The sequence below is a fragment of the Orbicella faveolata genome, unplaced genomic scaffold, assembly GCF_042242905.1.
Source record: "Orbicella faveolata isolate gen_17 unplaced genomic scaffold, um_ofav_v1 contig_15, whole genome shotgun sequence".
Lineage (NCBI taxonomy): Eukaryota > Metazoa > Cnidaria > Anthozoa > Scleractinia > Merulinidae > Orbicella > Orbicella faveolata.
The window spans coordinates 10,471,273-10,759,630 of NW_028301542.1; the positions used below are offsets into that span (position 1 = coordinate 10,471,273).

General features: G+C 38.8%; 11 protein-coding genes, 2 long non-coding RNA genes and 6 pseudogenes across 13 annotated transcripts in view; 11 read left to right on the top strand and 8 right to left on the bottom strand.

Moving 5' to 3' along the window:
• The window catches only part of LOC110051322 (tyrosine-protein phosphatase non-receptor type 21-like), a 64,651-nt gene extending 6,219 nt beyond the window's left edge, over positions 1–58,432 (bottom strand). The window contains exons 1-19 of the mRNA XM_089288378.1: positions 58,159–58,432; positions 48,259–48,446; positions 37,923–38,020; positions 33,626–33,693; positions 29,671–29,712; positions 19,834–19,859; positions 19,519–19,606; positions 18,819–18,907; positions 16,187–16,274; positions 15,468–15,589; positions 12,055–12,091; positions 11,667–11,709; positions 5,744–6,161; positions 4,265–4,433; positions 3,727–3,801; positions 3,517–3,591; positions 2,547–2,618; positions 830–958; positions 229–460 (exon numbers count right to left, since the gene is read on the bottom strand). Of these exons, the coding sequence (XP_089144504.1) occupies positions 229–460; positions 830–958; positions 2,547–2,618; positions 3,517–3,591; positions 3,727–3,801; positions 4,265–4,433; positions 5,744–6,161; positions 11,667–11,709; positions 12,055–12,091; positions 15,468–15,589; positions 16,187–16,274; positions 18,819–18,907; positions 19,519–19,606; positions 19,834–19,859; positions 29,671–29,712; positions 33,626–33,693; positions 37,923–38,020; positions 48,259–48,446; positions 58,159–58,323 (2,224 nt within the window). The 5' untranslated portion in view covers positions 58,324–58,432. The remainder of the gene's footprint in view (positions 1–228; positions 461–829; positions 959–2,546; positions 2,619–3,516; positions 3,592–3,726; positions 3,802–4,264; positions 4,434–5,743; positions 6,162–11,666; positions 11,710–12,054; positions 12,092–15,467; positions 15,590–16,186; positions 16,275–18,818; positions 18,908–19,518; positions 19,607–19,833; positions 19,860–29,670; positions 29,713–33,625; positions 33,694–37,922; positions 38,021–48,258; positions 48,447–58,158) is intronic.
• Positions 9,716–10,663, top strand: LOC149113491 (uncharacterized; annotated as a pseudogene).
• On the top strand, positions 51,361–52,299 carry LOC149113492 (uncharacterized). Its single transcript, XM_089288474.1, has one exon. The coding sequence runs from the start codon at positions 51,361–51,363 to the stop codon at positions 52,297–52,299; it is 939 nt and encodes a 312-aa protein (XP_089144600.1).
• An 11,836-nt stretch (positions 58,433–70,268) lies between the features above and the next one.
• Positions 70,269–70,865, bottom strand: LOC149113493 (uncharacterized). The gene has a single exon (XM_089288405.1). The coding sequence runs from the start codon at positions 70,863–70,865 to the stop codon at positions 70,269–70,271; it is 597 nt and encodes a 198-aa protein (XP_089144531.1).
• A 3,897-nt stretch (positions 70,866–74,762) lies between these two features.
• On the top strand, positions 74,763–82,549 carry LOC110051324 (uncharacterized). Its single transcript, XM_020757358.2, has 4 exons — positions 74,763–74,951; positions 79,189–79,444; positions 79,984–80,087; positions 80,960–82,549. Exons 1-4 carry the CDS (start codon positions 74,763–74,765, stop codon positions 81,218–81,220), a joined length of 810 nt encoding a protein of 269 aa, XP_020613017.2. The 3' UTR covers positions 81,221–82,549.
• A 509-nt stretch (positions 82,550–83,058) lies between these two features.
• Positions 83,059–128,311, bottom strand: LOC110051269 (TGF-beta receptor type-1-like). The gene is made up of 7 exons (XM_089288382.1): positions 128,169–128,311; positions 122,730–123,044; positions 121,394–121,630; positions 105,139–105,357; positions 97,634–97,885; positions 88,540–88,892; positions 83,059–87,500 (listed from the first exon to the last, which is right to left on the bottom strand). Exons 1-7 carry the CDS (start codon positions 128,224–128,226, stop codon positions 87,369–87,371), a joined length of 1,566 nt encoding a protein of 521 aa, XP_089144508.1. The 5' UTR covers positions 128,227–128,311; the 3' UTR covers positions 83,059–87,368.
• Positions 110,154–111,635, top strand: LOC149113494 (uncharacterized). Its single transcript, XM_089288383.1, has one exon. It carries the CDS (start codon positions 110,163–110,165, stop codon positions 111,621–111,623), a length of 1,461 nt encoding a protein of 486 aa, XP_089144509.1. The 5' UTR covers positions 110,154–110,162; the 3' UTR covers positions 111,624–111,635.
• A 135-nt stretch (positions 128,312–128,446) lies between the features above and the next one.
• Positions 128,447–200,762, top strand: LOC110051325 (fumarylacetoacetase-like). The gene is made up of 15 exons (XM_089288385.1): positions 128,447–128,697; positions 128,936–129,046; positions 140,597–140,683; positions 143,345–143,379; positions 151,551–151,600; positions 173,855–173,945; positions 174,756–174,853; positions 184,098–184,150; positions 189,460–189,513; positions 190,904–190,949; positions 193,827–193,957; positions 195,439–195,514; positions 195,822–195,868; positions 196,332–196,433; positions 200,454–200,762. Exons 1-15 carry the CDS (start codon positions 128,617–128,619, stop codon positions 200,649–200,651), a joined length of 1,260 nt encoding a protein of 419 aa, XP_089144511.1. The 5' UTR covers positions 128,447–128,616; the 3' UTR covers positions 200,652–200,762.
• Positions 131,202–131,916, bottom strand: LOC149113495 (52 kDa repressor of the inhibitor of the protein kinase-like; annotated as a pseudogene).
• Positions 145,975–148,278, top strand: LOC149113496 (uncharacterized). The gene is made up of 3 exons (XR_016206823.1): positions 145,975–146,717; positions 147,198–147,252; positions 148,253–148,278. It is a non-coding gene; the product is annotated as an uncharacterized LOC149113496 (long non-coding RNA).
• On the bottom strand, positions 147,284–147,715 carry LOC149113497 (uncharacterized; annotated as a pseudogene).
• On the bottom strand, positions 160,753–161,732 carry LOC149113498 (uncharacterized; annotated as a pseudogene).
• On the bottom strand, positions 162,328–163,729 carry LOC149113499 (uncharacterized; annotated as a pseudogene).
• On the top strand, positions 168,395–171,728 carry LOC149113500 (uncharacterized; annotated as a pseudogene).
• A 146-nt stretch (positions 200,763–200,908) lies between the features above and the next one.
• Positions 200,909–203,473, top strand: LOC149113501 (uncharacterized). The gene has a single exon (XM_089288386.1). It carries the CDS (start codon positions 202,509–202,511, stop codon positions 203,361–203,363), a length of 855 nt encoding a protein of 284 aa, XP_089144512.1. The 5' UTR covers positions 200,909–202,508; the 3' UTR covers positions 203,364–203,473.
• A 31,481-nt stretch (positions 203,474–234,954) lies between these two features.
• Positions 234,955–235,835, top strand: LOC149113502 (uncharacterized). Its single transcript, XM_089288406.1, has 3 exons — positions 234,955–235,220; positions 235,645–235,673; positions 235,770–235,835. Exons 1-3 carry the CDS (start codon positions 235,034–235,036, stop codon positions 235,833–235,835), a joined length of 282 nt encoding a protein of 93 aa, XP_089144532.1. The 5' UTR covers positions 234,955–235,033.
• An 18,084-nt stretch (positions 235,836–253,919) lies between these two features.
• On the top strand, positions 253,920–260,797 carry LOC149113503 (uncharacterized). The gene is made up of 5 exons (XR_016206825.1): positions 253,920–254,198; positions 256,868–256,913; positions 258,784–258,812; positions 260,068–260,113; positions 260,296–260,797. It is a non-coding gene; the product is annotated as an uncharacterized LOC149113503 (long non-coding RNA).
• Positions 260,798–271,901: 11,104 nt separating this feature from the next.
• On the top strand, positions 271,902–275,470 carry LOC149113504 (tumor necrosis factor ligand superfamily member 11-like). The gene is made up of 4 exons (XM_089288446.1): positions 271,902–271,953; positions 272,089–272,188; positions 272,948–273,005; positions 274,888–275,470. The coding sequence occupies exons 2-4, from the start codon at positions 272,129–272,131 to the stop codon at positions 275,229–275,231; spliced, it is 462 nt and encodes a 153-aa protein (XP_089144572.1). The 5' UTR covers positions 271,902–271,953; positions 272,089–272,128; the 3' UTR covers positions 275,232–275,470.
• Positions 275,471–286,201: 10,731 nt separating this feature from the next.
• Positions 286,202–288,358, bottom strand: part of LOC110056175 (uncharacterized) — a 2,622-nt gene continuing 465 nt past the window's right edge. Inside the window, exons 3-4 of the mRNA XM_020762625.2 lie at positions 287,670–287,727; positions 286,202–286,742 (exon numbers count right to left, since the gene is read on the bottom strand). Of these exons, the coding sequence (XP_020618284.2) occupies positions 286,399–286,742; positions 287,670–287,727 (402 nt within the window). The 3' untranslated portion in view covers positions 286,202–286,398. The remainder of the gene's footprint in view (positions 286,743–287,669; positions 287,728–288,358) is intronic.

Sequence of the window (288,358 nt, forward strand, 5' to 3'; positions counted from 1 at the left end):
CAAACATTTCAGCTTGTAACATTTAGTGGAGAGACACCCGTTCGTTCAACGATTAAGTCACACATGAGCAACAAGCAATCAAGAGCAGTCTAAGCATGAAACAATTCTTTCCACGGCGACCTCGACATGTCCATCTGGAGCAAACGCAAAAGCCATGGCTTTTTTCCGTTTTATTCTCTGCAAAAGGAATATCCAAACAACAGAGTAATGTAACAAAGAAATACTTACCAAGAAAGTGTTTAGGGTCCTGTGGCACGCCATGATCAGGCCACTCCGTGAAGTGCAAATGATGAATGATCCTCGTTTGATTTGTGGAAGCCTGTTTTAAGGATAGCTTGCGCACCTTATAAGAAGATGTGTTTCGGATTGACACAGTTTCCACATCGAATGAATTGAATGTTTTTCTGCTCCCATACAAGTCCTCTGGCCAGTAAGGATAGCAGGCGCCCTTACTGTTTATCTAATTTTAGAAGCAATAACAAATACATATTGATCACACTTATTCACACTAGTGCACTCTTCAGTCAACGTAACACTAGATTTTGGGTTGCTCAAACCTAATCCCAAACACATAAACAACTGTGACTACAACACAACTTAGCAACTGCTATGCAATAATAGTGCATTCAAAATTTAGATAACCCAAGTTTGACAGATTGAGGTCTCTTTGTTTTGTAGGCTGCATTTCTAATATTTTCCAGCAAATAGCATTTTGTACAAATCAGTCAATTCTTTTTTGAAGTGAACATACTACAATCCCATGTGTTGGGAGACTTTTGATCATCTGAACCAGACAGTTGTTGCAAGTCGAAGAAACGAAATGTTGTACCTTGTCGTCTGTTGCCGCCACTAATATTCTAACATTCTGTTCCCACACCATCTGCCAGAAATCAGAAACAGTGTTCTCCATAGGGCCTTGGGCCGCAATGTAATGATACGTTCGAGCGCCCACGTCCAGCTGCAAGGGAACCACAGTGCACAAATGCAATTCAATGCAAGATAAAAAGCAATGGAATTCAAAATTATCTTAAAAATGGGGACCAGGTGAGAAGGCCTAAGGGGACTAAACCCAAAGAATTATTACTTCATTCCTTCACCTCAATATGATTTCATTTGTTTTAGTCCCAAGAGCCTGTCAGCACCACGTTAGAATTTTAACAAGACCTACTCTAATTCCATGGTGATTACATCATTTTGTCTAATCCTCGCATGGAGGGTAAAATCTATGGCTCAGACTCAGAGTCAATAAAAATGGATGAACGATTGGGAATCTACAATTGTTGTTAACCTCAAAAATGCACAAAAAGCATCAAACTTTAATAGTTTCAACTTAAATTTCTACACCAAAGAATTTCAACAACAATTTTCAGTTTAACCTCAAAATGAAAGATGACTTGAACTGCTCCTTCTATTATGTAGAATCTGAAAATATTTTTGTAATGGCCAATTTCAATATCGCACGAGCAACACCGAAGCAAGTATAAACTCTAGAAGAATAATTACAGAAAAGGAGTAACCGGCAACAATACGCCAAATCAGAGTGCATTGGGCAGGTGTTTTTATTCTAATTTATTTTTTTAAGAACAAAATAAAAACGGATGCCCACTGCACTAGTTCTTGAAATTCTGATTTGGCTTTTTGCAAAGCGGCGAACATGAATGCTTCATGTACACCTTGTGTTGGCCAAGACCAGGTAAAAGAACTAGGAAGAAAAATCCGATACCAACTTTCAATCGCCCTGCTTGATACGTCGAAACTGCAGAAACGTCTTGTTATAGCTTTGTTTGAATTCTTGGCAGAACAGGATAGTATCCAGGATAGTACTATTACCGCTTTGAACCAGCTTTTCAGAAAAATCAGCCTGTCCTCGATCAGGATGTGTTTGCTATTAAACAGTATGACTTTTTGTCCACTATCACTCCCATAAAAAAAACCGTAACAAAATGATTCTCTGTCAGTGACATAGGCATACTCGGAAAAAGAACTCCGATTTTCTCTAAGTCTCAAGGTAACTGAAATAACGTAAGGTGGTCAAACATTGATATCAAATTGCTCAGATTTTGCTTTCACATTTTCGGCGCCTGCTAATTATTTTTGTTGGTACCGGTAGCTTGTTTAGCTCACTATGCATGTCCACTGTTAAGAATTTTCGTACTAGCGTGAATTCCAATGCACCATACTTTTCTGACAACGCACCATTGCCTTCGGAGCCGATTATTTTAATCTGTGGATCAGTGTTATCTATATAACATTAGTATAAATCTACTAGCATTCTGTCACGAATGCCGTTCTCTGATTGGACATTCTCGTTTTCATTCAGAAAATACTTTTTTCGTAGAAAAGAGGCATCTTAATCTGGTTAAGAAATTCAACCCCATCATTATTCTCTAAAGAACTGTCAGGGGTTCTTTTCAAATCAACAAACAAACATTCTATTTAAAAATCGAATGTGGTTTAGCGTGGTCTGTCATCACAGTGGTCAAAATGTTGTGGACTCACGAGGCACAGCCTCGTGATAAAAATATAATTACTCATTCTATCTTTACCTTAACAAAGTCTGCATTGATGTAGTCACTACCACTTGAGTTGTTCCGAGGATTCAAACGAACTCGAGTTTCCTGTCAAATCAATCAAACAAACAAACAGCAGTCAGGGAAGAACAACTTTTGCTGTTGAAGCACAGTCTAAGAGGAATAAAAAGGGAATCACTAGTGACAACAACAACAACAACAACAACAACGCTCTTTATTTCAACAGTAACTACTTAAATCAAGCAATTCCTGCTTGAAAAGATAACTGAATTAAGAATTAGATTTGTATGAATCAATTAATAAGAATCAACGATAAGAAACACTATAAGATCTCTAAGGAAAGCTAAAGCTAAATTTTACATGCTTCATGTTTGCTGAATGTATCGTGACTAAATCATTTGTCGCCACTGTGAAAGCAAATCTGCTGTGTATATTTCCACATTTTTATGGAATCGACTCTATATCGTGATATCACTGTATCGTGATATAGAAATCGAAAAATAAAATTAGATATCGTTGTTTAGCCTTCTAAAAACGTGGGTCAGAAACCGTGGGGTTAGGGCCTGGGACTAGTCGGGCTGTGACGTCAACACAAGAACATAGGTCTACTTATCTTTCGTAAATGTTTACAATTTTGAACCAAAATTGGAATTACGCTTGATTGCCTAATTCATAGTATATTTCACTTATTATTTTCGTTTCTATTTGTTTAGATCGAAAATAATTAGACCTACGTTCTTGTTTTTACGTCACAGCCTGACTAGTCCCAGGTTCTAACCCTTCACGGTTTCTGACCCAACTGGAAGTGAAATCTCACATTTTCAGACGGCTGAAACGTAGTAAAAAAGCAACGATATCCAATTATATTTTTCGATTTCCATATCACAATATCGTGTAGATTCCATAAAGCAAATAACAAAATATTTGTCATAGACACTTTAAATGTAAGAAACGATATTCCAAAGTCACACACACTAAATCTCACCTCATATGGAACTACGTCTTTGTACCTATTCTTTTCTGCGTTTCCACCACACTGTGCGCTAGTAGTTGTTAGCTTCTGAAAGAACAACAGTCGATGGTAAATGCTCTGCATCAAAGTGTTTGCTTATGAAAGGTTGAAAACCGCTGACGAGAGGTACCGGCCTACAGCAAGTGAAATTTAGCAGAAGTTCCACAGTATTTCAACACTGACCTCACTCCTCCGCTCGACCTTTTGGAACTCTGTAAACACCTGCCCTTCACTAAAGATTTTCTCTAGTTCTTCAAGCTAAAAAGGAAATTCCAAACAAGCAACTTTTGGGTTATTTATTTTAATGCACGGATTATACATTCGCCTTTGAAACTGCCATTGTACAGACAGTGATGGTGATACATCCGAACTGTTGTCTTTTTACCTCTGAAGATTCTCAAGAACCACCTCACTTGTAAAAGCTTGTAAAGACTGTAAACATTCAGAAATGATTATCACTTTACAAACTAATTGTCCATTTATAACATAAGTTGGTAATGTCACAATTCACCCAAAGCGGATCTTAATTCCTTTCCCTCGGAAACTAACATTAATACTGAAAACAGCATGTGGCCCTTCTTCCCGGCACACCTATCCACCAACTTCCCTCCTCCCCAGCCTCACTCAACCCATTGCTTCAGTCAATTTTACTCACAGCCAATCACTACTTCCCTTCCTTCTACTAATTCACGCAAAGCCCCTAAGGTTCCAACACATGTACCTGTGTTTCCCGAGAGAGTGACATCTCGTCTTCAATATCAAAATCCAACTCCCTGGATTCTTCCAAGTCTGAATCATTTGATGTGCTATAACCGCTGGTCTGACCTGTAACCTCGCTTGAATTATCTGCCGCTATCTGCTCCAAGTTTAGTGACACTGGACGAGTTGGCCTGTCATAGAACAAATGCATACTGTCCTTTTTTGCCTCAAAATCAAAATTAAGTGAAGATCGGGGTTTATCATAACCTGCTATTTTCTGAAAGATTTTGTTTTCCTTTACTTTGTGAGCCATTATGTAATTGTAAAAAATGACCTTAAGAAAATTAAGGCCTCTATAAGGCTCACTGAATATCGGGAAAACATTTTCAGGTCCACAGATAAATCAGATATCCACAGGAAATGCCCTAATTCGCACAGGCAGTGATCACATGATTTCGAGTGCAATTTGGAATAAATAGGGACGAGGAAATTTTTCAAAGGCTAACAAGATTGCAAAAGGTCGTGGGGCAAGTATAATCTGCAGTATTTAAAAAATTTACTGATCTTTCTTTTTTCCAAATTGCACAAGAAAAATCATGTGATCATTTGTTGATAAAATGCGAGCGGCATTTTCTCACGCTTTAGTAAGTTTCGTGACAAATTCAAGTGTCAACCTTCTTCAACTTTATTGGCTAAAAACTTTGTATAGGCAATCGCACGGCCTGATTACATGTTTTAGGAACTTTTCGGAAGCAAAAATTGCCAGTGATGAAGGCAATTCAGTTGCAAAACAATAGCAAAGCGATTTTTTATCATCGTTGCAGCCGGTCTTTCTCTACATTTTGCCCTCGATAAAAGGGGCAATTTTGCCCTCTAGTTTGTAACCCATGTTAATTCAAGCATATGTTCATTCTCTCTCTGTAAGACCTGCATGAAAAGCAGGCCTTCTTCCAAGTTGAATTTGAGAATATAGCGAAGAGGGAAAATCCCTAAGGGTCTGCTACGGTTCTTCATGGGTTAGTGAACTGTGCCGTATTTATCAATGCTGAAAATTATTCAACGTTCATTATTCTACGCATGATATTTAAATACTTTTTTGTCCGCCACTTTATTAGCCCGAGATCGATTCTGCACCAAACTGCCGCACCTGTCAATCATTTTCAACTTCATCGTTTTGCAGTGTATTTCACTCTTACAATAAAGTGATAAATTTACGTGTCTTGGCCGATAAGAGTACAGAAATAATTTAAGTGTCCAGAAATTAGCTGAAATAGTGCCCAAAAAGTTGGTGTTACAAATGTGAGTGACAGACGAAACAGAAAGACAGTCTTGTATTTAGTTCGGTGCCAGACAATTTGCTTATGACAAGATGAAGAGCCCTGAACTGGTAAGAGTTTGCATCCAGTAAATTCTTCATTTCCTGTGAACATAGTCATTGTAATACTCCTACAACATCCCTCCTTCCGGTTTACACAAGAAGCAGAATGCCTTTAACAAATACCTTGAAATATCAGAGCAAGCTTCCCCCGAGGACCTGTTAGGAGGTGTGTTGTGACTTCTGTCATCAAAACTCTCCAGTGACTGTGTTCCAAGAGGATTTCCCGAATCCATGGACAATGAACTTCCCACTTCATTATTTACTGCTGCGTTATTAAATAGCCCTTGAGTGTACAAGCCTTGATTTTGATCAAGTGAGTTCTGAGAAGTACACAAGTCGTCACGCAGTAAGAAGTCATTTCGATTGTCCATTGAAGAAAAGTTCATGGACTGTGGTCTGGGTAACGTGTAGCGATTGGCTGAACTTGAGGAGTCACGTGACACACAACCGACCATGTGCTTGTCTTGAATGCGACTTCTTTCTTCGGGGATAGCGCAGTCTGGTTCACTGAATACAGGATTGACTAAACCTTTCACAGATCCTGAAAATCAACCAAGAAATGTTCTCAATTACCTCAAGGCGTTTTGGATAACTTCTTGTTTTTAACCTGTCAAAAAGGACAATATAAAGGATTTTCCGTCCTCATGTACAATGTCATGTTCTAGGATATAATGCTCTGTTGGATGTTAAGAGGAGGGATGGAGGACACCACTAGGAAAGTACTAGAAAAGACATTACAAGGATTTCATTTTTACACAGCGCATGGCGCTTCGGTCAAATTATCGTCGTAACCAGGTTCACGCTCTTATGTCGTTATGTATTTTCATTATCTTTATTCCCCAAATCTGTTCAATTGAATTGAGTAATCAAACAAGATATAAAATAAACAAAATTATATAATGAAATAATTCGTATACAGTCAACTCCCTAGTAAGCCGACACCCTCGAGAACTGGAAAAAGCGTCCGTTAGTAGAGCTGTCCGCTTACGAGAATTATTAGCGGAGCTCCAGCGGCCCCAAGGGCCGCCAGCCAAGTGGAGCCCAATAACTATAGGAAGAGAACCACATGTATGCATAGAAGTAGAAAACCATGGAACTCTTTTTACACATGGTCAACATGGCTAGTGGCATGGATCGCAAGCGGGTGCGCCCAACAACGACGACAACATCGCACAACATGGCGGCCATACCCCAGCTAATAGGTCGACCGAGGCATGCAGGCTTGGTTTACAGCGTACATATTTGATATTAGACATCCATAATATGGCCAATCAACACCTGTCAAAACAAGGTATTCACTGACCAGTATCATGTGACCATATCGCGGGCTCACGTTTGGTTTTCATCAAGGTTGCGTGCTTTTTTGATGTTGACCGCTGGCCAAGTGATATGTATATATTTTTAATCGGATCGCGGGCTCGGATCTTAACTTGTTGTAATCAGCTGGGCAGGGTTTTTCGGAAGGCGATTAACGCTAACCTAGGATTAAAAGTTAACCAAAGTATATATTTTTCTTGCATAAAAATGTTTTTCACTGCTTATGTTTTCTGTTGTTTGAGATTATTCAATTAACTCAGAAGGCCAAATAATATAAAAAGAAAACCTCTGCAAAGCTAGCAAAAAACTCAAACAAAATTTTCCCTTATCCTGGGTTACCTGAATCAGGCTTTGAACAACCCGGCCCAGGAGCTCCGCTGTTAGTCTTGGTTAAGTCTATATACTACCATAAGCGGACAGCTAAGAAAAATAGGGTGGATGTCCACTTACGGGAGAGTTAATCAGTGGGTGTTAATTACATGTTTCATTGCGTAGCCAAAAATAGCTACTGAAACTCTATATTGATACCAAATGTTAAAACTCGAAAAAACATATATACAGTACATCTCTTCTATATTCAACAGAAAGTTAAAGGGAACTTATTGCTGCCGTTCATACGTGTAACTTTAGTTATCCTTAAAAACAGCCCATTAAGAAACAACAATCCTGGCCATAAGTTGTTGGGACACCTCCCCTTTTGCGTGCTAAAACCCACAATTTCAACTACGTCCTTGATTATTTAGAAAAAGATGAATAGAAGTATAACTGACCCCCTACCCCCTAGCAATGTTGAAAGAAAATGAAACTATTCTGAAGACTAGATCGGATGTGGTTAAAAAGGAAAAAGGGACAATAGAAAGTAATTAGACAGTTGTGCTGGAACCGAACGTGATTGCTGAAAAATCGTTATTACTGGAATAAGACGTGAATATCTATCTAATCGTCACTTTAGTTGGAGAATACTGTTCTAGGAGGTGAACAATTCTTGAAACGTGGCTATTCTGAAGCTATTGTCAAGGTTTTTTTTCAATATTTTTTTTTATCAACATTGACAGAGGGGAAGGGCAGGCGGGCTTACGTGGTCTTGGTCTTAAGAGAGGCTGCCTATGAAGTCATCTGCCGTGAACTGTCCAACACTAGTGACCAGGATTGAAGGTATATCATGACCAGAGAAGGTTTGCTTGGTCCTATGACAGTTTTGAGACACAATCCGTTTCACTGCCAAGAGGCAGTTATTATACATGGGCTGTCCGCGTACGAGAGAGCGTTAACAAAAGCAAAATCTAATTTTCATTTTCAAAAGTGTCCGCGTCCTGTTGCGAGAGAGTGTCTGCTTATGGGAATGTGCAAATAATATATTTTGTGACGTTTCGTTAATGACACTGGAGTATCTTTATAATGTATGATTCGTGTTAACTGTAGACGTTCTCTAGGCGTGCTTGTAGGTATGATGAATCCCTAGAGGCTATTAGGCTATTTAAGATTTTGTAAGTTATGCAAGAGCCACTCGAACGCATCTCTTTCAACTTTGCTTTATTGTTTTCTCACTGCTGTAATTTCTTTATGGTGATGATGTAAACGCTCGCTGTATCAATAAACGAGATCCCCACCCCTGATGCTGTGTTTGTGTTTATTAAGATTAGTTACAAAATATTTTATAATCTTTCAGGGTGAGTAGAGTATAACAGAGTTTGACTGGGAGGTAAAACGGGGAATTGAAACAAAAGTGTCTGTAAGTAGAGAAGTCCGTTTCCGAGAGTGTCCATTAGCGGAGAGTTGACTGTGGTTCGAATATTAGAACTTTTTTCTGATATTGGGTGAAAAGTATTCCTATACGATTGGTATTAAAATGATCATTTTATTTCGGACTGAATCATTTATAGCTGAGAAATTCGCAATTATGTGAACGTGGAGTACAGAATTCATCTACCGTCTTGGGGTCACTGGTTCAGCCAGTACAAAGGATCTTTTCCTTTGTTCTTTTTTTCTTGTTTTTTTTGCCCAGGATGAACAGCAGTTGTTTATACTGTTTTCTTACAATTCCCTCAGTGCGAGGACGTCTGGTAAAAAATCATCTTTTGAAAATTTATACGTGACAAAAGTACACCTGAGAACTAAAGTGGATTGGTACTGATTACACCATCAGATGGTGAACTTATTCAAGGAAACCCCTCTTGCTGAAAGTTGTGTTTGTTTAGCGCGGTATCCTAACTGTTGACAAGTTACGTCTCCAAACAAGAAATCTGAATTACAATGAAAATATAATGTCTTAGCAGCCAGTCAGAAGCGGAGTCGCTCCAACTGCCCAGTTGAATGAATTCTTAAACCTACCGACCACCCTACACACGGTCTGATAGTCGTCTCGTACATGACCATTTAATGATGACTGATGACGCGAACACAGCTGTTTAATTAGAATCTCAGCGCAAATTGGGATTGCTGAATGAGCACATAATCAACCAACTGAGAAAACTGAGATGTCATTAAAGATGTGTACATTATTCATCGTGGTGTAAGATAGGATAGATGAACACGATCAACCACGAAAGAATACTAGAAAATGAGGACATGATATCTCTTGACGTAGAATCACTGTTTACTAATGTGCCAATCGAGGGTGCCGTATAGGTCACATTACGAAAACTAGAAAATGATCCCGGTCTTCCCGACCGCACGAACCTTATGCCTACACAAATTACCGACCTCTTAGATTTCGTTTTGAGATCAACATATTTCCAATCTAATGAATCGATTTATGAACAGCAAGACGGAGCAGCCATGGGGAGCCCTGCCTCCGAAGTTATAGCTAACCTTTATACGGAAGAATCTGAGGAACAGGTGATAACTACTGCGCATTGCAAACCTGAGATCTGGAGGCGATATGTAGATGACACTTTTACATTCTTAGATCGAAACAATGTCAACGGCTTTCTACATCATCTGAATAGTCAACAACCAACTATTCATTTTACCATGGAAATCGAGAGAAATAACATCATTCCCTTTCTTGACACATAAGTTACAAGAGACACAGACAGTCTTCTCACTACCACTGTATACAGGAAACCAACACACACTGACCAATACCTGGCCTACGACTCACACCATCCTCAGTCAGTGAAACGTGGTATTGTGAAATGCCTTTATAATCGTGCTAAACACCTCATAACGAAGCCTTCAGCTATCAAGGAAGAAAACACTTGTCATCAGTACTTGTTTCTAATGGATACCCTTCCTCATTTGTACAGAAGCTCACGAAAACAACAAGAGCAACAGCTAACCAAGAACCCACACAGGAATTTCAATCAACTGCGTTTTTACCCTGTAACAAAGGTGTATCAGAGGTTCTTCGCCGCTGCCTACAACAACAAAGCGTACGCACTGTCTTTAAATCTGACACAACTCTAAGTTCCTACTTAGTGCGACCTAAAGATACCCTTGAAACAACAAAACAAGACGGTGTTGTTTATAAGATTCCTTGTGAATGCAGCAAAGTGTATATCAGAGAAACAGGGAGAGCTATCCGAGAGAGGATAAAAGAACATGACAGAGACATACGGCTTGCTTGTACACAATCCTCCGCAATTTCAGAACACCCCAACGAGACGACTGGCATTTACCTACTTGGGACAAAGACAAGTTTATTGATCGTGACCCTCACTGGTACACACGAAGGGACTAGGAAGCTATCCATTTAACAAATTGACGTCAGTTTTTCATGTGTCTGTCCTGTTATTGATGATAAATTTCGTCATAACATTGTCAAAGTAGCTGTGTGGATCTACCAGGCGATAGCTGAGTGGATCCACAGACTACTTTGACAATGTTATGACAAAATTCATTGTCAATAACAGGACAGACGCATGAAAAACTGATGTCAATTTGTTTGTTACGATAACAGATTGTCAAATTGTTCACTCTCGCTCGTTGACGCATCGCATAAATCATAAATTCATGTGTCTGTCCGCATATTGACGCTGAAAATTAGCCAATGAGCGCACAAGAATTTCTGCAGTTATTGTAAAATAAGACTTCATCCAAATATCATCAATAGAGATAGTGCAATTATATTCCTGAAGCATGGATACCTATAACCAGAAAGCACAACAGCCGGTCAGTTAAGATGCGGATCCATGAGGGAACAGCGTCACAAAGTCAGAATAATAATAAGGATCGAAATACACCGATAGCAGCAAACCAAGGTGCTACAAATAGCAACAGGCAACAATTGACCTCATCGCCGGATGAAGACTAGCAGTATAGCAGTTGAAATGACGCAATCTACATCTTGAAGTGACTCCATCGTGAGACAAACGAGTGAAAAACTGAAATGATACAAATAAATAAACGAAACAAAGCAATGGAGTTCAGTTCAGTGCTGGGGTCAACAGCTTCGATACTTTAAAAACAACTTTCATGACCTTTTCTTACCTTATGGACTACCTTAATGACCAGTTAGTCGAATAAAACCTACTAAAGTAAGGACGAAGAAACACAGAAACATATTTATTTTATTTATATTTATTCCGTTTCCTCCTCTCCTAGAATGAAACAACGAATCGATAAAAAACAAACAAACAAACAAACACAGAAATCACTGAGCGTATCTTGTTTGTGCGGTTGCCTGGGTTGAATAAATCAATCAATCGATCGATCGATCGATCAATCAATCCATCCATCCATCCATCCATCGATACATACATAAACAATTTAAAAAGCCATAACTTACTTGAGGAAGACTGCGATGAATTCCCACCATAACTAGTAGTAACCTTGAAAAACAGGGCAGGAGTTTCAAGAGTGTGAGTTAACAATCCATTTTAGAAGTATTTGTGTATAGACATAGAAGAAGAAGTGTTACAAGTATTGAGTTTTTGGATATCGGATCTTAATTAGTACAGACTACAACTATTTTAGTTTTCCGTTTTCTCGTTAACTTTAGTCTCGACTGAGAAGATGTATAAACACTCGAGACAGTTTTCATTTCCAGATTTCGAAGATCGTCGTTTGGTTTGCGCAAATGTAGTTCAATACGATCTCTCTAGATTGATTTCTATCCCAATTGGTGACAATAACTTTTCTTCAGGTGAAAGGATTGCAACCTAAAGCAAACTTACCCCAGTCTTGTTACTGAATTTGCGTGTTGCTGTTTCACTGAAATAAACACACATATCGGAGTAAGCAATGTAATTCAAACCAGGGCCATAATGCAACTAGAGTACTGTCCGAAGTGCACAACTGGTTCAGAATAGTATAGAAATACTTACCACTCATTACAATGTAGATGAATATTGATATGTGACAATGAAAAGTGGGCAGCTGACAGCAGATGGTGTTTACCATGAATGATGAAAGAGATTAGTTCATAGCCAGAAAGTAAAGGTAGAGTAGAATTCTCCAAAGACGAAAGATAAAGTCTGCATTCTAGACTACTGCTTATATTCAGTGTCAGTATCATGAAGTCACCAGGAGCATCCCTACTCCTCCCTGGATAGGATGCTAGTCCAACGCGAATAACAATGTGAACGTAAAGCGTATTGCCTAAGACCCGTTCCAAACGCCGCTCCATTCATGCGCCGAACCTAACTGATGAGTTAAGTACAGCAGAAGAGCGGCGTTTGAATCAGTTTGGTTCGGCAGGTTAAGTTTGGTGCGGCAAACAACATTAAATTCGGCAGGGTCTCCCGCACTATGCGACGTTGGAGCGGCAGCTGATTCATATGGCGTTCTCCCTATGTGTCGAACCTTACGCATAAATTACTGTACTTTATTTTTCATATAACAGGACTCGTGATTGGCTCAAAATTGAGTGGCGTGACCAGTCATGCATGAAGCTCAAAGGCGTCGCTAAAAATAAAGACAACAAAATACCAGTATGCCTTCAATTTATGAGAAACGGGACTGTATAAGCGAGTTTCTTTAGCGCAAATTCATTTTTTGCTTTTTCTTCGTGATAATAGCCTAGCTTATTAGATTTCCCTTTAACAAGTCGATTTGACCAGGAGAAAACTGGTCTAAATACAAACACTGAACCTTGAGTTTGAATTTGCTTCCCTAAATATTGCTATAACAGCATGATAACAGCGAAATGTTAGTCACAGCTTTTCTATTTGGACAGAGTTCGTGAATTCAGAACGCATATTTTCTCGTCGAAAATTGTTACCACCGGCTTCCCGAATTAAGTTCGACGCAAGTACGCCATCTGAACCAGCCGTCGCTCCAAAGTCGCTCTAAAGTCGAACTTAATCAAGTTTGGTTCGGTACATGAGTGGAGAGGCGTTTGGACCGGGCCTAAGACCACAACATAATGAGCCAGAACAATTTCTTGGACCTGCTGCACTCAATACAAAGTCCACCACCATTAGGCCACCTTGCCTCCCACTTTGATATACAAATTACTGTGTGCACATGCCTTTTAGCTTAATGACCTTTGATATACACGGCCAAATTACTGTGTGCACATGCCTTTTAACTTAATGACCTTTGATATACACAGCCAAATTACTGTGTGCACATGCCTTTTAGCTTCATGACCTTTGATATACATGGCCAAATTACTGTGTGCACATGCCTTTTAGCTTAATGACCTTTGATATACACGGCCAAATTGCTGTGTGCACATGCCTTTTAGCTTAATGACCTTTGATGATATACACGGCCAAATTACTGTGTGCACATGCCTTTTAGCTTAATGACCTTTGATATACATGGCCAAATTACTGTGTGCACATGCCTTTTAGCTTCATGACCTTTGATATACATGGCCAAATTGCTGTGTGCACATGCCTTTTAGCTTAATGACCTTTGATGATATACACGGCCAAATTACTGTGTGCACATGCCTTTTAGCTTAATGACCTTTGATATACATGGCCAAATTACTGTGTACACATGCCTTTTAGCTTTATGACCTTTGATATACACAGCCACATTACTGTGTGCACATGTCTTTTAGCTTAATGACCTTTGATATACACGGCCAAATTACTGTCTGCATATGCCTTTTAGCATAATGACCTTTGATGATATACATGGCCAAATTACTGTGTGCACATACCTTTTAGCTTAATGACCTTTGATATACATGGCCAAATTACTGTGTGCACATGCCTCTTAGCTTGATGACCTTTGATATACACAGCCAAATTACTGTGTGCACATGCCTTTTAGCTTAATGACCTTTGATATACACAGCCAAATTACTGTGTGCACATGCCTTTTAGCTTAATGACCTTTGTGGGACGAAGGCTAAAATAGAATGTTTCCTGTACAAAGCTCAGATCACCAAAGCTTCAGAAGAGATACATTCAAACAACAAGCTGCTTTGGACAGATTTGGCAAGTTACGCGAAGAAGTTAGCATCAACAGCGACACTGTACATATACATGTGTACTTGTATTAGCATACAGTCTAACTTTTTATCGTGAGGACTCCATACATACAGAACAACAAATGTTAAGAAAAATAGAAATAGATACTGAAATTAAACTTTCTGAATACTAGTCATCAGATTGCACACAGAAACTACATTAGGCATTAGAAAGAATAGAAACAAACGCATACACTATGAAACCATCATGAATGGAAAGGAAACAACATTTCAAGAAAATAATCCACGTGTTTCACGTTTAGGTTGGCAGTGCTGAGAACCACGCAGGTAAACATGATTACTGGTCCAGAACGCTACAGCATCAAACAGTTTCAAATACACATTAATGAACAGAAGACAAGAACAATACTGAGTAGTGCCAGTGATAGAACATCAACAGCCAAGTTAGTTTCCTTACTCCCTTGTCATTAACAACACCTAAGAGGCAAGCATAATTATAACCTCATTTTCTTAAATGCCTCCGTGAATTTCTAAAAGCAATGGTTGCTTTAGCGTAGCAATGACAGGGCAGGGTACATATCACACATAGGGACTACAGAATTGGACTGAAATGCACAAGTATTTAACAAAAATTGAAGGTTTCTATTATTTGATCGTCAAGGGTATGACTGCTCTTTACAAACATTTCATGCTGTCTTTTTCACTAGTAATCGTATTGAAGTGTAAGTAGTTTAGGTGTTAGTATTGTGTATTTAATAAGCAACATGAGTTATCGTATTGTACTGTAAGTAGTGTATTAGTATAGTAAATAGTGTAAGTACTGTTTTGTATGTAATATAAGTAGTGTAAGTATTAGTATTCACTATTTTAAACAGCGTAAGTGATCACATTGTATTATAAGTAGTGTAAGTCTTAGTATTGTAAGTGGTGGAATTAATCATATTGGATATGAAGTATTTTAAGTAATATAAGTACTGTATTAGTATTGTATGTAGTGTAACTAGCTGTCTCAAAAGAAAAAAACCCTTGACAATAGCATTTTAACTAGCTAATTGTCTCTTAAATTAAAATATTTTTGCCCTAATTTTACTCGACTGAATAAAGAGTACACTCAGCCCAAAAGTATGGTTCTCCAGTTTGCATTAAGGCTGGCATGAAACACAGTTTTGGCCTTTTATGTCTATCAGTTACAGAACTTACAGTGAATTTGATTGGTGTTTTGTACTTGATGCCTGGGCACTCGACCTGGACAAGTTGAGCCGGCAAAATTGATGATGTACTACAAACATCCTCCACACATACTTGGCTGTTGGTGCATCATCCTACATTAGATAGAACAGTCACCATAAGAACTTAACTTCAAATGCTGCTTCATTACTGTTAGGAGTGTTTACTTTATATCAAGTTCAACACAAGAGTTCCATGCAGTCAATGTTTTACATGTTAATCAAAGCAATTTAAAAGCTTTTGACAAAATTATTTTCTAAAACTATGCAACCAACTGATTAACACCACTTAAGGCGTGTCATGGAATAAAAACACTATGAACTTTCATAACACTGCAGCTTCAAGAACAAAAAGTAAGCAGTGTCTTTCTTTTCCTTTTCTCCTTCTCATGAATTTCACTCAGCCACACACCAGAGCCTGGTTGTTTGACGGCTGATTAACACTGTATAATTCATCAAAGTCACTGTAAAGTTAATAAAAAATTCCAATTTTTCCTAATCCTGAGTTTGCTCAATCATGCTTTGAAAAAAGCAGTTCTGGATGGATAACTTGATAGAGCAAATCACTCTGTAGGTTGCTAAGAATGTGAGTTAAACAGGATTGGTACACACTAGTAAAATAAATTGACCAATCATTTATAACTTAAAGCAACCAAATAAACAATAAAACAGAAATATATGTCAAGCACCTACCATTTCAAACTGAATGGTGTCAAATGTTTTAATACTTTCAATACAAAAGTACTTCTTGTTGTGACTAATTCGAACAATATCAGGCCATCTACAAATTAGTGATACAAGGAAAAAAATCAGTTACATTCAAATTCAAGGCTGTTGCCTAAGGAAATTTTTAAGGAGCCCTTCGGGCTTCTTCCACCAAAAGTTAGGAGCCCAAGCCACTTTTTTAGGAGCCCAAATAAAATTCTCTGTGGTCAATCCGGGGGGAGGGGAGGTTGGGGAGGTTGAGGAAGATGGCGGGGGGTTAATTGTGGAAATTTTGGGGAGGGGTCCTGGGGCAGAGATTTTCCATGAGACACTAATATGGTCTAATATCAATCAAATTTTATAAATAAAGCATTTAGCAAAGTGATCAGGTCATGACTGAGAAAGAATACTATTTCTGGTCAAACTCAATTATTGGTGTATCCATGCAGGTACTGCAGCTTTTTTTTATAAAAATTTATATTGCTGCTTTTGTTTTTGAGTTTTGCAATTCTATTTTAAAAAGACAAAATACGTTGTACAAATCATGAAATGCAAGCCACAAATGAAAACAAACAAAAATGAAAGAGGCATTTGGGGGGGGTTTGAATTTGGCCTCACTGAAATGTGCATTCCTTCCCCGGGCTTGGGACATTAGTATAAACTAAAGGTGATTTTGAGGCAGCATTACAGCAATATTGGCCACTTCTTTGGAGAAAATAAATTCTTGTATATTGGCCGGAGTCGCGACAATTCATTTGATAATTCAAAATATAGAACCCTAGTATGCAAAGAGAATTGCAATGATGTGTTCTTTTTGCTGGCTAGTTACTTGAATTATCCTTTCAGAACCTAAAGAAATTCATTCCGTACATCTAAGTGAAGTTTTCTGAAGTATCGGACAAATATTTAGACACATTTATCTTTTTTCAACTGTAAATATAATGTCAGCAGGATCATCACTCCAATTCCAAAAATATTTGTTATCAAAGTAGTTAATTTGCAACTTGGAATCAGTAAGGCATCAACAGAGACACAATCCATTGGCATACATGATTTACAGCTATTCAATACTGAGCTTGCAATGCATTATAGGGCGATTTTCAAACATGGCTGTTTTCGGCTGTTTCGTGAGCGGACAGAGACTTTGTTGCCGTGCTTTTGCCCAGATTTCTCGTGATAAAAGCAAAACAGGACCAGAGTAGCTATTTTTTTCCGTTTAATTTATTGTGTGAACGATTTTTTGACCAATTTCATGAGAAGATTGAAGTCATCGGACATATTACATGGGAAACAAAACTCCATGTTTAGGCGCCCACTCGGGCTCCTTGAACAAAACTTTAGTTGCCCGCACTCGTAAGTTAGGCGCCTCAGGCGACCGGGCGCCCGTTAGGCAGCAGCCTTGAAATTGGAGGAGCACAATACATTAATTTTATTTGTTCAACTTCAATCTATACTACAGTTGAAATGAAATATACATTTATTAATTTCTTAATGGCAGCAAATATCACATACAGTTACTTTTGTAAATTACTTATGCAAATTATGGACATTAAATCACTGCAAAAGTTCATTATTAATAATCTTTTTTAACTCAGTAATAATTCCCGACCTAAGGAAATTACTGTCAACTTACAACAGTTGAACCAGTATGCAATGCCTCAACCCCCTCAGGATTTTGAAATTTGCCACTTAACAAAGGTTAGCCGGTTAATAAAGACTCGTTAAAACACTAAATGATTTATTAATAGGAGTGGTTAAATGTCAATTTTGTAAAGTAAACACAAAGCATTATTGTATATAACAGCAACTCCTTCAAGCTACCAGTAACATAGTCAAGCAGTCATTAACTTTAACAAAAATAGATTGTACTCTGTTACTGTATATAATAGATTAGCTTGCAGATGTGAAATCTGAATTTTTTTTTTACCTTCAGCTTAGTTAGGGAAACTTAGAGTTTCAATAGCTGCACGCTGCAAAACTGTCACTGAACCAAATTCTCACCAAAATGCAATGACAACTATGAAGTAATTCTTTTAACTGCGAGGGTCTAAAAGTTGATGGCCTTGTCACTAACCCAATACCATAAACTGCTGCCTATAAGGCCTGGGTTTATACAACTTCATAAGGGCTTTCAGATGAGCTTATAAACAGAGGGGCTTATATCTGATGGGGGGAGGGGGGGTTATAACCAGAGTAAAATAAACTGTTTTGAAATGAGCTATAGCTGCACACGTTGATTGAAATAGGTTTTTCATTACTTGTAATTAAGCTTTAAAACGTCATAATAAAACAAATTCAAAAAAAGGAAAGATACTGGAGGGGGGCTTATATCAGGGGGGGAGGGGCTTAAAACTGGCTGTATTTTTTGGTTACAGGTGAATGGGCCTATAACAGGGAGGGGGGAGCTTATAAGCAACAGTTCATGGTAACCAGTTAAATTATTAAACAACAAAGCTATCTCAGAGAGCCATAACTCGGTAAAATCAAAGGTACCAAGGAGGGCATTTTTCTAACAGTTCACATCCATGAAAAAAGACCCTCTGAGGTGAACACTTACATACATTTGATACGACTATGTTTGCAAACCTAATTGCTAAAGAATGATGTTAATTCAACAAACCTGAAGCAAACTGGAGGTAACCCATGAGGATGTCTGACCACAATCCCAACAAATGAGGCACCAACTAGAATAACAAAGCCATCTTTGTCCTAAACCAAACATAGCAAACAGTACAGATATTTGTCAAATCTTGAGAATGACATGGCATACTAGAGATGAGAAAACAGACTTGGATGACCAAAGGTCAAATTTGGCCATAGCTGCAAGAATTTGTCTTGCAGTAAGAGTTCATTTACTGTTACTAGGCACTTTTTCATCATCTTCATTTTTTCCCCAAACCAAACTAACAAGAGCTTCATGTACTCATCTAAACCAAAATCAGGTAAGAATAAAAGCGGCAAACAGCTATGTCCCACCATGATCAACTGTAAGTTGTCCACGAAAGTTGTTTATTGTGCCTGTGTTTAAATTATTAGAGTAATGTAAGAGTAAACAGAACATCCTCCAGAAACAATTGCTCATTTTACAAAGAAATCTTGTTGCTTTCTTCAATCTTTCCTTGTTCGAGACAGGTTCATCGGATATTGAAATGATTTTCTGTCATGAATTCATAATTAAGTTAAATGAGACATGTGCATCCATGCAGCAACTGCTTGGAAGATAACAACAACAGAGCTTCTCAAAGATGACTGGTTGAAGGTGGTCCTTTAAGCCAGGCTGCACAGCTCAAAAATTATAAATATTTCTTATAGCTACAGACCTTAGCAGGGTAGTATTCATCACCATATCCTTCCAGCTGCTGAGTGATCAAGATGTATTCCAACTGAGCTTCTTCGCTTGTTAAACCCCTGAAATTATAACAAATTTTGCTATAGACCAACTGTCATATGACCTTGAAAAAGTAAGCTGCAGATTTGTTGTACAGCAAATTTCGTACAACCGTGGAAAAGTGAACTAAAATCTTGTGGATATACATGTACAACTGCATATTAAAGCAAAACCTCACCAATTAGTGGTCAGGTTAACAAGATTTCATTGCTTTAAAAATTGATGACAGCACTTTTTTCAAACCTACCTATGATGCTGGCACAATTCTGCTACCTACAAAAATGGACAGAGAGTTCAAAACCACAAAATAAACTACAAAAGTGTGTGTGTAAAAGCATTATACATGATGAAGCAAATAGAGAAACTGCTCATGGAACCCAGTATAAACACTAATTTCCCCAGTATAGCTGAAACCACATGTAAGTAGCAATTCCACTGTTCAGCCCAGACAAGGTAAAAGTAAAATTCATAAGGCTAGGAAAAAAGTTCATTATGCTGAACACAAACCAGAGGCTCAACTTTCAGTTCTAACCAATGTAACAAATAAATTTCAACACAGGACTAATGTTGAATGCAAAACCAATCAACAGAGACACATGTCCTTTAATCCTTGCTATATGTGGTAACAGTAACAATTTGCACATTTGAACCAAATTTGAAAGAAATAATCAATCGCTGGACCCTAGCATTTATAATGAATACTTGAGTCACTCTCCCACAAATTTGGTATAACATGGTTTTGTCTATGGTGAAGGGAAAGAAAGTAAAGTCTGCATACATGTATGAGCCAAGTGGCCCATCAGGCCAGAGCTTATCCTGGTTTCTGTAGCATGAATACCAGTACACCGATTCCAGAAAAAACCAGAAGTTGCACCGAAATGAGGCTTAATAGCCCTCGCGATAAATAAAGCAACATGGCAAACGAAGAAAAAAGGCCAATCTCTCTTCTGATGATATTCCCGGCATCAGTGTGAGTGAAGAACATTGAAAAATTGACACAGCCAATTGAAATTCTGGCTTAAAAGTCGCCGTATAAATCAAAGGGGCAAAATAAAGGAACTTTTAGGCTGGTATGTTTTCCATCCTTCAATTGTCTCGATCTCCAATATGCGCAAAAACAACCTGTTCTCACCATTTTTATTGCCTAAAAGAACTTTGTTCATGGTCGGTTTAGGAAAAAAAATCTGAATGAAATGAAAATTATAAAAATTTACGACCCTGATGCGAAGAATAGCTTTACTAAAGCTTAAGTAGCTTAAAGTAGTAAAACTGATGAAGCAAGAGCTCAAAAGAACATACTGAAGTAAATTTAAAAATTGTGCCGGATATCGCGAATATTGCAACAAAACACTTGAACAGATTTCCTATGGCTGATTCATTTTTCACTGACAACTTCAGTCTTCTCAAGTTAGAGAACATCCAATCTCTCTTCATAAGTTAACAATCGGTGTTAGAGAATAAAGGGAAATTCTTCAGTTCAAAAGATGCTAATCAGAGTATCAAATAAGACCACAATCTACTTGCCAAGAATGGTATAAGCAAGGGTTCCGTACAGTGACAGCATTATTGCGTTACGCGTTAGGATGCAATCACAAAGCTGATTCATCGGTCAAATCACCAATAAAATTATCAATGAAGTGTACTACAGTGTAACAAAGACTATCAGTCACATGCCTTGAAAGATGGCCTTGAAAATTAGCAACTAGTAATGGACAAGAACACTGAAATAATGCATCAACAGGCATAGACGAAGGTGCAAGTGACAAAATGCTTTTTTTCTGTTCAAGAGAAAAGGGAAATTTTGGGGGCCTCCCCAGGGTCCCCCAGCTGGACTCAGGTTACAGACCCAAGTAAGGGAAATCTCCATGAAATAATTTAAGCTAGGAATGTCATTGTTATGGATAGTGAGACCCTGAAAGATTGCCTTATAAAATCAACATGCAAAATGTTTGACATTGGTTTAAAAGTAAACAAGAGTCATGTGAACTTCAGTTTATGATGTACAATGTACAACAACTACTCTTTGTTGTGAACAGACTTTGGAATGTCCTGGTTATAAATTGGAAGTAACTGCAAATTTTTAATGAGCAAATTGCCTTGGACATAGAATGGTGGAAGGAGATGCTAAAGAATATTGAACAATTTATGATAAATATATTATATATGAATTGGCTTACCTAGTGCTTAGAGATGACCTTACATGATGTGATTATTGCTAAAGCCAGAATAAATAATGTATACAAAGGTCCAAAAAGTTTGTCCAGCATCTAATATGAGAGAATTCAGCTACTTCTAGTTTTTCTCTGGTAATGAATCTTTGAATGAATATTTCAAAATAGTTCAAAACAACTGGGAATCTATAAGATCATACAATGCAGGAAATTCTCTATGAGGTCAAATTCAATCCTCCATAGGAAAAAAGATGACGACTGGTACATTTACCCATAGTTCTTAGTGAGGGAAAGCCTTAACAACATTCATAAAAACGCACAGAAGAGTTACAAAGTCTTCAAACCTAGCATACACAATGTCCTTTGTACAGAGACAAATATTGTAAAAATTTGGCTTTCTTTGTGCCTTACAGGCTGTGTTAGGTTCGCAAGGTACTGTGGTAAAATGTACAGCCGCCATCTTTTTTCCTATGGTGGATTGTACTTCTACGTTATTAGCAAAATTATACACCAGCTCTACCATGTGTCCTTCTACATGTATGTTACACCCTGTGCCAGAATATAAAACATGAAGCCACATAATGCACAATCTCAGTACAGTGGAAATCACCAAATATTTAATTACCACTGATGAACAATATCATGTACTCTGTTTAAATTCACTACCAAATGACAAATAAACATCAGATAACCTTTTTTTTTCTGACAGTTTACAAGCAAATAGCTCACTTTCCAGGGTTGATTAACAACTCTAAACAACCTTAGTGGAGTTACACCATCAAATATATGCCATTCATTTATTCTCCTAATAGCCACTTCAGCTTGTATTCTTACATTTGTAGTTCTGGTTCATGGTGGAAAACAGTCTTCCTTAAAAAATTGTTATTGAAATTATAGTCAGTTCTGATTTACTTGGTTGTATAAAAGGAATGAAGATTATAACCTTCCTGCTTGCCAGTACAAGCTGTCTGTCAAATCTATGGCATTAAGGAAAATTCCTACAAGGCCTTAAAATGTGTTGTCAGACTTTTATTCAGAGTTAAGTTCACTTTTGGGTGTCCAGGTCTTGGGTGTCTGACCTTTTATCTCTCTGCAGTCTATTCTGCACCTTATGTTTCAAATTCAGCCTAAAAAAACTTCAGGTAAATAATTAATGGCCTGGCTCCCCAACATCAAATACAGGAAATTTGCCCATGCAATAATTTATCTGACACTACTAGTTCTGAAACATTAAACCTAAAAGCCAGATCTTGCTGAAATATTAGGCAAGTAAAAAATATTCAAAATTCATCAATGGCTGTATTTAAATCACTAATGTCCTTCCACATTCAACATTGTTTTTGGGAAACTTTTTTGTGTACCTCAGAGGCATGAAAACTGATTAATTTCTGAGTTGATTGAAGCTGATGGGTATTCATATGCCAGACTCAGATGCATCACATATTTTGCTCTACACTGAGATTCCTCATTAACTTTTGCCCAAGGGAAAGCTGAGGGTACGGCTCCCAGTTTCAATAAGTGTACTCAGTTTAAAATCACTTGGCAAGAAGTGCTTGGAACAACAAAAATTATTTGCCACCGAGGTAAAATAGGCATCTCCCCTTTTCATAAGTATTTCCCACTTTTTTCTTCTTTGTTTATCTGGCTTGTCTAAAGGAAACTTAGTCGTGGAAATGATAAATCAGGTCGGTTTTTGCCTCTATTGTTAGAGTTTGCAGCCACACAACACTTGTGTCCAACTTTTTTCCTTTTCTTTACCACATTTGCTCCAGACAAGTAGCTCTAACCTACATACATTCGAATTTTCTTGTTCTTGCCCAGCATTTCGTCCGCCATTTTGAAAGCTCGAGGGCTATTAAGCCTTGCTTACATGCAACTTCCGGTTTCTTTCTGGAATCAGTGTATTGACTAGGAGTATTTCTACTCCCCCTGGATGGGATGCTAGTCCATCACAGGGTTACCCCCAGCATTAAGTTTGCCAGTACCCATTTATATACCTGGGTGGAGAGAGGCACTGTGAGAGTGAAGTGTCTTGCCCAAGAACACAACACAATGTCCCCGGCCAGGGCTTAAACCTGGACCACTTGATCTGGAGAAGAGTGCACTAACCATGAGGCCACCAGAAGTATTTTTTTTTAACCAAAAAATAACTCAAAAAGGGAGCAAAAACTTTGTACAATAGGAACTGAATCGACACACTATGTTCTAAAAGTAACTTTTGGGCTCAGAAGGCATGTTTTTATTGGTTTATCAATAGTTTACATTGTGTTTTAACATCATTTTTATGCCACACTTGTGTGTTTGAAGCATTCTGTTAACAGTATTCTGTTCAGCAGACAAAATTACATAAGACCACCTGTTTTGTCATGCTGTTGAACTTCCTGTCATGACTTCTCAATGTTTTATCCATGGTGTGTTAACAATAGAAGAAATTAACTTTTCTATATAAATGGTTTATCAATGGGAAACCGTTGGAAATTTGCACAATAAAAGTTGAAAAGCACTTAGACCATGGGTGGATATCAAATTTTAGGTGCTCAGTACAATGCCGTTATCAAAATGATATGCATGTTACTGTGATGTCATTATGAGGTCACCTGCAAGGGTAAACCATTGCTTTGAAGTCAGAGATAGAGAGAATATTGCCATAGAATGATACAGTTTCTATTTTTTTTTCTGCCAAAATATGACTACTGAATGAAGAAAACCTTGTAGCCATTGTGTCATGGTGAGGATTGTGTTAAATGAAAGTGAAATAGAGACTCCTTGAATGCTTTAAAAGTGAAAAAGTGGCGATAAGCACCACCCCGAGGCCAAAATATGGATCAAGTTGTTTACGGAATAGACTAGGTTTCGTCTTTGTATCAGAATTACAGAAACTCATGTCACTTTTTCCTTAGTCACAAATCACTCTGACCCACACATATAGTGGATTTTGTAAAAATGTACTTGTTAGAGCTTGGGAATCTAATGGAAATCACCACAGTTTACACAAATAGAGTCCAGACAATGGGCGACAAAAGTAGTTGAGACACTTTTAGAAAATGGCGCTTTTCAATATTTAACCTCTCATTTTATCTTATTTGCATCTCAAGTTAATTCTCTGATGCCCCAGGCCCCCCAATTCAATGTTGTGTAGATGCTGTGGTCTGTGCAGTCTAAATCAATAGAAAAATCAACATTGTTTGGGGGGAAGGGGGAGAAATGTTTCCAAGACACTTGAAAATTGAGTTTTGCTGCCAAGTGTCTCAACACTTTTGTTGCCCATTGTACATTACTCATTGCACTAACACTGGTAGCATTATTGTAAGAAGTGTCTCTAGAAGTAGGGGTTTGGACCTGGGAAACAGTCTTTGAGTTAGATCATGAACTGTTCGCTTTGTCTTGAACTGGATCAGATGAATGTAACAAATGATGATGTTTCCTTTGGCAACTATCAACCCCACACCCCCTTGCAACCCAACATTTCCTTACAAAGTTCCCTAGACTGAGACATCAACTGCGCACCCTTTTCCCATCCACGAGGTCTTGTCGCTGAGGGCATGTCAATTCTAGAACTTATAGCAATGCTCAAGTTAATGGCTACTTGAACAAAGGACACATTTCAAGGTTCTCCTCTCATCACTGTCTGGTAAATGGTCATCTGAGACCGTAGCCAAGGTCATGCTATTATTGCAGGTCCACCCCTAACCTTGCATGGCAGTTTGGGCTTTCCTGATGATTCTGACTTTGAATTGACAACTTGACCAAAGTAGGTATTGGCTACAGCAGCACGACTTTGTACAAACTCTGTAAGTTGGGAACATGTTGGAATGAAAAGGATTCATACAGCTGATTGGACTTCTCTGCCCATTTCCCTCTAAGGTGAATTGGAAGTCAGGCAACAATTTTTCCAAGGGTGTCCACTGAGTTTAAGTTACTAGTATGACCTAACTGGGTAGACCTGAGAAAATACATTTCCATATCATGAGCTAGCTGGGACAAAGATTCTGGATCAGGACTTTGGATTGGAGGTCAACCAATCACCCTTTCTATGAATACTCTAGTGACTATGTATGTTTGGCCAAAGTTCTTATGCAAGATTTCTTTTGCCTGCTTGTAACCTTCCTCGGGGGGCATCATAATACAATGTTCAGTAGCTTCTTGTGCTTTACCTCTGCAGTACTGAATGTAACTTAGGTGATCTGCATCATAATGCTCCTTACTCTCTACATTTACCTCAAAGTTCTGCATAAACAAAGGGAAGTTATGGTGTTCACCACTGAAGCTCAAGTATTCTCTTTGAGACATATAAAGACCCTGCTCAACTTCATCCATAGTGTTTTGCTGTCTCTACAATTGCTGAATACTGCTTGGTACCACTGGCTGGCCACTTTCCTTGTTTCAGTCTATGATGGACAAAGCAGCCTCTTGTGTTCTTGATTCTCTTTGTTTCAGTTCCACATATTCTTACTGGGGTGTAAAATGGCCTCTCACTGCTGCATCCATAGAGTAGGGAGGCCCTGAGGATGTAGATTCTGTACTCACTTTTTTTACTTCTCCCAAAGGTTTCATCAAGTTGTCTTAATTCTTCCTGTTGGCATTTTGTTTCTTCCTTTTTGCTCATAATTTCGTATTCTTCGATGGCACAATTCATTTCAATTTCCAGTCTTTCTCTAGCTTCCTTCATACACTTATCCAGAGCTGCTCTTTTGGCTAGTTCTTGCTGCTCAAGATCATGTAATCACTTGGAACATTCTGGCTCAAAAAGGGAAAGTTCATTTTGCAGACCTGAACCCTCCTCTCTACTCGAAGAGGTCTGGAAACATAAACCCAGTTCACTGTCTATTGAGTCATGCAAGGTTCCACCACTAGGATCAGGATTGCTTATTATAGTGCCCATGAAATGAAAAATAATTGTTACTTATTTGAAAGGCTTTTGAAAAGACAGAAGAATGACATGTTCCTTTTAGGAATATCTTTTTTCATTTTAGAGATATTGACATTTTTGTATTATGCAAATAAGGAAAGCACTATGTAAGCTCCAATTAGCTTGCTGAGATGATTTATCCATTTATTTCCAACTGATGAGTTTCACACACAAAACGCCACATGTACATGTAAGAAAGATTCCCCACATGTAAGAAATAAACCAGCTGAAACTATTATAATTCACACTAAAAAAACAACCTCTGTATGTGAATTTCCAGTCTGAGCACATGACAAGGAAACTACCACAAAACAATTATGGGAAAAACAATAAATGGTCTGCAATACAAACAAACTAGATCCTACAAGTAACAATTTGTACATTTGAACCAAATTTGAAGGAAAATAGTTCATCACCAAACCATGGTATTTATAATAACTATTTGAGTTGCTTTCCCACAAATTCAGGATAACATGGTTTTGTCTATGGTGAATTATAATGCTCACAGTTTCTTAGTCCCTTGAGTAATTCATATAAAATTATTTGAACTGTGGAGAACAATGTAAAGACATAAATGATCATCTGGCCAACAAATGGCAATAACACCACTCACGATAATTATAGAATGATGTAGATGCCAAAAAGTTATTCTCTGCATTATCTTCTTTAATTTCTGTTCATGTACAGTGTATGAGACCACAAAATAAGACAAGCTCTATACATAGACATGTAGATGATCTCCAGTATTCTAGAGCTGCCTATCTTTTGTACTATGATGTTAAATAGTGATTAATAAAAAAAAACCCTGAATACTTAAGACCAGGGGCAGCTGCTTGCAATTCATCATCATCCTCTTACAAGTATTCAATTGATTTCTGGAAGCAACAGCAATTATTTCACTTTTGACTTTGCCACTGCCATTACCATTATCATTGTCATTGCCATTGCCATTACTATTGCCTTTGTCAATGCCATTGCCATTGCCATTGTCATTTCCATTGTCATTGCCATTGTCATTGCCATTGTCATTGCCATTGTCCTTGTCATTGCCATTGTCATTGCCACTGCCATTGCCACTGTCATTGCCACTGTCATTTCCATTGTCATTGCTATTGTCATTGCCATTGTCATTGCCATTGTCCTTCTCATTGCCACTGTCATTGCCACTGTCATTGCCACTGCCATTATCATTGTCATCACCATTGCCATTGTTATTGCCATTGTCATTGTAATTGTCATCCCCATTGTCATTGCTATTGCCATTCTTATTGTCATTGTCAATGCTATTGTCATTGCAATTGCCATTGCCACTGCCATTGCTACTGCCATTGTCATTGTCATTGCCATTTCCATTGTCATTTCCATCATCATTGCCACTGTCGTTGTCATTTTAATTGCCATTGTCATTATAATTGTCTGAATGCTATTGTCATTGCCACTGCCATTACCACTACCACAGTTGCTAAAAACAGATTACATCACCAGAGACCCCCCACATGACTTAGACAAGAATTACAGTCCAGTATAAGGTTTTATATGACCACGTTGTCAAGATTCTAGACCAGAAAATCAAGCAAGAAAGGAAAGATTGGTGGTCTAGGATTTTGATTGCTTAACCCATATTTGACTCCTGGAGCTTTTGGCCAAAATCGCATTTGGACATTGGACATTTGTCAGGACATTTTCAGCCTGGATATGAGCCAAATTAGCAGCAATCTACTGAAGAAGACATTCACAACAGGACAGCATGCCTTTCTTTCCACTAACGTCGAGTTTTACAACATTTTTGCTCCGACATGTACAGAAATCAAAATTTCAACGAACTGACTTATGTCTTTAGACTTTTCATTTTGTTTTAGTTTTTTTTTCTTTTTGCCTTTCCTTTTCTCCTTTTCTTGTCTTTGTGCTACAGTGACAGACCCTCTACCGGGCTTACTTCCAGTTCAAGAATTCCCAAGAAAGAATCATTGACAAAGGAAATTCTAACCATGGAGTAGCCATGTGTAGCTGTGGGAAATCTTGCTAAGAGTTTTTCACCCAAATTTCAGACTTTTTTGTGCATATTTCAGGCTCCATGACCCGATCACTCTGATTGGGATTTCATTGAAAAGATCTGTTGTAGAAAAGATCTCCTGCAGAACTCGAGCATAAGTGATGCCAACTTTGGTCAAAAGACATCAGAAGTGGAACAAAGGCCAACGCCCATCATGGCCACTTAAGGACGGGACAGGCAGCTTTGCGTTAACAAAAATACCTCTAAATTCCAAATTTTGCAGCATTCCTGGCATTTTTGAGCCTGATTTGGATAGATTTCCAAATTTTATCACAAAAGGATTCATCTTTCGAAAAATCTGGTCACGTGATTAACCCATTGACTGGCGGAGCTTTTTGGCAAAATCACATTTTTTAGACATTTTGGACATTTTCAGCCTGGATATGAACCAAATTAGCTGCAATCTACTCAAAAAGACATTTGCAACAGGACAGCATGCCTTTCTTTCTGCTAGAGTGGCATTTTACAACATTTTTCTCAGGCATGCGCAGAAATCAAGATTCATTTTGGATGAGAAAGTGATTTACATCTTTAATTAGGCTCTTCATTTCTCTTTTTCTTATCCCTTTTTCTTAAATAAAATGAGACAATTGAATGCTGGGATTGTTGTATCCTGTGGTTGCAATAATTATTATAAAATTAATGGTCATAACAGTGTTAGTTATCAATTTTCTAGGTACGAAACAATTTGAAACTTCCAAGGGGTTCAGGAATGAAGGTTTAAAAAAAACAAACAGCGAAATTACAAAGGGGAGGAGGGTCACCATAAACCCTCTGGAAAGGAAATTCTGAGGGGATGAGGGATGATGTTGATGATGTTTTAAAACCACAATTAAGGTGTCCATAACACATAAACTGCAAAGTACTTTTCTCATAAAAATTAAAATCTTAATGCTGCTTTTTGTCACAATCATTCTCATGCTCTTAATTAAGTAATTAAAAATTCTGTACCTGCTGTTCAAGGACCTCCTTGAAATGGATAGTAGTGACATTCTGCAACAGAACAATGTTAAAAAGCTATTGCATCAAGAGTAAGTTACATTCGCCTTTGTACATGTAGAGGTTAAGGTTCCAATGGGGCATCCTAAAACATGTCAAGTTACATGTACATTGTAGGTTTTTGTACAGTAATGATTTGATTTAGCACCCTCCTTCCAGTAAGTGGGTTTTTGTGTGATGTGTGATCACCCCAAACTTAGCAGTGTGACGCATGATTGGGACTGACGTTAGCAATTATTGTGAAGAATGAAAAATAAAGCTTTTAATTAACGTCTGTACAAAAACATCAAGAAATTTAGGTAGCAACTTCTTGGATTTTGGCAACTTTTTGAGCAACTTTTTGGCATTCCAGTGAGCAACTTACCAGCATTTTACGAACACAATCAGGACACGCCTATTATCTAGGAGTCTCCTGGATACAGACCGAATCTCCCGGTTTCCCGTAAGGATCTCCACTTTTATTTTGGTCAAAATTTGTCATTTTCAGGAGGAAATGTTTGGAATATTTGCCATTGCATTTCTGTGGTCGAATTGGCTGAGTTCTCCTCAGCTTTTAACCACGCTTTTAGGGTCTAGAAAGTAAAATTGCTGATGTACTTACTCCTTTTTATGTGACACATGATTGGTGAAAAAATTCTCCATGATGCATGACTTAATTGAAAAATTCAGCATGATGCATGATCAGTACCCCCTTTGCCACCCTTGAATAAGGGTCTCCCTTTGAATGTGTTTTTATTAATAAGCGCCCATATTCAAATAAGTGCCCTCATTCTAATAAGCACACCTATTATAATACATGTATATTCACTGCTTCAAGGAAAATCAGCCTTGCCATGCAAGCAGGGCTGGAACGGCTTAACCTTGTTCAACAAGCCACAAGCAATTTATTCATGTGACAAGGATCCTTTTGACAGGATCACTAAATCAACCGTCAAAGATGATGCATGAGAAAGTTTTTATTTACATATCAATGTACTGTAAGTGACACTGTCCAAGCTACTGGTGTTGAATTAGGTTAAAATTCCCTCAGGTTAATTGAACATTCACTGTATGTTTGTTAACATTACAGTTCCTGTTATTGTTCCTTTATTTAAACAAGTGGTTCCCAACAGAAAGTGCAAAGTCAGCAAGCTTCACTTGATTAAAAATAGGTGACTGCCATAAAGATTGTGTTCAAGAAAATTAATGACTTGGATTTAAGTGTTCTCCAAAAGTTTTTTGTGCTATCCAAATGATGTGCATTGTTGTCCATTTGTTGAGAACGCAAAAGTCAGCTGAAAAGGTCATATAAATATCACCAAAACAACTCTTCTAGAAGAGAATGGTAATTTAATAAGAGATAAATTCGGTTGAACTTCCACTTTAAACTTGTCCAAAGAGTTTCATAGTGTAGTTTTGGTTTAAATGAATTCAGGAAGACCTTTGATTTAGACATTCTTGCAACCCGAAGGACAATATCGTTACTTCTACGTCATAATCACCCTTTTAACCATCGCTTGAGTCTTCTTGAAGCTTATCCCTTGCCATTGTGAACTTTTTAAAGGTTTGTTTTGGTTTTAAGCACAGAATTTTGCCCACTAGCAGAAAACCACAACACACAACGCCATGTTTGTTTTCAAAAAAAGAAAACTCTCCCCTACCCCCTAAAATATGCAAAGGACCAAAACGCAATAGGTACCAAAACAATCTCTGGAGAGTGGGAAAGAGGCAATTTCTTAGTATTTTCAAAGAGCCACTTACTTCACCTACCCTGCAAGGGAATTCATATGTGCCCTGAGCTACCCCTATGCAAAGTTAACAGAGTTAACAATGAAAACTTTAACAGACTTCAGTTATGGTTGTTTCATATGTCGTCATATTGTGTCCAACTGACAAAATTATTGACATTTGAAGGCCACGTTTTCGATCAGGAACTAGCATTTCACTTACTCGAAGTACCTTTCCCAATGTTCTAACACCAATAGTTCTCCATCCTACGGACTTTGCCCTAAAAATACTGTATTAAAATTCTGTTTTGAACATTTACTTGTTTCTCAAAAAAGAAATAAGCGCCATGTCTTGAATAAGCACCCTCCCTTGAGGTACCAAGTAAATAAGTGACCTGGGCACTAAATCAAATCATTCTGGTAATCACTTTCAATAATGAAACTGATTATTTATTACGATGTGAAAATAGAGCATACATTTAATGAAAGTCTGGAACAGATAGCATTGATTGCTACATGTATTCAAATTGGTATAGGTGCACATGTGGAGCCAGTAACCAATCCCACAGAGTATGTAGTTTTTAGGGCTTTTTATCTGTAACTATTTATGGTATAGTTTTAGTTCTTTACACAGCTTTTCTCTATAATTATACAGCCTCTGTTGATGAAAAGGCCACCCTGATATAAATTAAATAAAGGTGTCAATCACTGTCCTTTGATGGATTTTCAAATGTTCTGATATCATGTGATGATATAGATTGGTTAAGAGTGTGTCCATGATAAAACCAGACAGAACCAGGTAGGAGGTGATACGGATACAGATAACAATTAAAATATGTGATAACCTAGTTACAGCAAGTCCGAAATGGGAATAATTTTGTATGAGTATCAAATGAGATATACAGAGCACGAATCTCATTTGACTGCATGAATAATGCTGGGAAAAGCATCAGCTGCATTTCATACAGCGCAATCTTCAAAGTATAAATGTACAACATATCATCAACTTCATCGTACAGGTATTGCTGCCCCTTTTTTTTTGGCATTTTGTTTGACCTGACATCCAACAAACATGCTGCTCAGAAGTCCTATTTGCGTCATTGACATTGGAACAAAAATGGTAAATATATGACAAAGAATCTTACGTTTATTTCAACATGAAAACATTTCTGTTGGTTTGGTTACCTGAATCGATTGGGAAAATAAATTAGTGTTCATTCCATCCCATTTGAAACCTACTGGAAAGAAAACTCCTCCCCTTTGGAAATTTACCTCTTTCAGATCCCTATAACCCTCGGAATTTCACAGACCCTCTATGGGGTGGGTATGGATATTTTCTGGAACCACAAATTCTCACGATATTGAAAAAATGCGGCAGAAGAAGATTCAACACATAGTTCCCTCAACTTATGTTTTCAGGTGTAAAATACAATGTAGAACAGAAACAAGAAATAACTACTTCATACATGTCACTTAGACACGATTTTGCACCCTCTTTGATTCTTGTGTTGTGAAATGTTAAGTTTTGGGACATCTGTTCCGTTGCTTCAACCTGAGTTCTAAAGAGAATATCAATCGCCATCCCACTTTCATCATATGCTGCCCACTTTAGGAGCGACATTCTTGCTTTTTCCCTTAGTACCCGTACTTTCTGTACTAAAAGACTGCCTTCTAACTAAGTGTCTTTAGTTGTCTTTATTTTCTCAAAATTACTTAACATGGAGCCACGGAGAGAAATCAAATTGTCTAGTTCAAATGAATATCTGTGCTTTGAGAATGATAATAGTGAAACATGATCCAGTGGATTTTACTTTCACATGGCCTTTCTTGCTGTAGAAATACTAACCAAAGTTAATGACAAACAGCCATTTTTGGAGGGGTGCCCCGAACTTGAAGGGAATCAAATATTTTGACCTAATTTTTTGCCGTAATCATTTACTCACCAAACCCAAACTTTGTGTCAAGTTTGAGCAAAATCGGTGATTTGAGCTGTATCACCTCCTGCCTGGTTTTCTCACGGACACACTCTTAGTAAGAAACAAGATTAATCATTCTTAATCATTATAATGGAATGGCAAGTATGCATCCAAAGAAGAAAATTAACACTTCTGAATTGTTAGACAGTTTACCGGTAGTTAAGGTGAAATTAATTCAGTTCACCCAACAGGCCATCATTAACAACTAAGAGTAGATGTACTTACAGAAGGGAAAAGAGTCTTGTTTTCTACAAAGCTTGTAAACCTCTCGGCATCATGATCACCAATCTCAGCTATAAAACACCAGTGAAATGTTAGCTAATATTCAATTGAAGTCCTGCAATGTACTTTACAACTGTTGTTTGGGATTATTGCACAACACTCCTTTCAACACCAACGTACAGCTGAAAGCCTGAAGCCGGATTTTTCGTGCATTGCTAAGGAAGTGAAATGTGACTTCCGGTGACTGACGTAATCATATTATAAGTTGACCAGAAAACCCACTCTCGACCTGGAAAATTTGATAACAATCTCCTAAATTATTGTTTCAATTATAGTCATTTCAAAACTTTAAAAGTACAAAACCAAATCAAAAAAAAATTAAAATACAAAACATAAAAAAAAAAGGGTTGATTCATGTTTGGAAGAAAAGTGAGGAAGGGAGAGAAGCGAGCTTTGGAAGCTGTCAGTAATCGATGGTCGCCAGCCTCACTAAGTAAAAAGGATGTTGGCTGTCAAGTTAGCTTCTTTGAAGAAGAACTATGCTTAAAAAAATACATTGACAGTGGAAACTCAGACTGAGGAAAGGAGAGTGGAAGTAGAAATGATCACTCCAGTCTCTCTAGAGAAAACTGCAGTAAACGAAGTGGAGGAATGTGCGAACGATGACATGGTTTCTGTGGAACAACTTCAAGACTTTTTGAACAATTCAAAGTTGCCTTGCGAAAAAGCACCATCTAAGTCTAAGAAGAACCAAACAAAAGTGAAGAGGATAAAGAACTGAAACCATTCGTAAATTGGACAGCCTTTTTGAAGATGCCCTGAACAGCTAACTAAAAAGCATTTGAGCATAAATCAGTCCCTGCTCGTAATCTGTACTTCGGAAAAATTACAATAATAAATAATTAATCAATGATGGGAAAGTACTAACAATGATTATTAAAATATCTGACCATAATTTTGTGAAACAAATGCATATGACAAATCAGCTCTCTGGACAATGGCATACCTTTGCTGGATACAAAAAGTTATCAGTGGAAAAACATTGCATAACAAAATGTACAATGGGGATTCCTATATGAAAAGGTTGGGGATGCTCGTCGTCCCAGGTACAAATCAAGGATTCTGATCTCACTTAAGGTGTTGATGATGAAACATCACCATTTTTAGCTGTCAAAGTATCCTTTAGGGTGCACTTGAGGAAACATAGAAATGCTCTCATAGAAACGCTCTCATAGAAACACTCTCATTTAATTTAAATTTTCAGGCTTGATTTCTGCTAATCTCTCGAGTATGCGAGTCGGGTCTACAAGTGTGCACGGGATCCTTTCTTGGACAGTGGTTAGTGATCAAACCTATTCCGTTTTAAGTGGTATCTTTTAGGGGTGTAATGAAGCTCAAGCAACATCCACATTAGTCTCCCTTACGAGTTTATTTAAATTTTCCAACGAGCATCCCTTGCCTTTTCATGAGGGAGTTCCCCCCGGGTTTCCAAATGTCTAACGGGAAGTGAGGGAGTGAAGGATTGAAGGAGTGAAGGAGTGAAGGAGTGAAGGAGTGAAGGAGTGAAGGAGTGAAGGAGTGAAGGAGTGAAGGAGTGAAGGAGTGAAGGAGTGAAGGAGTGAAGGAGTGAAGGAGTGAAGGAGTGAAGGAGTGAGGGAGTGAGGGAGTGAGGGAGTGAGGGAGTGAGGGAGTGAGGGAGTGAGGGAGTGAGGGAGTGAGGGAGTGAGGGAGTGAAGGAGTGAAGGAGTGAAGGAGTAATGGAGTGAAATCATTCCACCACTACAACTTGGAAAATAATAAATATTCTCCAAGTTAAAAAGGAAGCAAAAATCACTGTACAAACTGTTGTGTGCATTGAAACTTTTCACCTCATGCTCCTTGCTTGTTCTGTTCTCAGGTCAACTGCACAAGCGTAAACGCACTAACTTCCAGTTTGAGAAAAAGCTAAATTTCCAGCAGTCTTTAAATTGAATTAATTTTCTTTTATATGATACGTTACACCCCCAAATACAGAATATAGCGAAGCACTGATGTTTTCGAATCATCTTTTTTAAAAATGTGTATTTCAATATCGTTTATCTCTTTAAAGAGAACATTTTTCAAAATAAAAAGAAACCCGTGCTTGGCTGGATGCACAAATGAATACAAATTATCAAACTACTGATTAACTACCCAAATTGTGCAGCACTTGGACAAATTTAGTGTTTTCTTTTATCAGTCACATGACCATGGCTGTGGCATGTTGACATCATATTAATTTTAGGGTCATTCATTTACAAAAGTTGGAAACTGACCAAAATAATGCCACATTGTCTCAAATTACTTAACAATTACATCCTTAGCAATGCACCCCAAAAAACGTCGGCCCTTAAACCAGAATGCCGGGAATTTATGTCATACAAAAGTTAGTGAATTTCAGAAAATGAAGAGTAACATGACTGTGATTGGTAAAATCCATCACATTAAAAATGATAGCAATGGTACATTCACCCAAAATTCATGGTGCAAAAATCCCCAGGCTAGCAATTGCCTACGAGTCACCCTCACGAGGACGTAAGGGTGATGAGGTGGCAGCAGTTTTGGTACAGGCAGAAGAAATCTCAAATGACAAAGTAAGCATAAGGTAATGTAAGAGTGACATCATCAGTGATTGTTTCCGAGTAAGCCAATGGCATCGCAGTATTTTTATCTAAACCAATCACATCAGGAGGATCATGATCGGTGTAAAATGTGGTTGACAAGCCTACACGACTCCTACGGCTATTTGTATATTTGCCGCTTTCTCTGTTCGATCTCTCAACCTTTTTGTTGCTTCACTCATCTTTATGAAGGCCACTTCATGTGGTGTTATAAATAGAAGCTACCTGTAATTATTATGTAAATAGTTCATTTCGCGAAGGTGTCCACTCATACAGGTTTAACCATACTCGATTACCAAAAAAGAAGACATTGTAAGTCACAAAATTGATGAGCTGTATGAATTTTCGAATGATTCAACCTGAGATTTAATGTTTTAGACGATCAACAGTCAAGAGAATTGAGGAGAATTTGAGTGACATGTTCCGCTGTTTATTTATACAGTAAGGTAAATAAATACACATGAATGCGGACATGGCGAAATGAGGAACAAATAGTTCAGACACAGAAGAAATGACATCACACAAGGCTGGAAGTTCTGCAGTCTTAAATATTGCCTTGGAAAGGGAAGGGAGAAAAAGGGAAAAAAAGAGAAAAAGGTATTACAAAACGGGGTATTTGTATTTGGTCACCCATCCAGGTACAGACCCCGTCGAACAGGGCTTAACTTTGTTGAGCGGACGAGATGTGGTGCTGTTATGCTGAATGCAGCTTTTTTACTTTCTAAGATGAGAAAAGGTAACAGAAAGAAAAAAAAATCACTGATACTGGCTAGAAAAATAAAGAGCGAAAAAATGAGAGGAATGAAAATGAGAATTATCACTTGCTTTGGTGATCAGACAAACAGCAGTACTTTCTTTATAATAGTCTCAGTCAGTGGCATCAAAGTTGTCACTGTTTACCGCAGATGATCCATTTTCCAAGTTGAGTGGCTCATAGCCACCTTGATTCCTTCTAGCACCACATGATTCAAATGTAGCTGTTTACGCGCAAGTCTGTTGACTGTTTTGCGGCTTGTATATGCCATTGGTCAGCTTAATTCCGGGCTTAGGTCAGGTAAGACCATGGTTTTGATCATCCATGTGGATCTCATCAGTTGCCGGTATTTCTAAAATACTCTGAACGAATTTTCATTCAGCACGCAACTGTCACAGTTTTCACTCATTGGCACTCTACCGGAAGGTATTACTAGTACATTAAACTCTTTCAAATGCACAGTGAACAAACTGGTGTCATTATTAAGTGGGCTTATGTAAGAAAAAATATGAAAGTTCTGTGAGATTTAGTCTGGGACAAGCACAATAAACAAGGGTAAAGTGGGGTTTCTTTGTACCTGTAAAGTCAAGTTAAACACTGTATCTTAAGTGAAAGTGCATACAACCCTTCAGTTTAAGTATACAGTGGTAATGACATGACTTAAAACCATGTAAACCAGTGGCAGATCCAGACCTTGAGCTAAGGGGAGGGGGGTGGGGGGTGGGGGGGGGGGGTTTGCTTACCCTGCCTGCTTTTCTTCCTTCTGCGATTTTTTTACCCAGATCCACCACTGCAAACATATTAAATAGTTTATCACAATGTTTTAAGTTATGCATGCTAAAACACCATACACTGGAGAGATAAAATGGATGGGAAAGATAGGAGATAAGGATGGAATTCTTATCACCTTGCACTGAGTAAGAGGCAAGTAGAACAGCAGTGTCTTTTTCACATGAAAGGCTTCCTTCAAGAATTTGCCCCTTGAGTTGCAAGTAATAGAAGTGTCTGCAACACAAGCACAGCGAAACTCAATACGTAAGAAAGGTACATGGTATACTTGCTTTATTTGTGGTTGAACTTACCCTTTCACCCAGATCTTTGAAATCTTCAAAGAGATCATCTTGTAGAGATCATCTCATAAAATCCAATTTGATAATGCCAGCATGAGTTGTGTCATCATGTGTTATTGTTACACACAATTGTACATGCTTGGCAGTTTAGAGGGAGTCTACAGCTCACTCAGTTGCTATTAAATATAGTTCATACAATACAGCTTCCCATCAAATAGTTTTTGCATTCTGATAGGATATCTGCAGTGAAAGCCATCAGAAAATTCTCAAAATTTGTCAAAAATTAACCAATAACTTATCAAGTGGACTGTATAATCAGATAATTTGTGTATGTAAAGTACATAACATGTATGCTAATTACTGGTTAACCAGATTGGGTGATTCCAGAAAATATCCATACCCACACAATGGGCAGCATCTTAGAATTTCGAGGGAGAGGGGGGTTTCTTGGGCTTGAATTCTGAAGGCATGGGTGGTAACACATTTTGCAATTCCAAAAGCATGGGGGAGTTTCAGCTCTGAATTTCCAGAGGGGGGAGACAGCAAAAACTTCTGTTGAAATCGCTGATCTGTTAACTTTTCTAATTCATAAATCAAGCACAAGGCCACCATGGAAGCAGGATATAGATTGATCAGGCAGGTGTTTGCATCATGCAGATGAAAGTAGATCAAAATTGATGTGTGTCGTGCAGCAAGCTCAACTTTGAAGAGGTCCGTAAATTAGATGTTAGATTGATAAAATAATATAATTATAGGTTAAGCCAAGTGCCAGGTTGTTCAAAGCCAAGCTAACCCAGGATATACAAGAATTTTGATTTGAGTTTTGTAACTTTGCTATCAGGTTTTCTATTTACAGTACCGGTCAAAGGGATTGCAACACCTACACTTGCGTAAAATGCATGTAGTCTGCATGTAGTATTCGTGGACAGTGTGTGGACTGTGCGTGGACTGTGCGTGGACAGTGCGTGGACAGTGCATGTAATTACACGTGTGTAAAATTTACTGATCTGTTAGTTACACATATTTGCGTGTAATTTTGCACAAATGCGTGTATTTTAATTGGAGGAAGAAACCTTTGTTATTCACACATGCAGTTGCGTGTATTTTGCATAACAAAAAGCCACTACTAACTTGTATTCGAAACCCACGACCCTCAATGTTTACAACAAAAAGTAAATTTAAAAGCCATCAAGCATTGCTAAATTAGTGGACTAGCTCGAGCACCTATCAAACAAATACTATTTTTTAGTCTGTAGCAGTCCGCACTTCTGCTTAACATCTAAACTTAATTCTTACAGATCTAGGAGTTTTCGTTTACGTTGTGCATCGCAATGTAATGTTCACCCACACACGAAATGTCATTTCAACCCCTGTTCCTTCAATGAAATAGGGAGTCAAACAGAAACTTGCGGACTCTCTCTTAATCTGCTTATTGGCCAAACTTCCGCTTAAACGGCGAAGAATTGAAACTTTTTTAACAAAATCTAAGTGTGAAATAGTTTAAATAGTGACTTTGAACATTTATTTCGTTTCTATTCGTTTAACCTGTTATTTGTTAATTTCAAGTGATTTCTGGTCAGCGGTCGTTACTGTATTTAGTCTTGTCATTGCTTACGTCACTACTTGGGACAGTACTAAACGCGTTTTTTGTTCCCGCTCAAAAACTCACTCAACATGACCGCCATGTTTGTAACGCTGTTGAACCAAAGTGAAATATAGTTGAGTTCCTATCACTGTTGTATTCCCTGCCCCCCACATTTTTGGTGCCGGGAGCAGGATGGAAGAATTACCAAAACTACTAGCCTCTAGAAGAGCACACAAGGCGTATTTAACCAAGTTAAGACACAAAATCGACAAGACTGCAAAAGGCACAATTACCCACAATGAGATTGCTCTACTCAGGTCGCTCGTCGACCTGAATCTGATTACACCGCCGCCAGTGAGTACATTCCACACTAGTCATTTACCTAAACTTGTATTGCCATCGTTTGATGGCAACCCGCTTGAATAGCAATCGTTTTGGGACGCTTTCCGGTCTGCAGTACACGATAACTCTTCAATCAGTGATGTTCAAAAGTTCAATTATTTGAGAGCACAGTTACGCGACGGAGCTGATAGAGTCATTGGCGGGTTGCCATTAACCAGTGCTAATTATGCTAAGAGTACCCAGTTATTGAGAGATACATTCAACCCCACAAGATCATCAATGCACACATGGAGGCACTGCTCATCCTTCCATCACCCACTGACCATTTAAGTAGTTTGAGGCTTTTCTACGACTCAGTTGAGACACACATCAGGGGACTTGAATCACTACGGAAGAAAACAGAAACATATGGAGATATTCTTGGCCCCATCATTCAGAAATTACCTAATGGAATTAAGAGGAATCTAGCAAGACAAAATGGAAGGAGTGGCAGCTTGATAATTTGCGCAAGGCAATCTTGAATGAAATTGAAATCTTAGAAGCAGGTCAGAACAGTTCTAGTGATTATGAACTCAGTAGCAACTCAACAACTGCTGCTACTGCTGCATTTCTCACAACTTCAAAGCCACATACACCTGTTCTCCCTCCTCCCACTGATCAGCACCCACCAAGCGAACATGCCTTTTCTGTAAGGGCAAACATTGCCCAAATGATTGCAATGTCATGACAGATAAGGGAAAGAGATACTCCATTGTAGGTGATGCAATCGTCATTCAGTATCCAAATGCAAGTCACTGAACCGAAGCAAGGTATGCCACCGAAAGCATAATACCAGTCTTTGTCAAAATGTAGAACCACCTCCAGTGTCATCCACTGAACCAGCAACTACAAACAAGATTTCAGGCGCACACATCACAGACAAGACTGTAGCACGTTCAGTCTCAGCCTACCACATTGGTGATTCTGACAGACACACGCCTGTTCCGCTGAAAACAGCTGTTCCTTCTGTTAGAAGTCACAACAACCACATCAGTGCGCACATTCTATTCGACGAAGGCTCTCAATGCTCCTTCATTAAATCAGATGTAGCGACCAAGCTTGATCTGAAACCAGAAAAGCAAGAGACAATATCTCTGTCAACTTTTGGTGGGAACACATCATCTGTTAAACGCATTGACACTGCTACCATTTATCTCGAAACTGCTCAAGAGGAGACCATGCCCAATCCCATGATCAATTGTGCCAACAATAGCTGCACCGCTCACTACTTACACTGGAGCCAACGTACGGGACTTGCCACATCTGAAGGGACTGTTATTAGCACAAATTAAAGTTGATGATTAACCTTTCACGGTTGATATTCTAATCCGTGCTGATCATTATTGGGACATTGTGGAAAGCGAAGTTATCAAGGGTCCAGGTCCCACAGCAGCCAAATTAAAGATAGGGTACCTCCTCTCGGGCCCCCTCTCTAACAGTAACCAATCAGAGAACCTCAACACTTCTATTTTAAATGTTGTGACTAAGCATCATCAAGAACAATTTGATTTGGAATGTTTCTGGCGAATTAAATCAGTTGGTGTTCAGCCAAACTCCTCAGAAGAAATGTCAGATGCCTCTCTGAAGTATTCTCAAGACTCGTCTATCATCTTGGAGGATGGCCGGTATGTAAATGTAAATGTAAATGTAAATGTAATTTGTTTACCCACGGAGCACCAAGGAGTTTACAGAACTCGTTCAGAAATGTCCGTGCATTCAAGGATCTCATTAGAATTTGAGAAATGTTGGTTTTTGAGGAGAGGGGAAAACCGGAGTACCTGGAGAAAAACCTCTTGGAGCAGAGAAGAGAACCAACAACAAACTCAACCCACATTTGATGCCGGGTCCGTGAATTGAACCCGGGACACATTGGTGGGAGGCGAGCGCTCTCACCACTGCGCCATCCCTGCTCCAGGTACAGTGCAAAGTTACCATGGCAACCAGAGCGTCCCCCTCTACCATCAAATGCAGAAATCACTAAGCACAGAACCTGCTCCATGATCAGAAAACTGACTGCAGATCCTGAGAACCTACGCATGTACAATGACATCATCCAAGAACAACAGTCTCGAGGCTTTATTGAAAGGGTGAACAATCCAGATATGACCAACAGAGTGTGTCATTACATACCTCATCATGCTGTCCTCAAGGACTCTACCACAACTCCCCTACACATTGTGTACGACTGCAGCTTCAAACAAGGTGAACAACCCAGCTTGAATGATTGCTTACAGCCAGGCCCTCCACTTCTCAATGACCTTAATGGCATACTTCTACCCTTCCGTCTCCACAAGTATGCCATAACTACAGACATTGAAAAGGCATTTTTACATGTAAACCTAGACCAAGCCAATCGAGATGCCATGCAATTCTACTGGCTATCTAATACAGGTGACCCAGAGAGTGAACTCATTGTGTACGGATTCAAGTCTGTTATGTTTGGTGCCACAAGTTCCCCCTTCATCTTAAACGTCATCCTCAACAAGCACCTCATGCAGTCTACAGACCAAGTCAGCATGGATATGCTTAGGAATCTGTACATGGACGACCTCACCTCAGGAAAAAGCGATGATAGTTCAACAGTCAACTATTGCCAAGATGCCAGGAACAAGATGTCACCAGTGGGCTTCACCCTCAGGTCATGGAGTTCAAACAGTCCTGGTGTTCAATGTCTTGCAGCCAAGGATCAAGTCCTTGACACCAGCCCAACTAGGAAGGTGCTTGGCATGCTTTGGAACATAACTTCAGACACATTACGATTCTCATGCAAACAAGCAACCTCTACCCCTTCCTGGTCAACCAAGAGAGAGGTCTTTCAAGAAACAGCAAAGGTCTTTGATCCACTTGGCTTACTTCAACCAGTCACCGCTGCTGCTAAGATTCTAATACAAGAACGGTGGAAGGAAGGGATTGACTGGGACGACCTTCTTCCACCTTCTCTTGATCAAAAATGGCATGCTGTAGCAAAGGAGATAGGAGATGCAACCAAACTTGAGTTCCCGCGTCGCTACTTCACTTCTGATGTCTCTGTCGATAGCAGTGGTACAGAACTACATGTTTTTGCTGATGCAAGCCAAAAGGCTTATGGAGCCGCTGCTTACTTTGTACGTGAAAACCAGTCGTCGCTAGCCATGGCAAAGTCGCATGTTGCTCCAACAAAGAAGAAACTCACCCTTCCAGAGCTGGAACTTATGGCAGCTTTAACAGCTGCATGTTTAGCTTCATATCTTCATGAACAAGTACAAGTTACAAGAGTCACATTGTGGTCTGACAACCAAATTGTACTTCATTGGCTCAATAGCACCAAGTTGCTGAAGCCGTTCATCAACACTTGCATCCAAGAAGTAAAGAAGCTGACATCTATTCCCAACTGGAAGTACTGCCCTACAGCTGAAAACCCCTCCGATCTTCTCACAAGAGGGATAACAGCACATCAACTGAAGAATTCTTCACTGTGGAAACATGGTCCCATATGGTTGCCAAACAGATCCCAGTGGCCCTCGTGGCCTACAACAGAGGTTCTCCACTTATCAGCCACTGAAAGCTCTACTGATGGGCCTTCCGCAGACAGCACAGTTCCTGTTCAACAACAAGGCCTTCATCGCCTGATCAATCCATCAGATTTCAGCAGTTTGCCAACGCTTCTCCGTGTTACAGCCTATGTTTTCAGATTTGTACAGCTTCTCCAGAAGAAAGTCAGCCAACAAGGTCCAGTTACAGCTATGGAATATGATCAAGCCATGACAGAATGGGTGAAGAATCCTCAATCTGTTGTCTTTCATGCTGAAGTTGACAGCCTCCCCTCAAAGTCACGACACCGAACAACTTTGGTGTGTCAACTTTGCCTTTTCCCTGATGACGGTGGTCTTCGACATTGTGGCGGGAGGATACACAACCTACCTTTAAGTGGCAATGCCAAATTTCCTCTGCTGCTACCAAGTAAAGACCACTTCACAGATCTAGTATTTCACTCCACCCATGTCAAGCAGCTTCATGCAGGTGTCAACTCAACACTCACCACCCTGCGTCAAAGTTACTGGGTTCCTTCTGGCCGACAACACATCAAAACCTTAATTGACAAATGCGTAACCTGCAGAAGGGTTTCAGGAACAGCCTACAATGCACCAGACCCACCACCCCTTCCCAAGTCAAGAATGCAACAAACACAACCCTTTGAGGTCACAGGAGTGGACTACACTGGAGCTCTGTATGTTCGAAATGCTGGAATTGAAACAAAGGTCTACATGTGTCTGTTTACAACAACCAGGGCTATTCATCTTGAAGTTGTTGAAGACTTGACTGTTGAGGCCTTCTTACTCACCTTTCGCAGATTTGCAAGTTGAAAATCTGTTCCAAGGAAACTAATATCTGACAATGCCTCAACATTCGTATCAGCGAACAATGAACTAAAGGAACTGTTTCAATCTCATGCGCACAAGGAATCACTCACTATGGAAGGCATTGAACGGTCACATATGTCTGTTTGTTTGTACAACAACCAGGGCTATTCATCTTGAAGTTGTTGAAGACTTGACTGTTGAGGCCTTCTTACACGCCTTTTGCAGATTTGCAAGTCGCAAGTCTCTTCCAAGGAAACTAATATCTGACAATGCCTCAACATTTCTATCAGCGAACAATGAACTAAAGGAACTGTTTCAATCTCATGCGCTCAAGGAATCACTCGCTAGGGAAGGCATTGAATGGCTATTCATCCCAAAGAAGGCGCCTTGGTACAGTAGGTTTTGGGAACGCCTCATCGGTCTTACCAAGTCCACCATTAAGAAGGTACTCGGCAGAGCTGCAGTCAACCTGTGCACTCTTCAAACAATTGTTCTTGAAGTGGAGGCAATTCTTAATGATTGCCCCCTAACCTATGTTTCCTTCGACATTAAGGATGAAGAGGCATTAACCCCCATGCATCTACTTTATGGCTGACGAATCACGTCACTACCACATCCACTAGTAGAGAGGGACGAAGTGAGTGATCCCACCTACCAAACAAACATAGATCTCCTGAGGAAGGCAAAACGTGTCACCTTACTGATTCAACACTTTTGGCAACGTTGGCGTCACAAGTACCTCACCTCCCTCCGAGAGTTCCACAAAGGTTCAGGAATCAACATGGAATCCGTGAAGGTTGGCGATGTAGTTCTAATCCACGATGACAACCTGAGAGTAAACTGGAAACTAGCACTTGTCACATCCATTAACAGAGGTCACGATGGACTTGTACGTTCTTTCAATTTACGTACTGCTAATGGAACAACAAACCGCCCCATAACAAGATTCCACCCTCTAGAAGTTCAAGCCAAGGAAGTACGGTGTCCCACAGAAGACGAAGCAACCACAATAGAAACTCCCACTCCTGCGAGAAGATCACAAAGAGATGCAGCACAACAGGCTGAAGAATTGCACACTGGGCTAAGGACATTTGTGCGCCCCCGGAGGATGTGAAATAGTTTAAATAGTGACTATGAACATTCGTTTCTATTCGTTTAATCTGCTATTTGTTGATTTTGAGTGATTTCCGGTCAGTGGTTGTTACTGTATTTAGTCTCGTCATTGCATACGTCATTACTCGGGACAGTACTAAACACGTTTTTCGTTCCCGCTCAAAAACTCGCTCAACATGACCGCCATTTTTGTAACACTGTTGAACCAAAGTGAAATATAGTCGAGTTCCTATCACTGTTGTATCTCCTGCTTCCCCACACTAAGCGTTTGGAAATTTTCAGTTCATCAGATTTTCATCCCTAGGTTGAGTCGCGTTGACAGATTGTAGATTTGGGAAGATTTTGGTCACATGCTAGGCAACGATGTTCAAGAAACAGATCAAATTTCATTTCAATCAGATCAAAACAATACGCTTTCACATAGACAACATTCACTTCTGAGTATGTGATATTGATGATCAATCTTCAAAGGCTTTTTAAACTTAAAGAAGATAACTGGTGTTTAAAAATTAAATCTCAAGTAAAATGTGTTTTGCTGTTATTTCGTGTCCGTCAAGCCTCTGTATCGCAGTGCAGTCCAATACAGTAAATGTTACACAGTAAATGTTTTGTTTTCATTATTTTGTGTCCATCAAGCCTCAGTTCGTCAGTTGCTAGCGCCCTTGTTGTTTCTCATGAAAAGAAAAAACACAGCGAGAAAAGCTTTTGAACACCGGTAAACTCCGAACTCTTCGGAGTACGAAATACTTTTAATGAATCTTCAAATTGTTTTAAAGTACACTGATTGCTGTAATTTAAAATTGAAAGTGAAATTATGTGTTTATGTTCTGTTATCTCAGTGAATCCTAGCACGCCTGTCAGTCACTGGTGCCGCTTCTTGAAACTACATGTACAACACAAAAAATACTTTTACTGTAAAGCAGTAAGCCACCTAAAGGAAACTGGTCTATTCTATTGGAAACGTTTAATGACCAGAAGTAAGAAGGCAAAAGACTAAACTGTATTGCACTGCAGTCCAGTACGGTAAATGTTACACGGTAAATGTTTTGTTTTCATTACACGCACTTTTAATATTTTGTTCTCATTACACGCACTTAATGAGTTCCAGTTGAACGACTGCATGCAATATCACATTTTCTGCGTGAAATTACGCGCATGCAATTACATGCATTTTTGTGCATTTGCGTGTAAGGTGCGTGGACACTGCGTGTAATGTGCATGTAGTACACGCGCTTTACGCGCGTGTATTGCTTCAGTCCCTTTGACCGGTACTGTATGTTGTAAAATTAATGGCCTTAGGTTAACTTTTAATCCTGGGTTAGTGTTAACCTGCTTCTGAACAACTCAGCCTTGATAACAACAAGTTAACCAGGTTTAAGCCTGCCATCCAATTAAAAACCTGCACCTAGTCAGCAGTCAACTACAAAAAACCATGTGATTTCAATGAGCACACAACTTGAGCCTGTGATATGGTAACATGATACTGGTCAGCAGATACCTTGTTTAAAGAGGTGTCAATTGACCACAACATGGATGTACAGTATCAAAGATGTACCCTGTAAACCAAGGTTGCATGTCTCAGTCAACTAATTAGCAGGAGTTTGGTTGACATGTTGAGCGTTATCGTTGTCGCTGCCACCGCTGCCATCATCATTGTCATAGCGGTGCACACCCACAAGCAATACCGCTAGACATGATAACCATCAGAAAATCAATTTATGGGTTTTCTTTTCTTTCCTATATGGGTATGGTGCTCTGCTTGGTAGCCCTTCAGGCCACCAGAGCTCCACTATAAAAAAATGTCTGTGTTTCATTGTCTCTTAATTAATCGATGATCTTATTGCGTGCAAAAAAACCTGCACCAGTCTCTTGTTTCCAAATGGAACACCTGACAGATTTGTTCTTCACCCCAAAATGTCACCAGCAGAACCAGACGTCAACAAGAACAGTGTGCCTCTTTTATGAGCTGTTTAACTCAGAACTGTGTATGTGCAAGTGTTTTGGTCATTCACTTTTAAATGGTTATTCTTCCAGTAATCACAATGTATCCCACAAGCTGACATCCCTAACCAGATGTGTAGAGGAAAGAACATTATAGGGAAAGCTATGGTCTACTATAATGTTAACAAACTTGAGTTGCTTGCTTGCTTGAATTGCATGCAGAATTTCTTGGAGTGCAGAAAAAGCCAAGTTAGACAGTCTAACAGGAATTCCCAAGTGTTTGAAAAGAAATCAGTAATTGCAAAAGGGAGGGGGGTAAATGATTTTAGAATTTGCAGGGTGTGAGGGGTAGAGCATTTTGGAATTTCTGAAGCCAAGGGGGTGTTACTACAATTATCAGTTGAGTAAGGTGTGGCTGAAGTTTGATGACGAAGTTTTGGCCTTAAATTTACAGTGTTGTCACAGGCAACTTAACTCATTTCCATTGGTAACAATATCAACAGCTGTGTGTCACCTGTCACACTGCCTATGATTTCGCACACTTTGCTGCCAATGACATCACAAGCCAACAAGTTGCCACTGGAAACAGAGCCAGTTGCCTGTGACAACAACACGATTTTCATGTTTCGTGCCTTACTCAACTGATAATCGTAGTAATGTTCATGCTGCCCATGGTAGGTGTGTCAGATATTTTCCAGAATCACCCATTTGTAGTATGTTTGCCCAAAATAGAGATTTGAAAGGACTCAAGTCATGTCTTGCTATGTAAGAAAATTATTTCCAGCACTGCAAACGCTTTGAAATAAAAATCACCTGGTCAGTTTGTCTTGGAACCTCAAACAAGAAGAACCTGCCACAAAGAAGTGGATCTTGAACTTAAGGTTGACAGTGCCAACAAAACTGGATGCATGTTGTTCGAGCTGCTTCTTTATTGGTTTCTCCAGTACCAGCCACCACTCATGGCCTTTCTTAGTCTTGTAACATAAACCAAAGTATTCAACCTGCACAAATAGATTAACATTAAAAAACAAACACATTACCACATTTTTTTGCAATACGTAAATGTAGCTAGTTCAGAATGATGGCATTAAATTGCCAATGAACCAAAAGCACTCCCCAGTATATATGTGATTATTGCCAAAAGACTGAGAGTTTCTGATCTAAGATTTATTTCAGAGGTCAGGAACTATAGTACATTCCTAGAATTCCCTCAGATAGTGCACACACAACATAACAGGACCTATGACCCTGCATGTCATGAAGTGGTTGTAGAGTATATGAAAATGAGTACTTTTTAAAATCTTACAATTGCACAGCTGCTTAAACTGTGTGTTTAACTGCAATGGTCAAAGAATGTTTTCATATCTTTCTCCACAGTTCAAATATATGATCTTTCATATGTTCACTTACATTCTTCACCATCTAAGGGTATACATGTATTATGAACTCACAACATGACCGGCTCCCAGTTGGCTTGATAGCTCAGTTGATAGAGCACTGCACCAGTATCGCAGGGGTCATGGGTTCAATTCCTGCTCAAGCCTGAATTTTTTTCAGGCTTTAATTTCACAACTGCATAAGTTGTGTGTGTAACTGCGATGACCAATCATGTTTTCATATCTTTCTCCATAGTTCAAATATAATTATGATCCTTTGTATACTCACCAGCAGTATTGATATACATGTACAGCATAGAAAGCATAAAATATTCATACGCCTTATAAACCGGAAAAAATTTCTGCCCTTGTGAGGGGTCTTGAACTGTTCATCCACAGGCAGCCCAGACATTGAATACGATTAATATGTGACATTATGCTGCTGGCTGGTTTTCTATTTCAGCTACGCCTCAAAGCATAACCGATCATCTTGGCCAGAGGATTTGAATTTCTAGTTTAACGACCATGCCATCGTAACAAAGTTGCCTCTAGCTGTCGAGAGGCAATTTTTGATTGCTTCCAGTGAAATTTCCCCTGGGACCATGGCACAGTGTAATTGGCATGATGAGAAATTCAAATCCTGTGGCAAAGATGATCAGTCTTGCTTCAAGGTAGAGCTGAAATGGAAAGCTAGAGCTGGAAAACCAGCATTTCTCGGGCAGTTGCAATAAACCTTGGAACCTTGGGAGAACCAAATTGAAGGAAGAGTTATCAAAGGCAGCCATGAGGCAATTTTGGCAAGATTAGACCATTTTTGAGAAATTAACCGAGCTTTGAGGGCAGGTTGTTGGACCAGTAGGTCACCCGCCTTTCGTTTCTCTTTAGGAGAAGCAAACCACTAGAAAGTAAAACTCGCCTAAATGGCTATAAACCGCCTCCAGGAGCACAAAGACATCAAAATAACACAATACCAACATAAGGTAAGCCATTTTTATTTAAATTACTTTCTACACGTAGCATTTACATGTAGAGCAATTTTTGAGGCATTCTTATACATAGTCTTATAAATGGCTAAATTGTAACGCAATCGCCAACAGCATAATGTTACGCATTAATATTATTTATTGTATTCAACGTCTGGGCTGCCTATGGTTAATCTTCATACCATAAACTTCCAAAAGTAATGACCCCCCGAAAGAAGCCACCCCCCCTCCCGCCCCAAAAGTACCCTCAAAAAATTGTGGCTGCTATTAACTTCCGAAAGTAGTGACTTCTCAAAAGTAGCAAGCCCACCCCATAACTATCCCACCTCCCCAAAAATAGTGAGACCAAGGTTCAGCATATTTATTTTTCCAATCAATAGTCAGGTGAAGATTACATATGGAAACTTGATTTAATGCACTCTAAAACAACTACATGGTATTTTTGATACCATGAAGTGTTGTCAAATGTCAATTTGTGCTTCATCAGTTAATGCTGCACTGTGATAAAACAAAACCCATAGAATTTTCATCAAGAGCACAATATGGGAAACTTTGATTCAAATTAATATCATTTTCAACAAGAGTCTATCAAAAGGAACATTTCTTCAAATTTAAATTGAAACCCCAACCAGCGTACTGAGATATTGATACAGCAGATTAACGTGGCAGTCCGTCATAAAGTACAAACAGTTTATGGTATCTAACTCCTTCCTGCCGACCACTGACAACACGGTCTAGACATGAAGAGCTCACCTGGGTGGCAGCAATATACATTTAAACTGGAAGAAGAGCCCAGTTGTACTAACTATGTATGACATTTTTTGCTTCCAGAAAGTAACAACCCTTCGAAAGTAACAACCCCCTGAAAGTGACAAGCCCTGAAGACTGCTGAGTCTGAAAGTAATGAGGGTTGTTACTTTTGGGAGTTTAAGGTACATGGTTTAGGATACTCAGCCCTAAGAATAGATGCTTATAATAAGTACAACAAAGAACAAGCTCAGTAGCTGGCAAGTGATGTGCAATCAAGGCAGTAAATAAAGTGTCTGTTGTACTTCTGCACACAACACCTTACAGAGTAACTGCCAACCACTGCTCCACATTGGTGTTGGGGCAGAAATTCATGGAGTACAGATCTTTACCAGGACTTAATTTCTTTAGTTTCACTTCTAACAAACTGACAGTTTCCATACTGTGCTAATTATAGCATCAAAATTGCCAGAATTTACCTGAAATCTATTTTTGGCTGAAAGCTGCAATGGGTTATTGTAACGATGTTATGATGTCATAGGCCCTTCGGGCTTGCGCAGTAGAATGAGATGTATCCCGGATGTAGTTGTTGTTGTATTACGGCTAGTAATGGCAGGCTTTTATGAGCTTCATTAAAACCGTTGTGTTAGCATCATTTAGTCTCGTTTAGACTACGCTACATGGTGTCAGAAGTGAAACACACATAGTACTGCCGCTCGTGGCCTTGCCGGAAGCCAACTTGGTGAGTTTTTTGAAGTATTTTCTGTGAACTCTCCCGTCGATATTTCTGTACAAGTGTTATGCCTACCATGAGTGAAGAAGGTGGTGGCGCTTCGGGTACACAACCCTCAATGATAACTGTTCCTGTGAATATACCGCTTCCAGAAAGGATGGATTTAAGCGGTGGAAATCTTCCTGTCAAATGGCAACGATTCTCTCGAGCGTGGTCAAATTACGAAATCGCGGCTCAGCTAAAAGACCCCGAAAACCCGGGCAGAAATAAGGAACGACGGGCAGCCATGTTGCTTACGTGCATTGGTTCTGATGCATTAGACGTCATTGATGCTATGGAGTTTGAGAACGAAGACCAAAGAAAAGACCCGGAAGTGATCTTAGAAAAGATGAAACAATACTGCATTGGGGAGTGCAATGAGACCTATGAAAGGTATGTGTTCAACCGTCGGGACCAAGAGTCAAATGAATCAGTTGATGCTTATGTCACCGCATTACGAAAATTAGCGAAGACATGCAACTATGGGTCATTAACAGACTCACTTATTCATGATAGAATGGTGGTGGGCATCAATGACAATTCTGCTCGTAAGAAGCTCCTGCAGACAAGCAAGCTCACTTTAGGACAATGTATAGACATCTGCAGATCTTCGCAGACATCAGCAAGGCAGCTAAAGGAGATGAATCAAGAGGATGCCCGTTTCGTGAAGGAAGATAAAAGAAAAACAGTTGACAAAAAGAAGACAAAGGTTCCAGAGAAGAACCAAAACGAGTCACAAGAATGCAAGTGCAAGTTTTGTTCAAGGCACCATCCTTTCACGAAGAAGAACTGCCCTGCTCGGGGAACATCTTGCAAGAATTGTGGCAAGCCAAACCATTTTGCGGTGTGTTGCCAAGAATCTAAGAAGAAAGTGCTGTCTGTGGATTACACATCCGAAGATGAGGAGTATGAATATGTGGCCGAGATTGAAGTGAAAGAGATGGCTAATGCATTAGCCTCCATGTCGTTCCCCTAACAAAGTTTTTGCCACCCTACTGGTCAATGGAAACCAGGAAAAGTTTCAGTTAGACAGTGGATCAACAGTAAACATCATGACTGATGAGACAGTGTTAAAGCTCTGTGGCCAAAACGGCTTGAGTGAATTGGAAGAAACCCCCCTGACCCTGGTAATGTACAACCAGTCAGAGGTCAAACCCTTGGGCAAGAAGCAATTCAAAGTCATCAACCCCAAGAACAATAAGAAATACAGCATTGAGTTTCATCTTGTTCATGGTGATTGTAAATCCATTTTGGGCTTGAGCGCCAGTGAACACCTTCAGCTGCTAACAGTCAACAGCCAGAATATCCTTTCTGTGGAGTCAAGCGGTGTGGAGGAGAAAAGTCCCAAGGTGGAAGACTACATTTCGCAGTACACCGATGTGTTCACTGGAGAAAGGCAAACTAGAAGGGCTACTCCACCTGGAGATAGACAAGAATGTCCAGCCAGTCCAGCTACCTACACGGAAAGTCCCCATTGCCCTCAGAGAGCCTCTAAAACAAGAACTGGACAGATTGTCAAATATTGGAGTGATTCCGAAGGTCGATACACCTATGAACTGGATTTCAGCACTTGTGGTCACAACAAAGAAAAATGGCAAAGTTAGACTGTGTATTGACCCGAAACCATTGAATGAAGCTTTACAAAGAAATCATTACCCCTTACCTACAATACATGATGTGCTGCCTCTGTTATCAAAGGCCCGTGTGTTCACGGTATTGGATGCAAAAAATGGGTTCTGGCACATACAGCTGGACGAGCCAAGTAGCTTTGCTACTACCTTTGGAACACCCTGGGGACGCTTTCGGTGGCTTCGCTTGCCGTTTGGTGTATCCCCAGCTCCAGAGGAGTTTCAGAGGAGGATTGATATTGCACTTGAAGGCCTACCAGGGCAGAAGGCTATAGCAGATGACATCCTGGTGTTCGGAGCAGGAGACACCGATGAGGAAGCACTCAAAGATCATGACCGAAACCTGCGAGAAGTGTTCAACCATTGTCGGCAGAAGGGCATCAAGCTTAACTCAGAGAAGATACAGTTCAGACAGAAGCAAGTCAGCTACATGGGTCACATCATATCGTTGGAGGGTCTCCGGGCTGATCCAAACAAGCTGAAAGCCATCAATGAAATGCCGCCTCCTACGGACAAGGAAGGTGTCCAAAGAGTACTAGGCATGATAAATTACGTGCAGAAGTTTGCTCCCAACCTAGCAGATTTGGCCAAACCACTGAGAGAGCTTGTCAAGAAGGACAATGAGTTTGTCTGGGACAAAGAGGTTCATGGCCAGTGTCTAGATCAAGTGAAGCAGGTTCTAACCCAGGCACCTGTGCTCAAGTTCTTCGACCCCCAAAAGAAGACCGTACTCCAGTGCGACGCCTCTATGAGTGGTCTTGGAGCATGCTTGATGCAGGATGGGCACCCTGTGGTGTATGCCTCCAGGGCTCTGACGCCTACTGAGACTAATTACACTCAGATAGAAAAGGAACTATTAGCAATTGTCTTTGGAGTTGAGCGATTTGAGGGCTATGTCTATGGCAGAAAGACCTTTATTGACACTGATCACAAACCCCTGGAGTCTATTATGAAGAAAAGTCTATTGAGTGCACCAAAGCGATTGCAGAGAATGCTGTTGCGTCTACAGAAATTTGATTTAGAGGTTTCCTACAGAAAGGGTACAGAGATGCACATGGCTGATCCACTAAGCCGAGCTTACCTTCCCCTGGTTAAACAAGACACAGTTGACACCCAGGAAGTATGGAATGTTGCTGACACAAGATCACCAACAGAAGTTGAGACTGAGTATATAGACATGGCAGAGTCTGTGCCCATTCGGAAACTAACCTTGCAGGAAATCAAAAGTGCCACTGAAGTTGATGCAGAGCTCCAGGCATTAGTTCCTATTATCACCCAAGGCTGGCCAGAGAGAAGGGCTGACGTACCCTCCCAGTTGCAGGTCTGTTTTCCCTTCAGAGAAGAGTTGTCAATACAAGATGGTGCTGTGTTCAAGGGTGAGCGCATTGTAGTACCATCTAGCCTCAGGCAATGCGTGATGGATAAAGTACATGCCAGTCACCTGGGCATTCAGGGGTGCCTCAGGAGAGCCAAAGAAGCCTTCTACTGGCCAGGCATCTACAAGCAAATCACAGAATTCATCACAAGGTGCAGCATTTGCAACAGCTACAAACCAGAGCAGCATTTGCAACAGCTACAAACCAGACCATGGCAGAGCATCTCAGCAGACCTGTTCGAGCTCAATGGCACCCAGTACTTGATTACAACTGACCGTTATTCTAATTTCTTCGAGTTGGATATACTGACGTCTACCACAGCCAGAGCGGTCATTAACAAGCTGAAACCTAATCTGGCAAGATATGGTCTCCCAGACCGACTCACCACAGACAATGGCCCACAGTTCGACTGTGCTGAGTTTCAGAAGTTTGCAGCCGAGTACCAGTTTGAACACGTTAAAACGTCTCCACGGTATCCTCAATCCAATGGGAAGGCTGAGAATAGTGTCAAAACAGCAAAAAATATCTTGAAAAAAGCTGCTGATGCCAGCCATGATCCACACTTGTCTCTACTGGACTTCCGGAATACACCATCAGAAGGAATGGACAGCACCCCTGCACAGCGTCTCTTCTCGCGTAGAACCCGTACCGCGCTACCCATGGCTAGCCACCTGCTTCAGCCAAAAGTCATTCCCGATGTACACCTGAATTTGCAACAGAGACAAAACAAGCAAGCGCTCTCCTTCAACAGAGGTGCTAAAGAGTTGCAACCGTTAAAAGAAGGCGATGTGGTGCGGGTCCGACCATTACCAGGTCATTCAAAGTGGTTTAAAGCGCAAGTGAGTAGTCAGGAAGCTCCACGTTCCTATCAAGTCCACACAGAGGATGGTAGGCTCTACCGCCGAAACCGTTCACATCTATACAAAGTTCCTCAGAACTTTCAAGCGATGCCAGACGGAGACATAGGGGAATCGAAGGTCAATGCTCAAACTCTACTCCCCACCAGGAAACCTACTGAGGAGACACTCCAGGTGCCCCCTGAATCTTCAGCGTTGCAGTTACCAGATGTCTCGCAGCCAGATTTACAGCCAGCTTCGCCAAGTTTTCCCGCTCCTGTCTCTACTAGAAGTGGCAGGATTGTTAGGAGACCCGCTTACCTCAGGGATTTCACCACCTAGGAATCCAGTGTAAAGGCTTTTCGAACAGTTCTGAACAGTGAACAGTGTTAGAGTTGTTTTGTTTAATCACTTGTCCTTCCGTCCATTACCTACCTTACCGTCCCTTCATTTCTTTGTTTTGTTCGTTCAAGAAGGGAGATGTAACGATGTTATGATGTCATAGGCCCTTCGGGCTTGCGCAGTAGAATGAGATGTATCCCGGATGTAGTTGTTGTTGTATTACGGCTAGTAATGGCGGGCTTTTATGAGCTTCATTAAAACCGTTGTGTTACCATCGTTTAGTCTCGTTTAGACTACGCTACAGTTATTCCAGAAAAAATACACACACCTCCGACAGATGGCAAACTGGAAATTTTCATGGGAGGGGGGTTGATGGCTCAGGAAATCCGGGCGGGAGGGGGATCTGAACCTAAAAATTCTTCCTCAGGGGTCACTTTTAACTTTAACCTCGATCGATATATTTTAACCACTTAAAAAATAACTTTGCAATGGGAAATCTTGTAGTCTTTCAGTTTATACATGTAGTGTTCTTACCTCAATCATGAAGAACCAGCACGTCGATTAATGGATAACAACAGCTTTACGACCGGGGGTGCCCCTTTACGACCAGATAAAACACCATCGACTGAGCACGCGACGCCTGGAACATTTTTACGGTACCCAGGCCATCCGCGCCTGTGCTTTGTAACATCCTCAAAAATGCGAAGAAAAGACGATTTAGGCCGGGAGTCAGTTGTATTTTACTGTTTTATTCAGGCAACCCAAGAACTCGTTTTGCTGGCTCACATGCATATGCACAATTTGTGCATAATTTCTTTCTTACCTCTTACGATGTGTAACCGAGAAATCGTGGTGACGAATTTGCTTGCAGCATTGGGAATCTAAACGACCTCACAGTACAAGAGCAGAACTTGTTTATAAAACAAATATACTTATTTCGGCGTTGATAAGTTCTTTAAGTATTTCACATTGAAGATTCCTCGTCGGATCTACAAGAGTTTTAAGCAGTTTTATCTTAGCTGCTTCCACTTTATTATCCGTGCCTTACGATCGATATGGTAAAAGACAAGCCAGAACGTGGGCATTACACATGGAAAAAAAAGAAAGGTAAGAGTTCCAGTTGACCTACAGACCCATAAAGGTAACGAAATTTAAAATTAGTCTAGCTTGAAAAGCTTTCTTAATAAGCTCAAGTAAATGTCACACTAACAGTTCTAACAACGGAAACTCGATCTTGTAAACACGTGCCAATGTAGGCCGTCTTGTCACTGAAAACTAAAATTATAGTTTTAATTTATAATCGCCTTGAGGACTTTTTTCGCTGTAATTTTTCTTACATTTACATAATTTTTAAGACTTACGAATTTCTTATCTTGCACATTTGTTGTGATCGAGAAAAAGGCAAATGGCGTTTAAGAGGAGAGTGTGAGATCACTCAAACATTAAACACGATCGTTTGAATACTGTAATCTGATTTTAAAAATGTTGAAATTTAACCCGCAAAATTTGCAATATTCACCGAGCTTTTAAAATTATAATAAACAGGGATCTTTTGGATGAAATGTTATGTCTTTTCTATTGCCTGTTATTTCCAGTTAGGGCCTTTAAAAAAATGGAATTCTGGGCAGGAGGGGGGGTCCTTGAGCTTGGAAATCCAGGCGGGAGGGGGGCTCTAGCGGTCTGGGAAATCCAGTCAGAGGGGGGGTCAAAAATGCTTGCCATTCGTCAGGGGGGGTGTATTTTTTCTGGAATAACCCAATATTAGCAAGCCATAAATTTCCATAAATTACCATTTCTTACACAACAAGAAAGAAGAACAGGTAGGAAACACATCTGCATGGTTTGTAATTCATAATCTGTCTTGTGGTTTGCTCTTACATCTGATCAGCAGCTATACAATTATTCTATTCAATTATTGACATGTTCTGTGATTCGCCCAGTAATCCACTCAACATTCTTATGTGATAGTTGGATTATTACAATCTTTGCTTTAAGTACAAATGAATAATGCGATCTGTTCACGAGTAAGGCAAGTGATTCTCAAATATGAAGTGGAATGCACTTGCTATTTTGTCTGTAAAAAAATACATGTATACATGCACTTTATCACGTTGACAAACATACACTCAAGAACTTAACTCAGATCCTTTCAGTCTTTCAATTCAGAAACATTAAGAGGAACACTATAAAACAAATCGCACGGTATACATACATGCATGCCCAGTTAAGATGGCGCAATATTGGCCTCGTTCCTTCTCGAGTGTTTAAAGTTTTTGCAATATGGCTTGATCCAAGCAGTATTTAGCACGTTAAAAAGGAACTTGGTCAATATCTGCCTAATAATTGGTCAATAAACTATATGTGTATATATTTATGATACAGAATTTCTTAACTATATACACATACACACAGTAATTACAGAAAACCCACTTTATGAAAGCATCAGTTGTTAAATAATCCCGTTTGCCAGTTCATGCACGCAAGATCAGCTAAAATATGTACAACTACAGATCTCTAATATTAATAAGCTTTATGTTCGCACTAAGCTTTCTCGGATAACAGCATATGCTACTGAGTACTTCACACAAGCAAATAACACCCAAAATGCTACAAAACTGTTTTCATAACTTAGCTCCAAAGCCGTAAATCTTACCTCCTCTAAACCAAGTTCCCTTGCCACACTTTCTAAACACTCCAGTCCTAAAGCATCTCTCGATAGCGTCAATTCTATGCAAGATTTGTCAGGTATTTCGACAAGCACGGAAATTTCCTTTGTTAAATCATCTTTCGAAGGTTTCGCACATATGCCAAAAGGCATATCTATCCCAAATCATGAACAAAGACGTAGTATTAAATCGTATTTTTCACAACAACGATAGTTTGTGTATAGATTGGTTTCGCTGAACGTCAACTTTTTGGACCGCGTATAGCCTGGTACTCGAGTTGCATTCCGGACATTCCCAACGCAGCAGCGCCGCAGAGCATGTCACATCCGAAGGTAGAACGGTCGGGAATGTAAACTTTTTAGACTTTTTAGGGAACCTCTGTGCATGAAAAATAATAACCAGTTTTTTAAGGAGGTTAACAGAGAAAAAATACTGAATTCACAGTCCGCCAGCGGAATCTGTTTGGTGCCGTCTTCTCAGCTGGGTAACCGGTCGACCAGTTCGCTAAAATATGAAGTCGATTCGCCTACGCAGAAGCATCACCCTGAAGCATAACACCTTGAAAGGTGATATGCTTCTGGCCAACGTCTAATGTCAGTTCGCCAACGCTTATATGTCAGTTCGCCAACTCCCAAAATACTTTTGGAAATAGATCAGAAATGTATTTACAAATTACCAGAGGAAGTCGAAGATACCACCTTTGATGTAAGATGAATTGTTCGTTTCGGCTTGAAAATGTTCGTTTCACTCTCCCCAATCTCTCTCTCCCCGACTGATTTGCACATTTCACCTGATGAATAAAAGTATACCTTTGCAGTATTTTTACATTTGCGTTCCTTGGTTCAGGTTCACGAATCTTGCCTTCAGAGTAGTTTTCCACTGATTCCAAACAACATTCGAGCGAATCGACCGGACTGAGCCATCTGTCGCGACTGTAACCATAAACTATGCTGGAACTAATCAACAAATGCAATCAAAACTGACAGCCAATGAAACGTAGCTGTTCCAATGGTTGATCATGGTTAACATACCAAACCCAAGACTCCAAAGTTCTTTGTTGCTAATTTTTTTCCGGCCAATGTATTTTGAGGTCTGGATCTTTCTGAGACATTTGTTAACAAAGATTTGCAGCTTTTTCTAATCTTTGTCCTCGGAACCTGTTTGTTTGACGATCGTTGTTGCGGGGGGTGGAGGAAGGGGAGAGGAGGGGGAGGAGAAGGGGATACCCAACGAAAATTTGTACCTGGTTCACATACCTACAGTAGGTACACTGCATCTTAGTTTCATGATTTGGATTAACTAAACTCAGTACGTTTATTCAAGATATTTTTAGATAACAGATTTCCTAACCCTTTTCTGTAACTTAGCTCGTGGAATACACCTCCGGTTTTCACAAACAGGTGCCCCTTCCGGGTGGAGTCTCCCCCAGTCCCCATATAGTGTATTTTGGGGATTACCTCCTTGGAGCTATGACTGCCTCATCTACAGGCTTTATAATTCGATGGGCACGAGGCAGGAGAGTGAGAGATGACAGGCAATTGTATTTTGCAGCGGCTAAATGCCCCGCGGTACTTTGCTCATGTCCTCGAGGATTGTGCGAGAAAAAAGATAGTCTAGGACTGGATAGATAGATAGATAACTTTATTTCAACTCGGGTTGATGAGGCTGATTAGGCCTCAAGCAAGATTATGCTAATTTACCAAGAAAAATAACTTTAAACGAAAGAAAATTGAAATTAAAAAATTACAAGATATAAATATATAATAGCTAAGACTAGTCTACATAGTAAATTATATGACTATTGTAAGTAAACTTTGCTCCGTTTCATGAGCCGCTTCGCCGCGCCTGCACTATATCCTATTTAAAACAGCAGAGTGTTTCTGTTGAGGAACTTTCGGCTGATAGTTGCCTCGCGGAAATTTGATGTGCTCAAAACAAATATTTGGAACAGAAAAATTTTTAGGGACGAGTATTATCCATCCGGGTATTTTCCTCGGACGGGCACTGAGAGGCAGATAGCACCTCTCCGCCGATGAACACTATCGCGTCACGTGATCAATGTAAACCAATAAGAGTCGGAGAGAATTAGGTGGTGAACTATGGTAACGCCTGATAGCACCCACGAGAGATCAGTTTTGGCTAATGACGATAATGGAAAATTTACTGGTGAATTATATCTAACAAATAGATTATAAGCTCGTGATAGTTGATGAGGTCGAAGGACCAAATAAGCTAACACCTCTTATAGTTCACCACTAAATTTTCTCGGATTCTTATTATATTGGTTTAAATTGATCACGTGACGCGATAGTGTTCATCCGCGGAGAGACACTATCAGCTCATAGTACCCGTCCGAGGAAAATACTCGGATGGATAGTACTCGTCCGTGAAAATATTTCTGTAAGCAAGCGGACTTGTAGAAAATAAACAATTGAATTTGTATTAAGAGGGTTTTTCTTTGTTTTCTTTTTAAAATTCTACATTTGGCTTTCACGGCTTTCATCTAAAAAAGTTGAAAATAATTCAATATGATTTTTGAACTGGCGCACGGAAGAAAATTTAGTTGCCAACAATAAAGACAATAGAGTGTTTATGTCTCGGAACTATCGGTCTGATAGTTGCCCCGCGGAAATTTGATGTTCTTAAAACTAGCATATTTGCCCCCGAAGCTTCGCTTCTTGGGCAAATATTTGTTTTAAGACCATCAAATTTCCGCGGGGCAACTATCAGCCGATAGTTCCTCGACAGAAACACTCTATTGTTTAAATAGAAATCGAGAGCGATCAATCTAACTGTTTTTGTAGAATTCTATCTACTAAATTTCTTTTAAATAACCTTAGTTGTTATTTGAACAATCAATTTTCTTTCTTTAGTATTCTTGGGAATTTAATAGACCTTTTTCGACTGGGTTGTTTGTTGCCCCATTTCAGACCATGTGATGATTCTATTGAGAATTCTTCCTTTCAAATTTTCAAATAGTCGTGTGCATATGGATAAATAAGTTTTAGATGGACATCTGCGTTGGTATAGAAATAGTCTACTATTCAAAATTATGAGCCCGAAATTTCTATTCCGTGTTATGAGAATTCTACTAGTGCACTAATGCAAATGCTGCAATCTGATTGGCTGAGTGATCGTACACTATCAGCCAAATAAGTGTGCAGTGGCTGGAGGTCGTCTACGAAATGGTGACGTTCTTTCAGTTTGTACAAAGTTTTAGAAGAAAATTTTGACTCAAATGGATAATTAAATTCCTAAGAAGACTAAGCGAAGGATTTTACGGTTTTTTGACTTTAAAAAGCTTGAAATTATTGATAAAATGTTGCGCGCATGCACAACGGCTGCGATTTCAAATGACAATTCAATCCGAGCGATCTTTCTTCAATAACAAGTCAGGAAATAATTGGAAACCGTTATTTGAAGTACATTTCAGCTAGAAATCTACTAAAACGATCAGATTATGGGCTCTCACCTCACCGAAATCGAGAGCTCATAATTGCTGCCGCAGTGAGTGAGCCTGAAGCGAACGAACGAGGCAGCGGTTGTGTCCTGGTGTACCGGTACACAGCGGGAATAACTATTGTACTCCTATCTTTACGAACCTTTGTTTAGCTGTTGAACATTGTTGGGTCTTTTGTATCGGTGCGTGTGAACCGGTACACGAGGACAGAACCGAGGCAGCTCTCTAATCGGGAAAAGGTCGCAATGTTGGGGGCCTTGAACACGTCTTTGCGAAACGCAAGAAATTGTGCTAGCGGTAAGATCAAAGGCGCAAGGAATTGTGGCTATGCGCGAATGGTGGAATTAAGATGCTCATGCATCGTTGGTCACAGTGTACGAAGAGGAGTGACAGTTTTCTGCTCACGGTGTATATTGCTATTTTTGACGCTTCTTTTATCGTTCGTGTTTTCCTTTATAAACTTTTCTTTGTAAACTTAGTCTTTTCTGTATTAGGCAGCTCTCTCTCAAGATGTGCTGTTTTCCATGTAATGTCTTCGATCGATGAAAATAAAGATGAAAGCTATCGGGAACAACAGGAACACTAGTCCAGAATATCTAACAAATCACTCTTGTGGAGTCTTATCTAATATTAATACTAACAGAAGTCATTTGGAAAATTACAGAAACAAAGAAGTTGGTGTAAGTCAAAGGCACCCGCCGTGACAGAGAATCAAGTCAGTGCAAAATTTTGTCTTGAACTTACCGTAACTGTTAAATGTCTCAAAAGCAGTTCATTAGAAGTAAACCAGTTGTAATCAATCGTTAAAAAGGTTCAACGTTATATTGTGCTATTGATGAATTCCCACAATAGCAAGCAAAATTTTGATTTTTAACCAGGTATCTGTTTTAAAGTTTGAAGCAGAGTTCCCTCTCATCAAGTGTTATCTGCGATTTCTTGAAGTTAATGTCATTTAACAAATCACAGATTTTAGCGATACTGTTTATATTTTTTTATCTGCACAACTGTAGTCAACATTTTGGAAATCACACGGGGGATCTTCCGCAAAAAATACGGTTTGTTGTTGTTATTTCGAACTTGAAGTTATTCAGCCGTGACCTAAAACCCTCTGGAATGCTCTATTTCTCATGTAATATTCGAATTTAGAAAGCTTGCAGCTATGCCGTTTAATTCTTTAGAGAAGTTTCTGGAAATTCCGGGTCTACTTGTATAAGAGCGTGAGTTTTGTCCGTAAGAGAGCAATGAAAAATGTAACGAAGCTTAGTGCTGCTGAGTGTTGTGATCCGAGAAGTTAAATAAACCAGTTTGTTACTGTTACCGACGAACAGGAGTTCTGTATGGAAACAACCCTGCTCTGCATTGACACTTTCATCCTCCTTCCCTTCGGCAGCATTTAGTATCATTTAGGTAAACTAGTCTAACTGTGAAATAGTCGACGAGGGCGTAACCCGAGTCAACTATCACGGATAGAAATCGTTCAAAACTTCATCTAAATCCTTTCACAGACAGCTGGTAAACCCAAAGAATCGGACGCCAGTTTGTTAACAAGCGCACACTGCTGGGCTACTCTCCATCTACAACAGAATAGACAGTCTATCTATAGCCTATCTACTCACGGTGAGTAGCCTAACCAATAATAGAACAACATTAGTGATAGAACTGTAATATTATGAAGGACACAAACGGAGTAAAACGAAATACACTTTATTCGAACTCGACACGATTACAACTGAACTTCAAGCTATAACAGAATACTAAATAAACTAAAGCACCGCGGGAACAGGTCCCTAGAAGCACGTGCTAATGCATCATGATTATAACACCCTCCCTTTTATAGATAAGGAAAAGAAAACTATCTTATAAGTACACAATACGAATAAGCATGAATTAATAAAGAAAGTAACTGAGCTCTGTGATAACGCGCTAAAGGTCTTACTGTTCTAAGTGTTCTTAGTGTTCATGGCTTCATGTCAAAACAAAGTCATTTAAGTGTTTTGGTGGACGTCGCTGACGCACTGATCGTCTAAGCATCGGCTTGGGTGGTGACGTCACTGCAGCTGAAGGAACTTCCGAGCCACTCGGAGCTACTCGGAGACGAACTTCCTTGACTCGACGCGGGTAGACTAACTTCTCCAGAAGAACTTGTCTGCGACTCGTACGACTGTGCAAAAGAGGGAGCGGGCACCTCTGGTACCTCAGCAGATATCTCATTAGGCATCTTGTCTGTTAATGGCGGTGACGGCTCATTTGTCAAACGTAGGTGAACACGGTTGCGACGCACAACATTGTAAGTCGTCTCGACCTCGTGCGATCTCTCGTCCAGTCGCTTTCGTATAATTCCTTTCTGCCATTCGCGCTTGCCCAACTGGAACGGTTTCAGTCTCACAGTATCTCCTCTCTTTAATGGATCCAGATCAATAGCCCCTCTGTTGTAATACTGAGCTTGTCGCTGTTTGCGCTGTTCAAGCTTAGCTTGGCACCGCTCACTGTCTGGAACTGCCTGTGGTGCAAGCAGGTTAGCTGTCATCGGTAGTAGACTTCTAGCCCTTCTGTTGAAGAGGCGCTGTGCTGGACTAATTTGGATACCGGCAGATGGGATGTTACGATGATCGAGTAAGGCTAGAAAAGCATCCGATCTAATGGACTTGCACTTTCTGAGAATTTTCTTAGCTTCCTTCACTGCACTCTCTGCTTTACCATTTCCTTGGCTGTGGTGTGGACTGCTGGTCAGATGTTCAAAGTCCCAGTCTTTCGCGAATTTCAGGAAATCGCGTGACGTAAATTGTGAACCGTTATCTGTCACCAGCTGCTCGGGAATACCGTGGCGCGCAAAGTGGGCCTTTAACTTTCTGATGACACACACCGACGAAGGAGATCTTAAACCCAGGAGTGGAGTTAGATTCTCCTTGACGACTAAGAATCTCACATTATACCTTGTATTAGCTCGGGGATTAACAACGGGCAGAGCACACGTCCCAACAGGCTTGACCTTGGTGCCATTCCACATAACGAGGGACTGGGAACAAGGCTCGAGATCCACATCTTTCACATGCTTACATGGCACAATGTTAGCACTGGCTCCACAGTCAATTTGAAATCTCACGGGTTTCTGCTGAACCAGCATCTGAGCAAACACAGCTTTATCCTTCATAGCTTGAACTCTTAAAACACTGATCTCTTCCAAGTTTTCGTCGCTCTCAAAGGCGTTAACCGCGGCATCTTTGCACCCTTTCGCAAAATGATTCTTTTTCTTGCAACGCTTACACACTTTGCCCCACGCAGGACACTTCTTTCTCTCAGGATCATGTTCATAGCCACAAAACTTGCACGAAATCTTCTTTCCCGACTGTCCGTCCAGCGTCGGAACTGGAGGCTTCTTTTTCTTAGACTTGACCTGGTTTATGTTGTCAGTGTTGTCCACCGGTTCCGATAGCGACTTCATGTGCAGCGCCGTAACTTCTTCGCTGCGGCAGATATCGATACACCGATTCAATGTGAGATCTCGAATTCTCAGTAGCTTCTTGGTGGTCTGCTCATCTTTAATACCAAGCACAATGCGATCACGGATAAGACTATCGCGCAAGCAGTCACAAAAGTTGCATGTCTTAGCCAACGTTTTCAGCTCAGCAACGAAACAATCGACCGACTCGGTTGAAAGCTTATCCCGCTTATTAAAACAGTATCGCTCGTAGATCTCATTGACTTCTCCAACGCAGTGTTTCTCCATTTTAGCCATTACCACCCGCCAATTATTCGAATCCTCGCCCTCGGTGTAGCTAAATGACCTAAATGTTTTGATAACTTTCAAAGCTTCATCGCCGATCGTGTGCTTGAACATCGCAAGCTGATATTGAGGGCTTTCTCGATCTAGCCCAGAAATAACAAAATGGTTGTTGTACTTTTCCTTCCAAACCTTCCAGTTCTCGGCTACTTCTCCGCTGGGCCGCAAAGCAAGAGGTTGAGGCGGCGAAATTTGATGAAACATTGGAGACTGGTTCGTTGAAGCAGTTGAGCAACTGTAGAAGAGCTTCCACCGGGTTCCACCGGTTCCACTATGGCCTTCCTCATCGCTCATGTCGACGACCAAGAGAAACTAGACCAATTTTAAGCTCGCTGCCGCCATATAATATTATGAAGGACACAAACTGAGTAAAACGAAATACACTTTACTCGAACTCGAGACGATTACAACTGAACTTCAAGCTATAACAGAATACTAAATAAACTAAAGCACCGCGGGAACAGGTCCTAGAGGCACGTGCTAATGCATATATAACAAGAACGTCAGTAGATTCATACTAATACCTAGCGCCTGATAGTTAGCCATAACTCAACCAATCAGTTTGCAGCATTTGCGCTAGCATACTAGTTGACTAGTTCAGAAAAGTCCTTCGTCTTGTCAGGCCAAAGACAAGTTTTTATTCCCCTTTCGATGCTATTTTTGACTTTATTTCAGCGAATAAGTGGTCAAGAGTTGTTTTCTTACTGCGGTTGATTTCCCGCCGGTCTTGCTTGGTAACAGAGGATTAGAATTTTAGTTTCGCTCATAGACCAGCGATTGCAGCTGCGACCTGAGGTGCCCGCTTGCGAAGATGAGGAAATTTTACTAGAGGGAAGTTATTGGCTTGAACCAGGCTGATAGTAGCTTGGACCAGGCTGATACTCGTACGACGAAGTTGGCTGGCCAAAATCTTGCCGAAACATTCGGTTAGATCCCGGATTACTGGCGTAAAACCGATTGAAAAGATATCCATTGTGATACACCAGCTCCGGTTCACCTCCAGGAAAAATAGTATTTCTGGAAAGAAACAGAGCACCCGATTAGTTGAAATTTTATTGCGAAAATTAGAGAAACAAGGCTACTAAGCTGGAGTTACTTCTGCAAATTAAAGCGAGTATTGCAAAAGGATTTATACTCACGTGTTCGCTCTAAACCACGACATCCTCTTTCTCGTATGTGTACCCGCGGCAAGAGCTATCGCACATGAACACATATTTCCAAAACGACTGAGAAAGCAACACCTCATCTGTCATTAGCGCCCTTGCCGACGAGCGCCGATTGGCTGGCTACCTCGGGAATTCAGTTTACCCCTTCAATCCAGGTAGGTGAGCTGTCAGGGGAAATACTATTGTTCGCTTGACATGTTCAAGTTCACTCGGATAAAATTTCCTCTTGGTAATTTTCCTCGGGAAAAATCGGTCACATTACAAAATTTCAGGTTTCCCTAGGTAAACTGTCAACAAGTCAAGTTTCTCGAGGTAAAAGTCTCTAGTGTGCCCGCAGCTATCGTCATTAATTATTAACTCTCATCGGGGGAGATAAAGGAGAAAAGAGGCAAGGATGAAACTAAAATGAGGCCAGTTCTATTTTGGTGCATAATTCTCTTGTTGCTGAACATAATCGGTTAGAATTTCACATCGCGATTGATTATACAATTAGTATTCAGGTGATGTACTGGCCCAGTAAAACGACCAACACTGGCTAAATTCGACATAGCAATTCAATCCTGTAGTATTACACCGAGGCTTGTAATCCGACTCTTCCAGCAACAAAAATCACACAAGTACCCAAAACTCACACCAGCACCCACTCGCAAATAATTAAAATGTTCTACAGTCTCTTGGGACGTCTAATTACACGCCCATAACGTGTCCTGTATTTGTCAACCTCTACATCCCCCACCAATGACGAACATTAACCTCTGGCACTTACGGGGGCGTTTCGCCTCTTTGGCATTTCCTGGGTTCTTCCATCCCTAACCCTAGCAGTATGCAATGGGGCACATCTTCCGTCGAGAATTTCATCGTTGTGCTCTTCTAGTAAGTGCAGTTTCTGCACCGGTCGGTTTATCGTTCTTTTCTTGGTTTGGACCCTTACTGTGCGAATTCGTCCATCTCTTCCAGGAAAGGTGTCCACAATTTTCCCAAGTTTCCATTTTCCTCTGGGTATGTTGTCCTCTGATATAAATACGACGTCGCTTTGTTTCAATGGTATTTCTTCCTTGGTCCACGGCAAATATCTACGTAACCAACGAGACCGAGAAGTGACTTTGAAGTCGCTGCTGGTACCTATAGCGCTCCGAGAGAGAAAGGTCTGCTTTCTTTGGTGGTGCATCAGGTGAACTTCCCAAAACTCTTCCAATGGTTAATAAGGCTGGGGTAATGATTCTTCTGTCTCGTATGTCATCGCCGACATAAGTCAGAGGACGGGAGTTGAAAATGGCTCCTACATCTGTCAGGACAGTAATCATTTCTGTATAGTTGAGAACAGCTTTCCCCAACACCTTCCTGAGTGGTTCTTTGGGTTGTCGGCAGGCTCTCTCCCAATGACGCCGTCGAATTCGCGCAGAGTTCCATTGTCTTTCGCGACATGTACTTACAGTTCTCAGATTATTAACCCGCGGCATAATAATTTGCATGTCTAGACTAGTTGGCTGTGATTGGTCAACAGATTTAGCTTTGGGAATACTTGAGTCTCTTCGCAGATTTGAGCTGCTGTCAATCAAACGGTTGAATGCGTAAAATAAATCCCAAGGTGTAATACAGTTAACAATAGCCCACTAATTAAAGGCGGGCCGCACTCTTCGCGAAGCGCTTTGCAAATCCATGTGTAGCGACATCTTTATTTGACTTAGAAGCTAACCAAATCCCGTTGATAGAAACGTTTTCTGAATTATCGAAATAGTTTCACGTACAGCAGGCGGTTTGAAAAGCTTAACCTGCGATAAAGGCGTTTTTTTTTTCAAGTGCGAAATGCGGCTTGTTGTAGATAGAACACAAAACAAAACAGCCGATACACGTAGCAGGTTATAAAAAGCAGCGGGCTTACTTGTGATCAGATGAATTTTTCCGCGATCATTTACTTTTTGTCTTAAACATGGTATTCGCCTCCATGTCAAGAAAATAAAGAGCGCAAAAAATAAAAAAATAAAAAAAGAATGGCTTGATCGTAGTGCGATGCGTGGATCACTCGTTTCACACTCGCGTTGTTTATTTACTCGGCTAAAATTTTCTTGATTACTGAAAAAAGCAACAAAACGGCTGCAAAGGAGACCGTAAACAGTCTGCCGATAGTGTGAAATCTTTTTGTCAAACATGTGCAAGAAAGCGGGGTTGACCGGGTTTTCAATGACCTCTAAAAAGAGCTCCCGATCAACGCGCTGCATTTCTTTCACAGATAACATGCTGCAAATTTGCGTTTATTGCAACTCGCGCAAAGCGTTACTTTAAATACGATGGTTAAGTGATACATTTGATCACCTCTCAATTTCAATGCCTTATAGCGTCGGCGTGTGTCCTATTGTTTGTGGAGGCGGAGCTTGGCATATATTAATATTCTACCGGGAAATTCAAAAGAGTTTCGCTCTATTGTTCTTCTAGTCTCCGAGGCGAACGAAGGCTGAAAGATCGTTAGGAGTGTTCGAAAGTTGGACAGAACGACCACTTCGAAACATCATTCTCCGTTAAAACTTGGCATAAAGCTTCCTTGAACAATATACATTCAAAGCCGTATGATAACCGTTAAGAAGGGCACTCGGAAGGAATAAAATTCTTCCTCCAAATATTTCCTCATATAATATTTTCCCTCAAATGGACCAAGTTCAGGAAAAGAAAACACTTTTCGTAACATTTCAAAAAATGTCTCCTTTATTCCATCAATGTCTCATCTACAAAAGCCGTATGATAACCACTACGAAACGCAAGTATGAAGCACGTAAACTCTAAACAAGTATGCGCAGTCGGCCATTTTCTGGTCATTTTCTTTATTGTTGAACCATCGGTAGCCTAATTGAATTTGAATTTTGCTCGCACTCTACATTTAAGTCCCGGATGTGTCGCGGCATTCTGCGCGATGCACGGTCCGCGATGACTGGCTCTCTCCGTTATGAATTTCCAGCATAAACCTTGATCGGCTAATTTATCTTCAACAACAGCTGGATCTATTTTCATCAACCCCATTCTTTGAGTCGACGCCTTGCACACTTTGCTGCTTTATGAAATTCACCATCCCACGTCGGTTAGCCATACGACGAAAGCCCTGTAGAAAATCTTCTGTCGTCATACTGTTCAACAATTCCAAATGAACTGCAGGAGTATGTTCGCAGATGAAAATGCACACATAGGCGTTTGACGTAGTTGGCTTGGAACTTCCTTTTACTTTGAGATACAGTGGACCTTTAAAGTCCAGTCCAGTGTTCGTGAATGGTGGTGCTATCTGTACTCTTTCGGCTGATAACAGTGCCATTTTTCTGTTGAACAGACTGCGTGTGCCGATGTTTACAGGTAAGACATTTTCTCAACACTCGCTTTACCTCTCGTTGTCCTTGTGTGAGCCAGAAACGTTCACGGAGAACGGCTAGAGTCGTCTCTGGACCCCTATAGCAAGCTTTGACACGAAGGTGCATAATCAATTTCTCTATAACTGGGTCGTCATGTGGTATAATGATTTGATGCTCGGCTTCTTCTGGAATCTGTGCAAACTGCAGACGTCCACCAACCACAAGTAGCCTCTTGGTTTGATCAAATTGTGGTTCCAACTTATTGTTGCGACTCGTCTGATTCACTTGTACCTTAGTACACAGTTCTTCAATTTCCGGGAGGAAAACAACTCTTTGTCTGTTTCTCAGCCACGTGAATTCAGATTCCTTTAATTCCTCCGCAGACGGCTTCCCTTTCTTTGGCTCTCCACGTAAACGTCCATGCAGTTACTCGTATCAAGCGTTGCCATGTTTCATATCTTAATGCCAGTGCGGGAATGCTGTCTTGAACCGTTGCTAGACAAACAATGCCATTCACGCCAACAGATTCGTTCCTAGCTTCAATAAGACCCGCTTTCAGCACTTCACTAACAGGCCCGTGACTGCGCGGCTGTTGTAACCAAAGTGGACCTTTCCACAACAGCTTGTAGTCTCTGAGTTTAGATGCAGGAATTCCCCTTGTGACCAGGTCTGCAGGATTTTGACTTCCTGGAAAAACTCTCCACTGGCTTGGTGCTACTCGTTGGGGAATATCTCGAACTCTGTTTGCAACGAATACTTTCCAATTAGAACTTGGTCTCCTGATCCACGCAAGTGTAATAGTAATCTGACTATCTGACCAACCATATACTGCGTCCACCACAATTCGGAGAGCTTGAATAACATAGTCAAGTAGCTTAGCTGTGATGTATGCTACAAGAAGCTCCAGTCTTGGAAAACTGATTCGTTTCATCGCTGCTACCCTTGACTTGGCCATAACTAAGTTGGAGATTCTTTCGCTGGCGTCACCAAATTCATGTAGCTCAACTTTGTCAACTTAGGAGAGATTTCGTAGTAACCACCTTGGAACTTTGATTGGGTCAACATTTGCCAGTCCTGTTTCCCTAAATAAGGCTATGGCTTCATCGTTAACTTTTTGTACTGGCAGGATCGATAGCTTTTTAAATAGGTGACCTGTGTGATCTCTATAACCTGAAAATGTGATGATTCTTATAATTTTCTTTTGTAATTTTTTAATTGTTTGTAATCTGGAAGGATATGTATTTCCCCATATAATATTTCCATATTAAAGGTAGGGTATACTTATGAGTGATATAGAGTTCTTAACGTACCATTTTCGATGATACAAAGTGTCTTGCTTTACATAGGACACCAGCAGTTTTTGATATTTTATCTTTAATATAATTGATATGTTGTTTCCATGTCAAGGTATAGTCGATATATATTCCTAAGAATTAAGTTGATGTAGCTTGCTTAGTTTCTTGGCCATTTATCTTTATCCTTAATTCTCTATCTAGTTTTTTCTTTCTAGTTTTAAAAACGATTACTTGTGTTTTCTTAATGTCTAAAGAAAGTTTGTTAGCTTGTAACTACACCTGAACATTTATCAGTTCATTGTTTAGTGTTTCATTTACTACTTTGTGATGTTTATGTGAATAAAAGTTATTAGTGTCATCCGCAAAAAGAGTAAAAGATAGAATTCTTGAACATTTTTAAATGTCATTAATATGGATTAAAAATAAAAGTAGACCTGGAGCTGATCCTATTATTCATATTACATGAATGTAAATGAATGCTCGCGCTAAGCAGTTTAATGAATAATTTTGTGATTTTCAAGTCGCATAACGGCTAATTTCCTCTCTTCAGTCCTCTTGGAAATTGAACTATCCAGTTTCTAAATCTTCTTCCAAAACATCGGAGAAACGAGAAAACCTCGCCATTATATGGACAACCTCCAGTAATCGCACACTTACAGCTGATAGTTTACGACTATCGAAAGTCAGATTTAGTTCTTTACTCTTGATGCTAGAAAATTCAAACGCTTTTCTATCTGACAACGACAGCTCAGCAAATCAGATTGCAACATTAGTAAACCGACTAGGGTTCTACTAATAGCCATTAGTGTTCAGTGGTTTGGTGTGGTCGAAAAAATTGCAACGTTTCCTCGTTTCTCCGAAATTTTGAAAGAACATTTAGAAACAAATGAAACAAAATTCCTAAGAAGAATAAAGAGAGAGCATTTACGGTTTCTTGAATTAAAAAGCTCGAAAGTTTTTACAGAAACTGATAAGCGCGGGGACACAACTGTAAATGTCAAATTGACAATTCAGTCCGCGCAAATTCTCTACAGCGTGAAGTTTAATACTAAGACCAGAAATGGTTGGAATCGTTATTTGTAGGAAAATTCAGTTAGAATTCTACTTAAAAAATTAGATTATTCGCTCTCGATTTCTATGAGGCGATAGTTGATGAGGCCTTCGGCCTCATCAACTATCACCTCATAGACATCTTGAACTCGTAATCTGGAAGTGGTTTTAATCATATATTTCTCTCTTTGAACAAAGTTGACTGAGGTATAAAGAACCAAGTTATATTAGCCCCGCGAACACAAGAGATCACTTTTAGTTAAAAATATGATGGCGACATAAATTTGCACAACCTCCATGAGCTTGATGTGCCTTTGTTTGGTATCAGGAGAAAATCATTTGTAACAAACAACGTGATGTGACTGTCACCTCATATTCGTGACGTAGTAAAGTTATCTAAGTTAGCAGAGTCGGAAGGGCTCAGGAATGTTCTCGACGAGAAGTCTGTGCGCTACCAGGAGCTACTGAGCAAGTTAAATTCTAGTGATCTGTATATATCAGGTGCCAAGACCTGATGAAAACAGTTTTTAAGGCAATCCAGTTTGAAACGATGCCGGAGTACATATGTGGTCTTTTTCAAATGAGAAATACCGAACGCAACCTACGAGGATCAAGGAAACTTGTTATCCCATACGTTAACACAACCACTTATGGTCTTCATTCCTTCAGATACACTTCTGCAAACATGCGGAACAACCTAACAGAGGACCTGAGGTCAATAACGTCCTTGAATGAGTTTAGAGCTAAAATATGCCAAATATCTTTCGAACAGCTATGCAATTGTTACTTATGTAAATAGTAGTTTATTGTACAATATATAATATGCGATTTTATTTTTTATTTTTATTATCAATACTGTTTTATTTATTTATTTATTTATCTATTCATTTATTCCTTTATTTATCATTTTCTCGGAGAAGTTAGCTATACAGCTACTCTTGTAAATCTGAGGTGAAATAAAGGTGATGTATGTATGTATGAAGGTTGCCATTGTTTAGGTTTATTCAATGCATATATGACGTCATTGAGTAGTCTAATAAAAGCTTTTGTTTCCGATGTTGTTATCCTGTTAGATGACCCACGTGGATGGCAAAACATGATAAAAATCTGTGCTGACAAGTCATAATCAATCCGATCAACCATCAGCCCTTCTAAATTACCCCCAAGAGCTGGCAATAGTGGTCAATATTGTGTTAACTCAACCTTGTTTGATTGGAGTTGGCACAGCAACGTAATGCCTACTGATTTTACAAATGAGTGCCTGTCAAGAGCTGAGTGTGCGAGCTGAGTAACAAGGTAAAACTCTGATATAATTTTTGTATTAAGTTGTTCTTCATAAATGAGGAAAGTTCATTTAAATGATCTCTCCGATCCCTGATCAAAATTTTAACGGCAAGTTTCAAAGACCTGTGTTGAACGCATGCAAACTCCGGTCCTTTGTAATATACAGTTAAACTCGTAGCAAAAAAGAACGGTGAAATCTCCACTGAAGTGGGCTAAGTGTGAGTTAGCTGATGTTTAATCGCGAACTCGAGAGAAACTTAAAAGCTAAAGGAATGAAGGAAGCTCGACAGGTGGAATAAATTATAATTTGATATTGCCTTTATGAACAAGAACAATAACTTCTTATATATATACAAATAAGCCGGACCCTAAATGAAAAAAATGCAACCTTGGTGAGGTGATAAATCGAATCACTGACTCTGTCAGCATGTGTAACTGAGTAGGTCTATTTTTTGTCCACTTGAGTAAACTCCCTGCTGGTAATACTAAAAATAGTAGTTTCAAGCGGTACTTTTCATCACAATAGGTTAATATTAAACAATATAACTTTGTTTTACCTGCAGTTCTTTTCCTGATGTTCGCGGCGCAGTACGGTTTGCATTTCCGTCCGAAAATATCACGTTGGGTACAGATTCTACTTCGAAAGTCATGTTTTTACTTGCGTGCACCTATATGAGAAAATGAGATCAAAATATCTCATTATCAATGCGTTATGATTACTTGATTACTTACCAAGTTCTACTGACTCGACTTGACAAATGTTTTCAAAAGCAAACTTTGTGCGGTGAAATCAAGCAATTCTGTTTTTAACATTGAGTTACAATTTCTGAAACTTGGTTAAATTAGCTGTTTTTGCCTGATCCGTGAATAGGTCTTCTTGTTGCAGCCGGGATCATTACGATGATGACCTGGTATTAAATCCGTTTTCCTTCCACTTCCTGTCGGAGTCAGAAATATATCGTTCTTTTACAAGTTTCAAGAATCTTGTTACATGTAATGCAAACATCATTATTTGCCACATCTTCGTAAACAGCAATTGAAAAGTCAATGTATAGCAATATAAAATTCAGTCTGCAGATTCTGGGGGTTTTCTGGTTCCTCGTCGTTAACGTAACTAGTGGATCAGAGACTGACAAGTAATACTCACTTTCATAATTAGCTGCAATTGAAAACGGCAAACAATCAAAACAAGCGGTAATTAAGCTTTCTAAGCTGGATTGAAGATGCAGTTCAACTGTGGGAGAGTTCTAGAAGCCTGTATTGTTTTGCTTGAAGGAAGGGTATATAAATCAGAGCATCCTGCTGCTATAGCCAGCTCCGCAACTGCTCGGTTGATATCTGAAGTCAGGAAACACGTATCAGCTCAATCTGACAGACTGGGATTTTCAGCTCAGTACCAAATGACGTCGCCGGTAAGTACACGCATATGTACACGGAAAATAACTCACGTAATTATCGTTCAAAGAAGCGGCTGCGATATATTTATATCCAGTTGATCAAAATTATACTGGCAAACGTTGATATTTCCGGTTAAAACTTTGTTTTTAGGTGTATTTTCAAGTAATCGTCAATTTACAATTTAATAATTTGTGTGACTGATGAATAAGATACAAAAGCACATCAAGGAATTATGAATCCAGAGATATCATAAATTACGGATTGATTCTATGTTGTTCTATGATTCTATGTTTGTTTAGTTTTGAAATGAATCGTAATTGCAAAGACTTCTATTCACTCGCTTCTGTCTAAAAATAACGACATCTGAAATTAAGGTGGTGAGCTAATTTTAGACTTCAAAACAACCGGTTGCAAGAATGCTTTCAATGTTCGTTGTTTTCTTTAACTTGTAAAATATAAGGAACGATTTGCAATTTGCATTACCCCCTACAAATAAACACGAACTTAAATTCACTAGAATGCAAATAGTTCTCGTTTCTCTTGATAAAATAAGGAAGATCTCCTGGTGTTTGTAATAATGTGCCGAGAAAATCCCAAAGCCTCAGCTTCTCCATCTAATATTCTGGTATGGAGGTTAATGAGTGATGTTGCCTATTCCATTTGGGGTGGAGTATAGTAAGTAAGTAAACACTTTATTTAGTTAGGGTAATTAACAATTATTCCATGAGCGCGTTGGATATGAGATGGTAAATAGCCAACGAGGCCCGTAGGGCCGAGTTGGCTATAACCAATCTCATATCCAACAAGCGCGAATGGAATAATTGTTTTATTAAATTCGGTGCGTTTGTATACTTGGAAATTATAGCTTAATTTCATTGGATTTTAATTTAACAAAGCGACCGGAAGTCTATGTGGCAAAAACAACAACAAGTGGGAAATCACATGACATGCGCGCCGTTTGTTAAAGTAGTTGAATGAAAAATTTGAAAGCGAAGCAAGCGAATTTGCTCAATGAAATTACAATCAAGTAGAATTCAAGGAACGTCTATCAAATTAAGGAGATATAACCTTGGTCAGAAAGTTTGAAAAGCGATCAAGTTCGAGTCATGGATAGGAGCCGAATAATTGTGCACTTGCACATTGCCGTTGTAATAATGCTGCGGAAAACTTTGATCCCCACGTGATACAGACGTTGTGCCAAAATTATTCTCGACAAGACCGCTTTCAGGATTCCCTCGCTTTGAAATCCTTGGCATTTCGAGCTGTATGTTGTTGGCCAGATTCAGAGTCAGGGTCATTATCTTGGCGTCAGATTCATCTTCGAGCTTCAGAATCTCCGAGGCCACCCTGATCGTTTTTCGTGGCTGGTAAAGAACCGGGCTTACTTCGGTTCAGCTCAAAACACTCAACTCCTTGAGGTGTTTTTCGCAAGGACAGAATTGTTGGCGCTAGGTGTCGTTCATTCTCCCGTCCTCGTTGGCCGAAAAAGAGACCGAGATAAAACTCGGGTCGTCCTCTGTAGCAGTGTGCGGAATTTTTGCTCTCGGCCGATCCGAGCTCGCTTAAGTCGAACAGTTTCCTCATCTGCCCATTGGAAATTGGTTTCTTATGGACTACGCCGGCAATGATGCTTGTTTTCCTGAGGCCTTTTACAAGTGCTCTAATAATTTATTTGCCTGGTCAGAGATAATGGAAAACGGTTTGTGGTGCGGCGGCGTGCGAAGGAAATGATCAATGGCGGCTCTAATGGATTTCGCAATACGTGCCATCTTTCTCTCTCGCAGACGTGTAAAAACACTGCAAACAAACATTCAGTTCTTCCTTTGACATTTCTTATATCGGTTTCGAAATTTGGTGCCACCAGGACTAGCAAGCCATTCTGTTACATAATCTTCATGAATGCGTAAAATCTCGACGGTCATATTTTAATTTTGCAACTTTTAAAGGAAACTTAACTTAAATAAATAAATAATCTAATCTCGAACTTTGTGACTTTTTTTGCTTTTACTGGGACGGTATTGTCCATAATTTCCTGTATTTCGTCTGTAGATAGCTCACTGAGTCTGCTTTTTATCATGCATTTTTTTGTCGACGAAACTTGGCTTCCCGCGAAAAGGTTTATGCCGAGCGGCATTTACCGCATTCATTTCCATATAAGGTCAAACGCAGGTATAATGGCTGGTAACCGAGATCCAGTGAACCAATCAGAAAGCTAGAATTGCATTATCCGAGGTTGAGAATTTAACACTAGATAACTAAAAGCTAATAAACTTGTGGCCCTCGACGTGGCCCTCGAAGTTCTAAGAAAAAAAAAGAAGAGAAAAGCCAGAATAGACTGCAAAACAGCCGCATTTTTTGCGAACGCGAGAGACGGTCAATATTCGAACGAAAGGTCTGGAGCAAGTGTAAAAACGGCGAGGGAGAATGGGTAGAGACGCTAAAAAATACGACTGTCTGCCATGCATATGTTAAATTTGTTCAAAATTACCCGTTCTTCCAGGAACGGGAAATTCCTATTGGTTTAATTCTGACGCAACCTGTCATCAAATGTCACTCACACCTCATCAAAAAGATATAGACGTCGTTTCAGTTTCACAGTAAAGACAGTAATTCTCGCGGGAAAACGGACGACGTTGACTTGGATGCGCTTCTGAAGTTCTGAGCGATTTAGCAGCGGTCCACTCGTAAAAATTATCATTTTACTTTCAGTATGAACGGCTAGCTCACTAAATACATTGGCAATATTCCTTGAAATTTATAACTGAAGACGGGCAGGTCGGGTTTCTCAACGGCCATTCGCATGCATGAATGACCCCGAGAGCTAGCATATATACACGCAAACAAATTATTTCTGCACGTATTTGTCTTGGGGCTACGGACTGAACAAGACTTAAACGTCTTCTAAACCTTATAATTTTGTAAGGTAATAAGTTATAAGTTTTATAGGACCTTATAGGATTAAGTATTGTTCAGTCTGTAACCGCAAGAAAAGCAGGAAAAATACGTGCAGAAATATTTTGTTTGCGTGTAGATTAGCTAGTCTCGGGGTCATGCATGCGAATGGCCGTTGAAAACCCCAACAAACGTCTTCATTTATAGATTTCAAGGAATATTTAATGCCAATGTATTTAGTGAGCTAGCCGTACATACCGAAAGTAAAATGATAATTTTTACGAGTGGACCGCTGCAAGGTTTCACTTTTTGAAGGTCGCGTGTGACTGATAACCGCTAGAAGATGTGGGTGGAGCTGTCAAGCGATTTCTGTCACCTTAGTGACATAATACGACCCCCGCTTAGAACGAATTCGTTGCATGAAAAGCCGACAGTCGTTTTCTCGCCTCAAACGCCCTACGGGCGTGTGAGGCTTGCGCGCTTCACACGCGAGGATCGCGCTTACGGCGCTTCGCGCCTTCCGAAAACGTCCGAAAACGACTGTTTTGCAGTCTAAAGCCAGAAAGAAACAGTAGGTACTTCCTAACCGTTTAATTCTGACCACATACTGACAACATCTGCCAAAACCAAGCGGCCACATTTATCTGCGGGTAGGATCGCGAAAGTTCACGCGCGATCGCTGTAGTTAGTTTAAGAAGGCTGATAAATCTTAACTGAGAGAAAAAAACTTATCTGAGTTTGGTTTAAGCGGCGTGGATGACTTTTTCTGAAAAGTATCCCCATCTCCGAGTTGCTGAAAAACAAATAGCTGGCTATACGCAAAATCTAATATTCCCACCAAGGAAGACCAAGTACATTTAGCATTGACTCAAGGGAGCCCAACGATGGTTCTGTCATCATGCTTTAAAACGGCAATCTGGAGTGCTTTAAAAGGTCTGAAGGTTAATTTTAGGCTGCGCTATAAGATTTGTGTCTGTTTGGTCATTCTAAGTGAACTTGACTCCTGCCAGATTTATTAGGACTCTTTTGTCCATTTCCTGAAAACCTAAGGTCCTATTGCGTTTCCGAAAATAGAAGGTGACCCTTGTCGTACCCAAAATGACATTTTTATCAATGCCAAAAGAATAGGCATTGAATTTCTCATCACGAATGTCCGAGGTAACCAGTAAGAATTCTTTAAAGAAAATCGGTGGAAGAGTGGTGGCGGGGGGGGGGGGGGGGTTGGGGGGGGGAGGGAGGCGGGGGAAGGGAATAAAGGCCTTTCGGACACTTGATAACAGATAATTTACCGAAACGAAGCTAACACATCAGTTTGGAAGGCTGGATGAACCAAATCATGGTCTTGATGTTCCTTTTTAGTTTCTCATCACAACGTTAGTTCTTCGTGCGCTGCTTGCGACAACGAAAGTCCCTGTGAACAGCACAATGAGGTCATCGGTTGCACCAGCAAACAAGACTCAAACAGCACTTTCGAACGTTAAAAAGCCTTGGTTGAATGAGCCAGCTTCAACATGGGTTGAAATTCGCTTGGTGACCAGAAAAGGGATTCACTTGATCATGTTCCCAAATGGCACAGTAGCCGGAACCTGGAACAGCTCTCTAACAATGTTATATGGTACGTGCCGACTTTTTCCCTGTAACATCACTACGTCATCAAGTCCATATTGATCTTACTTGGCGAGGAAAGGGAAGGGTTTCATAAGAGGGTCTTTTCGTTAGGTTCGACTTCCGACACTCTCTCGGGTCTGGTGTGCCCCGAGAAATAGCTTCGGAGCAAGCGAGAATCAACAAAAACTTGAACCCAAACCCTCATATGGCACCGGGCCGAAATCGAACCAGGGTCACGTTGTTTGGAGGCGAGTACTCTCACCACTGCGCCATCCCTGTTCCCTCTATGCTTGATGATTTCGAATTATATTTTAAATTTTGCTGTTGGCAAACATTTCACTACACAGATAAAATTCTTTTATTTTTGTGAAAAAAAGGGCCATTTAGTTCGGAATAGAAATTCTCTATGAGCAGAATGCAGAATCAGACCACAAAATGTCTAAAGCAATCGTCATTGCTTCCCAGCTTTACTCGATTTGGCAATTTCATGCCGCCTATATGAAGGTGACATCGATTACTGATGAAGTATTTGTGTTTTTTTTTCAGGATTGTTTCTTATTCAGTCCCACGGACGGGGCACAGTGAGGTTAAGGAGTTTGACAACGATGAAATATATAGCGATAAGCAACGTCGGTCAAATTTACTCAACGGTAAGGTGTTTGGTAGATTGTGAGAAAAGCTCACTCAGTTGTTTTACTCCCCTAGTTCCAAGATAATTTCGAAATCCTTGATAACAAACCCAATCCATTGTAATATAAATTTTTGTAAATGTATGTTCAGATATTACTCTTCTCCTGTAATTCCTAATTCTTATGCAAAAACTGAGTGAGTGGGTCCAAGTTTCAAAGCATCCCACTGGCTCTTTAGCAGACTAAATTTATCAGTACTGTTGTAGTTTACACAGAAAGTGGCTACTAGCTAAAAAACATTGAATAATCCCGTTCATTTTCCGCTAATTCCGTCCTGATATACTAAATACATGGAGTTCATAAGTAAAGATAAACTGTTTTCCCACAGTCTGTCTCGGAACCGGTGAACCGGTGAACCGGTGAAAAGTTTAAAAATTGAGTAAATGTAGTCAGGAGATGACATAATCGATAAAAGTGCCGTTTTTTGTCACTGACTTGTATATTTTAAAATATACAAGTCAGTGACAAAAAACGGCACTTTTAACGATTACTTGAAATTGTGTTCACTTACAGTTAGTTACAGTTACCGAGTCAAGACTTGCGCGCTCTTGTACTAATTGTCACCTTGAAATGAATTGCCATCAAATAGGCAAGCAGTTCGACACAAGTTTTTCTTTCCCAATTGTCACCCAACACGAGACGTCACGAGTTTGTCTTGTTGTTTACTTGGGCGCGCTGAACGAACTGATTGTGACTGACGTGCTTACGAGCAGCTTACGAGTCTCTCCGTTTGCTCGACAAGTGTCAACCAATCCGAAGTCCACTCTGGGCTTACACTGTAATGGCCCAAGTGTCGATCGAGGTAGATCCAAAATTTCTTTGATGTTTTCTAGGCCAACTCGTCAAATGAAGACACCCTACTAAAACACGCTCAGGAGGAGAATCACTTCTACTCATTCAGCTCCTACTTGTATCCAACTGATCAGGCTCACGTATCCAGTAAATGGCTACTTGCAATTGGATCAAAAGGACGAATGAGGAACGCTTCAAGGGTGCAACTCCATCACAAATCTCATCAGTTCCAGATTATTGAAATACGAAACAAAAGAAAAAAGATCGATTTGAGTGCGTTGTTGCGTCCCAAAGGAAAGTGAAAACGACGTCAGAGACTGGCTGGGGCCTATGTATTGCCATGTATGTTGCTGAAGACTGTTCCTATATCGGGGAAAGCAAAAGCTTTTGGAACTCGCGCGGAGCCGGAGATGATGATCCAAGCCGCATCAGCAAATTAACACAATGCTGATCAGTCAACGGATCACAATATCTATCCAAGTCACGCCCAGATCCTCGAAAACAGTGTAGCCAACTGCAGAATAAAACTTTTCTTGTGGGAATCGTGGCATTCCACTTTTAACAGCTACGTCGTTAACAGAAGGAAAGCTATCACTCTCGCTCACATGCCCTTGATTTGAAATTAAAAAACAACTAGAAGAAACAAAAAGCTTGTACCGCGAGCTACACTGAACCCAGCCTGCGTGTAATCCGATGAAACTTTCACCAAGTGTACGACAGACTCTGACGACTATTTTTTTTAAAAAAAAATAGGCAACATATTGCACTACAGTGGAAGCTCTCTTACCGGACACGCTCGTCAGCGGCAGCTCTACTTACTACCGTCTTCACAAAACCACGTTTGCACTCCCATACAAACTCTGTATTTACTCATTCCCGTAAGCGAAAGCGGTCGCGGACGCCTTGGGGGCGTACGAGCAAGCGGATACCCAGAAGGAATTGGTCATGACTTTAAAAGTTATAATTACTCGTAAGCATTTGTAAAAATTTACTCGTATAGTCCTAAACATATGTATTTTTTTCGGACAAAATTAACCTTAAGACGGTTTCCGAATCCTTTATTTTCCCGCGGTATATAAGGAATTTAGTTGTGAGCACACATTTTTTCCACAAACACTCTGTACATATTCATCCATATAAGGACACCACTGAATATATAAGCAGGAGAGCCTCTCAGCAGGCAGGGAGAGCCTTGTTTTCTTAACAGTGAAATGCCGAATATAATTCAAGCTTGCCCAAGTATAAATAAATCAACCGAACATCCTCGCATACCTTATTACAGTCCGCCGCTCTTTCCAACCATTGCAGTTTGAATTATTACCCGAGCCCGCAAGTAAGGCGAGGGATGCGCAGAAAGCTGTGCAGTCCGTTTTTCCGCTCTGCAAATAAGGCCTATACGGGGTATAAGTATCTTAACTTTCATCCTTTCGGTAAACCTCAAACTAGCCTTTTTTACGGTGAACTCAGTTTTCTCATTTTCCTGACAATATAGTCTAACATGTGTGTGACGCAATTTAGGACAATTTTGAAGTTTCCCCACATCCACGTTGGTAAGGCAGATGAGAAAAGCTAACCGTGAAAAAGGGTTGTGCGGCCCGCATCCTAGTGTTGGCATCACGATAAGTTTCCAATTTCGTTTCTATCGAAGGAGAAGATATTGAAAACCACCCTTAGGCCCAGTTCAGACGCCGAACTTTTCATGAGCCAAACCTAATACGTTGAATTAAGTACATGAAAAGTTCGGCGTCCGAATCAGTTAAGAACGGCTACTTGAAATTGGAACGGCTCAGCCGTTCTTCCCGCCTAGCTCAGCCGGAAATTACGGCTTTGGAACGGCTTTGATTCTGACGTCGAACTTTCCATGTGCCGAACCTAATGCATACACCTTGTCTGAAAACCGCTGATGTTTCGATGTGTTTTCGTTCAAACTAAATTAAGTTCGGTGAATTAAGTTCGACGTCTGAACCAACAGGTGTACTTTTGATAATTTGGGTCGGTCCAAATTCGAATTAAGTTCGGCTCATTAAAAGTTCGGCGTCTGAACTGGGCCTTACATGGCCTTGACGGAAACACTCACCGGGTATTGATATACATAAAACTGAATGCTAATTATCATGACCAAATAAATCATAACCATATGTCTATCACTCATCGGTTTATTGTCAGCTCCTTGAGACACTTAATTTGGAGCAACCAATATGATCAAAATATAAATCAGTTTCAAGATTAAATAAAACTTGCAAAACTCTTCTACTAGTTAAATTTGGATTGTGGTTACAGTCTAAGAAATTCTCTCTAAAGTATAGCTCCATTTGTTACAGCCACGTTTCTCTCGTTCACACCTGTAATCAGTGACAAGCACTGCATGAAAGGAGACAGTCACCTCCTCATTACTCATTGTTTTTCTCAAAGCTGTCTTGAAATACTCTATTTTTCGAAAAAAAAAATATTCGACACGTAAGGCCTCCTTTAGTTTACAAAAAACAGAACAACAAAAACGACAAAAAAAAAACCCCCTAAAACCCCAGTTAACTCCTGATAACTCACCGAACCTACAAGAGGAATCTACAGAGATAAAAACTGATGACCGTAAATAAAGTGGTTTACGTTTCAATCAGGTTCACAAAAGAAAAAGAATACAACTGGAATAATAATTTGCCAACATAGCAAACATAACAGATCTGAAGAGAATAAAACCAAAACAAAGCAAAACAGCAAACGAATACTGTGAGCAACGAGTTACTGTTCTTTTGAGAAATGATACCCGAATTCCTTGACGCTTTACAGCCCTTACTCATTTGACTTTGACAAATAAAGCTAAATATGGTCAGTGTTATCGAACAAAATGACCTGAAATGATTGGAAAAACAATAGGGTTCGATACTTTAAAATTTTAAAGGCTTGTTTCACTATCGCATAAGCATAAGACGTCATACGTAGAGTGAGACGTAGTAGAATGCTGATAATAATAAGCGACTTTTGTTGGGACAATTTCCTAACAAAAGGCGTTACTTAGCAGCACTCCACTGCGGCTGCGTATGTTGCTTATGCTTATGCGCTAGTGAAAACAAACCTGAACATGAATCTGAGGCTCTAACATTCCTTTGTTTAGACTTGGGGTATCGTGGTAGGTGGATTTTTACGAAAAATGCAAAAAATCTTTTTTTGCTGTTCAAGTTGAGAAGACTGAGATAAAGAGAAGAACTATTTTGGACTCTCATTAACTTCTTACAGCGCGTTGACACTTCTAATTAAATTCACCGCCAGTTGTCACATCTAATGCGAATTGCGGTGTGATGTTTCATTTGTACCCGCGAACTGTTCTCGATCTGGTTGTTTCATCGCAAGTTAGCTTTCGTTCTTGTCAAATTTTCTTTATGTCAGGACGAAAACGCAAGAAAACTTCTCGCCCATTTTTGTCTTTGAAGAAGCCGAAGTGGCGAAAATCTGGTGGGACCCACAGGTTCAGCGTCCAGCAAGAGCTTTTGCTCTGAGCAACCGTGGGTCGCACTGTAACCAACAAGAATGGTTGAAAGAACTCGAGGACACTAGTCCCGCCAACGAAGCTGAAGGACAAAATACAACAAGCGCTTGTCGCACGAAATTGCTGGAGAACGGACGCGATTCCAAAACTTTCACAACGAGAGAGTCAAGCGCAGATGTAGACGATGTAGACCTCGAGATTTCTTTTTGGCTTCACGAGGCATGGTTTCAAAAAATGTCTGGAGAACGAAGAACCCTAAACTCAAGCAACATAATACTAATGCCGCCGACGAAATCTTCTAAGTAAAAGAAATCACTGCAATTTAAATAAACCTGTATAAAGCCAGAATTGTAGACGTCTGTTTATTTCGAGTTGTCATAACCCATTGTTGTGGTAAACTGACCCATTCCGACATCTGTCAGTGCGGAGGGGATTTGTAACACCTAAACATACCGATCTCATAAAAGGTTTTTCGTCTTTTTCTCGATAAAATAAAACTGCATATAAGGATGAACATTTTTAGTTCGTTTACGCGCGTCTTCCGACGGAACTAGCTGAAAATCGGCAGGCACGTTCCAGGATACCTCCTTCGAAAAAGGGTGTCGGGCTTTGTTTGATCACTTTCGTTTCAAAGTTATGGCCTCTTTAGTGGAAGGAAACGTCCGCATTGAAAATATCAAACTTTAGGAGGGTGTAGAAAAAATAATCGCCGACACTCTTTTGAGAAATGTTTTCTCTTGTGAGAAGACATTTCCGATGTTAATCAGGCCGCTCCGATAATTCGCGCGCGGAAGCGAACCAGTTTAAGCGAAGCAGTGTTTCTGGGTATTTCATTTAATATCACTGCGACAATAACTTTGTAGAAAATTTCAAAGACATGGTTGTGTTCTATAACTATTAAGCTTTAAGAAAATGTATAGGTTGATGGGGTTTTCTTTCAAAGCGCCAGCGTAAGAGCGCGATTTCCAAACACTGTCAATCCACCTACCATGATACCTTGATACAAAAACCTCGGTGCCGTGTTAGAGTTTTGATATAATCTAATGGGGGCTATTTGGGTTGGAATTAGATCGAGATTAGAGTTAATTGAGGTTCGAGTTATCGGGTGTCATCTGTCCTTTGCACTGAGATTGTACCCTCTGAAACGTTTCTTTCAGTAGAAGCTTCATTATTTTACACCTTAATGTAAAACTGAACCATACAGCATGCAGTGAGATAGAACAGTTCCCTTCTTTGGCTGTTCTTTAACAACTTTCGCAGAAGAAAATCCAGCTTAAATCAGTTTGCATAACAACCATGGAATGATCACATGGTTTATATATTTTCAGTCGGTTGTGCTTGCTTTAAAAGCAGGCATACACGTGTTTAGATAGTCATATAAAAGGTTTTTAAATGGGTGTCGTAAAACCAAAACTAAAGTAATCACTTTGGCCAATTACAAAGGATACAAAGAGTCTAATGAAACAATAAAAATAAAAATAAAAAATACCGAAACAAATACCTGTAACAGGAGAGTGACAAGACGAGAAAGTGGCTGTAAGTTTGTTAAATCAACACAATACGAATTACTCAGGACACTCAAGTGAAACCCGCACAAGTTTCCCGCAAGTTTGTAATGAGAAATCAAACATCAGGCTTTTGCCAATAAAATGCTGCACAACCTAAAGAACCAGCAAAAACATGACAACTTTGTTGTTGTTATCATCTTTGGCATAAATGTTCCAAACAATCTCGAATTCAGTGAGCCATATAGAAAAGACTATTTTGCAATAACTTTTATTATTATATGGCTAGCTCCGTGAGCGGGCAAGATGAATCAAATCCTGCGCTGTGCTTGGCTAACCGAGCGGGCAAGGTGGAGCTATCTTGCCCCCTCGGGACTACCTGCCGTGTCCCACAAGAAAAATTGCCACGAAAACCATATAATAAATCCTTTACTGACCAAGCTTGTTCGGTCAAGATGGCTGGATATTGGCCTCGTTCTTTTTTCCGAGTTTAAGGACCTCAACTCCGTCTCGGTCCATGAACACGCAAAAAAAAAAAAAAAAAAAAAAAAAAAAACACTTCACCAATATCCAGCCATCTTGACCTAACACTTGGTCAACAACCCATACTTAGTGATGTCAAATCAATGGACGATTTTGGCTATGCACGCAACCATTTCATCCATGGTTTAAGTCTAAAAACTTAACTTGCACCTGTTTGCCAGCACAAAAATATTACTGGATAAGCCAAAAGACCTTTTATTTTCCTATTACAAACCATGTGGTATTCTCTGGAGTATTGTACTTTTATCCGTCTAAAAGTTACTCATTCACATGCACGAGGCTATTTGAAAGTTTGAAAGCAAACATTCTCAAGAGAATCATCACATGGTCTAAAGTGTGGCAACAAACTGCATAAGCTAAAAAAGTCTATTACTGCATTTACCAGAAGTGTAATAAGCGTCACAGTAAAACCCGTCTGGCTTTGTTCAACTCTGTTGAGATTGTATGTAAATAATCAGCTCTTAGTCCTTTACACGAGTAACAAAGTATAACTGAAAGCGGTTCTTGCATTCTCTATTTTCCAATTGCCCATAATTCACTCTGCATTTGTTGTGAAATGCTCTTGGGAATATGCAGACCTCCCAAGAGCATATCACGACAATAGTTTATGCAAAACTTGGGGGCCAAACAGAGTGGATTATGGGTAATTGGAAAATAGAGAATGCTAGCAAGTGTCAAAAAACTTTTGCAGTGTGCTAAGTGAAGGCAGAAGGAATGTACAGTTCTTTTTATCATGGTTATTCTTATTCAGTAACTATTTATTTCAAGAACAGCATTGGCGCCTGTGTGGATGATATGGTAGAGCCCTTTCGTGAACGTTCTGTTGTCTACCATGCACTACCTGCAAAACTGGCCAGAAGCACACCATTCCTGTATTTTGCTTAACTGATGGCCAATCCTGGACAATGGAACACCCGTCTACACCATGATATCCACATCATGTAACTGACAGATTGCTGTCAGAGTCTTCTTAACACGCAAAGCTGTAAGCCTTGCAGCACTGTTGGCATACCAGCATTCTTTCATTATTTTGGACACAGACTGCAAAGCCTATAAAGAAAAATAAACAGAGTATTGTCAGTTACTGTTTTTCTCTCTCAATTGACACACCAGTCTACTAACAAAACTGTTAGACCGAGCAAAAGCACAATGTACCAACTGGTACCTGATGGACACAGAAGGTATACTTTTAGGACATTAAGAAACCGCTATTTTTTTGCTTTAACTACAGTTGGCATCAACTGAGTTTTGGATGCACTTATCTTGTTCACCCTACACTCAAGAAGCTAGAGAACCATACATTTATAGCAACCTTCATGTACATCCATAACTTGATGAATGCATACTGCACATTTACGCCAATGACAAGAAGATTGTGACAGGGTTGTGGTTGGCATTTTCTTCTGCCACTTGCTTCACATACATGCAAGTCTACATGTATGCAAGTCAGGCACTTCAGTCACAATATGAATACTGGGAAATATTCTGATTGCATAAGACACTTGGCCAATAACTGTGCTTTAGCAGGGTAACTGCCTTAGTAATTCCTCCCTCATTGAAAGCAACATAACTCAATCTCAAAATGCTTACAAATTTCTCTTGCAGACTTCAGTTTGATCCGTATTATCCTTAACTTTTTTACATTCTTACAAGTAACCTACAAAAGCTACTTTGAGTTGCCTATTGTTCTAAGGATGAAATGGCCACAGATGATGCAGAATATGTGTGGTACTATTGGCACTTAAACTTGAAGCAATACCTTAGTTACTGAGGTTTTGTACTTAAAATCAAGAGGGGATGTCTGGTATGAGAGCCAATACTCTTTGCCAATATGGATCTTATTCGCAAGGTCATCCCTCTCAAGTTATTTTTGATCACTCATGGTATCAGAAATCCCGAGAGAGTCTAGAAATAACCAATGCTGTGATGCAGATTTTGCTCCAACCAGCCGGACACAGTTTTCATCTGCCACAAAATGATTATCTGCAGAACCATATCTATAACAACTTGAGATGGACTACCTTGGAAATAAAGCTTTTACGAGTGATTAACTCTCTTACCCTTTATCTTCTCTTGATAAAATACATACCTCAGCCTGTACCCATCTGTTGGGAATGGAAGGTCGGTACTTTTCGACACACACCACTTTCCTCATCTCTTCAATGCTAGGGTCACAGGGCACTCGATCATAGTAGGGCAACTGATACTCCTCGCATATTCCTCCTGACACACATTTTCTTGCTACCTCCCATAACACAAGTCCAAAAGCATAGACGTCACCCCGCTTGTATGCATCAAAATGGCGCACATGCACATTGTCTTCAAGAAACTCAGGGGGCATGTAACGCTTGGTACCAACTCTGTTGCCATGGGGAACATCAACCGTGTCACTCACAGAATTATGGCGAACAGCAAGACCCAAATCACCTATGCAACATGTTCCTACAAAAGTAAGAATAATAATTTTGTTATCTATGGTCATTCTAGAGCAGGAAGGTCACTGCCAAAAATATAGTTTTCATAAATTGTACCAAGGATGGAGCTCTCCTTTGTTAGTGTGTATCTACTATTTGCAGAAAATTACACTGATATCAAGCTGTAAAATTCTTCCTATCTACCACAACAAAATTTTTGCAAGAGATGCAAATATCTAACTCACAAGGAAGGTAAAAAGAAATGTAACAGACTCACAAAATAATTTTAAAGATGATTGAAAACTGGGAGGAGTGATGTGATGGGGAGGACGTGATTTGGGCTGCAGGTAAGAGGGAACTGAATTTTGACCAAACACTTCTGATTTCTGAACAGTAAAGCTTAGCAACTAGTCCTTTTAATATGGGGGTGCTGATCGATGTCTTCTATTTAACAAATAGATTCCATGTTGCCGTGCGTCTGTTCAGTAATAGATCACCGATGACATCAAAATGTGGTAAGAACAAATAAGTCGCACATGAGGTGATAGCCGAGTGTGTCACTGATGTTCTTACCACACTTTTGACTTCTTCTGTGATCTATTACTGAACAGATGCACGACAACATGGAATCTATTTGTTTTATATAATAACGAAACAAACTACTACGGATAGAGCTTTTTTATTTCAAAATCTTTCAACATAACTCGAAAGCGGGCCTTTGCCCACTTTGGCGAACACAAAAAAAGCCATTTGACCTAATCTATTGTCTATACAAAATGAAGCAATCTCATTGGTTGCTATGCATAGCAAAGAATTGTGATTGGGAAAATCATGCCACTGTCAAACTTGACTCAAGTGTCGCTTCTCGTGGAATGAAAACTTACAGTGAAAGCAGAATTGAACTGCGAAAACTACAAATCTTAAAGAAAAAGCTGGAAAAGTCAAGTCAGATTTTATCATCAGAGCAGCCCTGAGAGCCGAAAAGCTTGGACGTTGCCTTGAGCATTGCAGGATTTGAACTATACGCTTGGAAAACTTGCAGTTTCGGTCAACCTGGAGGCCATTCGATTTGAGTTTTGAATGAAAGGAGCATCAGTGACGGTGGAAATTTGTGTCCTCTGTGGTTGGTGATTCTCAAATCAGTTTGAAATAGTGTCGGAGACACCTTCTAACTGCAGTACAGTTGGCCGTGAGCTGTAGTGAGCTTTACTTTGCACACTGCTGTGCCCTGAAATGGACTGGAACATTTGCATCGGAAAGCAAGGTTATGTGTTTATTTTAACTCATATTAAGAACTGATGTTTTGATGTGTCATTCCTGACACCAATCGGTGTTTGAACAGTTATTGTGAGACTGTGAGAAGTTGAATTTTTTAAATAAATTAATCACAAGAACATTTTGTTGATTGGTTTTGTTAAATTTGAGATAAGCGGCAATGGTTCTCGGCTTACCAAGACCAATTTTGTGCTTGGTTTAGTCTCGCTCGACTGCCACTAGCACTGCTCAAGTATTCTTTCTGAGTCATTTCCTAAACAAAAGGCTTTATCTTTCTTCCTCCTGCTTCTCGTACCTGTTCAATGCCTCGCAAGACTTTTTTGTACCTTATCTTACGCCCAGTCACGTAAAATATTATTTAAATTCTCAAAACTTTCCGCCATTTGAAAACACAGATGGAAAAACTTTGTAATGATGACATCAATTGTGCATCTGTCCTCTAATAAATCATAGGCGAGAACCAATAGAAATGGGAGAATAACTTGGGTTATTATACAATGTACACTTATATAGTCCATAATTTTGCGTACAGTATCTACAAGAGGAGATATTGTTTGCAAAGATACAGAAGGTTAACCATTATTAACCCTTTAAACTTAGCTTCAAAACAATTACATACAAAGGAGAACGCACAAAAGCTGGTGTATTGCAAACAACGTTTTTCTTTTCTAAACACGTAATTCTTGTGAAAGTGGTGTGACAGCTTGAGTCCATAAGGCAAGTGTTCACCTGTTCCAGTGTTTGCGTGCCTTGTTCTCATCTCTCATTTGCATGATGTTATATTTCTGATCATGCAGAAGTTTATGTCTGAAACAATAGCAAAGTTGTACATGTATGCTGCATGACACAGCTCTAGTTTCTGGGAATAAATTTACAACTTAAAAAACTAAAAAAAATGTTATATTTACACTAAAAATCCATGCTGATCAATGTTTGAGCCAAAAGTGATTGGCGTCGGCTATGACCTTCTAATGCTCGCTTTGCCTTAAGATATTAACTTTTCCCTGTTATTGGTATGCCGTTTCTTGGTTCAGGGTTATTTTTACGTAAAAGTAATGTGCTTCAGGGAAGTGCTTTTCTTCAATTCCAAATAATTTCAACCTTTGCCAGAAACAGACTGCAGTATTTGCCTCCACTACTAATGTAATCAAGTTGCCTCGCTCCATGAACCAAAGCCCAATGCTGTTCTTTCTTTTTCTGCGGTTCTCTGCCAAGTCTCTTTCGTTCTGCCACGACTTCTTCTTCCCTCTGGGGCCTACGTTAATGCTGTCTTGGGATGTTTATTTGGATCCATTCTGAGAACGTGGCTGATGAACCTCCAGCACCACCAGAAGATTTGCTCACTTATGGTACTGATGTTAGCCTGCTTTCGAATCTCCTCATTTGATATTTTCATAGGCCAATAGATCTTCATAAGCCTTCTCAGACTTCTATGTAGAAATACGTCTAGCTTGGTCCCATCTCTTTTAGTCATATGCCATGTTTCACAACTGTATAACAGACTAGCTATAATGTTGGACTTAAAGATCTTCAGCTTAGTTTTCAATTTCAGTTGACTGCTCTTCCATATGTTTCTAAGCTTGCTGAATGCTGCTCTGGCTTCTCCAAGTCTGCTTTTGATGTCTTCATCCGAATCCCTTTCCTGGGTCACTCTTCCTCCTAGATAAACAAATGTCGACACCGTTTCCAGTTCTTTTCCATCGACCTGGACCTTCCTGCCTTCTCAGACTTTTATGTAGAAATACGTCTAGCTTGGTCCGATCTCTTTTAGTCATATGCCATGTTTCACAACTGTATAACAGACTAGCTATAACGTTGGACTTAAAGATCTTCAGCTTAGTTTCCAATTTCAGTTGACTGCTCTTCCATATGTTTCTAAGCTTGCTGAATGCTGCTCTGGCTTTTCCAAGTCTGCTTTTGATGTCTTCATCTGAATCCCCTTCCTGGGTCACTCTTCCTCCTAGATTAACAAATTTCGACAGCATTTCCAGTTCTTTTCCATTGACCTGGACCTTTCTGCCTGCGGTGTTGTTCCAGCACATCATCGTGGTCTTTGCTGTGTTTATCTTGAGGCCTGTCATTTTTGCATAACGTCCCAGGTTGCTGACTTTAGTCTGGATATGACTTCTACTGCTAGAGATCAGGGCTAGGTCATCGGCAAAGTCAAGATCTTCTAGGAAGTTGTTGAACTTCCATCTGATGCCTGTGTTTCCATGTTTGGTGGTCTTTCTCATAACCCAGTCCACAACAAGCAGGAAAAGAAACCCAGACATACAACAACCCTGTTTAACACCGGTTTTGATCTTGAACCAAACGTACACACCTGACCCATCAATTACAGTGCATTCACTCCCACTGTACATCAGTTGAGAACAATTGGAGATTGACACATTTTGTAAACTCATGTAAAGTTACAACAACTTCATTTCACCTTCTGTTTCACTTTGTTTGGTTATTGTTTTTTGTCTAGAGCTCAACTTTATAACAACACGATACTTGGCATAGATTTTACTTACTCCGAAATTGTTCAAGGTATGTAGCTGGACTGATCTTTTGCAAATTGGTTATCAGCTTGAAAATTAGTTGACATGTGGAAACCTTTACCAAAACAGCTTAAAACCAGGTTCAAAACTAAGGTGTGATCGTTTGTAGCCCCCCCCCCCCCCCCCATGGGCCACACCCGCCTCGATTACCAGTTGCTGTTCGGGAAATTGGCAGAAATAGAAAAGCAGATACATAACACGTGTTTGCCATCCACTGTGTCATGCTCAACTGCTACGTGCAATCTCTAATAATTCATGTGACATTGCAGACCAACTCCTTTTTATATGGAAATCATATGCCTGAAGATTGTGTGACAAATTTGTCACATGTCACATCCCTGTGTTTATGTGACATTGCATCACAAAAGCCACTGGTTTTTGCAAATTTGGTTTTTGAGAAATTTGATCTTAAAATGGGCATATTATCCATTATCTATCGTCCATCTTCCAGAATCCATCGTCTGGGTTTTAGCACATGCCATTACAAATTGCTATAATAGGAATCCTATACTTTTTATCTTTATGTTTTTTATTTGCCACACTAACATAAATAGAATTAGAGTACAATGATTAATAAATAACAAAAATTAATATATAGAGGATATTACACGGTGGCAAGAAGATATGAACTTTATGTTCCAGTGGCAAGAACTGCCTGTGCTCACTCTTGAGATATTGTTCTTGTCACAAGAACATAAAATTCATATCTTTAAGCTAACATGTAACGTTCTTTTTATTATATAGACTTTCTGATGATGGCGTTTTTGACAATTTTCCGAAGATTTCCGAAGATTCTTTAAAACTTGTCCGAAGGTCACACGAATATTGCTGAACGTTTTCCGAAAATTTTGCAAAGATTAGCGAAGATTTTTGAAGATTGCTGGAGACTTTCGAGGAAGACCCGAAGATGTTTCGATCATACACCAACGAATTTAAGTACAATTTAAGAGACAAACTTGATATCAGTGAAATCATCGGTATCTTCACCAGTGAGGATATGGAAAATATGCCACCCCAGTCCCGGATGTGGTTTTGTATGAATTTTATGAGTGGTGTATTTTTCAGTAAAACACTCGTGTCTATGTAATAAACAAGATTACAATGAAGATACAAAGCTACAATTTATATATTGAAGGATAGAAAACAAAATGGCGAGGGAACCAAATAAAAACCACGGGGCTTGTAAGGTTCCCTCTCAAGAAACACCAGATGACTAATTTAGATAATAATTAATGACAAGCCTTACTTAATGACAGAGTTAGTAGTTACTGATAATATATGCTTTAATTTTTTTCTAAAAGATGCCAGTGATGAAGAGCCAGACATTTCAGGTGACAGAGAATTAAAAAAATTAGGACCTCGATAGAATATGGAGAATTGCCGCATATTTCTCCTACATAATGGTAGACGAAAGGAGTTTGCATGCCTTGTATTGTAACAATGGATTTGGTTGTTTATCATGAATATGTTCCTAAATTTTCAAGGGAGAATAGCATTCTTAAACGAGAATATAAACTGACCTAGATGCATTAAATGAATGTCTTGAAATTTAAGCAATTAGAGCTTCTTAAAAATAGATTCTGTTGAGCATTATAATAGGACTTGTCCACTATCCTAATCACACATTTTGCAAAATTACAATTCTTTGTAGGTTAGTTTTATTAGCTGATCCCCAGACTAGATTACAATAATTAAGGAATGGAAGTATCATTGCATTATATAGCATGCAAAGACAAGGTGTTGAAAGATAAAAACAGATCTAAAAATTATACTGTCCTATGGATTTAGATACTTTATCTGCTAGGCTAGATATATGAGACTTCCAAGTTAAGTTGTCATCTAAAACTACCCCAAGAAAGACTGTTTCATTGACATGTGCAATGCATCTCATTAATAACAACATTAAAGTTAGGAGATTTTTTTTGCCATGGTTTAAATTCCATAAAATTTGTTTTTTATTAGTTAAGTTCAAAGAGAGTCTGTTTGCTCTGAACCAATTTGACTGTTTAATTCACAGTTTAGAGTACTAATTAGGAAATCTGGGTCTTTGTGTGAGATGAATAAATTTGTGTCGTCTCTGAATAAGACTGACTTGAGGTTTGACACATTGTTAAGGTCATTTAGGATAAAAAATAGCGGGCCTAGGGGGGGGGGGGGGGTTGATCTCAGTCCATTATATTCAACAAATTGAGATCTCTCACTGAAGTAACTTTTTACCCATTCTAATGCCAGGCCATGAATACTGTGGTGATAATACAGTTGAACCTCTATTAAGCAGCCACTCTCGGGGACAAGGCAACTGGCCAGTTAATAGAGGTTCACTCAAAAACAACATTGGACGTGGGCCAGTTTTCAGTTTATCAAATATAAGTACAAACAAATGTAAGTGGAGAAAAAGTAGACCAATGATAGTTATAACACCGTCCATGACGTTACCAAAAGCCAAAGAAACAACTGCGCATACAGACGCAATGTGTCTGTCAACCCAACACTGGCTCGTGTGCTGTACAAACTAAAATGCTTTGAGACTTAAAAAGCTTTTAAAGGAAATGCTTCTGATATCAAATAGTATGCTTTTTATGTCATTTTCAGTTAAAATCAACTATTGAAAATTTAAAAAACTCGATCTAACAATAACAAGAACAAAGAATTGGTGGACATCGTCATCTGAAACTAACAGAAAAAAACTAATAATGGTGCCAAAATACTGCTTTGTCTTCATGACTGTCCTTTTTGATTGTTAATAAATCTGGTCATGGCAAGTGTTGTCAGTCTAGAATTATTTTACCTAAAAAGAATAGAATTCCAATAAACACTGGGTACATTTGCTATGAACAAAAAGCCTGATTTCAATTACTTAAAATAGCCTTGGATATGCGTTTACCCCCATGGGGTTTGGAGCTTCAGTTTACAAATTATATCATTGGTTTTTGAGACTGACAATGCAAGTTCCTGAAACCTGTTATGACTTGGAAGTTCCGTATGAATACAAGTTCGAAGGCAACAAATTTTCAATCACTTGGCTCCAGACGAAGCTTACAAGGAGGGTTTTGAAACCAGCTAAAGAAACAGGCACCACTTGTTTAGCATTGTATTTTATTCCCATGACCACCACAACTGAAAACTGTTTTGATCAAGAGTGTAGATATGACAGACCCAAGGTCACAGTCAGACATCAATAGCTACCACTTCAAGTGATTCCACGCTGTGATTGTTTCAATTAAATACTGCTGAAATGTGTTTTTACATTGGCATCCTTTTATCTTCATCTGGCTAAAAATGTCCACTTCAAATCTTCCTGGCCGTTTCATACAGGTATAAAACAAAACAAAACCACCCTTGGGATGACAAGAAGCTGGCCATGGCCACTAAATAGAACTGGCCGTTGAATAGAGGTTTTTATTATAGTGTATAGCTGACAGTTTTTCCAGGACTTTGGCCGCTGGCCGCCAAATAAAGGTTGGGTGCTTAATAGCCACTTAATAGAGCTTCAACTGTAATAATAATAGTAATAACAATAACAATAACAATAACAATAACAGTAACAATAACAATAACAATAACAATAACTACAATAACAATCACAATCACAATCGCAATCATAATAATAATTATATAAATTATGTAAGGAAGGAAATAACTTAAGAAAAGCACTTTAATAAAGTCTTTCCATTTTCTGTTGAAATTGTCAGTGTTTTTATTTTTAACTAATAATTGTTGTAGAGTATCCAATTTGTTCTTTACTACACCTTGCTCTTTTGCATGGACAATTCAGGACTTAATGAGTGGTTCCGAATGGAGAGTGTGAAGTCAGCAAACTTCACTTAATGGCAGCAATAAGGCTAATATCTATAATGCTACGTAATAATAAATAGGCGAATGACATAAAGATCATGTTCAAGAAAAATAGTGACTAGGATATCAGTGTTCTCCAAAAGTTTTGTGCTATCCAGATAATTGTTGGTGTTGATCTGTTGAGAAGGCAAACGTTAGGTAAAATGTTCATACGAATAACACCAAAACAATTCCTCTAGAAGAGAATGCTAATTTTAATAAGCGATACATTTGGTTGAACCAGTGATATTTTCATACCGTAGATGAGAAAGTTCATTTTAAACTTGTCCACAGTGTTCTGTAACATGGTTTTGGTTTATGCATTCAGGAAGACCTTTGATTCAGACCTTCTTGCAACCCGCTGGACAATATCATTGCTTCTAAGTCATTATCACCCTCTTAACCATCGGTTGAGTCTTCTTGATGCTTATTCCTTACCACTTTGATCTCTTTAAAGGTGTGTTTTGGTTCTAAGTACAGAATTTTGCCATCTAGAAGAAAACCACGACACATGACGCCATCTTTATTTTCGATGTTGTGATAAAAAAAAACAAAACTTTCCCCTACCCCCTAGAATATGCAAAGGACCAAAACATAATAGGTACCAAAGAAATCTCTGGGGAGCGGGCAAGAGGTAATTTCTTAGTATTTTCAAAGGGCCACCTTGCTTACCCTGCAACGGACTCCATATATGCTACCCCTACAGGAAATTAAAGGAGTTAACAATGAAAACTTGAACAGACTCAGTTACGGTCTTTTAGTATGTCATCATATTGTGTCCAGCTGATGAAAATATTGACATCTGAGGGCCATGTTTTCGATCAAAAACTAGCATTTTGCTTACTTAAGTGTCTTTCCCAATATTCTAACCTCAATAGTACTTTAAACTAGAAATGACAATACTTAGTTTAAATGGCAATAAATAAACCATTACAGTGACTTGTCTCAATGATTTTCTCCAATACATGGCATGCTACAAGTACATGGTGCTATTTTCATGAACCTTATTTGGCAACAGCATTGCAACTTAATGTAGCTGTGAAATGCAACAACAATATCAATAGACCATGCGACATGAGAATAAAGAACAGGTTGAAATAAAGAAATCTTCCCTCACCGTTTCTTTTAACCAGAATATTTTTGCTTTTTAAGTCACGATGTGCAATAGCAGGTTTGCCCTGTGTGCCAACAATCTCAATGTGGAGGTGAGCAAGTCCACTAGCAATTGACACAGCCAACTTAAGCATGGATTGAACATCCAGGGTAACAAGCTGAAGGTAATCATACAAAGATCCCTTTTCCAAGTAATCTGTTACCAACCACAGCTGTGTCCAAGCACCATTATCTTTATTGTCTGCTGCAACAAACCCTGACAACAAAATAAATACAAAGCAGGTTAAAAGGAAAAATCTTATTAAAAAACAGAAAGTCCAGTTTTAGAACGATTCACTACACCTTTCATTGCAAATCAAGAAAATTTCAACAGCACATGATTTCACTTTTACTTCATTTTCCCTGCAAGCTCCCTGGTGGGCACCACCCTATTCTTGACAGGATCCCAGTTTTGCCTGATAATAATACTCCCCAAATCTCAATTTGTACAATTTTTGTCAGTCATGATGATTTGGACCATGTGTGTCCAGTAGTGTCACCATAACACGCAAATACATTAACAAAGTTTTCGATCTTTATGTCAAATATTAACTGTGGGAAATGGCAAATTTCATTGGCTGCTGGATTTATTTGACTATCTTTGCTGACGTTACACAGAAACATTAGCCCGAATACACAGACTGAACTGAACTCTGAACCAAGGGATGGCAATGAAAATATGGGTGTCTAACAACTGATGACCGAATACCCGTAGCTTTTATTTATCAGCAAAAAAACCCTGGTAGCCCAGCGTTAATACAGCAGCTGAGTTTTCATGTGCTTACACCTTGCAACACTGTATGAAATAGTACACTTTTTTCCAATGGTTTTTTTCCTCAAGAATGAAGTTTCAATGAAATTAACTAGAACCAATGTAGCTTTCTGAGCTGATGTGAATTTTTGGAAATTTGAGGGGTGTCACCCAAGAATCAGGGAAATTCTACAGGAAAATAACTCACGATTTATTCTGGGCTTTAAGCTTATACTTAATATGTTATAACGGTTCAGACTGTCATTCTTAATAATGCCAACTCCAAACATTATGAACATTCATGAATTTCAAATTATGTGCAGCCCACTGTTATATACATGTACTTCAGTGAAACTAGAGACATCTATCTGTCTGGTTTCTGACGTGATGGGTGTAAATCTACGTATTGTATTTTGAAATTGCGCAGAGAAACCATCTTAGTCTGATGCAAATCCCTACCAAGAGGACTAAAGAAAGACACAGAGACACAAGTAAGTCACTTTGTTTTATTCCATCAATTTGAAAAGGCTGTAAGGTGCAAAGGTATGATCCCCATCTGGTGTCACAGAATTTGAGCTAATTCTTGGCATGCAACAATTGTCTTTTTTTACTTTTCTGAAAATGGGTCATTTTGGCCTTTATATAATTTTCATGGTAGTTCACTTGTGAAAAAATAATAACTGATGTGCAGGTTATTTTACTTATTGATTTTAGACAGCTATGAAAGGACCAAACTCACATTACATTAAATGCAAGGTAATAATATAGATTTAGCCAAGCCTAAAAGTGGAGCTCTTGACTATAATTAACCAATCAAAGGAGATCTATGGCCAAACTCATGGATAAAGTAATCTAGAGATGAAACATATTGGTGAACTTGCAATAACTGGTGTATTATTATTAAAGGCTGTTAAAACAAGCCGGGTTTGTACCACGCAAAGTCGCACTTAATTCATGAAGTGTAGGCTTTTCTCGTTGGCTTTTGTTGCACACATATTTCAAAGATATATGTCCAGAATAGCTAGGGTGGCAAAATTGCCACTGAACATGAAGTGGTAAAGGCTAAGGGTTCTTGGGTCAGAGACACTCCTGCCTAAACAATCATAGGGTACTCCCCCCCCCACCCCAGATCTTGATGTTGACGTTTGTCTGCCTGCTGGGAAAATTTGCATGTATTCAAGTCGTACGAGCTTACAAACGTTTTTCATTGCATTTCATTCAAATCTATAGGTAAGGTTTCTTATGAGACAGCACTTCTTTTCCAATGTGGAACTGCTTGTCTCTATATATATTGCACGTGAAATACATCAAAATAAGTTGCCTCTTTTGCAAGCATTTTCAGTGTTGATCCGAAAAATCTGTTGACCCATAAATATGTGTTCCAATAAGCTCACAGGGGGTTTCTTCCCTTTTGTCATCTTTTCAATCAGGAAGCAAAAGTGTAAACAAAAGACAGGGTAAAAATCATTTAAGCTTATCACAATCAAGTATTTGGGAATTTCTTTCCAAGTTTATGTGCATTTCACATCCCACTCAGAGTTCAGATCAATGTACTAAAATAAGCACGACAAGTATAGAGAACACAACTTTAATCTAAACTTAACTTGATGTTGGTTGAAAGTGGACAACTCAACATGAAAGTGCTATAAACTGCAAAGCAGAGAACAAAGGTTCTGCTTGATTGAACATTGGATCTCACAGGAGATCTAATCAGCCAAACTTGAAAAGTAAAATGATAATAAGTCAAAGACTACTGCAAGACTGACACAACGTCGTATATTTAAAACAATATTTCGGCTGGCCTCAGGTTTAGATGTTACTAAATTATAGAAATAAAATTACAATATTACATAACGGTGCCGATGTTTGTCCTGTTTTCAATAGCTGTTTCCTTCATTAAAAGTTGTTCGTTTGGTTATATAAGTTCATTAAGGTTGACATTCTCATCAAAGCTTACCATGGTCACTTTCCAGCAAACAAATGCTCATCTCCTGGTCATGTTTAATGCCTGGATGAGTTACATGTAAATGCTCATGAAATTCAGCCTTCATGTTGACCATAGTACTAATTTGTCAACTCCACTTCAATTTAGCGAAACACCTAATGGTTGTACAAAAGCTACAATCTTCAATTCGGGCTGGCACGATGCAGGCTTTGAGTAGTAATTGCGCAAACACGATAATGACTGCACGGTTACTATTTCAATATGGCGTTGGGCTCGGTTTGTTCAGCGTGTGGTTTCACAATTTTTTTTTCCAGTTATGTTTTAACAAACTATACCTCATGACTGTACCCAAGATTGTAGAAATTATGTACGCAATATATCAGGGACTTTCGAAGAGACAATTATGCAAGGAATATTGTGGAATAAGAGTAAAAAAACACATGTACTTCCTCCTTCTCTCAGCAGAGTAATAAACTGGCTCGTGCCTGTGATTCAATTGAAAACCAGTGCCTGGTCAGCGGTCAACTTCCAAAAAACACATGACCTCAATGAGCTCTTGACCTGAGCCCCTGATATTGTAACATGATACTGGTCAGCAGATATCTTGTTTTGGCTGCTGTCAATTAATCATAACATGGATATCCAATATCAAATATGAAGCTATGGTAATGATGCTACTCTCTTAGTTTTCAAGGTATGGGGCTTACCGTATGGACGTACGGAGAGCCACATGACAACCGAAATTTTTGAGATCGATTGGTTACCAGATTTTCTAAGGTATGGGGCTCTGCTCGCATGCCTTCAGCGCGCAGGAGCCCTGCTATGAAGCATTCAATAATATCTTTTGCATTTTCACTATAACAATTAAGTTTCCACGCTGACTGAGAATGATGGCAAAAATATTTTACTTTTCCATACCATCCAGTAAATATCATATCCTCCAGGGCTTACATTACAACGCCATGATTTCAAAAGTCACTGGGAATGGTAATGTAATAATTTGTCATAATTATGAAATAAATTATTGCCTTTAAACACTCATTTGGAGGTAAACTTCACCTTGTGAAAAAAATCAATGTGTTTAAACGTTTTTTTTAACCCGTTTAAACAGTGTTCAGTCTATTCCACAGGAAACTTTCTGTTTTAGAAAACTGTCAGCAACCTGTCCGTAGTCTGTTGGTGGCTTGTTGGTGGCGTGTTAGTAACCTGTTGGGCAACATTTGACTGACAATCAGGTTTGGGAGCTCTTCTTCAGAAATACCCTTTTATGTGTTTTTCAGCATTGTCATGTAGTCAGAGTTTGCTGGTCAAACAATGGACTACTTCCATTAGAGATCAGTTTCTAGCTGAAAGAAGTCAATTTTTTCTCATGCTCTTGAAAGTAGATCCATCCCTGACATTAAGAAGTTGTCTCTGAATTATCTGGTCATTGTGGCTCACTGGAAATTGAAAAGAGCTCACATTTCTATCCATTCAGTAGATTTACTTCTGAAATATTGTTATTTTTATTGACTGGCAATCAGAAGGAACTTGTATCTGTATCCGTTCAGTACATTTACTGTTTGAAATTGTAAAAATGTGTGATGCCAATTGTTTCTACCCTGTTAAACACATTTGTACATTATGACAAAGTACTGCCCATTGCCTACTCTCAGCATTCACTTAATTTGAGAATTTTGTAACCACCAGTTCTCGAATAATTATTTATTGCTGATAAGGTAGAGAGCTTTACACACTTCTCCTGTGCCTAAAACTCATCTCACAACCACTCTAAAATGTAACTTGTTACTATATGTCTTAATTATGGTAAACAAATGATTCACTTCTACAGTGCAGCTCAGATACAAGTGAACCAAAATATACACATAATTCGCATCAGCTGAAAACGTGTAAAAGCATCTGCACATAAGCATAATTATTATTTTAAATTTTGAGCATGGTGTTTTGATTTTGTTGAAAATTCATAGTAAAAGAATGTTCAGTCATTTTCTTATCATCAAGTAAATATACATGCATTAAATTTACTTGATGTTTATACTGTCAGATTGAGCTTACTGTTCATGAATTTTACACTCTAGCCTGCTATTTAGCGTTACATATTTTGTTTCGCCATTGAACACCAACACTGTGCACATGGCCCTTTGATATTGATATTGAATGAATGATGTGTGTCAAATAGAGCCAGAGACATTTTTTTGACAAGGATCTTCGGAAAGCTTCAGACAATGAACCCAAAATTCCACAGCCACTTGCCGATGTGTGCCAATACACAGAACTTTTCCTTGCAAAAAAATTAACTAAACACGAACGACATGCCAAAGAAACTTTTATAAACAATTCTTTGGTTAAAGAAAGAGTATTTTACGCTTTAAATGGATGGTTAGTGTCAAGTAAAATTGGAATATCATTTTTTCGACAAGGATCTTCAGAACACTTCAGACAATAAACATTTCGTAGCAACTTGACAACGCATGCCAAAACAAAGAACTTTTCCGTGAAGAAAACATAACTAAATGTGAGCAGTGCACCATAGAAACTTTGATCCCTTAATTAAAGAAAGCATATCTGACCATTTGAATGAATTACTTGTGCCAAATAAAACCATTTTTTGACGAAAGACCAAGTCTGAACTATGATAGCTTTCATTGACGTTTCAACAATAATTATGCAAATTTGGCTTTGAAGCCTGGCGCTTTTTCATTCCCAGAAACGTCCTTTGTTTGACCAACAATGCTTTATATAAAGAAACTTATGGGAATGCATAACAAAGAGACATATACGTGTGTATAGGTATGCCCATATATACGCATATTGACATACATGTATACACAAAATACGCGCATATAAATTGCGTGTGTAGTTCAATTCTATCTGAGCTGCACTGTACTTTTGCCAAGTTTTGTGAGTTGAAGTAGAGTAATTTCAACATCTTGTGCCATAAAATTCTCAGCAACTTAAACTCTATTTTTGAGGAGCCCGACAAAGAATTATAATAAGTAATATAAATGAACTGAATCAGATGTAGTGTAGAAGAGAGATGAGAACAGTCTTGAAGCCGGTGAAGCCTAATATTACACAAACCATTTCACGAAAGAAATGCAGCCTCTAATTAAGGATAGAACAAGATGATCAAGAAACCTATAAATGACAAGGACAAATGTAAATTAAATGGTGTTTGACACTTGCCCACCTAGGAATCACTTCTTCATTGTACAGGTACATACAAGGATGAATGAAACCAAGCCATTAAAGCTGTATGTAGGTAAAGACTAATTCACTTCTACTCACAGAAGTGGCCCCAGTTGCTTGAGGGCTGGATAAGGCTATCCACCAGATAAATCACTATCCAGTGGAGAAAATATTTGCTTTTTTCATTGTTTTTGTAATAATACTATATGACTCTGTAATATTTAAATCAAATCGAAGGTCAGTTACATGTGCAATATCAGACTCAAAAAAATAAATGTCTTATAGAATATTGGTTTATTATCTATACAAATGTCTTTGTTATTCCATATTACAGGTGTATATTGTGCCATGGTTTCTCTGCAGAAAAATATTTTGATATGGGCAGGTCTCAGACACGCTGTACCATCCCACTTAATCTCAAAATCCAAAACAAATAATCGCACCTTTTGAACAATGCCACCCTCTCTGATTATTGAAAACAATGTTTTTGATATTCTCATGAAAAAATCAAGACTATTATACAATGCTAATAAGTAAAAAAGCACAATTTTATAATAATTCTTTAGTTCTGAAATGCAATTTTAACTTAAATGAGGATCAATGAAGAAAAGACTAGTGTTTCTTCTGCCACATATTGTGTGTTCTGAGTCTTATGTTACGGCCTTTCAATATAAGGTCCTTAACTTTATTCTATATACCAATACCAAATTACATAAGATAGGATACAATAAATGCTCTTTTTGTAAGTCTGAACCAGAAACACTATTGCCCCTTCTTTTTAACTGCGTATACTCAAAGCTTTTCTGGGAAGATTTTGAATTTTACTTTTACTCTCTATCAAAAGAATTAATTTTATTCATCTTAGTTTGCGAGATGTAGTAATAGGCATTATAACCTCAGAATACCCTTTACTAAATTATTTCTTGTTCATAGCCAAACTATATCTATGGGATTGCAGAAGATCTCAAATACTTCCAAGCTTAGCTGGGTTTAAGATAAAGATCAAAATTAAATTTGAAATGGAAAAATATATTATATGCACTAAGAACAAACTTTAGATCAATTTATTAAAAAATGGGGGACAAGTTGCCCTGTGTAAAATAACTGTATTCTAACTATTTATTGTATTGCTTCCTTTGTAACTTTCTATGGCCTTTGTGATTGTATTTTAACATAAATGTATTGTACAGTATGTTTAAGCTAGTATTGTAAGTTATGTAATGATATTGTAAGTAATGAATTATATGGCTTAATTAGGATGGTGTGTTTGTAAGTAATGTTTTAGTATTGGTAGTTGTTGTAGTATTGTAAGTAGTGTGAGTACTCTTAATAAAATTACAAAAAAAAAAAACAAAAAGAAAAAAAAACTATCCAGTGGAGAAGTGTTATCTGCTAAATGGTGATTTATCTGGTGGATAGCATTATCCACCTTTTGAACAACCTGGGCCAGATGACCTTCATTCGTCAAGAAGCTGTTAACGGCAATAAAATACATTCCTGCATAATCACAAGATCTACATCGTAGCTTATAAGTTTTTTTTTAGCAAAAACAAAGTTAACAGAAAAACAAAACAAAAATAGTTACCTAAAAGATTTTCATGACGTAACATGGTTGTCTGATAAATCTCTGCTTCACGAAACCATGAACACTCATCACGGGATGAAAAGATCTTTACTGCAACACTCTGTCCTCTCCATACCCCTTTGTAAACTTCCCCAAAACGGCCTTTACCAATAAGCCCTACCAAATGAATTTGTCTTGCAATAGTACGCTGGACCAGCAAAGGTAGTCCAGAGCCACTCCCTACAAAAGTCAAAACAAAATGGCTGTAAAATAATAATAAATTACATAGGTTTTTCTATACTAAATGTAATACTAGAGTAAAGAAAATGACACTAACTTTATAGTATTTGTGTATCGTAATATTGTGTTTATCTAGTGCCAACTAAAACTATGATTACCACGCTAATCAAAAAAGGTTTAGCATGGTAACATCTTCGAAACAAATTGTTGTGTCCGTCATTGTGCTAGGAATTAAATATGTGCATAAAACGTGTCTTAGGACACACTAAGCATCCTGTGTTAGTCTGTTGTGAGTGTGCTACCACCTTTTCCCTGTCTTCCTGTGGAGGGTCACATATTATCCAGCAAACAAGTTTTTAATAAGAGTACATAGTCCCTGGGAAATACATGGCTGCCTAAAAATTACCACTGACTTGTGGGTTCCTGTGTAGCTGAGAGTCAGTGGTCATGCGACAGACAACAACTTGCAAGACATGTATCTTACCACCTATTTGGTCTAACATAATTTTTGTAAACAACTTCAATCAATAAGAATTAATAAAATACAAAAAAACAAAAATTTCATCCGTTTTGTAACGGTAACTTTTTTTGGTCAGTTCTGAATTCATAGATACTGGGTTCGTGATCAATTTTACCTTTTCGGCTATATAGTCAAACATAGGCACACAAGGTGTGCAAGAATTATTTTTTGTGAAGTCTTGGAGATAGGAGCATTCATGGAACTGTTTACAGTAATGACTGAGTTAATTTGAAACGTTTCTTTGGTTGCGATGTACAGCAAGAGAGAAACTGGAAATTTATGCTGTACATACAATGTTACATGGTTAATGGTAAGATAACTAAATAGTACGCCATAAAATGTTTGACTGAACAAGCTACAGCAATCTTACATGTCTCCAGATTAATGTAGATACCTTCTTATTTTCTAACAGGCAATTTGATTCGTTCTTTGATACAACCCACAGTGTGATTTGTGTGACACGCACACACCGATCACATAGCCCTTCCAACCACAAGAGTAATTTTTGCTCAAATATAGTCAATTTAAGAGAACTTTTCGCATTTTATACAAATCATAAGTTTACCCTTTTTACACAACACAACACGGCAACACTACTTCACCAAAAATTGAAAGAAAGAGGAAAAAAACCTCTCTGACACGTTGAATACCTTATTTAATTAAATTGCGCTTTAACTTGGTGCCATGCAGTCTTCAAAGAACATTTGAACAGTTTTCATAATTTTACCTTTAAAAGAATGTCATAAAATGCCCATCAAATAAAAAAAATATTAAACTGCTACTGCAGTGACATAAAAACCGTCAGATTTACTGCTCAGTGTTTATAATTTTCTTTTAAACTGAAGCAGAGGCAAGAATGGTGCTTCATAAGATAGATAAACAATACAACTGAATCTCGTCGAAACAGCAACAGAACAACACTTACAAGGACGACTGACACTCAAATCCGAGAAATTATAGTACTGTTATTTTTTACACAATTGACCAACATGCTTCATTTCAATTGCAAGTGCAGTAAAATAAACGGTAAGATTATTGTGTTGATCAATGAGCAACTGCAATGTTCGTCAATGTTCTCTTCGCCCAAAACTCTTTCAGCACAGTAGTTGAAAGTATCGCGCTTTAAGTGTGTTGTGCTATTTCGCACACTAAAGCATGTTGTGGCACGCCATCTTTAGTTTTCAAAGTTGAACACGCTTCTTTGTTTGACTGCATTGTTAGTGTGTGCACGCTTTATTGTTCTCAGTGTGTCCTACCAAACATAAGAGTTTACTACTGAAGTGTGCTCCTGAACACGCTTTAAGCATGCTAAAGTTGAATTCTTTTTATTTCCAAGTGGAAGCATGTTGTAAGCGTGCTATCACCTTTATCCCTGTTTTCCCATGGAGGGTCACATATGATTCAAGAGTTTTCAATGTCTTAGCCATTATGGTATATGAGCCACCATACAATACTGCTCAAAAGTAAGTTACCACCTCATCTCGAGAGAGCCCGTGAAGTGTATAGCTTCGAATAAATTTCATGCAGTTAGCTTGCAAGAAAATGATTAAAAAAGAGAAAACTTCAATGGAAGAAATGAAAAATTAATACCAAAGACGTTAGTGAAAACTTGCATTTGGTGGGTGCTTTAATTTTTTTTACTGTAGGGTGTTGACTTTGCATGAATATGAACAACAGCTTTTGAATGGAAACTTGCTTCACTAGACCCAATACTATCATCCCAAATGAAGAAACAGAATGGAAACAATTTCTATAATCTCAAATTAAGACATGCACAGGTTTTGTCTGACAGTGAGAAAGGAAGTGAATTTTGATTAGTACATACCAAACCAAAAACATGATTTGATACCACACATTGTTTGATAACAAACGCATGTGGAAGACACTTCCAAAGAGTAAAATGGAACGTGTAATGGAAGGCAGGAGACTTCAGTTTGAATACTGACCATTGTGTTGATCTTAATTCACTTGTTTAAAGTGCTTACCAAGAAAGTTTAAGGGTGCGTTTCTTTAAGAAAACCCAAGATTGGATTCTTAAATCTGAAAGAATCCGAAAACAGATTTTGCGTTTCCTTACTAAACAGATCAATGGAGGACCAGGGGCTGTTCTTAGTCAGGCCTCTACACTTTGACCAATCCAACATGGTTAGACCTGCCAGGGACAGAAGTCCCAGCTGGCACAGCTCGGTGGGCCCGCTAGACATGCAAGCTTCACCACCACAGCAAGCTGTCAGCCCAAGGTGAAGTTGCTAATTCAATAGGTTATTAAAATCTTGTGAGAAGTTCAAGCTGTCATACTTAATGTTGTTGAGTTATTTTTTTTTGTCCAAAAAATACCTTACAGTCGGCATGTCAGGTTTATGTATTGAATGGTTTTTGGTTTTTAGGTGGACCAATGTATGTGTCTCAGACCAATCAGATTGAAGCTTCTATGAACAACCAATCCAAATGCTGCTTTTTAGTTTGGACATAATAATAATAATAATAATAATAATAATAATAATAATAATAATAATAATAACAACAACAACAACAACAAGCCGAATGTGGGGCATGAGAACGGAAAGTGATACCAGTTAGCATTGGAGCACTTGGAGCTATCAAAAAGGTACTAGAAACTTATCTCGGAAGAATTCCCGGCCAAATAAGCATCAGTGAACTAAAAAAGATAACCTTGCTAGGTACAGCACTCATTTTGAGGAGGGTGCTATCAAGCTAAAAACTGGCTACCCCCTAGTGCCCCAGGACCATGGTCTGGTCTCGGCCCTAACGACTCTAAGCAAACATTATGTGAGGACAATGATGATCATAATAATCATACTACTACTACGACGACGACGACGACGACGACGACGACGACGACGACGACGACGACGACGACTAACCACTCACTATAACTGGCATAAACCACATTGTATACGCCACTGCCTCGATAATAACAGAGAAAATAGGCCTAAAACCAAGACAACACAGTCGCATACACAAAAAAACAGAAGAGCCTGCTTGGAAAGCAAAAATTAAGAAAGAGATCCAAAAAAAGCGAAGTGACCTTTCGATTCTGACGGAAATACAGAACGGTTCAAACATCAGGGAGAGAAAAAGGAAAGAGACTGAGAAACGCTATGACATCAAAAAACCTGGGGATGTGCCAATTGTCAAAGAAAAATTGAAACAACAAATACAAGCTAAGGCGCAAAGGATAAAGAGATTTGAAAAAAGAAACAAACATTTCCGGCAAAATAAGATCTTCAAAGAGGACGGCAAAAAGTTCTACCGTGAACTGGGAAAGAAAAAGATTGGTGTGGATGAACCACCGCAGCCAGAAGAAGTTTTGGATTTCTGGAGTAACATCTGGGAGAAAGAAAAATCACATAGCAAAGACTCTGCATGGATAAAAGGGCAAGAAGACCTGCACAAAGACCTTAAGGCCCAATCATGGAGAGCAATAAATGTTGAAGAGACCACCTGTGCTATCAACAAAAGCAGTAACTGGAAATCACCTGGAAAGGATAAAGTTTCTAATTTCTGGCTTAAACATCTTGTCAGCTTACATGAAGACCTAGCAAAAGCTTACACAAAGGTTATTGAACACCCCGAAGAAACACCAGAATGGCTTACTGAAGGTATTACATATCTACTACCAAAAACAGAAGAAACAAAAAACCCAAAGAACTATAGACCGATTACTTGTCTTCCTACGATGTATAAGATTCTGACATCCATCATAGCAGAACGAACATACACTTTCTTGAATGAACACCAGCTCCTACCATCAGAGCAGAAAGGCTGTAAGAGAGGGAGCTACGGATGCAAAGACCAACTCCTGATAAACAAGATGATTCTGGAGGACTGTAAGACCAAGAAAAAGAACCTATCCACAGCCTGGATAGACTATAAGAAAGCATTTGATAGTGTACCTCACACGTGGATAATAAAGTGCATGGAAATCTATAAGATCTGCCCTGTGACTGTCAACTTTATCGCAGAAAGCATGAAATGTTGGAAGACAACGTTACACCTCAACCACGCTGAAGGGTCAATAACATCAAGGCCTATCAATATCAAAAGTGGAATCTTTCAAGGAGACTCTCTCTCTCCACTCCTGTTCTGTCTTGCCCTTGCTCCACTGAGCTCATTACTAAAGGCAACCACTTATGGGTATGAAGCCCAGGGTAGAACAGTCAGCCACCTCTTTTATATGGACGACCTGAAAACATATGCAAAAAGTGACAGCCAGCAAACCGGCCTACTCAATATTGTAAAGACATTTAGCAATGATATCAAGATGGAATTCGGGCTGGACAAATGCGCTAAAGCCACATTCAAAAGAGGAAAGCTGACAGAAACTTCCGATTTACAACTTGACATTGACACCTGTATCAAGGAACTAGACCAAGAGAACACATATAAATACCTTGGCGTGGATGAAGGTGATGGTATACAGCATGCCAAGATGAAAGAAAGAGTGAGGAAGGAATACTACCGCAGAGTAAGGATGGTCCTAAAAACGGAGCTCAATGCTGCCAATAGATTTGAGGCAATCAACACCTTAGCTATCCCAGTGGTGACCTACAGTTTTAACATAATCGACTGGAAGATGAGTGAAATCAAGAGGTTAGACACAAAAACAAGAAAACTACTCACCCTATCAAAAATGCATCACACAAAAGCAGATGTAGACAGACTCTACCTCCCAAGAAATGCTGGTGGTAGGGGTCTTATCCAATTAGAAGCCTCCTACAAAACAACCACGATAGGGCTTGATACATACCTAAAGAACACTGATGATGCCCTAATCAAACTAGTGCAAGAACATGATGGCAGAAAGAAATTGTACTCTATACAAAGGCAAGCAGAACAATTCAAACAAGAACTAGACCTAACAATACCAGATAAACAAGCAGAAGAAACAACCACCAAATATGCAAAGAGAACCAAACAAATGGCACGAAATAAGACCCAAGAAAAATTAACAAAGCAGTGGGAGAACAAAGCCCTACATGGAAGATATCCAAAGAGAATAAAGGAGGCAGATGTTGACCACCACAAAACCAACCAGTGGCTCAAAAGCAGTGGACTGAAGGCAGAAACAGAAGGATTCATAATCGCAGCCCAAGACCAAAGCCTAGCTACCAGATCATACCACGCCAGCATTATCAAAGACGGTACTAGTCCCCTATGCAGGATGTGTAACAAATACGACGAAACAATTGACCATATCGTGTCTGGGTGTCCTGAACTTGCGAAAACAGAATATACCCACAGACACGATAAAGCAGCCGCGTATATACATTGGAAAGTCTGTCACAACTATAATATAAAGACATCAGAAAAGTGGTATGACCATGAGCCACAAACAGTTACAGAAAACGAGGATGTCACAATATTATGGGACATGCCAATACACACAGACAGGAAAATAACACCCAACAGACCCGATATAGTGATTAAAGACCACAAAACGAAAACCTGTAAATTTATTGACATGGCAGTACCATCAGACAGAAACACATCCGTGAAAGTCAGTGAAAAACTATCCAAATATAAGGACTTGGAAATCGAAACAAGCCGAATGTGGGGCATGAGAACGGAAACGATACCAGTCATCATTGGAGCACTTGGAGCTATCAAAAAGGGACTAGAGACTTATCTTGGAAGAATTCCCGGCCAATTAAGCATCAGTGAACTACAAAAGATAACCTTGCTAGGTACAGCACACATTTTGAGGAGGGTGCTATCAAGCTAAAAACTGGCTATCCCCTAGTGCCCCAGGACCATGGTTTGGTCTCGGCCCTAAGGACTCTAAGCAAACATTACGTGAGGACGATAATAATAATAATAATAATAATAATAATAATAATAATAATAATAATAATAATAATAATAATAATAATAATAATAATAAACAGAAATCACTGAAAGCAGCGAAAACATTACATTGAGGTGGAACTAGTTTTTGTTGCAGGTAAATGTAACAAGCTATTTTTATTTGTTAGTTTCAAATGTGTGGTTCCAGAAAATATCCATACCCCCACCATGGAGGGAATTGGAAATTCCGGAGGAGTGGGGGGGGGGGGGGTCAAAGACCCAGGAAATTCCAGAGGGGAGGGGGGTTGGATGGTCGATTTAGAATATGGATTCAAGTATCCATCTAGCTGTTCAAAAATCCTTTCTTAGCTACTAGGTAGATCTTTCACATCAAAAAAACAGTAGCTTGAATACTTGTATTTTGAGTCGCATAATATTTGACTGCCATAACTTGTTACCAGTCTACATGGAGTAGCCTAGTTTGTTTTCGCATCAGTCTTCGAAGCTGTCAAGTGGCAGTCGATTTCTTTCATGAAAATTAGTTATAAAGGTAGAAATGATGTTCTACCTTTACAAGGGAAGAAATGATGTTACGATTTCACAAATTTGAGAATTTCTTATTCTTGTTTATCTCTGTCCGTTTGTATGTAATTTTGCTGTAAAATTGAGCTTCGTCGCGAGTGTGTTAGCGATCATTTTCACAATAAAAGTATGGTGTCAATTTCATGCACACTCATAATATCAGTCCTTCAACGGAAATTGTACCTCATTTACAATCGTATAGGAAGGTCATTTGACATGTTACTATTTTATCTGTTTTCTTTCAAAACATGTTTAAAGTGCCTATGAAGTAAAAAATAATTGCCGCTGATTTGAAAGGCTTTCCAAAGTTAAGAAGAATGGCGTTTTCCTTTTTGGAATATCTTTTTTCGTTTTAGAGATATTCACGTTTTTGTATTATAATTGATGATGTCATAGGTGGTTCCAGTAAAACAGTTCAACACTCAATCAAGAATATCTCTAGAACTATTTAAGTAGTGTTCTTTAAACTTGGCACCAGAAATGTACATCACAAAAGAAACAAAGTGACACCCGTCGTGCCGTTGCCATGACAACATTTATGCCGCTGGTTCTGTTTTAATTAAAACTAACATTACCAGATTTTATCTTAAACAAGGATCATCCACCCCCAACAATCTAATGGGGAGAGTTAAGACAATATGGGAATCATGTGTGTTCCGAGCAGGACCCTCTGTCCCTTTTCGAAGGGTTGCAAATTTGCAAATTTGGTTTTTAACAGAGAGACTGGAGCCAAAAGTGTTACCATGGCGACAACACCGAAGGTGTCATTCTGTTTCCTTTGTGATGCACATTTGTGGTGCCAAGTTTGAAGAAAACTGCTCCAATACTTCTAGAGATATTCTTGATTCAGTGTTTTACTGTTCAAGTGGAAGCACCGATGACGTCATCACTTTCCTCCTTTGCATAATATAAAAACGTAAATATCTCTAGAACAAAAAAAGATATTCCAAAAAGGGAACTGCCATTCTTCTTTACTTTGAAAAGCCTTTCAAATAAGCAGCAATTATTTTTTACTTCATAGGCACTTTAAATAAATTGCTATATTTTTTGTGTGTGTGTATCTTCAGATGTTACGAACGATCAAGAATAAACAGCAGTGACATACAAAAGTGTTTGGAGTATTACAGTGCGTTTACTGAAACCGGGGCCACGCAGACAATGAAAACCAATCAGATGGCAGAACTGAAACAATAGATTCTGACAGTTTCAAATCCAGCCAATCAAATGTCCAATTTTCAATTCCAGCCAATCAAATGTTCGGTACAAGACAATGAAATCTCAACTTGTTTCTCGTGATGCTTATGCAATTACGGTGTCACATAATAAATTGCCAAGCGTGCTTGCGGGTTCAAGAAGAATATGCTACACTTTCTATGGGGTCATCGGTTGGTTTGGAAAATACATGGAGATAAAAGCTGCGTAAGAGTGTGACTCGTAAATATATATCGCCAACAGTGTGTGTTGTGTGAATATTGTGGCGACTGTTTAAAAGAAACCCTTCAACTGGTCTCTGAGCAGTTTTGCATGACCGCAGGTTCGAAATTTACAAATTGGAAAGGGATTATTTTCGATGTAACTGAAAGGAGGTGAAAGCAAACTTCAAACGATTTTAAACAACAACTGTAATTGTGTGTCAGTATGTTCACAGCCAGAAAAGATCAATCTAATGGGTTTATCACGCTTGTAAATGTAAAATTTAAAGTAAAGTAACTGAATATTTTCTAACACAAAAGTACTAACACCTTGAGCTTGACAATTTTAGTAATAGACACGGTAGCTGCGTAAACATCACAAGGAACAAATTTAGATTTTATTGTTTTGTACCGGACATTTGATTTGAAAATGTTGGAATCTATTGTTTCAGTTCTGTCATCTGATTGGTTTTCATTGTCTGGGTGGCCCCGGTTTCAGTAAATGCACTGTAACTGTAACTTTAACACACTTTCTTGCCAAAACTATTTTTTCAGGAGGGTATGGGGGATGTATATAATACTTGTAGAAATTCCGAAGGGGTGGGGTGGGGGGTTATTTTTGTGTTAAAAAAATGGAAATTCTGGGGAGGAAGAGGGGGGGGGGGGGGGGCTATTTCTAGAACTACACATTAAGGGTAACTTGACACTTTTGTTTTTCACGCACAAGTGGTTGCAATTATAACTGACGAATCGGTGACTCTTGTTCACATGGTCAGAATAAACAAACAAGAAGCCAATTTAGCGGCATCTCCAGAAACTTTAACTTGCTATAAATGTTTGGATGTCTATTTTTGTTAGTGTCTTCAGGGGTATTTTAATATCTTGCATTCTTCAATTCTTTAAAATGGGAATCGAATTTTTAACAGAGATTTGTGGCTGGTAAACTCTTTAAATGTTCCTGAAGACTTCATAGTGGCAAGTTAAACTGCAAATTAATTAGATTAGACTTTGAGGCAACACAGTCTCTGTGTTGCCTCAAAGTCATGTGGTTCTTTCGCTTTGAAACAGAATCCTTGCGTGCTTCATATAGGTAAACTTACGTCTCTCATAAAGTAACAAAACTTTTTCTGTAACTGACTTTTTGTCACCAAATAGGCTCTCAGGCGTTTGGAAGGGTAATGTGACAAGGAAACTTCCTTAACTCTGCAGATTTCATGGCATTTTATAAGACTTGATATACAGTTTTTCATGTGACTGGTTGTTTCAGGTCTCAAGTTATGTAACACTGTTCACCTTCAATAATGTCTTCTCGTTTAGATGGGTTTTGAAATCAATATGACAGTCCCAAGAAAGCCACTGATCAACTGTTAAAACCAAACCTTGATAAACGTAATGTAAGCTTGATATCACAGTTCCTAAGGGTGAAACAAATTCTATTTTTTTTTTCGCTGTACATCATAACCAAACAAACTTGTTAGATTAACCTTATCATAACTGGTCAGAGTCCACTGAGTGCTGCTACCTGCAGGGGCTTTTAATTCACCAAAAAATAACTCTTACAGGCCTTGCGGCTGATGTTTTAAATTCTCAGGAGACAAATGTGACATGCCGCCGCATAATGCTTTTCTGTTAAACGGCTAACAACTAACGCCTAACAAATGGAGAGCAAATGCCTTTTCAGAGCGTTTGAACGACTTGGTTAATGCTTTGAACAGGAAAGTGAGACATTTTACGTGGCTGTAAAATTAATAGCGTTTTATTACCTACCATGACTTCTATTTACAAAGCTCAAAGCTGAGCAAAACTCAGGGGGCGGAGATGGTATGACAAGCACATTGCTTAAAGAACTGAATTGACGAAGTAAGCATGCCAAATTCACTCCAGTTACAAACTTAATAATGCCACACAATTTGACTCTTTGATCAGTATGACATTCAATAACTTAAAGGAACATTTCTGGAATTCAATTTCCTTCTCAAAGTCTTGCTGAAACTCATTAAAAAAAAACAAGATTTGTCCATTGAAGTTTACATTCCGATCAGTTGGGAATGATATCGAATGAATTTGTGCTCAGGCTACTCTGTGCATCATATTGTCATAGCGAACGCACTCTCCACAGGCTTCAATCGCCATAGGAAATAGAAGACTGTTTCTCGCTGGAATTGTCATCAGATTCAGTCACCAAACATCAAGAACACTGTACACAGACTTCTGAAGTGTTTTTTTAACACTTTATTTCTTAGTGTCGTGTCTACTGCGCTAATCGATACGATACAATACGATACAGACATCTTATTCACAAAACAGGTTTCGAATACCAATGAATGCGTAGCATTGGTACTTCCAGTGCACTCGCGAGGAACGAGACTTGTCTCGTTTCTCTCGAGACTCATCTCGTTTCTCTCGAGACGGGTCTCACGAGAAACGAGACACGTCTTGCGAGATGGTGGTAACTTACTTTTGAGCGGTACTGTAGATCTGCGATCCAGGTTGCGTTGATTTTATTTCAAATCAGCATGATTTGTAGTGTTTTGAGCTTCTGAGATCAGCGGACATGCAGATGTCTGCAGACCCGTACGTTGCGCAGAAGGGTTAATCTGTTAATCTGTCAATCTGTCAGCCCTATTTATAGAGCGTGTTCATGTGAAGTCATCAAATTCTTAAATCCAAAACTAAACAGCCACCAAAGTTGTTATCCTCATCAGGCATGAGGTACCAGTGCATTTTGAACTTGGAAGTTATGGCGGTGCGTGACATAAAGCTACGATCGTGTTTGTCGAAAACTATGTATTTATCTCGTGATTTTTTAGCCATTTAAGACGTTGCCGTATTTAAAAAGTGCTTATTGAAATGTTTATTTGTTTTATTTTATTTTTATTTACACCTTTTTTGACCTGAAATCAACAATTTTCAGCTTATGCATTGCGTGAAATTACCATTTTCAGGAGCCCATCATGGGCTCCTGCCATTTTGCTGTTTTCTAAGTGAAACCAACATCCTTGCCGTCTCGCGTTAACCTCAAATCAACATTTTAACCTATTTAGACTTGAAATCAACATCATTGAGCTTATACGTTGCGTGAAATTACCATTTTGCTGTTTTGTAAGTGAAATTAACATCCTTGCCGTCAAGCATTAACGTGAAATCAACATTTTAACCTATTTAGACCTGAAATCAACCTCATTGAGCTTACAGTACCGATCAGAAGAAACCTAACAGGGAACGCGTTTGCAAACAGGAACGGAACAGATACAGAACGGGTACAGAATGGGTACAGAACGGATACAGGACGGATACAGAACGGGAACGGGAACACGAGTGGAACGGAAACAGAACGTGTTCAGTCAAGCGTTCCCTGTTAGGTTTCTTCTGATCGGTACTGTATGTGCTGCGTGAAATTGACATTTTGCTGGTTTCTAAGTGAAACCAACATCCTTGCCATCACGTGTTCACCTGAAATCAACATTTTAACCTATTTAGACCTGAAATCAACATCATTGAGCTTATGCGCTGCGTGAAATTGACATTTAGCTGGCTTCTAAGTGAAACCAACATCCTTGCCGTCACGCGTTAACCTCAAATCAACATTTTAACCTATTTAGACCTGAAATCAACATCACTGAGCTTATATGTTGCGTGAAATTACCATTTTGCTGTTTTCTAAGTGAAATTAACATCCTTGCCGTCAAGCGTTAACGTGAAATCAACATATAAACCTATTTAGACCTAAAATCAACATCATTGAGCTTATACGTTGCGTGAAATTGACATTTTGCTGGTTTCTAAGAGAAATCAACCTCCCTGCCGTCACGTGTTAATGTGAAATCAACATTTAACCTTTTTTGACCTAAAATCAACATTTTTGAGCTTATACGTTGCATGAAATTGACATTTTGCTGCTTTCTAAGTGAAGTCAAAGTCCTTGCGGTCGCGGCGGGCCGATCCTTTGTTATGATAAACCGAGGCGAGACTTCGACTTATAACAAAGGCTTGGCTTGGCTATAATAACAAAGGATTGGCTCTGTTTATCATTACAAAGGCCTGGCTAAGTTTATTTGAAGGCCTCGGCAGGAAAAGGGTGTTAGGTATTTTAATCAAAAGTGAACTTTGTTGAAAACGCTCCAAATTTTGCATGCAGTTTTGTTTAGGTATGTTTAGCAATGTCCTGTAGTTTTTCCACTAAGCTTCGCTTCGTTTTCGAGGTAGGTAGGTAGGTAGGTAGGTAAAACTTTATTTATGCAGGGTGGCCCATTCAGCACAGTGGCTGGTATCCAGAGGGGCCCTGCTAAATACAATTTCTAAAAATATAAAACGTCTAATAGTATAAAATAGTTATAAAAATAGAGTTAAAAAAAAACAAAAAAAAACTAACGTCTAGTAGTTGAAATAGTTATATAAAAAGAGTTTAAAAAATTGAAACGAGTTACAAGCATGAACTGGTAGGGAAAAAAATAGATATCATAAATTAGGTGCTATAAATAAAATGGGCTTTGACAAGATTTTTAAAAGAGGAGAGTGATACAGCTTGTTGGATTTTACAAGGTAGTGAATTAAAAAGGGCTGTGCCAGAAAATCTAAAAGTATGTTTGCCAAGGCTAAGTTTGGGTTTGGGTAGATGGAGGTCAGCCTTCCTTCGAGTGTTGTAACCATGTACATTGTAGTTCCTAATGAAATAGTTACTTAAATACTGAGGAACTAAGTTATGCAAACATTTAAAAACTAAAACACATTTGTGGATTTTACGGTTTGTTTCTAAGTCAGTCCACCCTAAAACATTAAAAGTATCTCTAGAAGAGTCACGCTTGAGAATGATATGGGCAGCACGGTTTTGCAACTGCTGCAGACTTTTGCTGGAGCCAACAGACAGTTCACCCCAAGCAGTGTCAGTATAACTTAAAATTGGCTCAATAAGGGTATTGTAGACACACTTCGCTGCTTTAAGAGTGAGGCAAGATCGTATGCGTGCTAGAAGTCCTAGACGCTTATTAACTTTTTTACAAGTAGTGTCTATATGCTCTTTCCAGTGAAGCTGTTCATCGAGCATAGTCCCAAGGTAAGTGAACTTCGTCACTCTCTCTATGTCCTTGCTTTGAATCTGCAGGACAAAGTCTGAGGTGGTTTGCAGCAGTTGTCTTGTTCCAAAGAGTAACCCTTTGGTTTTGCTCTGGTTTAGTATTAGCTTACTGTTCACCAGCCACTGCTCAACACGGTTGAGGTCTTCTTGTAAATTTTCCCTGATGTTGCTAACCTCAGATCCAGAATAATAGATAACAGTGTCATCCGCATACATGCTAATCGACGAGTGCAGTAAACATTGAGGCAAATCGTTTATGTGTATCACAAATAATAGAGGCCCCAACAAGGAACCCTGAGGAACACCGAAGTCGAGAGGAAGGCTGGATGATAACTCCTTTCCATATTGAACTCGCTGCGAGCGGGTGGTGAGATAGTTTCTGAACCAGCCAAGACTGTGCCCTCTAACTCCATAGTGCTCTAGCTTGTGAAGGAGACATTTGTGGTCAACAAGATCAAAAGCCTTTTTTAAGTCAATAAAGGCAGTGCCAGTCAACTGTTGTTTGTCCATGTGTTCTAATATATGATCAACCAAGTGGACAACTGCGGTTTCGGTAGAATGCTTCTTACGGAAGCCGGATTGATATACCGATAGAACTTTGTTAACCTCAAAAAATGCTAACAGTTGAACTTGGACCGCACGTTCCATGACCTTGGAAACAAGGGGGAGAACTGAAATCGGACGATAGTTGTTGTCGTCATCCTTTTTTCCTGCCTTAAAAATGGGAGTTACTTTAGCCTCCTTCCACTGAGATGGGATTTCGCCAGACGAAATTGTGAGGTTTATAAGATAAGTGATTGGCTTGGCTATTACAGAGGATGCGTCTTTGAGGAGTTTTGCGGGGATTTTGTCAAGCCCGGTAGCTTTGGATGATTTTAGCTTTGACAGCTCATGGCGCACGAAACTGGCGCTAACTTCTTGCAGAGTAAAGTCATTGTTAACTCTGGGGGCTAAAATTCTTGGCAAGGTATGGTCTTTGAAGACGCTGCATAGATTCTTTGCAATTGATGAAAAGAACTTGTTAAAGTTCGTTGCCGACATTGTTTCTGATCCTCCGGATGCAGATTTCTTTTGTTTAGGTAAGATCTTGTTTAGTGTTCCCCACATTTCTTTCGAGCTTTGATCATTTGAGAGCTGGCTGGAGTAATAACAACATTTTTCTTTACGCATTTTTGTGTTCACAGCATTACATAATCTTTTGTAGTTGCTCCAGTGAAGCTCTTTGTTTGTTGACATCGCTTTTTTGTGTTGATGATCACGCTGGTGCATGAGGTCTTTTATTTCTGGTGTTAGCCATGGCACGGATCTTCCGCGGACACGGCGCGTGACAACGGGCGCGTGTTTATCGGCTGCTGTGAGAAATAGGTCTTTGAATGACTGCCACGCATCATTAGGAGTTTGGTCAAGTTCTAAGATATCCCATGGGATGCTGTTTAGATCCTCGCAAAACAAAGCGGGGTCGTAATGTTTATAATTCCTGGCCTCAACAATCCTTGGCGGTGGAAGCGGAATTCTGTGAAGTTTCCTAATTCCAAAAATGGCCGAGTGATCGGAAAAACCGATCGGTAATACTCCAGCAAAAAAACCACTCGGTTTTCCTAGCGGCATCTTCATAAACAAAGCAAAAACCAGCAGGAAAAATACAGGACCACATTTTTCCATTACATTGAAGACCACATGCAAATATTCAAGCCCTTTCGCGAAAATTTTTTTTTCACCCAAATCGTCACTTAGCATGGTTTTGCACTCACCCCTTCAATTATTCATCAAAAATAAACTGGATCTGAATGCTAAAAACAATTCATGAAGTGCTGTCTGCTTGTTTGCTTGCTCGGAATCTGTTGAAACTCCAAATTGCACGTTATTAATTTTATAGAAACTTTTCTTTCGAAAGATCAGATATTTCACATCTCGCCTTGTAGATAAACTACACCGCATGAATGAAAAACATAGCTTACTCACAATGTTTTAAGTTTAATTCAACACTTAACCAGTTAAGTGTTTAACTTAAACAGTCCACGTTTTGATTAAACAAGTTTTCGAATGCTCTCAAGATCTTTTAACGCCATTGAAGGGAAATTTGAACGGTTTTTACTAATGCTTTTAACGGACGGTGAAAACGCTTTTAACGTCTTTTCCAACACTATAAACAACTAGAGTGAAAATTTTAATGGACATTCTAATGCTTCTAACGATTTTCTAAACTGTTTTAACGGTAAACAAATGACTAACAAATGCTTTGAACCATTAAACGGAAAAGCGTTAATGTACGTTTTCCCGTGGAAGGTCACAAATGTCTCATCTTGCAATACGATTGTCTTGTCTCGCGAGACGGTGGTAACTTACTTTTGAGCAGTACTTTAATCCAGCAAAATAATTATAGCCAGCCAAAATCATGGCATAGATGGTGATTTCTGCCAGCAGCTGGCTACTTTTGAAAATCCAGAATTAAATAAATGCATTTTACACAGTAGGTATTGTGTAACATATGAACAGTACTGTAGTAACACAAAAAAGGGCCATTTGTTGAGGCAAAAAGTTGCTGTAAAAATGAATGAACCATAATTTATTAGCAGGGTGCCAGGGGAACAGGTATGTTTGAACTTTCAAATCCTGCAGTCTTACATTGACTATTCTTACCCGTTGACATATCCATTAACTCCTTCAGGGTTTGTCCAGATGGGATTACTGCTTCATCCACTTCCAATGGTTTCAGTGCTGCTTCAGCCTCATTAAAATGCTCTTGTTTTTTTAGTTGTCTCTTTTGGTGCCAACAAATGAACAACATGATCAGGCCACAAATAAAACACATTGGACCAGCAATAGCTGCTGCTACACCTATTGTGCTCAGTTCGCCACCACCTTGATCATTAGAATCTAAAAGTGGAAAAAAAAGAAAAACACAACACAACAACAACAACAAAAAAGAATGAAAATGGAGTGATGCTGGCACAAAATGAAACAAAGTAAGGACAGAAAATGCTACAACCACAAACTACTAAGTGTCCAATTTATTGTGATTGCTAAACAGGTGTGTAAATAAAGAAAATAAACAGACACGGTGCTCTCTGAAGAGCTGATCCCACCAGGACTGAAGTAAGGGATGGATATTATTTTGTTGTAAAGGTAACAAAAATGATCCCAACTCAAGACAAGTTGGAGCATGCACTGGTCAACTTGCCAATTGACAGTCCATTGACAGATAACTAAAAGTCAGCCAACAAACTGTTGTAAGTTGCATTAGCTGACAGGTTGGTTCTGTGTTGGTTTTGAATTATCCCACTGATAAACCAGCCCTCCAAAACTGATCAAAATGTCAAATTGCTATGTAAACTAGGTTTTAGAACTGCAATTTATCATGTGTCTCTCAAATCAAACAATGCGAGTCCAGCAGAAAAACCCGTCCAGCATCTAAAAGTATTGATTAATTAGATAAAGTAACATGGTCAGTTGACTTAAAAAGCCTTCTGATTTTATATAATTAGATTGCTTTCAGGGCTTGAGCATTTTTAGTTGACAATGTCTATATAAACGAAAACCATCGAAAAGTACTGGATATAAAAGTCACAAGGCAATGTAAAATGACAACTGAAATAGAGAAACAGAGATACATGTCCACAAAAAGATATTTAATGCCCTTCAAAATGCTTCAAATATGATAAGTAAAAATAAACCTCAAATAGAGATAAATTTATTATGCAAAATAAACTGTCAGTCAAATGATATGACCTAGCAGACGTATGGGCCTCATATTTATCAAACCCTGTTGTTGCATAAGCGACCAGTTGGTCATTGTCTTTGAGCCATGTTCCAGTATTTTATGCTGTGCCTCCAGTATTTTTAGTTGTGCACCAAAATTTTGGCAGTGCACCACAAAATTTACACTTGGTAGTACAAGTGCTCCCAAAGCCAAAAATAACTTTGAGCCCTGTATAACAAATTAATTAAACCAACAAAACATTTCCAGTGAAGTTACCTTTGTCTGTCCCAGATGTAGATGGATTCACAGTTGGTAAAGTGAGATTTATTTTGGTTACATCATTGCACATGTTCTTGTAACAACAGTGTGCATGGTAGTCATAGGAGTCACGCCTGTCATCAGGCTTTCCATCATGGCTATCACAAATCATTCTAGGTGCAGGGTCCTCAGTGGTGCAACCCCTGACTTGAATCTCATCAGTACCATATCGATCAATATATACCACACAGGCTCCATCAGTGATGCATGTGTAGTTCATACTCTCACAGCGTAAGGTGTCACATCTACACACCAATTCCCGCTTGCTTTCAGCTAATTGGGACAAACACATGCTGTTTTAGTAAATTTCCTTAATTTAAAGTATTATTTATGGTCCATGGCGTGCAGCACAAATCTTTAAAGAAAGAAGCAAATCATTAGGGCACAAATTCAGTTTTAAAACCCTGTATATTATTAGAAATTTATCCATTACAGATGTACATGTAGATCAAGCACGATACCAGCGAAACTGACCGTGGACCAGGGAACATACCCTATGTCTTCAGAGTTGCCAGTATACTAAAACTGTGCCAAATAAAACTCATATTCCTTACGACTTTTTCATCTCATACCACAATGATAGTTGGGGTGTGGCATGTACTTTCTGTGAGGCAGAAAATATTTTGTAATCAAAAGTGGAAGGTGCAAGCCACAGGGGGGAGTTGGGGACATGCCCCACCCCTGAGAAAATTTTTATTTTTAGGGGCTTGGAAATGCTTTTCCCCACCTTTCCCAGAGGACAGTTTGACAAATCAGAGGGGAAAACTTTTGAGAGCATGCAATGAGATAATTAGCTATTACATTCGGAGCTAAAGAGTTCTATGAGAGAGGTGAAATCACCTTCAGCATGGAAATCAAGAGCAAAGAATCTGACAGTTTTAGTAGAATTCTTACTTAAATTTTCTTCAGCTAACCATTCCAATTGTTTTTGTACATTGTATTTAACATTATTAGACCTTTAGAAAAATCATACACACTGAAATGATGTTTGGAATTTCCTGTTGTGTATGAACACTCATCTGTTTTCAACATTTTCTAGTTTTTTTTTAAAGTCATGAAACTGGGAATGTCCTTCTTTTAGTCTTCTCAGGAATTTAATTATCCCTTTATATCTAAATGTTCTTCCATAACTCTGCAAAAACAAAAAAAAATTGTCACTATTCTGAAGATAACTTCCAGCAACTGCACACTAATGCCTGATAGTATGAGTAGCTCAGCCAATCAGACTGCAGCATTTGTATTGATATACTAGTAGAATTCTACTAATCGATAATAGTGATTTGCATGTTCAGTCACATGTAACAAAGAATTAGACTACTACTTAGAATTCATTATCGCCAGTAATTGTGCAATCTCCTCAACTACGCGAGGTTGGAAAAATAGGTCAGGTGACTTACATTAATTAAAAGGGACAATTTTATCATGTAGCGATATTCGAGTCAAGTCATCAACCATAGCAAGCGTAGTCATAAAGCAAATCGAAGGGATCTAACGACTCAGGAACACAAATCGTAGGTTTTCCAAATCATCTGGCGCTTCAACTGAGAATGTTGTAAATAGTAATTTATCTCGCAATTATTTCAATTTCAGTTGACTACGATGTAACAACAGATGCCACGAACCATGTATACTCTAGTGCAAATAAATCCGACAACTTTGATCCCTAGGAGGCTAATCAGTTCCAACTAAGTAGCACCTTAGGAGCAAACCAGTCAAAATTTGTCCTCGAAGATCACACCGAATCGCGGAATTATTGACAACCACCAAATTTCGTATCACAAGTTGAGAAAAAATTTGGCAAGTTTTTGAAACTGGCAGTTGCACTTATTTCACGCTACTTGTTGGCAGATTTATTACTCAAACAAACAAAATTGGCTTTAAAGCGGCGCTAAAGAAGACATTGCTGATTACTGCCACAATTCAAGATGCATAGAAACAACTAGCTAGTACTAGACACATGTATGCAATTGCATACCTATTTTTGTTTAGATTTCCAGAAATATGCAGGAGCATACATAGTCACTTTGCCTCTGGAAGTAATGACAGTTAACAAATAAAGAAGCCTTGACTGTGCTCTGTTCCGTTGTAAAGCACGCAGGAAGCAGTAGAGCACGAAAGAAGAGTAAGGGAAAACATGAGACAAAGTCAAGTGCTTTTCCCCACTTCTTGAGTGCTCTACCGCTTCCTAAGTGCTTTACAACAGGACAGAGCACAGTCGAGGCTTCTTTATTTGTTTTATGATAAAGAATCCAATAATTTCCCCATGTATTCCGCTGAATTTTCAAACCAAACTTTATTTTCCAAATGTGTAAAACTGGTGTCAGCCATGCTGTGTTCTCTGATAAAGTGCGCTAAAATAAGCCAATCACAATCCTTGTTAGAATTGCTCAAATAATTTGATTGGCTAACGATGTGACAGCTGTCAATCACAAACTGGACTTCAGCTAAGCTTTCAGTTTTAAGTAGTTTCAAGCGGCTTTCGAGAGAAGAACGTTGCCTTCAAATAAGTCCGCTTTTTAGTTAATTTTCAAATAACAATCTTAAGGCAGGTAAAGGTTTGTAGTCCAGGAGAATCCTGCGGTATTGTGGCTCATGAAAATGTACACTTTTCCAATGGAAATTACAAAACCAGGAGCTCAAAGGTTGCAGATGAAAATGCAAAATGCTGAGTTGAATTTGAAGGGAGCTACAGTTATTTACGGCTTGCAGCCGCTTGCAGCAAGATTGCCCAAACTAGCGTATAAGTTAGACAGACTAAACTGCTCCCACTGGTTCTACTCTGACCATAGAGAATATCTAGAGCAAGCTTTGAGCTGACCACTCGTCGCTTCACTTCACTGAGATGACCAGAGAATGAGCATTACTACACTGCATGTAAATGTTGTTTTGAGCAATTGAGCATTTTTACAAAAATAATTAAAAGCTTCTCATCATAAACAGAGATAGCTCAATTGTTGTTTTCTGTCATCGTTTTACTTCTTAAGTATAATTTCCGCCTACATAAATGTCTTTTATTGAAGTACTGATTAGGTTGAGAATTTGTTTATTTCGCTACGTGTTTTGTCGGCCGGAATCTAGCAAAACTTGTTATTTTAGTACAATTTTCACACTAATGTTGCTAACAATGGTCTCTGTGAGCCATAGTTACTGTAGACAAAGAGCTTGTTTCTATTTGGTTTGTCTGAATCACAGGGGAGGCTTTATTTGGGTGAAATTTGTCAAAATTCCAAAGCAAAATTTTGAAAGCCAGCTTACTGTCATTAACCCATGCTCTGTTCTCTGATAAACCACGATATTTCAGCCAATCGGAGCATGCGTTATATGAAAACTTTATTATAATATCAGGTAAACATCATCCGCTATGTCTCATTCAGGTCTGAAACGTACTCAACAACCTAAAGTATTTGCATTTCCAGGTTGTGTGCGACTGAGTTTCTCTTTGGAAAACGTTTCTCACTTGTGGTACAATTGAAGTACAAATGAATATAAACTGAAACATGACATGTTCACTGATCAGCTACCTTCAACCTATTATTGAGGTCCTGTTAGGGATAAATTCCAACAAACGACATGGCCTTGAAACAGCGACATGAGTGCTATGAATTGGGGACGAATGAGAGACTACTCCAGCCAAATAGAGAAAGCTACACCAATGGCAAGATAGACCGACAACGAATTTCGGAACTGAGAATGCAGTGATTGTTTTAAACGTCTGAGTTGAAGTGAAGATGCATTTGCAGAGTTTTAAATATGTTTTCCTCTCTCACGCGAGATGTCGACAGGTTGTGAAACCCAGACTTTCTTACATATGCTAAAACATCCATGTCGAATAAATCGAGTCTGTCATTGCTGATTATTTTTTGTCACTCTCAGCTGAGTGAGCAGTGCCCTAAAATGCGTAAAAACATGCTTAAAAAAAGGAAAGAGATCTTTGAAAGTCAACTTCATATTTTTATTAGTGGGCCACCAGTAAAAGAATATGAAGCTGTATCATCAACTAGGAAAAGAGAGACAGGGGAAAGCTGCCAAGGTCTTCTCAGTAGAAGGTAAGGGTTACGCCAAATTCAAAGGAAGATTATAGATAGGAGAGATTATCTGATTGAGGCCGTTGAGATTTTGAGTTAAAGAATGGTTGTTAAACATAAACATGGTAAAAATAGTCATAGGTCCGATTGTACCTTAGGTCCAAATACTGATTGGAAAAAGGCTGAAAATAGCAATTCTAAGCGTCTAAATTTCAAAATTTTCATGCCCCCACATCCCCTAGGAGGTTAGCAACTTCAGCACTCAAAAGTATGCCCAAGCCCTTAGAAGGCATGCCCCCAATATACCCCCTAGCGTGCTCCCAGCCCCTTAGGAAATTTTGAAAAATTGAAGTACATGTAGCTTTTCCTTCATTCCTTCATTCTGAGTCAAAATGTGACCCTTTAAAAATAACCATAAAGTAATCATTAAACCCACTGACCAGAGAAATGCTGGCTCTGCATAAGAATTCGTACTGCTGAAAAGTGTTCAAAGCAAGTGCAAAGCATACAAGGAGTAAATTATATCCAAAGAGATACTTAATTATAATTTTATGTACTTGACTAAAACAGCAAGGAACCTTCAATGCCTGAGAAATAATAGTTTCAGCGTGAGAACGCAAGATTGAATTCGTTTGCGTGAGCCGCATGCTCAATGCGTGAGACTTGAGAATACTGTGGCAGTTTTTTTCTTTTAATAAACAAAGGTATTACAATGTGTTCTATGTGTAGCTTCGTTTTAATCGAACAAGGTCAAATTTCTCGACACAATTCCTCTGAGACGAAATTCTGACAGGCGACGTAGGAATCTTGCGAAATGCCGACATGGCTGGTGACGAATTTCAGACGGCGGACATGGGTACCCCCCCTAACAGGGCCTCATTATTATGGCAAAGATTAAGCATGAAATTTTGTGCGTAATAAAACTGTAGAAAATTAAAATTATATATTTAAAAGACTGATCTACTTCTAGTGTTCTTCACGTCCGAAGAACATATCAAACTAGAAATGGCAGGCAAAACCAGAATAGAATCCAAAACATTTAGCTTATCACAAATTAAGTTACAGCTTAGCTATTATCGATGCCAGGACATTCGCACCAACACGCTAAAGCTTATATTTTATAGTCAGACATAAATACCAACAAGCAAATACTCCTGACCTATAACAGTAATCTATCAAACAATTTTTTTCAACGTTGGCTTGAGAAGTTTACCCCATAAGTTTTATTTTGCATTTGTTAACATGGACCGACTGGACAACTTCAGACGGCCATTGTGTCTCGTCTGTTTTTGGTGTTTCCCTATTGCAGTTGAATCGTTTAAAGTAAAAAAAAGAGCAAAGAAACAAGTCAATGACTTTGTTATAAACTTACCAATACCCAAGACAGTCACAAGAGTAAGAAATATGAACATCAAGACTATTCTGTTCATCTTCGAGCGAATTCAGACACGCAAAAAGATCGCACGACAGACGCCGACTCCAGACAGGGTGATCACGTGACCAGCGCAAAGACAAAGAGCGAAAGTGAAATGTAAACGCACAAAAATACGCATATTTTTCGCTTTTTCCCGCACAAGAAAGTAAACAGGAGTAGCAGTAAAAAAAATCCTGTGTTACAGCTAAGTTGTTTCCTTATTTACGATCACATTTAAAGAAGTAGAATCTCGTTTTGTCTATACAAAATTGTTCCAGGGGAGGAGACGGAAATGCGAAAAGATGCTTGATACCCAGGGCCCGCTCTTTGTTAGGTGCTTCAACGAAATTTCAACGTGGTTTTCTTGTTAGCTCGGTTGTCTCGTTTTAGTAGTCGTTACACTGAGATGTCCTTCATTACAGTTTCTCCCGAGAACCACTTTCCTGTTGAAAATCTTCCGTATGGAGTATTTTCCACGTCTGATAATGTGAGTAAGCTTGCATATTTCAGAAGTTTTCATTTATTTCTTACTACATTGGAACCCCGACAATCTGGTCACTAGGGTAGCCGTATTAAAGGGGTTCTTTAAATAAGAAAATGACTGACTGAGCTTTTTTTCGGGCCAGAATAATGTGGCCGCAATAACAAAGCGACCGTATTAACAGGGTGGTCGTAAGGCGGGGTTCCACTGTAACTGTAACTGGAGACTATTTTGTGATCCACAGCCAAGACATCGCATAGGTGTTGCTATTGGCGAGCATGTGTTGGATCTGGCTGAGATTTCTGATCTATTCACTGGTCCACTGATGTCGCAAAGAAAATCAGTTCTTCAAGAGGTAAGAAATATTAAGCTGACACTGTTTAAAGGCTCAAGTTCATATATAGGAGGTAGATGGTACAGTGTAGTTCAAGTGTGTTCTCGAAAGCTCCTGTTCTGACCGCTATCCTGAGTCTCCAGCTGTTGGATGGGGAAGGGGCTCTTCCTATAGTGGAATATACAGGGAGGCTCCACCCAGAAGGCTAGACTATGAGGCTAAGGCTAGAGGTTTAAGACAACTCAGCTTTATAAGACTCGTTGCCCAGGCACACACTTATTATGTGTGAGACTTAGGTGTAACCTCTGTCAATTCCAGGTCCCTTCATCCTGTCCTGCTGGCATTTGTCATTTTAACTCATGAATTGTGGTAGCAAGTTACAGGTTGTAGTGGGGGATCAGATTATGCTCTGCTAATTAGCTTTCAGTTGATTATCTGTAAGGGTATGCTCTAGCGGCGACCAACATTTTGTCTTGGGCAACTGAAAAAAATACTGGTCATTCGGCTAGGCACTCAGCTCTTCTATGTACCACTCAGTGCTGTGGTGAAGGAGGTGACCTTATTTTAACATTCTATTTTTGGTTGATTGAGATTGTTACTGCAGAAAAATATCCTTTTGCAAAACATGCTTAATAATAGTTTGTATGGTGTGATCGTCCTGGTGAGAGTAGTTCTGAAAAGAACTGTTGTTGGTGACTGACGTTTCGACAACCTGAGCGCAAGTCATCTTCAGAGTAGCCTGCGTAGCAAGCATTTCTGTGGGGTTCGTGAGCAAAGAATATTACAGCGCAAAAAATGGAGTGAATAAAAGAGGGGGGAGGGGGAGGGGAAGGAAGGAAGGAAATGCTTGCAGACAAACCCCAGGATTTTGAAAACCACTCACTTGGCCTTTCATGCCTGAGTGCGCACACTGAGATTTCATGCTGTCATCGGCTGTCATAAATTAACCAATAAAATCTTCGGCCTTCCGTAGCGGAAGTGAACTTTGAACCAAAATAAACTTTACTTGTCAAAATATGTCTGAAACAACGAGCGCACAGTGGGAACGGAGAAATCTTGATGAATTAAATTTGGTAATTTATAATCAAGCTATATTTCTACTCAATCCGTCTAAAAGGAAGGACTGCAAGGGTGAAGTTTTAGCACAAATCTGCCAGAAAGTTAAAATGTGAGAAGTATTCCAGTCGCATTAGTAATCCTTGTGCTCACATGATTCGAAATTTTGGATCACTGTATTCATTCGTCCAGGAATCGATACAAAGTAAAATTAGCAAGTCAACTCCCACAAAGGCAATTCCAGTAAAGAAGCGTTTGCTGGAAACGTCAGATCCACAAATCGGTTTGAGTGTTATCGCCTGCAACAAAAACAAACAACGGAAAGTCTTCTCGGCAAACTTTGAAATTTGGGCAGGAGAGGCTTCAAATATCTGAGAGGAGAAATAACGATAATCTTGACCAGTATCTGAATAAAGATAATCTTCCCCTAGGCGGCCTCCAAGTCAAAGTTGTTTATAAAATGTCCTCCTAAGAATTCCCCACAACAAGATGACTAAATTTTTGATAAGGCAAATAAGTGACAAAAACTGGCATGCCGCAGCTAACAAATCATTGTACTATAATAAATCATTCAGAATTGTACCCAGTAGTTCTAAATGCTGTCAACAAGCCAGACGACATCTCTAGGTTTTCCCACACAGTAGTGCTAATTTTCTGTCCCATGGTTTATTATCTTGTCCTTGGCACATGTGGCATTCAAGAAAGTGATGTTAAAATTAAAGGAACAACTGCAAATTGTGTCGTGCTTGCTTCTGCAATAATGTGCAGGTTTCGAAAAACCAAAGTGTCGGCATTGCATTACAGGATTCAGGGGCGGATCCAGGAATTTCTGAAAGGGGGGCTTGTACACTATTGTAGTAACCTTTAACGCCAGTGGTGTGGAAGGTGAGTTACGGCCCCGTACCTCTGGCACGAGCTCTTAAGGGGTCTGGAGCCATGCCGATTTTTCCCTCTAACACGCCTTTTGCAGCATTCCCGAGACTTCAAAACAGTTGTGAAGGCATGATATAAAATCTGGAATTTATCTTATTTCTCAGCCAGGAACCCAAAAATAGTAATGCCTGATTGAAAGGGACAGCAGTATCATCAATACTTATTTGTCGTTTCTCTACATACCTCATTAATCAAACAACGTAGCCTGAAATAGTCTTCTAGGATGAGCTTTTACAAAGGCCTCGCATATCTCGTCTACCTGAAATCTCTCAGGGTAATGCATAGCAATAACAGCGAGATCTCAAAAGCGCTCTTCAGACATCGTTGATCTGGTGCAGGTTTTGATCCGTTTCATGAGCGAAAAGGACCGCTCAGCTTCCGCACTACTGATTGGTAGGGTGCACGCAATGAGCAGAAGACGATGGTTGTTTGGAAAAGCATCCTCGTCACACGGACCAAGTGCTAATAGAAGATTGCTTGGAAGTTCCTTCTCTGCTGACTGCCACATCGTTTGCCATCTTCACAGCTCATTCCCAAGGGATTTGGGAAATGGAAGGTTGTTCTCCAAGAACAGCATGCCTTTTGTTGCTTCAGATAGCTCCAGGGTGTTTTTAACTATGATTGAGGGTACTAGAAAAAGCAAGTGACGGGCGTGGCGATCCTCGTCAGAAAATCGGTCTTGCATTTGACTAATCAGGGAATCAAGAAGGGGAATAGCCACAGATTCTTTTGTAATGATCAATTGGACTAGAACTGGGAATGTTTGAGCGATTCCTCAGTATGCTTGTCTTTCTGGGAATAGCTTCAATGATTCCCAGTTTCTCAGCAAGGTCTAATATTTCTTTGTTCTGAACCACGAACTTACCTGATTTCTTTGTATAAAAATCTGTTATTTTCTTCATTTTCCATCCAACGTTGAACACACTTCAACAATAATCAAACATTCGCTTGGTCCCAATCCCACTCGTTTATGTTTGAATGAATTTCACCTGTTCATGTCACCCATTATATCTGATCCTGTCTGATGACGTGATCCTGATATGACCTTCTTGCAAGTAATATCCTCCACAGTAGTCGCAAAATGTACATTATCTTTTCAAAACTTGAAAAGTAGTCGAATGGTGGAAGTGAAAAAACTTTGTAAAAAACAATTTTGTTCTATTATTTGTAGGAAGAATCAAACAAAATAACCAAAAAAAAAATGCTGCTCAAAGGGGGGGTTGCAACCCCCTCAACCCCTCCCCTGGATCCGCCTCTGGGATTTCTACCGTACTGTCAAAGCTGACGACTAAATCCTCGTTCAGTGAGAAAAGTTAAAGCGTTTTGTAACCAAGCTTCAAACACGTCTTCCCCTTTTGTCTGGTACTGAAAGGTATTAAAATACCTTTGATTGACAAATGTCAATAATATTGGACTAGCCCAGCCAATCACGAGCTCCCTTCGCTGTCAAACGGAGGTTTTCAAAATCCAGGGGTTTGTCTGCAAGCGTTTCCTTCCTTCCCCTCTCCCACCACCCTCCTTCCTTTTTTTGGTTCTCGCCCCATTTTCCACGCAGACAAAACACCGAAAATCCCATTCTTGGTCTTTCTTTGCTTCCAAACCCCACAGAAATGCTTGCTACGCAGGCTATCTTCAGATTCAAGTGAATAGTGTTTGTCAGTCGATGATGTTATAATTCTGGTCCGTTGAACATGACTGGTCAGTTTAACCATGATGGTATTGGCTGAAAGACTCATGTAAAGTTCGTCATCAGTCATTGGTGGGTTTCGATCTGTCTATTGTTAGTCAAATTGGTCAGTTTTGGTCCGTCTATTGTTAGTCAAATCAAGTCGGTCTGCTAGAAGTCTGTTAGCAGACCATTCACTCTGTTAGATATCCGTTTTCATCATCAACTGACAAACACTATTCACTTGACTCTGAAGATGACTTCCACTCAGGTTGTCGAAACGTCAGTCACCAACAACAGTTCTTTTCAGAACTACCCTCACCCAGATGATCACACTTTACGAACTACTGATAGTACTCTTGGGCTCAAACCATTAACTATGTTATGCTTAATAATTTTGTTGTAAGTTGAGGCTTTGACTTTTTGTCCGTTTGTTCCACGTCAATTAACATGAAACATGATCTTCCATTTGCTCTTGACTTTGGACATAGCAAACTACACAGAGAATGTAAACATTTGCATTGAAAATTTCAATTTTCCTTGGAGATTGTTTATTTTTGATGGGTCTTAGTATTTCTGTAATTTTCAATAGTGCAGCATGAAAATCTTTATATAAAATGATATTCTTTGTGTATGCAAATTTTTGCTATTCGGCATCTGCAGATAATCTCGAGTAAGCTATATTTTAATAGTGACGACTAGTTAGCAAATACTGCATTTTATCAAGATTGGTGACCACCGGAACCAATTGAAATGTAACTAAACGTAACTTGAAACAATTTCTTTTACAGTAACCCATTGACGCCCAAATGAAATTGCACGTAACCCACCCCTTAATTCTCAGGGATTTTTCAACATTTCAGAATGAGCACGAGCGCTAAAAATAAACCATATGCGCAGTAACCACACACACAAGATTAGGTTTCAAGACATCGTTTATTCCAAGTTGAATAGATGAAGGGCCAAAATATTAAAAAACATCAACAAAAAGAATTCAACTTGATGGTTAAAACTGATGAGAAAACAAGAAATTACATCATTTCTTTGCCGCGTAACAAATAAAATGCACAACAAAAAAGCTGAGAAAATTGAATATGCAAAAATGAGTTATTACGGACTTCAGAGGACAAATTGAAACCAAATACAACAGAATTTCCATTCTTGTACTACATGTATAATGGCTAACATTTGAGAAAACAACAGACAATAAACGTGAAAGACACATGTAAAAACCAATTTGAACACAAGAAATCAAATAATTTCTTTGCTGCATGACAAAATGTTACAGTGCTGTGAAAGAAAGATGAAAGTTGTAAGTCAAACAGACAACAAAAACAAATAAATTATTTTGAGATCAATGGTATTTCAACTGTGTTAAATTAGTGGCCACTTAGTTCTTTTCTCGGCAATTCTGTAGTAGCTGAATAAGACTCCAAAAAATATATTTGAACGAAGCGAATAAACTTATAATCAAACAAACCACGGAGGTCACCGTGAATCAAATATGCAGAAATCCAGCGTGCAAAAATACTGTTCACTTTTAGAACCTAAAATTCCCCAAAACAGGGCACCAAATGAAACAAATGCAAAAGGAAGTTCAATAACAATAAATTTTCATTCAAGCCAAGGCAAAGAAACCTATTTAAAAGCAAAAAAATAATCAAAATTTCGCAGACGTCCTTCACTGCATGACTGCATGTTCAAATTAATTCTTCACGCCAAAGCGAAAGCTCTGAGTTTCTCCCAATCACTTTTGCAGTCATTTTATCGGCCATGGCGTTACCAATCATTCCAAAAGTTGCATTCAACTTTGAAGCAATAATGTACTTTACCATTTTTGTTTCTAAAGTCCAGGAAGCTGCTTTAAGTCCGTGATCTGTATTCAAAACTCACTTGAAAGTGCACCGATTGTCATGTTTTCGTGGCAGTTGAAGGAAGGAAAAATTCTATGCCAGAAAGGTTTGAGGACTCTGTACACCTCGATCTTCCATTCTGAGGCCACCTAAACATTAATTTTTTTTTCTTTTCTATTTTAAATCCCAAAGCAGTAATTTCTCTGTGTTAGGAATGAAAACAAGACCTTTGAAGTTTGCAGATTTGGCCCGCAGTGTGCCATGATAACCTGCACTTTATGAGCGCATGATTTTAAGAAGAAAAACTGTCTTTCTGGGACCCCTAAAGTCCTCTAAAAATATGCTTAGTAAGTCAATTCTGATTGGTTTATTTGTCCTGAAGAACAATAGAACAATAAGAGAATCAAAAAGTCTTCAGGGAGGGTAGGAAAGGCTATTGTCCCCACGTGCTTTTTTACGGGCGGTTACGGGCGGCACAGGAAATTGGAGGGGTTTTTTGCATGGGCGTTTACGGGTGGCACAGGAGTCAATGGGTTAAGACTTATTTTGGTGATCATGAATGTTTTTAAGTGACTTTAAATCTAGCAAGTCGTTAAATTAAGGATTTTTCATGATAATATGGTAAAAGAACTACTCAGAATAGTACTTAAGAAAACTAAACAAGATAAGTAGATCGAAAAAAAATTAATATGCTTTACCTTGGTTGCAACATGCATAATCAAAGAGGAAAAAAAACATGTGCTCACACACGCGCAAAAATAGATACCAACAAATACTTAACTGAATGGTAAAAAAAGAATGAAAGAAAACAAAAAGTTATTTAACTGTACCACTTAATGATAGGACCAAAGCTGGGTGAGCTGGTCATCCATGATTACGAGATACCCCAAAAATGTTTGGTTTGTGAATCATTGCAGACATTCTTTGGGGGAGGGGAGGCATCTTTCTGGGTGGGTGAAAATTACACTGGGCTAGTGCAATTTGGGGGTCACTTGCCAAATGGCGAGTGCAGATAAAATTTAGTTTCCAACACTGCAACAGGGGGTCAATATTCCTTAGTAGGGCTTGAGGAGGTTAGTTAAGTGATTAATTTTGTTACGTGGCACTCGGCCATGCTTTTGTGATAAAAAAATATCCTATGACTGTTTTGTCCATGCGGTAAAATCCCGACCAAGTTACACCAAGACTTCCTTGCCATATAATAAATACAGTCAAACCTCCTGTAAGTAACCACCCAAAGTGTCAAGCCTAGGTGGTCGCTTACAGGAGGTGGTCATTTACTGGAGGTGGTCGCTTACAAGAGCTTAGACCATTTTTGGTCAAAATTTTGCCTCAGTAGCATATATTGTAACTGCAGAGACGTACCCCATGCGCCATTGCCCATCTAAACCCATGTAATAACTTTTAGTAGCCACAAAAATAATGAGCTTTCCGAAGTATGATCATGGCTCGCAAATGTGTCATTATGTAGATGGGTAGCTGGAGGTTTTGCCCCCAAGTGTGTTCGCACCCACCAAGTTTGTACCCACATCAACAGGAGTGTGAACTCAGTGGGTGCAAACTCGATCGGGTGCGGAAGAGGTAACATTCCATAGAAGAGCCAGATATGGACTAGAAATGGCGTGTGAATACATTTTTTACAGAGACAACAAGACATTGATATCTTGGAATGAAGACTGCTTTCTCGTAGTCTATGAATGTTAAGTACAGAGAGGAGCTCCATTCCAGTTATTGTTCTGTTATTATTATTAATGTTGCAATATTGTCTGTGCAGGACCCGGAAGCCAGCCTGTTAATCTCAGAGTCTTTTGTCTAGCTTGTTCTTCATCCATTCCAATATCACCCTGTTTAGTACAACAGCATAATTCAGCACCAGTTTTTGCACTCCTTTAGGTCTCCTTTCTTTGACAGCCTGATTAGGTGACGCTGCTTTCATTCATTGGGCAGTTCTTCTGTCTTGCAGATTTTCTCAAAGATAGTGTAAAACATTTCTGCCGAAGTGTCCAGGTCTGCTTTGATGGCTTCTGGAGGTATTCCTTTAGGTCCAGGAGCCTAACCGCCTTTCATATGTGTTATTGCCTTTTTGATGTCTGGTCTTGTTGGTTTGCTTGGGTCCATCTCCAATGGGTTTTCGGTTGGTTCAATTTTGGCTGGCTCTGCCGCTGGTGGTCGATTGAGCAGCTCTCCAAAATGCTTAGCCCTCCCCCAAAAAATGCTTGGCCTTATTGGTTTGCTTGTGTTCATCTCCAATGGGTTTTTGGCTGGTTTAATCTTGGCTGGCTCTGCTGGTGGTGGTCGATTGAGCAGCTCTCAGAAATACATAGCCCATCTCTTTAATTGGTCACTTTGGTTTGTATGCACTCTCATTTTTGCCCCTCACTGGTCTGTTTGCTACCTTTGGCTTTCCTGTCAGCCGTCTGGTGATTTCATACACGTCTTTCATATTTCTTTTTCCAGCTGTTTCTTGTGCTTGTTGTGTTAGGTTGTCAGTTTATCTTCTTTTGTCTTGTCTGATGCTCTTTTTAACCTCTTTATGAATTCCTGCATATTCTATCTGTGCCTCCTTCTTGGCCTACCAGGTTCTGCTTTGTTTAACCTCTTCTTCTGTTCTTTTCTCGTCATGATTTTCTTTGCCATCTCCAAGCTGACCCACTCTTTGTGTTGTCTTGTTTTGTGACCTAATGTTTCTTCGCATGCCCCCTTCCAAAGTCCCTGATCAGTCGCCATGAGCTCTCCACTGCCTCTGCTCTAGGTGTTTCTTCAAGTGGAACTTGTAATGACTCCTCTCCTTCCTCATGCATGTCTGCTAGGAGTTGGCATCTGTTTCAGATGTAATATATCAAACACGAAAGACTGTGTTTGACCACATTTCCAAACACTGAGAAGAGAGTTGAAAATACGACGTGCAGTGGAGTATTTTTTATGAGCTTCAAGGTGTTTGGAAATGTGGTCAAATACTGTCTTGAGTGTTTGATATATCTTCTGAATCGAAACTAAAATTAAGGAGGAAACAGAGAAATAAAATCGTAAAAATCTATGCTAATTAAGATCAGATGTACAAACACTGTCACTTTCTTGACTTCCTTTGTCTAATCTTGATGAATTATTAATGAGTTTAAGATGTTGATTTGGTACTTTGTTCTGGTATCTGGGTCCTGCAGCAGCTCTACATTGTGTCAATGACTTGTTCTCATTGCCCCTTTGTTGAATGCAGCTTTCAACTTGAACTGGAACTCCCCTGTTATAAGGTGATGGTTTGAAGCAGCATTAGCTCCCCCTCCTAACCTGACATCAAGGAGTGACCTGCGGAACCTATGGCTGATGCATATGTGGTCTATCTGATGTTTGGTTGCATGATTGGGAGATCCCCAGGTTACCTTGTAGACCATTTTGTGAGGGTACACACTTCTGCCGATGATCATGTTGTTGAAGGCACGGAAATCACTGAACACCTCTCCATTTTCATTCATTTCCACAAGGCCATGCTTCCCCATTGACTGTTCCTGTCCAGTGTTGTCACTGCCTATCTTAGCATTGAAGTCTCCCATCAACAGTGCTACATCTCTTTTAGCTTGTTTGTCGATTTCTGCCTGCAATCTTTCATAGAAGCCATTTTTACAGTCCTCCTGGGCATCATTCGCTGTAGTATAACACTGGATTACAGTGACCCTCTGCACCTTGTTGTGAAATCTGGTCTTGATTGTCCTGGAAGATACAGGCTCCCATTCTATCAGCGACTTGGTTGCTTCCTTTGATAACATGAAAGCTACACCCTTCATGTGTTGGGCAATGTCCTCTCCATGGCCTGAAGAGATAATCATCTCCCCATTAACTAATTTCACTCATCCAGCTTGAATCCATCTTGTCTCACGTAGACCTAGGAGTGCCAATTTATATGCTTGCATTTCCATTGCAACATACACAGCCTTTTCAGTTTTGTACATTGTCCTAACATTCCATGTTCCGAACATGGTGTTTGCCTTGGGCGTGAGAAAGGGGATCAGCGAGGTAGCTTCCCTTCGGGTTTGGCTATGTTACGTCATAGACATAGGTGAGACACCTCCTCCCTAAGCTAGTTGAGTCTTGAGGCTTCCTTGTAAGGTTTTTGTAATCAGCTTTATCCACTAAACAGGTGATAGGCCCATCTATCTTCACCACTGTGCCATTAGCAAGGTGTTTTTCAAGCTTCTAGACAGGCCTTTGTGGCTACTTTGGCAGCCTGGAGGAACAGATCTGCTGCCATACTTCACCCTGTCTAGCAATCCTCTACTTGACTTGTTGCCCACCTGCCACGACTTGAACGAGGGTTTGGACTTTGGTAGGTGATACCTTGGTTGAAATCAAAGCTAAAAGAACTTGGATTTGACTTAGAATGAAAAGGGGATATGTTGACCATGCCAAACACTGTACTTTGATTTTTATAACAGTTACAGTAGTTTGGTTAAACTGTTGACTGTTCTTGAGAGAATACTGAATCAGGAAATCATTTCTAGTTTTCTCTAAGACATTTAAGGTCATCTTTTTTAAGACTGATAGAGTTCAGTATACATGTGCATTTTTTCTTAAAACCTTTGAATGATTTTATCCATGTGAAAAGTCAATTTCGAGAACAAATCCAGTACTTCCCATGTAGAAATTTCTCTCTCTTGTACTACCCAGGAATGCATTTCACCACTGTTGTTCATAGCATCTATTTTGGACTTGGCAACGTCTAACTCCCTAGTGAACTTTAATTTTCAAAGCTCATCCTCTTGCTCAGTAAGGGCAGCTGCCCGTTCTTTTTGTTTGAGCTTAAATAAACATAAGCTCTGTTTTTAATTTTGTAATTTTCACTGTGGTCTCAGCCTTTCTATCCACAGTGAACAAACTGGATGTTCTAGTAGATGGTCTATGTTCCAAGGTTCTAGCACAACTGAATTGGGAATGTCTTTTTTCTTGCAAAATCTCTTGTAATCCAGTGTTAACTCTTCTAGGCACATTGGAATGTTCATGTGTTCAGGTTTCAAATTTCTCTAGGGCCACATACTTCACTACTGAATCTTTCTCTAGTGCAGTTTTGAGCCACTCTTGAACCGAGATTAGGATCTCCAATTTCGTCTCCAAGAGCATTCTCTCATTTGTAAGATTGATGAGGCAGTTTTCAACGTTATTTAGCTGTCTTCGCAGTCTGTTTTCATGTCCAAATGCTTTCGTGGATGTCTTCCTTATCACTGGGCTTCATTTCGTTTGAATTCAAACTACAAATATCTTAGATTAAGTCGAAGCATCTAAAAGGAAATGGTAATGTTTAGCTGTTTAATGTTCTGAAGAGTTTTTACTGTAGTAGGTTTTGTTTCATGTCATCTATTTAGGGCCGGAGAAAGCCATTGACTGCGAAACCAAGTATTCTTTCCTTCTAATTGTCAATTTTTAATAATCCACTTGGAATCACATAAAAACTGAATATATTTAATATAGCAAATGCCTAATACATTGGAAAACATATTAAGATTGTACAATAACATTACATCTTGTATGCCAAAAAAAACGCTTAAAAATGTGCTAAAAGGTACAAAAGGCTATGATCCGGATAATAACAGCACAATCAGAGGAAACATAAAAACAACATACAAGTATCAGAAAAATGGAATCATTATACCTCTTGCTCCAATCATATTTTTGTTTATTGCATTCTCTACTCTCTCTCTGGTTGTCGTGGATGCTTGCAAAGACGTAAACTGAACTTTTGTATAATTGGAATTTTGTACTTTTGACAATCAGGAATCAGAAATTACATGTTAAATCATAGCTAACCATTAACATAAACCCTAGGTGTATTACATCTCTGTGACCTTTTTATGGGCTAAGGTGTCGGTGTTACCTTGCATTGCATTGCAAACTTACAGCAATTGTACAACATGTCTTGAGTTTTTTTGAGTTTTTTTCTATGTAAATCAAACCTGGTTTGATTCACATGAAGCAGTTTGCGTTGTACACTTAAATATAAGCTAGTCCCACGTGGAAAAGTTGTCATGGAAAAGTTGTACTGGTCATCTAAATGAGCCCATATCATATTACTTTTAGCAAACATTAAATGCCTTCATGGGTCTTGGAAAAGAAGCATGGAAAGAGACAAGGTGCACATTACAGCGTCTTTTATCAAGAGATGAGGTATGTAAGGCAGTTATTATACGTAATAAATTTTATAGTGTGCGTATGTGTGTGTGTGTCTGTGTCTCTGACTGTGTCTGTGTCTGTGATACAATTAGATGTACCCAATAGAGAAACTGACATTATTGTACCTTTGATAAAGTCAGTTTACTAAATTCAAAGATATGTTTAAGTAACATTACCAAGGAAACAAATTTTGTGTTACTCAAAAATGCAATGTTAAAGTGATTCAAAATGCAAATGTTTGCAAAATAGCGAATTTAAGTGTTGCGAAATATGCACACCCTCAAATCACGAAATAAACATGTTGCAAAAATTTCATGTAATAAGGTAGCCAGCCTCAAGGCTTGGCTAGTAAAAGAATGTTTTTGGTCAGTAACATCTTAGTAGTCACTAGCCACTTGGCTAGTAAGTTGAAAAGTTAGTGTCGAGCCCTGACTGGTAGCACTGTACTGAACCAAATACCTGACGCAATCAATGAGGGAATAGGACCCCGTTGCAGAGCCGTGCTTGGGGTGGTTATGGTGGACATGGACGTCTAAGTACTCATAAGTGGGAGAGTCTACCTGTGTTATGACTACAAGTTTTTCAAGACTAGATGAGACCACCATGCTGGACTGGGCTGACGTGGCTGGATGATTGTTTTCTGGAACTGCCTGGGAAGAAATGCCAGCAGCCAACATGGACAAGCTTGAGGAGGGGGCGGTGCTTGGTTGTAATGTGAGAGGATGCCTGAAAGTTCAGATGGCAAGTGCATGAGCCATGGCCTCAGCGATCGCATCAGTAGAAATGCTCAGTGAAGCTTTTGGCAATCAAGCTATCGGTGAAGCTATCGAGCGATGCATGATAACAACAGTGGTTAACGGCATGGCAGAAGAGACAACACCAGCAGCCAAGCTGTTGTTAGTTGAGTGAGGCTTAACCATCGTGCAACAGGACAACAACACAAGGATGCTTGCCACAAAGAACAGCAACAAAAACCAAAATTAAGGCAAGCAACACAGCCACGCAATTCCACAATGATGAGAAGGAAAGGAAAAAATCATAAAAGACACAAAGAATGCACAAACACCTGCCTGGTACAATTCAACACACGAGGTAAACTGTAATTTGAGCACGATGCGATTAAAACCTAAGCCACAGAGAAGGTCGCTGACTGTTGCTAAGACTGGAACCCAGCCTTCAGTGGTGGAATGGACCCTAAAGGGCCACTAACCACAGGAATACATACCAAGACATGCCTGGAAGCCCCAACTGCCAAAAAACGGTTTCAAATGCCTCTTAAAGGATTAAGTTTTGTGAAAACATTGGTAACATTTGGAATTATTTATGTGACAGACCCACTTCTACAAAATATGACTAAGATCATTTGCCTCCGTTGACTCACCTTCAATTTTTTAAACTACAAAACCTTGTAGACCATGCTGAATTACATGCGCCAATTTTTCAAAATCGGATAGTGCAGAGTGCCATTTACGGCTCTGATACAGTAGTCACACAGGTCCTCACCCCTGCTGTTCTCTCCCTTCTGACTACTGTATCAGAGCCGTAAATTGCACTCTGCACTATCTGAGATCGTCTCACTGGTAGTCTTCCACATGTTTTATCTCTGAAATGAAGTCGGTGACCCCAATTTTTTTTGCATTTCTGGCACAAGTAACTCATTATCTGACTGCAGTAAAAACTAAAAAAAACCTATTGACTGGGAAATTTTTATGTGAGTGTCCTTAAAAACTAACCACTGATGCCAACAAAACACTCTAAAACACTTACAAACACCAACAAATGCTAATAAGTGCTAACAAGCATTAACATACTGGCTCTTTTTCAATGTTCTTCGGACTCTTCATTTTTAGTGCAGAGGGCATTATTGGGATGGTTTGTGGGGCTGCAGTTCACTCTGCGCTAAGGCACTAACACAGTGAGGTGTAAACTTTAATGTTTGTTTCGGTCAAGTAACAATCTTTACCTTCAATACTACTCCTTGAAACACTCCTCAGTTGTATTACTAGATAGCATTGTGTATTAGTTTGATGTGGCTTTATTGTTAACACTAAAGCTGGCAACAGAATAAGAATGTGCTATTCCATGACTCGACGTAACTATTTGATAATTAGATTAGTTCTTGTTTATCAGTGATTTTGAATAAAACAAAATTGTTCCTCCTTGACTTTTCAGCAGATATTTAACTGATATATTCCATTTATCTCCAGCAGTGAGTAAAAAAAAAATACACATCTTTCATATATTTTCAAGGAAACAAAGGTATCTTGTTGCATACATTGGCAAGGAAAACAAAAGTATCTGAAGCTACAAACGTTGGCGTGAAAAGTAAAATTGTCACATTTGCTGCTCTTACGTATTACTGAATTTAAAATGAACAGAACCCAACGTAAAATACCACGATAAAATTTAAAACTGTCTTGACAAACGCTAATTGTAAGTTATTTTTGGGCCTTGAAAGAAAATACAACATGAAACACACTGCTAAGATTATGTTTTAAAAATTTTTGTCCGTTCATAAGGAAAAAGGGCCTAGTTGACTCCCAAGGGAGAGAACAGCAGGGGTGAGGACCTGTGTGACTACTGTATCAGAGCTGTAAATTGCACTCTGGACTATATGAGATTGTCTCACTGGTTTTTTAATTTGTTTTTCTTCAGGGAATTCTAAGGGACAATTCAGATCTCCAAGCAAGGTTTGTCAGAAATTATGTATTATTTAATCCTGATAATAGGAATTAGTATTTTAAATTTCCCAAGGTAATGGCTCCTGAAAATTGTGACCTTTGAAATTAATGATAAAATTTTGCACGTATTGTTAAATCTAGAATATACACCCAGAACAAACAGCAGAAAAATCTGAAGGGGTATAGCAAAATTTCTGAGCCTTTAGACGGGAAAGTGTGAAAAGATTTAGCGAATCTGACTTGCTGGTGACTTTTTTGTGAGTTTCTGGGGGGAACATTATCACATTTTAGTCATAGCAGAAGGGGCTATAATTTATAGTCTGTATACACATAATAAAGGGGCTTTACAAGCCAAAATGTGTAGGGTAGTGGGCAACATTCAAGTCATCCTACTGAAATTTGACTTTTTCATCTGAAAGGTCTTACAGGTAATTCAGATCTATGGAATAGCCCATAAGTGACCCTCCAAAAGTAACAATGCTAAGAAAGTAAATGTGGTAATGATAGATGCGAGATACAACAATCTTAGCACTTAACAGATCTAATGTTTATTGTAGATGAGTCTTAGTCTAAAGGCGATATAACATTTATTAAGTACTCCATTATGTGATATGAGATGTGTAAATATAGATTAAGACAAAGGCTGATCCTTCCACAAAGTTTTATTCGAAACATTCCTCATCGAGTGAGTCTATGAAAGATCATATATTTGAACTGCGGAGAAAGATATGAAGATATAACTTTTCATCCCAATTCTATACACAACTTAAGCAGCTGTGAAATTAAAGCCTTGAACAGGATTTGAACTCTTGACCTCTGCAATACCAGTGCAGTGCTCTACCAACTGAGCTATCAAGCCAACTGGGAGCTGGGGCATTATGAGTTTATAATATGCTTGTAAACTTAATGGTTAAGATACAAGTAAATATATGAAAGATCATCTATTTGACAACTGCGTGCAAAGAAAGATATGAAGACATGATTGATCACTGCAGTTATATACCCAACTTAAGGATGGCGCCTACTAAATACAAAGGTTTTTCCGCCAGGTTAGGACCACAGGGAAGAAATAGATCTTTACAAGGGCTATTGGAATCCACAAAGAAAAACTGGGATAGCCAGGCACTTTTGCGAGATAATTAGCCTTGAATCTCAACAAAATGCTGACATCAGCATTTTTCTGAAAAAAAGAAGAAAAGGATATTTCTTCACAGATTTTCTTAGAGGAAATGTCATTGTAAAATCTGGTATGAAAGCTATTCTTGGCCTTTTTATAAAGCGATGAGTACTAACATAATGTTCTCAAAATCTTAATAATCACAACACTAACCTGCTAGAAACAAAAACAATAGGCAAGTGCCTCTGACCAGATAATCAAAAAGCAATGTGAAAATGTCTTGTTGCATGTGATTTCCTCAATATTTAGACTTAAACTATGGCAGGAAAGTCATGTTTAGCTCATTTTCTGTATGGTATTACAGTCAAATATTAAATACTGGTGTATTCAGAATGATAAGCATTGATAACCATTGTGACGCATGGGGTACAAGTCAACAAAGTATGTCATCTCCTTATTGACATTCAAAAAGTGACTCTGAGATAATCCACCACATTCTTATCCCTTGTTCTTAAAGTGCCTATGAAGTAAAAACTAATTGCTGCTTATTTGAAAGGCTTTTCAAAGTAAAGAAGAATGGTGTTTTCCTTTTTGGAATATCTTTGTTCATTTTAGGGATATTTAATACGTTTTTGTATTATGCAAATGAGGAAAGTGATGATGTCATAGGTGCTTCCACTTGAACAGTTAAACACTGAATCAAGAATATCTCTAGAAATATTGGAGCAGTGTTCTTCAAACTTGGAACCACAAATGTGCATAACAAAAGAAACAGAATGACACCTTCTGTGTTGTTGCCATGGCAACACTTTTGGCTCCAGTCTCATTCTGTGAAAAACCAAATATGCCAATTTGCAATCCCTTGAAAAGGGACATAGGGTCTCGCTTGGAACACACATATTTCTCATATTGTCCTAACTCTCCCCATTAGATGGTTGGGAGTGGATGATCCTTGTTTGAGATAAAATCTGGTAAAGGTAGTTTTAATTAAAACAGGATTAGCGGCATAACTGTTGTCATGGCGATGGCATGACAGGTGTTATTTTATTTCTTTTGTGATGTACATTTCTGGTGCTAAGTTTAAAGAACACTCCTTTAAAATTTCTAGAGATATTCTTGATTGAGTGTTGAACTTTTGAAGTGGAACCACCTATGATGTCATCACTTATAACACGAAAATGTGAATATCTCTAAAACGAAAAAAGATATTCCAAAAAGGAAAACGCCATTCTTCTTTACTTTCAAAAGTCATTCAAATCAGCAGCAATTATTCTTTGCTTCATAGGCACTTTAAACAGCAATCCATCAAAGTAGTTAAACTTTCCAGCATCGGCTCCTTTGCTTGCTAAAACAAAATGCTTATGTTCTGTTCTCCACACTTGTGCTGAAATGTAGTGGCATCCAGTGTTGACTAAATTACTTGGCTTCACACTAGAAGTGAAGTAAGTTTCAAGTAAGCACTTTACTCAGGATCAAGTACACTTGAAAATCTCCAGTTGCACTTTATAAAACTGTAAATCATCATCTTTTGTGGTAAAATTAGTCATGCATATCACAAATTGCGATTGCTTGCAAGTGTATTCATGAGGCCTTTGCAACAGAAAAGAATTTTTTGTAGTTTCTTATTTATTTTGTCATTACTTTTAACTCAAAGAGTTGTAACATTACAAGAAATGCATATGTACTTCCTTGTTAACTAGTACGTGGCAGCTACACAAAGAAACAAGCAGCATCTACTCTTGTATTTCTCTAGGCTGTTTCATGATCAATGCGGTAGGGCTTGGGCTTGACCTCGTCTGCAAAATTGGTTTAGAGTGCTTTTAGCTAACTGAGACATGGATCCACTATGGAAAATGCATTTCCATGTGACTCATCTGACCTTCAATGCTTTGTGTGATCTGGTATGCGGAGACCTACAGAAGCAGCACACAAGAATGTGTTCACCTGTAAGCATCGAAGCAAGAGTTGCTGTTGCATTCTACATGTGGTGGCTAGCAACAGGGGATAGCTTCAAAAGCTGTGGACTACAATTTGGAATTGGGATGTCTACCGCTAAAACTATCTGTTCTGAATTCCAACTTTTTCTTCTCCAACCAAAAGGCCAGTTTATTAAGTTTCCACTAACAAGACAAGTTACAGGAACTGACGCATAAGTTTGAAGAGGAATACAGGATTCCGCAAACAGTGGGTTCTATAGACCATTGTCACATTGAAATAAATGCACCTCCAGGTAACCACGAAGACTATTTCAATAGAAGCAGCATAACAGTGTCAATTTACTAGCCATAGTTTACTGCAACTTAAAATTTATTCATGTTAGCTTCGGGTATCCTGGAAACATACATGATGCCAGGATGTTAAGATTAAGTGGCCTCTTTGATTTAGGAGAAAATGAGCAAATTTTGACATCTCAAATGAAAATTGTCAGTGGTATACGTACAGAAATTCCCCCTCTTATTATAGGAGATGTGGCTAGCTTATTTACTGCTGAAGTGGCTTGTCAAACCGTATCCAAATAGAGGGCACCTTACACCAGATGAACATGAATTCAACAAAAAGCTTAGTGCTTTAAGGTCTGTTGTTGAAAAAGCATTTAGCATGCACAAGGGACGCTGGCGGTTACTACTAAAGAAAGTTGAGCAGTAAAACTGTTCTTGCAACATGTGTTACATAACATCTGTATTGATCTCAGTGACTTGTACGATTGCAGCGAGAGCGATTCTGATGACAGTGACTCCGAAGACAATTATGCAGGACCATTACAGGTGGGCAGCACTGAAGTAAGAGAAGTGGGCTCTATTCCTTCATCAAATCTTTCATTAAATCTTAAAATCCACATAAAAGAGACAATGTTTGTTCCATTTGCATCTTTTGATTAAGTTGGAACATTTTCATTGACTTTCAAACCTTTCATTTCCTTGTTGAAGACATTTGTCCCACATTTCTTTGAATGCACTCAAGTCATCTGTGCCATTAGCCTCGTCTTTTCCTCGTTTTCTTAATCTTCCTTGATTCCTTGCCACGCAGTTCTTTGCAGCCATGTTTCACGCCAGCACTTGTTGAAGGTTGGTCCTCGTTTTCCAAGCTTTCAGCACCTGCAGCACTTTCCTCCCTATCCTTTGCCCCAGAAGAAATGATTTGTGGAGTAATGTCAGCATTGGACGCACTTGGCATGAAAGAAGAACTTTCAATTTCCATTGGCGAATCTACGCTGTCACTGTAGCCCATAGTTTGGTCAAAAATACTGTAACAAGGGAAGCCCTCTTTGATTTTTTTGGGCCCTCTTTGCCATTTTTACTTGCTTTGACCTTTAGCTGCTTAAAATTCGTATTCCAGAATTTGCTGTCCCTTCTTGACTTGTGGCAACATATGCTCACTTTCATCCCAGCTGCTCTTGAAGTCCTCATAAATCTCATTCCAAATCACTGTGCGTACTTTGTTGGAGGCTCCTTTCAATCTTTCAAAACAAGGAGCCTGCGCATGAAGCAGTTGATTTGTCTCCGAAACGAACCAGTCTGCAGCGTTGGGTTTTTGTTTTGTTTTTCCTTTCCTTTTGATTATGATTTTCCCTTGGCACGAGTCTTGGTCTGTAGGAACAGTCGATGCGGAAAACTGTACTTGATGACGGATCTGTTGTGGTGCAAAGACTGCACTTGGTGTGGGATGAAACAAAAACCGACGGTTTGCCATCTCTGAAAATGAAATGCAACCAAGATCATTAGTTTAACCACTTGTATCGACTTTTCTTTCCTTTCTATTCCATAGAGTCTTCTAAACTCCAGCCATCGATTTAATAAGACGCTCAAAACAAACAATTTTATTTTAAAGAACTTTTTAAATTTTTTTCTGAAGATCTGGCCAAACAGAGTCGCTAGTGGATGTAAGGACTTGCGATAACCTACATTCACTTTGGTGGAGATCAATATTTACCGCAAGTCCGCTGAAGTTTTTCTCCCTTTGGCCACCCATCGGCAGCCAACACAAATTGATCACATATCATTCCTTACACAGATAATTGCAGCTAGCTCGCACGAGCAAATAAACGTGAAAGTCTGTTTGCCCTCTCAACGCAAGTCTGTACGCAACTTCCACTTTCAATTACTTGTAATAACTTTTGCCTAGAATTAGTGAGGTGTTTCGCTTCTATAGCTGGCTATTATTTTCTGAGAGCAATAAACTTGCCAGGAATTTTATTAATTGTTACAAATATTGTGATTCCTTTAAAAAAACTTTGTTGTGTTGTTAATATAACTTAAGAGGCACATATCAGTATTAAGCTGAAGAACACCATACCAGCTAGGCCTGAAGATAGTACGCTACCACCCATATATCACCACAAACTACAAAAGCTTATTAGAAGCAGAAATAACGACTTTTCAATGGGATCACAGGCTCAAGCCAGGTTGTTACTCTGGGGAGAAGAAGGGAGTACATGCAAAGGCAAAATTTCGACGCAAATTAAGTCCTGGCGTGTTGTTGACTTTTCTTCCAACATATTCCTTGCACAATTGTCTCGTCAGTTTGTTAGTTAATTGGACAGACTGATTCAAGAGAAACATAATCTCTTTTTTCTCTATGGTTAGTTATTGTAATCAGGAGCTCTGCTTTTTGGCTTTGCTAAATCTATATACTTATGGTATGACTGCTGCTAACAAGATGAGGCCCCATCTGCGTAAAGATTTGATAGTAACACGGAAATTATCAGTTCCTTGTAAACAAAATACCCAATGCCGAGCCAGAGTGAAAAACACACCCTATCTCACACCAATATGGTCAAAATCTATACCTTTTTCAGACATAAAAAGCTAAAATCCCATACCCTTTGGGGCCACACATACCTTTCTAGCCCATATGGGGGAGTAATCCCCATCCACTTCCCCTCCTGAGCCCAAAACACATGAAAACACAGTTTCTCTGTTAGGGAAATTTCCGTAGGATGGGTCACGGTCATGCATTGGATTCTTTAACAATTGTACCTATCACTTTCTACATGAAGTGTCGCAAAGATATGTTCTCATAAAATAAAAATTGTTTGTTTTCTACTTCTTATTAAATCTTTCGATTCATTTTTTGGCGCGTGACAAAACCTATCAAGTGACCATTGCATGACAGACAACAAACACCTCTACATATGTTTCAGCATGCAGCACAAGCGTGGAGAACAGAATGTAAGCATTTCACTTTCGCAAGCAAGGGACTGATGCTGGAAGGCTTCACTACTTTGATGGGTTGCTGTTTAAGAACAAGGGATAGGAATGTGGTGGATTATCTTGGAGTCATTTAAGTTGAATGTCAATAAGGAGATGATGTACTTTGCTGACTCATACTCCTCAGGTCACAATGGTTTGTGAAGCATATATGAAATATTTCAAATTTGAACTGCGGTTGTAGATGAAGAATGATCGTCGCAGTAAATTTCCAATTTAAGCAATTTGAAAGAAGAAGCCTGCAAAAAAAAATCAGGGCTTCAACGGAATTCGAACCTGTGACCTCCGCAAATACTGGTGCGATGCTCTACCGACTGAGCTATGATGCCACACATAAAATAATTCATATTTGAACTGCGGTTATAGATGAAAGTGAAGAATGATCATTGCAGTAAATTTTCCAATTTAAGCAATTGGAAAGAAGAAGCCTGAAAAAAATCAGGGCTTCAACGGGATATGAACTTGTGACCTCAGCGAATACCGGTGTGATGCTCTACCAACTGAGCTATAAAGCCACACATTAGGAGGGAGGTCAATTAATTGAGTTCATATCTTCCCGTGAGGAGTGAAATGATGTGAAGTATATATGAAATAATTCATATTTGAACTGCGGTTGTAGATGAAAGTGAAGAATGATCATCGCAGTAAATTTTCCAATTTAAGCAATTGGAAAGAAGGAGCCTGAAAAAAAATCAGGGCTTCAATGGGATTGGAACCTGTGACCTCCGGGAATACTGGTGCGATGCTCTACTAACTGCGCTATGAAGCCACACATTGGGAGCGAGGTCAATTAATTGAGTTCACATCTTCCCGTGAGGAGTGAAATGATGTGAAGTATATATGAAATAATTCTTATATACTTTATATATACTCAAACTGGACATTAGATAGAGGTAATACAGCCAGTATAGGCATTGAAAACTGATTAAAAAATTTTAGTTTTTTGGGACATATTTACAACAATTTTCTATTTACAATGTAGGATAAAGAGTACATTTTAACTACTATTTGTTGTTGTTGTTGTGGAAGAAGGCAACATATTGCTCTTTGTATTTTTTGAGGGATGAGTGGATTTTATAATAATAATAATAATAATAATAATAATAATAATAATAATAATAATAAAATATTTATATAGCGCCAATCCACTATTTGTCCATGGCGCTTTACATTAAATAAAAAAAATATTTAAAAAGCTAAAAAAGGGGAGAGGAAAAAAAAATCATCTAAAAATTAAAAGAGTTAAAAAGCTTGTTTAAAAAGATATGTTTTTAAATGCTGTTTAAAAATGTCAATCGAACTACTGGACATTTATTATGTTCCAATGACCAAAATCTGGAAAAAAAAAAACCTATCCAATGGACAAGTGAAATGAGAAAAGAGATTTTTACTGTGATGGTAATATACAGATTGCTGTGAAGTTGGATTTTTTGTGCAATTAATTTGTCTAATATACATTATAATACATTGCCATCAACCAGAACAAATACCAATTGATATTTCCTTGGGTAAAATAGAACCACAACAGGTTTTTTAAGGATAGCATTTAATGCTATACCAGTGTTCCAGGATTTTACATGTTCAGAAGTTAAAGGTGGAACAATTTCTGTTACAGTAACTTAATTTTCACAAATTCTCTGCAGTAAAAAGTGTTTTACATTTTTATGTGTGTAAGAGTAGTAAATTTTACCAAACAACGATAATAGCACACTGATAAGAATTTCATTTCTAACATATTACAAATCTTTGAATGTGTCTCTAGGTCCTACATAGGTTGACATTGAGGCATATGGCAGCAATCTATTGCTTAGTTGTTCAATTAAATTAATATTCTTTTTGACATTTATTATTTCTAGGTGTCTTATTCCACAAAAACGCATGTCAATGCACCTTCCTGCAAACATTGGTAAGTTTATTACTCGTGTATACTTACACACTTAGCTAGGGTGGGGCTTTACGATACCCTAGGAAGGATTTTCAAGGTGACTGTGAAATGATAATTTTAACATTTTTAATGTTGAAAATGACTGGCTAGGTTTAACATTAGTTATATGGGGGAGGTGTTAATTTGAGATTATGCAAAGACTGCATCCGGCCTGCAATACTATAAGCATAATTTGCAATGATAACAGGAGGCAGAATTTAATAATTCAAATGTCCTTTTAGCTCAATTGTTTTACATATGGCAGCTATTTAACCCATTGACTGTCAGAGCTTTTGGCCAAATACGCATTTTTTGGACATTTTGGAGATTTTCAGGCTGGATATGGGCCAAGTTAGCTCCAATCTATTCCAGAAGGCATTTGCAACATGACAGCATGTCTTTCTTTCCACTAGCTTTGCGTTTTATGACATTTTGTGTTTTATGACTTACGTCTTTATGCTTTTAGTTTTTGTTTTTGTTTTGTTTTGTTTTGTTTTGTTTTTTTCGTATCTTTTTGCTGCAGTGATTGACCTTCTACTGGGCTTACTTCCAGTTCAAAATGTTCTGATAAAGCATCAATGAGACAGGCAATTTTAACCATGGAGTAGGCACGTGTACAGTTGTAGTCCTAGGAAATTTTGCTCTGAGTTTTTCACTCAAATTTCTGAGCATTTTTGTGCATATTTCATGCTCTGGCTTGAGCTGATCACTCTGATCTGGGTATCATTGGGAAGATCTATTCCTCCTGCAGAAGTTGAGTATAGATGATGCCAATTTTGGTCAAAGGTGATGACGTCAGAAGTGGAACAAAGGCCAAGGCTCATCACAGCCAGTTACGGGCAGCACAGGAGTCAATGGGTTAAAGAATGAAAATCAAGCATTGCCTTTGGTCCAAAACCAAAACAAGGTTTCCCTGGTTGTATCAGTAGATGTCCCCTGACAACCTCACATTTTTGCAGAGCAAAGGAACTGGCGGCTATTAAATGTGAAAGGGAAATGGAACAATACTTATTAGTATTCAAAAACAAGTGGGAAGGGGAAGGGGGAGGGATGGAGTTCTTCTGTTTTGTTTTACATTTGTCCTGAATTTAGTTGTGAATTTTGTAGTTGAGTTCAAAAACTCATTCAATGTAGAACTTTGAAGTCAGAGTAGAAAGTTGCTTCATGTAAAACCAACAATAACAAAAATGTTCAGCGTCAAAATGGAGTGGTGTGTTTGCTCTTTCAACTGGCCGGGCCCGTATATTGGTAGCAGTTCAATTAATGCACATTTTTACCTTAGGTTTTTACATTATTTATTTTTCCTTCCTTTTTTATGCAAGGACAGGTTATTTTCCCACTAGAAATATCAAATGAATGGAGGTCTTAATTTAAATAAATCTGCATTTGCTCAGTGCTCAGCTTAGCCCTTTCTCTACATTTCTGCGACACATTCTCTTGGTTCAAATGGTAGGAGCGGCATTTCATTCTAATTTTTTCTATGCAATTTAATACAACTATGTACAAGGCAAACTGTTGTCAGAATTAGAAGTTGGCTAGCTTGATCAACATATAGAGGAACAAATAAGTTGATTTGGGAAATTTGGATGAGAGAATGGAACTGCTCAAGCATTTGAAAATCATTGTGCCACTTGGCATAAATCTTATTGAATTTGAGAGAACAAAACTGAATCACATACAGTGTGTATTGAAAAGGAAACTGTCTCGTTGAAAGAAGCAGCAAATGTACTCAAAGTATTTTCTTGACAGTAAAAATGTTTCAGTATGTACCTCTTGGAAGGTACAGCCACATAGGTTGGTTTAAGAGAGGCGTGTACAATAATTGTGGACTCCGACCTGCATCTCATCTGCTACTCCCGAGTTTTGTGATTTGAATCTAATACCTAAGCTAAGTACAATTGACATGATTGCCCTTCAAGCTAAATATCACATGAGTCATAGGAGTGCTGGAGTGCTGGTCAAGCGTGTGCAACAACATAACAACAATGGAGAAGTCATCAGAAAAAAAAAATGTAACAGCCAATCTATAGATTGTTCTCATGTGATGTCATCAAATTCCAAAATCCAAAACTAAAGAGCCACAAAAATTTTTGTCCTCATCAGGGATCAGGGGATCTTTTTTCTCTTGCTTTCCAGCTTTATTTGTTATCATGTTATAGCACCATAATAATTTTATATCTCAGTTCGTCATGAGCAGAAACTTTCCCTGCTATTTGAATATTTTTTTAAATTGGTAAATTATATACATTCCATACACACTTACATACTCACTAAAGAAAATTACATTATTTCCAGAAGCAAACAAACCAGTAACTAAATTAACATGTGTAATAATTAATTAACTCCTACTTTACACTCCTATTTTCATCGCTATTAGTTATACCCAAAAATTTGTCAAGAGTTTACATTGAGATTGACTATAAATTCATCAGCCGTGCCATATTAATTGACAGATAAAAACAAGGAGAACATTATGCTATAATTGGGTTGTATAAAAACAGCAGAAATAATGCATTATCTTCAGGAGTCAGGAGGGCTGAGAATACCAGAAATGACCAGCAGGCCTTGAAGAGAACCAGAAGGAAGACCAGGGCTGCCTCAATTGCAGCACCATCCTCCTTCGTCTGCATTATTTGCAACAGAGACTGCCACTCCAGAGTGGGACTCTATAGCCACTCGAGATGATGCTCCGCATCGACATAGCGCTACACCATCGTCTCCTGAGACGAACGGCTGCCGACGATAAAAACAGCAGAAATAAGATAAAAGGAGAAGAAAAATAACTAAGTTAACCTGTATAGTAATTGGCTCTGCAATCAATGCTTTACATTCCTATCAACATCACTACCACAACTATACAAAAGATTTTTCGAAAGTATACTTATGCTTAAGATTAACTATAAATTTATTTACCAATAACTTGCCATGCATTAATTTCTGATTGTACAAATAATTTTTGGCATATAAAAAAGTGAGAAGTTTAACTTTCTGATGTGTGATTCCTTTCCTAAATTGTCAACTTTGATACTGAAAATTAATTCAGTTGGAGAAAGGCTGAAGGAGGAAACATTTTCTTTGTTGAACCATTAATTTTTTTATGACCTCTAAAAAGAATAATCGGCTCCAATTACAGCTATTGGTGTCCTCTGCCTTACCAAAAAGGAATAATTCCTTTTTGGTGACTTCTATTCTATGTAAAAGTTTGAAAGTCGATATATCAGTTGACACATAAGTCAATACTCGACCAATAAAAAACAGATACTCAACCAATATATCGATCGAGTATCGATATTTCAGGCAATATATCAGTCAATATATTGGTTTCAATATTTGGACCAAAATAAAAATTGTAACAACACGAACATAACTGGAATGCAGCAAAATATAGATAGATAGTAATGAGTTATTAATAGAGTGTGTTTGTGTGACGTCATCAAATTCTCAAATCCAAAACTAAAGAGCCCCTATAAAGGTTTCATCCTCATCAGGCGTAGGAGTTACTAAATTTATATCTGTTTACATCGTTCCAGCTCAATATTGTCCTTTGTTTGCAAACCAGCCCATTTGGAATTTTTGGAGTTACACTGTATGGCAGTGTGTGACATGAAGCTAAGATCACATTTGTTGAAAAATATACACTTATCTCGTGATTTTTAGCCATTTTAGGAGTTAAAATATTTGGAAAAGTGCTTGTGTAAATGTTTTTTGGTTCAGTTCAGATAATCAGTTGTCTAGATAGCCAAAGTAAGTTCAAGATGTTTACACTATTATCCGGCCACCATATTGGAGGACTAAGGAGTTCCTCCAACATGACAGCTCCATACTAGGCTCTATAATTTTGCGCGGAACATTTGAACCAATATCTCAACTTTGGAACGACACACACATCTTAAACTTGGAGAACTGTCTTCTTTATTTATCGTCTATAATATTACTATTTCTTGACTTCATCCGTTGAATGGTTTTTGATTTTATATTTTATTGCATGACAATGCACAAACTCTATAAACTGATTCCTCTACAATCTTTCCTAATTTTCTGTCTGAAGTAGTACCATGTTTTTCGAGAGTGCTTATTATTAAGGAAACAAGGAAAAATAGATGGAGGCTTACATTTGGGAGAAGGGGGGAATAATCGAATGAATTTTTCTGTTTACAGGTTATTTAAGGGCTGTAAGTTGGGTAGGGGGTATTATAAACAGCAGTTTATGATGTATTAAAATCACATCATTAACATATGTATGGTTTAAATACCAATTTCATACAATATCCTCTTATTATAACTTATGTAACGTTATTTTCACCAAGAAACTCCTTAGCTTTTGCCAAATGCTTGCTTGCTTGATACACGGTTGAGTATCAACCAAGACTTGACGGCAAGTTGACCCATATATAACTGATAGTTGACTGATATTAATACCACCGACAGTATCACGGTCAATACGTCAACTGTCACCATGAGCATCATTAAGTGGTCTATTGGTCGATACCTGACCAATACTTGATCGATATATTGACCGATACTCGATCAAGTATCGACTGATACTCGAGAGTATTGGCCGATGTATTGACTGATATATCAACTGATTTATCAGTCAATACATTGGTCAAGGTCCCCCATAATATACATGATCCAAACTAGCTGGGTATACTTACACTACCGTCAGTTCTTACTTATTTGCTTTTTTTTTATTGCATTGGAGAAGGCAACCTTTCTAGAATTGGTTTTCCTGTGCAGCGTTATATATGGAAAATATCCACATTCCTGAAAGGACACCAAAATGGCTACCCGGCTTGATTTTTGTAGAGGCATGTCACGGCCAGTAAACTGGTACTGTTTCTAAGACCTATGATAAGACATGTGACTAACATGTGAGCATGCGAGCAGGCCATGCGAGCTCGTCTGTGCGTTGGATCTTTCTTTCCATTCAGTCGCCATAGGCCTCACTATTTTGTTCTCTCAGCATTGGATTTTGGTGAATCTTAGTGGGTTTTGTGGTGGATCAACAGTACATGTAACATTTATTGAAATCTGAGGGAATTGTCCTTGTTTATTTTATATGTTTGCAAACACGACTTTGAATTGGCTTGGCTTTGGGATGTTAACTGTGGGAACGGCGTCATTTCATTGGCTGTAGAAGTTTGATTGCATCTGATGATTAGTTCCAGTGGCGACAGATAGCTCAGTCTTTATCTGGTTGAATAATGTTTGGAATCAGTGGAAAAGTACTCTGAAGGCAAGATCCATTAGACTGAGACTGAACCAAGGAATGGTAATGTAAATACTGTCTATTTTATTCATCAGGGGGAATACTTGAATCAGTCACGCAGAGTTTGTTTTACAAATAAGCTTTTACTCTAAACATTACTAGTTAATGTGAGAATATTTAGCATGAAATTTGAAGGCTAATGGAAATATTTTGGTTCTCTTAAACTTGTGAGTCTATGGAAACCAGCGCCATCATGCAACGTATCAACAAATCATAAATTATACAGGAGACCTCTTCACTGGCATGGACTTTGACACTATGATATATCTGTCACTCTGTAAATTGTAAAACCTCAGTTGCTGATGAAAAATGTTGATTTTAGAAGTAGACACAATCATTTAAGGTATATAATTATATTAAAGTGATGGCGTCAAACACACTCTCATAATCTTTGATTACTACTAGTTGTAAATATGTTATAATTTACTCTAATGCAGTAACCTACAAACTACCCTTGACCTGTTATAATTACTTACAGTTACGATACTCACTTTCGTTAATAATAATAATAATAATAATAATAAAAGATAAAGCAGAAAATGCAATTCTAAAAACATACACTGCTGACAAAATGCTATTCGCTAAAAAAGCAAAGAAACTCTGCAATATGCTACTTACCATTTACTTTGTGTTTTTAATGTCTTTGAAAGGCAGTGACTGCGGAGCAAATGTACACAAGGTCGAATATGCACAAAATGTACAGTGGATCAAAAAGAAGGCTTGCGAAAATAATGCACTCGGAAATTCCCACTTTTTTGGGAAGAGCACTTTCTGAGAGGAATCCGGCTTTAAACCTAGAGCAACAAGTATTTCTATTGTGTGATGTTCAGGAGTAATGTTGAGCAAAGTTAGCCAAGAAAAAGAGACCGATTTAGGACAAGACCAAAGGTGATCAGGTAGATTCTACCCTTCTTCATTACAAAAGGAGCAGTTTTGGTTGTCTCTTACTCCAGCTTTTGTTAGCAAGTCATTTGTTGCTATTCATCTATGCAGGGATTTGTACTGGATTCAAGAATTCTCATACTTTTAGTATACTTAGAGGCTAGCTGGTAGACATCCCACCAGTTAATGGAATCAACATCATTCATTGCTTCCCCTTTTGCCAGTTTGGGGATACAACTATTGTCCATCCTAAGGACATGACTGAGCAAGCAGAGCCTGCTTTGACAAAGGAGACTATACATGGAGGGAATTCCTGCTTTAATTAGGACCTCATTGTGGGTGACTTTGTCTTTCTATGTTATCCTAAGGATGCACCATAGATATCTCAAGGTCTGTAGTTTGAGTTCCTACTTGTGTAGGCAGTCCAGCTCTCATTGCCGTAGAGTAGCCATGGTAGGGTTCACCGTCAGCTTCCTGTTTTCCCATACTCGTTTGGTTAGTCAGGAGAGGTTGATGACTGCCTTTCCAATCCTTTTATCCAGTTCCACTTCTAGGGAGAGGTTTCTGCTGCTGCAGAGCCTAAATAGGTGAAGTGGTGTACAACCTCAAGTTGAAAATTCTTCACAATTAAGTTGTAAGCTGCTGGAGTTGCTTGAACCATGACCTGTGTTTTCGTCAAGCTTATAGTTATGCTGAAGTCTTCACCGGCTGCAGAGAAATGGTCCAGAAGTCCCTGAAGCTGCTGTTCTGACGAAGCTACTGCTGCATCAACTGCAAAGAACGTACATATCTCTGATCAGTACTTCTCTGATTTTGGATTTTGATCATAAGCCTGAAAAATTGTACAACTTGCCATCAGATATAGTGTGGAAGTAGGTGCCTTCTCGTGATGAGATGTAGGCATGCTTGAGTAGGAGAGCAAAGAAGATGCCAAACAGGGTTTGGTGCCAGGACACATCCCTGCTTCACAACACTTTTAATGCTAAATGTGTCAGAGGTGCTGCCATCATATTGTACCATTCCCACAGGAGTTTCAGTAATAGCCAGGTAGCGGGTAGATCTACCCACTTGTAATAAGCGGACTACCTGCTTGTAGCTGTCCTGGATAGCCGTACACAATTACGTAACTAAGACCAAGTAATTTCCAAGAAGCTATGGATTCTCTTCAAGAAATTTGGCAAAATAAGTCTTATGTTATAGATAAAGAAAAGGAAAAGCACAAGGAAAAATTTTCTAGTGTTAACCCAGTCTTTTGGACCCTGAAAGACGAAGGAAAGTCTACACGAAGAGAAATGTGCCAGGCATTCAGCTGAAATCAAGAGGAAACTGGGACTAAACATGAATAGTAATGACTGCCAAAAGGCAATCGTTATTAGCAAGATTTTAATCATATCCTGCTCGTATTTCTTGTGGGTTTTTTGTTGTGCACACCCTACAGTAGGAGCGTACTTTTTACTACCAATATTTAGTATATAATGAGAATTATACTAGGGCCCCAAAGTGGCCTGAAGTTATAATTCAAATTATATGAACAAATGAAGTGAGAAATATAAATTATGAGACAACAAATGGTAGGAATTTCCCGGTTAGTGCTTCAAACCACTTTTTAACACCAACAGAAGGGTGAACCCCCGTAAAGAAACAATAAAAGGGGCCTGGGTATACCCATAAGGCCCTGGGACCCAGATCTTGTGGTTCCATGATGCTTCGGTGGCTTTTTGACGCCATGGAATAGACGGGCAAAAGAGAGACCCCATAGAAGGAGGGAAGAAGGATGGGAAGCTCATGTATTTCTCACTTCGTCTGTTCATATAATTTGAATTATAACTTCAGGCCGCTTAACAACCCTAGTTTAATTCTCATTATATTTCACAGACTTCGTTCGAAATATATGAGACAACAAATGGTAGTTTTTAACGTTGCTACTAAGAGCAATAAAACAGCCATGTTTCCACATAACAAAACATTTAAATTGTATATATATTATATAATTATATAAGTAAAAACTCAACAGGAGAATAGTTGAGTTTACAAGTACATCTACTTTGAGGATAAGACCCCAGTAGCAAAGTCTGAAGTAAACAAAGGTTTATAGTAAAATGTTCTGTAAATTGAAGCAGAAGACTAGTCGGCCATTGACATGATAGTCGACAGCAGGACAAATGTATTGGCAGCTGCTGTCGTAGATTATCCACGCACAGAGTGAGCTTTAAAAATTTGACTGTCTATTCCTGCTGCACTCATAAAGGTTCGTAGCTAACGCCTCAATGTTGTAGTGAAGTGACTGGCTTGTGGGGGCGTTTAAATGAAATAAACAACTTATCAGGAAGATAAGACGGGATAACACGTCGAACGTTCCTGGATGATTTTAGATATTGTCTAAAACAATCTACGGGACAGAGCTTCTTGTTTTGGTCAGAGCGGGCAAAGAAAAATGCTTCTGCCGGTGTATCTGCACAGCCAGTTTTTCTAGGGATGGTGAATTTGTAAGACCCCTTCTGGAAGGACGCTGCAATGTCTGACAACCAGGGAAGCCAAGGCGGAAATCCGTTCTGGACAGAAACAGGGTGACTAACTTCACTGACATAGCTTTAAGTGATAGGGTGCTGTTTTTCCCCAAAGAAATCATGTATTTAATCATAACATCAACATTCCAGGTATGGGAATACCTGGGCTTTGGAGGACGTTTATTGAGAGCTCCTTTAAGGAACCTAGTAACATAAGGATCCTGACCCACTGAAAAAACCGTCTATCTCTGGATGAGTTAACGAAATAGCAGAATGAAGGGTGTTAAGTGATCAGTATGCTAAGCCTTCATTAAAGAGTTCTGTCAATAAATTAGAATGTCACTTATAGATGACAAAAGAGGATCAATTTGTCGTCCAGAGATACGATGAGGTGGAGGTACGAGTAGCTGCGATGAGTAGATCAGCAATGTTTGTTGGAATGCCCTCAGCTTGGGAACGTTAGTAGAGATGTGAAACACGGCCAAGTGAAGGCGAGGATACATTGGATGAACTCAATTCAGGTCGGTCGGATCCGTTAAGAGGGTTGGACCATTCGGTAGCAACACTGGCTGAGATATTAGAAGTCTCAGCAGAACCGGCCACCAGGGCTGGGCTTGCCAAACTGGAGCAACGAGAATTAGATCCGTTTGGTCGATTGTTACCTTCTTCAGAGTTTTGGATATCAGATTGAACAGGGGGAGGCATAGCCCCATAGAAAAGCCCAGTTTATCATATAAGTGTCCATGTGGATGGCTCCCAGGTTGGGTCTCCAACTGATGTAATCCGCAAGTTGGTTAGTTAGATGACTTGCAAGCAGATCCGTCTGACAACTCAGCAGAAAAGGCTGAATAATTGTTGGGACCAACTTCCACTCGCTCATGTCCTTGAATTTTCTGGACTCCTTGTCCACTGAGACATTGTCTCTTCCTGGGATGTGAGAAGCTGTCACAAGGATGTCTCTTTCCTGACACCAATCCCACAACTCTAAGGCCACAGTCATAAGCTGGGGGAATGTGTACCCGCTTAGTTGTTAATGTAAGCGGTGGCGGTTGTGTTGTCTAGTTGGAGAGATACGGTTACATGAGACTTACCTTTGAGAAAGGTTTAATTTTCAGTAAAGCCAAAACAGGATGTCTTTAGCTCTAGATAATTGATGTGTTGGAGAGACTCTTTTGGTGGCCATCTGCCATTGGTCTGAAGGGATTGATGAACTGCACCCCAACCTTTCTTGGATGCATCAGTTGTGATCATATTTGGCAGAGGAAGGTCCATGGGACTGCTGTTTGCATTGAGGGTGTTTTCAACCACCATGCAAGTGCTATTCTGGCACTCGGTGACAGGGCAATCAAAGCGTCGTAAGACTCCTGGTTCATTTGTATGCCCCTTCTCAGATCTGACTTCAAGTGACGAAAGTGTAGTGGAGCTCGCCAAATGGCTGGTCTTGAGGACTCTAACAGGCCTATTAAACTTGCTAGGTTTCACAATTTGATACTTTGAGAAATGAGCAGACTGCGACAACAGTGCTGAATTTTGGCCTTTTCTGCCGGGAGTGATATCATCATGCATATTGAGTCGATTTGGAAACCCAGGAAGGTTATCCCTGGTGTTGGAATCAGTAATGATTTCTTGAGGTTTATTTTAAAACCAGCTGAGTATTTTTCACAGTTCCTCCATTGTTGCAGCCAAAAGAAGAAAGTCGTCGAGGTAAATAAGGACTCGAATGGCCTTCCTCCTCAGAAATGTGGCAACAGGTTTTAGAACTTTCGTAAAAGTTCTGGGGGCTGAACACAGGCTGAATGGAAGAGCTTTGAACTGGTAACATGTTCACTTCCAAAAGAAGCAAAGGAACGTTGGGATTACTCGAGAACAGGCACAGAAAGGTAAGCATCTTTTAAATATATATTTGTCATAAAATCTCTGGTAAAAGCAACATCATTAAGTAACTGAGGTTTTCCATGTGGAAATGCTCGTTTACAATGAACTTGTTCAAAGAACGTAGGTGTCTCAACGGACACAAAGATCCTCCCTTTTTGAATACAAGAAACAGGGAGCTATAAAAAACCGTCTCTGGTAAAAGGGGTCTTATGTATGGCCTCTTTTTGCAATAACTCGTTCACTTCCTGGGGTATTAGGAGTGCCTCCTGACCCGATGTTTGGATAAATTCTGGAGACTTTTGAAAAGGAGTTTTGAGGAAACTTATCTTGTAACCTGAAACAATTGAGAAAATCTGTGGGTTCCCAAGACACAATGCAGTCTGAGAGTCTGGCTGACGTCCCCTCTTGGAAGGGGGATGAAAAAGCCTGTTTTTTGAACGAGGCCCTTGGTAATTTGACTGAGATTTAGAAGGGTTTGAATACCCAGTGGATTGATACTTGTTAAAGGTGTCTCCTTGATGTCTGCTTTGAGACTGGGAACTATTACTACATCTAGAGAAGGATTTTCCTGTAGTCTGTGCCAAATTTTTTGTGAGACCCCTTGACAACTTGGCCTGTTTTGAGGCCAAGGAGGGGAAATCATCCCCAAATAGTCATGATTTTGCATTAGGCAGAGGTGGTTCCATGAGGTTTGTCCTCGAACAGTTTATGGCTGTGAGGACCCTCTGTTGTCTCAGGGTAGACAGCTGAGCATTGGCTGAGCCTAAAAGGCAAAGAGCTTGTTCAAAAGCTACTTTAATTTCTTCATAAGATGGAGCTGAATCATTTTAAATACAATCATGAAGGCCACAGAGTGGGTGAGTGGCAATTAAGAAAGCCCACTGAACATTAAACATTTCCTTATCCTTTTCTTGTACAAACTTTTTCTCTTTAAATTGTTGATCAAGTTTTGGAGCAGAGAGTGCATCCACTTCAGGAGTTTCCCAGTCATCCAAAATAACAAGAGATTGCTGGTAAGATAAAAGATAATTTTCTCTGAAAATTAGTATCCAGAAACTTGGAGAGAGAAGCTGATGGTTTCCAGGAGGTTGACTTGGCAACTGGGTCAAACAGCCCATGATCATCCCTAGATTTCGTTGAGTTTTCAACTTGGTCAGATGTCTTACTAGACTCTGTTGGTGCCTTAGTAGGCGCTACGGGTGCCTGTATAGGCTCTACGGGTGCCTTGATAGGCTCCATGGGTGCTCCAACAGACAAAGTAGCAGTCTTAAAAGACACTTCGGTCACCAAAGATTTGCTAGTCTCCAAGCCTGACGTTTCACCAGCCATAATCGACAAAGCATCATCATCAGTATCTGCAATAGTTTCTGGCTGATTTACTCGGGACTCAACTGAGTCTATTTGGTTGAAAAGATGTTCAATCAACTGAAGAATCTTCTGAAGGGAATCATTTTCATCGTTGCGCCGTTTCAGCAGGAACCCTTCAAGATGTACGTCAGGCAACAAAACAGAGTTTTGGCGGGAAGATGGCGACCAAGAGCGAGACCTTTTATGCAACTTGTGTCTTCTATGGGACATGTTCAGGGATTTTAAATATCCTGAAAAGTGACAAATATCACCTAAAAGAAACCTACTGTGTAAAAACACAGAGGTATAGCCTAAAAACGGTTAGAATTTGTAAAAATGCAGGGCAAAAGCAAAATACTTACCGAATGGTTTGAAGCACAAGGGAAAAAGCCACTGAAACATCATGGGAGCACGAGATCTGGGTCCCAGGGCCTTGTGGGTATACCCAGGCCCCTTTTATTGTTTCTTTAGGGGGGTTCGCCCTTCTGTTGGCGTTAAAAAGTGGTTTGAAGTACTAACCAGGAAACTCCTACCATTTGTTGTCTCTTATATTTCAAATGGAGTCTGTGAAATATGATAAGTTCCATGTTTGTATCCTGTAGTTTAATCCTGACGAAGTCTCACTAGCAGATGAAATCAGTCGATTAATAAACTCAGTTGTACAAGATCATAAGTTGTTGCTGCATGCTGCCCACAAGTATTTTTATTTTAAAATATTTTTAAATTGAATAGGTTAACTCTGAGAAGTCATTGTAAGATAATTTTCTTCAAATTTGTTCAAATTGATTAACTTGTAGGAACAACAAAGCAGCATACGAATAGGCCTCAAAATTCTTCCAACAAATTACCCTCCTGTTATTCTTAACTACCCTCTGGTCCCAAAAATCATTGAAACCCCTGATTCCCATCATGGCATCATGAAAGGACTTTACAACGCTGAGCAGCTTGGGTGGACAATCGATAAGAGGTAGTAATTTGAAGAGACTGTCTCTGCTCACCAAGTCAAATGCCTCAGTGAGATGTCTAAATGCCAGATAGTGACAGAAAGTTCTGAAATCGTTTTGTTAAATATTTATGTTTTATAATCTAAATTTTAAATTTTTAGCTATTATTTGTGTTAATGTAATGAAAACTTAGCTTTTAGCTTAGCTTTTCATTAGCTTTTAATACGTATTTTATTTTGGGTAGATTTTTACATAGGGTCCACCCCTTTAAACTCCCATTCAGTGTGTTTTTTTTATTTTCTTTTTTTTAACCCCTGAATAAAGCCCTGTGTGAGAGTCTTGTATGTGCTTGTCCCTGCACTTCTCTTGTAGTCGGCGAAGGGAAAAGGTCATGTCGATAGTGGATCTGTTGGACATAAATCCACACTGAGATTCTGGATATATCCTGTCCACTAATTTCTGTTAGTATTACTTCGGCCAAACAGCTTCCCTATGACAGCATTCAGAGTAGCCTAAGACACTTGGGTCTCACTGGCATAAAGGTCAGAATACTGTTCTGCCCATCTGTCCATTTACTTGGTTTTGTCCTTAATGATTTCACACGATTTTGTCTTTAGTGGAGCTGTTTTGCCTTGCATGAGACCAGAGGCTTTTGTGATGCCCTTGTACATCCCTCTGATATTTCCAATATCAGCCTCAGCTTGGATTTTGGTACTCAGGTCTATCCAGAAGTCATTTGCACAAGTTCTGGCTTCTTGCTTAACTCTGCTTTGAGCAATGCAAATGGTGATGTAACGCAATGGGTACCTCTTGTATTCATGAAGAGCAGACCTTTTTTCACCTTGTGTGAAAGAAGGGCCAGGTCGTCAGCATAGTCCAGGTCATCCAACTGCTTCCAAAGTGTCCACTGGATGCCATTTCGCCCTTGGGCTGTAGATGTCTTCATTACCCAGTCCATCGTCAGAAGAAACATAACTGGCGACAGTAGGCATCCTTGCCTCACTCCAGTTCTCACCTCAAAGGCATCAGTGAGTTGCTGTCCATGGACCACCCTGCAGGTCATCCCTTCGTACAAGTTTCTAATGATATTGGTTATTTTCTCCGGTATTCCATTGTGTCTCATTGTATTCTATTGTGCTTCCAGAGGGTCTGCCGATCTATGCTGTCAAATGCTTTTTCATAGTCCACAAAGTTGATATAAAGAGGTGAATTCCACTCCAGGGACTGCTCCAGGATGATATGCAGTGAGGCGATTTGGTCGGTGCGAGACCTATTCTTATGGAAACCAGCTTACTGCTCGCAAAGCTGCGGGTCTATGGCATCTTTCATCCTGTTCAGCAAGACTCGATTAAACACCTTTCCTGGAATGGACAGCAGTGTTATACCTCTGTAATTGGAGCAGGAGCTGAGATCACCTTTTTTGGGGAGCTTGATCAGGTAACCTTCCTTTCACTCTGTTGGTACCCGCTCCTCTTCCCAGATCTTATTTAAAAGAGGGTAGAGCAGCTCCATGTTTGTCCTGATGTCGACCTTCAGTGCCTGGGATGTTGTCAGGTACAGCCTTGCCATTTCTCAGCTGCTTGATAGGGTTTTGAATCTCCTTCTTTGTTGGTGTGCTACAGTCAATGGGTAGGTCGCTGCTGGCTGGCTGTATGTCCGGAGGGTCTGGAGGGGCAGGTCGGTTGAGCAGCTCCTCAAAATGCTTCACCCATCTCTTCTTCTGCCCCTCATAATCAGATATTGGTTACCCATCCTTATCTTTCACCGGTCTCTCTGGCTTGCTTTATTTTCCCAGTAGGTTCCTTATGGTAGCATAAAGGTCCCGCTTATTTCCATGATAAGCTGCCTCTTGAGCCTCTGCTGCCAGCCACTCCAGATAGTTGCGTTTGTCTGCCTTAAGGCTCCTTTTGACACTCCTGTTCACCCCTTTGTACTCCTCTTGCGCCTTAGCTTTTGCAGTTCGTGTTCGGTTGTTGTTAACAGCCACCTTCTTTGCTTCAATCTTCTTGCCTGTATTCTTTTCCCGAAAGCAGCCTTGGTTGGGGTTCCTCGGACCCAGCACTTCATTGCATGTCGATGTGACCGCTCCTTTCACTCTCTGCCACCTTACGTCAATGGTTTCCTCTTCCATCAGTTCTTGCAGGGCCTGGAACTTATTGGAGGGTGTGATGCTGAATTCCTCCCGTTTGTTGGTATCATTTAGAAGAAAGGTGTTGTACCCCAAGCATTGGTTTGTCCTCCCTGTCCAGTTCCTCCTCAGTTTGAGTTTCAACCGTGCAACCAGGAGATGGTGGTCTGAAGCCACATCTGCCCCTTGCCTGACACACACATCTTGGAGAGTTCTTCGGAATCTCTTCCTGATGCACATGTGATCAGTCTGATTTTGTGTCTGCAGGTCTGGTGATACCCAAGTCGCTTTGTGTATCCTTTGCTGTTGGAAGTAACTCCCTCCCATGACCAGGTTGCTTGTAGCACATCGGTCGGCAAATCTCTCTCCATTGTCATTCATCTCCCCTAGACCTTGCTGCCTCATGATCTCCTCCTAGCCCTGTTATCACTGCCAATCTTGGCATTAAAATCTCCCATTACAATGATGACGTTTCGTTCTGGTAATACAAAGATCTTAATATGTGCAAAACTCCAATAAACGTGGGCCATTTCCATTTGATTTTCCTACTCCAAAGTGACTTAGACTATGTATCATGGTCTGCACCTACTCTCGCATTGAAATCTCTTAGCATAATTATAGGTGCCTGTTTAGGGAAGTCTTCAATGACTTCATCAAGGTGGCTATAAATTTTGTCTTTTGCTTCGCTGTAGAGGTCAGAGAGGTAGCATAGGCATAAAGCAAGTTTCCTGGGCCAACTGCAGTATTGAGCTGCAGAGACAGGAGGCACTCAGTCTTGATGTTTCCAGGTTCCACAGCACTGAGTAGAGTATTCCTGATGGCAAAAACTACTTCCTGCTCCTCTTTCCCTGCCACAGGAATTATTTTCCTGTTTCAGACGTTCTGAATCATCAGCCAGACACGTCTCCTGAAGAGCAGCTATATCTATTTGCAGCTGAAGAAGCTTGTTGATGATAGCTGTCTTGCTGGTGTCATCTGTTTCACATGGGTGGTTAGACAAACCAGTGTAATCATACTAACATTATAATAATAATAATAATAATAATAATAATAATAATAATAATAATAATAATAATAATAATAATAATAATAATATTTAGTTTTTCTTTCCAGATCTTCAGGATAATAAAATTTGCTTGGTGAATATTTGTCTTCCTTGTCCATGTTGTAAGCTCTTTATTATGTCTACGTTTTAGGTAGTTTCTTTGCAAAGAATGGGGGTATTTACATTCCAGCTCCCTCCCTAACATTCCAGCTCCCAAGCTTGAGATCTGGTTTCCACTTTAATCATTTTGCTTTTGAACACTTGTCAGGTTTGATAAGTCCCACACCCTCCCACAAGTCCCACACCCTCAGTGAGGCAGGTGGCCAGTGACAGGATAGCACCTTGCTGCCTAGGGGCTGCCCAGCTTGAGGTGGGCAGTAGCTGTCCAGCGAGGTTGAATAACCTCTCCCATCCTTTGAGAACAACCCCTGACATAAAGCTTTACACCAATGCAGCTGTGACTTAAAACCATTGTCTGCCATTGTATGTGTTGTATCCTCCCTGATATAGCGAGGCTTGAGTGCCCTCTCCAGGGTGCTAGCCTGGGAAGATGTACAAATGAAGTATTTTCATTATATGGCAAGGTAGTCTTGAGGTAAATCATAGCATTCTGATAGGTTCTTTGTTGGTCATGTATTTTTTCTTGGCTGCGTTTTTTTGTTTACGAAAGCCAGCAAATTCAAAATTTGTAACTAAAACTGCAAGAAGAAAACTTGTAAATACCCCCATTCTTTGCAAAGAAACTACCTAAAACGTAGACATAATAAAGAGCTTACAACATGGACAAGGAAGACAAATATTCACCAAGCAAATTTTATTATCCTGAAGATCTGGAAATATCTGATAGAAACTGAAACAGGAATTAGTGAAAGCCAGGAGGCCATAGACAACTTTACAAACAAACAGAATAGTGCTGACACAAATAAGACAACTACTGATATGAACACTCCTCTCCAATACATGGAAGCTAACAGTATTATGACAAATGAAAGAAAGCTTAACTGCATCCAAGCTTGACCACCTTTGGTCCAAATTTTTTATGAGCACTTCAAGGAAAAATGGAGAGCAGTATGAGTCAGCAACAATTTCCAGTTTTCAGCACAGTATACAGCAATACTTAACTGAGAAGAAATATCCATTCAACATACTCAAGGACAATGAGTTTGGAAAATTGAGAAGCATACTAGCCGCAAAGTGCAAGTCACTATTTCATGAGCATGGCAAAGGAAAGAAGCCACAAGCACTTTAAGGTGATTGATGAAAATGAAGATGCTCTTTATGAAGTGGGAGAATTCAGTGACTCCAATCCACTTTCACTTTGATGAACTGAGTGGTGATATTTATCCTTACACTTTGGTTTCCGACCAAGAGATGAAAGCTGTAAGTTATGCTGAGGAGATGTTTAGCTTCAACAGCAGAATGATGGCCAAGCATTCCTGGCTAGGTTAGCTGAGCAAGGTGCAAAGACCTGACATGGTCAGAAGGTCAGGAACATGGACACCAAAGAGTATTCCAGCTGAAGGTTTTTGCCACCAGTATGGAGAGATTTCCAGTCAACTTCAACAAGAAATTCTGCTGTCATCAGCCAGTGGAGCTGAATGCACCAGAATCACCATTTTACTTCGTGGTCCAGCATAATCGACACTCAAATGATGAGGGCACCCCCGGTAAAAATGAAATTGGAAATTTCCACTGCAGCGAAGAATGCTGGCCTTTAGCATGAAGGAAAAGAGTAACCAATCAGTCCGTGAGGAAAACTTGTGTTTCAAGGCTGCTCAATGCAGATTAACCGGAGAACTTTGAGGCCAACTGAGTGGCCTTAAAAGCGTTGAGGGTTTGCAATCTCACAAGTCAGTTTGTTCAAAATTCCAATTGATAGGAGGATGTCCTTGACCCTCAGCAGAGTGACCATTCTTGATCCAGAGATGACACAATCTCTAGTGTGAATAATCAAGGTCTTCAAGGACTTCTTCAAGTAGCCACTTGTTTGACTGCAGCAACAGCCACAAGCACCACCAAAAATTAATTGCTTAATCATGCTAGCGATCCTTTACTGCCTTCTTCTGCTCCAGTTTTTGCACCTGCAAAAATAGAATCCATTAGTGGCTTTACCTTCCAAATATTTTGTGGCAGGGCTGGAAATAACAGTTGGTCGTTAGACATTGTCCAACCAAATTTTAAATATGTCCGGCCAATTTCACATTATGATCGGACATGATGTCCAAACATTTCACCAACACCAAGTTATTGTACATCCATAAAATTTAGTTAGATACATTGTTAAAAGGGTCAAAATTGCGACAATGCAGCTAAAATTTCATCTTTGGCAACCAAAAATGCTGGTTTAGTCAACAGCCGGAAATATGTCTGCATTCACAGGCTACCATAATGGCGACTACGTTTCTGTGTTGACGATCAATAACAGTTATTTTCTCAGACATTAATTATGTCCTTCCAGAAACACATTGTCAAAGATCTTTACTTCTATAACATTCAATATAAGAAAAGAAAGCAATCTATCCTTTTGCTTTGCTGTAAAGGATTCCCTCACATTGGAAAACTTGCAAATGGCTGATCATGTTTGGAATCGCCCTAATATATAGATTTAGGCCAGCCTAAAAACGTAGGTCCTGGGCTGGGTTGTTCAGAGCCCAATTAAGCTAACCCAGGAAAAGGTAGAATTTTGATTTGTGTTTTGTAACTTTGCAATGAGGTTTTCTGTATATTGTTTGGCCTTCTGTTTTGAGTTTTTATAATCACCATATACACAAAACAAAGCAGGAAAAAAAACATTTGTATAGAAGAAAAAGTTATAATTCAGTTAACTTTTAATCCTGGGCTAGCGTTAACTGGCTTCCGAACAATCCTGCCCTGTTCCAATCGAAAACCAGCACTTGATCAGCAGTCAACTTAAAAGAAACATGTGACCTGGATGAGCTGTAAACTTGAACCCGCAATATGGTCAAGTGATACTGGTTAGCGGATACCTTGTTTTGACAGGTGTCAATTGATTAGAAGAATGGATGTCCAATATCAAAGAAGTACACAGTAAGCCAAGGCTGTATGTCTCTGTCAACCTATTATTTGGAGTATGGCCGCCATGTTGCACGACTCCATCGTTGTCGTCATCGCTGTCGTGAATACACGCCCACGAGCAATACCGCTAGCCACGATAACCATGAGAAAATCAACTCATGGGTTTCCTTTTCTTTTCTTATATGAGTATGGGGCTCCTCTTGGCGGTCCTTCAGGCCACCAGAGCTCCGCTATAATGCATTGCAAACCCTTGAACATTGAGTGCGTCGTGTATGCCTACCGATTGTGTCTCTTGGAATACATAATCTTTCATAGACATTACATTAGCTATGTATACAAAATTAGTGGCCAAAAACATCTTGGGAATTTTTTTTTCACAGATTTTATGCATTGAGTTCTTTTCTGAATAAAATTCCCACTTGATTTTTATCACTTAGTCGCCAAATGGCTACTCCAGATTTTTTTGAATTTTGGGCCCTTGACTCTGACAGTTTGAGCCATAACCTGGGCTCCTGCCATATCATAAAGCAGAAGTGTTCATCTTTCCTGTACTTGCCAAATGAAAAGTACTTTTCCGAAATCACCCTATTATGCATTACGTGCATTGCGATATGCTGTTAGACCTTCATGTATGTACCCTAGAGTCAACTTTGGTGAGGAGCCTATCACTAGGAGCCTGCAACTCCCATACTAAGCCTATGTCACGGTCTATTTTTAGACTTCTTTTCCCAGGAAAAAGTCAGTTCTGGTCTATATGAGCACGAATCGGTAAGGAGAAAAATGGTGGCCTCAGGTGGACATGTCGACTTAGTCTTCTGGTGAAATTATAAAGTCTGTGCTTGTGATTGGTCACTGAGGTTCCTGCAGGGGTCTGAATTTGCAAGAAATTCAAACTACAAATAGATGGGTCTATGAAAAGGCTGGGACAGGAATAATTGGGGTAGTTGCACACTCCTAGTGATAGGCTCCTGTAGCATTCAATAAAAAGCTAGGTTTGCTTGAAGAACATATAATCAGCAGATAACCAGGAGAGATCAGTGCAGTCATCTTGTAGATAAAGTCATCTAATCATTATAAATGATTAATAAATCAAATTTAAATGGAGTTTTGAACGATATGTAATGAAAATTTTTACAGTATGCTAATAAATTTTATTATGATAATTACTTATGCAAATCAATTATGCAAATTAATGTCCGGTCAAATTGATAATATATTGTCCGACCAAAATGAAGATTTGAAAGGACACATGTCCTGATAAAGAAGAAAAATTATTTCCAGCTCTGTTGTGGTATGTGAAAATTGACCACAGTGAAAAGAAGCGTTGAATCGTTATCAAGAGTGATGAGGACGATTGACTTAAAGGCTGCTTCTTTATCAGCTGTGTATAAGTTTTACAGCAACCAGTTTTGACTTCTCTTGACCGATATTTTGTTATGTGCAAGTTAAAGTATTCCAGGATCAACAGAAACCATTGTCCAAATTTTGAAGTCTTGTTTATATCTAACATGACTTACCACCAATAAATTTGTTTTCAAACTTGTGGTAGCTCGTTCTTTCTGAGCTGCGTCATCAATAACCCGTTACAGGGAAACCCAAATTCAAGTGACCACAAGTGCATTTTACAGAAAATAAACCAGCATGGCCCGAGTGCCATGTAATATAGTACTTGTCAACCTAACTAGCCCAAGCCTTACTGGGGGATATTGGCCCTCAGTTGTTTTTAGTGAAGTTTTAGTGAAGAGTGCACTATTGGGATGGTTCTGGGGCTGCCATCTGCTAAAGCACTATGGAAATATGGTGCGAAGGTGTAAACTTTAATGTTTGTATAATTATTAAATTTCAAATAATCAATCAGTCTAGGGGCAAGGAAGTAATGGGGGTGGGGTGGGACAGGTACATGTATACTCTAATAGTATGTAAAATATGTTACACCCACTCTTAGAGTAGGTTTGTGTCAACATTCACAAAGCTATATATTTGTTTCAGGTAACCCCTTGCTCTCCTTATGGTACTATTCTCTTTGGAACAAAACCAATTTACTCTAAATGCATGCGCAAATTACTTAACGTTAATGTATGCATTAGTTAGCTTCTCCTTAGCAGCTTGTATATTTCTTCCCTTAATTGTGAAATCAGGAAAGTGCTGGCACCTAATGAAAGCACAAATTAATTTAATTAGTCTTTGAGGAGACTTCTTCACCAATTAAGGATATAATCTCAGCCAAGTAGCGATGTTTACCTTCAATACTTTTCGTTGAAATGATTGTCAGTTGTATCAGTCAATATCGTTCATGTGTATTAAATTGTTAACAACAAAGATGGTAAGCAGAAAAAGAAAGTGGTATTCCATGACTAACTGATAATTAAATTAGTTCTTGTTTATCAGTGAAAATAAAATTTGCATTTTGAGTAAAATAAAATCATTCCTCTTCCATTTCTTCATCAGATATTTAACTTTCTTCCCTTTGTCTCTAGTAATGAAAAAAAAAACAAGCACATCTCCCGCATGTTTTCGAGAAAACAAGAGCTTTATTTGACATATCTTTGTGAGGAAAACAAAAGTATCAAGTTACAAACATTGGCATGAAAAGTGAAATTGTCATGTTTGCTACTTCACATATTATTAAATTTAAAATGAATGAAAATCAACAGAAAACACCAGAGTAAAATTTTAAAGCTGTCATGACAAATGGTAATTGTAAGTAAATTTTGGGCCTTGAATGAAAACACAACCATGAAACATACACACTGCTATTAAAGGGGAAAAGCCCTAGAAGACTGCCAAGGGAAATACAAACCATGAGTGAATGAGCAGGGGTGAATACCTATGTGACTACCGTGCCAGAGCTATCAATTACGCTCCGCACTATCTGAGATTGTCTCACTACATGTAGTTGTACGGACCTCGCTGTGCTCAGTCTGTAGCCAATGTTCCCTGGTAGAGCCCTCATGCACAGTTAGTAAGAGGTTATAATTTTCTCAATTTTTTGATACAAAAGGATATCATGTGGTGCATGTTCCTGTTGTATCCATGTTTGACAGGAAACAATGTAGTTTGCAATGTAGTTTAACTTGCTGTATCAAGAAAAATAGCCTTGTTCTTTATATTTGTTCATTGTGTCTGTCTGATTGAGATTCCCTTAATTCTAGAATTTCTCTCTCATTTCAAATTTTGTTTCCATGTTGTTTCTTAATTTTTAGGTGACTACACAGACTTTTATTCATCCAAAAACCATGCAACAAATGTTGGCACAATGTTTAGAGGGAAGGACAATGCTCTCATGCCAAACTGGTAAGAATCAATGTGTGATAAAAAAAGCCAAAGATTCATAGAGCATAGGTTTGTTGGTTGGCACAAAACATAGACCCCCATCTGGACCTGAACCACCACCCCCCTCCCTTCTGGAGCCCTTGTATTGTGACTTTGTCATGCACATTTTGTTGTGCTTTGTGCCAGCTGCAGTATTTACTTTAAGGTTTGATTGGTTGACTGTATTGCCTGTGTTCTTGTGATTGGCCAAGGTGATGACTCTGGTTTTAGTTTTATAACACTTGATTGAAAACCTCTCTAAAAACGTTTTGCATTACTTTCATAATAATATGAATAATATTTATTATAATGTTTATAAAACTGGGTTTGGTTTTATAACACTTGATTAAAAACCACTCTAAAATCTATTGCATCACTGTCACAATAAATTATACAAATAACATTTGTTATCAATGATGATTACAAAACTACATTTTAAATAGAATTAATTTAAGAAACATCATTACAATTGCTACCATCACTTAAGATCAAAAGTTATTTATTGTCTGGGTAGCAAGCATATTGCTGATGACTGCAGTTTAACAGTTGACTTTTCAGATGTAACTAATTGATGACATGCTATACAAAATGCTAGACATTGATGAGACTGGAAAAAGACTAGGAGATCTCTTGCCCAAACATTTAAGACATATTCATTCTTTGAAAGTTTAAATTTGTAGGGTCCAACTGTTATAATATTATACTTAATAATGTTAAAATAAAGCAGATGCCAATACATGGACAGCTGCCTACATTGTAGATTGAAGGTGACATTAAATGTAAACCTGGCAGGATTCATTTACCAGTTGGATACCATGGTAGAGCATCTTCTGTCATAGTGTCAGGTACTCCAGTGCGACGCCCTGTTGGACAGACCAGGCCTGATGATAGTAAGTACTAGTGTTACTCTTGATATCTCCTTCTAGTTTAGGTTATACACCTGTAAGCCTGGTTCACACTTGTGAGATAAGCACAAGCATAAGCACAAGCATAAGCACAAGAAACTGTTAATGTGCACTGAGGTAGAATAAGAATAAGCATAAGCACAAGAAAAAGAAACATTTTCCTTTTTCTTGTGCTTGCACTTATGCTTATTACGCTTATTTCACTAGTGGGAACTGGTCTGAGATAAGCCCAAGCATAAGCCCAAGAATTCAACCAATCAGAATAACACTGTTCCAGATCTCCTCTCCGTCAACAAAATTGGCAGATGAGAGGTTGGCAGAGCTTGTCTGGAGCTATCCAATTCTGTACAATAAATTGTTGGTTGACTTCAAAAACGCACATAGAAAGGAGTTAGCGTGGAGCGAGATTGCACGAGAGCTAAATTTGAAATCAGGTAAGCAAAAGCACAAATCGAACTGAGTTTGTTTACTCAAGGAATGATTATTAAAATAAAGTGTAGCAGAACTTTGGTTAATATATTCACCAACATCAACTCAGCAAACAGTGCTTCTTCCTCTGCCATGTTGTTTCTCCACTGTTTTATCTTCCTTTTCAGAGCCTCTGTTTCTTTTCATATTCTAAAACGAATAGAAGTGGACACGAAAATGTTTCCGACATGACTCACACTGCGGATGCGTATGTCGCTAATCTGAACATCCTTGTGCTCCCTTGTGCTTATGCTTGTGCTTGCCTGTGCTTATCTCACAACTGAGAACCATGCTGCACTGTTACTGGAAAGAAGACAGCTTCTGGGAAATCAGCTCATCACAATAGCTAAGCCTTTTTTGTCAAGATCATTTTTGGGGGGGCCAGATAATGGAATATTGATTTTGTCGTAATAACATGACTGTGTTGTTTGAAATATTATTGTAAACAGTAATGTGACTTGTTTATCCAGGCAATTTATTCTCTATCACAATGGTATACTGTGAGCTTAGCACGACTGCACTGATCAATAATATGAAAGAAGTTGAAATGTGCTGATCTTAACTTATGGTAATTTGCATTATTATGTGAAAACTAAATATTGGTATAACTCCCATTAGAGATTAGGTATTCTTTTTGTCTTAATGGCTTTTGACTACTGAGGAAATAAGTTCTCATACTGAGTAACTACAATATCTATCTACACAAAGAATGCATTGACATTGCTGGCACTACACAGTGTACATGCTGGTTTTGTGTCACATTAACCTCTAAAATTGCGTTCGTAGAACGCAGTCCTAATGCAGACTTCAGCCAAGTTTCATGGGACGGTTCACCTTGGGTCTTGCAACACTAATTTGGCCACTCTGCAGCGGGGGCAAAAATGAATGACATCATTACCAAACCATGGACTCTATACATTTCATGTCTATCTGCTACATCATTCTTATTCTCTTTTGTGGCTTCTTGTGCTGTTTTGGACATTTTGGAGCGTTCTTTGGACTGATTTTTCACTCTGATTGTATTCAACAAAAGGGAATGCAACAACAACAACAACAACAACAGCAACAACAACCATTTATTTGTACTCGCAATTTATAAATGCGGTCTCAACACAGACCCCTGGGGGAGGTACTTTTGGAATTTCTGGGTGGGGATGTGCCACTTGGACCCTGGAACCCTTAGCCTATACCAGAGCTAGTTCAGCTGAACTTTGCTACCCTATACTAGAGTAAACTCCCCAAATCTCCCCATCTATCGACACTGTTGAGGCTGATTTGCGTAAATTTAAACTTGCTGATTTGATTTTTTTATATTTTTGAGTGGCAATTCCTGGTTTCCTTAGTCTAGATAAAATCTTCAACCAACTAGTCAATTTTGTGAAAAATGATACCCTATTCTAGACCCAAACGCTCTGATTTATATACCCTATTCTAGAGTAAACTGCTTGAAAACCATACCCTTCATAGTGGCACATACCTATATAGCCCATATATTTCAGTGCCCCCCCGGGCACAGACCGGAGTGAGATTTGTTTGGCCCAGCGAAAACAAATTACAATGCTAAGTATGTGTATACGAGGCGATTTGCTTTTTCGATCATTCATGATCGCTCATTTGTAGAAGTTTTGATTCTGGACTGTATGTGGCCTGTTTGGTCAGGATGCGAGATGACGTGCCTGTGATACATAACTGGGACAACAATTATTTATTCTGTTAACGAACACGGCTGTGAATCGCCTTGGCTTGGGGATGTTAACCATGGGAACAGCTATATTTCATTGGCTATATTTTGATTACATTTGATGACTTAAATCAATTAGTTCCAGTGGCCAAAAATAGTTCACTGTCTAGTGCAGGTCAAAATTGAATCGATGGAAGAGTAATCTGAAGCCAAGATCTATAAGAGTAAGCCAGAACTAAGGAACAACAATGTAAGTGCTGACTATTAAATCATCAGCGGACATATTAAAAGAAAAAACAAAACAAAAAAAATAAAAAAATAAAAAAATAATAAAAAATAATAAAAAACAAAAAAAACAAAAAACAGAAAAAAAATATTCCACAAAAAATAGTGGACTCGACACTGGATCAACATCTCTGTTAACCGTTGGTCAAGCGTCAACTAATTTGTGATTGATGCATATGAGTCAGTCAACACTCAGCCAACTATCAGCCGACTGTTGATCAAGTGTCAATTGAGATGTTGATCAAGTGCTGATCAGTGTCAATCGAATATCAGGTGGAATGTCGATTGAGTGTTGATCAAGATTTCGATTGAGTGTTTATCACAGGTTGATTGACAGGGTTCGTACGGGTCCTGGAAAACCTGGAAAGTCCTGGAGAATTAACATTAAGATAATGGGAGTGAAAGGGTTAATGTGAATTTTAGAGTCCTGGAAAAATCAATCTGAGTCCTGGAAAAGTCCTGAAAAAGTCCTGGAAATTTGTTTCTGAAAAAGGGTATGAACCCTGGATTGAGGGTATCGATCAGCACTCAACCGCAGATGCCTTTAGTACACATGATCCATTTTTTGGTCTGTTCACTTTGTTAATAGTCTTTGGAGAAAACCAAAGACCAATTTGAATTGTTAAACAGTGCATTCAATATGTTTTGTTCTTGTTACTAACAGATATATAAAATAAGGATATAGCAACTTTTTAAATAGATCTGACCAAGTTGTTCTGTAATGAAATTGTGGGGGCAGATCCAGGATTTTTCAAGAGGATGTGGCCGGTTAATTGGTTTTACAGAATCAATAATGCATGCCCATGAAATGGTGCATTTTGAGAATTGAGAGAAGTAATCAAAATGGTTGACTACAGCAAAACAACTTATTGAAGATTTAGCAAGGACGAATGGCGGGACATAAAAATGAGGCTTGATATTTCACAGTAGAGTGCTGCTTTTTACGGCATGGCCTCAAGGCTCCTGTTACTCTTACTCACTGGTGTAACTGTTATCACTATTATCGTTAAAAAAAGGTGCTTGCAATCACAATGAGGTACCTGTCCTTACTCACTCGCCCACTCATCCCTGTAGTGCTGGCTGTTGCAAAAGTTGCCTTTACTTCTGCCATAATATAGGCACTCTCAATCAACCCCAGAATTGTTGCTATGATCTGTACCATTCCTGTTGTGTTGTTTACCATAAATCGTGTTTCATCAGTTCATTAAAAATTAATATTAAGGGTGTTTTTGATTGTCCGATCATGTTTGTTTACTGATTACCTGTCATTGGTCAGTGGTTACAATGGGGGATAGATGTGCTGGCTTTTGCTGTCACAAATTTTAGCTTTTTTATGGGCTGTCATATTGGTCTCAGTTCCATTGTGAAAATGAAAGAATTGCCTGTATGGGGTCATCATCACCAGGCACCCAGACTAAACGTTTAAAATTTACAGCCTCTACCTCATGATCACAAGGATTGTTGCCACCATCTTGGATCATTTCCACAAGTGAAGTGCTACCTAAACACACTGATCAACTACTATGCGAATTCATGGGCTACTTTTCAACAATCACTGTTATTAACAAGTGGTGACATCAATCCCAACCCTGGTCCTGCTTTTTCGGACCAGACTCAAATAAGCGCTCATCATGCTGCCAAACAGTAGCCAGAAATCACAGAATGTTAATGTGAGGTACATGCAAGTCGAAGTACAAGGAGCTGCTAAATGCTACAAACATCATTTGGTCTGCACTAGATGCTAGGAGTCCCTATCAAACATGCAACAGCATGTCCTGCAAGCGACTCAGCCAGACAGAACCGAAAGTACTGAACAAGGTTAATTGTTAGATTTCAGAATGAGCACGAAAATATCATTTAACAATTCTTTATCTGAAACAGGCCCATATTAATGTGAATGGTCTAATGACAAAAACGAAGCTCCAGGAGGGCTGGCTACCGAGCCTAGCGAGCCCCAACTACCTGTTTGTTGTAACCCAACCAGGGGTGGCTTTGGGGTTACTGATGCTTGCCAAAGACACCACCCCTGACTATGGTGGGCGAGAACGTCCATCTTCCCAAAGTAGGCACCAGCCTGTCCTACCCCGCTGCCCATTTATTATTATTATTATTATTATTATTATTATTATTTTGATATTATTATTACTATTATAATTACCGAAAACTTAAGGAACAACAGAATTTCTGAATTTTTTACCAGATACATGTAAGATTTAAGTTTGTATGGAAAAGTGCTCAATAAAGTTTGTACTATTTTATTTAAAAAAAATATATATATTATTATTATTATTATTATTATTATTGTTAAAGATTCGCACAGCTATTGATGATATTGAAGCTGGTTTCGTCATTGGCTCAGGGCAACAACAAGTTTCCTAGGGAAGCCAAGAAACACCCCTTGTTTGCTTTTTCTCTTCTTTCTACATCTCCAGCACCTTTCTATGAATTCTTGCCGACCCCAACAATGCACATTTCTGGATCAGTCCAACAGGAATGCCCACCTCAATGGCTCTCAGATTGGCCTTCAGTCTCAGTGGTATTGATCCCAATGCTCCCACTACCAGTGGAATAACCTTTGTCCTCACACCCCACATTTTTCGAACTTCTCTTGCTAGGTCTTGATACTTTTCAACTTTTTCATCTTCCTTCTCTCTCACCCCATTATCCTCTGGAATTGCCACATCTATAATCTGACAGCTCTTGTCTCTCTTGTCAATGATCACCAAATCCGGTCTCCTAGCCCCTATTTCATGGTCTGTTCGCACACTGAAGTCCCATAGAAGTTTGTAATCCTCATTTTCAAGCACACTGTCTGGAACATGGTCATACCATCTCTCCTTTCGTTCAAACCCACATTTTCCTGACAGGTCCCAATGGATTACTCTAGTCACGTTATCATGTCTTCCTTTTGTATTCTTTTTGTGCCAGTTTCGAGCACGAACTTACAATATGGCTAATGGTCTCGTTACTCTGCTTACAGATTCTACATTTCGGGTCATTCTGTGACTTGTCAACCATCGTTTTAATATAGTTTGTTCGTATTGCTTGATCTTGTGCAGCAATGATAAGAGCTTCTGTTTCTCTCTTGAGCTTTCCTTCTTTTAACCAGGTCCATGTTTCCTCACTTCTTTGTTCTTCACCCTGTCTTGCAAACTGTCCATATAACGGCTTTTCTTTCCAGTCTTGAATATTTTCAGTTCTTCTGCTCGCTTTAAAGTTGGCAGCTGTTTCTCTGTTCTCATCCCCATCCCTTCTGACGGCTTTTAACAGTTCTTCCTCGCTTGTTTGGACGTAACATTCTAGCGATATCTTTGCTTGATTTACACAATCCCCTACGGATATCAAACCTCTCCCTCCGTCCTTCCTTGGCACATAAAGTCGTGCCACGCAGTCCCGTGGATGGAACCCTCCATTCATGGTTAGCAATTTTCTTGTTCTGCGATCTAGGTCCCGAAGTTCTTGTTTCCTCCATTCAAGTATTCCTCCTGCATATCTAACGAGTGACACTGCCCAGGTGTTTATGGCTTGTATCAAGTTTCCACCGTTCAACTTCGAGCGGGCAACTTTTTTAACGCGTCGTAAGTATTCTTTCCCGAGTTTGTCCTTCATTTGGTCATGAAGCATGTCGCTGGCCTCAAGCACTCCTAGATACTTGTACCCTTCGCTTTCTTCCATTGCTCTTATTGTAGTGTCATCTGGTAGTGTTATGCCTTCTGTCTGTGCCAGTTTGCCACGTTTTATGACCAAGACAGCACACTTCTCAATGCCAAATTTCATACCGATGTCATTGCTGAATATTCTCACTGATTGTATCAGTGAGTCCAGTTGGCACTCACTTCTGGCGTAAAGCTTTAGATCATCCATAAAGAGAAGGTGATTGACCTTTGTCTTGTTGGCATATGTGTATCCCGCTTCGCACTTTCTGAGAACTAGGGACAGCGGAATCATGGAGACCACAAAAAGGAGGGGGGATAGGAAGATGCCCCTTTTGATGGAGACACTTCCAAGACTTTCTCCGTTTGATGTAAGTTCCGTTTGCCAGCCATTCATGGAATTTTCCAGTAAGGTCTTAACATTTTGAGCTGCACCAAATAGTTCTAGACATTCAAGAATCCAGGAATGTGGTATCATATCGTAAGCCTTCTTATAGTCAATCCAGCCCATTGCAAGATTCTTCTTTCTTGATTTGGCCTCTCGTAGGACCATTTTATCAATAAAGAGCTGGTCATTGGTTCCTTGGGAGCCTTTCCTGCAACCTTTCTGCTCATCCGGTAGTACGCTCTCGGTATCCTGGAATTCGTAGAGCTTGTCAGATATTATCCCTGTTAGCAACTTCCACATTACAGGTAAACAGGTTATGGGACGGTAATTTCCTGCTACTGTGCCTTTCTCTGGGTCTTTCATTATAAGGACAGTTCTTCCCTTGGTCATCCACCCAGGAACGTTCCCACAGTCTAAGCATACTTGAAGCTGGTTTGCGATATTGTGGTGTAGGCCTGTAAAGTTCTTCAACCAAAACCCCTGCACCATGTCTGGTCCTGGTGCCTTCCAGTTCAGAACTTTCCTGAGAAACTGTGTCACCATGTCTATGGTGATGGACAACTCAGCTTGCTGTGGCAACTCCACTTCCTCTTTCAACTTCTTTAACCATTCTGCATCCTTATGATGTGTTGACTCTATGCTCCAAATGCTCTCCCAAAATTGCTTGGCTTCTTCTGAATCAGGTGTCATATCAGATGAGATTTTGTCTCCACTTAGTTCCGTATAAAATTTTCTCTGGTCTGTCTCGGACAATCTGTTCTGATGGAATTGTTTGTTTCTGTTCTCATATCTTCGGATCTTTGTAGCCTTGGCAGTAATTCTTTGTTTGAGATCTTCAGAGACATGTTTAAGGCCTATTTCAGCAATCTTGTACTTTCGCTCCAGCTCACGTTTGTGGTGTTCTTTTAACATTCTGCCATGTAACAGTGCTGTCACTACTTAGATCCCGTCTCATTTATTATTATTATTATTATTATTATTATTATTATCATTATTGTTATTGTTATTATTTCTAATGCTTTTACTGTCTTACAAAAGTCACTTACAATACATTAAAAAAACTATTTACAATGCCTGACATTACCATATTTACTTACAACACGCAATAATTACTTATTATGACTTACACATTACATTACTTAAGGAGTTACAATACAATGCAATTACTTAATAATTTATAGAAAAAAACATCCAACAAACAAACAAAAAAAAATCGCAACAAATTACTAAGGGAAATGCCTTAAATGGTGAGAGGGAATTTCCACTTCTGTTGAAGTTCCCATTCACCATTCAAGGCGGCAGCAATGTATTTTTCTATCTCGATTTTATCCTGCACTAATGAGATAAAGTCGCTGAAAACAAACATAGTATTATTTAGCGCATTGATATAAAGAAAGTATTTGCCTAGCAGTGTGAGGTGGTTGAGAGTCAAACGGTGAGTACAGGGACAAGTAATTCCAAATAATACCTCTGGCTCGGAGAGGAGTAAACTCGCGTTACTTACGGTAGAATACCAGCTTTGGAACTTATACCAAAAGGAAGACACTTGCAGGCAGCTAATAAACAAATGACGTATGTTTTGACTATCAGAGGGGCAGATAGGGCAGGATGGGGAGGCAACCTTGTTCATTTTGTATAATATACTGTTTGTGGCTAAAATGTTGTGTATAATTTTGTGCTGGAATATTGCCAATTTAACTTATTTTGTGGCTGTGAACGGCAGAAGATAAATTTTATTTAGATTCTCCTTTGCAATACTTTATGATAAGAGTTTTTTCTGAAGTGGGATGAGGAAGATTTTCTAAGGTTAACAGTTTGTCGTATAACATCTTGCACACTATAGTACAGATTGGCAGCGGGGGTGTAGTAGAGTCGCCAGAATTAACATGAAGGAGCTTCTTCCAACTTTGAGGGATCGTGGATATAAGACCATGATATTGTAAAAAGTTGCAATTTAGCGTGTATTTATTGTGCAAGGAAAGGAAAGGCAGGAAGCGATTTTCATGCTCGTCAAAAAGGTCTGAAATTTGCTTTATGTCTGCTCAGTGCCAATGATGGGAGATAATCCTGATGATATCATTATTAAACTGAATTGTCTCTTCGAAGAGATCTGTATTTGGTGCAGACTCAATAAGCTGACTTTGCATCCTGGAAAGTCTGAAGTAATGAGTATGCAATGAGATCAGTTTGTGGGCCCACTGTTGCTTGTGAAGTTTGGGGATACACAAATTGACTACACAACCAAAACAAAATTAGTGGGTGCGGTCATCGACAACAAACTGACATGTAGAGATCAGCTGGAGAAGACACATATGTCACTCAGCAGTCAGTATCGTGTGCTGAAGAAAATGCGATACCTTCCACCCAAACTACTAGTCAGAAGCATTTTACTTAAGACTGATTCCACAAATAACATATTGCATATCTGTCTGGGGCAACTGTTCTGTTGCTAGGCTATATGAAATTAAGAACTTACATATTAAAATAGGTAGTTTTATTCACAGAGTTTCTCAGAATGTTTTGGAAAGCAGAGTTTGCGTGTTATGGGAAAGGCACAGTAAGCAAGAATGTTGGAGTGGGAACTTTTAATGGATCGGAAAATCTGCCCAGGAAAAAGAAAATTGATACTGGGCAGGACAGTGCTTCAGTATCATCATCATAATGATTTAGGGAAACAATCAATTCTAACATTAATATTTCACATTAATATAATTAATTCTAACATTATACTTTCTGTCATTTGCCTGCACACAGCTAAACCTCCAGTTTTTGGACCATGTAAATTACTGGATTTTGAGCTTGAAATGGTAGGTCCTAAAAAAATGTCCTAATTAATATGTAGCCAGTACTGGAACAGAGCTTGATGTACATCATGCATGATAGATGGCAGTGTACTAGTTAACAAATAGATTCCATGTTGTCGTACGTCTGTTCAATAATAGATCACAGATGATGTCAAAATGTGGTAAGAACAAAAAAGTGGCACATGAGGCGATAGCCGAGTATGTCACTGATGTTCTTACCACGTTTTGACGTCTTCTGTGAACTATTACTGAACAGATGCACGGCAACATGGAATCTGTTTGTTTTATATAATAACAAAACAAACTACTACAGCTAAAGCTTTTTTTAATTTCAAAATCTTTCAACAGAACTCGAAAGCCGGCCTTTGCCCACTTTGGTGAACACGAAAAAAGGCCATTTGTGCTTTTAAAACCAAGAAAGAAAATAAATATTTTGCTCCGCAGTTGTAACTTTTTTCAAGTTTCTTACAATGCGAAAACCAACGTCGTTATTAAACATAATGTTTAATCTATTTAACAAGTAGATTCCATGTTGCCGTGCGTCTGTTCAGTAATAGATCACAGATGAAGTCAAAATGTGGTAAGAACAACTAAGTGGCACACGAGGCAATAGCCGAGTGTGTCACTGATGTTCTTACCACATTTTGACTTCCTCTGTGATCCATTACTGAACAGACGCACGGTAACATGGAATCTATTTGTTTTATATAATAAAGAAACAACAGAAAAAAATCTTTCAACATGACTCGAAAGCCGCCCTTTGCCCACTTTGGTTACACTTTGGCAAACACGAAAAAAAGCCATTTGATGTAATTAATCTATTGTCTATACAAAATGAAGCAATCTCATTGGTTGCTATGCATAGCAAAGAATTTTGGTTGGTCCAGGAAAATCACGCCACTGTCAAACTTGATACAAGTGTCGCTTCTCGTGGAATGAAAACTTACAGCGAAAGCAGAATTGAACTGGGAAATCTACAAATCTTAAAGAAAATGCTGGAAAAGTCAAGTCAGTTTTTGTCATCAGAGCAGCCCTGTGAGCCAAAAAGCTTGGACGTTGCCTTGAATATTGCAGGAGTTGAAAAAATACGCTCAGAAAACTTGCGGTTGCGGTCAACCTGGAGGCTATTGGATTCAAGTTTTGAATGAAAGAAGCATTAGTCACGGTGGAAATTCGTGTCCTCTTTGGTTGGTGATTCTCAAATCACTTTGAAGTAGTGTCAAAGACACCTTTTAGCTGCGATACAGTTGGCCGTGAGCTGTAGTGAGCTATACTTTGCTTGCTGCTGTGCTCTGAAACGGACTGGGACATTCGCATCGGAAAGCAAGGTTATGTCTTTATTTTAACTGATTGTAAGAAGTGATCGATGTTTTCATGTTTTCATGTTTCATTCCTGACATCAATCAGTGTGTCAACAGTTATTTTGAGACTGAGGAAAGTTGAATTTTTTAAATAAATTAATCTCATAAACATTTTGTTTATTGGGTTTGTTAAATTCTAGATAAGGCAATGGTTCTCAGCTTACCAAGACCAATTTTGTGCTTTGTTTAGTCTCGCTCAACTACCGACTGAGACTGCTCGAGTAGTTTTTCTGAGTCATTTTCTAAAAAAAGAAACAGCATTATCTTTCTTCTTCCTGCTTCTCGTACCTGTTCAATGCCTCGACAAGACTTTTTTGTACCTTATCGTTTGTCCAGTCACATAAAATATTATCTAAATTCTCAAAACATTCCGCCATTTTAAACACAGAGGGAAAAACTTTGTAATGATGACGTCAATTGTGCGTCTGTCCTCTAATAGGTTATAGGCAAGAACCAATCAAAATGTGAGAATAACTTAGGTTATTATATAAAACTAAATATGCTTGGAGTAAACATCGAGAATAAACTGCCATGCAATAACAATATCACCCACAACATCTTTGATATAGACAATATGTGTGAATACGTGTATATAAAATTGTCTGCCATAAATGCCGCCACATTAATCTTGGGAAAGCAGCTCATGGTTATCTTTTCTTTTTTGCTAATTTCACTTGCAAACCTTCACTCTTAACAGTGCTTTTAAGATTTGAATCAACTCGACCTTCATGTAAAACGTTTTCACATTTACAGGTAATGTTTTAGACAAGGCCCATTTGTAAAATTATGGAACAGGCTCCCAAGCAAACGAACATACCTAAGATAAACCTGGAAACTCTAATGGATGAGCGATGCCAAAGCTGCTATGCAATAATTAATGAATTAGATTTTTTATTTATAATTTTTGTTTTATTTTATTTTTTTTTTTTGTCAAGTATTTTTATGAAACTTGTAAAAAGACCAATAATTTCTTTAAATTATTCTGAGGTTTTGAAATTTGTAAATAGGCTAAATTTATTTTTAAATTTGTCTTAGGTTTTGCAACTTGTAAATAGATCAATTTTTAAATTATTCTTAGGTTTTGTAATTTTTTTTAGGTAGGCGTCCTCTATTAGTAGAGGGTTATTCATTGATTAAAACAATTTTGACACATTAATTAAAGTTATTATTATTATGTTATTATTATAAATATACACTATATCTATATACAGTGTTCCAGACTGGAACTTGCGCTGTATGTTCTAAATGTCAACAAACTCCATGCAGATCAAGTTTGACTTGCTGATGATTAAAATCAGCTGTCTGTTTAATTACATGCTACTTAGCTAAGATATTTTTCCATGTAAAGAACAGTTATGGTATATTCTATTTATGTTTCTGGGTTGAGGCCTATTTGGGGTTCAGAGTTCTGTTTTCTGCTGATTCCAAATAATTTTGATCTTGGCTGTTTCTAAAGTTCACAAACATAATCATATTAAATTAAGCATGTATCCTTTTGGGAGGGGGAAGGGCAAATGTTGTCCATCCCCAGACACCTGAAAAAGGAGATTCATGATGAGATTAGCTTAATTTCGTTCTTGTAGCCTGAAATGCAGAGAACATTTTCTCTTGCAATTGGTTATCGAACCATTTAGATATGTCCAGAACAAATAAATAATTAATTACAAAAAATCAACCCCATCGCCAGCTGAGCCTTCATATCCAGGGTTGCGTGACTGGATGCAGGGATGTCACTTACTCAACCAGAAGTAATGTGATCAACTGTGGCTGCCAGCTGACATGATTAATAGATAGTAACATGATGATCACACTTGGAAATAAGGGTTTGTCCGCTTTGTCCGCTTTGTCCATCTATCATGCTTTTTTTTAAATTAACACACAACAAAACACTGTTGAAAACTACTTACAATTTAAACTTCTACGTACAAAAATAATGCTAATACAATACTCATTATATAATAACCCAAGTTATTCTCGCATTTTGATTAGTTCTCGCCTATGATCTATTAGAGGACAGACGCACGATTGACGTCATCATTAGAAAGTTTTTCCCTCTGTGTTTTAAAATGGCGGAATGTTTTGAGAATTTAGATAATATTTTACGTGACTGGACAAAAGATAAGGTACAAGAAAGTCTTGTCCAGGCATTGAACAGGTACCAGAAGCATAGTCTAGCAGGAGGAAGAAAGATGAAGCCGTTTCTGTTTTAGAAAATGACTCGGAAAAAATACTCGAGCAGTCTCAGTCGGTAGTCGAGCGCGACTAAACCAAAAACAAAATTGGTCTTGGTAAGCCGAGAACCATTGCCTTATCTGGAATTTAACAAACCCAATAAACAAAATGTTTATGAGATTAATTCATTTAAAAAATTCAACTTTCCTCAGTCTCAAAATAAGTGTTGACACAGATTGATGTCAGGAATGAAACATGAAAACATCGATCACTTCTTATAATCAGTTAAAATAAAGACCCAATAAAGACAACCTTGCTTTCCGATGCAAATGTTCCAGTCCGTTTCAGGGCACAGCAGCAAGCAAAGTATAGCTCACTACAGCTCACGGCCAACTGTATCGCAGCTAAAAAGTGTCTCCGACACTATTTCAAAGTGATTTGAGAATCACCAACCACAGGGGACACAAATTTCCACCGTGACTAACGCTCCTTTCATTCAAAACTTGAATCCAATGGCCTCCAGGTTGACCGCAACCGCAAGATTTCCGAGTGTATTTTTTCAACTCCTGCAATATTCAAGGCAACGTCCAAGCTTTTTGGCTCACAGGGCTGCTCTGATGACAAAACTGACTTGACTTTTCCAGCATTTTCTTTAAGATTCGTAGATTTCCCAGTTCAATTCTGCTGTCGCTGTAAGTTTTCATTCCACGAGAAGCGACGCTTGCGTCAAGTTTGACAGTGGCGTGATTTTCCTGGACCAATCACAGTTCTTTGCTACGCATAGCAACCAATGAGATTGCTTCATTTTGTATAGACAATAGATTAATTACATCAAATGGCTTTTTTTCGTGTTCGCCAAAGTGTAACCAAAGTGGGCAAAGGCCGGCTTTCGAGTCATGTTGAAAGATTTCAAAATAAAAAAGCTTTTTCGGTTGTTTCTTCATTATATAAAACAAATAGATTCCATGTTACCGTGCGTCTGTTTAGTAATAGATCACGGAAGACGTCAAAATTTGGTAAGAGCATCAGTGACACACTCGGCTATCGCCTCGTGTGCCACTTAGTTGTTCTTACCACATTTTGACTTCATCTGTGATCTATTACTGAACAGACGCACGGCAACATGGAATCTACTTGTTAAATAGATTAAATATTAGGTTTAATAAAGACGTTGGTTTTCGCATTGTAAGAAACTTGAAAAAAGTTGCAACTGCGCAGCAAAATATTTAATTTCTTTCTTGGTTTTAAAAGCACTGTTAAGAGTGAAGGTTTGCAACAAAAAACCAATAAAGAAAAGCTAACCATAAGCTGCTTTCCTAAGATTAATGTGGCAACATTTATGGCAGACAATTTTATATATTCAGACATATTGTCTATATCAAAGATGTGATACAAATGAAAAAAATTTAGTTGTTTCTGATAATACACACTAAGTACAAAGTAGAGCATTCTTTAGTTTTTTATAGGTTGGTGATTTAATTATAGCTCTTGGCAAGTAAACATCAAATGTTGCATGATTCAAACCTCCAGCCATGTCTAGCTGAGGAGTGGCAGGGGTCTCTTCATCGACAAAACAGTAATAAAGAAGAAACCAGGAGCAAAACATGAACCACCCTCAGCCTCCTTAGTCTACTGGGTTAACAAGGGTTGAACTTCCAGAAATGAAAGCAAATGGAAGCTAAAGGCATCAATTAATGCTAGTTTGTAAATCATATATAACTTGTAGGTATTGCGTTTGATCTGTCATTCCTCTAATATAGGCAAACGTTATTCTAACAGGCATTCTTTTGTGGACCAGGAAACAATCTTGGTGAACCTATTGCTATAAATAAGGTAAACTATGTTATATATATTTGCTATTTATTTATCTTTTTTTTTATTTTAAAGATGATTTCCAGTCCGTGCTTCGCGCTCTCGAGAGTTTGTTTACGTTTTTTGTTTTGTTTCATGTAAGTCATCACAAAATGTAACATTTTGCAACTATTTCCATGAAGTAAATTCAAAGTTTCAAGTCAACCGCCCTTATGGATGCGAAGCTTTATGCTTTGTTCTCTCTCATATCACTTGATGAAACAACTTCGCAGCTGAAGAAATCAATAAAGCCGTTGGAAAAAGAATTTGAAAGGTCTCAGATAAGGTATGTGGTTCGTAACGAATAACATTGATTCACATTCCATCGAGTGAGATTTATCATGTTCATAAACATTAGGGTGCTGAGACTGCGTGGTACGGCCTGGAAATCATCTTTAAATTTACCTTTTAATCAGTATATTTATAAAAATTATATATAACTTAAAAGCACCTTTGGATATTGAACAAAGTGTTTTACGAACTATACAGTTGAACTCTCACGGGGAAAATAAAAATACAGTCGAACCTCTGGTTGCGACTACCTCTCGTAAGCGACCGCGACCACTTTTAGAGCTAAAAGTTGGAAATTTTCTTTTGTTTTTAACCTCTTGTAAGCGACCACTTGACAGATAATAGAGCATAAATTGGATAGTAAGGTATTCTAACATCGCATTCCTGAGTATTACAAGAGATGGACATTTGTCAATGGAAAGAACCGGATTTTTTCTCGAAATTGACCTTTCACATGAATGAAACATTTTAAACACGGGGTAAGTCTCTGCAGTTACCATATGCCAATGAGGCAAAATATTGACTCAGTATGGTCTAAGCTCTCGTAAGCGACCACTTAGGCTTGACATTTTGGGTGGTCACTTACGGGAGGTTTGTATTCTACGCATACGCTCCATGTGACAAAAACTTCATAGGGAAATCACACACTGCATGTTCGATTTCTTCATTGCTCTTTTTGCTGGGGAAACTGGGTTTCAAATTAACTATGGTTACACAAAGCCTTATAAATACAAAGTTTCTCTTGGGAAAGTTTGCAGTGTTTATTTTTACCAACCTGATGTAAAATCTCTGCTTATAACCTAACATCTAACACTTGGCACGCATCGAGTTTCCAGGGTAGGCAGGCAGAGTGTTTATGTGTAAAAAGTTAACTTACCCAGGGTTGCCTCATGTACCCAAAACCTGAGATACATGGGGGCTAATTAAATATACTTTTATAAATACTTGTGATAAATTGATTAAGTTATTTTCAAGATTATTATGCCTGCTGAGTATTTGACCAAGCAGCGAGTCTGTATTGTCAGGAGCTGTGACTGATACATCAGAAAGAAAAGACAGTCTGTGATTGTTTACTATACAGGCACAGGACCACATTTTTGGAATGGTTGTCATGAATGACTGGAGTGGTAGGTGTTGTTCTAGGTTTCTTTTTCCCGTAGTGACAGTTTTCAAATGAGTATTCTATTCACAGGAAGAATGTACCTGTTACATGAGGTGAAATTCAAACTTTGTGGGTGTTTTTTTGTATACTTTAATTTCACATAGTAAATTCAAGCTATTACTGAAGATAATATTATTCGTTTTAATTAAGTCAATGCATTACTGATCCTATGTAGGTGTTAACTGTGCGCTATGAGCCTGTATGGGGGGCATCATACCACGCTATTGAAATTCAGATGATAGTAAAAGAGATTAAGTATGTATCGTTAAGGTGGCTCGATAGGATTTTCAATATCCAATAGAAACTTGAACGTTACTGGTGTGCTAGAGAAAAGTGAAAGTTTCAAATGACATATACATTTTACCAAGATCTGAGTTATCATGGCAGCATTATGAAGTCATACCTTATTTTACACGAGAGAGAATAACTAGTCATTAAGGGCTAGTTTGGGATATACGGCGCTGGGATCAACAACCTGACAATGAGATCAATCACTATTCAAAATTATCCCCGAGTTTCATATTCATTGAAACATTTTAAGGTTACTGTATGCCTTTAGGGGTGTCTCGCTTCCAAGCAGTATAGCACGTCTGGTTTAAACTGTAGATACCAAAACTTCTTTATAAATTTAAAGCTTATAGAGCTGGCTATCAAACTATACCAATAATTTTGAAATAAAATGAATGCAAATTTTTTGCGACCTCTCAATGAGCGTGTCCAAATCACCTTTTGAAAGCTACAAGTCAAAGGGAATTTGTTCCTTTGCCCTCATATTTGAACAGTAGCTAGTTTTAAAATACATGTATAAACAATAAAACCATGTCTAGTATTTTTTTTTATTTGGAATTATAATATAGATGGGACTCTGCGCGCGCTCTGGTTGGTCAAAAACCCATGTTTTATCCGAGTAATTAACAAACAGATTCCATGTTGCCATGCGTCTGTTCAGTAACAGATCATAGATAACGTCAAAATGTGGTAAGAACAAAAAGGCAGCAGGCAGAATTGAACTGCGAAATCTGCAAATGTTACCGGAAATACTGGAAATATCAAGTCAGTTTTGAATTTTGAATTTGCCTTGAATTTTGCAGGAGTTGAAAAGTACGCTCGGGAAACTTGTGGTTGCGGTCAACACTGGAGGCCATTCGATTCGAGTTTTCAATGAAAGGGCCGTTAGTCACGGTGGAAATTTGTGTCCTCTGTAGTTGGTGGTTCTCAAATCAGTTTGATATATTGTCGGAGACACCTTATAGCTGCGATACAGTTGGCCGTGAGCTGTAGTGAGCTATACTTTGCTCGCTGCTGTGCCCTGAAACGGACTGGAACATTCGTGTCGGAAAGCAAGGTTATGTGTTTATTTTAACTGATGTTAAGGTTATTCCTCAGAATTGCATTGCGCATCCCTACTGCGCACGATTTTCGCGTCATTAGTGCGCACTCACGAACGCGTGCATATTCACAACATATACAAAATGGTGGCTTTTTCTAAACGGCTTGGCTTGCGAGAGACAAATCCTCGTTTCTTCTCGGAAACGAGTACCGGGAACTAACGATTTTTTTATTTAGTATGAATGCAGCGATCACGTTCTTTCCATACAGTGAATATAGACCAATTTCCATTGCAGAGTAACAAATTATCACTGAAAATGAGCTAGCACTCGTAAAAGATGATATTTGTCCTCAAGAACACTGTGTGCTTGGAACATATTGAATCACTGTCGACTAAATATAGGTGCCTTTGTCATGAAACGTACACGAAATCGCTCCTTAACATTGATCCAATACTGCTCGTGTTTTCTACATTTCCCTCGTGTTCTCAAATGCCCGTCGTGTTTTATCACAGTGTAATACACAGCTTAGGCGATTTTGGCAGGATCACTCCGCATTTTTTTTAGTCCTATTTCAAAAATGTTCCTTTTCTCTGCAATTGAATATAGCAAAACCCCAGACACGGAGACTGAGGAACCAATTAAATTGACTAACAACAAAATTTCCTTTCACCTGTAGCTTTCAAAAGATGATTTGGACGCTCACATTAAGTAGTCGTGAGAAACTCGAAAATTCATTTTATTTCAAAATTATGTTTTAGTTTTAAACCTGTGTTGCACAAAAAGTATTTAATACATCAGGCTCAAATTATGTTGCCATGGTAACTCAGATCTCGATTAAACGTATGTCATTCGAAACGTTAACTTTCTTTAGAAAACCAGAAACATTCTGGTGTCTGTTGGATTGATAATGGTGGTACTCTAGTCACTCAAAGTTGAACAGTATTGTTGCTCAAAAATCCGATTGAGCCACCTTTATGTTATGCTAGTAACCGCTGACAAATAGCATGTCTCAAAGACTAAGAAATAAAATAACTTGGCCGATGGTTGTCTCTAAACCGACACTGCTACAATCCATTGTGTACAAGCAGGTATTTAAATTAACCTGTTTTGAAGTACTGCAGAATACTGTATTGGGCTACAAGTTTTACATTTCTGAGCCAGTAAAAAATTACCTTAGTGATTCAATTTAGGGCCCGCCTTCTAATATTCGCCCCTGTCTCAATAATAGCCCCTTCCAATAAAGATGAACACAATATTTAACCGAATGACATGGAATAAACAAGACAGAGGTGTATTGTTCTTTAGTGTTTATATCACAGTAAGTGCTGTATCCCATTCTGACGTTTATGCCCAAACAGAAATCTGCTCATCATCCCTAAGAACTGCCCGCTCTCCTCCCTTTGAGCTATGTGAAATAAATAGCATTTGGGTGCTAAATTGAACCATAACAATAGTATTTTACTTGTCCTTTACATTGAAAATCTCTCCCTCTTGTTGTTAATCTTTCCTAGCTCGTGATATTCAAAAATGGGAGTATGTACCACTGGGTCCATTTCTAGCGAAGAATTTTTCAACTACAATCTCCCCTTGGGTGGTAACCATGGATGCTCTTCAAGATTTTGCTCTAGCTAATCCACTGCAGGTCAGAGGCCTCTTTTGTACTGTATAGTTTTACGGACAGTCAAATATTGTGTAGACTTCCTATAAATGTAGATTGATGTTATTGATGCAAAATTATTGTTATATTGAAGTGGTCTTCGGGACATACAACTCAGGTAGAGATTACTGAATTTCACCCCACTCAGCCCAGTAATTATTAGTAACAAACGATTGTATTTGGGCAAAGCACACATTGCTGAATAGGTTTCCTAAATGTGAGTGTATAGATCGTTTTCACCGTCACGCAATAAAAAAAAACATTGAAAACTATTCAGTGGATAAAGTCAAGAAATTGTGATCTTATAGGAAATAGATAGAGAAGACACTTCTTCAAGTTTTAGGTTTGTGCGTTTTTCTTAGACTGCAGATATTTGTCTAAGTGCTTCGCAGAAATTTACAGAGCCCAGTATTGAAACGCCATATTGGTGCACCTCTGTAGTGCACCAATATGGCGGCCGGAAAATAGTGTAAATATCTGGAACTTACTTTGGCTGTCTAGGCGACTGATTATCTGTACTGAACAAACAAACATTTAAATAAGCCCTTTTCCTAATGATCTAACGTCTAAAAAAGCTAAAAATCATGAGGGAGGTATATTTTTTTCGACAAATGCGGTTGTAGCTTTGTGTCACGCACCGCCATAACTCTGAAATTCAAAATACGCTGGTTTTCAAACGAAGCACAGTATTGAGCTGTTACGTTGTAAAGAGATATAAATTTACCCCCTCTTATGCCTGATGGTGAGTTTAATGTGTCAAACAAAGATTTCTTCACTTAGTCACTGTTTCTAAACTAACTGATAATGTTAGTGTAAGTCAGGTATTTGAAATGATATGACTTCTATATATCAAAGTGTATTTCATACACATACATGTTTCAAACCCCACAGACAGCCTTTCACTACATCTTCAAATACTGAGATACACAGCGGAGTATTTGAAGAATTTTGAGGATACTCTCCCTTGTCAACTAAAATTATGGATAAAAAGGAGAGAAACAAATCTGCGACAGCAACTTCTATCCTAATTAAGACCACAATTTGTCATTTCCACACACTGTCGTGGTAGCTGTTATGACTTTTTTGTCTTAAATGAATGAAATTGAGAAGTAATACTTCTTGTCAAAGATGAGAGATCGTGTTTTACCAAATTTCCAGACACCTAGAAGAGTTGTAATGAATTTTGAGCTGTTTGGAAATGTGGTAAACCACTATCGCGAGTATTTACTGATCTTCTCAATTGAAACTAAAACTGAGGAGAAAACGGAGAAATAAAATCATGAAAATCTTTGCACACATCCAAACATCAGGTGCTTTCCAATCAACCGAACAATCTGTAATTTGTTGTATTCCCAAAACGTGAACTATTTAGTCGAAAGTTCCAGGAGGAAATTCAACTGGAACGGAAATGAATTATTAATGACTGTGATGACTTTGTCTCGTGTTGTTTTTCATTCCATTCTTAGGATCCTGTCCCTTTGCCTTATCTTCAACACTCTGATCCTTATACCTTTGATGTCAGGCTTGAAGTTGGCTTAGATTGTATGTAAACTTATTGTTAATGAAGTTGTAAAAGCTATTACCTCAATTATATTGAGTCAATTGACATCTTAGTGTTTTGCCTGATCTTTGAATGACCCGTGCAAAATTTAATCAGGAATAGCAAAAACAAATCAATCAAACCAATCTTTTTTTGAATTTTTTTATCTCGTCCCCAACGACTGGTATAGTGCAAATATAGCTACTGGCTATTTAAGACATTTAAGATGTCTTTGTTATATAAAACAGCACTTCAAGTTCTCAGTTAGAATTACTGTGACTTGTGCAAACACCTTTTTTGTTTTCTTAGATGAAGGAGCAAAAACTCCTGTGACTATCTGTTCGACCAATTTGAAGGTGTGTGAAAAAATCACTTCAACTATTACTTTGTATGGTGATATTTACATTAAACGTGAAGACCTTAGAAAAGACGTTTTTTAACAGTCAATAAAGTTTGTTGTTTTTACCGATGGTTTTACTCTCAAAACAAATTAATTAATTAGATTTTCTTAAAATTCGTACATTCTATATTTAGGGTGCCAAACATCAAAGAAATCGGTTTCATCTTCCCGCCAAAAAGTGTTGTTAACAAATGTCATCAACGGGTAAATAAGTAGACTTAGGGAATCTTTACATCTGATTACTGAAATGTTTTTAACCCCTCCTCAATTTATAATTTGGCTTTGGCACTGCACATAATGACTTATTTCAAAAAACGTTTTCCTTATTTAAATTCTTTCTTTACTTTCTTACATTTCAACATACCCAATTTTTGTCTTCTATGGTATGTAACCAAAAATGTTACTTGGTTTTATCTCAGCATATGTATTGGACACCCAAACAACAGTTGGTTCATCATACCGTGACAGGATGTAACGTTCGGCCTGGAGACCTCATGGGTTCTGGAACCATCAGTGGAGAGGTGAGATACTAACAGGAGTAGACATATAGGCTAGATCAGGACTTAGTTTCTTTTGGAAATGATGGCTTCTGGTAAGTCCATTTCAGAGAATTGGGAAACATCACCGAGAGTGGAGAGAAAGAATGCAATGTCTGCGGTATTTCACTCAACAGTGAAAGCTCCTGCCAACTCAGCTGTGACTCCCTGCCAAATTGACCTGACCCAAAACTGGTCACATCGTGAGGGACACCAAACGCTATGCCCTCGAGACAAAAACAGAAGCCAAAAAGTACCATTTGGTCTTCAACAAACGCATAATAGACCTGACCTTCAATACCTATCCGTGCGGGTACCCACGTTACACGCACGATGATGAGAACGAAGCAGAACTATAGCGATGTTTCTTGTTTATTAACATTAACGTCATTCTTAGACATGCGCACTTTAGTGGTTGGCAAAAAGCTGGCTTCGTTTTGTTTTCATGGCTTCCCAAGTGCGATTCCGATTAGGTAAAAAGTCTCGATCCTGTCGCAAGATCGTGATATCATTTTAAATTAAACTACGACAAAGGTGCAGGTGGCCTTCCCGACCCATACAATTTGAAAGGATGGACAAATAATCCCATTTCTTGGCCAGATTTAACATTTGGGGATCTGTACACGTATTTAATCGAAACGCCGGGAATTTACACGAAGGAGAGTCTAAAATCCTCTAAGTCGCTTAAAGCGTATCAGTTTGTCATCAGTGGCCACGTTAAACCATTGTAGTGTCATTCAGGTGGAGACAATATCCCTTACTGCTTCATTAAAGGGAAAGTAATTCTGTCCCAGAGAATTAACGATCAGCTGCACGATGCGGACTCGCGAGGACTCAGACGGTGTCCAATCCTTCCTACGAACTGCATTGATCCAAGCGGTCCGCTTTGGTTTACTTTCAGGAAATCTAAAAAAGTTATTCCCGATGCATTTGTGAACCGATTTGTACAATTTATCACGCAGCAGCTCACCGGCATTCTCTCCACGAACCCTTTTCTTAGGCAGTAAATTTAGAAAGAAACATCAAGCCACGTCGTGTTTTTGCCAACCACAGAAATCAACAACCCCACGTGACCTAGGGGTGACGTCACGAGAAACATCGCTGTACGTATATACAGGCCCGTAAATGATCCCCGAACCGCAGATAATTCCAAATTGTACCGTAAATGAACCCAGGACCGGAAATGGTCGGCTCGTAATAGAGATGGAAATGTATGGACCCAGAAGTTTGGACAGTGGATTTGAAATTTATGAAATCGATTTTTTTTATTATTATTATTACTGTGAAACTCAGAAAACTGTGACCAATTTGATTTGGTTCTAAACGGTTGATTGTGTACTGAGCCAATCGCAATAAAGTTCAGGGCACGCGAGAAAACCTCAATACCACAACTAATTACCGCTGGTGTTTGCGGTTCAGTTTTCCCACGCATAATTGCCTTTTTCCTTGCTACACAATAATATTCCATAAATATTTCTGGTTTTCACGTTTCTCTGAGTTTCACAGTAATAACGCAATGTATTTTGATACAACAGCTACTGTATGTAACGCAAGGAAAATGTACAGTATTAACGATTTGAATGCAAATTTCGCAAATTTAAAAATGATATCCAGCGTCACGAAATCTTGTGTTTGAAATTTGTAGTTATAGCTAGGTTCTTATTGGGTCCGGGCCTGAGATGTATGCTAACACAGGATGTTCACTATATCCTCAAATTTGGAAACAACTGAGAATTCCCTATCGGATTGACTACATTTTTGCGTAGCTTTGGGCACAGAGGAGATAATTAACAGTAAAACAAAATTGCGCGAGCAAAAGCGACAGCTGTACTCGTACGGCATGCAAATAAATCTATCTAAAGAACACTGCGGTAACTCGCACGAGGAAATCTTGTGCACTTTCATGGAAGCTCGTGTCTATCAAGGACGCAGGTATAAGAAGTGTACATGGAAAAGTTCATAGCGGTTAATTAGATGGCAGAGGCATCTTCGAAGATTCGTGTTTCTTTTTGCGTTGCGTTTCCTAAACGAAAAATTTATACAGCCGACACATGTCAATTTGGTATTTTGCGTAGTATGTTTAACGTTTTTATTCCTACTTTTATGCCTGAGGTACTTTTCTTTTCTTCACCTAGGATAATTAAAATATATTTATCCATCCATACAGTTTTCATGGAGTCCACGCCATTCCTAACCTTTTGCAGTGAAGTCATTTGCGGACCTACACAGAACTGCTAACTGATTTGGGAATATTTTTCGGGTAGTCGGGACGTGGCTACGCGGGGCTGCGCCTTGTAAAATATGTCTGTGCCATTAAACATTGTTTGCTGCGACACCTTTGGCCTTTGACCTGGCTTTTCTGGCGTGACACCCTTGTTGTCAGGACACAATCCTGACCTGTCGATCAAAATGTTGTCACTCGACTGTGATTTTCAAAATTTGAAATGGACCGATCAGATTGCGAAACGTCTCATTAAAATTTGAAAGGGACTTGTCAGAAGTCATCATTTCCAACGATCAAATTTACCCTAATGTAGTCCGTGTGACAAATAACAGAAATTTCACAGTGCTACCTGACATCTCAGACATGAGAAGTATGAGGAATGTCTATACTTATAATGTTCGCAGGTACATTGTTTTCCAGAAATCGAACTTACTGCAATGCAACACGATTCAATGCAATCGTGGCGCGTAATTGCGTTCGTAGAACGCAGTCCTAATGCACACTTGAGTCGAGTTTCATGGGACGGTGGACCTTCGTCCGAAGTTGCGACACCGATTCGGCCGCCCCGCAGCAGGGGCGAAACGAATGACATCAGCGCCAAACCATGTGCTGTACATTTCTTTCGAGTGCGGGTCTTTGTTTCGTTCAAGTGCGGGTTTTTGTGGACATTTACACTGTAATTTGGAAGCTGTAAGTAGTCGATTTTCTTTTCAAGTCTTTCTGACTGGATATCATGAGACTAAAGGATATCACTGTTAACATTTATCGATGCCTTAAGGAGGTATGTATGACTTCTGGTGCGAAAGTAGAGTTTGGCGCTGTTAGACAAAATCGCCCGTCGTCAGCAACAAACAACTGCGTTGACGAAGCTCAACTTCAGCTGTATTATTTCGCTCCTCTGCCTGAGCTTTGTAGTCAGAAATCTAACTTGCTGAGTTGTGTGGCTCGGAAAGCGGCCGTGATTTGTTTTCAGAAATTTAACTCACCGAGTGGTGTAGTTCGAAAATTGGCCATAATTTGTGGTCAGAAATCTAACTTGCCGAGTTGTGTAGCTCGGAAAGCGGCCATGATTTGTGGTCAGAAATTTAACTCACCAAGTGGTGTTGTTCCAAAACTGGCCATCATTTGTGGCCAGAAATTTAACTCACCGAGTGGTTTAGTTCAAAAATTGGCCATGATTTCTGGTCGCAAATCTAACCATCTGAGTTATGTAGTTCGACGTTTAGCCATGATTTCTGGTCGCAAATCTAACCATGGGAGTTATGTAGCTCGGAATTTAGCAACGATTTTTCGTAATATGTCCGGAAAATTTGTTACTGCAAGTCATACACGAACCAGAGCTAAGCTAATCTAACAGTACCCTTTTCTAAAGTAAACATATGCAAATGTGCTACACAACATATTTGTTCCTATGGCCTACCCAAATTCATTAGTTTTGCATATACCTCTTCACCTTTCCAGTAGACCAGAATGTCAACCTTGCCTAAACACCTTTACACGAACGCACTCAGAATCTATGATTGCTTCTAGTTTATACACTTTATCCGCTAGATAACATCCTACTTAGTGGTCATTGTTCGTGTTATATATATCAACGATTTCTTGTCTTGACGCAATTTTGTTATATGTGAGAGCAAGGAGGGATAGAGTGACTAACAGGTTGAGCTAAGCATGATTAAGGTCCGCAGGTGTAGATCAAACTAGAACTTCACTTGCGCTGATTTCTTGATTATATCACTCAAATATTCCACGCAAATATGACATTTTTTTTTTACTTTTAGACCCCTGACTCGTACGGCTCCATGTTGGAGCTTTGCTGGAAGGGTACTAAACCAGTGGACCTAGGAGAGGGTATCACAAGGAAGTTCCTCCAAGACGGCGATGAAGTTATTATGACAGGATATTGCCAAGGCAATGGCTACAGAGTTGGTTTTGGAGAATGCAGGGGGAAGATATTACCTGCTTTATATGTGCAGTAAATGCAGCCGCTAAAATTGTTTGGTACACGGGCTCTCCACATGTACGTTCAATCATTCACTTACTGCTAATTGATTACAATTACCCAATAAACATATTTCTTAATCATTAAATGTTTCATGGCCTGTGGCTCACTTTGAATTTGTACAGTAAAACTGAAATGTATTTTACTCGCTGGCTGAAAAAGACCAGCATTACTGGAACGTCTTTCCTGATTTTGTAAGGCAACATGCCGGGGGGAGGGGTGGTCCGGGATGCCCTGTCATTTTTGCTCATGGATGACGTCATGCATGAGCTTAGAAGGCAGTCGAATGGCACTCACTCCATTCTGATAAATTTATTCATTAAACGTGGTTAAACAATTTTCTCCTACCTCCCCTACTAAGTATTATTTTTGTCCAAGAGTGCCGGTTCAGGTGTTTTGACGAGGGGGTACTAGAAAGGAGTACATTTTTGCCCGATAAATCGAGAGCCTGGGTACGTGTTTGTCGAGCACCTCGAAGATTGAAGTCAATCATTCTGGTTTCGTATGTTTTTCTTTCGTAAATATGTTGTTTTTTGCCTATCGGCTTTTGCTCACACGTAGATGAAAGCTTGTAGAGGTATTTGTGGCTGTGGTCATGTATCGGTCATAACGGCACGGTCGGCGAGATCAAAGAATTGATACAAGAAATCCGGCAAGAGTAAGCCAGAAAGTGAGATCGTGTTTAATAATAATAATAATAAAATAATCAACTTTATTTAGTGAGGGTAACACAGAACACTAATCACTGAAAATCCAGTGGGTGGCCCTTATATAAATATTTATAGAATAAAAAGATGAAAAAAATATAAAAATAAAGAAAGATTCTCAAATATGCAACGATAATATAAAAAACTAAGATATGAGACACACTAAAATATTAAAAAGCAGAAAGCTTTTGATTCTCTAGAGTGGTCATTTATGATGAATACCTTAGATACCTTTAACTTTGGAACTAGCATAAACTGGTGGATATACTTTCTACACAAATATCCAGAGCGCAGCGATAAATAATGGCTTTACTACGAATTGGTTCAAACCTTCAGGAGTGTACGACAAGGACGCCTTCTTTCACCTTGTCTATTTGTTTTATCGGCAGAACTATTATCAAACGAGATCCGGCAAGATCAAAGTATGAAAGGCATCAAAATATTTGGAAACGAAATTAAAGTGAGTCAATTCGCAGATGAATTGTTCTGTGCGGATTTGACCGCCATTAAATATGCACTAAGAACAGTTGGAGAGTTTGGAGTATTAGCTCGCTTAAGACTACATGTAAAAAGTACAAAGGGATTTGGCTTGGCAAGTGGGAGAAAAAAAAAATCAACCCTTTACAGCTGAAATAGCTTCGTACTCCGGTTAGAATCTTAGGAATACACGTCTTGTAACGATGTTATGATGTCATAGGCCCTTCGGGCACACATAGTACTGCCGCTCGTGGCCTGGCCGGAAGCCAGCTTGGTGAGTTTTTTGAAGCATTTTCTGTGAACTCTCCCGTCGATATTTCTGTACAAGTATTATGCCTACCACGAGTGAAGGTGGTGGTGCTTCGGGTACACAACCCTCGATGATGACTGTTCCTGTGAATATACCGCTTCCAGAAAGGATGGATTTAAGCGGTGGAAATCTTCCCATCAAATGGCAACGATTCTGTCGAGCGTGGTCAAATTACGAAATCGCGGCTCAGCTAAAAGACCCCGAAAACCCGGGCAGAAATAAGGAATGACGGGCAGCCACGTTGCTTACGTGCAGCGGTTCTCATGCATTAGACGTAATTGATGGTGTGGAGTTTGAGAACGAAGACCAAAGAAAAGACCCAGAAGTGATCTTAGAAAAGATGAAACAATACTGCGTTGGGGAGTGCAGTGAGACCTATGAAAGGTATGTGTTCAATCGTCGGGACCAAGAGTCAAATGAATCAGTTGATGCTTATGTCACCGCATTACGAAAATTAGCGAAGACATGCAACTATGGGTCATTAACAGACTCACTTATTCCTGATAGAATGGTGGTGGGCACCAATGACAATTCTGCTCGTAAGAAGCTCCTGCAGACAAGCAAGCTCACTGTAGGACAATGTACAGACATCTGCAGATCTTCGCAGACATCAGCAAGGCAGCTAAAGGAGATGAATCAAGAGGATGTCCGTTTCGTGAAGGAAGACAAAAGAAAAACAGTTGACAAAAAGAAGAAGGTTCAAGAGAAGAACCAACACGAGTCACAAGAACGCAAGTGCAAGTTTTGTTCCAGGCACCATCCTTTCACGAAGAAGAACTGCCCTGCATGGAGAACATCTTGCAAGAATTGTGGCAAGCCAAACCTTTTTGCGGTGTGTTGCCTAGAATCTAAGAATAAAGTTCTGTCTGTGGATTACACATCCGAGGATAAGGAGTATGAATATGTGGCCGAGATTGAAGTGAAAGAGCAGGTTAATGCATTAGCCTCCAGTCGTCACCCTAACAAAGTTTTTGCCACTCTACTGGTCAATGGAAACCAGGAAAAGTTTCAGTTAGACAGTGGATCAACAGTAAACATAATGACTGATGAGACAGTGTTAAAGCTCTTTGGCCAAAACGGCTTGAGTGAATTGGAAGAAACCCCCGTGACCCTGGTAATGTACAACCAGTCAGAGGTCAAACCCTTGGGCAAGAAGCGACTCAAAGTCGTCAACCCCAAGAACAATGAGAAATAGAGCATTGAGTTTCATTTTGTTCATGGTGATTGTAAATCCATTTTGGGCTTGAGGGTCAGCGACCACCTTCAGCTGCCAACAGTCAAGAGCCAGAATATCCTTTCTGTGGAGTCAAGCGGTGTGGAGGAGAAAGGTCCCAAGGTGGAAGACTACATTTCGCAGTACACCGATGTGTTCACTGGAGAAGGCAAACTACAAGGGCTACTCCACCTGGAGATAGACAAGAATGTCCAGCCAGTCCAGCTACCTACACGAAAAGTCCCCATTGCTCTCAGAGAGCCTTTAAAACAAGAACTGGACAGATTGTCAAATATTGGAGTGATTCGGAAGGTCGATATACCTACGAACTGGATTTCAGCACTTGTGGTCACAACAAAGAAAAATGGCAAAGTTAGACTGTGTATTGACCCGAAACTATTGAATGAAGCTTTACACAGAAATCATTACCCCTTACCTACAATAGATGATGTGCTACCTCTGTTATCAAAGGCCCATGTGTTCACAGTATTGGATGCAAAAAATGGGTTCTGGCACATCCAGCTGGACGAGCCAAGTAGCTTTGCCACTACCTTTGGAACACCCTGGGGACGCTTTCGGTGGCTTTGCTTGCCGTTTGGTGTATCCCCAGCTCCAGAGGAGTTTCAGAGGATTGATATTGCACTTGAAGGCCTACCAGGGCAGAAGGCTATAGCAGATGACATCCTGGTGTTCGGAGCAGGAGACACCGATGAGGAAGCACTCAAAGATCATGGCCGAAACCTGCGAGAAGTGTTCAACCGTTGTCGGCAGAAGGGCATCAAGCTCAACTCAGGGAAGATACAGTTCAGACAGAAGCAAGTCAGCTACATGGGCCACATCACATCGTCGGAGGGTCTCCGGGCTGATCCAAACAAGCTGAAAGCCATCAATGAAATGCCGCCTCCTACGGACAAGGAAGATGTCCAGAGAGTACTAGGCATGATAAATTACGTGTAGAAGCTTGCTCCCAACCTAGTAGATTTGGCCAAACCACCGAGAGAGTTTGTCAAGAAGGACAATGAGTTTGTCTGGGACAAAGAGGTTCATGGCCAGTGTCTAGATCAAGTGAAGCAGGTTCAAACCCAGGCACCTGTGCTCAAGTTCTTCGACCCCCAAAAGAAGACCGTACTCCAGTGCGACGCCTCTATGAGTGGTCTTGGAGCGTGATTGATGCAGGATGGGTACCCTGTGGCGTATGTCTCCAGGGTCTGACGCCTACTGAGACTAACTACGCTCAGATAGAAAAGGAACTATTAGCAATTGTCTTTGGAGTTTGGCGATTTGAGAGCTATGTCTATGGCAGAAAGACCTTTATTGACACTGATCACAAACCCCTGGAGTCTATTATGAAGAAAAGTCTATTGAGTGCACCAAAGCGATTGCAGAGAATGCTGTTGCGTCTACAGAAATTTGATTTAGAGGTTTCCTACAGAAAGGGTACAGAGATGCACATGGCTGATCCACTTAGCCGAGCTTACCTTCCCCTGGTTAAACAAGACACAGTTGACACCCAGGAAGTATGGAATGTTGCCGACACAAGATCACCAACAGAAGTTGAGACTGAGTATATAGACATAGCAGAGTCTGTGCCCATTCGGAAACTAACCTTGCAGGAAATCAAAAGTGCCACTGAAGGTGATGCAGAGCTCCAGGCATTAGCTCCTATTATCACACAAGGCTGGCCAGAGAGAAGGGCTGACGTGCCCTCCCAGTTGCAGGTCTATTTTCCTTCAGAGAAGAATTGTCATTACAGGATGGTGTTGTGCTCAAGGGTGAGCCCATTATAGTATCATCAAGCCTCAGGCAATGCATGATGGATAAAGTACATGCCAGTCACCTGGGCATTCAGGGGTGCCTCAGGAGAGCCAAAGAAGCCTTCTACTGGCCAGGCATCTACAAGCAAATCACAGAATTCATCTCAAGGTGCAGCATTTGCAACAGCTACAAACCAGAACAGCAGAAAGAACCTCTGAAATGTCACGAAATACCTACACGACCATAGCAGAGCATCTCAGCAGACCTGTTCGAGCTCAATGGCACCCAGTACTTGATTACAACCGGCCGCTATTCTAATTTCTTCGAGTTGGATATACTGACCTCTACGACAGCCAGAACGGTCATTAACAAGCTGAAACCTCATCTGGCAAACATGGTCTTCCAGACCGACTCACCACAGACAACGGCCCACAGTTCGACTGTGCTGAGTTTCCGAAGTTTGCAGCCGAGCACCAGTTTGAACACGTTAAAACGTCTCCACGGTATCCTAATCCAACGGGAAGGCTGAAAACAGTGTCAAAACAGCAAAGAATATCTTGAAAAAAGCTGCTGATGCAAGCCATGACCTACACTTGTCTCTACTGGACTTACGGAATACACCATCAGAAGGAATGGACAGCACCCCTGCTCAGCGTCTCTTCTCGCGCAGAACCCGTACCGCACTACCCATGGCTAGCCACCTGCTTCAGCCAAAAGTCATTCCCGATGTACACCTGAACTTGCAACAGAGACAAAACAAGCGAGCGCTCTCCTTCAACAGAGTTGCAACCGTTAAAAGATGGCGAAGTGGTGCGGGTCCGACCATTACCAGGTCATTCAAAGTGGTTTAAAGCGCAAAGGAGTAGTCAGGAAGTTCCACGCTCCTATCAAGTCCGCACAGAGGATGGTAGGCTCTACCGCCGAAACCGTTCACATCTACACAAAGTTCCTGAGAACTTTCAAGCGATGCCAGACGGAGACATAGGAGAATCGAAGGTCAATGCTCGAACTCTACTCCCCACCAGGAAACCTACTGAGGAGACACTCCAGGTGCCCCCTGAACCTTCAGCGTTGCAGTTACCAGATGTTTCGCAGTCAGATTTACAGCCAGCTTCGCCAAGTGTTCCTGCTCCTGTCTCTACTAGAAGTGGCAGGATTGTTAGGAGACCCGCTTGCCTCAGGGATATCACCACCTAGGAATCCAGTGTAAAGGCTTTTCGAACAATTCTGAACAGTGAACAGTGAACACTTGTCCTTTCGTCCATTGCCTACCCTACCGTCCCTTCATTTCTTTGATTTGTTTGTTCAAGAAGGGAGATGTAACGATGTTATGATGTCATAGGCCCTTCGGGCTTGCGCAGTAGAATGAGATGTATCCCGGATGTAGTTGTTCTATTACGGCTAGTAATGGCGGGCTTTTATGAGCTTTATTAAAACCGTTGTGTTATCGTTTGGTCTCGTTTAGATTACGCTACACGTCTCTTATGATGCGAAAGGAAATAACGAATGGAATTTCAATCTTATAGTAACAAAGCTGCAAACAAAGCTTGATATGTGGAGAGCTAGAGATCTCACATTGTTTGGAAGAGTGATGATGTTAAAATTGTTTCGTTTGTCACAACTAATTTACTCATCCTCGATCCTCAACATCCCTAACGGTTTCGCACACTTAGTGAAAACGAAATTATTTAAATTTCTTTCGAAAAACAAAAGAGATTAAATTAAAGGATCCGGACTATATCAGGACCTGGATAAAGGCGGATTACGCATGATAGATATAGAGATCATGTTTAAGGCTCTTAAACTAGCATGGATTCGTAGACTCCTGTCCCCCGGAAGGCAAATTGGAAAACAATCCCAGACTATTATTTACGCAAATTAGGAGGACTAAATTTCTTATTAAGGTGTAATTACGATCCAAAACGCCTTAACACTTTGCCCTCGTTCTATCAAACTATTCTTATGAATTTTAACGAATTGAAAACCCTTTATAAATTTGATCAAGCGCAGAATTTAATTCTGTTCAATAACAAAGAGATACTTGAAGAAGGCAAAACATTGTTTTTAAGGGAATGGTTTAACAAGGGCATGCTATCCATCCAAGATCTTCTTGACGACGCCGGCCATATGTTGTCGTAATAAAGATTCGTGCAAATCAAACTTTCTTCAATACTACCAAGTCATAAGTGCTATTCCAAAAAGGTGTACTAAACAAAGCAAAAGTAGCAGGTGAAGAGTCAAAAAGATACCGGAAAATTTTGGCGTCTTTTGAGACCGGCTCGCCGGCGAGCTGGGGTCAAGTTGGGAACACCAAAATTTGCCAGTATCTTTTTGACTCTTCACCTACTACTGAAGCCTTGGCGCGCTTCTCGAGGCACAAAATTCTCAATTAAACATTGGCGGAGTGTCTGCAAGCGAGATTTGGAGAGAAACTGTTACAAAGGCATGGCTGAAGAACTCGGACACGCGGTGGAGAGGAGGGAGAAAAAAAATATCTTTCTATTGACGGTAAAACGTCCAAAAAATCGCCAAGTGTTTGGTTTTCGTGATTATCACTGTGAAGCTTGTAGGAAAACGTTCACGCAATGCCATAGTCTTCACAAACATAGAAAATACCATTGTGAAAGGTTAGAAACAGAAAAAAAAAAAGGAATGCCCAGAATGCGGCAAAATGCTAAGTAAAACGACGATTTATAGTCATGCAAAAAACGGGTGCCCAAAAAGCCAAAGAGTAGGGAAGTCTAAAACCATTTGAACATTTGCGAGCTACCCGTATAAACATGGGACGGGGCAGAAATACGCCGCTCGATCAAAGCCCAAAGAAGCCAAAAATTCGCAAAGACAAAGAAAGAGGAGATGCGCAATGGTGGCATTTTGGTCTGCCGAACGCCGTTAAAAAAATCAGTATTCTTACCAGACGATGTTGTTGACGCCCTGAAACGGATGAATCCGCGCGAGGTTGTCAATATTCTCGTCAAATAAACCTTGCATGAAGATGTTTTGGTCACGGTCTTCTCGCTCACCTTGGCAACCAACATTATTTGACACGTCATGTTTGAATTCCTGAGTGTTTCAAAAACATAAGTTTAGCACTCGGGAATGTATTGAAACAAAAGACGGGGGTTTCCCTGCTGATGTGCAAAGACAAAAGCCTGTCTCAATTGGCCTCAAGCATGACAGCAACGATCTTGCGCGTGACGCGCACGTTTTTTGGCACGCTGGCATGAAATAACGGAGTTTAAGAAGCTACTACGCCGACGCGGAGGACAACGTCGATTAAATAATAGGGACTTTAAGATACGCTACGACAAGGTGCCACTACGGCTACTTTTGCCGTGAGGGACTAGGCTGACAAAGGTGTTTTACCCGCCAAACTCAAATGATTAAGATTTTGCTGTACGGCATCGGTATGTGCAGTCTCTACGTGTCTTAACAAAAATGACTACTTTCAAGGAAACCAGAGATCATTCTACTTTCATACGAAATAGGCTTGATTAATGACAGTGATTTCCTTCTCCTGTATCCGTCTTACATCTCCCAGAACTCAGATTTGCCTTTTAGAACTTGATAGAACCGCCTGTAATTCCAACCACAAAACAGGATATATACTCTAATAGAAAAAAGCTCGATTTCAACACGGACAGGTTGTTCGTACAACGATTACGTGATAAGCCCGAAAATACAAAACTTTCGATTATAATAAAATACATTCTGAACAGTAATAAACAATTATAGCTCAGATTAGAACATACGAAGCTTTCTTATAAACGGCTGTTCGGCCCAATACTAATATGACTGAATTGATCCTGTCGCGGTAGGTGCTAAAATCGTTCAAATTTTCTGTACAAATGACAAAGAAAACAATGATCTTAGAACTGATTTTTACAATTGAAAACTTTATCTTCAAACTAGGCTGTTCAAACAGTGAGAAAGCGTTAAAATGAGAAGTAAACAGCAGGCTTATACTCACGTAGTGAAGAGTACGTGAGACCAAGGCACTTTCCCGTAGTAGAAAGCAAGGCTACGGCGGGAAAGCCGTACTGGTACGTGCGTCATGACGTCACCGGAAGTGATCTTCACTATCTGCCGCCGTACTACAGCCTAGCCGTACCATATCCGCTTAAAGTCCCTAATAACTTTGCATGCTGCTGGGACCCTGGAACCCTTAGCCTATACCAGAGCTAGTTCAGCTGAATTTTGCTACCCTATACCAGAGTAAACTCCCCAAATCCTCCCATCTATCGATACTATTGAGGCTGATTTGCGTAAATTTAAGCTTGCCGATTTGATTTTTTTATATTTTTGAGAGGCTATTCCTGGTTTCCTTAGTCGAGATAAAATCTTCAACTAACTAATCAGTTTTGGGAAAAATGATACCCTATTCTAGACCCAAATGCTCTGCTTTATATACCCTATCCTAGAGTAAACTGCTTGAAAACCATACCCTTCACAGCGGCACATACCATAGCCCATATATGGCAGTGCCCCCCCCCCCCCGGGGGTTCACGTTCTCTGCACAACGCAAAATTTGGTCATTTCACGTTGTTGTTTCGCAGAGGACGGCAAAGAAATGTACCAAGAATTATAACGCACTTGCACAGCCATTGTTCTGCTTATTAAACCTTTTGTTTAGCGACGTTCCTGTTGCCGTTGCCGTCGTGGTTTTCTTTAACTCCCTATATATAGTCATTCACAAGAAACGCAATCAAACGGAAACTGACAATCATGTTTTAAAAATATGCAGATGAGACCATGTGTGTTCAAATGTTAATTCGAACCTCCGCCCAGGGTGTTTTTGCCGATAATCTTCTTCTATCTTGCTTCGGACCTCTTTTTTAACCGCACGGCCATGAACCGAGCGCGGTTCAAGGTTTACCCGGGGTTTATTACTGTTATCCGCGCGGCCATGGGCCGAGCGCGGTTCATGGTTTACCCGTGGTTTATTTTTTTTTAATCGCGCGGCCATGGGCCGAGGGCGGTCTATGGTTTACCCGTGGTTTATTTTTTTTTAAACCGCGCGGCCATGGGCCGAGCGCGGTTCAAGGTTTACCCGGGGTTTATTATTATTAACCACGCGGCCATGGGCCGAGCGCGGTTCATGGTTTACCCGTGGTTTATTTTTTTTTAACCGCGCGGCCATGGGCCGGGCGTGGTTCATAATCTACCCGTGGTTTATTTTATTTTATTATTATTTTTTTTTTAACTGCGCGGCCATGGGCCGAGCGCGGTTCATGGTTTACCCGTGGTTTATTTTTTTTTAACCGCGCGGCCATGGGCCGGGCGTGGTTCATAATCTACCCGTGGTTTATTTTATTTTATTATTATTTTTTTTTTAACTGCGCGGCCATGGGCCGAGCGCAGTTCATAATCTACCCTTGGTTTATTATTACTTTTTTTTTTGTGTCGGTGACCAGACCCAAACTTCCTTTCGGCCAAATTTTGAGTCACGCAACGTGTGATGTTTATTTGCTAAAAGCTGTTAAAACGTTAATATACGGACAATTTTACGGATATTGTTTTCTTTGTTGTGGGTAAAATATATCTTCGTTTGGTTTTATCGAGGCGTTGGATTCAAACGGAATAATAAATACGCTAAAAAAGGTATAACGTCAGCCATGGAATGCGTTGAATTGCAGCTTTCACTTTCGATACGTGACAAATAAGATCGTGTTTACTTTGCAAGTTTATTTCGGCAGAAGCGACGGTCATTGATTTATTTGCAATTTTGCGAGTATTTCTTGTGGTTTTAGGCAAATGAAGGAAATTCTTTGGCTGTTTCATCACAGTGAGGTCAAAAATCGGAAGGAAAATCAAATATTTGCAAGCCAAGCAAAGAACTTGTCAGAACACACAAGGTTTACGTCATTGGTACGGAAATAACCACCATACTAAAGATAGCCGTGGATAACGCAATTCTTGAATTATGTGACTCGTGTGACTTCTTTGCTAGCCCTTTACTCAAGGGAAAAAGCAATTAAATTTAATCGTAAGTTTTAAGGAAGAAAGCTGTTGTCAATTTAACTCATCTCTGGTCCTGACTTTCGCGGGAAAAAAATAAAAAACCCAGCGCTCGTCAAAAATTATATTTTTTCACCAGAAATTTAGCTCGGAACATGTACATATTTACATTCGTTTGAATCGTCGCTGAAATGACCTTTTCCGGATATATTTTCCTTCGGGGTCAACAAAAACCTCCGATTACAAAATCACACCGAACCCACACGTTGCAAAAAAATCTCTTCAAAACCCACCCTTCGAAGCGATATATCACTTTAGCGTTAATAGCTACCACACATCGGCAGAAAGTAAATCTATTCCTTAACAATCCAGCTTCATCGTGTTAAAATTTCAGCGAAATCGAACAAAACCAAAATTAATTAGAATTTTTTTTGTGACCTCACTTCCCAGACTTGACCTAACAAAGGAAGCCACGGTCGCCCATAGCAACCGAAAAACACGAACATAACAAAGCCGACGTTTCGGCCAAAAAACTCCAGAATTATCGCTTGAGAGCTTAAACGTGAATGGGAACATCTTTTTCGAACTTTTTTCAACTGATTTAGACGAAAGACTGGCCTCGGCGGGCTACAAAAAAGACCAAGAGAAAAAACAGAACAGGAGAGCATAACAAGCCGATAATATTTCACCGCGTGGCTTTCGGCACGAAAACAAAAATACAGCTTACTTATGGATAAATTCAGCCTTAGAAGCCAGCAACTGGTCCCAAATTACTTTCTGTATCCTTACAAATGTCCTGACTTCTATATCCGAAAGCTTTTGCCCCAATTTTGAGCAAATAAACATTTCGCCGACGGCGACCGCCATTACGGTGGCTTGCATACTAAATTAGCTAACTTAACAAATTCTCCCGAGGGGGGGATATGACGAAAAGAGCTGACAAGTGGCCTGTAATTGGCTAATGATGAGATGATCCCACTGTCCAAATTTGGTGAGAATCGAAAGTAACGCCAATTTTCTGTCACGTTTTCAATCTACGGTCGGGATAGAGTTTAGTGTTCGTATCTTCATGCCCATACATGTCCCGAAGAAAGTTCCAAATCGAGACCATTACGTCATGGGAGACAACGGCTACGACTGATGGTGCAATAATAGAGTTTGTGTTGATCAAGTGATGTGATGTCTACAGTAAGAAAAGAATCATCAAGGACTACTTTGGAATGTGCATTGCATTGCAACTGTAGCACTACCAAAACAGTTGAATTTTAAAAGCGCGGTTATAAGTTCTAACAGATCTTCTTGTTTTTTTAAGTTTTGCCGGTGACTAGACCCAAACTTCCTCTCGGCCAAATGTTGAATCACGCAACTTGTGATGTTTACTCGCCAAGAGCTTTTGAAACATTAATACAAAGGCAATGTTACGGATATTGTTTTCTTTATTTGTGTGTAAAATTTATTTTCTTTTGGTTTTATCGAAGCGTTGGATTGGAAGGGAAATAATAAATACGCTAAAAAAGGGTATTACGTCAGCCATGGAATGCGCTGATTTTGCAGCTTTCACTTTCGCTACCTGACGAATAAGATCGTGTGTACTTTGCAAGTTTATTTCGGCAGAAGTGACGGTCATCAATTTATTTGCAATTTTGCGAGTATTTCTTGTGGTTTTAGGCCAATGAAGTAAATTCATTTTTGCTGTGTCATCGCAGCCAGTTCGGTGATCAGAAGGAAAATTAAATATTTGCAAGCAAAGCAAAGAACATGTCAGAACATGCAAGGATTACGTCATTGGTAGGGAAATAACCACCGCACTAAAGGTAGCCGTGGATAACAGAAGTCTTGAATTATGTGACTCGTGTGACTACTTTGCTAGCCCTTTACTCATTGAAACTCCAATAAAATTTAATCATGACTTTTAATAGTGTTATTATTGTTGCGTTCGTATCGTTGATGCCCATACATATCCCGAAGTAAGTTCCAGATTAAGAACATTACGTCATCGGAGATTTCACAATGGCTACGAGTACGACTGATGGTGCAATAATACAGTTTGTGTTGATCAAATGATGTGGTGTCTACAGTAATCAATGAATCATCAAGGACTGCGTTGGAATGTGCACTGCATTGCCACTGTAGTGCTAACAAAACAGTTAAATTTTAAAAGCGCGGTTATAAGATCTAACAGATCTTCTTGTTTAATTTTTTCAACATCAGGCCGATACGGCTGACGTGTCAGTTTTGCCCTCACGGCTTCTTTTAGCACATTATACTGGAAAATTCGGTCATGATAAGCTGGAACTCCGCTTCAGAGGTCTTGTTATCACACAGGCGGCCTAGACGTTGAATACGATCGGTACGTGACATTATGCTGTTGGCGATTGCGTTACAATTTTAGCCGTTTATAAGACAATGTATCAGAATGCTTCGAAAATTACTCTAAATGCTACGTGTAGAAAATAATTTGAATAAAATGGCTTACCTTATGTTTGCATTGCTGGTTTTCGAGCTCTTGCTTTCCATTTCTGCTCTGTCTCGACCCGTAACCGATTATCTTGGCCACAGGATTTGAATTTCTAACTTAGCGACCTGGAAAACCAGCAATTCTCGGGCGGTTAAGATAAACTTTGGAACCTTAGGGGAAAGCGAATGGGAAGAAGAGTTATCGACGGCTGCCATGAGGCAATTTAACGAGATTAGACCATTTTTGTGGAATTTACGAAGCTTTGAGTGCGGGCCGTCGGACCAGTGGGTCGCCCACCTTTCGTTTCACTTTAAGGGAAGCAAACCGCCAGACGGTAAAACTCGCCTAAATGGCTCTAAACCACCTCCAGGAACCCAGAGACATAAAAATAACGCAATGCAAACATAAGGTAAGCCGCTTTATTCAAATTATTTTCTACACGTGGCATTTAGAGTAATTTTCGAAGTATTCTCATACATTGTCTTATAAACGACTAAAATTGTAACGCAATCGCCAGCAACATAATGTCACGTATTAATCGTATCTGCCAAAAAAATGTTTTGTGATCACTTTTCGACCGAGCTTTGTAACCGTCCACAAATGTGACGGTCGAGACCTGGGTGCCACTTCACTAAAAATGGCGGCGGGTTCAACCCTAAATGGCGTAGACTGCAAAACAGTCGTTTTTGGACGTTTTCGGAAGGCGCGAAGCGCCGTAAGCGCAATCCTCGCGTGTGAAGTGCGCGAGCGTGTGAGGCGAGAAAACGACTGTCGGCTTTTCATACAACGAATTCGTTCTAAGCGGGGGTCGTATAATGTCACTGAGGTGACAGAAATTGCTTGATAGCTCCACCCACATCTTACAGCGGTTTTCAATCACACGCGACCCTCAGCGCAAAAGCGTCTAGACAAAACCTAAGTTTTGGTGGACGTCACGTGTACGGGTCCGCAAATGATCCCGGACCGGAAATGATCCCCAAATTGGACCGGAAATGATCCCGATCAAAAAAAATAAGGAATGGCATGGATTTATATCAGATCAAGGTGTAGCCTGCGGGCAGGCTCACGTTGGAACACAACCGTGCGCGGCGTAGCCGCGAGCGCGAAATCGAGCGGCGAGGCCGCGAGAAGAGAAAGTGACTCACTTTCTTAGGGCCTCTTCACCAGACTCCTTCCCGTCGGATCGCTTTGTTCTTCGCCGCTCCCGTGTGTGACGCAAAGGTGAGCCTGCTCGCAGGCTAAGGAAGGTGAGAACATGTACAAAGATTATGACCTAAAAAACATATTTTATCATTTTACAAAAAAATATTCCACAGTTACTGTTTTGTTCTTCGAAGGGTACAGATCGTTTTCACTGTCACGCAATAAAAAAGATAATAAATCGAAAGCCAGCCAATGGAAAAAGCTAAGAAGTTGTAATGTACGCTATAGAAGATAACTAAATAAGACACTTCTCCAAATTTTAGGCCTGTACGTTTCCCCAAACTTCAGATATTCGTCGTAAATGTTTCCCAGAAATTTACAGAGCCCAGTAAGAAAACGCCATGTTGGTGTACATCCGTGGTTCACCAATATGGCGCCCAGAATATAGTGTAAACATCTGGAACTTACTTTGGCTTTCTAGGTGACTGATTATCAGTACTATACAAACAAGCATTTACATAAGCACTTTTCCTAATGCTCTAACCTCTTAAAAGGCTCAAAATCATGAGATAAGTATATATTTTTCAACAAACTCGATCGTAGCCTTGTGTCACGCAACCTCCATAACCCTGAAATTCAAAATGCTCTGGTTTCCAAACGAAACACGCTAATTATAACCAGATATAAATATACCGCCTCTTATGCCTGATGAGGATAAAAACACGTCACGTGAAGACGATCTATTGAATATATTACATTACATACATACATACTTTATATTTCATACATACATACTTTCGAAATCCCGGTGGCGATAGTGTCAAACATCTATCAAACAGCTAATTGTCAAAACGAAGTGCAAGCCTTGGCCTTGCGTGGTCATGAAGCTGAACTTCATAACTATAGCTTGGAATTTTGGCTTCTTAGGGCCTGATTACATGGCGAATCTCACCCCGGCTAGGGGGGCTGAAATTTTGTTGTGATTACATAACGAATTTCAGCCCGGGCTGAAATATCAGCCTCGGAGCCAAATATAAAATTGTGTGCGAAAAGTCTCCAGGGAATCAAAATGGCGCCGAGAACACGAATCGTGAAAATAGGCGCATTGCTTCTCTCGTAGTTTGACCTTTTGTTGGAGCTCGATTTTTAACTTTTTGGGACAGTAACACCCTACAATGATGATGGAACTGAAACGAAACCTGTCTCTCAGCCAGAAAGAAGTACTTTTATAGAAAGAAAATATGTCCTCAAGCTTGCCGAGTTCATGGCCTCCCTGACAGCCTCGTGCTGTTTAACCTTGTCTCGATGTTCTTATATTCCATCTAAGCCTTGAAATTAGAGAGATTCTCTATTTTATCGCCTTTATTCCACTGAGATCACTTCTACTTCGTAGCGGCAGCCATCTTATTTCCTGCTTTTCACCCCGGGCTGAAATTCCGTTTCGATTACATGGGATTTTTTCAGACTTTTCAGTCCGTTTGCCCGGGCTGAATTGCGGCCGGCGCTGAATCCTTCTTCCTGTAATCGCAGATTTGATTTCATGAGAATTTGTTTTAGAAGCCGGGCTGAAATTCGCCATGTAATCAGGCCCTTAGAGTACTCAAGTAGTCATTTCCGAGGAATTAAAGCCAAAATTTCCAGTGCTACACACTAGGTGTTTTACAGAGTGATGAAGCATTGTAGGCTTGTGGGTCTACTCAGGTGACAGCGTCTTCTGTAATAGTTGCTTCATGGTTAGATTTTAGTTTAAAACTTTAGACGAGTGGCGTTAATGGCTGATAAAATGTCATTTAAATATAACACCGAAATATCAATGTTTAACAAAGGAGGATATGTAGCGTATGTTGCACTGATCAAAATTTTGCTGAGAATTGCAAAGAAATGCAAGCCAAGTCGTGTTTTGATGATTGACTGGTGATATTCATAACATCGTAGTTAGCAACAAAGTTTAGTCGAAAGTATGAAAAAAAAAAATCAAGTTGTAAGCCATTATAATTATAAGATGGCTTAAATAAAAACATCGGTATTCACGTACGCCAATTCTCTATCCACACCATTCCACCATCCATGCCATTCTTTAATTTTTTGATCGGATCATTTGCGGTTCAATATGGGGATCATTTCCGGTCCGGGATCATTTGCGGTCCCATTTGGGGATCATTTGCGGTCTGAGATCATTTGCGGTCCTTAGATCATTTGCGGACCCGCACGTCTCGTTGCCGACTGTGTGCAAAATTTACCTGAGAAAATGAAACCTCGCAGGGGTCCACTCGTAAAAATTATCATTTTACTTTCGGTATGAACGGCTAGCTCACTAAATACATTGGCATTAAATATTCCTTGAAATCTATGAATGAAGACGTTTGTTGGGTTTTTCAACGGCCATTCGCATGCATGAATGACCCCGAGAGCAAGCAAGTCTACACGCAAACAAATTATTTCTGCACGTATTTTTCCTGTTTTTTGGGGGGCTACGGACTGAACAATACTTAATGCTATAAAACCAGGAGCCATAATCGGGGACGGAGACCGCAAGTCTCGGGATTCGCGCGCACCTATGATATGGGACAATTTTTCTATTTTTAGAACAAATTGCGCCACCCTGACGCCATATATCCGCGCGGATTCACGCACATGTCAGGGGCTCTCGCGTGGATGTTGTCACGTTGCGTGATCAAATGGTGAGAGTTGAGAGATTCTCTTGAGTATTTTTCACAGCGATGGCAGGGAATAAGGCAAGGAATACGAACTAAGGCGCTCATGTGTAGTTTTATGCTCTGAGCTAACGGAAAAGGTGGGTTTTTCAGGGTCGAAAACAAGACTTCAATCTCGCGCTGGGAATGAATAATAAGTTCTGCTCACGCCAGTTGTAAGCTTACGCGTATGCTTAAGAATATAGCAAGAAAACTCTCTACTCTGGTATCAAGTTAATTTGTGAGTTTCTCAGACAATGTTTAATCATAACCAAAACCTGTTTTGATGGTTTCTTATTGTCCCTGCTTGTTTGGTGAGTTTGCAAAAGTTTTTGAAAGGAAAGTCTGACGCGTACAATTAGCTAATTTGCATAGTGCATGCAGCTCGTGCACTTTCAAGTCCGAGTCGGTGTTTTCAATTGTCAACAAATCTTGATAAAGATTTCTTTCGTTATCTTTTGTGCTGAGATGCTGCAACAAATTTCACGAACGCAAAAAAGGCTACTAACATCATGTGTGTTTCTTCAACATAAGCATAGTGAAGTTTTACACTGCGAAAATGAAAATAGACAAGGAGTTTTGATAACTTGATCATCTAAATCGAAATCGTTTTTCCAAGTTGATTAAAGAAAGCGTCATCGTAACTTTGCTGATTGTTTCTCCTTTATTCACATATTTTCAGCTTAGCTTTTAATATGTTCTCAAACATTTATTAATCTTAAACATATTTAAAAACTATAGAGCTATTGTTTGAGTTCGATGTACGCTTTCACACGAAAGTGCGGCGAAGTACAATTTGTCATGTTTACTGACTGTACAAAACACGCATCGGCGGGCGCTCTCATTCATCGACAACAGAGAATTTACTGGATTTTTACACGAATAAAACTGAGCAGTATCTACGGACGTAAAGTTATTAAGCCTCAATGAAACATCAAGCGTTGCTTACAATTCAAGCGAAACTCAAACTAGCAATTATTTTGTTTTACTTTTCGGTCGGGATAGACTGACAAATTCCTCGCAAGCGTGTGGCAAGAGGAGCTAGGAAACTATGAAGTCCTGAAGCTCTGCTATATCTAAATATATCCAGCTAGTTTTTTGCTGTGTAATGGAAAAGCTGTTAATCTTCAACATATGTGAAATTTAAAGTGGAGTAATCTACTGTTCATGTAAAAGAAGCATCAGTCGGAACACAACTTGGTCAGCGATATATATAAGCTTACAGCGGAACATACCTAAATTCGACACTGTCTTACTTCACTCAAACTGGAGCAGCTTACGACGAAAATACTTAAGCAAAATTCCAACAGACGTAAACGCGTTGAGTTGTGGGCCAAAAACATGAAACATTTCGGAATTTCGGGCGCCATTTCCCCCGCGCGACATCCGCAAAAATCCTCGCAGCATGTACGCGCGTGTGCCGCAGGTGATGGCGCAATTTGTTCTAAAAATAGAATTATAGTCCCATATCATGGGGACAACCCCAATACTTGAAATGGCGCGCGCTTACGGTCTTCGTCCCCGATTATGGCTCCTGGTAAAATTAAATTTTAAAAAATCAAATCAAACAAAAATAAACTGGTATCAGCTCAGAAAATAGAAACAAAACAAAAACATAAAAAAAGGAAAGAAAGAAAGAAAAATGAAAGTGACTGCAATGAGTGAAGGCCAGCAATTAAGAAGAGTAATCCATTCCTTCCAGTCGTTCACCGTCAGTTTAATTACGTGACTGTCCTTTATTCCCAGATTTCGTTCTTCACAGAAAGGCGGTGGCGTTCGAACTCCTTAATCAGACCTAAAAGTATGGGTACACGAGTGTGATTTCTTTATTCAATTCATTACGTCAATACAAAGATATGCGTATACACGATTTCTCATGAAAAAATAGTTTCTCCATGAGATAGAAATAGAAACTCTTCGGCATCGAGTTTCTTGTCTAAACTAGTTCAGACTGCTCGACCTCTGATGACAGTGTAAACAAATACAAACACAAAATTTAAAAACATTTGGCGACGCGCGCGCTGTCTTGCGGGGTCGCTGGTCAAAACTTTATTGTCTCTAGAAGTATTTGTTACAAGTGTTGGCGATCTGAGATTGAATTCTAAGTGTCGCCAACAGTTCAAATGCATCTCCTGGAAAATGTTCGTCCAGCACAGGTTAATACTTAATTAATTAAACATACTTTTACCGCAGGCTATAATCTATTCATCGCTGGTTCAACTTCACGTGCACATCGTTATCGGGTTTCGACAAAACACTGACCCCCAGTCAACTGACCCCCTACTGACCCCCTACTGACCCCCTTACTGACCCCCTATAAAATCAACGGGAAAATGAAAATTTAAAAAAGCCCAGAACTATCAGTGGGACCGATTCAAGTTCGTCAATAAATTTAGCTTACCTGAAAGTTCTAAGATGGCGGACGCGTCGCAGATTTCCGACTCCCTTCTCATTTGACTGAAGGATTTGTCACGGAAAATCGAGCACAGAATAACGTGGAATATCATCAAGGATGGCATTTGTATCCATTAGAAAATTAAGCAATGAAAATAACGAGGAAATTCTGGCAAATTAAGACGCACGCGACTAACCGCGAGCGACAGGCACACGATTACATCAACCGGAAGTTTATTTTGGCAACCTTTTAGCTCCAGGTCCCTCGCCTTCCGCATGCACAAACTACGTTGCACATGGTTTTAGTCATGGACGATAAGTGGCATTACTGTTTTTCATCGATTTGCCTCTTATTTTGCACTTTTGTATTATCCTAATTATGCCATGAATACATTATGAAATTTATTTTTGTTACTTTTCGTCTTTCGGTTGAGGTTTACGCGCGTGTTCGTGTCGCTCGCACGAGCAGTCCATCACGAGCCTTTCGCGAGCCTGCTCGTTTTTCAGCGTTTCTCTTTGCTGCATTTTCTAATGCATACGAAAACAATATTTAATGATATTCAAGCTTATTCTCTGCTCGATTCTTCGTCAAAGGAGAACAGGAGAGTCGAAAATCTGCAATGCGTCTGCTATCTTGGAAGTTTCAGGTAAGCTAAATTTATTGATGAACTTGAATCGGTCTCATTGATAGTTCTGGGCTTTTTAAATTTTCATTTTCCCATTGATTTTATAGGGGGTCAGTAAGGGGGTCAGTAGGGGGTCAGTTGACCGGGGGTCAGTGTTTTGTCGAAACCCGGTCGTTATCTGACATTCGATCAAACTTAGTTTTCTATCGAGCCATTGGAACACCACCAAGTAAACCAGACATGCGAAAACCGCGAGTGAACGCGCTGCTCTATAAATCTTTGATTACCACTAGTTTATTAATGATAACTTGCTTATTACTCGTGCTTCCGGAAAGGCCGAGTCTGAACTTAGTGGTTTATAGTGCCAGGCGTTCCTGGCGAAGCGGCGCGAAAACTGGGGATGATAAATAGCAACATGAAGATGGAATAGGGACAACACTATGAATACTGACTTAACAAGCAACTGTATGATGCACAGACAAACACCTCAGATGTTGAAGAAATCAGGGATCAAAACAGAAGACGCAATGAATTACCTGGCATTCATCGTGAGAATCGTCCATGTTTGTGTTGAAAAACGGAGTGCTGAAAAGCGACGTGACGCAATTGGCGGAAAAGAAGAGGGGCCTGCGCTCATTGTGGTCAGTTGAATGAATACCCAACGCTCCCTACCCCTCTGCTACCGACTCCCCTATCCCCAATAATATCTTCTCATATTTCAAGCTGATACCAGTTTATTTTTGTTTATTTTAGTTTTAAAAATTTAATTTTCCATATTTTTCGCATAATTATGATAATTATTCGATGTTCCGGGATGTTCCGGAATGTTCCATATTCCTGGTTTTATCGACGGCCGTGGTGGACCGGTGCTAAATCGCTCGCAAGCGTGGAATCAACGTCGTCTATTTTCCCGTGAGAATTACTGTCTTTACAGTGAAAATGATACGGCGTCTATGAGACTAACTTCCGAGTTAGGATTTCGAGTTGGATTTCGAGTTGGATTTTTGAGTTGGATTTTCGAGTTAGGATTTCGAGTTGGATTTCAAATTGGATTTTCGAGTTGGATTTTCGAGTTAGGATTTCGAGTTGGATTTTCGAGTTAGGATTTCGAGTTGGATTTTCGAGTTAGGATTTCGAGTCGCATTTCGAGTTGGATTTTCGAGTTGGATTTTCGAGTTAGGATTTCGAGTTGGATTTTCGAGCTAGGATTTCGAGTTGGATTTTCGAGTTAGGATTTCGAGTCGGATTTCGAGTTGGATTTTCGAGTTGGATTTTCGAGTTAGGATTTCGAGTTGGATTTTCGAGCTAGGATTTCGAGTTGGATTTTCGAGTAAGGCCTGTTCCAAACGCCGCTCCATTCATGCACCGAACCTAACTGATGAGTTAAGTACGGCAGAAGAGCGACGTTTGAATCAGTTTGGTTTGGCAGGTTAAGTTTGGTGCGGCAAACAACATTAGATTCGGCAGGGTCTGTCGCACTAGGCCGTCGATAAAACCAGGAACATGGAACATTCCGGAACATTCCGGAACATCGAATAATTATAATAATTATGCGAAAAATATGCAAAATTAAATTAACAAAAATTAAATCAAACAAAAATAAACTGGTATCAGCTCGGAAAATAAAACAAAAGCATAACAAAAAAAAGGAAAAAAGAAAGAAAAATGAAAGTCACTGCAATAAGTGAAGGCAGTCGTTCGCTGTTAGTTTAATAACGTGACTGTCCCTTATTCCAAGATTGCGTTCTTCACAGAAAACCAAGGTGGTGGCGTTCGAACTCCTTAATCAGACCTAAAAATATGGGTACACGAGTGTGATGTCTTTATTCAATTCATTGCGTCAATACAAAGATATGCGTATACACGATTTCTCATGAAGAAATAGTTTCTCGGTGAGATAGAAATAGAAACTCTTTGGCATTGAGTTTCTTGTCGAAACTAGTTCGGACTGCTTGAGCTCTGATGACAGTGTGAACAAATACAAACACAAAATTTTAAAACATTTGGCGACGCGTGCGCTGTCTTGCAGGGTCACTGGTCAAAACTTTATTGTCTCAAGAAATATTTGTTGTAAGTGTGTGCGATCTGAAACTGGAAAATGTTTTGTCCAGTACAAGTCAATACTTAATTAATTAAAAATACTTTTACCGCAGGCTCTAATCTATTCATCGCTAGTTCAACTTCACGTGCAGATTGTTATCTGGTATTCGATCAAACTTAGTTCTCTATCGAGACATTCGAACACCACCAAAGTAGACCAGGCATGCGAAGTACGCGCGTGCGAGTGAACGCGCTGCCCTAATCTTTCATTAGTACCAGGTAATAATAACTTGCTTGTTACTCGGGCTTCCGGAAAGGCTTGGTGGGTCATAGTGTCAGACGTTCCTAGCGGAGCGACGCGAAAACTGGGGATGATAAATAGAAACATGAAGGCCGAACAGTGACAAAACTATGGCTACTGACTTAACAAGCAACTGTATGATGCTTAGACGAATACCTCAGATGTTGAAGAAATCAGGGATCAAAAAAGAAGACGCAATGAATTACCTGGCATTCATCGTCCAAATCGTCCATGTTTGTGTTGAAAAGCAGAGTACTGTAAAGCGACGTGAAGCAATTGGCGGCAAAGAAGAGGAGTCTGCACTCATTGTAGTCAGTTGAATGAAAACGCAACGCTTCCTACCCCTCCACTACCGACTCCCCTATCCCCAATAATATCTTTTCACTTTCGAGCTGATACCAATTTATTTTTGTTTATTTTAGTTTTGAAAATTTAATTTTACATATTTTTCTCATAATTATTATAATTATGTGATGTTCCGGAATGTTCCGGAATGTTCCATGTTCCTGGTTTTATCGACGGCCGTCGCACTATGCGACGTTGGAGCGGCAGCTGATTCATACGGCGTTCTCCTCATGTGTTGAACCTAATGCATAAATTACTGTAATTTATTTTTCACATAACGGGACTCGTGATTGGCTCACAATTGAGTGGCGTGACCAGCCATGCATGAAGCTCAAAGTCGTCGCTAAAATAAAGACAGCAAAATAGCAGTATGCCCTCGATTTATGAGGAACGGGACTGTATAAGCGAGTTTCTTTAGCGCAAATTCATTTTTTGCTTTTTCTTCATGATAATAGCCCAGCTTATTAGATTTCCCTTTAACAAGTCGATTTGAACGGGAGAAAACCTGTCTAAATACAAACACTGAGCCTTGAGTTTGAATTTGCTTCCCTAAATATTGCTATAACAGCATGATAACAGCGAAATGTTAGTCACAGCTTTTCTATTTGAACAGAGTTCGTGAATTCAGAACGCATATTTTCTCGTCGAAAATTGTTACCACCGGCTTCCCGAATTAAGTTCGACGCAAATACGCCGTCTGAACCAGCCGTCGCTCCAAAGTCGCTCTAAGGTCGAACTTAATCAAGTTTGGTTCGGCACATGAGTGGAGCGGCGTTTGGACCGGGCCTAAGGATGTAGAGTCGGTCTTTTCGAGATGGTTACTAGTAATCCAACTGCAACGAATCGGCTATTTTGTCCGTAAACCGTCTCGTAGATTTCCAATCCAATGCAGTAAACAAAAGAACTCCTGTAGGCGTGGGGTTAGTGTTTTGCCTTTTTATTCTGCGACAATAATATTTATAATATAGAAAGGACCCTGCGCGCGCTCTGATTGGTCAAAAACCCATGTTTTATCACAGTTTAGAAAACAGTCCTAAGAAAATACGCGCGCTGATTGGTTAAAAATCGTGTTTCTATTAATCACTTAGATTATGAGCTCGAGATTTCTATCGCGTGATAGTTGACTCGGGCTGCGCCCTCGTCAACTATCAGGCATAGAAATCGAGAGCGAGTAATCTAATTGTTTTACTATAAATCTACTAGTCGTTCAAAACTTTATCTAAATCCTCTTCACAGACACGACAAGAAGCGGTCGTCATTTTGTTAACAAGGGCACGCAGCTACGCCGCTCACTATCTATCACAGAATAGATATTGAGTAGCGAAGCCAATCAGAGAGCGGCATTCGTGATAGAACGCTAGCAGATTTATGACCGAGTTTACCAGAGGACCAGGCAGGGGTGATACATGCCATCTCTCCTTTTTGGATGAAACTTTGCCAGATTGAAGGTACTACCCAACAACTCTAAAAGACAAAGTCGGCCGGCTTTGGGATTTTTCCCATAGGAGTTAGACCACCCCCCCCCCCCCCTCCCTTGGTTTTTGGACCAAAATCCCAAAAAATATAGATTGGACCTATCTTGGTTCACACCAGGAGTTTCAAGTCATTTGAAGTGACAGGTGCCAATCAAGGATTGTCATTTCCTACCCATATCACGCAATATTTAGCTACAAGGCAAATTAGCTCAAATTCTGACTCAAATATCGCTTAAGTCCAACTTTCTAAATCAAAACTAATTTTACCACAGTTTAGAGTCACCCTTGGCCTAATGAAATCAAGAATAAAATTTTTGGCATCTGTCATTTTTTGGTAACAAGAGCTGTTTAAACAACGTGACAAGAGACTAGTTTTAACAAAGAGACAAGGGCGAAATCTAAAAATATTAGATATTATAGAATCAGTTTGTCAAAGTTATTTCCACGTTAATGTCATTAACAAAGTCTTTGAATATTATTTAGGGCAGTGGAAGCTCAATGAATGCAAAACTCTTTGCAATATCCCTTAACCCTCGCACGTACAAGGTGAGGGGAAGGGTGAATGCCATCCCCCAATAAGGTTTTTTCAAAATTTTGAAAAGACGATTTACTCTAAGGGGCTGAAACTTTCAGTAGCTGTTCATTCATCCTTCACGAATATTTTGATATGTCAATTGTGTGTCCATCATTTTTGAAGTTCCATAGCAACCGCTAGTTTGATGTGGGCTTGGCCAAAAATCAACTTTTTTTGACATAATTCTGTAGTGTTTTTTTCAGTTTTCTTCATCAAATTCCAGAAATTCACCAGTTTGTACATGTAATAAACATTCTGACTTGATTTTGTATCAATTTCCGTTATTTGTTGACTTTTTAAGAAAAAAGTAAAATCCAAGATGGCGGTCAAATGACATCATTTTGCAATCAACATATATGGTATCATTTTGTAGACCAAGCTCAGGGCTATCTAGTCAATGTAAATTTTTTCGCTGGCCCAAAACAGAGAGAAAGCCCAAAGGGGTTCCATCCACTTCCCCCCTGTATCACGGTGGGGTTATGAGTTAGCTTGTACGTCCGCGGGTTAAAATAACAGTGCAAAACATGATATTGAAATTCTAAAACATTGACTGGTTAGATGAGAGTTTTTCTGGACATATCTTACTTTTTAGATTACTCTTGAAACCCTGCTCGATCATCACGGACGGGTCACATGCTTGATGTTGCAATTGATTATTGTCAACTATTACTCTACAGTCGGCATACAAACTCATCAATCCTGACAAGTATTATTCGCTGAAATTATTGTTTGCCCTCATATATTGACTCTTGAGCTCACCCAATGAATATCCATTTCATACGAATCGAGTTAAAAAAACACCTTTGACTTTTGTTACCTTGCTGCGTCAGCCGGCAAGTAAATCTTAATTGATATAAAATTAAACATTGTGGATATAACTTTGAAAGCATGGGAACAAGAACCAAAGGCCTTGGTCAGCAGTAAATAATATCACCAAGTGATAATTAATAGTTTGCTGGTATTATTATTATTACTATTAATTATTTTTATTTATATTTATTGCTGTTATTATTTATTATTAATAGTTTGTTTTTATTATCATTTATTGAATATTCTTTTATATTATTACCTGTAAAGCAAACATGTTCATTGTTGTAAATATGTCCAGAGAAGTCAGAAAACCCTTTAATTGTAGGTCAGTGCATTTATAATTGCTTTACATAAATCTGTTTAATTGGGAATGAATGACACATGATCTAGTCATTTGATATAGCTTAGACCACTGCACAAGGGATTTTAATCTATATTTGTAGATGTGCACACTCCAATGTTAAGAATGGCTTCGATGTTTTGCTCAATTGTAACTTCTTTTGAAAGAAAAGCGTGACAATACATACCGGATGTCACCTTTGTTCTCATCTCATCCTCTCACTTCCCAGCTAAGCTAAATGTATATACACAATAAACTTGACTTACTGACTTACTTACTTACTCACTTACTTACTTACTTACTTACTTACTTACTTACTTACTTACTTACTTACTTACTTACTTACTTACTTACTCACTTACCAGCCTTACAGAGTGCACAGGCTTTAAGATCGTCAGATATGATTTCGGTGATCCACAGGTTGGCAAGGATGTCTGTGACAGATGAATTGCCACAGTGAAGAGCCATGTGCGTTGCAGCATAAATGAAGGCGACGACATCAAAAGTGTTAGTGATATCCTACGGCGGGTTAAAGGGTGCCAGGCATATCAATAATATTGTTAAGACTCAAGAGTCTGGGATCCTGTCTCTAAATTTGTTTTAGGTTTGAGAGTGTAGAAGGCTTATGATGTGGGCCCTGGTAAACGTTTCACACCTACACAATGAGGAATGGATTTGAAAGACCTCAAGGACCTACAGACTTATGCGTAGAGCAGCCCTTAAATGTACTGTGCACAAGAGAGACTGCTACTTCTAGATCCAGGAGTTTGACAAGTGTCAGCTCCAACAGCCTCAGTCTAGGCGTACTTAATAGAAGGGGATTATTATAAAACTCAACAAAGTTCTTTGCTGTTTGTTTTTTTCTCTTTTTTGGCCTTGAACTTGCACAAAACACAATTGTTGTATACTACTGACTGAGGAACTAACCAATGGAAACGTTTTGGTTACGTAATTCATGCATAGTGTATGAGCACAAAAAAGATTGCGCATGGTCATGGACCTTCCAACACAAATCTTGGCATCTTTGTTTGCGCCTTTGATGTTTGCCGGGCTTCATAACCATTCCCCTCAATTAACTATGGTCTAGGAACTTGCAATCTATTGAAGAAGAGTCCCAAGTTGTCAAAGCTACGAGAGTGTATTCCTCCTACCCTGAGGAGAGATTCACAAAAACGTACCAGTATTTTGCAGTCTGCAGAAACACATGGATCAGCGGGTAAACACCCAATGAGGTTAGAGAAAGAAACGGCATAGACAGTGTCAAAATAAAATGGGTTGAAATCCCAAACGTTCTTTAGTGATCATGATCCACGTGAGAAATCTCAAAGGGATGGGTCTGACGAACCCGCTTTTCTGAGAAAGTGAAAAGAACATTCCTGGAAGGTGAGGACACAGAACGAAAATGTAGTGGATGAGTGGAGTAAGATGAGACTCTGCAAGACAGCAGTGGCAGGAAAATGTCCAGCAAAGAAGATTAGCTTGCTGCAGACCAAATAGCCCAGTACTTCTGCAGGTTATCTGTGATGTACAGAAGTGGCCAACTCACCATACACCAGAATGATCTGAGCCCTTCTCAAGATTAAGCAGGAGAGATCTTGACCAGGCTTGCAGTAGGAAAACAGCACTACTTCCCAGCTACTTTACCATCCACCATGTAGAATATGTAACACAGTCTTGTCGCCAGAGAAAAAAAAACAAATTACCTATTTCACAGCGCTATGGAGCTACGGATGTACACTGGAGGTTACTGAGAAGAAAAGAAAACGATAGCTGAGAGCCACTCAAGGTTCTTGAGTGCCTAGAAAAATTCAAAAAGTTCAACCAGGGCCAAACCTTGCTAAACCTAAGGTACTGGTGCCGTGTATGTTGTTATGTGTGCTCGCTTGGACCCTAGGTTTTTCAGATAATTTTAGCTACTAGATCTTCTCAAGGCTCAATTTTTTCTCAGAATTGCAATTTTTTTTTCACACATCTGCTTACTCGCAGATACGCGATTATTTATAATATTTTGAGCTAACATCTTTGAGGTATAAAATTTATCTGTGGCTAATTCAGTATAGGAACTTTTCAGACGAAAAACGCTAGCTGAAGCTCAGTCTTACAGTTCAAGTATTATATATGTGTTTACCAAGATTTACTTGCATGCCTGATGCAGCAAAATCAATATCTCAAGGGTTTTTTGAACTCAGAATGGGGGCAAACAATAGTTTCAGCAGAGAATACTTCTCAGGATTGATGAGTTTGTATGCCGAATGAAAAGTAAGAGTTGACAATAATCAGTTGCAAGATCAAGTATTAATGACCCGTAATGATTGAGCAGGGTATCAAGAGTAATCTAAAAAACAAGATAGGCCAAGAAAAACTCTCATCTAACTAGTCAATGTTTTAGAATTTAAACATCATGGCCGTTCATTCCCATATTTAGATTGTAACCCGCGGACGTACAAGCTAACTCTTACTCCCACCGTGGTACAAGGGGGAAGTAAATTGAATCCCCTTCGGTTTTCGTTCTCTTAAGGCACAGCGAAACAAACTTACACTGAATAGATAGCCCTGAACTTGGTCTACAAAATGATAGTTCCCAGAGTGCATTTCGCTTTCACTGAGGGATAAATCGTGCGCGACCTAAGCGCAAATTCTGCTTGCCAGCTAGAAGCGCTGACGATGACGTCGTCACTTAAAAACAGAAATCAATATTTAATGCTCAGAAAGGATTTTTCTCGTGGCACTTTCAAGCGTCAAAATGGGGTAAGAACATCAGTGGCTCATGGCTTTTGTGCCTCGTTTTTGTTCTTACCACAGTTTGTCTTCATCTGTGATCTATTAAACAATTAGATTATGAGCTCAAAATTTCTAACGTGTGATAGTTGGCCAGGGTGCAGCCCGAGTCAACTACCATGCATAGAAATCAAGAGTGAATAATCGAAATATCTTAGTATAAGTCTACTAGTCATTCAAAACTTTATCTAAATCCTATTCATAGACCCTTCGAAAATGCCAAGAAGTGCCTGTCATTTTGTTAACAAGGACATACTGCTATGCTACTCACTATCTATCACATAATAGATAGAGTAGCATAGCCAATCAGAGAACAGCATTTGTGAAAGAATGCTAGTATATTTATACTAATACTGAACAGGCAGTAAGTAAGTAGACACACAGCAACTTGGAAACTATTTGTTAAATTTACCACAATTTGAATTACCATTTACTAAAATATGAAGTTCATGTAAGGTGCCATGACAAGATAACTTAGAGTGGTTATCTGATCAGGGCAAGAAACTCTCCGGCTTACAATCAACAGGCAAGTGGTATAGACTGAGTTTCAACATGTTCTACAGTCCATAGTCCATACCAAGATTTAAAGAAACACCAAAATATATGTGTGATACATATTCCTTGCAAAACATTTTGGACGTTGAAATTTTAGCCGTTTTACTTCTGATGTTTTTTTTAACGCTTTTATTTCCATTCAGGCATACATCAATTTGTAAAAAAAGCATCTATAGGCTAAAAATTAATAAATGGCTATTATGTTTACATCAGTAGCTTATGTTACACTACAAGTGACAAAAAGAAAACTACACAAGAGAAAAGACAAAAAGAACAAATGACGTCACAAAAAATAAATGAAAGAATAACTTCGTAATTACAGAGAGTACACAATCTAATTATTTCTTTGGTTACTACATTACGTATTTAATCTATCAACATATTAATTTGATTTCTGGCCAGGGCTAAATATCCTTTTTTTTCCAACATAATCCTTCTTATTTATATTGCGTTCAGTTCTATCTATCTGTCTGTCTGTCTGTCTGTCTGTCTGTCTGTCTGTCTATCTGGCTGTCTATTTATGTGTGTGTGTACATACATACGTACATACGTGTATGTGTGTGTGTGTATGTATGTGTGTGTATTGCGCAACTGAAGGCGATGACGATACTACCACATGTAACAATTCCGAATGTTGACCATTAATTGGCGCCCATACTAATTTTCGAGACCTTTCTTCTCGCCAAATAACATTGATTCGTCATTTGGTCAACAATCTCGAGAAAAGCGAAGATTTTATGTCGCGACAATTTGTTGTTATCTAATATTTACTGTGTATTTATTTTCTAAACTATCCACTATTTTTTTGTATTACCAACTCGACAACAAGAACCGTGAGATGCCATACACGTTCATCCGGTATCTGTTCAAGTCCGATGAGCATGAGGTTTCCAGCATTAAGCCTCACGGGAACTTAAGGAAAACTTCCTCTTATAGGCGAGTACTCCCAAGTACCCAAGAGAAATTAAAAGAGAACTGAGCATGAAAATGAAAAGTGCGACTGCAAAAGAAGCGCTCGATGCTGTCTGTTGTTCTGTTGGTGATGTTACTTCTGCCCGATCTCTAGCACAACTCCCCCGAGGGCCAAGAGACATATACAACGCAAGATACTCGGCCAAAATATTGGAAAACCAAATGAACGCAAAGAAGACTTCAAGAAACAGAGTAAAAATTCCTTTTGCCTGGACAGCATGTGGACCCTCTTGGAACGGGCAAAGAGAGAGGAGGAGATTTCCAAAAAAAGCATCTTCATTCGAGAATGTACAATACATCCAGATTTATTCGTTGTTTTGGCAAATGATCGTCAACTCCAAGGGCTTGCCCAATTTTGTACCAGTCCAAAAGAATTCTGTGTATTCGGAATTGACCCAACTTTCAACATTTTCGACCGCAATATCAGTCTCACGGTACCACGTACAGAAACCTCAAGATCGAAAATAAACAAACTGGCAAGTCGCCTCTGTTTATTAGGCCGTTACTGATGCATCAACGTAAAGATTGGAAGACATACTCCAAGTTCGCCCACCTAATTAAATCTGAAAGCCCGGTTCTAGAAGGAATCTTGGAGTGTGGGACAGACAGAGAGAAGGCGTTGATCGATGGCTTCAAGAGAAATTTTCAGTTTGCCACTTTTCTAAGATGCTTTAGCCACTTTAAGGATAACATAAAGAGAGAGCTTGGAAATAGAGGATTCCAGTCGGGTGACAAACAAAAGTTCCTTGAAGAAATCTTTGGCCGGCAGGAGGGGACTGTGAAGTTCTTTGGATTGGTATATTCTGATTCTGACGACAAATTTGACGTGAGACTGGCGAGCTTGAAAGAAAGCTGGATAGAAAGAGAGACGAAACTCGGTTGCAGCCTACCCATAACGTTTTACGAATGGTTTAAGAATGAGAAGGTTGGTAATTGTATAAAACTAGTTAAGCGCAAAAGTTTACAGAAGGGGTAAAGGATCGATCAATCAATCATTTAATCAATCAAACAAGCAAACGAGAAAGCAACCAACCAGCCAACCAATCATTCAATCAATCAATCAATCAATCAATCAATCAATCAATCAATCAATCAATCAATTAATCTATCAATCAATCAATCAATCAATCAATCAATCAGTTCATCAATCAACCAATCGATCAAGCCATTAATCAAGCAGCCAATCAAGTATCATAATTAGCTAATGATGATAAGTTTTTGGCTTGGGAAAGCACTTCTGTAAAAACTTGGGGAAACTCTCTTGCTGCGGAGATCAGTACCGGAATATGTTACAGGAAATTATCTTCAGAGACGTCAACGGGACTCAGAACAGTTAGGTCCAACGATGTCGTTTTAATCCAAAAATGTCACCGTAGATTATTTTACAATTCAAAAACACAATTCTAAAGGATTACGCAAGGTTATCAAAAAGTCTTAACTAAACATTATTTAATACATTTCAGAAAGCTCGATTGGCTATAACGGTATTCATCGTTTATAGCATTAATAACTTTCAAAACAATACAGTAAATAACAGTTTAACAAAAGGCTACGGCAGGTAGTAATTACAGCTCAACGCTTATTACAGTTATGGTCTTACAACAAAATAGCATGTGTTTGTTACGGTTAATGAACTGGAACAGTATCCTGTAACTTACTGAACTGCAAAACGAACTAAAACAAATATATCTACGCTGGATTTCTATATTTTTTCTCAGCGAAAGCGAATATGTAAAATATACTAAATAATCTGATTTTCTCGACTTGCTAAGGAGCATGCACTCAACTCGAATGTAAACATTACCCTATTTAATTTGTTCTAGCACTTTGTTGCCTTTTTTTGCGTAATGGTGGAAAGCCGAAGAAGAAGTCGTGGAGAAATATAGTTTTTTGTTAACACAATCGAGTCATTTACGTAGAATAAAATATAGTAAAAAAAAAATACAGTGAAAAACAGACTTTATTAAGTCTTTGGAAGATGCCTTTGGAAGAGCAGAAACGACGATTTTTCTTCGTCTGTTCGGCAGTCGGCAGGAAGGAACGTTCAAATTCGCCGCTAACTAAAATAGCAAAGCTGAGGTATGCGAACAACGAGCTATCTGTTTCTATTTATCTGAGAATGCCGAGAACGAAAACAAATCTAGAAAGAGGTGATTTTGGTTAATCCGCGAACACAGACGGATTGGGGTGGGATCATTCAAAATTAATTCTGATTTATAAGCGTTATGATTGTGCAAACAAAATGCAAATTGAATAATGCTGAGTTATTCCTCCAACAGTTCTATATTCAGGTCATTCATCAGAGCAAAGAAATTCGAAACAAAAAATACTACGAAGAAAACAAAGAAAATTTGAAACATGGCAAAGTGAGATTTCGCCTGAATATCGACGTTAGAAAGGAGAAGGAAGACTCAAGGATGAATGCAGTAAAAACAAAAGCAAAAGTTGCGTTCGCAAAAGTCAGACCGACTGAATTTGAGCAGCAACAGCAGCCAATACCCACCTTATGGAGTCTCTTTTAGATAACTTGCTGAAGAATAACCATATTACCGTAGATATAATAATATTTTGTTTTGGGACCGGCTTGAATTACATTCAACTTCTTTGCGACGTGCAAGTCCAGCCACGTTCATAATTGGCGGCCGCATCGTTGTCTCGCACTCTTTGCGGTCTACTTGTATCTTGGGTCTTATACGAGTTTTTTTTCCAAACATTTTTCTCAACCGTGTTAATCCACGAAGGAGCAAAGAGACTACATTTTCCTTTCTGGCATCAAAAGTACTAGGCACGGCATTTTAATCAGTTTGAGTAAACAGCTCGAAAACATACGATATGCTTTCGCAAGTGGAAAACAGAATTATGAACTTGTAAGAAAAAAAATCAATTACCCTTCTCCCAAGCATATTACTTTATCGGGATTTTTTTTTCATCGATTTAATATTTTAACTTTGATCTTTTTTACTCTATGCATAGATTTTGTTTCATTTCTAAAAGGTTGGACTTTGAGAAAATTTCAAAATATTGAAAAATTCGTAATTTTCTAAGAAAAGTATTATTTTACAACGGGAAGGCATAGCTATGTTTTCAACTTCAACTTCAACTTCAACTTCAACTTCACTCTATTTTGCACTTACATTTTGAAATTACAATATTAGCATAAAAAAGAAAAAAAGATACATATGTAACAATTAAAGGTGACAATGGTAAATGGTTTGTGCATGGAGGCTAATAGAACCGCGAGGTTATCGAGTTAGCCTCCATTTCGTTTGAGTGAACATAAAAAAACATGGGTCGGAGTAGAAGGACGGATTACTAAAGGAAAGAGATAGAAGAATTGTGGAAACTTGCGTTTGATATTGTTGAGATAGAACACAGTTTTTAACACTTTTGGAATTGTGGAAACTTACGTTTGATACTGCTGAGATAGAACATAGTTTTTAACACCTTTGGAGAAAGCAAATTGATTTAGATCTTTAAACTTGTGTGGTATTTATTGCCAAAGATAAATGCCATAAATGAGGTCATTTGTTTGCCAGTATTTGTTTTTACTCAGAATTTGTGAAGATTTTGATTGGTCGCATGCCTGGTGTTATAGTTAGGTACGTTGCTGGCATACTGGAAAATTATGGTTAAACAGTTCTGGCAAAATACCTTTGTGCCATGCATGTATAAGCATGAAGCCGATATGCATTAGTTACCGTTAAGATTTCCAAGATATTAAATAAAGGTAGAGCACTATCGGTATTTTTGCCAGATAGAGTTGCAAAGAAGATTAACGTAATAACATGATTTTGCTTAATTTGTATTTTTCGACGAGTTTGTACTCGTCGAAAAAAGCTGGATTTAATGGACAACCGCATACCCTTTAGCATTTGAAAAACCGGAAGTGTCCTCGATATCTCTCGGTAGTTACCCTATCAGGGCGTGCGCAGTTTACACTACCAGTGGCTCGATGATCATGAGATCGAAAGAAGTACACGGAAGCTACACAGAGATGGTTTTTCTTCTTTTTTTGCGCTTTTTGTTTTCTCTAGCTTGTACTTTTTTACTTTGCATTTTGTGAAACACAAAGAGCTAGAAAAAAAATGTAACCGAATTTGCAAGTTGTTGAATTGTTATATTTTCTGCGCTCAGGCTGATGCAAGTAACCAGAAATGAAATTTCACCCTCCTTAGCAACAAATCGGTCAATGGGCCCTTAATCCAAAAATGGGGTAGTCCTGAATGATTAAATTAAAAAGCGTAAAGTTTGTCTCGGTACGTTCCGATTTGTTTTCGTTTTGTTTGTAAAACAGAGAAAAATTGAAATTTCATTCGGAAAAACAATGGAGTTTTCGAGAGTTTTTTTTTTAACTAAAACAGGGCACGGCTGGCACGCACGCGCAGACAAGGACGCACGCGCGGGAGCGGTTAATTCGACAAGTCATCGTTTGAAAATGACGACGTCATTTAGTTTCAACTATGGCATTGTAGTGGTGGACTGTCTTCAATTCTCAAATCAATTGGACAAATCAGATGTTACTCAAGGTCAGCAATGTCAGCAAAACAGCAGGAACCTGAAAAGATATGTTGGAAATCTGCTTACCTTACGTAAAAATGACGTCGTTAACAAACGTAACAAAGGTAAATGAATGATTTCGTTTCATCGAATTCTGCGTAGCTTGTAGTTGAACTGTCCATAAGCGAAACAATCTTTGTCAGAACAAATATGGCGTCAGGTAAGTAAAGCATTTGACTTTGACCAGGCAAAAACCGTTACTTTGTTATAATCATGAATACAGTGAATTTAAGTAATACGATTGAAGGAAAAACAAATGAATAATTTACATGCTATTATCACTCCTGTTCACCATCGCGTAGCTCTTTCGCTAGTATTTGGTTAATATAGAGTTTGCCCAATGGCATGTCGTATGTTTTGTATTTTCTCATAGATCTGAGACCATTTTGCCTATTTTTGTGTAACAAACAAGCGCGTACCCGTTAAATCATCAAATGCTTACTTTTCAAATGTTGTTTCGTGGAACTAATTTCAGAATACATTTAATAGGTAACCGGGAACTCCGAGCACAATTGCAGGTATTTTGTTTACCTTTTCTGGTGTTGTGGCAAAACAAATAAGTTACCTGTATTGCTCCTAACTCAGCGATTTCATGAAATTAATTTCTTCTTTAGGAATTGAAGAATATCGTGAAGAGGAAAGACAGAGAGATAGCGAATGTCGTTAGATACGCTGAGTAAGTAATTTACTGTATTGTATTGCATTGCACTGCATTACATTGCATTGTATTGTATTGTATTGTATTGTAAATTTCTGTTCCCCCTACTTAGACTTAGTAGTAGTAGGTCCACATCACCTTTACAGTTGCATATTTTGAAACCTACTTATCAAATATATGTATTTATGTATGTATCGATATTCGTCCTTGTTTTATATCAGTCCTGTTCTCTGATGATAAGAATATAGAATAGATCGCTGAGCAGTGTGGTAACTTAATTAAAAACTGGATCATTGGATAATGCAATTCAAGTTTTTTAATTGATTTAGCCATCATGGTTCATGTATATACAAACAATAGCCCCCATTTGGCGCGAGAATATGCTCGGATATTGGTCCGCGGACATTATCTGTTCTGAGAAGCGAACAGTTTTCTGAGAGGGTAGCTCGAGGAAAACTGTGAACTTCGAGGAACTGATACTGTCCAAGGACAAACATGGGAGCATTTTTTTGCACCAAATGGAGGCTATTGTGTTTATTATCCTTCAAATATTTTTCGCAACATGCGCAGTTTTGAAAATTGGAGTAAATTACCCAGTTTTAGCTTGGGAATATTCAGTCACGTGCCGCGTTTAGACCAATCGCACGCGAGCGAAAATATTTGATGGATTATAATAAGCACTTAATGACTGGCTCCAAGGAAAACAGTGAGTTTTGTTTTCCCGAGACCCTTAATGTTCCCCGAGGCGAAGCCGAGGGGAGCATTGAGGTCGAGGGAAAACAAAACTCACTGTTTCCCGCGGGACCAGTCATTAAGTGTTTTGTTATACCTCCCGACTCAAAGATAGAAACAAAACCGCGAAGAAATCGTTTGCTTGACGCCGGCTGGCCCACAAATTTGCTGCAGTTTCAAGGAGCACGACCTGATCACGTGCCAGTCGAAAGTTCAAATTGTTGTTTCCCTAGGGAGTTGGTGAGTTTTGACCCACGACACGTGACACGTTCTCGTCCAATCGGAAAACGTATTTGAATTGGGAGGTATAACAAGGGCCATTATACCATGCTCTACAAATATGGTAAGCGTACGGTTAATTTTGGAAGGCGTTTTTATCTTTATTTTATTTTAGTTTTCTATATTTTGGGGGCGTTTTTAAGTATGAAATGATTGTAGCCAGCTCGGCGCTACACGACTCACTGGCTATCATCATCTCATATCCATCTCATGCAATAATTTTTACATAGCACTAATAAAGAAGGCTTGGATTTTCTTAATACCAGACAGAGGGCACAAATGAAAGCTATCTCACACCAAGTAACATTTTCCATCGCTAGTGTGCCCAGTGGTTTAGATACACCTCAGCGAATTCAATAGATTCAGAAAATCGCTGGAGACTTATTACGACCATTATTAACTGATCAAAAAACCTCAATTAAACTCGACAAAATTGGTCTGAATTTGCAAACAGGAGTTCGCGGTTTCCGTACGTTTTGCTTAAGAAATGTGAATAACCTTCAAATAGCTTTGCTTTTTAAATGGACTGCGTTCACAATGGATTCGAAGTCAGACTTATATGATTATCAATATTGTTTTCAGTGAAAAGCGACAAAGGGACCGAACACAGTTGGAGAGCATGAGAGAGGAATTAAGATCAAAAGAAAAGGTGACGTAGATATGATTCCAATTCTTTCGATCACGTTTCTTAAACAGAAACACTGTTGAGGTAGACAAGGCGAGCAGTATTGATTATTTTCTCAAAGATTAAAGGAGATTTGGTTCGATATCAGCAAATAAGATGTTCCGTGAGGCCGGAACTTTTTGGCTTCCCGCGTCACCGAGAAACCTCTCCAAACAAAATAACAATTTCCCTCCCAGTAACATTATCATAAAAATTGAAAATTATGTCTTAGAACTTGCATAAGCTAGTAGAAAGTCGATCAATATTCGAGATCTTTTCTTAAGCTGCAGTCATAAAACCTCTCATATCATCATAATGACTTCATGCAATAATTGTTTTCCTGCAGGTGTCGGAGCAAAATGCTCAATTACAACTGTAAGTGCTAATCATCTTATATTTAAACCTTGGACATTTTGACAAAAGAACCATATTTTATGCTCGCGCTCTTAAAAAAAAACAGTATCTCTGACGTTGATATTGAGGTAAAAAACAAATCGAAATGTGGTTTAGCGTGGTCTGTACTCTTATCGATATCGACAACGATACGCGTCATCACAATAGTCAAAATTTGATGTGGACTCACGAGGCGCAGCCGAGTGAGTCCACAACATTTTGACCACTGTTATGACGCGTATGGTTGTCGATAAGAGTACAGACCACGCTGAACCACATTCGATTTGTTAAATACGCCATACAAATAAAAAATGAAATCCTTAAAAGTCAGTTGCAACTAGAGCCGAAAGCGAGCGGTTTCGATAGAGTTTGTAGTTTTCCTTGATTGGAACGTTGCGAAAAAAAACTGTTGAAAAATACAACAATTTACCTTGCATACGGCTGGCGCACCTGAAATTTGAATTGGTCAATCAGGATTCAGCAGGCGTGAAAAACTTCACTGTCCTGACGAAAAGGTAAATTAGCAGGAATAGCAGTGGAATCACACAACGTTTTCCACTGGAGATGGCATTGAATATTCACGAAACATATGAAACATATGAAACATTTTCTGTCTCCAGGCTTCCAATTTGGCGCCAAACATGGGTTCCCGGCTTCCAGCATGGCAACTCGCTCGTAGTTCGTCGAGTGTCGCCTTTAGGATAATGGGTGGGTTACGTCAAATTAAACCCGGAATTCTCAAGATAACTATTAGAAGAGGCCAAAGCAACTTTAGCATTGCCTTTATTTTTGTTAGCTTCGAAGAAAAGTCTATTATTTTGTCCATTCGGTGGGACAGTTAAGTTTTGACTGCCGCTCGTGCTGCGGGCGCAGGCGCCGTGTGCAAGGTATGTATAAGGATGGATGAAAAAACTTTGCGCATGTTATAAAAGTTGGTTTACATATTTGACAGACTCTGCCAAAAATACCACGCGGAGTCTTTTATTATAACTGTTATTATTCTTTTTTGTGGTCGGGGAATTCACTAGAAATGTACAGAAGTGCCAAATACCAGTTCATTGAAACAATTTGGTATTGTTTGACTTTGGTATTGTAGCCACATTTTAAACAGAAATATATCACATAGTTACCCAATGTTGGGTGCAAAAGGAAGCCTTATGGAAATTAATATTCTGCTGACAATAGACCGTGCTGGTTTTTCAGGCTGAAATTTTGGCCATTAATTTCAATTTGCAAGTTTGTGGACCTAAATTAAGAAGAGATCCACCAAAGTATAACGTAAAAAAAAATTGAAGGAGATCAGTTTTTATAAAGTTGCAGTCTTTTAAAAAATAATTTGCTGAGAAATAAGAAATTCAATATGTGGCTACGCCCCTCGAAAGGAATAAACTAATTGCACGAACTAAAGGCAGATATAAGAAACAAAGAGATATTGTTTAAGCTAAAAAGGGAAATCTATTTTCTTCTTTTTAGACAAATACAAAGTCTTAAAGAACAGGTGAGTCGTATTTCAATATTTACTTCTTTACGCGCTTCTTATGGAGATGATTTCAATTTTGTAACCTGCAGAACATTGCTAGTTTTTAAGCGTGTTTGTAGCAAATTTCTAGAACTTCGAAACTTAACAGACCGAAACAAGAACTGAAAAAAAAAAATCCAGCATCAAATCCAACAACACAGCAATTTCAAGACAAAAAGTTCGCCCTGATTGTACGCTCCACAAAAGCATTACGATAGCTTTTTATTAAAATTTAGAGCAGCGCACGTACGCTTTGCAGGCTAAATGCGGTACTCTCAATATGTACCGGTCCTAAATGTAGCAAAAGGGCGCGTACAAGCCTCAATAAACGGGCAAATGCAGCATTGAGCGATAATGGTCAATGCATCAGTTCTTACTAAAACAATAAGAGGTTTTTGATAAAAGGATACCATTAATTCTTAGAACTAACTTAAAACTTTTTACATTGACACTAATAAGTAATACTTAAACAAAAGTTTGAAAGTGAGCAAAAGCTGGAGTTTTCAATTGTTCCCGTATGCTAGGTTAAAAATTTACCCATGAAGATGTCTTGTAAATCATTTTACTTTAGCTTTAGCTTGAAAATGTCACTTATCCATTAGTAAATTATTATTTTCTTGTTGATGGTGCTCGTATTTTTTTCAGTTCAACTGAAAAAATGCACATTTATCAGTGTGTTCCCTTCACGCATGCTCACGGGATTGCTTCACTACAGAATCGTTCTTGTCCAAAAAATAGTTAAACTTCCACACTAACCCTTTCTTGATTATGTTCTGCTACAGATGGCTGAGCAGGGCTTTCACTTAACAAGGTAATTGCTGAACCTGTTACATTGAATTGAGTTCCATGTTGTATGGTTACATGGTTAACAGCCATCTAGTCTTTGGTTATGATTACTATTTTATGAGCTTATCATTATCAGAATAAGTAAAAAAATCGAGAAAGGTACATCCAAAATGAATGAATGACAATATAAATCGATAAATGAGTAAACAAGTTAATAAACGTAGGGTGGCTGGCAAAGTCTCCAGCACTTTCCAAGAGTAATACTTCGACGGATCAGTACTGCCGCTCGTTATCAAGTGATGCTAAATAACTGTTGGAAAGTGCTGGAAACTATTTACAGCCGCCTTATTAAATAATAAACAGCAGTTGAACTATATAAGTAAAATCCACTCTGTATTCGACTCTTTTTTGCAGAGAATTGGATAGTGTCAAAGAGCAGCTGCGGAAGAGTGAAGGGGAAGTAAGTCATATTTTATGATCTAGCTAGTTGTCAACAAGTATATTATGGGCAGATGTCAATGCACTGACCTAGCTGCCAGAGGTTGCGCGTTGACGTTATTATAATTATAATTTTGACTTTTCTACTTTTTAATTTTGATTTCTCTACTTCTTTTTTTAAAATACTGAGAGAGTATACTCTGTGAAATGTTTATAAGTTACATTGCTTGAAGTAATTTTGTTTTGTGCTGCTTTTTAGAGAGTTTTCATTGGTGAAAGCAAAGACAAGGTAAGGTCCTTACTGCTTTATTCTTCATGGAAATTATTTTAACTAAACGGACAGTTACAGAATGGATAAGTCAAACCTAAGCGTAAATAAAGATATTCTGAAAAATTGAGTTACGTTTAGTGGAAAACTATTAGGTCAGAGTGTTTACAGACAAAAGAGCGATTTCACTTAAATTGCTTTGATGAAAATTTAAAGCTTTAACTCTTTGTATTATTTCGTACTTATCAATATACCCTTTTCATAAATGCTGCCAATTAAAAGTTCTTCTGTATGCATTTAAAGTAGCCTCACTCACTTCGTTTGCGAGTTCAAATTCTTTTGAATTATCAATTTAAAGACGAGGTTAGTTAGGATGATTGAGTACTTACAAAAGAATTTCAATTGGCAGCCAATTATGAAAAGCGTCCATAGCCACCTGAAAAAGTTTGCTAAATCGGTCATTTTTGTAAACGATATATTTGAGATTTATTCAGTTTCTGTAGTTTTTTCATTTCAAACTTTGAAAGGAAGGAGAAAAAGCTTAGAATACGGCAAGGCCTTCGATATCGAGACCACAGTATTGAAACTAGATGGGTTAAAACAATTTATTCGCTGCAATAAATGTAATGCGAAATCTTTGTCACTTCACCTCCCACAACAGAATCTTTGTTTTTTGTCCTTGTTTTTGCCTTTTTTCTCTTCTCAAAATTCCTTTCTTCTGCCTACTGGCCTGCCAAAATGTTTTACGGGGATGAGTTTCATCTTTTCATTATTTTTTTCTTTAGCAAATGACTGACTGAGATTAGAAGAATTTATTCATTTAAGGAAATCTCTTAATTCATATCTCAATTTGAGATTATTTCCTGTTTCAAATACAGTCTTAGTGAAGCATACATGTTTTTGACATGTACGACAGAAGCTTCATGCGCAATGAATTTCTTCCGCATAACCATAAAAAAGTTATGATGATGAAACTTCATGTTTTTCCTGCAGATGGCTGAGCAGAACGACTTTCTAGAAAGGTAAATGTTAATCATCTTATCATCAATTTCATTTAACCATGCATCAATAGTAATATCCTACAGGTAATAAGCGGTTATGATTGCTCCATTTTTATGATATAAAGTCGTTACCACAATAGGGTGTCGGTAAAAAATAAATAACTACCTAAGTAAAAACACCTATTAATAAATTATCATCATTAAATCATCGATAGACAAGTTAATGTTACTAGCAGTTGCTTAAAGCGTGTCCATACGTTTTCGGCATGACATGATGAATATTTAATTAAAAGTTGTTAAACCATGCTTTTCAGCTATCAATCTTAAATTAAGTGGATTGTATCTTTGTATGCCAGTTATTAAACTGTTATTTTGTTTCCCATCGGTCTCTTGTAATAAAAGTACAGTTCTAATGAGTAATTGGGTACAACGTACGCTTACGTTCTTTAAATAAAGAAGGGGCTGAATCTTTTTTTCTTTTTTTTCAGTGAAGTGAAAAATCTGACAAAAAAAGTCAAAAAATACGAAGAGGCTGTGAGTTGAAATTTATGTTGAGATAATAACAAACCCTTATTATTATTATTATTATTTATTATTATTATGATTGTTACTATTGTTATTTATTATTATAATTATTATTATTATTGTTGTTAATTTTATTTAAAAAAAGTTTGAAAGTGAACAAAAACTGGAGGTTTTATTTGTTCCCGTATGTTAGGTTGAAAATTTACCCATGAAGATTTTTTGTATTTGCTTTAGCTTTCGCTTGAAAAGGTTATTTATCCATTACAAAGCGTCTTTTTCTATTAATAAATTATTCTTTTCTCGTTGATGGTGCTCGTATTTTTTTCAGTTCAACTGAAAAAATGCAGCCTAAGCACGGGATAAGGCTCAGGATTGCTTCACTACAGAATCGTTCTTGTCCAAAAAATAGTTAAACTTCTACACTAATCCTTTCTTGATTATGTTCTGCTGCAGATAGCTCAGCAAAGCTTTCACTTAACAAGGTAATTGCTGAACCTCTTACATTGAATTGAGTTTCAATATTCTATGGTTACATGGTTAACAGCCATCTAGTCTTTGGTTATGATTACTATTTTATGGGCTCATCATTATCGGAATAAGTAAACAAAATCGAGAAAGGTACATCCAAAATAAATGAATGGCCATATAAATCAATAAATGAATAAACAAGTTAATAAACGTAGGTGGCTGGCAAAGTCTCCAGCACTTTCCAAGAGTAATACTTTGACGGATCAGTACTACCGCTCGTTATCAAGTGATGCTAAATAACTGTTGGAAAGTGCTGGAAACTATTTACAGCCGCCTTATTAAAAAATAATAAACAGCAGTTGAACTATATAAGTAAAATCCACTCTGTATTCGACTCTTTTTTGCAGAGAATTGGATAGTGTCAAAGAGCAGCTGCGGAAGAGTGAAGGGGAAGTAAGTCATATTTTATGGTCTAGTTGTCAACAAGTATATTATGGGCAGATGTCAATGCACTGACCTAGCTGCCAGAGGTTGCGCGTTGACGTTATTATGATAATAATTTTGATTTCTTTACTTCTTTTTTAAAATACTGAGAGAGTATACTCTGTGAAATGTTTATAAGTTGCATTGCTTGAAGTAATTTTGTTTTGTGCTGCTTTTCAGAGAGTTTTCATTAGTGAAAGCAAAGACCAGGTAAGGTCCTTACTGCTTTATTCTTTATGGAAATTATTTTAACTAAATAGACAGTTACAGAATGGATAAGTGAAAGTTAAGCGTAAATAAAGATATTCTGAAAAATTGAGTTACGTTTAGTGGAAAACTATTAGCTCAGAGTGTTCACAAAAGAGCGATTTTACTTTAAGTGTCCATAATGTCAAAAAATTGTTTTCGCTTATCTAATTTTGCATTTCACCTAATGAACTTCCGTGAAAAATTTTTTCGATTTGGATAAAACGCTTTTTTTTATAAGTTTTTAAAGACGTTCAAATTTGCCGCCATTTTGGTCGACCATTCGCACCAGTGTTCCTCGGTTTGAAGTAAGTCGTGACTTAGGTTCAGGAACACGTGATTTGGGTCGTGACATATATGACTTGAAAACAAGTGGGAATTTTGCTTCAGAGTTATCTACATTTAGTTGAAAATGCCGGAAAGGTGCGTTGCCGCTCTTTGTAACAATGTTAATGATCCAGAAAACAACATCGGTCTTCATCGTAGGTTCCTGAACCTACGTCTTAGACATCAGTCACGTGGCCATGTTGAGCACGTTATCTTTGTGATCAGTGGCAGGGGTCGACCGCAAGAAAATAGAATTTTGAACTTTGTAAAGATTCGTAAAAAAATTGCGTTTTATCGAAATCGAAAAATTTTTCGCAGAAGTTCATCAGGTGAAATGTAGAATTAGATGAGCGAAAAAATTTTTTCACGTTAAGGTCACTTTAAGTTGCTTTAATAACAATTTAAAGTTTTAAGGTGGCCGAACACAGTTTTCGCGCGCGCTTTTGCTGTTGCAATTCAGCGCGCGCACAAGGATTGCAAAAAAAAACAAACATGCCGTCAATAGAGAGATCATTTATTCACTCAACACCTGCACTATCTGTGCTATTTTTCTCTATCATTGAACGCAGTGTATTGATGGCTTTAGTCTTTTATTACAAAGATATGTTAGAAAAGGTAACGATGCAAAGAACCCAGCAATTCTCAGCTTTTTCTTTGTTAACGAAAGAACTCAGTTAAATGCAGCGCATGTTACTACGCATCAAAATATTGTGATTGAATGAAAAATTGCACTCTCGGAAATACGTCCTATTTCTCGAGAACCACTCATTAGAATTTCACGAAATTTGGCACGGAAATACTTTGGGAAATAAGTAATTGGGATATTGAAAAGAATTAAACTTTAACAAAGGAAATTCAAGATATTCCAATGAACCTTCAACAAGGGATAATTAAAGATCTCTCTGTCGAATAATTAGCAAAATGGTGTTAACTTGTGAGAATCGTTACAAACTTGTGGCATGCAAATTATAAAGAAAATCTAATGACTAGATTTTCTACAAATAAACAAAACCGATTTTAAAGGCCTGTTTATATTTATTCAGGTTGCCATGGCAACGGCACATACGTCAGTTTCATCATGAAAGAACCAAAGTTTGTGTTGTTAACTTGCTTGGTGCCATTTTTGGTGACCGACTGATCAAGGGTTTTAGAGAAAAAGGTGAATGAAACACAGGTATCAAAAACTGTGTTCAACCACCTTAACTCTTTGTATTATTTCTTAGTTCTCAATATACCCTTTTCATAAATGACTGCCATTTAAAAGTTCTTTAGTATATAATGGTAATTGAACTGAGTGGAGTGCAATTTGGTCTGAAATCATACGCGTGATTTCAAAATCGAACGAGCGCGTAGCGCGAGTTCGATTTGAAATCACAAGTATGATTTCAGACCAAAATTGCACGACATGAAGTTCAATTGCCACTTTATTAGATCCATTTTGAAATCGCACAATTTTATCACCTTAATTTTTAGACTTTTGGTGTATTGTTCCAGTAGCCGGTTTGTTTAAAAAAAGTGGAACCGGAAACGCCTTTACGTCTCATTTAGTATGCAAAACGATGTCATGTGACGAAAACTCATCCGAGCATGACAAAGAAACAAGCGGTTTTGAAGTCAGAACGAAAATAGTCTGCTTCAGGTATAAAAGTTCAATTCTCGTCGCTTGAATCAATGATGGAAGGTCTTTCTTTCTTCTGTGGTTGAGGCTGAGACTTTTCATTGTCTTTGGAGAAGGAATTTGAAGGTGCATCCTGCGTAATTCTGCGATGGATTTCTTTTGAGTTGTGAAACTCCCTCGAGTGCACGATGCCCAGTGGATGGTACGTTTTTTTTCTTTCATACCGTTTTTAAGGGATTCCAGCTCGTTATCATCTCCGTTTCTTTTTGTGACCTCGGCGAAGGACTCAATACTCAGGACCTTGTCAAGTTCTTGCGGCGCCATTTGTTTCAAGATATTTCCAAGATGGCGGGACTAACACCAGCTTCGTAAGACGTTCATTCATTCACTGTTTTTTGGAGCGGGGTGTATTTTGACTATGTTTATTCACAGCGACAGAGTTGAGCTCTTTTGTTGCTTCGTTTGAAACTACTAGAAACGTGGAAACATCTACCTTCTTGAGGTGGCCCTGAATTTGTTGTTGTGTGGTTTTCGTTTGTTTATGTTTTACTGGACTCGGTTTCATACGGATTTTGAGCAGATGTTGAAGAAAAATCGCCAAAATATTCATCAAAATGGACACTGAAAGTTGGAAACTTCCATTAAAGTAGGTGTTCAGCCTCAAGGAGCTGATAATTGTCATTTAGAAACTATAATTAATTACATTCGTCAAGTTTTTTGGAAAAAAAAACCACAATAACAACAAAGTTTTGGCAATACTAGTTGCTAAATTCTCCACACAATGGCTTTTTGCCTTTCATTTTCCTGAAATTTTATTGTTTACTTTAAACTAATATTGAAATCTGATTTGTTGTTTTGTTTTACTTTCCCATTCTCAATGGCTGAGAAAAAGATGTGATTTAGAGCAAAAAATAGTACGATTCGTGAATAAATCGCACCATTGAGAGCCAATCAGATTGCAAGGATAGCCAGTGATTTCAAAATGGATTTAATAAAACAATTTATTCGCCGCAATAAATGTAATGCGAAATCTCTTATCCATGTTTTAAATTTTTTTTTCTCTTCTGAAAATTCCTTTCTTCTGCCTACTGACCTGTCAGAATGGTTTACACGGGATGAGTTTCATCTTTTCATTTTTTTTTCTTTTAAACAAATGACTGACAGAGATTGGAACAATTTATTCATGTAGGGAAATCTCTTAAGAGTGCCTGCCTGTAAAAATCAGAAAAATTCTTAATTTCGCGGCAAGGGTCGAAAATACGATTTCGCTCATATTCTTATGGTAGATAGGCTAGGGCATGACAAAAACTACTGGATAGCTTTTTTGGCAAAATATCCTTTTATTTCAAAGAAATATGCAAATTACCAAATTCCGTTATAATCGTCATTTGACGCACCATTTTATTAAGCAAGTTTGATAGCCTCGCATGCAAAACCACATCATTCTTCCGTCTTTAAAACGCTCAAATATTTTTGTGCAATGTTTAAATGTGTACTGGGTTGATTTTAGGGAATGTTGCGCTGTCTTTTTGGGTGCAAAATAATTAAACTTCAAAGACATGTATTTCATTCACTTAAAAGTACTTCGTGAATATAATTAATTTTCACCATCTACGAAACCTTCAAATGGATTAAGCTTCTGGTGGTTGAATCGCAGAAGGATGATCTACAGATTCCTGCAAAAATTTCTCTGGGCAAATGATTGTGAGCGACGCGAGAGCTTTTCAAAGTACGTCAAAAATGCAAATATTTGACCATCCGTCGCCAAATTTCAATTTACGGGTTAGACGTATATTTTAGCATGCGCCACATGACTTGACCTATAATAAGTTGAAATAGACAAAGAGCTGATAATTTCGGAATGTTCTAACCTTATTTGCTGTAAAAGGCAGGTCCAAAGCCGTTTTGACGTGTTTCTAGTCGATCTCTCAGCATTCGTCGCACATAAAGCAGAAGTTTGCTTTTGTTTACACAAGGTTAACGTCCGATGTACATCGCCTACTGTTGGTTCAGTGGCCTAGTGGCAAGGCATCTGACCGGTAACCAGGAGACCCGGGTTCGATTCCCGGCTGAACACATTTTCACTCATTTCTTTGTTGTTTCGATTTCTGCTCCCATCATACAATACTATATATATATATATATATATATATATATATATATATAAAGTGTAAAATTTGATTTTCGTAGGACAGTGCTCAATACATCAGAGTAGAGCGAAGTATACAATGTGGGAGGAAAAACACAAATAAACTACAAGTTCATCCCTACAAGCCTGTTTCGTGGTTGCCCACTCATCAGGGGATTTAATAAGAATAATCTTTACCACCGTTTATATACAATATAATTTACATAATATATGCAGCGCGAAATTTAACGGGTTAGTTGTTTCGTAGGAGGGCTTTGTTTCTGTAGCGGCAAGATGATACGAGTTCATTACGTTTGTTAAGTGTTGATAGCTCGGGTTGGCAGATGATAAGGAATTTTTCTTTAAGGCAAAGGTTACATCTTTTGCTTGAGCTGTTATACGGCGAGTGTGAGGAGAGAATGCACCAGGAAATAAAGTGTTCGATGTCATTGTCTTTGAGGGTCCAGATGTGCTTGCTGAGTTCGGTCGAGTTTCTGTGTTTAGCGTGGCGGAATGATGCGGTGTGGTTTCTGTATCTAGTTTTGAAGTCGCTCTCTGTGAGTCCAATGTACGTTTCTGCCGTGTTGTTGTCTTTGCGTGTTACGGTGGCTTGGTAGATCACAGATGATTGTAGGCAGTTTCCGTCGAGCGGGCATGCGTTCTTTTGTCGGCAGTTACATGACTTTTTGTTGTTGATGGTAGCGGCGGCGGCGGTGTCATCAGTCGGCATAGATGTAGTTAGGATACGTTTGTTATGGCTGTCGATTGTTTGTTTTGTGTTAAATCCCCTGATGAGTGGGCAACCACGAAAGAGGCTTGTAGGGATGAACTTGTAGTTTATTGTGTTTTTCCTCCCACATTGTATATATATAAAAAACGGTTATAAAATGCCTCAAGCCAACAAAGAATGCCACTGCGTCAGGAGGATCAATGAAGATTCACAGTCCAAGCCTCACCGCAAAAATGAATTTAAAAACGTTTGATAAAGCGAGGACGGACAACTTCTGACGGTAAAAAAAAGTTAAAAAGTTAAAAATTTAATAGAAAAACGTTTCGGTCTTAGAGCTTCATCAGTTACAAGAGAAAAAGGACGAAAACTAAACGTTGATATTGCCTGATGAGTGTGGTCATCCTTTGACCATACGAAACAGCGTTGTCGCAATAAAACGATGAATTGAAGTCTTGCTACCATTGTTTATTATCTACACTGCTCCTCTCAGAGTCGAGCGCTCTATAAATTTATTCTGTTCAAGTTCAAGAAGTATATATATATATATATATATATATATATATATATATATATATATATATATATATAACACTGCAGACAGTACTGTTTCGGCCTTCTGAGCCTCATCAGATATATCTATATGTATATTTATATAATCGTATTCTATAGTGTACGTGGCCTCGGTCCAAATCACGTTTGTTGCACGTTCTGATGTTTCAGACAACAGCTGATAAAGCTAGTGCCTGTACTCACTAGAATTTAAAAAAAAATCGCCATAAACAAATTATAGATCAATGAAGCAAGAACTAGCTGAAATAAACATAGGAAATCACAACGTGTCTAATTCGTGAGAAAAACAGACTAAATTTAATTAGTAATTACGTGAGTAAATAGCTCTGGCCATACCATTTTATTTGGCGTATTTTGTTTGCTTAGTGGCGAAGCATTGGTATGTTTGTAACAGAAAATAGAGGACTGTTGTCAATACAGTCCAAAATTATTGTCAGTAAAATATTATAAATAAAACACCTATTGACCGGTTACCTCCGCGGCCACCATTTGGTCGTTCCGATAAGGGTTTCATTATTGTCTTTACCACTATTAAGCGGCCACCCAAAATTTAAGAACTTTGATTTGGAAAGGGCGATGGCAGATAAGAGTCTGAAATTGAAGGTGCATGACGAGTGATAATTCAAACGCACGTCTATCATGATTGTCTTGAATTGACTCCATGTTCACCAAGAAATTTATAACCCGATAGTGAAAAATTAAGTATTCAAGGTACACCAGCCTCTAGCCCCATTAAGCGGTCACCACCCATTTCCCCGAGGGTAGCCCACTGTATTACATGTAAACCAAAAATAATTCCACAGCGCGAAAAGACCTACGTATGAGTTTAGCGTTACAGTATTACGCAGGACATGTAGGTAGCGGTGGTCGAGTAAAAGATAACAACAGCGGCAATGGTAAACTATTCATTCTTTTCATTCCTTAATTTAACCTCTTCCTACTCGACACGATTGTGTGCTCCCAGTGGTTCCAAGCCTTACGGAGCCTTACGTATTAGGATACAAATTGTCCTACCTTTACCCCCTAAAATAGGATGACAGCATTGCGTGACGAACAACGAACCGCTGCAGCAAGCATTCAAGCCTTCAAACCATGATGATCAAACGTAATATTTTGGTGTAGTGCAAAGCAAGCAACTATCTACAAATGACTTAGCCGTTTTTGACTTAGATGCAGTGGTGATCATATGTGTCGAAAGCGGGTCACAGATTCATGGTATTCGACCATTAAATAAGTTGACAGTTGGCGATGTATATCGGACGTTATGTAAACAAAAGGAAACTTCTACTTTATGTGCGACGAATGGTGAGAGAAACACGTCAAAACGGCTTTGGACCTGCCTTTTACAGCAAATAAGGTTAGAACATTCCGAAATTATCAGCTCTTTGTCTATTTCAACTTATTATAGGTCAAGTCATGTGGCGCATGCTAAAATATACGTCTAACCCGTAAATTGAAATTTGGCGACGGATGGTCAAATATTTGCATTTTTGACGTACTTTGAAAGGCTCTCGCGTCGCTCACAATCATTTGCCCAGAGAAATTTTTGCAGGAATCTGTAGATCATCCTTCTGCGATTCAACCACCAGAAGCTTAATCCATTTGAAGGTTTCGTAGATGGTGAAAATTAATTATATTCACGAAGTACTTTTAAGTGAATGAAATACATGTCTTTGAAGTTTAATTATTTTGCACCCAAAAAGACAGCGCAACATTCCCTAAAATCAACCCAGTACACATTTAAACATTGCACAAAAATATTTGAGTGTTTTAAAGACGGAAGAATGATGTGGTTTTGCATGCGAGGCTATCAAACTTGCTTAATAAAATGGTGCGTCAAATGACGATTATAACGGAATTTGGTAATTTGCATATTTCTTTGAAATAAAAAGATATTTTGTCAAAAAAACTATCCAGTAGTTTTTGCAATGCCCTAGCCTATCTACCATGAAAATATGAGCGAAATCGAATTTTCGACCTTGCCGAGTTATTTTCCATTTTTATGGACAGGGACTCTTAATTCATATCTTAATTTGTGACCATTTCCTGTTTCAAATACAGTCTTAGTGAAGCATACATGTTTTTTCACATGCATGACATTAGCTAAATACGCAATGGATTTCTTCTGCATAACCATAGAAAAGTTATGATGATCAAACTCCATGTTTCTCCTGCAGATGGCTGAGTAGAACGCCGTCCTGGAAGGGTAAATGTTAATCCTCTTATTATCAATTTCATTTAAACATACATCAATAGTAATATCCTAAAGGCAGTAAGCGGTTATGATTGCTCCATTTTTATGATTTAAAGTCGTTGTCAGAATAGGTTGAAAAAGTGTCGGGATTAGTGTATCGGAAATAAATAAATAAATAAATAAATACATTAAATAAATAAATAAATAAAAAAACTACCCAGCTAAAAAATTTATAAATTTTTATCATTAAATCATCGATAGACGAGTCAATGCTATTAGCATTTGCTTAAAGTGTTTCTATACGTTTTCGGTATGACTTGGTGAATGGTTAACCAAAAGTTTTTAAACGATACTTTTCAGCTATCGATATTAAATTAAGTAGATTTATCCTTGGATGCCTCTTATTAAACTGTAATTTTGTTCTCCATCGGTCACTTGTAATAAAAGTACAGTACTAATGAGCAATATTTGTGTACAACGTACACTTGCATTCTTTAAATGAAGAAGTGACTGAATCTTTTTTCTTTTTTTCTTTCAGTGAAGTGAAGGATCTGACTGAAAAAGTCAAAAAATACGAAGAGGCTGTGAGTTGAAATCTATGTTGAGATAATAACAAACTCTTATTATCAGTTGACTTTAACGGAGCGACTGTACGAAAGGCAAAAAAAATAGACTCATCCTCATCCTCACGAGTCCGGAGGTGGAAAAGAAAGAAAAGATAAACCACCTTGCTGGTATCTCACTGCATTTTTATAAAACTTTGACCTATGACCCCCTCACTTCCGTTATTGTTTTAATAAAAAGGTATAGTTAAAAATATATAGGTTTCGCTAAAAACTCACTAGAAAGACAAAAGAAGGTAAAAAATATTTCAACGAGACGAAACTGCAAAGGGAGGAACTATTTTGCGAAGTTGGTCCAAAAATTTGATGTTCGGCTTGCATTATAATTCTCAATATTTACCTTTGAATATTCTACTAACGCAACTGTTGCAGTTAAATAGCTGTTTCTTTTACAGTATCGCTCGTCATTTTTTAACTTTACGAAGCTCCTGTAAATTTTTTTTTTGTTCATAACACACAAAAAAATCAAACGAAACAATTATTCTACTCCAGTTGGAATAAAAATATAATAAAACTCAAAGTTTGCTTCTATTTCAGACGAGCGAAGAGAGCGACCAACGTAGAAGGTAAGGACCATTTCTGACTCCACTCAATTATTTGAATGAATTAGTATAATAAGTCTACTGTACGAGTCCGTAAATGATCCCAGGGGCTTGTTTCTCGAAAGACCCGGTAGATTATCGGGCCCGGTAAATCACCCGGTAAGTCCCCGTAAACTCTTCGGGTGTTTCTCGAAGCTCCCGTTATTTTCGATCCCGTTAATTTTTCCGCTAACTTGCCCGGTAATTTACGGGAGGTCGTGACCTCCCGTGAAGTTACCGGGAAGTCACGAATGTTGCAAAACCAAACAAAATGGCGGCCGGGGGTGGACTTTTTTGTTTCACGGTCTTATCAAAGACGCCCCTTTCTAGCCGATATGGCTGACTGCGAAGTCATTGAACGATTTCGGCTTTCACGAGCAAGAATAGGGTGGCTCGTTGAGGAGCTTAAGGAGAGAAGCTGCCCGCTGGCTCCGGAAATCTAGGTAAACATAATTGTTGTCGTTTTATTTTTTACAGTTTGAAGGCGTTTGCATGGAAGCGCTATATAACTGTGAAGTTCTATTTTATTGTTTTTCAAAACCAACTAACGGCGGGAAAAAAATTAATGAATAGATAAACACTGTCATGTAAACGCCGACCACTCGCCGCGCGTTTTCGAAATGGCTTCTTTGTATGAACATCAAAATGGGTTCCTGTCACGCAAACCTGATCTTACTGCAAGCCAAACCTGTTTCCTGTGTTTTAATTGCAATTTTTTTTTTTTTTACTTTTTTTGGAGGAGGAAATTAGAAAACAGACATTCTACAAAAAGTACACCCCATAATAGAGCGATCGCGAAGAGTCGCATTGGGCGAGGTGCACAAATGCTGACAAATGTTGGTTATAGCATTTCTAGCTAGATGAAACACGAAGAAGCGTATTGCACTCACGATAGATAAACGAGAATAAAGAACTTCTCACATAATTGTTTCAGTCGCATTTCTATTGATCTTAGCTTGCTTTATGCTAGAACAGTCGATTTGGGATCAGTGAAAATTACGCTTGTTGTTTGCGGGAGAAAACGATTAAATCACGCCTAAAAATTTCAGTAAGATCTTTCCTTATTCCCAATATTCTGTACACTTAAGCGAAATTCGTATAAGTATAAATTACTGAAATAAGCGTTTGTAGCTAAATTTCAAGTTCTCAAGTTCACACTGTTTCCTCGGCGGTCCGCAGATTTTGTTTGATTGCTCTGTGAACATTTTGAATCAGAATGAATAACGGAAAATGTCAAGACTCCTAGAAAAGAGTAAGATTGTCGATCGAAGTCTTCGAATCGAGCTACAAAAGGCAATTGATCATCACTTTCAAATATGACCATGCAAAATGACGATCTCTCTCAGTTGCTCTCCTTTGACACAACGATAACTTCGAAGTTAAGCTTTGCAATGTTCTTCAAAAAGCATCACAGTCGCAACGACAACAGAATCGATCAGAATCGAATGTGTCGAATACGTATAGTCCCAAGCCTTTCTCCTTCTCTCGCGAACGAGCGTGAAGCGTGCGCTAGAGATTGGTAACATCCGCTATTTTATCGGGCCCGGTAAGTACCGGGAAAATTTACGGGTGCTTCGAGAAACGCTATTTCGGGCCCGGTAAAGTTTCCCGTTAACCGGCCCGGTAAGTTATCGGGCCCGGTATTTACGGGAGCTTTCGAGAAACAGGCCCCAGGACCGCAAATGATCCCGGACCGCAAATGATCCCCAAATCGAGCCGCAAATGATCCCGGACCGGAAATGATCCCCATACTGGACCGCAAATGATCCCGATCAAAAAATAAGGAATGGCATGGATTTATATCAGAGGAAGGTGAGAACATGTACAAAAATAATGAACGAAAAAACATATTTTATCATTTTGCAAAGAAACATTCCACAGTTGCTGTTTTGTTCCTCGAAGGGTACAGATCGTTTTCAACGTCACGCAATAAAAGAAATAATAAATCGAAAACCAACCAATGGAAAAAGCTAAGAAGTTGTGATGTACGCCATAGAACATAACTAAATAAGACACTTCTCCAAGGTTTAGGCTTGTGCGTTTCCCCAAACTTCAGATATTCGTCGTAAATGTTTCCCAGAAATTTACTGAGTCCAGTAAGAAAACGCCATGTTGGTGTACATCCGTGTTACACCAATATGGCGGCCGGAATATAGTGTAAACATCTGGAACTTACTTTGGCTTTCTAGGCGACTGACTATCAGTATTAAACAAACAAGCATTTACATAAGCACTTTTCCTAATGCTCTAACTTCTAAAAAGGCTCAAAATCATGAGATAAGTATATATTTTTCAACAAACTCGATCGTAGCCTTGTGTCACGCAAGCTCCATAACCCTGAAATGTTTCCAAACGAACCACGCTAATTGTAAACAGATATAAATATGCCGCCTGTTATGCCTGATGAGGACTAGAAGTAATCAAAGATTATGAGAGTGCGTTCGACGCCGTCACTTAATTAAATATACATAAATGATTTCACTGGCTGACTTTTAACCTCTGTCTATTGCTAAAATCAACGTGTTTCATCGACAACCGAGGTTTTTATTCAGACAGATTTGTCATAGTGTCAAAGTCCACCATTTGTTGACACGTTGCGTAACAGCGCAAGTTTCCGTAGACTCACAAGTTTAATAGAACGAAAATATTTACATTTGTAGCCTTCAAATTTCGTGCTAAATATTCTCACATTAACTGGTAATGTTTGAACGTAAAAGCTAATTTGTAAAAGTAAATTTTACATACATTATTCTAAACTGGAAGCACAAATGTAAGCAAACATTTGCAATCGTGTGCTCGTTTATCGTCAGCGTAAACAAACTCCGTGCGACTAATTCGCGTATCATGTTCCCCAGATGAATGAGATAGACAGTATTTAAATAATTTGCCGTTCCTTGGTTCAGGGTCACTCTTATGGATCTCGCCTTCAGAGTACTTTTCCATCGATTCCAAACAATATTCAACCGGATAAGGACTGAGCTATCTACGTGTCTGTCGCGACTGGAAATAATCAACTAATGCAATCAAAGTATAGCTTTTCCCACGGTTAACATCCGGAAGGCCAAGGCGCTTCAAAGTCGTGTTCGTTTTAAAACAAATAAATTAAACAAGGACAATTCCATCAGATTTCGATAAACACCACCGTCGAGGCGTTTAAATTCACCTAAATCCAACGCTGAGAGCTCAATTGAATACTTACAGCTTCCAAATTACAGTGTAAATGTCCACAAAAACCCGCACTTGAACGAAACAAAGACCCGCACTCGAAAGAAATGTACAGCACATGGTTTGGTGATGATCGTTTCGCCCCTGCTGCGGGGCGACCAAGTCGGTGTCGCAACTTCGGACGAAGGTCCACCGTCCGATGAAACTCGACTCAAGTCTGCATTAGGACTGCGTTCTACGAACGCAATAAACGTGAAGACGATCTATTGAATTAGAAGTCTTCGAAAAACACATACTTGTAAACATTCTTGAAATCCCGGTGGCGATAGTATCAAACATCTATCAAACAGCTAATTGTCAAAACGAAGCACAAGCCTTGGCCTTGCGTTGTCATGAAGCTGAACTTCATAACTATAGCTTGGAATTTTGACTTCTTAGAATACTCAAGTAGTCATTTTCCGAGGAATTAAACCCAAAATACGACCAAGGAAAAATTATAAAATAAATTTGTTCAAATTTCCAGTGCTACACACAAGGTGTTTTACAGAGTGATGAAGCGTTGTAGGCTTGTGGGTCTACTCAGGTGACAGCGTCTTCTGTAATAGTTGCTTCATGGTTAGATTTTAGTTTAAAACTTTAGACGAGTGGCGTTAATGGCTGATAAAATGTGATTCAACTATAACATCGAAATATCAATGTTTAACAAAGGAGGATATGAAGCGTATGTTGCACTGATCATAATTTTACTGAGAACTGCAAAGAAATGTAAGCCAAGTCGTGTTTTGATGATTGAGTGGTGATATTCATAACATCGTAGTTAGCAACAAAGTTTAGTCGAAAGTATGAAAAAAAAAAAAAAAAAAAATCAAGTTGTAAGCCATTATAATTATAAGATGGCTTAAATAAAAACATCGGTATTCACGTACGCCAATTCCCTATCCACACCATCCCACCATCGATGCCATTCCTTATTTTTTGATCGGGATCATTTGCGGTCCAAAATGGGGACACATTTCCGGTCCGGGATCATTTGCGGTCCAATTTGGGGATCATTTGCGAACCGGGATCATTTGCGGTCCCGTACACTACTACGTTATAGCTTAATATTGCTTAATAACAATGCAGGCAGGTTTACTAGTTGATTTTGACCCGCCAAAGCTATGTTTGAAGTTTTCTGTTTGGAAGATAACTTACCTCCGTGTTGTCTTTCTTCGTATCGATTTCTTCTTAGCTTCTATTTCATTAACAGTACTGAATTACTCAGGCAGCAAAGGAAAAAATATTATTTTCTTATTTTGCCTCTCTTCTTATTGTAGGGCTATCGAGGCGGTGAACCGCGAATTTACAATTTGGCGTCTTGAGGTAAGAAATAAAAAGAATAATGCTGTAATTATCCCACTTAAGAGGCTGTCTCTGTAAGAACCGACCACTGATTTTACTTCGAAAATTCGATTTTTCTCATAAGCTGGGATTTCGAAGCCCTTACCTAGTCAATCACTAAAATGAGTTTTATTTCATTATAAATTTCAATTGAAGTTTTCTAGGATTGATTGAAGTTCGGTCCGCTCGACACAAGTCTCATACCCGCCGAAACTGGAGAAATAGCACATATTGCCGGCGCTCTAAAAAAATAATATTCGCTCAAAAGTCCCAATTCTTTTTTCAACTATAGATATATCATAGCAGTTTGTTTAGCCATGTTGCAATTATAATTCAATGTTGTTCCTTCAACGGTTAAAAGAAGATTTTCTACCCGTTAAATCGAGTCTTGAACCAAACACGAAAATAGCTCTACTTTGAAGGCAGGTTTTAAAAATGTGGCACCTGTTTGAAACTGCTGAACTACATGAATAGAAAGTATAAATGTCCCTTAATTTAAAACAGTAATAAAATTTGTCTGCCCACTAGGTTTTCAAAACTAACGACCGCTTAAAGTTCAGGAAATTTTGAAAATATTCCAGTGAGTAACTAACACACTCGCCTTCGTAAAGTGCTCCGATAAATTCCCGTAAATCTCTTACCTGGCTTCAAGATTAAAGTTTTGGTCCTTTGTAGCGATCCTTGAAACCTAGGTAACATTAAAACTGCCAGCTTTTCCTTCCAACTGTAGGTTTGTACATAAAGTAGATTTATACGTTCCTCATCTGTGTCGAGCGTGACCGTCACATACTTCGATGTTCTTTGTATTACTGACCATTGTTTTCCTCGAAGCCGGGTTAATCATGTAGAGTCCTCTTGAAAGGTTTGTAGAAGCACTCTTTTGGACAACTCTCTGCACACATACATGGATGAACAGTAAACGGTGATTCGGGAAGCCAAGGAAGGATTGATAAATGCCGCGGCCATTTTGTGTTTACAACAAGTGATTTAGTTCCCTATCTTTCCGTTATACTCATTTTTTTAGAGCGCCGGCAATATGTGCTATTTTTCCAGTTTCGGCGGGCATGAAACTTGTGTCGAGCGGACCGAACTTCAATCAATCCTAGAAAACTTTTGGAATTTATATATAACATTATACACTACCGTTTATATAACAATTGGAATTTATAATGAAATAAAACTCATTTTAGTGATTGACTAGGTAAGGGCTTCGAAATCCCAGCTTATGAGAAAAATCGAATTTTCGAAGTAAAATCAGTGGTCGGTTCTTACAGAGACAGCCTCTTAAACTTTAACTCAAATTTAAATAGCTTCTGCTTATTTAGCTACCTGTATCAGCCTGTGAAATCAAGTTTAATATCACACTAGGCCTATCTCGCAGAAGCAACGTAACCTAACCAGTCATTACACGAATGAAGTGGGCTTTGCATGAATGAACGAATAAGTATATGTACACATTCGGCTTTTCTAGTCAATTTGGAATTACTTTTTCAAAAAGCTGAAATTGCACTCGCCGCAAGCCAATCATAATCCAGAATTACGATGTGTAATTTGCGCTGGTGTTACACTTTTTGTACTGGTGTTACACTTGAACTGCACTGCTCTCAGCCAGGCAGAATCGAGGAATTTTGTCATTTACATGATTATCGTTATCAAAGTGTCAGGGGTATTTAGCTTAAGCGCTAAATGTGGACACTCTTGCGCCGTCCTCACTAGCACAAGACAAGAGCACACAAGAGTAACAAACCGAAACATTGACAAAATGGATTACCAGCTAATCTGAGACTATCCTATACCGCGATACTTCTTGTTAGTGATTTTTTTAATATGTTTATTATTTCATATCTTCCAGGCCAAGATGAAGATTACACAGACAGAAAAGTAAGTTAAAAAAAGTATACATATATGGAAGTAAATGTTTTAAATACTAGGTAGAGATAGTAATAGGCCGGCAAATAATTAATGCATTTTACAGACTACATTACAACACCAGCACAGAGTGTTGTCCAAAATCTGCTAACTAATGGTGAAATAGTCTATCGATAAAGCTGCCATATTTACAATCATAACCATTCCGAAAAGTACATTTTGCAGCCAAAAGGTTGGTAATCAGAGAAAGTAGCTATGACAACATAAGGAGACGATCATATACCGCTCGGTTAAACATGGTTACGTGTACACAAACAATTTGTTAGGATGGCACGATCATGCTGTGAGTATAGTCAGAGAAAAGAAGAACACCACTTCCTTATGGAGCCGATCAAAACGCAGGGTTTGCAGAATAAATCATAGGCTCGCAACTGTTTGAAAGCGTTTTGTTCTCAGATCTCTTGCATGCAGTTGCGCAGGTTGTGTCTAATCGTGAATTTAAACATTATGTTGTGTGGCTGGGAAAGAGTCTTCACTCTCGCAGTACGTCTTTACACCCAGGGCAGAGTTGTTCAAAGCCAGATTAAGCTAACCTAGGATTAGCAAGAATTTTGATTTCAGTTTTCTTACTTTTCGTTCAGGTTTTCGGTTTATATTGTTTTTTCCTTCAGTTTTGAATTTAAATAATCTCAAACAACACAAAACATAGACAGTTGCAAATATTTTGTACAAGAAAAATTAAAACTTCGGTTCACTTTTAATCCTGGATTTGCGTTAACCGGGTTTTGAACAACCCGGCCCATGTGTTTAAATGAGTACTGGCGAATTTAACGCTGGCAATAGGCTTGCGAGGTAATAGCATCCCATCTGGGGAGGGGAAGGGGAGTAGAAATACTTCACGGCGCTAAATGTTAAGGAGGTATCAAAAGAACTTACAACTAATTCAAATTTTCAAGAATTATACATGTTGGAATTTTAGAATGTGGCCCTTGGCCAGAAAATGCATGGAATAAACCGAAAATATGCGTGTAAAGTGTGTTTTAAGTGTGCAAGGACGTTTCACCCATGAACCCGAGGGGTTCACCCATGAACCCGAGGTTTCATGGTCTGAGTGAAATGCGACTGTCGCAATAAAATTATAATGTACTTTTCATGACTTTAAATGACATTTTATGGCCTTTAATTTAAAGTAGCATAGAGAAGTCATTCATTAAAAATAATTATAAAAAAAGTTCATGTAATTTCTATGCTTTTTTTCCTTTCGCAGCGACCTTTTTGAACTGAAAAAAGATTACGAGGCTCTCACAAGCGAGGTGAGTAAAGTCATGTTTACAAAATGCAAGTTCAGTGTAATCATACACAGTATATAGTAAGTTAGAAATGTATAGGGGCAAAGTTTTTTCATTACACCACAACTTATTCCGTATCAAGTGCTACCCTTTACAGAACTGTATGCAACTCTTATCTCTGACTATAATTATCTCTTTATCCTCAGCTCACCAAGATCAAGAAGGGAAAGATGAAAGCCCGACTTCTGGGCTGCCTTCGACGGATTTTCCGTCGAAGGCACTAGAATTAATTTTTGCCAGGTGGGAACAACTCAAGCTAGACAAATATATATTTCATTACCTTCTAAGCCACACAATATAAAGGGAACGGAATTAACCCATGAATAAGTAAGTCTTTTACATACAGAACTCTGTGCAAGTAACTATGTGAATAGTCGACATTGTTATGAATACTAATGCTGTTAAGAAACATTACAGGTTATGACATCGCTATTATTGCCTAAACCTAATGTTTTTTTACGTATTAACTTGGTGGCAGTGTTCTTTTGTAGATCTTTTTCAAGGTGGGGCTACCAAGTAAAACGTCTCAGAATCCTGGGATATACTATCAACATAACCAAAGTTCGTCCGAGTTCTCCTCGCTTAGCCCTCACCCCACCACCCACACCCCTATTTTTCCTTCTGTAACCTCCCTTCAGCCCCTGTCCCCCCACCCTCCCCCTTGGGATTCTTGATTGTGGGTGGTAAATGTTTTTGGTTTTGCGAGAGAACGAAAAAGATTTATCAACATACCAAACATAAGGTGTAACGAAGTGTGTACCCTAATGTATCGGACGACAAATTATCCAGGGGACTTGTTACAAGCATTAAGTTCTGGCATTTTGGTGACGTCATCACCGTGGGCGTCTTCACGACACTTGCTAGTATTGGTAGATAATCACTTATTCATACTAATCATTAATTTTATCTACACCTTAATCCTTCCACCTACACATATTTATCATTTTCTTCCAATTGTTTGTCAGCCTATCTTTACCTGCCCACTGTAAAAACTTATTCCGTCGCTGTTACTTACTACCGATAAATTTTCCTTTTCTGAGAAAATTGTCACTGTATTTAATTTGTTTTTAGTTGTTCCCGCCTGGCTTGAAAATAAAACGGCTTTTTTAACTACTGGCTTTAAGGTTCTTGTTTTAAACAAACAACAAATATGTCTGGGTAATCAAATGGTGGCGGGTGAAATTTAATAGGAAATAATTTCACGCGCGTTTTATCAAAACTCTTATAACTTATTAGAGTATGGACAAAACGCAAGTGAAGTTATTTCCAAATTTACGAGTGAACCATTTGATTACCCTTAACTTAAATATCATGGGTGAATATTACGATTACAATCCTGGTTTTTTGACTTGTTTATTGTATCAAGAAATTTCGCGGATTCGTTGCCATGGTAATTTTGTATTTTCACGTGTGAAATTATAAATTAACGCTGAAATTTCGCCCCAAATTAATTAAGGAGTAATTTGTCAGCCATGATTTTATGTCACCAATCTACCCGATACTCCTTTTCCTCTAGCGAAAAAAGCCTTATTCCTCAACTCACAACAAGAATTAAGGACATCACTCCCAAAATATAGAAGCTGAGCTCGACGTTTTTATTTCAATGGTGAACTTTGTCACTGACATTCTCTAATATTGCCCTGGAAAAAGGAGAGATGTTGAACTTGGCGATAAAGTGAAAGTCAGACAAGGAATTGAACTAAAATATTAATGAAATATTAGTGGATAGTGGATAACTGTGGTCACGTATTTAATCTGCGTACTTCTAGTCACTAGTAACATTCACGGTAAGAAGTGAACAGACCAGAAAGTCGATCGATACAACTAATTCCAGTCTGTGGGTGGCGCGGTGGTTAGAGGGCCACACTCCAGGTCGTGTGGTCTGGGTTCGATTCCTACCTAGTTTCCTCGAGTTATAAGTTGAGTTTGTTTTTGTAACACAGTTTACTCTCCCTGTTCCTGTCTCCATGCAGTTGTGCATGGGTATTAGCGAATTAAGGACGGTGCCTATTTTTGTTAGTGCGCATACTTTCTCTGCATCACGCAAGGCATGGTTTAAGCGCCACGCGCACGCTGGGGTTGACATTGACGCAATCAACTACGCTGCCAAGTACACGACTACAAGAAAGCAAAATTTTCTTACTGTAACCAAATCAAGTTTAATGAACCCGTACTTAAAGAAAAGCACAAATTTTCTCCAAAACTTTCTTTTTCGCCATAAATCGGTCCAATTGATCATTCTTAGTCTTTAACGAGCAAAATTAGGCTCGATGAAGGAATTCATACATTTTTGTTTAAACCACGAACACCAAAATAGCAGCATATCGCTAACCACTAACTGTTAACATCTTCCAGCTGAAAAACTAGCTGTTATCTGGCGAAAATTATACTGAAATCCAACTGTAAACAAGTACCTGCAGATGGCGTAGTGCGCGCGCAAAACAAGTGCGAAATAGGCAAATGTTTTACTTATTGGGGAGGTGACAGGAAAAAATATAACGGGCATCGTAAAAGTTTTCAAAAAGGATCAATAGCTTTAAAAAACGCGTGGTTACCCCCAAATTTTATGTTATGAAATAGAAGTGGCAAGACTATTCAACACGTGATTAGTTTCTGGTTGTGAATAGAAGGTATTTAGACTGTATTTTGGCTGAACCAGAGGAAGGCTGTCAGAGACGCTCAAAGCGCTATTGCAACGATTTTGTTATCAGAAACATACCAAAAATGGTTTTTATGTTACCATTTACCATGCAGTTTTAAGATCTTTATAAATGTGTTTGCTTTTCTGTATATAAAGGGGAATTCGAATGAAATCTGTGCCGGAAATATCCTTTCCTTCTTTTTTCAGAAAATGCTGATGTCAGCATTTTTGTTGAGATTCAAGGTTAATTATCTCGAAAAAATGCGTGGCTACCCCAATTTTTCTTTGTGGATTCCAATGGCCCTTGCAAAGATCAACTTTTTCCGCGTAGTCCTAACCCGGCGCAAAAACCTTTGTATTTAGTAGACACCGTCCTTAAATGCTGGGGCATATTCCCCTGCGGTAGATTAGCGATATATCTTGAAAGGAGAAGGAATACTCTTATTCATTTCATGCTACAGAAACCTGAGATAAGTGCCGGCTGTGCAAGTACTTAGTCCGATCATGGACTTTACGTTTTCATTCATCTTTGGTTTTGGGAAAAAAATAAAATAATAATAATAAAAAAGAAATGTTTGATGACCCTATTCAGTGATGCTTGCTATCCTGTACATGGTTGATATTTATAGATTACCGTAGAGCCAAGCTTTTAAAACAGGCACGAGAAATATTCGAAACGAATTTTAAGTTTTATAATCCATCAAATATTTTCGCTCGCGCGCGATTGGTCAAAACGCGACCTAAGAAAAAAACCATTTAGATTCGCTTTTTGTAATCATAAAGTTATTTATTTATTTAGCCATATATCAATTTTAAGGTAATTTTTTACAAATTGATGTAAGCCATTAAACTGAACTTAAAGTCGTAAAAAAATATATTATGCCCTATATGTATTTTGAGGTGGGGTCATACGAGAAAACCGTCATTTAATCTATAGTGCCCAGCCTTTCCTATACGCTCGCTCGTTCATTTTGGCTATTCCTTAAGGTTTACATTGTTCAAGTAACACAGAAAAAGAAAACAGTAATCAAAAGAGTTACGTATGTATACATACTCTATTGGCTCGTCCCCGTTTACATTACAAAATTAAAAAAAAAAGAGAAAAAAAAAACCGCAGAAAGCTAAACTGGCACATGACAATGATACGTAAAAGAAGTCAAAGGTTGAATAAAATCAAATGAAACAGTCATTAAGAAGCTTTCGCCTGAGTAGGCGCTTTAAACCGTCTCGGATGGGCTAATTGAGTGCATGCTAAATTCATTCCACAGAGAGGTCGCCCTATATTGAAAGGTCCTTTGGCCGCTAGCTTTGGCTGCTAGAGTTCAGAGTTGGGCTTTTATAGTCCATCAAGTCTGTAGTAAGACACCTTTAATATCAGCAGACGGGTTTTTGCAATTGGTTTAATTTTAGAGGTGGCTAGCATTTAATTAGAGCGGAGAGGAGCTCGTTATGGGAGTTTTAAGGCACATAAAAATAAACAATGGTATAGGTCAAGTTTCAATTAGACTAGCTGCCTTTGGATCCAGTTTTTTGTAGCATTCTCGGCATCTTTTTCTTGTCCTAACCTTCCCACAATGCAGTCCCAATGCAAGACCAATCAAATCACAGCTCATCAAGCAAACAGTAAAACTGCTTTTTTAAATCCCTTTATTGTCTTACTACTTCTACAGTTTGTTCTTACTGTATGTGCTCAGTTAGCAGTAACCCAAATATCACTAAACTACAACTGAAGCCGTTTTCCATGCCCAGGAAAGGAATCTGCTTTCATTTTCGGCCGTTCCATTGATGTCCGACGGCAACATTCCCCGAGTTGGTTCCTTGTTGACCAATATTACTACCGGTATGGCCAAACGACATATAAGTTCGGCGACCATACGGGTGGAAACGTGGGTAGTAGCACTGTGGGTCGTTCAGTCGTGTTTTATGAAAAACGACATAATATAATTTACTAAAACCCGTAGTTCTCGTTATATATTACTATCGGTGGGTTATAACACTGCGCTCGTCAGATCGGGAAGAAGGACTTATTATGCACTCAACAAAAGAGATATATGCAGAATTTTCTTTTCCCAGCGTTGTTGAACAAAAGCAAAAATACATGGAGAATCAGACAAGTTTGAACTATTTTTAATTACGAGCCGAAAGCAATAATCCAAGCAAATCGGCAGACCAATCAAAGCAAACCCAGCAAAGGCAACCAGCCAATGAATTCACAGCAACACCTCAATAAAACGAATTCTTTTGTTAGCTGCTCACAATTGATTTTTTTTAAGTTTCTGATCCAAGAAACACAAATCCCCTTTTACCTTTGTGGTTAATTATTGCAACCAAAAGCTTCGCTTTTAGGCTTGGCTAAATCTATATATCATGAAACAAATAGATTCCATGTTGCCTTGCGTCTGTTCAGTAATAGATCACAGAAGACATCAAAATGTGATATAAGAACAACCGTGACAAACTACATATCACTTCGGCGGCTATAAGAGATATACCAATCAGTTTGTTTGCCGTTAAGCGGCGTTTGTATAGTAGGGCATAATAGGGAAAATTAAGGGCGAAAGAAATAAAGCAACAAAAGGTTACATTTTTTTTTTCCGTTAACAGATGAAAGTTTTCACATCCACCAAAGTTTGAAAGCTTGGCATAAATTCCAAGATAACAGTAGATAAACATTTACATGATTTTATTTCATACTTACAGAGATTTTCGCATAGAATCGATCGCATGAAAAACTCATATGGAAATTTCTTCATCCAATCACAATCGCGAAACGACTTTCTCACACGTGGGAAAAAAGTTTCATCCAATCAGAAATCAGCTGTGAAAATGAATCCGTCAGTTAGCAATGCGTGTACGTTGTTGTTGGCGCCTCTTCAATCTTCATTCACAGAAGTTTGTAGAGTTTTCACATCTACAAGTTTACTCCAGTTTTATCGCAAATTAGCTATAAACCACAGACAATGGCGGAAAGTTCGAACAGGTTTATCGCTTTAGATAAACCCGTTAAAAAGTACATCCAGGAACAGCAGAACAAAAAGACTCGAGAAAAACCCGACGAGACGTTAAGTTTGCTTGCTTAGCGAATTCCTCAAACAGAAGGAAGAGGCAAGAAAAATTTTGAAGACGGCAAATATGCCGAAAGCATTATCGACGACAAAGAGTTTTATCAAGCAAAGAAATGTCTGGAAGCTCGAAGCAAACGTCTTAAAAAAGAAAGGCAAGGGAAACAAATCAAACGTAGCCCATGCGTTGACTGATCGACCAGGTAAACATTCTGTACGAAAAATATTTACACTAGGTTGAAGAAGCGACAAAGTGCTTTCACTCAGACGGAATAAAAACATAACTTGACATTTGTTTTGTCGAATGAAGGGTGAAAATCTGGTTGAAGGTGAAAATCTCAGAAAGTATATAAAAAAAAAAAAAACAAATTACAGCATGGAAAGTGCTTTGTACAGTAATTACGCACTCGTTTTTGTATCACAAAACTCACCCGTTCGCTACGCTCACTCGTTCGGCGTTTTCTGATACGTCAACAGCTCCTGCGTAAATACCGTACGCGCGCACTTTCCATGAAGTAATCTATATATTCAAGACACCCAAAAGAAAATACGTTTTATATGCCAAACGACATTTCACTTCGTCGGCCTTGCGCAATTTCATAAAACAAATGTTATCGTATCTTTCTCTATCAAGACTTATTTTTGTTAGCTTTAGACTAAATCACAGCACAATATCGTTATTGCCGCTTTTCATGTGACGTCATCATTTTCCAAAACAAGAAATTACCAATCCTTCTGAAGTTTTAGTTTCATCAGATGTAAGACCCTTTAATAACTTGATGTTTTGCAACGTTTAAGCTCGACAGGGTTCTTCATCATGTAATAGAGCATGTCTGAATTTCCAAGTTTATGCGTTGTGTGACATTAAAATGGCGGCCCGATAAGGCTCTCAAGTAGGCCAAAAGATGAGTTATTGCTCAAGTTTTTGCTAACTAAACAGTTGTTGTTCTACAAAAAGTGTTTATTTCAATGTTTCGGAGCTCTAGAGTAATAACTTTTCGTTTCAATGGCAAACCTCGATGACAGATGTTTCTGTTACTTTACGGCCGCCATGTTTGTGTCCCTCCGAGGGGCACAAACATGGCGACTCCATACAAAGCTCCATAAATTTGAGTGAAACACTTCTCCGAATAACGGGAAAATGAAAAACCGCAGAGACCTAAATCTTGACCAGTTTGTTTATATATCAATCATCTTTCATATCCCAGCTTCTTGACTTAATTCATTGAATGGTTATGATTTTTATTTCTGATGGCGTGACACTGCAAACCAGCCATACATTTACTCGAGTTTCATTACCTCGATAGTAATATAAAAACATATAATGTGTTCTATTTTTTAAGTAACATTCTTTTATACGATTTTGATGAGCCTCTCTTTGAAAATTCAATTTAGAACCAATCGGTAGCTTGAATCTGGAACTGAAAACTGTAAACACGCTGAAAAAGGGTTTGGCAACATTTTTAAGATCTACGTGTGATGGCGTCATCTATTTGTTTGTGGTCTTGTTGACGATGAGGGATAGAAATGAGCAGCTGGCGAGAAATTAAATAGTGATATTGAATCTGAAAATGCTAAAAGAAACCTAGTGGTATACTAACCAGGATCTTTGTCCTTGCCTCGATCTTTATCCTGATAAAGAAAAAATAAGAATCATATGTGGGAAACAACAACAATTACTTAAAAATATGTACAGAGGTAGAGAGGTATGAAGATATCGTGTTTACCTGAGGTTGTCTATCGAGAGGGAATGACGCCACCAAGGACCAAGTTATTAAGAAGAAAATAAAGCATTTCATATCCCTTGACAAATAAAGAAATAAAATATGTAGGTTATATAAAGTAGCTTCAACTTTAGACATGTTAGAGCTGTACAAGGGTTGATTTCAAGCATCAGTGTGACACTTATGGTTCCCGCGCGGCTCCTTAACTCATGTAAAATAATTAAGTCACCATAAAAATAATTAACGACGACTTGTGGAACTTGATGTGGATTCAAGTCACGGTATCCAACCAGATGCTTTCTTTGGTCCATTTGCTTGCATTTCTTGTCTTTTCAAGTACGTCCAAAAAACATCAAATTAAATGACATGCAACTAATCAAATTCAGTAAACAATGTTAAAAGGTTCCGTTCAGTAGTGTTATGGCTGCATTCGCATCTATCATCATGTCTAATGTTAAATGCCCTTAAAAATGCCATGTCTTCAACTATTTTCCGTTCAGATAGTCCTGAACTTTCCCTACAAAATAACATCTCTCATCTTTGATCCGCTATTTTTTCTCTGCTACCAAGCACTCACGTTTTCAAACTTCTCTCAGGATTTCTAAAAAATAACGTAAATATTTAATTGATTGAAAATTGATTTAAATACTCATAATGAAATATAAAGAAGGTACTAATTCTGCAGTGTTGTTGAAAGAAAATGAGGAATTCTATCAAAATGACTGTCAAACCACCATGGCGGTCTCAAACAACGCCTCAAAGCAGTAGACACATCAAACATGTCTGAGAGAGAATGGAGGGCTCTGGAGGGGAATGGTTATGAAACCCGACAAAGTTATAGAAATAGAAAAGAAAGAAAAAGAAATAGCTTCCAGTCACGTCTTGACAGCATCAGAGAATCATCTATGCGAGTTATTCGGCATATGTATTTCTCTACCCACGATTTTTCGGGGTTATCAGTGCTAGAGCGTACATATACTTTAGTAACGTTTTTATGACACTACTCGGATACTACTGCCAAAGAATTGAGGCCATTATTTTTTTAAAGTACCCCAGTACGTACCGTTGAACATAGACTACAAACGAATCCTTGATATTTCCTGTAAGCATACACAGACACTTATGTCACATCAGATATTTCAATCAACATTACATTTTATAGTACAACCAGATTTTGTGCTGCTCTGAAATTCTTCAGCATCATTCAACGAGACTGAATGAAGAGTGTCTCTTCTCACCATTCTTCTCGAGGCCCCGCCTTCGCCGCTCCTTCTGCGCCACGAAAGCCCATCGAAAATCCCCTCGGAAACCGCCAGCTACGCAGGATAGAACAACCCGGCCAAGGATACTTAATCCAAACACTCTCTCCTCCACAGAGGTTCCCTAGGGGCTCAGTCAGGATTGGCAATGTAAGGTATTACTCAGAAGGAGCAGTTACTCAATAGAGGGCCACTTAGAAAGGCACATTATTTCGCGGATTGGTAAAGCCTCCACCAAAAAAATGTTCAACTTACGCTTTAGCGAGAATAATGGACCTTCTTGGCGATGTCACGTTTTTCCGATGTTTTCATTCAAATAAAAAAAATATATGCCTCGCTGCTCGATTGATCATGCCTAATTTAGTAAATGTGTGAAATTGCATGATAATCGGTTGCAAATACACGAAAACGTTTTTTTTTTTAAGAAAAGGTTGCCCCCTGACATATTGTTTGTTGAATTCATTCGGTTTTGGTGAAGCACTTATTAGTTAATTTCTTCAAAGGATATTGTTTCGAGTAAATGTTAGTAGTTGAACTCCGAAATATATTTAGTAGAATTCTACTACTGTTCTAATAGAAACGGTGCAATCTGATTGGCTTAGGTCTCGTACACTGTTAACCATTAGTCTGCAGTAACTGGAGGCTGTCAATGTTTTGTTTCGAGGAAGATTTAGAAATATCACTGGATAGTTAAAATTTCCCAATTCTCTACATTATTCTGAGAACTTTTGTGATAAAAATTAACGCTCTAAGCCAGCGACGTTTCAACCGTTCAACGGTGATTTTCAATTTCGGTAGAAGAATAAAATTACATGCCTAAATATATAGTTAAAAACGCTAAAATATGTATATGGAACAATAAAGAAAAAAAAGCTTAATGCGAATAGTATGCACAGCTATAAATAGTTGTAATAATTGTAAAAAACATAACATCATAATTACAAGCTAAAAAAAATGAAGAGAATTAAAAAGCGTTGAAACCAAAAACCTGAACCTTTGGTTTCAACGCTTTTTAATTCTCTTCCCTTTTTTTTTAACTTATAATTATAATTTTATATTTTTTTACAACTATGCATGCCATTCGCATTAAGCTGTTTTTTTACTTTTTATCTCCTATTGTTCCATATACATATTTTAGCGTTTTTAACCATACATTTATGCATGTAAGTCTATTCTTCTACCGAACTTAAAAACGACCGTTAAACGGTCGAAACGTCGTTCGCTTACAGCGTTAATTTTATCACAAAATCAATTTCAAATAACTTATTCTGATAACGAAATAAGTTTTCTTTTTGAGGTAGCTCCTTGTTGAAACTCTACCTCTCGAATGAAGCATTTGCTCTTCCAACACAAGCATAGAAATTCATACAACTTATCCTGAGATAGTAATGACATTTTATATGCTGTTCAGAAGACCATGAGAACGTGTAGTGTACAAGGACAAATGATTTCTTTTCACATTGAGAAAGTTGCACTTTTAGTTTTCCTTACACGTTTTCAACAAATCATACCAATAGCAAAGAAATCTGAAGTATACAAATGGTTATGCAGCCAAATTTTATTAGCAAGCAGCAACCTTACTTAGTGTTTAAGAAGAAAAGTTGACAAATTTTTCCGTTAAACTCGCGGTTGTCTTACCTTGTGCGTCACGCCAGGTCATTGTGCTTGTGTCAATGATAATTCGTCCAAAAAAGACAGTAATTCAAATTGAAATCACTAAGGGAAGATAGTTTTAAGTCAAGTTTACGGTGGTAGAAGTAAGGTGTGTTTCTGCTAGAATTTCCTAATCTGAACAAAGAAATAAATAGGTTGGAAGCAAAACTAGTTGTCCTTCGACGAGTTTTTAAATTCAATGAATCAAACTGATTAGCTAGTCGGTTATAGTTGACAATTATTCACCGAAGTGTGTGTTAATATATAGAGGATATTACACGGTGGCGAGAAGATATGAATTTTATGTTCGAGTGGCAAGAGATATTGTTCTTGCCACAAGAACATAAAATTCATATCTTCGAGCCAACGTGTAATGTTCTTTTTATTATATGGAGAAACTAATTCAACAAAAGCAAAAGGCGGGAATCGTGCCGTCATTGAACGATACGACACTCACAAAGGTGACATACGGAAAATACGCCACTCGGGTCCCGGATGAAGTGGCGTATGGAATCTACGAGTGGTTTAGTTCCCAGTAAAACACTCTTCTCCATATAATAATACTTGCTATTCACCTCCAAGCTTGCCAATCAGAACACGTGGAAACACTATTCATTTGTGTATCATATACTAATAGGTTATAATGGGTTTGTATAAAGCTAAGTAAAAACAAAAGAACTCATTTTCAATAAATAGCTTTCGCTTTCTAGGACGTTTATCACGATAAACGCTATTTCCCAAAATGTTTTCTATTTTAAGTTCGTAATAATTTTGGAAAGCTTGCTTGTTTTTAATAAAATTTTTGCTGCAAACCTTTTGAATATTTCAGTCTTCATTGCTCCAGGTATATATAACTGATTAACTTTCAAATGTCAGGAAATTAAAACCATTTTTCCTTGAACCTTGCACGCTGCCATGGTCCTCTGTATGGCACTATAATAGGTCAGTTCCTATCATTTCATGAAATCGAAAGGCATAAACTTTGGTGGAAGAGAAAAAGCTTGCTTGTTATTAATAGTTTTATTTTTGCAAATCCATTTGAATATTTCAGTTTTTATTGCTCCAGGTATATATAACTGATTAAATTTCAAATTTCGAGATAAAAGCATTTTCCTTGAACCTTACACGCTGTTATGGTCCTGTGCATAGCATTAATCATTAGAAGAGCAAGCATCGAAAGAAAGAGTTTCAAAAAGTACAAGACATTGCTCAGTAGTAATGTTTCTGCAAGACAACACTTGTCATAATCACTAAATTCTGTTAGTTGGGAACACAGAAAAGATTATAAATTGCCCGACGTTTGTTGCATGAAAATGGTGTATACAAAGCAATTAAAAGAATATTGGTTGATAACTTCAACTTCTAACCAATGGCGTTGTTTAAAATAACAATAGCTTCTTTATTTATTCGGCTACACCCTCGCAAGCAGGTGATAACTATTAAACTTGGATACCAAGATAGAAAGGTAAAACATTCTCTCCTTTTTAATCTAAAATTACACAGCCTTTGCTTTTAGATAACAGGTTCATAACAAAGCATCAGCCGTTTATCTCATTTCAATTATTTCAAAACGAATTGATTTAATTATTTTGATCTTCAGATTGTTGTATCAGGCCTTTGCGTGTGAAGGGTTCCAAATCATGTTTCGACAAGCTGTGTTGTTCTTTTGCCTTTTCATTGTGGTGACAGAAGCAAGAAAGGTACAAGTATTTGTCTACTTTTTGTTTGTCACGTTTTCAGAAAGCTAATGGCAGTGAGGATTTCGCAAATAAAGCAGGATTTCAGATATTCTTGTTCCTTTGTAGTATCTTTTTCGCGTTTGATAAATATGTCTAATTCTACGAGAACCGAGGGGCTCTTTCTGGGATGGTTTTGCAAGGACAGTATACTTATCGTGAAACGAGGTGTAAAATGTAATGGTCACCCAATACGTCATTTAATGAGGATCAATATAGAACAGTCTCGACAAAGACAGTAGAAGCAACAATTTGTACGACACAAATATTTTGAAAGAGAGGAAAAATTGGTGATACTCTCAAAGTTTTATTGGGAACTACAAAATTGGAGAGAAAAGTTACAAGTTTCCTAATGTCGTTGAAAATTTGCATTGTGAGACATATATGAATTCTTTGCTATTAAAAACACCGCAAAAAATGCCTAGAATCGTTAATATAGGCTTAGTCACAATGAACTATTATCACGTTTATTACTTCTGCGAAGCCACCAAGGACAATTATAGGTATCGAAAAATAGTTTTAAATGCACTTACACCTTGTAGCGAGAGAAATATTGCCATACATTAGAATCTATCAGAACCTTTGTAAATTCTTTCTCATATAGACATTGGAGATAATTTAAAACGTTTCGTGCCTCACCACCAATACTGCACAACAGCCACTGCTGTGCGCTTTGCCCGTGCCATGTTTTTGAAATGATTTTTGTTTTTCATTTATCTTCAGTTCGCGGGACAGCTGACAGGGAATTTGACCTCCAGTCGGATATATCCGGCAAATACAGGTAGCTCCGGTTACATTTCCATATGGACCTTAATCGTATCTATAACAAAATTCTACATCGTGATTGGTTCTCCGCGCGCCTTTTTGGCACGTAATCAGCGCGCAATCACGTGGGTGTCCAACCTGAACTTATTGTAATTGGATACCCACGTGATTCGGACGTCAATTACGCGGCTTTAATGGCTTCCTTCTTAATGTTTCCACCAGTTTTCAAAACTTACGAAAAGCGCGACAGGCTACAGACGTTTTTGCTCAAAAGAAGTTCTCAAAAGACACTTTTCTTTCCGAAATTTGTTATAGATACGATCAATTAGTAATTGGACCATGTCGTACAATGTAGGAAGTAATCGTGATTGTAATTTCTAATCGGCCTAACAACAATAAATAATAATTTACATTTATATTGGGCAGGTTACGTGAATATATGATCACCTGCGCATTACAAAAAACAATTAAAAACTAAAAAGTATAACAATGTAAAATGAGCTAAAAACTGCAATAAAAAAAAAGTCGGAGTAATCCCGCGACTAATTCGCGCGATTACTCCCTGAACTGTACTCCACTCGGAGTATTTTTTCGACAAACGCTCTTTACATATTGCATCCATATAAGCACGGCACTGAATATAATTATAAGCAAGAGAGCCTCTCAGCAGGCAGGGGGAGCCTTGTTCTCTTAACAGTGTAATGCCGGAAATATTCATGCTTGCCCAAGTATAAATAAATCAACCGGGCGACATCCTCGCGTACCCTTTTAGCAGTCCGCCGTTCTCTCCACCGTTGCAGCCTGCATCATTAACTGAGCCCGTAACTAGGACTAGGGGTGCGCAGAAAGCTGCGCAGTGCGTTTTTCTGCTCCGAATGTGCGAACATAAAGCGATGACGTGTGACGTCATCGCTTAAAAAACTGGATCATTGGATGATGGAATTCGAGGGATTTCATTGGCTTAGCCATCATGGATTATATATTCAATAGCCTCCATTTGGCGCGAAAATATGTTCGGATATTTGTCCGCGGACATTATCTGTTCCGAGAAGCGAACAGCTTTCCGAGAGCGCAGCTCGAGGAAAACTGTGAGCTTATCCCCTAGTTCGTGGGGCAGCTGACGGGGACTATGAACCCAGGTCTTCCTTTTTTGACAAATGCAAGTTGACTTCTAAACCACAGGGAACACACAATCTTGCTGAGTTGGATGAGAGTAAATATATAAAAAATAAAAAAAGTTGGAGTGATAACCTTTGTCTCCTGTTTACTCTCTTCCTACTCGACAAGATTGTGTGCTCCTTGTGTCTAAACCACTTCATTTCAACTGTTTAGAATCAGGCCGGAGACTACTCCCATAAATTCCGGATAGGTGTGTGCCGCGAGGTGTCTTAAACCTTGACCCTATTTAAGGATGAAGCAAACGCAAAGTGCATGATATCCTGTTTAAGGCACAAACCCAAAAAATGACACCCGGTTAAAGGGAAAAATAAAAACTAAGAATGGCGTGGATGGGTCGATTTATTTCTGTAATGGTGAAAGTTTATAAAAGCATTAAGGGTAGAATTTGATTTCCCTTTAGCTGGTCATTTGCACACTGGAATTTTAACTGATACAATTGAGGTACCTTAACTGAGAAACACAATGCAAACAAGGGGCAAAAATGATTCCCTATTTAAAGATCGGAACCTCAAAAACAATACCCTATCTCGCGGCACATATCTATACAGCAATACCCGGGAGTGTCCCCCCCCCCGGGGGGGATTGGGGCAAATGCTCCATTCCTTTGCAACATCGTAATTACCTTTAACGGCAAATAGTTCTGTTCGCTTAATTTTCTGAACGTAATAGGTACATGAAGATATATAATTTTTGCATATTGTATGTTTTCATTTTGGCAGAGATTACCCAATTTAAGGTAGACGGAACTTTGAAGCGGTTCACGTATGAAAATGGTCGACTGATAGTAACAAGGAGAGGGTCGTATTATATCTACGCCCAAGCGTTTTTTGAGAACTATAACCAAGGAGATTTCTTGCATAACCGTGTCGCTCTCACTATAAACGGCAATGGTGTCAGCTTGCTGCAGACAGCACTTGGAGAAGGACTTACGGATTACGGCAGCCAATTTACTGGTGTATTCAAATTTCTTAAGAAAGGCGACTACATCAGCTTGAAGACCGTGTATCCATCCGCGCTATGGGTTACAGGTGGACACACTTTCTTTGGAGCTCACAAAATCTGAGTTTAGTTGAATTGTGTTAGGAAACGCTTGTGACACCACTTTGTGTCTCAGGGAAGGTTTCTTTATGAGAAGGGATGCAAATCTTGCCTAAAAAAAGTAATGAGGGAAAGGAAATAAACGGTACCAGGAAAATATAAGAAGCATGCTAAAATGTGAAACAAGTATTTTAACTGAAGGGATCCAAAATTAGTTCGATTCATGTTTCGAAGTTTAATGAAAATAAAATGGGTGTACACTGTTGACAAGCGTTGTCATTTTTCTTTTGGGTCAAAGTGTTTTAAAAAATCTCAACGCTGAGACTACTCTGCGAGACAGACATTCCCTTCTCTGTCAGCTAAGTGAGTGACGGGAGGAGCTTCACTTTTCTCTCTTGGACCAACGGCCACCACTTCATTTTTCTGTGCTAATCACTTAATTGAAAAACTCTGGAATCATATTAGTTCAGAGCAGCCCAATTTTGGGTTAACTAAAAACACTTTTGAAATTTTCCACGGAAAGTAAAATTCAGTGCAATTCAATCATGTTTACCTAACTCTCATGTCGGAAAAAAGCGAATAACCTATGTCACACTTTAACTTTTATCTTGACTTGTATTTTAAACTTTTATGAACTTTATTTTCTGTTTGAGGACCTTTCTTAAAACCACTTATAAGTGATAAGAGCATCCTACTTTTAAAATATTTTTAATTATTATTATTCTTATTATTTATATTTATATTTTTTTCATTCATTTCTGTAAACTGTATTTTGCTTCCTTTTAAACCAGAGATTGCATAAGCAATCTATAGGGTTTTAGTAAAGGTGTAGATTATGCAAATGATATGCAAATGATGTCCTTCGATCATCTGTAACCATTTTGGAGTGATTCCGCTGACCAGAAGATAAAGCTCCTGAGATCACGGTATTAGTCGATATTGGAGGCACGTGTATCGTTTGACATCACTAGGTCTAGCTGCGATTAATGCACTAAAATGGAAACTTGTTTTGTATGCATTCTGGGTATAGATCATTTCACATTTCTATTACAATTCTAATCTTAAATTAACAGTTAACTCTAAAAAAAGTCTCTAATAAAGAACACCGCTGTCTTGCGAGCCTCTAAAAGGCTCATGATTACGCCAGATTATGAGTTTTAACCGCGGGCGTGGAATCCACCGCGAGAAAATCCTGTTCAGTCTTGAGGATAAACTCACATTAGTCGCATTGGAAGACGCATCCTGCTTAGAGGGAGCGAGGAGAACTAGATAGAATTTCACGAACTAAAATGCAATCCGAGCATTAAAAATTTGTCCACAGAAAAAAAATTTTGGGCTTGTTCAAGCTGATACACTTTACAGTTAAATAGGCTGATGAGCTATCATATCGCAAAGTCACACAACAGCTCTCGCGAAAAGCTTTATATCTCTATTTGTAGTAGATTTAATCATCGCAACACGATCGAATGTGTACAGTTTGATTTTGAGGTCATTTTAATCAACAAAAAATCGATTCGCGCTACAATTGTACGGCGAATGTAACTGGAAAAAAGGTCAAACAGGACTCCTCTGTTCCTTGTGTACTAGCCACACTAAACGTCGGCATCCAGAAGTTTGCGGGTTTTTTAAAGAGGTATTAGGGTATTGGGCTATTGGGTATTGGGGTATTAGGGTATTGGGATATAAGGCTATTTGGGTATTTGGGTATTAGGTTATTAGGCTATTAGGATATTAGGGTATTAGGGTATTAGGGTATTAGGGTATTAGGGTATTAGGGTATTAGGGTATTAGGGTATTAGGGTATTAGGGTATTAGGGTATTAAGGTATTAGTTTATTAATGTATTAGGGTCTTAGGGGATTAGGGTTCTAGAGTGTTGAGCTGTTAAGGTATTAGGGTCTTAGGGTCTTAAAGTATTAGGGTATTAGGGTGCCAAGGTATTAGGCTGTTAGGGTATTAAGGTATTAGGTAATAGGGTATTACGGTATTAGAGTATCAGGGCATTAGGGCATTAGGGCATTAGGATATTAGGGTATTACGGTATTGGAGTATTGGGGTATTAGGGTATCAGGGTATGATAGTAGCAGGATATTGGGGTATTAGGGTGTTACGGTATTAGGATATTTAAGTGTTAGGGCGTTAGGATGTTAGGGTTTTAAGGTGTTAGGGCGTTAGGGCGTTAGGGTATTAGTTATTAGGTTATTAGGATAATAGACTATTAGAGTATTAGGGTATTTGGGTATTGATGTATTGGGATATTAGGGTGTAAGAGTAATTCCCCGATACCCTAATACCGTAATACCGTAATACCCTAATACCCTAATACCCGAATACCCTAATACCCTTTATGTTAGAGGTTTAAACTGCTCCATTAAAAGGCGGTCAATTGTTAGATGACATCATAACCAAAAAGCATATTTCTATTTTCTGCAAGAACGCACAGTGATGAAAAACAAAGCTTTGAGAGGAGCGGAGTAGGGCGGAAAGATTTTCTGTAGTCACGGAACAAAACACAGCAAAGGTGTCACGATTTTATTGAACCCAAAATATGACATCGATGTGATTAACTTCGAGAAAGACAATCATGGAAGATTAATTATTCTTGATACAAGATTGAATGGCGCCAACATAGTGCCAATGAACCTATACGGTCCAAATGACATTTCGCAACAGGTCTAACCTTTCGAAAAGATTATGAACGAGCTCTCAAATTACCCGGACGAAAACATTATAATTGGCGGTGATTTCAACTGTCCACTGAGTTGGACAAAATGGGAGGGAAACCTGTAGAAAATAAAAATATAACTGCTCGATCTATTCATACATACATACGTTTATTCCACGTCCCCAAGGGGCTTTTCAGTGAAATATGTAACAAACAACAATAACATACAATAAAATTAATTCTATGTGAATAAAATTTAAAAAGAGACAATTTACACGGCGAGACAAATCATATAAAGTCCAATGTAGGTTGGATTACTTTTTAGCATCTCAAAACCTTGCTAACCTTGCCAAAGACCGTAATATTGTCCACACACCAGGCTCTGATCACTGTGCGGTCAAACTATCTATTCAATCAGACTCTCTCAACAAAAAGGCTAGACCGGAATTTTGGAAATTTAACTCATCGCTACTAGAGGATGAAGGGTGTATTAATGAATTCAAAGAAAACATTAAAAGCAACAGTAATAAATACTCGAATTTAGACGACAAAGGCCTGGGATGGGACCTAATGAAAATGGAAGTGCGATGCTTCACAATCGCCTACGCTAAGAGGAAAGCAAAAAAGACGAGGAATGAGGAAAGAAAAGTTGTAAGTGCAGCTGAACGAGCTATTGGGTCAGACTGCACAATGTAAAAATAATCCAGTTCTAAGAACAAAGTACACAAATGCGACTCAAACGAATAACTGAACAAAAAGTGAAGAGTTCTATCTTGCGAAGCAAAGCAAGATGGGTGGAATACGGGGAGCCAAAACACCAGATATTTTCTAAACTTAGAAAAAAATGGACTATGAGCCACAACTTGGAAAATGGATCGTCTGTAAACAGCGACAATTTTGATGCCACTGACTTGAGGTTTTAAGCTGTAGGTTAAGTTAAAGTTAAAGCCCACTGGCAAAATGCAAAGGTAAGAGAAGTTATTGGTGATCCTCGTCTGAGTCAATTATAAAGAAAGTACGGCTTCTTGTCCGATCAGCAAAGCAAGTATAATCGGATTCTCATTTTCATTCCTATTTTTTCGTTCTTTATTTTCCCAGGCGATATCAGTGATTTGTTTTCTTCCTTTGTTACAGTTTCAAATTACAGTTATAAATTACATCACAGGGACAGCACCGCGTCTCGTCTGTTCAACAAAGTTAAGCTCTGATCAGAGGGGTTCGTGCTTGGATGGGTGACCAAATACGATTACCCTTTGTTGTAATAATTACTTTTTTTGCCTTTTTTATTTTTTTTCTTCCCTTTCCGAGACGATATAAGTGACTGCTGAACTCCTAGTCTTGTGTAATGTCTTTTTTTTCTGTTTATCAACTATTTTGTTCAAATCAATTTGACATGTCTGCATTCATCTTTGAGGCATTTATTTACAATACTACATAAATAACAGCGAAACGCTTCGTTCGAATTCTCCTCAATTGTCTTGTCTGTTGATCGTCCAAAACTTTTAATCACGGCTTCAATCATAATTCGAAAATTCATACAGCTCATCAATTTTGTGATTTTCCATATCACCTCAGTTTTCCGCAATCGAGTACGGTTAAACCTGTATAAGCGGACACCTTCGGAAAATGAGCTATTTATATAATTAGCTTATATTAATTTTTATAAAAAGTTCGTGGGAAAGTCTTTGCGGTGTAGATCATTTTCGCGGTAAGATAGTTAGTCAGAAATTCAAAGAATATCTAACTTGACACGGTGCAAGCGACTGTAAAGCGGTCTTGGAAAGCGCGATGTTCGAAACCGGCGGGGGTTGATGACAAAACGTCACCATTCTTAGCTGTCAAAAAGTACACTTTAGGGTGCACTCATTTGTCTTCCGATGATCTCTCGAGGACGCGAGTCCGGTCTACGTCTACAAGTTCGCATGGGATCCTTTCTTGAACAGTGGCTAGTAATCGAACCTATTCTGTTTTAAGTGAAATCTTTTAGCGTCTAATGAAGCTCCAATAACGCCCACATTAGTCTTCCTTGGGGGTTACATTTAAATTTTCCGATGAGCATCCATGACCTTCCCATATGGGAGTTCCCCGGGGGTTCCAAGTGTCTAACAGGAAGTGAAGGAGTGAGGGAGTGATGGAGTGAAATCGTCCTACCACTACAACTTGGAAAATATAAATATTTTTCAAGTTAAAAGGGTGAGAAAAAATAATATCATTAAATTGAAATTAAAAGACGAAACGGAAACCGAAGATCAGGAAATCATTCTAAAGGGGGAGGAGAATTTTTACAGAGCTTTATATGACTCGAGTAAAATCAACATAGAAACAACAGAGAGCAACACTTTCTTTGAAAACGAGCTCATTAAACCATTAAGCAATGAGAGCGCGAATATTTGCGAAGGAAAAATAACTAAGGAAGAGGGCAAAAAAGCTTTAAATGAACTGGAAATGGGTAAATCTCCAGGCTCAGACGGCCTTACTTCTGAATTTTATAAGCGGTGAAATTGGTGGTGATGTCATACAAAGTATCAACAGTGCCTTTGACAACTTCAACTTCACTTTATTTTGCACTTACAGTTTTGAAATATTAGCATAAAACACTATTAACAATATTAGCATAAAAAAAGAAAAAATAGATACATACATAACAATTAAAGGTGACAATAGATCGTTTTCACTGTCACGCAATAAAAAAATAAATCGAAAACCATCCAGTGGAAAAAGCTATGAAGTTATGATGTTATAGAAAATAACTAAATAAGACTTTTCTCCAAGTTTTAGGACTGTGCGTTTCCCCAAACTTCAGATATTCGTCGAAATGTTTCGCAGATATTTACATAGCCCAGTATGAAAACGCCATGTTGATGTACTTCCGTGGTACACCAATACGGCAGCCGGAAAGTAGTGTAAACATCTGGAACTTACTTTGGCTATCTAGGCGACTGATTATCGGCACTGATCAAACAAGCATTTACATAAGCACTTTTCATAATGCTCTAACTTCTAAAAAGGCTCAAAATAATGAGATAAGTATACATTTTTCGACAAACTCGATCGTAGCCTACAATTCAAAATTCTCTGGATTCCAAACGAAGCACGCTATTGAGCTGTAAAATTGTAAACAGTTAAAAATATACGGCCTCTTATGGCTGATAAGGATAAAAACTTTGGTGGCTCTTTAGTTTTGGATTTTAGAAAGTGATGACGTCACGTGAAAACGATCTATATGGTCTATGGTTTGTGCATGGGGGCTAATAGAAACGCGAGGTTATCGAGTTAGTCTCCATCTCGTTTGAGTGATCATAAAAAAAACATGGGAGTAGAAGGACGGATTACTAAAGGAAAGAGCTAGAAGAATCGTGGAAACTTACGTTTGATATTGCTGAGATAGAACACAGTTTTTAACACTTGGAATTGTGGAAACTTACGTTTGATATATTGCCAACTTTTGATATATTTGATATATTGATATATATTTTTAACAAAGGAGCTAGAACTATCGACAAAGGAGCTAGAACTATCGACAAAGGAGGTAGAACTATCGAACGCTCGTGTCATGTTGATTAATTCACCTTCACATTTCATTACCGAGCTTAAAATTCACCATCTTTATTAACTTATCACTACTCACGATGAATTAGATAGCGTTGATCCTAGCAGTATGCAGGACACCTATCATATATGAACTCAGTTAAATGACCTTGCTCTCCATGAGTTCTCGTAGCTCAGTGGATAGAGCGCCCGCTCGGTGTTCGGGAGGTCATGGGTTCGATTCCTGTCGGGGACTCAGAATTTTTCTTTGTCCCACGCTCGTGTCATGTTGATTAATTCACCTTCACATTTCATTACCGAGCTTAAAATTCACCATCTTTAATAAGTTATCCCAACTATCGATCTGTCAGAAAAGGAGCATCATCACTGTTCTACCAAAGAAAGACAAACCCACCGATGTCCTTAACAACGTTCAGTTACTTTGCTTAATGTGGACTATAAAATTGCGGCAAAAGTAATCATAAATAGAGTAGCAAAAGTACTCCCAGACATCATAAGCCCAAATCAAACTGGTTAAGTGAAGAATGGGTATATTCGGCGAAAATGTCAGACTCATTTCTGATGTTACTGTCTATTATTAAGCAAAGCAAACACAAGGCATTGCCCTTTTTCTTGAGTTTAAGAAAACGTTTGATTCAATCGAAAGGGAGCACAGTCAAACCTGTGTATAACGGTCACCCCTGGGAAATGGCCAGATGACCGTTATATACAGGGTGACCGCTGTACACAGGTTTCCTTTAAACTCCCCTGGAAGTCAATAAATAGCATTTTTATGTGCAAATAATCACTCAGTTTACGTTTTATTGACAATAACGAGTAACACCAACGCAATAAACACGATAAAAAAAAGGCCCACAAAATGTTCATAGTGTACTTTAAAGTGTCTACAGGGCCAACAGGGTTTTTTGTGGTTTTGGTATCTCTATAATGTGTAAAAAGGTATTTTGAGAAAAAAAATGGATTCCGACATTTTAAGGCCCAAAGATCTAACTTTAAAGTTCCCGCTTCAGCCACGCCCAATGAAGTTGACGGTGAGTCAGCGCAAAAAAAGAATCTGGGCTTCTGAATGGGTCGTGACGTCAAGTCAGGAATTGCCAAATCCTGCTAGTTCAGGTCACTGTTATTTCAGTAGTGGTTAGGAGTTTTCGTCGACAAAAAGCAAACAAACCGAAGTTGGTGAAACAATGCGGTCGTCAATCAAGCAAAATAAAAACATGAAGCTTTGAGATGTTCCTGAAGTGACGTCATTCGTCACCAATCTTTCATTACGTGGTCAACTTCATTGGGCGTGGTCCAAGCTGGAAATTTAAAGCTTGATTTCATGGCAAAAAAGCACCGGAATTAATTTTTTTTGGTTTGAATACATTTTTAGATGTTATAGAGATATCAAAAACACAAAAACCCTGTTGGCCGTATAGACAGTATACTTTGATCTAAGTCCCCTGTGAGTGGCTGCATCGGAAGCTGATAGAAGAGAAATGTGATGCCGAGCGCTGTCTTGGTCTATAAAACAGTAGCCTAATACGTTGTAAAACCTCCGCTGTCAACTTGATAAGTAAAGTACAGTGTTATAATCAGGGAACTATGACGAAAGTGAAAACAGTGTTGTACGGTTGTGTTGTTACAGTTACACTACTCTTTGAAAGCGACGGCACTTTAATGTTATCTGCCGCAAGCATGTGTTGGACGTAGGCAATGACATGTATTGGTAGTTGTGTTTAGTACTAATATTTGTATTTTTGTGAGACCCCTACCTTGGTGGCTGCTATTTAACGAGCTGATGAATAAAGCTTGTCATTATTCGTTAATTGTAACCCAATTTCGTGACCGTTATATACAGGTAAAAGATAATGAAATTGTGGATTCAGGATGTCTAAAGGGTGACCGCGTCCGTTATATACAGGTGACCGCTATATACAGTTTGACTGTACTTGCACAAAGTCTTAGATGTTTCAGTTTAACTTAGTGTAAGATTTCAAAAGATGGTTTGCAAATCAAATGAATAGCAACGTTAACCTCAAGAGAACAAGGAATACCTTATATGCAGATAACACCACTCTTCTTCTCATAGATCTAGATTCAATGCAGACGTTACTTGAAACGTTAGAATCTGTCAGAGGCTGCTCAGGCTCAGAACTGAACAAATCAAAAACAGAGGCTATGTGGCTGGGCTGCTGGGCAACAAGGAAAGACACACCATTCGAGTTTCGCTGGCCAGAAAATTCTGTTTATGCTTTAGGTATTCACTTCTCCAACGATCGAAGTAAATGTGAAAGTCTTAATTTTGATAACAACCCAGAAGACTTGGAAAAAATCCTTAACTCCTGGAAAAGAAGGAAACTGAATCTGCTTGGTAAAAAACAACATTGCCAACACACTAGGGTTGTCTAAACTAACATACAATACTTCAGTTTTAACATTACCTGAAAATTTCAGCAAAAGAGTTGATAAAACTATAGTGGAATTTTATATGGGATAACAAACCACATAAAGTTAAAATAAACAAATTAATTGGAGACTGGAACGAAGGCGGATTAAAAATGATTGAGTTCGATTCGATGAATAAAGCCTTGAAAGTCTCGTGGCTTACAAGATTTACTACAGAGGTAAAAGCGCCGTAGAAAAGCATCCCAAACTACATGACTCGACACCTAGACGGTTAAGTTCTTACTATCAGGCAATTACAAAACCAAAGAACTCAATTTAAATAACATCCATTGTTCCTACGCGGAAATTCTAAATTGTTGGGAAATGATAAAACAAAAAAATCAAAGCTGAAATAGATCAAGATAAAACAGATCCATACGATGCCATGATATGGAACAAGCATCGCAACTAAGCCAATATTTTATGAGTCATGGTATGAGGTGGGTGTTACAAACGTTAAACACCTCTTAAACCCTAATAGCGGAAAATTCCTAACGTATCATGAATTTGTTAATCTTTTCAAAGTTAAATCTAGTTTCACCGCATACTGTGGTCAGCTTCTCAGTGCAATTAAAAATAAATGGAAAATTTCGTCTACCGATATAGACAAAGGCAAACACGGAAGCAGAACTGGTACGACAATGAAGAAAATCTTCCCAACGCTGCTCTTTACAAAATAATTGTTGAGAACAAATTCCAACCACTCATTAATGAAAACCGAATCATTAGTTACGGAGTGGAACCTTCTGAAATCCAAAAATTATATAACTGGCCTTTTTCTGTTACCAAAAATAAAAAGTTAATAATGTTTCAATTCAAGATAAACCCCATTATCATCTACACTAAAGACAAACTCAAAAAAAAAAAAAATAATAATAATAATAATAAAAATAATAAAAATGCATGTAATATCTGATCATTTATGCCATCTAAGTAAAAGTGAACAGTATACAATCCAGCATATGTTTTTAAGTATCGGTCCATATAAGAAGGATAGCACCACGCGGCAAGGAATGCAAAAAGGTGCTAACTTTTGTGCAATTTTGCTATTGTTGTACCATACTTCTGATTGGCTCAATCAATAAACTCTACCAAAACTTCAGATAGCTGTTTATACATTAATGCGTAACTGATCAACTATCTTCCTTTCAACAAAACCTGTTCTGAGTCTAAATACCACAGTAATCCTACGTGGGGAACATTGGAAAATTGGAAGCTTTTATTGTCTTTGTTTACGACTGTTGTGATTGGTTGAATGTTTTAACACAAAGGAAACTACCTTTCAAAATAGAGTTAAAATACATTTTATTTCATAAACCTGCTTTCCATCGGTTGATTCATTCTACGTATGAAAACACAACCGTTTTGATGTGGGGAAAGCGTATTGCCATAGAATAATAGAAAATGCTATCATGGATCATTACATAAAGTGCTCCCATGTAGTTTTATTTTGGAATGAATTTTTTGACTGGTGGTCGCAAGTCACTAGTGAAAACATTCAGTTACCAGACTCAACTCTGTTATACGGATCTACAAACCCACTCAAACACCATCAACCCCTTGTCTTTGCTTAGCTGGTGGCAAAATACTTCATTTACAAATGTAACTTGAAAGAACAATTTTCACTCTTCTCATGCACTGCATGTTTAAGGTACAACTTAGAGAAAACACAATGACTGAAAGATACATCAAAATAAAAAACAAAACTGCCAAGTGGAAAGCCTTATATCAAAAGATTTTGTCCCAGAAATTTTGCCACCACCAACATCTCAATGGAACAAATTAATTTACCTACTTTGTGTCAATGTTCTCATGCCTTTAAAATTATTGCTAATTAGGGCTTCCCTGGTCTAAGAGACAAATGGGAAGCTCTTCTCGTGTCCCATCGAGCAGACACGAGAAGACAATGTCTGTCTCAAGATCTAGTAGCGTACTACCAACCTTCCAGAATCCTCCGATCATCACACTTATTACTTCTTAACCCCACGAATTTTCACCTGAAGACGTATGGTTCTCGAGCTTTTGCTGTTTCCGCTCCTGAACTCTGGAACAGTCTACCTGTTTCTATCCGCTCATGTGACAATCTAAGTTCTTTTAAATCTAAACTCAAAACTCATCTTTTTAAGAAAACTTATTATACTTAGCGATTTTTACTTTCTATTACTTTCTTAAATGCACATTTTTAATTATTAAGATTAGTACAGCTCATTTTGGCGAATTGTACAGCGCCTAGAGCAGGCATGGATAGGCGCTATATGAATATCTATTTATTATTATTATTATTATTATTATTATTATTATAGAGCACTTTCAGCGTTTTTGAAACAAATTGACTCAAAAGAAATATGACAGCGCTTTTCAACAGTTTTCAACCATTTTATTAAAGTTTACAGTTAAAATACTTGTTTCACATTTTAGTATGCTTCTCATATTTTTCTTTTACTGTTTATTTTCTTTCCCTCATTATTTTTTTTTCAGGGAAGATCACTTCCCTGAGATTCACGGACGACGGTAGTATCCCATATGTTGCCCAACACAATTCGTTTATAAACTCAGATTCTGTAAGCTCCAAAGAAGGTGTGTCGACCTGTAACCCACAGAGCGCATGGATACACGGTCCTCAAGCCGATGTAGTCGCCCTCATTAAGAAACTTGATCGCACCAGTAAACTTGCTGCCGAAGTCCGAAAATCCTCCCGAAAGCGCCGTCTGCATCAAGCTGACATCATAACCGTTTAGGGTGAGAGCGACACGGTTATGAAAGAAATTTGCAGCGGTATAGTTTTGAAAAAACGCTTGGGCGTAGATGTAATAATACCCACTCCTTGTTACTATCAGTCGACCATTTTCATGTGTGAACCGCTTCAAAGTTCCGTTTGCCTGAAATTGGGTAATCTCTACCAAAATGAAAACAAAAAATGCGAAAGTTATATATCTACGTGTGCCTATTATGTTCAAAAACATAAGCGAGCTGACATAGTTGCCGTTAAGCTAAGTGTAATGACGATGTTATAAAGGAATGGAGCATTTGACCCAATTCCCTAGGGGGGCGGGGAACTCCCACGTATTGGCTGTATAGGTATGAGCCGCGAGATACGATATGGTTTTTGAGGTTCCCGATCCTTAAATAGGGAATAATTTTTGCCCCAGTTGGTATTGTGCTCCCCGTGTTATCTATCAGCTAAAATTCCAGTGCGTGAATGACCAGCTAAAGGAAAATCAAATTCTATGCTTGATGCTTTTAGAACTTCCAGTGTTACAGAGACGAAATAAATTGACCAATTCACGCCATTCTTAGTTTTTGTTTATCCCTTGAATAGGTGCTATTTTCTTATTTGTGTCTTAAACAAGACATCACTTTGCGTTTGTCAAGTCCTTAAATAGGGCCATGGTTTAAGAACCTTCGCGGCACACATCTATCCGAAATTTGCAGGAGTACTCCCAACCCCCCTCCTCCTCACACACACACACACACACACCCCCGACCGGATTCTAAACAGTTAAAATGATGCGGTTTAGAAATTGATTTGAATTTTGTTAAAAAGGAAGACTTGCGCTCTCCCGGGATCTAAGGAATCAACGCAAATGCCCTATTTATTCCCTATAACCCCGTACAAAAGGTCTCGTGATACACGAGTTGATAATTATGGTTTGATTAGAAGAGCAAACCATGCCGGTCAAACGTCTTCCTTTTTATCTAGCAATTATGCGATACAAAACATTAAGCCAGCTAATATAAGGCTGAAAAAGGTGTCAAGTTTAAATTGTCAAATAGTTCAGGTTGAAATAGGCATCCTGCTCCATGTGGAAATTACTTGAGTTACCTGTATTTGCCGGAAATATACGACTAGAGGTCAAATTCCCTGTCAGCTGTCCCGCGAACTAAAGGATAAATGAAAGACAGAAATCATTTCAGACATGGCGGGAGAAAGCGCATAGCAATTGCTGTTGGGCAGAATTTGTGGTGAGGCACCACACGTTTTGAACAATCTTCTCCAATGTCTGTACGAGAAAGAATTTACTAATGTTCTCTTAGATTCTAGAATATGGTTTCTAATGTAAGCAATATTTGTCTCGCTACAAGGTGAAAGTACCTTTTAAACTATTTGTCGATACCTATATAAATGTTCCTTCGGATGGCTTCGCGGAAGTAGGAAAGTTGATAAAATTTCATTTTGACTGAGCGTCTATATTCACGATTCTACGCATTTTCCGCTGTGTTTTTAATAGCAAAGAGATGATACGTTTCTCACAATGCAAATTTTCAACATTGTGAAAATTGTAACTTTTCTCTCCAATTTTGTAGTTCCAAATATAACTTTGAGAGTATCACCAATTTTTCCTCTCTTTCAAGATATTTATGTCGTACAAATTGTTGCTGCTACTGTCTTTGTCGAGACTGTTCTATCTTGATCCTCATTAAATGAAGTATTGGGTGACCATTACATTTTACACCTCGTTTCACGATAGGTATACTCTCCGCTTGCATAACAATCTCAGAAAGAACCTCTCG

Bases quoted from the DNA above. Each gene is read 5' to 3' on its own strand.
- LOC149113501 (XM_089288386.1), top strand. From the start codon at position 202,509: ATGAAACAATACTGCGTTGGGGAGTGCAGTGAGACCTATGAAAGGTAT.
- LOC110051325 (XM_089288385.1), top strand. From the start codon at position 128,617: ATGTCCTTCATTACAGTTTCTCCCGAGAACCACTTTCCTGTTGAAAAT. The intron at 128,698-128,935 runs GTGAGTAAGCTT...TGTGATCCACAG, and splicing joins TATTTTCCACGTCTGATAAT to CCAAGACATCGCATAGGTGT. The intron at 174,854-184,097 runs GTAAGTACTAGT...GCCTGCACACAG, and splicing joins ACAGACCAGGCCTGATGATA to CTAAACCTCCAGTTTTTGGA.
- LOC110051324 (XM_020757358.2), top strand. From the start codon at position 74,763: ATGCAGTTCAACTGTGGGAGAGTTCTAGAAGCCTGTATTGTTTTGCTT. The intron at 79,445-79,983 runs GTACGTGCCGAC...TTTTTTTTTCAG, and splicing joins CTCTCTAACAATGTTATATG to GATTGTTTCTTATTCAGTCC. The intron at 80,088-80,959 runs GTAAGGTGTTTG...GATGTTTTCTAG, and splicing joins TCGGTCAAATTTACTCAACG to GCCAACTCGTCAAATGAAGA.
- LOC110051269 (XM_089288382.1), bottom strand. From the start codon at position 128,226: ATGAACAGAATAGTCTTGATGTTCATATTTCTTACTCTTGTGACTGTC. The intron at 121,631-122,729 runs GTAACTTCACTG...TTCCACTTTTAG, and splicing joins TACATCTGGGACAGACAAAG to ATTCTAATGATCAAGGTGGT. The intron at 97,886-105,138 runs GTAACTATTTTT...TTTTGTTGTCAG, and splicing joins ACGTCATGAAAATCTTTTAG to GGTTTGTTGCAGCAGACAAT.
- LOC149113492 (XM_089288474.1), top strand. From the start codon at position 51,361: ATGAGTGAAGAAGGTGGTGGCGCTTCGGGTACACAACCCTCAATGATA.
- LOC149113494 (XM_089288383.1), top strand. From the start codon at position 110,163: ATGGAATTCGGGCTGGACAAATGCGCTAAAGCCACATTCAAAAGAGGA.
- LOC149113502 (XM_089288406.1), top strand. From the start codon at position 235,034: ATGACGACGTCATTTAGTTTCAACTATGGCATTGTAGTGGTGGACTGT. The intron at 235,221-235,644 runs GTAAATGAATGA...TACATTTAATAG, and splicing joins CGTTAACAAACGTAACAAAG to GTAACCGGGAACTCCGAGCA. The intron at 235,674-235,769 runs GTATTTTGTTTA...TTTCTTCTTTAG, and splicing joins AACTCCGAGCACAATTGCAG to GAATTGAAGAATATCGTGAA.
- LOC149113504 (XM_089288446.1), top strand. From the start codon at position 272,129: ATGTTTCGACAAGCTGTGTTGTTCTTTTGCCTTTTCATTGTGGTGACA. The intron at 272,189-272,947 runs GTACAAGTATTT...ATTTATCTTCAG, and splicing joins TGGTGACAGAAGCAAGAAAG to TTCGCGGGACAGCTGACAGG. The intron at 273,006-274,887 runs GTAGCTCCGGTT...TCATTTTGGCAG, and splicing joins GATATATCCGGCAAATACAG to AGATTACCCAATTTAAGGTA.
- LOC149113493 (XM_089288405.1), bottom strand. From the start codon at position 70,865: ATGGCCAAGTCAAGGGTAGCAGCGATGAAACGAATCAGTTTTCCAAGA.